The sequence below is a fragment of the Sturnus vulgaris genome, chromosome 13 (genome assembly GCF_052056855.1).
Source record: "Sturnus vulgaris isolate bStuVul1 chromosome 13, bStuVul1.hap1, whole genome shotgun sequence".
In the NCBI taxonomy this organism is placed as follows: domain Eukaryota; kingdom Metazoa; phylum Chordata; class Aves; order Passeriformes; family Sturnidae; genus Sturnus; species Sturnus vulgaris.
Window position 1 is genome coordinate 3,097,133 of NC_142255.1, and position 203,883 is coordinate 3,301,015.

General features: G+C 41.8%; 3 protein-coding genes across 5 annotated transcripts; 1 reads left to right on the forward strand and 2 right to left on the reverse strand.

Annotated features, from left to right (window-relative positions):
• Window positions 1-5,437: 5,437 nt before the first annotated feature.
• PSTPIP1 (proline-serine-threonine phosphatase interacting protein 1) lies at window positions 5,438-52,392 on the reverse strand. The gene is made up of 15 exons (XM_088172344.1): window positions 52,052-52,392; window positions 36,824-36,924; window positions 33,161-33,235; window positions 23,547-23,581; window positions 22,525-22,631; window positions 20,607-20,669; window positions 19,508-19,606; window positions 17,805-17,850; window positions 16,943-17,022; window positions 14,577-14,675; window positions 13,936-14,032; window positions 11,202-11,277; window positions 9,625-9,695; window positions 8,349-8,446; window positions 5,438-6,779 (listed from the first exon to the last, which is right to left on the reverse strand). Exons 1-15 carry the CDS (start codon window positions 52,082-52,084, stop codon window positions 6,648-6,650), a joined length of 1,212 nt encoding a protein of 403 aa, XP_088028470.1. The 5' UTR covers window positions 52,085-52,392; the 3' UTR covers window positions 5,438-6,647.
• Window positions 52,393-57,671: 5,279 nt separating this feature from the next.
• On the reverse strand, window positions 57,672-68,615 carry RCN2 (reticulocalbin 2). Of its 2 annotated transcripts, none has more exons than XM_014879162.2 (7): window positions 68,452-68,615; window positions 68,233-68,338; window positions 65,384-65,580; window positions 62,840-62,953; window positions 62,020-62,116; window positions 60,217-60,359; window positions 57,672-58,475 (listed from the first exon to the last, which is right to left on the reverse strand). In XM_014879162.2, exons 1-7 carry the CDS (start codon window positions 68,551-68,553, stop codon window positions 58,323-58,325), a joined length of 912 nt encoding a protein of 303 aa, XP_014734648.1. In that variant the 5' UTR covers window positions 68,554-68,615; the 3' UTR covers window positions 57,672-58,322. The 2 variants fall into 2 exon arrangements, with proteins under 2 accessions (XP_014734648.1, XP_014734649.1); XM_014879163.2 differs by having other exon boundaries at window positions 62,840-62,941; window positions 68,452-68,611.
• Window positions 68,616-73,058: 4,443 nt separating this feature from the next.
• SCAPER (S-phase cyclin A associated protein in the ER) lies at window positions 73,059-203,471 on the forward strand. Of its 2 annotated transcripts, none has more exons than XM_088172345.1 (32): window positions 73,059-73,115; window positions 74,911-74,986; window positions 76,444-76,561; window positions 82,366-82,436; window positions 85,988-86,185; window positions 93,566-93,666; window positions 94,117-94,233; window positions 96,129-96,289; window positions 102,078-102,340; window positions 102,739-102,957; window positions 104,384-104,554; window positions 104,986-105,061; window positions 105,505-105,622; window positions 105,933-106,044; window positions 106,468-106,608; window positions 108,882-109,037; window positions 109,177-109,319; window positions 112,766-112,847; window positions 112,962-113,114; window positions 114,231-114,338; window positions 126,919-127,055; window positions 130,158-130,223; window positions 138,442-138,568; window positions 154,854-154,969; window positions 161,868-161,991; window positions 167,627-167,856; window positions 171,456-171,611; window positions 180,891-181,125; window positions 184,090-184,239; window positions 198,636-198,827; window positions 201,341-201,392; window positions 203,036-203,471. In XM_088172345.1, exons 1-32 carry the CDS (start codon window positions 73,060-73,062, stop codon window positions 203,128-203,130), a joined length of 4,320 nt encoding a protein of 1,439 aa, XP_088028471.1. In that variant the 5' UTR covers window position 73,059; the 3' UTR covers window positions 203,131-203,471. The 2 variants fall into 2 exon arrangements, with proteins under 2 accessions (XP_088028471.1, XP_014734650.2); XM_014879164.2 differs by lacking the exon at window positions 73,059-73,115 and adding an exon at window positions 73,175-73,302.
• Window positions 203,472-203,883: the final 412 nt, after the last annotated feature.

The window sequence follows — 203,883 nt, forward strand, 5'->3', positions numbered from 1 at the left end:
TCTCACCTGCTTCTCTTGACCCTGAATGTTAAAGATATCTCACAGCTTTTTTGTGTTGAAACTTCTGCCAGAGGGCAGCCTGCAAACTGGGTTGCTTGGGGTAACAGGAGCCACAGCAGTGGGACCATGGAGCTGTTTCTGTTGCCACTCCAGAGTACAGACAGCTTTGCTTTCATTTGGATGTGTGGTACTTCAGGGACCAGCTCTTTTCACCAAACGGACTACTGCCTCATTTCAAAGAATAAGCATTTTCCAGGATAGCTGTCCTGCCAGACCTTTGCTAGGTCAGGCTGTGACTGAAGAACTGGAAGGCATTTCCCTCACGTAAATAAAACACTTAAGCAAACCACTGGCAGTTGTGGGGCTTGACAATATCTAGGATGACCTACATGCAAAAGCATTCTGGTTGAGAAAACTACTTCTGAAATGGAGTTCCGAAGTTTTTCTTCCAACTGGACAAAGGAAGCAGCAAGATCTGCTCTTGCCTGAATGAGTCTGCCATTGGATTTCATTGAACAAGTCTGCCAGCACAAGAGGTGTGTGCAGGGGTTGTGTTCACACATTTTCAGCTGAGAGTAGGAGAGGGATAAATCACCTGTGGCACCCGAGTCCTGTGCCAGCCTTTACCAAGCACCATTCCCCGTACACACTGTAGAATTAAGCACTCCTTGGACTTGCAGGACTTGGAGAATGCCCCATCCTTGGGAAGCATGCTTGGTGTTAGTAGCCTTGCACTCTATGAAGTTTTTTTGCCCTTTGAGTGCAATGTCCATTTTGAAAGCTTAAATCCAGCATTTATCCTGATAGCTTTGTTTCCCCCTGTACAGTACTACGTTCAGCATTAAAAAGTGGTGCATTGAGGATACATTACAGACACTGAAGAAACATAAATTTAGAGCTTGTGCTGGCTGATAAGTGCTGTGGTTATAAAAGCTGGCATGGGACCCTACAGAGGAGGGAGGATGCATTTCTTCAGCTGCCTTCTCTCCCCCTTTTGGCTTTGAATCCTCCCATGGCTGCTGAATTGAGCAGTGACCTAGTAAAACCTTTAGCTGCCACTTAGCAGAACAAAGTCACTGTCGCTTAAGTCTCCCTTCCTCACACAGGGCTCAGACACAAGAAGGGCTGTGCAGCCCTGCTCCAGAGACAAAGCACTTCTCACGTCTATCAGTGCATTGAAAGCTTTCCCATTCACACTTAATGGTAGCGTTCTTATCCTGGGAAGGTTAAAGTTCACCAGTTTCCCAAGAAGTTCTTCCACGGACTGTTTCGGCTTAAAAATTCAGAACAATTCTTTAGATGCAGCTGTTGAGCAGTTGTGCCCTTGCAGAGGGGAAGGGAATGCACTGAACTCCCCCACACGCTGCCTGCACTGAGTGTGTTATCTCATGTGTGCACCCCCCTTCCCCAGAGCCGGCCCGTCCTATGACAAAACAACACTGCGTACACAATAGAATTTGTCCTTTTGTAGGAGATTTTCCAGCAAATATTGATCAGATCACCACCCAGTGCTCGCTTATTTAGGCTGGGTCTGGGACTGAACGGTCACCAGAATGCTGAGTGTGCCAGCAGGATTTTCAGCTCAGAGTGGATTACGAGCTCCCCATGATGAATGGGGAAAGTGAGGGGTGAGGTGCGACTTCTCCAGAGTCACACCTTTGCTTCACAAAGCCATTGATTTATTCAAGGGTTTAGCCTGGGCTGCTTGAACAATCCAAGTGTGTAATCCGACACGCAGGAAAATTCCTTCAAGTTTCGGCTGGAATATCTTGAGCTGTGTGTCCACTTACCCTGAGGCAGAGGCTGCGGCAAATGCCTGAATTTCAGTCAAAGAGAATTTAAGTCAAAGCATTGCACCTATTAACACACTGGTTACTTCTCTTTATGTCTGCCTCGATTTGGTGGTTTGGGCAGCAAAGCTGGGATACATGTGCTGGGTTATGTTTCCAAATCTGGTTAACACTGGCTTTTTTTAGATCTGGTAAGTAAAATTTCTATTTTTCAAACACCCTCTTGGGGTATCTGTTCCCACTTCACCTCTGCCTCCCAGTTGTTTTTGTACCCTCAGTCCTCAGGATGGATGGTATGTGGAATCCCTGGTTATAAACTCGAAGCTGTGCTCCAAGTTGAGTTCTGTTTGCCCGGTAGTTTTGGATGATACTGTGTTTCCCCTTCGAAATTTCAGGGATGTCAACTCTGATTTCTGCCGATTTTGCTGGCAGGTCACGATGATTTCTGTTAGTTTTCTATCTAAAAGCGAGATTTAGTCTGTGCTTTCAGTCAGAATGGAACAACACAGTAAATTTGCCTTTTGGGCCAGTGTGTGGGACAGAATGGCTGCAGCCACATGGCACACAGCAGTGATAGGCTGTAAATGTGCTCTTAATGGTGTCCCAGCAGCTTTGTGCCAGATCAGGTGTCAGCCGTCCTTTAGCAGCTGGTAGAAGGACAAATTGAGCACTGTACAATGTGTAACTGGCTAATTTGATGGAAATATGATTATCCAGCTATTCTAGAAACAGATCAGATTTGCACTGTGCAGGATCCAGGAGTGCACAAATCTGGAGATAACTGTGTCTCTGAGCAAAATGTGAGCTGGCTGCTGAATTTAGGTAATTGCCAACAAACGGTAGATGATGGCTAACAGTTTGACCAGTTCTTTGCCCTCTCAAGTGAATGCAGCATTGGCATTTTGTTAATGTAATCACAGGCAGGACACTAATTCCTCTTCCACAATCTAATTCTCCACACAAGTATTCCTCCCCTACAAAACCCAGCCCATCAGCCCTTGCAGTCCCTCAGCAGCCATTTGTTTTCCAGAAGGCTGATAAGACTCAACATCACAACTTTGTTTCCTTTCTTGCTCACTAGCTCTGGGTGTAGTTGTGTTTGAGGACGTGGGAAGTACTGGTATTTGTGTGCCTGCTGACTGTTCTTGTGTTCAGTGCCCCAGCCCTGCAAACTGGAGAACAGAAAAGCCAGGGAAAAATGGTGTTGAGCAGTCTGGGCTGCTGTTCAGGCCTGTACAGTTTGTCCTGTCCCATACAGAGTTGTCACTCCACACAGAAGGTTAACAGTGACTTTTCATGCTGTGTTTGGGTAGCACTGCTGTGGAGTCTCCTGTGCTCTCCAGGCCTGCAGTTAAGGCACAGCACAGTGATACTGCCAGCAGGTTCTGTGGTACACAAAGTGTGTGAGTTACCCACCAGTGCTGAGCCTGGGTGTTTCTTAATGCCCACCCAGGCCTCTGTTAGGCACCCACCACCTGGTGCTTGGCTTGTAAGGCATCTCCTCTTGGCATCCCCGTGCTTCCACTTCATCTGCCTCCAGTAATCAGTGAGGTGTGAGCTGCAACTGGGAGAAAATTGCCTCTGCAGAGGAGACTCACACCACGAGTTCACCTCTTGAGACAGGAAGGAAGCCAAGGTAAGAGTTTCTACTGTTTATGCCTTCTGCACATGATCTGTCACCACCCTGGCTGATGTGTGCTGAGACTGTTCATACCACAGAGCTCAAGCCAGGGCTCCTCGGGGAGGTGGCAAACACTTCAAACCTTGAACAGTCACTGTGCTCCTGCTGTTGCTACATGCTCAGCTGGGAAGATGTTGATTCCTTCCTTTTAGCTGTTGGAAATGCTGGAAGCTGCATGGCTCTACAGATCACTGAGCTTGGCAGGAGGCCTGGCTGTGTTGGCTGTCCTAGAGCTGGGTCTGTTGGATCTCTCTGTTTCTAGTCTGATACTACTTGGTTGTTACTACTGGCTTGTGGGCTCTTAATATGCAGAAATCTGTTCTGTACAGAGAGGGACCTCGCCCTACACTTGCAGACATTTCCTAATTACATGTGGTTAAATTGGTTAAATGTTATTTGATACAGGTTTTCCTGTTCTTCTCTTTAATTGGTAGTAAATGGTAGAAGAGAACAATGCACATGTTTTGACTTTAGTATAAGAATGCCACTGGCAAGGGCCCGTTTCAGTTTCCCATCTTATCTGGAAATGGAATGATAACTTGATTGTGTCAGTTTTATTGCTCAATTGTTACCAAACTGGAGAGGAAATGTTAATAAGGACAATGTTATTAAGGCAGTAACCTACAACTGCCCTTCCTGCTCTTCCTACTGATGGGTGTGGGTAGATGGATGACACCTAAAATGTGGGTGTTCTCAGAGAATGTGGGTATTTCTTGATATCTCTATTCTATTTGTGACAAGTGCTGCCATGCAGATAGGGCAAACTGAAGAATTTGGCTGATAAGTAGTTCCAAGCCATATCTAGCCAATGTGAAGCAGAGGATTCATGAGAAAACATTGCTGCTGCCTTTTCATTTCCTGAACAGTCTGGAGTTAGCATGTGGGACCCAAACGCTGTGACACTGGGGAGATTTTGAAATACCTATAGCCTCTTACCATTCAACAGTGTTCACTTGGCAGAAGAGATTGGTAGAAAGGAAATTGGTTTCCTGACTTTAAGAGCAAAAATATGGAGTGATTTAATGGGAGAGAAAGAGCAGCCACCATTCCACCAGCTGTCTGTTGGTGATGTAGGCCATGTGCTCCATGGAAGCAAGGATGATCTGCAATAGGGTTTCAGGGCAATCAGGACTGGGCCCTGCAGTGCCTTGTGTGAGGTTGGGCCCCCAGAGAAGTGAAGAGTCCTGCAAAATCTGTGTGGCCACATTAGAGAAGGTGCATCTCAGTGTTTTTGTTTGGGTTTTGGGTTTTTTCTGGTTTTTAAGATAGTCTGCAAAATATCTACCTAAAGTTATTTATTTATTGGTTTGTTACAGTCTTCTTTGTGGAAGATTGAGTGTTCAAGAAGTAAATACATGAAATCTCTGGTGCTTTCGGTTTCCTCTCCTGCTGTAGCTAACAAGGGTTGTCCACTCATAATGTCCTGGCCAAGCTGAAGGCATTGTGCATCTTTGGGTCACTTCGTGGTCACAGAAACCTCTCCTCCCTCCCCTGGGAGAGAGAGCCAGGGCCAGCACTGCTGTTCTTACTCTGCTGCCTTCAATGCCAGTTCAGCCCCCCCGAGCCTGTGCTGATGGCAGGGGCTGGAGCCCTTCAGCTCTGGTGTGGATGTGCTGCCTGGTAACCAGGCCAGTGTGGGAAGGACAAAGTCCTGTGCAAAGAACTGCAGGCAGCCAAAGGAAAAGGGCCTGCAGCAACTTTTGGTCCATTCTTGAAGGAAGAATTCAAATAAGATACTGCAAGTGCCTCTGAACTTCACTGTGTTTCATTTAAGAAAAGATTGCATTGACCATTACAGCTTTTGCTTTTGTCTAAATTTCTCTTTCTTGTGTGTCTGAACTAACAGTGCCTCTCTCCTCCATGCCTTTTGGGTAGCAACAAGATTAATTTTCATTGTCTTGATTCAGATTTAAACCCTTAAACCTTGGCAAACGGTCATTCTGCCCCCAGAAATACTTTGCTCTGATTCAAATTAAATCACTAGTTTTTAATTTTTTTAAATTATCTTGAAATACTGAAAAGGGAAAAATGGCAGAAGCTATCCATCAATCCCTTGTAGAGTACAATAACAGTCAGAAACATTCTTAAATATTAAACTAGGAAGACTGATAGAGCTGAAACCTGTGCAATACAGTGAATCTGCACAGTGCAACATCTCTGAAGAGGTTTTGTTGAAGAATGAGCACGTTACCCAGGGTGTCCCTGTGGCAGCCGTCTCAGAGGTGCAGGCAGCAGGTGGAGCCAGAGCAGCCCGTGGGCAGGAGAGGAGAGGCTGAGCGCTGGGAGGGAGGGAGGGAGGGAGGCTGCCCTGCTGACACTGCAGGGGGAGGAAATGGCAATTCTCTGGTGCTCAGGGGAGGGGAGTCAGGGCAGTGCAGCATTGCTGGAGGCTTGGCTTCCCTGCTTGTTGTGTTGTTGGATTTTTAAACTTCATAATTCCAGAGAAGTGTTAGGGAAACCTTCCAGCCAAGGCAAAAGCAAGCCTTGGGCCCATCATCTGTCCCAGAATCCAGTGCAAAGCAGAGCCATGGCTAGCATGGATTTCCTTGTGTTAGGAGCTGGTTGTGCAGGGGAGTGCCTCACGTTTCCCTACTAGGGATGTGTCCCTGTCCTTCGGGTGCTCCTCTCTGGCTGCATTCACTGTTTTTGTGTTTTCATCCATGACTGATAAACCATCCTCTGTCAAAAATGCCAGCACAGCCTGTGCACGGAGAGAAGGGGACCCATGGCAGAGAAAGTGGCTGTTGTGGCTGTAAGGGTGGCTCCCAGGCTGGCTGGGGACAGTCACCCCTCCTGGAGAACCTGCACTCGCTTCTGTTGATCTTTTCCCTTTGCACAGCTGAGATCTGGGCAGGATTTTCCTGCCAGGATCACTGAGCTTTGAGACTCTGCTGGCAGCACAGTGTGCTGGGGGCAGGACTGTGCCAAGACATGTAAGTCCTAATCTCTCAGGAGTGAAGGTGGTTTTTCCAGATGGTGTAGGCCAGGAGAATAATGGGATGAGGCAGGAGCAAGGGAGAGAAAAGCATGGTCAGTTGGTAATTTCCTGACTGGTAGTTGTAGAAAACATTATTATTATTATTGGGATGCCCTTGGTCAGCTGAAGCAGACCTTGTGTGCTGATTGTTTTCAGTAGTAGAATATTTGTAAAGTCTGAGGACTGGGGCTTCTTTTCATCAAAGCTTTTCAAGATAAGAGCCTGGCACGAAGCCTCGTTGCCCGTTCCTTTCTGCTGTCCACCAGCCATCCTCATTTTCTGTGATCACCACCACAATGTCTCCTTCACTGATGTCCAGTTCATCCTCGTTCTGAAAAAAAATGAAGAAATGAAAGAAATGTAGTTAGCCTGAGAGCACAGGAGGGCCCAAGCATGTATCTGATGGGGGTTTTTAAATCCTGCTCTTCATCAACAGTCTGCCAGTGTCCTGGATCTGAAATACCACACAGTGAGGGATTAAGCATTTTGGCTATTTCTTTAAGATCCTCAAATTTCCCCAGCCTCCATGGTTTCTCCTCCAGCACAACCTGATGGTTTTATCTCTGGGGAAGTCCAGAAAGGGTTAAACATCACTCTCCTAAACCAGCTCACCATGACCTGCATAGTCTGCAGGTGTTGCTAAATAAAACAGAGCACATCTTGATTCCTAAGGGGGATAACAGTGCCTCTGCTAATCCATGCCTGAAATAGGTCTCTCAGTTCTTTTAGCAGGGAATGTCAGTGACCAGTGGGGGACAGTGACTCTTGGACAGCAGTGACTTTCATCCCCAGACAAATGCAGTATTTGCAAATAAGCTCTCCCTGAGCTCCCAGGCAGCCAGCAGTGTTCAGTGGTACTGTCCTGTTTTCCATAGGAAACCACTTTGCTGCCCACAGAGTAGTAAATAGAAAACAGCATAAGAGAGGCTTCCAGAGATGTTTGAGGTGTCAGCTAAAACTGAATTTAATGCACCTGAGTAGGTAAGAATGGACTCAAAAAATGAGAGGCCTCAATGTACAATATATTAAAGGTAGTAACAGGCTCTTTTCTCAGCAGGGAATATCCCTGTGTGGCACAGTTTTAAGGGACTCCTGGAGCAATGAGGTGATCCAGTAGTCTCCTTAGGGGAGCTACCATTAACAGTGAGGTGCATTCAGCTGTACTTGCATGAAATTTCATGTAAATAATAAAAGAAAGTTTAAAATTAAGCAAAAAACCCCCCAACATCGAATAAAAGGTATTGAAATACTGCTGTACCTAAGGAAAAGTGCTCTTTTTTCGCATTTTCTCTGTTTTCATCATTTATCTGGCTGGCTAATTTGTCACTGTCATTTCTTCAACGTTGGCTGTTTGTGGCAGGTCCCTTGGTGTGAGGCTCTCTCTGCACTGAGACATGAGACCCTGTGGATGCTGTTTCTTCTGCTGATCTAAAGCTAATTAAAGGGACCTTTAAACTGACATGTAAAGCAAATGGTGTTGGAGTCCAGGTTCTGGAGTCCATCTGAATTAGCAAATATTTATAACCACTCCATTCACAACCTTTTACTAATGGTATTCTGCCTGGTCAGGGCTGGAGTCAGGGATAGTTCAATATCCCAGTGAAGGATGCAGGTTGTTCTCTAGGAGTCTTTTGTTGGCAGATGAAACACATCACTGGGATTCTGCAGCTTGCAGCATAGAAGTACAGGGAAAGAATGGCCTTTGTGGGATTGTGTCCTCTCCAGCATGGAGAACCAGAGTGCTAAACTGGAGCAGGACACATCATATCCCTGGCTATAAAATGGCAGTAAGGCAGTAACATCTTCACAGAATTTACACTTCCAAGATGTTTCAATCAGCATGGCTTATTTGAATGTGCTGCATGAAGTATTTATTTTGAAGCCTTTTTTTTTTTCTTACCTGGGCTGTGTAGTCATAAAGTACTCTGTAGTCCTGTGATGATGTGATCCCAGCTTTTTCATTTATCAAAAGGGATGCATAGACTCCATCTGTACTCTCTGCAAGGGGGAAAAAAGAAGGAAGAAATACCCACCACAGAAACAAAGAGTTCAGTTGCTTATAAATGCGTGGGATCATATGCAAGAGTTCACAAATACAAGGGTTCTGTTCTCTCTCTGCCTGGAGATGCACATATATAGAAAAGCTGCTGTGAACTGTAGGTAAAGTCTTGCACAAAAACTGTCTCTCATTCATGGCATGACAATACAGCCACTGAACTTTGTGGGAGGTCAGAAACTAGCTCCAGCCTCAGGTTGGGAAAAAGGTTTCCCCTGGAAAACACAATCCAAGTCATCTAAGGAGGGAAACACTGATTCAAATGGTTTAAAAATGTTGCTACTGGGGGGTATAAAATTCTAGCAGTTTGTGGGTCACACAGGACTGGTTTTTCCCCTTGAGAAAAATGGAAAATATTGTGCCAATGGGTCACCAGGCATTTTCCATGGTTTATATAATTCTCACATAGCTATTTGTCACAGACATAACCTTTTTTGCAGATGTTTTGTTTTAATACAGCTTGTTTTAATTAGGGAGACTTCTCATTTCTTTAGGGAGCTTCCCCTGCAGAGCACCAAATGCAGCAAGAGAGAGTCTGGGCTGTTTCTGGGTGCTCAAGCAGGCAGGTCTGGCAGGGGCAGTTGATTTTAAAGCTGTTGGAAAACAACTTTTGGTAAGTACTACAGTTAAGATGCTTTTGTTTGCTGTCAAACCAATAAAAAAATGTAATAAACTATTACCCTCTACATAGTCAAAATACAGTGTTTTAAATATCATCTGATAAATTCCTAGTTATAAGGATTACAACAGTGTAACTGTGAGGTGAGGTGGATATTTGTATTAATAAGCCATGTGCTATGTTAAAATTTTTATGTATTTTCTGGGGCTTTTTAGTGGTAGTTATGCTACACAAGGAGAAAAACTAATATCTATGTCAGACTGCTGCTCTGAATGTACAGCCCCCCCTGCCTGGATAGAGGTTTTGAAGAATATATGGATTATTTGGCACTTTAAACTGGGAAATTTGTTTCATACACATCCAAGCAAAGTTCATTTCCAGACTGCTCTTGCCTGCCAACATGTGAATATCTGCTGTACATTTCTGCTCACGTCAAAGGCTGGTTTAGCAACATGATCTAAACCAAACACATGTGGTGAAGTGATTTCCTGCAGAGCATACCCAGAGGAGGGGCTGAAGGAATGGCAGTTTCCGTGTTGTTCTTGCTGCTCCCATGCAGTAGTCCAGAGAATCTGCAGAACCAAGAGAAGCCAAAACCAAAATGAGTGAACAGGCCTGGGTATGAGCATTCCTTCATCTCAGCTCTCTGACTCAGCCTTCCCTCCATCTGCTTCACAAAGTAAATGTCACCTCTTCCCATGGCCTTCTATTTTCTTTCATGCTGTAGATATATTTATCTTCCTTTAAAAATGTATTTTTTAAAATGCAGCAGATTATTGAACCATCAGCCTTCACTAAATTGTGCATGAAATGCAGCAGATAATATTTTTTTTTGTAGAGCCAAAGGCTCGTGGTGTGAAATTCCAATTATTTCACAATGCTAAAATGATGAAAATTGTCAGTTGCTTATAAGAGATTAGCATCTCTATATGTTTAAGGAAAACCATGATACAATTTAAAATACAGAGCTTGTGTAACAAGCCTTTCTAAAAGCTGTGAGTTTAAGTGAATTTTTATTTTAATCTATCCCTAGTTATTTCCTATATCACAGCTGGGTACTGAAGACTAAGTAAAGTGAGAAAATGGGTTAGGATTCTCAAGCAGAGATAGAAATAGCACTGCATGCTTAAGGCATATTTAAAGGGTCTGATTTTTCAGCTAGTGAACATTCAGTTTTTCTGGAAAATGGATATCCTGTCTCAAGAGTTTCTGAAAGACTCAGGCTGAGTCTCTCTAGGCTGCTTGCCCATGCTGCTCACAGTTGTGTTCTGAATGGCACTACAATTGCCTTATGTAACTGCTCAGGATGCAGCATGGAATTCATTACTAGAGAGGATTCAGTTTCCAACTGAAAAACAAAGTGTTGTGTGTAACCCTGACCAGCTCACTGGCAAACCTGGCCCTCATTTCAAATGGGAGATCACTGCCTGCTTCCTGCCTTTGCCATGTCATAGGGCTTGTTAAATTATAAATCTCTTCTGCTTTAGCTGTGATGCCCTCCCCACTGTGAATTTGCCATTTTAGTATAAAATATTTAAACCAATAGAGCCACCATGCTCTTCTGCTGCTATAACTGCATCTGTGTTCTAACATTTACCAGCAGAAATGGATCAGAAAAAGGAAAATTGCCTCCCTAATCAGAGTTTTCCCACTCTGTTTTTCCCCTTTGATCCAGATAGAGAGAGCAGCTCTTTGTTCTGCTCAGCTGAGGGATGGAGGAATTGCCCTGAAGGACAACTCTCCCAGCCAGATTCACCTTCACCCTCCCTGGAACAAACTGGTTTTGTTGCTACGTGCCTTGACTCAGTAGGAAAGAGGAAACGAGTGACTGCTACCCATTGCTGGCTGAGTAATTGGGTGATGAACTCATCCCCTGTCCCTCTTCCCACTAGGACATGGCAAAATTACCCTGACTCCATTTTAATATCTTTACTTCTTCTATCAAGTCACATTTACTGATACGTAGCTGCCTCTTGCTCCAATGAGGGAAGTAACAACTTCCCGTGTGTGTTTTGTCATCACTCGTGGTTGTTGGTGTGGAGAAATGCCCGTTCTGGGAGCTGAGCTTTGTCACTCACCTCTTCATCATGCCGCACGACTGGGTGGGGCTGCTGCTGCGCTCCCTGCTGTAGTAGTTCTCGTACCCTATGGCAGCTGCAACAGGGCCATAAAAATGACATGTTCAAACAGCAAATACTGGTTTCTGCCTGCCAGAATGTGACTGGGGCTGCTGGAGCAAACTGCAGGGCAGCACCTGTCTGCCCTCACCTGGAATGTGGCTGGAGCAGCTCAGGGGAACCCGGGGGCTTGGCCAAAGCCATTCCCGTGGCTGGAAACAGCCGTGGTGGCTGGGCACGCTCGGCCTGAGGCCACATTCCAAGAGCTGTGACCGCCCTAATGAGGAAGGCAGTTTCCTCCACGGCTGTTTCTTCTATTGCCTCAAAGCTCAGGATTTAAGGGGGCAGAGTGTGGTCATTGGGAGCCCTAAGCAGTGGTCATGATAGAATTTGCTGCAGCACATTTTGTTTCTTTTTTCCTCAATGTATCTAGTCAGGAATTTTTGTCAGAACTGGTTCTAAGTGTTATTGCCTGCAGCAATAACGAGCCATTTCCTGGTGTGTGCTTGTGTGTTTCCCCACCTTCCATATCTCCCCCATCCGCCTCCTGAGAGCTTATTTGCTGTTTACCCAGAGATATTTGGGTTTTGTTCTCTCAAACACATTTAGTTGCAGTTCCTTTGCTCTCCCCTCTGGTGTCGTTAAGGGTGAAATTGAGACCATTTCCGAGTGTAACTTTGCAGATGAAATCATTACAGATGGATTTATTTGTCCTCAGTGCAGTTGCTTACAGCTGGTGGCCACACAGCCCTTCTGCCTGCTGGGTGTGAGAGCCAAACAAACATGAGTGAAGCCTGTGATGGAGTTTTATCTCAGCCCTGATAGCAGCAAGTTAAGAAAGACGTTGGACTCGGGCTAAAGGTTATGTTGACATTCTCACACTGCGTCAGCCGAGACAATAAGCAGAGCAGGCACACAGAGCTAGAGAGTGTGAAGAATCCCTACAAATAAGACTCACAGTAATTAGGGAGTTTTCGGCCCAATTTAAAGGGTTTCCTGTTGCCCTTGTGCATTGTCACCTTGGTGCAGTTTCCAGTCTAGAGGGCACTGTAAGACTGGGTAGAAAAGGAAGTGAGCAAGACCATCAAGAAGGTTGGGTCAGGATGAAGGTCTGCCACACAGTGCAAAATGACACGAGGGTTTCCTCCTGCATTTAGCAAATAATAGCACAGATCAACAGCTCACCATGTGCTACAGTGTAAACTCATTAGCCAGAGCTGTAGAGATATTGGGATATTGCTTCTAGAACATGTCATCCTCTAGAAGGTGGCAAAATAAAAACAAGAAAGCAAGTCAAGTTTTTCTTTGCCTTTCGTAAAGCTCTCAAGGTTTTTTTTCCACTAGTTTTCATTAGAAATGACTCTGACATGGCCAAGAGCTTTTTGTAGAAATTTCCTATGTGACTGGAGAATGACAAATCTCAAATAGGGAAAAAACCCCAAAAACCTAAACCAAAAAAATCCTAGCTGAGAATTACACATTTCTTAGTATACAGAAGTTGTTTCACACTGTTGCAAAGCACAGTTCTCCTTTTTGCCACTGACAATGTAATTTTTCCTGGGTAAATTCTCCTGTATCAGTGATTTTAAATCCCCTTTGTAAAGAAGACAAACCTATAACAACAAAATGGCATCCAGTGTATCAGTATCAATATATTAGTTTTAAGTAATTCCCCAAATCCCAATTTTTAACCATCACAAGAGTAATGGCAAAAGGGCTGAGTGAAAAGCAGGCCTCAGATAGCTCAGTGCTGAGTTAGTGGCAGCACCCAGCTCTGTTGAGGAAGGTCCTGGGGTGTAATTCCTGCCAGCTTTGAGCTCTGCAGTGAAATCAAAGGAGTGGAATTTGTTCTTGTACGAGATAATTATCCCCAGGGATCAGGCCTTCACATTTTGTACCTGTACAAGAGCTAGCATGGAAGGGTTTTATGGAACTGTCTCGTGTTGCCTGTTGCAGTGCTCGGGTGTGGTTTGTGTCTGGCTGTGTGACACATTAGACAGTTTGGAGAACTCCTACCCTGGAGCAGCAGGGTTCATTCTACAGCTGCCCTTGCCTCACGCTGGGTCGATCTCCATTTCAGCCCAGAGTTTCTGAGCATTGAAGTCAAGGAAAAGGCAGCTTTGGCTTGAATGGGCAGAGCCTGTGAACCTGACAGCAGTTCTGTGTGCTGGGACAAAGCCAATTGCATTCAGAATTTCCCCCAGACAGTCTTGGCTTACGCCAACAGCTTCCTGAGAGCAGAAAATTTGTTATTCCCCATTGGGCATGTGGAACAGAATAGGAAACTGGCTCTTCTCTGTCTGCAGATGAAGAGGCAGCACCTCTGTAAGGGGACACTGGGGTGCAGTTACCTGCTAAGTTGGCTCTGGCTTGTCACCACTGCAGGAAGCTGAAGTTACCATTTCTGCAAGGCAATTTGCCACCTCCTTAGCAGTGTCAGTTCAGCTGTACTGTGAAATGAGCCTGGCTGCAAAGCCAAAAGAAGTTTTTTCTTCTTTGGAGGGTTATTTTTAAGCTGGATCATTCTGCTATCCCACTTAGAGCAGCACACAGGCAGCCACGGCAGCACAGTGTGGGGGAAGTGAGCCATGGCAGGTGGGAATGAAAAGCTGGAGCAGAAACTCCTCCAGCTGGTCTCACCTCCAAAGGACAAGTACTGCACAAGCCATCTGACAAGATCAGTAGGAATAATTACCTGGAGGTTGTGTTCCTGTCATTTTTGTCTTAATGAAGTAGTCTATGTCTGACTCTACAACACAGTTCTCCAAGCTGACCCGAACCTCTTCATACAGCTGCAAAACAGAACCCAAGAGTTTAATTCAACTTTTAACATTTCACGTTGAATTAACAAACAATGCTCTTGGAGTAATTGTCCCCTTAAGAAACACTTTATACTTGGTACATGTCTGACCTGGCTGATCTTTAGCCTGTCCCCTGTACCAATATTCTTGTAAACACACCTGTTGGTTTCTGCTCTGGATAGTCTTTAAAGAGAGCAGGACAAAGGCAGTCCAGGATTTTTCAACACAATAAAGAAATTAATAGCAGGAAGCAACCATTCAAAGTCAAATCCAGTGTATTCTTTACATCTTCCAGCATCGAGGCCATGACTGGATGCCTTTTTTGAAATTGTTTCAGGGCCCAAATATACTCAGCTGAGTGTTTTGGTAGCAGGAAGCGTTCCCCAGCAAACCAAGGAGGACACACGTGAGTGCCACCAAGTGTGACCCAGACTGTCTGCATGCACACCTGCGTGTGGATGCCATCTAGAGAGAGCAGCAGTGAGACACTGCCCTGGGGGCAGGGCAGCAGAGGAGGGCAGGGTGATTGATGTACCTCATCATCCTTCACACACTGCAGGGACAGCTGGTTGCAGTGCACCCACAGCGAGTTCCTCAGGATCGTGATGCGGTCGCACTCCTGCAGCTGGAACACCTAAAGCCAAACGGGAAATGTGATGGAGCTCGTGCTGTTGAGTTATTTGCTTTGCAGGCTGGGACAGGGCTGGGGATGCAAACCTATTCTAAGGTTGTTTTTTCAATTGGTGGAGGAACTACATCCACTGTTTGTACTCAAAAATTTGTTCTAATTGGTTGCACCAAATTAAAATTATATTTAGAGACAAAAAGTAGGAGAGAAGAATGCAGCTCTGGATTTCACTGCTACCTCTGCTGTTGAGGATTTCAGAGTCAGGGTCCTGTCTGCCCATCACACTGAAATCTTGATGTTTAGCAGATCAGTAGAGTACTGGCATGAATGGGTTGTATTTATGTTACTGGTAAAGCCAAAACTATCCACCTCTGCCATCTAAAATGCCTCTCTAAACTTTTCCCTTCTGAAGGTACTTGAGGCATTCTCTGCATATCAGAAGTTATTTTTGTGGTAAAGACAAGGCATTTTTCTCTCTTCGGAATTACTCCCTTCATCTGTCTGGCTTTCTCGTGTTGCTGCACTGCTTAGGAAGAATGAAGGGGGCAGAGAGAGAAGTGTGAACCAATTTGGGAGAAGAGGCAGATAAGCTCCTTCTTTAAAAACTTTTTAAAAACCAAATCACCCTGATCTCTACGTTATACTGTTAAAAGTAGAACAAAAAGTAGAACAAGGTTTCGGTTTTTCTATGAGGTGTGAAAATCTCAGATGCTTCCAGCCATCTGTCTCCATCTCTATTTGCTAGTAATTATGTCCAGAACACCACAAATGTATACAACATTCAGCAGAACACTCAGTTGGGTATGCTGCCTGCCATCTAATAACTTACTGATTAAAAAAACCCAGAAAAAGAATCTGTCAAGGGAGTAAGCTGCTGTAGGGACTGGTTTCTGAGAGTAAAAGCTCTTAAAGAGAACGTGCAAGGTGGAGAAGGAGTATTTCAATACTGGTTCTGAACAGAAAGCCTCTGGCCCTCAAGGCTGCTCAAACAGCACCAGAGCCAAAGGGGAATTTTCCAGGTCAGTGGTGTCCTGCCAAGAAATGCAGTTAATCCAAGAGGGAAGTGTGGTGACTCTGGGCTTTTAACCCTTGTCAGCACCCAGAAAAGCACAGCTGGGTGTTGTGTTTGCCACATCCCTGGTGCTGCTGGAGAGCCAGGGCATTCCATGCCAATGTGGCACAGCCCCCACATGTGACAAAGGCCAGCCCAGTGCTGCCACTTGCCAGCCAACACTTTCAGGCTGTGGTTGTCCAGCACTCAGTTAGAGATCCAAGCAACCCCAGCACTTCAGATTCCCCACTATGCAGCCACAAGTGTAGGATTTTAAGCTGCTTTTTGTAGTAATTGCTAGTTTTCAAAAACCCCAAAGAGTATCAGTTCTTCTCTCTACAAGCACTTTTAAAAGGAGGCATTAAAGATGCCCTTCCTTTATGAATGGCTGTTTGGATTAAGCAGTGGGCAGGTCAGGATTTAGCCATATTGGACAAAAAAGAGTGTGAGGTTGTGGAATGCTTCACTGGTTTGTTGGCTTTCTAAAAAGGGAGAAAATATGCATCTTTGGAAGGCTAAGGCTTGGCATAATATCTGTGGAAATGTTTGTGCCAGTTGTGGGGCTTTTCAGTCCTCTCAGGTAGGGAATGTTTAAGAGGAAGCAGAGAACTGGAAAAGTATCCTCCTGGCATTTTATTTTTTGTGGAAATAAAGCCTGCAACAAGTTAATATACCAAAATCAAACTTTAGCAGATGAGCAAATGTACTTGAAGGATTACTGTGATCAAATGTGTGGCTGATTTGGATGCCAACCAGTTCTTGTAAATTGTTGTGCAAACCTTAATAGCCAAGTGCAAATCTCCTTGTCCATCCTCAGTAAAATGGAGACAGAGACTTCTCTGCCACCACCTTTCAGCTGAAAGATAATTTCATGGCAGAGGACAAATATTCTTGCAGGTGAATTTAAAGTGCTATGAAACATAAAGAGTGACTGGGGTATGTAGAGTTCATGTATTGCTCCACCTCTCCCACCTCTGCACTTATTCCCCTCCTTTATTTTTACATAGCTGTGCTGACCAGGCAAGGAGGGTGTCAGTGAGATAGAAGCAGCTATGTCTAAATAAGTTCCAGTTTTTGCAGTAATTTTGCAGAGACATCTGCTGAGACTCCACATAAAGCAAACAGCAAAACCCTTGGGATGGTATTTCAGGCCTTAGACTGAAATCTTCCAATCAGATAAAATAAAGAGTGGGCAAACATGGCTGCAAAAGTCAATGTTTACCTCGCAGGTTTTGATGTGTTCCTGTTCCCACTCTGTCCTGACCTTATCCAGCTGCTCGATGTTCTGTTTGTACACGTTCTCTGTAAACACAGAACAGAAACCCAACAGTCAGGGAAAGAGTGGTACAGCCTTTCCCTCTTTCCTCCTATTAGGCCTTTCCTGTGATTCCTACACATCAGGCCTGTGGTTTGCTTGAGAATCACAAGAATATGTGAGCTTGCAACTGGTAGGGCACAATAATTATTGGGTTTTTTTCTTTGTAGCTGTGTACTAGAGTAAGGATTCTCTCTGTATGGTTTGTATTTTATGGTAGGGATAATACAATTCAGAGATGAAGAGCCTGGACTGAGCATCCTTAGGCCCTTCCCAAGGCAGCCAGGTGAGCCATGTGATTTAGTGTCAGCTGTTCCATGAGTTGGGAGGGACAGGCCTGAGCTCCTGAGCCAGCTCAGGTGTGTGCTGGCCTGTCCTTCTGGGCATACACGTTTGTGGCTGGAGATCACTGCTGTGCTCATGCATGTGGGTGTGGGGATCTGATTTGGGCTGTCTTGGGGCAATTTAAGTGTCTGCTGTGCTTTCAAACTTGCTCCAGGAAGAGCTTTTCTTCCCTGGGTGAAGTCCCTAAAGGAAGTCTTCTGTAAGTTCTTTAATGCAAGCAGGACACTGGCATTTCCACAACGGGGAGTGACTGCCAATGACTGTCAGGTTCTTTAGGCTGCTCTTTAGAGGCTTCTTCATTAATCTTTGGGTAGGTGGCTTTGGGAGCCCTGACAGCCTGGGTGATTTGGATGTGTTCTGTCCAAATCCTGTGCTGGCAGACCTTTGCTGAGAAGAATCATAGTTCAGCTGCAAACAGCATCACCTGCTTCATTTGCTGCATCTCTGCATTGCTTGGCTTTGTTCTGGCTCTGAAACAGGAAAAGAAACACCCCAATTTAATTTCTGACATATTTTTTCTTCTTCCTCAGTTTTTTGTGCTGCCTGCTCTCTTCCCCTTAGGGGGAAGGTTCTAACTTCCTGGCTGCCCCCCCTTTATGCACTGGCTGCTGAATGTGTGCTGTGGAACAGGGACCACAATTTCCCAGGTGCAGCCAAAAGTCCAATGACTTCAAGGGAAAGCTTTCCATTCAGACAACTCTGCCAGAGGAGCTCAGAGCCAGCATGATCCAGCCTGAAGCTGTGCCTGCTGGCTGAGTTGTTTTTTCTCAATTGTTTGATGTGCTTTTCTAGTAGATATTTATAAGCAGAAATAAATGGCAGTTCAAATTCTTCATCTTTCAAGCTCCTCATGTAATACTCAGATGAAAAGCACACAGCTTTTAAAATACTTTGCAAATGCCAGATTATTTCCCATAACAACTCAGAAGTCTAAAAGCAAAATTACTCTAAGTAGAAGTTCTCTGTTTTAAAAAGCTGCAGCTTTTAGCAAATGAGAAAGCAGCCATCATTGACAGGTCTGTACTCGCAGGTCCTTCTGCACAGATGGTGATGACAGCACAGTAATGCACTGCTCTAGACATCAGTGTAATACATTCTTCCATCCTGCCCTTGAAGACAAGGCTCAGGTAGGGGTTCTTATGATCATATTCCTCATCACAGCTGGCTGGGAAACGTGTAGTAAGCTGGGAACAGAAGCTTCGTTCTTTTTTGTTTCCTGGCCCAAACTGTTTGCAAATGCTGAGCAGAATTAAACAGCTTGTGAGCTGCCTCTGTGCATTCCCAACGTGCTGGCATGTGTGGGGAGGAATTGGCAATGGAGCACCCTGGGATCGTTCTGCATGAAAAGGAGCTGGGTCAGCTTTAGCTGCCATTGAAGCTGTGAAATGTTCTGGTGTCATTTCGGCAGGGCTGGGATTCCATCCCCTCTTTGCAGCTAAGCTGCAGGGCTTTGCTCATCAAAGATTAGGGAGTGCTGGAAATAAAATGTAAAGTTCTGATGCTGTTTTTAGAGTCTCCACACCACCCCCCCACAATCTCCTTGAGATGATTTTTGATCCTTTTTGCTTACACTGCACTGATTTTTATCGAGCCAAAGGGAGTTCATTTATTTTGTTTTCTCCATCTGTTTCACTGTAAAATGTTCCCATTAAAAGTTAGTGAATTGTCAGCTACAAGTATCAAGACGATGCAATGAAGGACTGCAGTGCCTTAATTTCCAACGATTTATTTTTGAGTCTGTAGATTTAGTTGAAATTAAACTCACCATAAGGAGAAAAATGTTGAGGAAAAATATGCATTTTAATGTAAGATGCTGTGCCTACTAAGTGTAAGAGACCAAAAGGCAAAACTAACTGCATGACATATTTTTGACTTGTTTCTTTTTCTTAATGAATAATTTCAGAGAAAATTCTCATTCAGTTTCCTTTCAGGATTCATAAACCAATTGGATCACAGCCTGGGATAAATCAATTAGATAACTTAGTCCCTTCCCAGAGGATTCTTTGGGGTTAATTTGAAGACAAAGCCCCTGGCACCCAGTAGAATGGGCTGGTGAATTGTATTCTGTTGTACCTTGAGAAGACAAACCCCATTTTCCCGTGTGCATGGCACTGCCCCCTCGGGTACCTTTTCTGTTTGCTTTGGGTTGCCTGCAGCGCTGGTGCGTTCCAGGGACAGCTCGGCCTCATCCGCCTCGCGGCACTTCTGCTCGTACGTCTTCTTGGACTGGGGGAGTGAAACCAAACGTGAGGCTCTGGGGGAAACATGGCTGGGATCCCCCTCACTCATGTTCCACCACTTTCTCTTTTGCAGTGTGGGGGAGCAAATCAGTTTGCCCGGTTTGGGCAATAGAAAAAATCCCAATGACACTGTAAGGAGGTAAAAAATAGAACTGAAACATTGGAGTAGGGGCTGACAGCATAATGGTATCCTTTTCCTGCAGCCCTGAAATTGTCTGCTCTGTACAACTGCAACTCCCTGAGGGGTCAGGGATGCACAGGCTGCTCTGCCACCACTGGTGCATCAGATATCTGCCCAAGCAACCACGAAGAGATGGAATTGAGAGCCCAGGTTCCTGGGGTGGCCCTGGGGTGGGTTGTCATCTGTTGCCTTGGCCATTGCTCCAAGCTGTGAGGCAGAGCCAGCACCCCTGAGGCAACAGTCTTGGTGTAGTTCTCAGAAGCAGGAGAAATCTTTATTTGTATCAAAACATCGCTCTGTCTTAGAGATACACTTAGAACAACCACATTTTGAAAATAAATTGTTAGTACACTTTCAGCTGTAGCACTGACAGGCCTGCAACTACTTTTCTTTAGAGGCAGTTGCCCATTGGAAACCAAAGCCAGCTGCCTGTAGTTTCTGTGCCTGCAAGCTTTCCAGCTGGAGAGGATTCCTCCTGCCTACAAGATTCCCATACTGTTCTTAAAATTGTACTTACACACACTGAGAAATTATATATACTCCTACAAGTACCCTTGCCTAGAAAGAATGAAATCCTATTTGACCTGGGGCACTGTTCATCCTGTGTTAACCTTCTGGAGCCTTTTCAGTGGGTGCAGCAGGGAAGATCAGCTTTGTCCTCACAGCAGGAATGACATCTTCCCTCCCTCACACACTCTTGCACACTCACACAGCTTTGACCTTTCTTTAAATAGAGGTACATGTGATAGAGATTTTACTGGAGCCAGTTTGCATCAGGAAACCTGCCCAAGCCCTCCCTGCTTACCTCCATGGTTTTCTTATAATGGGACAGTTTGCTCTTTTGCATCCGCTCCATTGCAGATTCGTACTGTAAGAAACACACACAGCTCAGCATTTCCTGTTTTACACTTCTCCCTCCCCTCTCCAGCAGCAGGATTAGGAGAACCATAGTCAGGGCCTTTCTACAAGCCACCTCCCTGTGGGCAAAATTACTTCACTCTGCTTTTATAAATGACAGGTTTCTAAGTGATACAGAGAGCATCAAAGTGCCAGGTAAAAAAATAATCCCAGATAATTATGCTTTGGTGGTTTCCATTAATAGCAGAGAGGATCTTCATTTTCTTCCTGCCTTTTTTTTTTTTTTTTTTTTTTTTAAGGAGATGAAATGCAACACTCAGCCACAGTGGGCTCTATCAGCAGGGCTCCTTTGCTGGTGCTAGAGCTTCATCCCACATCTCTGCAGACCAAACCACTGTCTCACCCACATGAGCACAGGTAGTTGTCCATTTTCAATCCAAACTATTCCTGTTTCTTTTATATTCCACTACTTCTGGCAACTTTATGCTCAGTGTGATTCGATTTCCATGCTGGAGTCATCTGGGCAGTGTTGGAAGGGCAGTGCTGGATTCTGTTTCATGGCTTTAGTTGTGATATGCCCAGCTTTATGTGACAATGAGATATGCTCCTACTGGCAGGGGATGGATTTCTTCAGGGGGACTTTGGTCCTTTAATCTTTGCATTCTGCTCAAGCAAAACTCTCTCCAGGGCTACCCAGCTGCTTGTTTCACATTGGGCACAATCCTGAGACAGCTACAGTGCAACACAAATCACAGCATTTTGGGAGGCTACCAAAACTGCTGACACCATCCAGCATGTCTAATGTTGGCTTCCTCACAGCCACATGCTGGACAGACAAAAAAGCTTATCTAAGACTCCAAAGCAGTTTTTCCTTTTTGCTTTTTCCCAGGCCCCTCTAACTGTTCCCAGTCGAGTTAAAGGCTTAAAGTTCTCAACAGGAGGGAGCCTCTCTGCACATCCCAGTGACAAAGGGGACAAACACTGATGAACGTGGTGCCCACTGTCTGTCTTTTAATGCCTTATTTGCTTCAGAAGATCACTGCCAATCTCAAATCTCAGTAGCAGCACTGGTTTCACCCACTTTCATATTCAGAATTCTTTGTTATTCCGAGTTTCTGTGTGTCGGGGCTTGTAGACAAACTATTTTTGTGGCACTGGACACTGGTTATATACATTTTCACCTGTTTAAAATTAGCAAAGAAAGGAATATTTCTTTTAGTCCTCCATCACTCAGTGCTGTCAGAGTGAAGGGATGGTCCTGTCTTTGCCTTCAACCCCATGGACCCAGAGAAGGTGTGAGACTGCTGTCTCTATTGAGCTATTTTTCAAGAAAATTAGGGCTTGATAAGGTCATAGGGGATGAAATGACCCTAAATATACTCAAGTTTTTTATTATACAACATCAACTAAATGCTACTTATTCCATGTATTTGGAATTCAGCATGTATTGGTGTTGCATTCAGCATGACATTAATTTGCTTTCATGTTTTTAAATGTTTGTGCTATGGCTTTATTTACTGCGTGTTGGAGATTGTGCAGGTTCATATCAAAGAAACCCATTAGCAAGGGTATAAAAAAGAGAAAAGGAAGGATTAAGTTCTTACAGAAATTATAATAACAGCATCTGCAGTTACACCAGAGAGAGTAAAAGGGACTAAAGCCTCTGGCTCCTGAGTTCAGAGCACTACTTTATTTCCAGCTGGGATCAGAAAGAGATTTTTGTTCCACAGTCTCGTCTATAGAGGGAATAGGGCATGCTGGTAATGCTTTATCATCTTTTGCAGAATTCCCAGCCTATGGCTGGAGACAGGGCACCAGCATGGACCATTGACCCAATCTGTTTCAACATTTCTCTAGTTTCTCACCTTTTTTCTTTGCTCCTTCTGCCTTTCTCGGAACTCCTCTATTCCTTTCAGTTCTTCCTTCAGCATTACTGCCAGCTGGATATGAGAGTTTCCAACACTTTCAATTTCTAAAGCAAATCAGAATTCATATTCAGTCAGTGGGAAAGTCGTTAAAGACAAAGTCACATTTTTTAGGAGATGTTTCTGTGATGTGGCTGCCCCATGAGTTGTCACAAGCAGGGCAGCCTTTAAAAATGTCTCCCTTGTGTTTCTGCATGCACTGACATTGCTGAGGGCTCAAGAACAAAGTGTGTTTCTTCATGGCCCCATTTACCCCAGCTGCTCCCCTTCCTTTGGGACTGAGGGTCGGGAGCTGTGGTGCAGAGGGAGGGAAGGGGCTCTGGCCTCCATCACCCCTGTGTGTGCTTTGTCCTGGCTGTGCTGCTGGGCTGTCACTGCCAGCACTGCCAGTCATTACATGAGGTTGCACACTGAGAATTTCCAAGGATCAGCTAGGATGGATTGAATTTCAGAGCACCTGGCTGGTGCTGTTTGAAATGGCTGGGAACTGCTCTGCATTTGTCAGCTTCAGTGCCTCTGAAATGGAACCCTGCATTTTCCAGAAATGCTGAGCTCCCCTCTCCAGGCCCTAAAAATACCTCAGTGCAGCAGCTGCTTTTCAAGAGGGAGTTTTGGTGTAAACAGAGGTGCCAGTGACCAGGTACAGTGTCCTATTGGTTCTCATGGTGCTGCCTTTTGTGTGTGTGAAAGGGTTTCATTGTGCCTTGGGCACATTCAGGCAGCTGGTTTGGTGTCAGTGGTTTGCAGAAGAGGGAACAGAGTTCATATCTTCTGACTTGACCCAGATAAAATTTACTTGAAGAAAAAGCCATTTTCTTTGCCACTAAATTGAGTAGGCATCCATTTTCTCCCTTCTTTACCCCACAGGATGTGAAAGAAAAGCTGGGAATGGTGTGGGGAACAGGATGAACACATTGGATGCCTGTGTTTCCCAGGTCAGAAGGGAACAGGGAAATACTTACGTTGCTTGAGCATCTCAAATGCTGCCTTCAGTGTGCTGTGGGGCAGAAACAAGACACTTTATTAGTGGCTTCTAAGGGTGGGTTGTGAATCCAGGGAAAAAACTTTCCCTCAGAACCTTAGAGATAAAACCCTTAATGGCCTCGTAATAAAAGCTGACCATGCTAACAAGCACAATAGCATCAATCTGTTACCATCAGGAAACGCAATAAAACGCTCCATGAAGCAGGGAATTGCACCACTCCTTCTGTGCACCCTCTTCCTCCGCCGCACTGTCGTTGTGACCGTGAGTGTTTACAGCCGTTTCTCTCGTCTGCCACCTTGCAGGTAGATACGAGTGAAACGCTGCTGCCGGCCGGGGGGAATTGGGGTTTTTTCCCTTTAGCCTGAAGGGTGGAGGGAAACCTGAATGGTGAAGTAACCGCAGCAGCGCCTGCCGAGCACCCCCGTGCGGCTCCGCTCCTGCCGGGCATCCCGCACACAAACCCGGCCCTGCCGAGCATCCCGCACACAAACCCGGCCCTGCCGAGCATCCCGCACACAAACCCAGCCCTGCCGGGCATCCCGCACACCATCCCGGCCCTGCCGAGCATCCCGCACACAAACCCAGCCCTGCCGAGCATCCCGCACACCATCCCGGCCCTGCCGAGCATCCCGCACACCATCCCGGCCCTGTCGCACCCCCCAGCACAGCAGGAGGACCAAGGGGAGGCCCGGGCTCGCTGCCCAGCTCGGAGCTGCTGGATGCAGCCACACGGCTCAGTGGGACATGAGGCGGCCACACACTGATGTCCTGGCTTTGGCCAGGGCAGGGCCCCGTTCTGGAAGGCACCAGAGATATCAGCAGAGATGTGATGAGAGAGCACAAGGTGTGTAAAAGGCATTTTCAACTTAATAAATCCCTCTAGCTCTGAATGTGCAGGCTGGCAGGGCATTTGCATAGCCAGAAGCCAGGCTGGGGTGTGACTTGGAAGGTTTTCAGATCTAGAAATGATCTCCTGAAGCTCCAGAGTGTGCTGCTCCTGGAAGGAATCAGTTCTGGGCTCTCTATGGAGCCCCAGGCAGAGCCCAGGGAGGAGCTGGTGAATGAAGAGCCCCACATCTCCCCGGAGAGCCCAGGAGAGGCTGCTGGCACTTCCCAGCCATGAGCACCCCCAGTGGGCAGGGAAATCTGCATCTCTTGGGCCATTTCGGGAGCCTCCGAGGCACAGGAAGGATCCTAATTGGCCTGTGTTAATTTAGGCTGGACATCTGTTTGCTGATCAAAGCTTGCTCTCCCAGCTCTCTTCTTCTTGCCAGGCTTGAGAAAAATGCACAAGCGAGGGGCAAGGCTGGGCCTGTCCTCAGCAAAAACTGCCTGGAAACCCATCCCAGATCTAAGGTTGTAGAAATACAAGGAAAAGGCTTTCAGACAGAAAAGAAGAGCTGCTTGATTTTTTTTTTTTTCATATTTCAATTAGACTGTGGTGAATCTCCTGAGATAAGCCAGGGAGAACATTCTAGATGTTCTAGATTCTATCTTTAAAGTGTTTTCCTAACAATACTTTTACATTTGAAGGTTTATTTTGTAAAAAGTTAGGCTGGTGTGAAATTTTGATGGAAACTAAATTTTCACACCACGAAGGAAACAAGCAGTATTAGTTTCAGCTAATTAAAAGCGTGACATTAAAAGACAACTTGAATATCAGCAGCAGAGATAGCTTTTTTTCTCATCTAGAAGATCCAATGGATATTTTGAAAAATTAAATATATACAAGGAATAAAATTTTCTTTTCCAGTCAGTAATTTCCCATATGTGCTAACAACTTCATGTTTGAAACAGGTAAATACTGGAATTTAAAAAATAGAGGGCACTTGCTAACTGGGCATACTGTTTGCATTCCGTGTTGATTTATCTTTCTCAGATTTTTTTTTCCCTTTGTTGTTGGTGATTCAAGTTATGCAAAAACTGGCAAAAATTGCTGTAGTGGATAATGAAAAATAGCACTTTCTCAGTATATATCAAGGACAAAAGCAATTTGCTGCTTTTTTGGTTTCCAGGCACCTGAGCTGCCATGGCCACAAGCCACCCCTGGAGCTGCTGTCCTTTTGCTGGCCCTCTGTAAGGCCAGGGGGGTCTCTGGTGCAATAATGCATCTGCCTGTGACCCAAAGAGGGATCCATTTGTCCCTGCATGGTCTCTAATGGCCTTTTCTCCTTGCATGAAGGATTTGTCCAGCCAATTCCATAGCTGCTGACTGGTGCAAGTAGATTGAAATAGACTCAAGCCATTTCCTTCTTTATTTTTATAATCATTTTCTAAAATCAGTGAATTGGATCCTTACATCCTTACAGGGCTTAAGGGGGCAGCAAATATGTCATCATGCCATGTTATACATGTGGGAGAGAATAAATCAATCAAATTTTGACCTGTGGATCCATCAGGACTCCCTTTGTGATTCCTGGGCTGCAGCAGCAGTGCCAGAGATTTGCTCCTGGATGTTCTGATTATATGAGTGAAATATTTCAGTGCTTCCCAGGGTTTAATGGAAGTGATTTCTGGAGCTGATACACAGATGAGTTTTAATTCTGTGTGTGCTGCTGTGGATGTACAGCACCTCTTACCTATTGCTTCTGGGTGGGTTTGGCTTCCTAGTGGGATTGATATGGGCTTTACTCTAAGGCATCCAAAATGAGGATGAGTCACTCTCCTGGGCACTCTCAAACAGTGTTTTACCCTCAGTAGATGCTGCTGCTTAGCATTCTGGTAATAATTTATTTTTTTGTGTTTGTCCTGTGGCTAAATTAGAAAACCTAGGGTTGGAAACAATTCAAACAGCACTGAAAAATTGACTTTTTTTTTTTTTTTTTTTTTTTTTAATATGTTCTGGAAGACTGTTAAACAGCTCTGGCTAAAGACAGCTCCAAATTCCCTTTGGGCACCCTCACATGGAGAATCCCGCAGGTGTCTTCTTGAAAATAAGGCTGCACACAATTTTACTCTGTGTGTTTGTTAAACGACTCCCTATTGTACATTTAAAGATTCAATTTGTCAAAATTCATTCTGGGTGGAAACAGAAGTGCTGGCCCTGGAGTAAGAGGGAACAGCCAGAGCCTAAGAGCCACCGCAGCAATTTCGAGGGGGGTTTGCCATCTAGTGGCTACAATATTCTCACCGCCTTGGTTTAGCTTTTTTTTTAATGCTTTTTCCTGCTTTCTCTCTCTTTGTTTTTGGACCTTGTTTTTGCTGAAACACTGAGCTGTGCTGGGCAGTCCTCTGTGCCACGGGGACCATCAGGAATTGCTCTGTTTGCCGGCTTCACAGCCATCAAAAGCTGCATTTCGTGGCACCAGAGATGTAATTAGCAGAGCCCTGTCAGTGGCAGTGCTTTGGTGACAGCTATTCTCACCACGTACACTGCTGCCCCACACTCTTTTGTCTGTTTAAATTTTTTCAGCCTCAAGCTTGATCGTTTGGGCATTTTTTCCCAGTCCTTTGCCTTTAGACACTGGGCTGAGTAATTCAGAGAGTCCCTTTATATCTTGCACACAGGAAGGTAAAACAGGTTCTTCTGACCGGAAAACCACAGATCGTTTTTAATTTTCTTTCTTTTCTACCTTTGCTTGGTGAATAAAAGTGTGAAATAACCCCACCTTCCTTTCTGCTGGGTTTCTATTTTGACATTGGTACTCTCCACAATGTTCAGTTATTCTTGTGATCTTTAAAAATACCTTTTGTGAAACTGAGAGAAGTCTGTGCCAGATGAACCCTACAGACAGGTCCCAGCAGTCCTGGCCGCCCTCAGCCTTGGGTAACGTGGATCCCAAAGGCAGAGTTGTGAGACCCCTGCAGTGACAGTCCCCTCTGAGGCCACCCTCAACATCTGCCTTTCCTCCTGGCACACAGGGGACACCCAGCGTGGTTTTACCAACAATTGCTGCTGTGAAGCCCAATGGTGGTAGCAAAGTGTGGGGAGACGTGTCCAAAATCATCTGGTCTCAAATAATTCACACCTGGGCTTGTGTCTGCGTGGCAAAAGAGAAATGAAGGGGGAGGAGTTGTGCTCTTTTAACAGGGAGGTGACAGTCACCACCCAGGCACACAGCACTGTCTGACCTTCTTTAGTGGGCATGTGGCTAAAACACTGAAGAATGAATTTTGTCAGGATGTTTTCTTGTTGTCAGAGGAGCTACAAACAGAAAGGCAGCAGCTCTCGGTGCAGCCCTCAGTGGAAGGGTTTGTGTCCAGGTGATGTGCAATTGTCAGATTTGCTGCTGCACAGGCTGCACTGTGCACCAGCCCGGGCTCAGTGACAGCTTTGGGATTGTGTGGCTTTCATGTCATGCTGTGGGGTGTTCACATCCACGTTCTGCTGCTTGGGTATTTCCACGTGTGAATCAGGAGTGGCAGCAGCCCGAGCTGAGGGGAAGGGGCTGTGTCATCACTCCAGGGCTGCTCACTGGGAGCACAGATACCTCACCCCAGACTTTCCTGGAGCAGGGGAACAAACTGGAAGACATCTCCATGTTACCTCTCCTCCCCGTCAATCTGTGCCCATAAACAACAAATTAGATCCCTTGTGGCTCCAGAAGGAGCTGTGCCATCCAAATCAAAGGTTAAAACAGTCAAAATAAATTTTGTACTTTTAACAAAAACCTAAATTTCCTCACATTTCTCAGAAAAAGAGCATCACTGCTCAGAAATGCCTGTCCTCATCACCAGAGAGCTTATCTAGATTGAATTTAATGGGGACTGAGCAGAGGCTTAGGTCCATTTTCAGAGTCCTGAAAGTTCAAAGTACTAGTGTATAAATTCTGTGTGGGTTCAGAACATTTGGGTGGAGAATAAGCAACCATGGAAGGATGTGACCTTCCAAACTGTCTTTTAGCTTCAGTTCAAAAATGCCTGCTTTATGTGGAATAATACAGAGGATTCTGTATATTAAGTGACAGATGCACTATTTTTATCCACAGGAAGCAGCAATTGGCATTTCATTTCAGATGCCCTCACCTCACACTCACTGAAATGTTCTATTTCAGGCATTGCACAGAAGAGCAGAGCACACATGGGCTTGAAGGAACTACCCTTTCCCGAGGTCCTAAGGAGATGGTAATGGGGAAAAGGGATGAAAAATGTAGGAAATCATATACATGAGAAGAGACAAGCAGAGCAAATGACAAAAATAGCTGTTGTCAGCCTAGGCAGAATTTAACCAGCTAGTGTGTGTTTACATCAGTTATTTTACAGAAGACCAGAGCTCCCAGAGATCCTGGTTTGGCTGAAGCTGAGCATGCAGCTGAGAACTGGGCTCTGCAGCATATTCTGCTCTCGTGTTGCTGTGCTGAAGAGTTGCCCAAAGCCACTGCATGGAAATTCTCAGGCACCTTGCACAGAAAGGTTTTTCCTCTTAAAGGCACAAGCTCTGCTGAGAATCATCTCCAGTGTGAGAGGCATCATTGCTGTGCACACTCCCAGCAAACAGCTGCAACTGTGATCTCAGTCTGAACTTGGCTGAAAATCTCAGTTTCTGTACATCCTCTCCCATGTGTGCACCACAGAGAGTACAAATACTGCAGTTTAAACTTCAAAACGTGTAGCTCTTTCTCCCCTGCTGGACATGAGTATAAGCTGTCATTTGCCAAGAAAACATGGCTGTAGGTTTGTCATCACCTTTTAATAATTTCTTTTCTGAGTAGAGACTACGAAATGGTGATGCAGATTTAATTTTTTTAGTTTAAAAAGTGGGATGACAGGCATACATTGCTTTACCTATTGACTCAGTGGATGCTAAAATGTTTCAGGGTTATATAAGAATAAGAAGAAAACGTTTGAGGCTATTCAATAGAAAGCTGCTGCTCGTGTGGCATCCTGTGAACTTATTGATTGTAATGGCTAGAAAATAATCTAGAAGAAATATCTTCATATGCTTGCCCTGCTGTTCTACCCTGCCCTTGGGATCTAGTGCTGGGGACAGAATATGAAGCTGAAGGGGTTAGTCTGAGCCTGTGTGATCCTTCTTGCAGTGTTAGATTGAAGTGTGAGCATCCTTCTGTGCATTGCCATGGGCTTGCCAAGGCCTGTAGCAGCTGCTGAGTGAGAGCTGTGCCATGGGTTGGGCAGAGGAAGCTCCCCTCCCTATGGAAGGATTTGTTCCAGCTGCAGTGCTTTTGGCAAGGACAAGCAGCTGGACCATGGAGTGATGGTGTCCTCTGCCTCTTAGCACTTGGAGGGAACTTTTATTTCTTGAGCTGGAAGCTGGCATGTTGGCTTGCTCTATCAGTGCTATCCAGCAGCAGCTTCTTTTAGAAAGCCCATCTTGGCTTTTTTTACAAACAAGGAAAGGTGCAGTGTGTGTCCCTTGCTGGTTTTGGTGCTGTCAGACCCACTGTGGGCTCCCCAGAGCCTGCTGTGCACAGAACACCAGGCCCTGGCTGTCAGTCACAGCCCAGCACTCAGACCTTGAGCCCTGGCAGCCCTGAGGTCAGAGTGGGTCTCACGTTCCTGACCTGGGGAATCCCCAGGGGACACACCACGAGTCTGTCACGGGTCACTGATGTCCCTGAAGTGCCCTTCAGTGTGTGCCTGGCCTGGAGCTGTCCCTGCCAGCCTTGGGACAGAGCTCTCCAGCAGAGGAGCTGGAACCATGTTAGGGAGCAGCTAGGGATACAGGATGGCATCCTGATGGCTGCTGTCACCTAGAGTTTTCTCAGATCAGGAGACAGTGGTCCCAGAGTTGTTGTTACATTCCAGTAAGCCTTCCCTACAATCTTTTGAGTCAGCAGCATATTCCTTCATCTGTGTCTTCAGTGAACAAAAAAGGGCAGTAGAACCTATTTATACATTTAGCTGAGTTCAGCAAGTTGCTCCAGCTGAAGCAGAATTTGGGAGGAGAAGGAGCAAGCCTGAAAAAATGTTGAAATTGTTCTTTTCTTTGATTCAAAAATAACAGCTTTTAAAATATAGGGGAGCCTGGAGAGAGAGCTGTTTTCTGCAGCAATGGCCACTACCTGGTGCAGTGCCATCACCTTCTCCTGGCTGCTCTGGTGCTTGGCATTTCCTCATCGTGCCTATTCCCTGCACCTTGTTTTGTGGTGAAATCCTGATGTGCTGAAATATCAACCCTGGCCTTGCAGTTGCTTCTCTTAAGTTCTTCTGGGAATTTTCTCATACTGGGTGTTTGTTGTGGAAGCGTTTTTTATGTTCTTTTTATTGATTTTTTGAAAGGGTATCAGGTACCCTCCTGATATTGGGAACTACTGGAGTGTGAAGTAATTTCCCAGAAGGGACAGAAAGCCTTAGTATCTGAGATATTTAAAAGGTGGCTAAATTTAAGACTAGAGGATAACAATTTTGCAAGAAAATGACTGAGTGATTTAAAATTAGTAATTCCTGCTCCTCTGCCATGCATAGCACAGCACAAGAAGGTCTGCAAAATGTTCTGCAAAAAAAAAGAAAAACGGAAGCTACTTTTTTTCTAATGATTGTCAGATGGAAGTTTTAGGTGCAAATACATTAGAATTTAAGAAATACTGCTACCCAAAGCTGCATTTGAAGATGTGAACAGCCCTGTTCAGCCTGTCAAGTACTTGTAATTCTATTAGGACCTAGTATGCTAGATGATAATAGGGAGTCCTATAAAGAGGAAACACTTGGGAAAATGCACCGGGACAGTTGCAGCATTGTTCTTTCAAGCTTTTCTTATTATAGACAGTACATGGATTCCCTCCCTCAAGTCTCCCTGAAGGACTGACCTTGGGGGCAGAACTGCTGCCAGCAATCAATGTCATATAAACAAACAGAAACTTCACACCGAGGAGAACACACAGACACAGAAAATTCAACAATTTTAAGGCATCAAAACCAAACACTGCATTTTCTTGTGTTGTTCCAACCCTGGACAAACTTTAGTTTTCTCTGATTTTTTGTTTGCCCTGGACAAATGCCCTTCACTGTCAGTGTAATTGCTTAAACAATCAGAGGATGCTGGATGAGAGAGTTAAGTGTCCTCTCTGCTTCAGAACAGGCACAGTGAGAGACCTGCTCTGATAAAAACATCAGTGCAGAGCTGGTCTCTCCCTGGCCAGGTGTGGGTTATGGAAACACAGTAAATCAGCTCTGCAGCACAGCTTTGTTCCTGTATTCAGCCTTCCCAGCTGCAAAATTGGATCAAAGTGGAGCTGGGCCCAAGTCCAAACCTCCCCCAACTTGAGGGGAACTTGGATCCATATCCCAACGCTGAGACTTGGCTCTGCTTCTAAATCAAGCTCTCAATATCTCTTGGGAAAAGGCAGACCCATGAATTGCCCACTAAGTTACTGAAGGGCAGCCAAAGCTGCTTGCTCTGAACACATTTGCTCTGCCTGCCCTGTACTGCAGTAAAGGAGCTGAGGTGAAGCCTGTCTTTAATCCTGGAATGCTATCTTAGCCTTTGGGTTGAGAAGAACCCATCCATCCTTAATGTGATGTTTTAATTTCAGAATATTTGTTCTCCTCCCTTTTCACCCATTAGGTGAGTGAACTGAGGCAGCAGGAAGGCAGAAGCCATCTCCCAGGGCTGTGGGATCCCTGGCTGCTGCTCAGGGGTCAGGCAGAGCTGGAGCCCTGGCAGGGGAAGCCTTGCACGTTCTCCTGGCATGAGCCAGCAGTGTCTGTGCCAGCCTGGCTGTGCCACCACCGAGGCACAGTGGTGACACAGCTCCGGGGTCACTGGCACCTGCCTGCCAGGGCCGGGCAAGGCTTTGGGGTCAGGCTTCCCCATAAAATATGGACAGGAAACCACTTGCACAGGGAATGATAAATCAATGTGGAAAGGAGACTGCAATTAAGAAATGAGAGATGGGATGGAGGAGGGGAGCAGGCCCCAGGGATCAATAGAGCTGCTTTGTGTTTAGATTGAGGTCTTCTCTTTCAGGATTGTCTTCTGTGACCCCACATCTCCATCCTCTGCCACCTTATTACTGTATTATTACTTCTTCCAATAATGACAAAATGTCTCACTAAAGCTGCTGCCATCAATAATAGCAGCAGTTTATCAGCAGTGTTTATTAAGTTAAATTCCATACCAACATCTATCTTCCTCTCCCAACACAATTTATACCTAATTTAAGATAGTAATGGAGGAGACAGAGAAAAATATATGTCATCTTAGTGAATTTCAGTAGTTCCATTGAATTATTTCAATTTAGGTCCCTTCAAAGAGATTTACATTTTGTATTCCTAAGCTAAGCTTTTCCTGCAGAAGCTGATTTTTGGGGTCTTTGTATTTGTTCTGTCACAGTCTCAGTGTTCACCAGCTTTCCAGACTCGTCAAGCCACCATCCTAAACATTTCACAGCCTTTTCCTTTCTCTTTTTTTCCCCATCACTTAGTCTGCTTTTGGAAGCAAATATTAATTATTACGAATCTTGAAATAAAAAAAAAATTCTCAGGAAAGGAGCTACTGGCAGTTTCCAAATAGAGGCTTTGTGAATCCCACTGTGAAGGACTGTGGTGTTTCCCCACTTGCCCTGTACATTGTGAAGAGCTGTGTAATGCACTGAAGTGAGTGCTTGTGACCCCATCCACAGGCAAAACACAGGAATGTGATATTTCTTCCAAAACCATTTTGTTTGCAGTAATAATAAAAGAATTCCTTACTTGATTTCTGTTTGTCCTCCTGCCTTTCGGGCGATTTGAACCAGCTCTTTCCCATATCTCTCTTCTGCTTGTGCTCTGTTAAAAGAAAAACTTACTCAGTTTCTCTTAGTGGTACCTGAATCACATTTACACAAATCTTCCAATTGTATCTGAGGTGCAAAACATCAGAAATGCAACTTTTAAAATTTCTCCATCTCCTCAATCCTAGTGCTGTTAGTTAACATCTGAAATATATTGGGTCACTTATTTCTGGAAGAAATGAGATGGGAATGAAGCCCATCTTCATGGCTTTGATTACTGTGGAATGCTAAGTACAGCTCTGCCCCCAAAACGTGGATTCATGGGAAGAAGGAGGTGACCAGAGATCAGATGAAGGTGTTCAGAACACAGCAAAAGGAACCTAAAAATGACAACTGACTCCATCCATAAATCACTGGCTGTGAGGGGAGTGAAGGGTAGGTTCCAAAGGATCCATTCAAGAGATGTTGAGGATAAGTGGGAGCCAGGGGCAGCAGGAATATTTCTATCCATTAGAAAGATGAGGCACTGCTGGAAGAGCTGCCGTGGAGCTGAGGGCAAGGAGCCCTGGTGGTCGTGTGGTGAGGCTGGGGCAGCTTTGTGGAAGGGACAATTTGTGGCATCTCACCTAATGGGGAACTCTAACTAGTGACTCAGGAAAGTGGTTCTGTTTCTATGGTTAATAAAGAAACACAAATCTTCCTTTGCTGTTTGCCTTTCCCCCAGCACTGCAGGAAACTTCTATTCTCTTTTTAAAAAGTATTTGTACTAAATGTGTTACTTCCTTTCTCCTGCAAGACCAGGGTGGAAACAAGTTGTCAGCCTCTGAGTAGTTGCTAAAAACTATTGAATGATCAATAATAAATAATGAACAGATAGCCTGGTGCTACTCCCACTAGGGTAAGTCCAGTTCTCAAAAGCAGTTTTTCAAAGCATTTCAAACCGTTTTGGTTTGAAATTTGGCATGTTAGAAAAATGTACTCTTTGTTCAAGAAACGAATTTGATGTGGGTGCAAGGCCCTACAACTCTGCTGGGTTTTAGTCCCGTCAGTGTTCCCACTTGGCCAGGAGGTGCTTTGTATGTCTTAGCTGAGTTCCAGCAGTCTGAGGGCTGCTCTTGCAGTTTTGCCCCAGGGCAGCTGTTGGGGTGGGTCCCTGAGAACCTCCCACCCCCCTTCCCGCTGCCCCTGGGCCCGGGGAGCCCCTGGCCCTGTAGCCAAGGTGCTGTGGTGCAAATCCCCCAATCTCCTGGGACCTGGGGCAGATCAGTCAGGCTGCTGGAGCAGCAGTGCTGGCCCTGCAGCAGGAGCAGAGAGTGTTCCTGGCCCTGTCCATGGCTGCCATGTGTGGAATGCTGTTTGTGCTGCCCTCCTGCACTCAGAACTGCTGTGTTTTAGTGGGGTGTTCCTACAGCACTGCTCTGGCATTCTTGCTAGAGAAACAGGGCAAAATATGGTGACAGGCCATGCAAAGACATCACTTCTTTTTCATGTTAGATAAATTAGATTTCATCAAAATGCAAATACACTCCAGACACATAATGCTGCAGAAGAAGAATAGATTAATTTTCTTCTGATTTCAGTATCCAGAAACCCTTCTGTGTCAGAGGCTTTGTTTAGAGGCAGTGCCTGTGCAGCAGTGAGGATGACTCCAGTGCTGCAGTTCCACTTTGGTTGCTCAATACACAAGCATATAATGGGAAAAACCATGGCCAGCTTTTAATCCAGTCTCAGCTCCTGAAACCTCAGCATGGATGGGACTGGACTAGCCCAGGGTGAGAGGGATTTGACAGGAGGTTGATACCATCTCTTCACATCTGTGTGCTGCTTTTCCCCTTTCCAGTACTCTGCATACGGCTTCTAAGTTTCCCTGCAGCCATCTAGAGATGGAACATGTTTTGTGTTTTAACCCTGGGCTTTGTTCTGGAGTACAATTGCTTTCTCACTCCCAAACCTCTTAGGCCCTTCTCTGGACCAGTTAGGGGGATTTGTGGTTGGAAAACTGATGGAGTGTTAGTGTGGCCAGGGCCAGGGCAGCTGGTTTCAGGACTGCAGGAGTCCTTGTTGAAATTCCAACGTCTGCCACGTGGTATGGGCAGCCTCTAGGAAGAGAGATTCATCCCATCCTTTGATCTTCTGCTGGGTCATTCCTGTGAATGATGTGAGGGCGAGCTGAAGCGACCATCTGCCAGCAATAAACTGGAAATCACATCTTTGACTCAGTGCCCACTTCTCATCTCCTTTTTGTCCCCCCCAACAGGCACGTACACACACAGGCACACACACTTACACACTGCAATGTCCTGGGGGTGTAAAAACCTCATGGAAACATTTGCAAAATGACTGTACATGTATTTTTTCTTCTTTATGGAAAGAACTTTGTGTCTCCACCACAAACCAGGAAAAACCTCATCCTGCAACTTTCAGAAGGCTCTGCAATGTTTTGGAAGGAACACAGGCGTGTGCAGCATCCGATGCAGAATTGCACTGCCCGAGGCCTGCAGTGCAGCTCTGATCTCTGTGAGTTCTGAGGCACAAAGGAGCTACTTTAAACAGTGGCAGCTAAGCTGCCATCAGGCAGATGTGACTTCAGGACTGTGTGATGTGTGCCAATGTAACAGGCTTCCACTGGTGGTCGAGAAAAGCAACTTAAATAGCTGCAGGTTTTGATGGGAGATGTCACATGCTGTGAAACAGCCACCTTAGAGTCTGACAGCTCACACCCCCTTCAAAATCTCGGGGCTTTAAAATCAGCCTTCAGAAAGCCACACTAAACCTAAAAAACTAGATGGGGACAGTATGGGAAGAAAAAGCAGGAAAGCAGAGCAGTATTCATAAGGTGACAGTGCTGAGATGGGGTGCTCTGGGATTGCCTGCTGGATATATAATCCATATTTGTGTGGTCTTTCCTACATGTCAAGCCTGAGCAAGCGTGTGCTTCATGTTACATGCTGAAACTGCTGAAGCCCCTTCAAAACAGAACCGAATTTCAGAGCTGTTTTTCAAAGTCACAACTACAAAAATGAATAGCTAAGGAGCCAGAGCAGCAGTGTGATACATATTTTCTCACCCACAAAATTGTCAGCTGTCCATAGTTGCTGTTGAGAAGCACCAAGAAGCACATAATCAGGAACATAAACTACAACATCGTTACTCAAAGCCTGCTAAGGTTGGTGAAAAACAGGAGCTGGTTTGGGCATCTGGGTAAGGCTTTAGGTAGCATTTTATGTAGCTTTGTATTTGAAAAATGTCTCATTTTTGGTACTGGCAGGAAGCTGAAACAGTGCCTGTGGCAACAGCGTGTTCAAAGAGAAACAAAAATGTGCAAGTCATTTTTGCCCTGCAAAAGGGGAAACTTAGAAATGCTACCTGTGTATGTAGGTACTACTGTGTGATTCTGGTCCCATAATGAGGTATTTTAGTGGAACTCTGGGTTTCTGACTCTTTCAGCCTTCTCTTCCTTTCTCAAGTCTTTGAGATTTCTATTTATCTACCTTCATATCACAAGGCTGGGATTCAAATCACTCAGGCTTTTCTTTGTAAGCTCATAACATACCAAACTGAGAAACAGCTTGCTAGTCCCTTCCAGACACCAAATGAGACAAAAAAGGAGGCTGTTCACACTTTTTCACTCTGATTTTCATACCTCTGCTTGAGCAAATCCTCCACATCTTTGCACATCTTCTTCCCCTCCAGCAGCCGCTGTACGAGCACCTCGTAGCCGGTGTGGAAGGTGAACTCCTTGCACTGAAGACAGAAAGAAAAAGTAATAGTTGTTAAGAACATCAGTTCCTCTTACCTTAATTCTAATTCTTATTTCTTAATTCCTCTTAGCATATTTCTAAAAAGAAAGGTCAGAGTCAGCTCGTTACAAATATCAACCTGTGGGGCAGTGACTGTGCCACCTGGTCAGTGGTGGTGGTTTCATGGGAGGGTTCATAGCACAGGGACACAGGATTTCTGTGTTCTGCTCCTGGTCCTCCCACTGCCTCACAACAGGATCAGGAGAAGCCATTTTCCCATGGAGAGCCTGAGTTAACCAGTACATAGTGATAACATTATTGAAAATGTAGTGGTGAATGTTTTCTGAGCTTTATGTTACAGCTTTATGGTAAAATCACGGGCTGTGAAACCGTAAAGAGAATGAGTGTGTTCCTTCCCTCGAGCACTTTATCTACAATACAAGCCCTTATATATGAACTGAATGCAGTTTATACATCCCTCCACTGTCCCCTAAGCAGTTACCATTTAATAAATGGGTTACTTTATTGCTTTCCACCACCACTGTGAAGAAGACAGCTGTTTGAGTTTTGCTACTTGGAAAAGATCCTCTGGCAAGAAACTGCTGGGCACTTGAGCTCGTGCCTTTGCTTCCTTGTCACTGGGACTTGATGCTGGAGCAGGGGAGCTCTGGGGGTGAATGGTGGTGGTTGATGGCAGCCTCGGTGCTGCTCACACAAGCCTTGGGACTTCTGTGGAGATTTGCAGATTTAGGAACAGGTTTTTTGGTTCTTCAAGAGTTAGGATAAATTTCTGCAGACAAACCCTGTAAACCTACAGGCTGTAGTAACATTTCCAGTGCTACAGTTCATTGTAAAAGCCGTCACCCCTGAAGAAACAGGATCTCAAGCCCAAAACATTCATTTTCCTAATGTTTCCAAGGGCAATTTACACACACATCACAGGGAGGGATCCTGCTGTGAAATAAATGAGAAGCAGCAAGTTTTGCCATTCAGAGAGAAAAGTAGGAAAGGTTCTTGATAATACCCTGGCAATGGACTTAGCACTTCCCCCCCTCTCCTTTTTTTGAGGACATTCCAATGGCAGAAGGCATCACTGCTGTAAAAAAATCACTATAAATGGCTCCCTCTGCCTGGCAGAAACTCTTGTCAGATGCTCCACAACCAACTCACACCCTCAGCATTTTAACTGTATATTTTCAGATGCAATCAGTTATATCCCATAGTTTTCTTGTCCCAGAAATGCTGCCCATGAGGCAAGTGAAAATATCCTGTGGTTGAAAATGCTGTCCATAAGGTAAATGAAAAAAATATATCTGTTGGTATCAACCCAGCAGTCAGCCACTGCCACAGACAACAAAGGCACAGTGATAAGCTCAGTGTGGAGTTAGTCTGCCTTTCTGTTCAACATCTCCCTTTGTTCAGTAATTACTAAAGCTCACTTGGTGTCTTTCCCCACCTCTTTTAAACTGGCATAGTTGTTACCCTGAAAGGATGACAAATTCTTTATGTCCAAGAGAACGCTTATTAAATTCCCTAAACAGAGAATGCAATCCCAACCTGTTAACCCAAAAGCACACACAAACAGCAGTGTGCTGGGCCAGCCTGATGGGCTGAGTCCATGGGGCAGTGTCACCAGGCCCCTGCAAGCCTCACTGCCTGCCAGGTTCCTCTAGGGGTTGTTCCTCCGGGGTTTGTTCCTCTGGCTGGCCTTTCTAGAGAGATTTGGCTCCTAAGATGGACTCCTACCACAAACACTCATTTAACCTATCTTCATTTTGGGGAGCATTCATCTCAAAGTTTGCTTTCTTGTCCTCCTCTGTGCTCCTGGAGGATGTGGAGGCCCTGTTTCAGAAATGGCAGGGTCAGAAATCCAAACCAGGGCTCGCAGGCAGCAGCTCTGGCTGTGCTCTGAACAGCTCGTGCCACCTGCCCAGGCTGCAGAGGGAGGGAGAGGAAACACCACAGCCAGGCTGGGACAAGTGTGAGCTGCTCTGGTCACTCATCCTGCAGCACTGCTTCTTAATTTCCAACCACAAGAGAGCCATGAATCACTCAGGCCTCAGCTTACTTGCACAAAAGTTTCCCTTTCATTTCAACAGCTCTATTTCTTCTTCCACATGTACAACTGCATCCCCTCTGAACCTCTCCTTGCATCCAAACAAACCTCCTTTGCCCTTTCCTGACATTCTGCTTTTTCATCCCATTGATTCCCATGTGTTGTTATAGCACCTGTTCAAGGCTGAATAAATCCCTGTTGGACAAGGATGATGCTTTACAACTCCAGCAAAGACTTAGTGATGCTTTGTACCATGGCATAAATGTCAGCTCTCTAAGGAACACTTGTGGTCCATCAGAGGATTGTATTGGTCTTCTTCCACTATCAAATCATAGCAGTGGCACTTAAATGAGCCATGATCTACACACATACCTGCAATTCTCTCCTTTCCTGCTATTTTATTCAACGACATCCCAGAGTATATTGGATTTTTTTACTACTGATCTCTTACTCCCATTTTGTACTTTGAAACTTTGATTTTTATCTGTTTTCTGTTATCCCAGACTTGAAGGTTATCAGATACCTCCTGTACAATATTTCATTCTACCTGTTTCTTTCAAGCACAGCTATTTCCAGCCCATTCTTCATGTTCTTATGGCAGGATCCAGCACCTCCCCCAGATCAGTGTCTTTGCCCACTTCAGAGTTCTTCCCCTGCTTTGTCTGTTCAGTCCTGTTTTGTTTTTATCTAGTGTCTTAAGGATTTCCTGTGTAGCACAGAACTGACCCCACATTTTCTTTGTCAAGACAATCAGACAGCAAGATTGGATCTCATTAAACAACCGTCTAGCCTTGCTAAGCTGGCTCGCCTCTATTCTATTTTCCATTTACCATTTTGTGTTATAATTAGCACCCACATTGAGTGGTTTTGCAAAAGCTGTTAAGCTGCACTACTCAGACAGTGCTTGGTACTTCTCAGAAAGGATTTTGTGATGATTCTAAGAACTAATGAATAGTCAAAGAACTATTTATTTTTTTTTTAGAAATTAGAAAAAAAGCTTTAATTAGATAATAAATATAGTCATTAAATGTGTAAAACATCATTTGCTTATACTAAAATCTGGTTGCTTGGAAGAGAGCAATTTGACTCACCACCAGTAATTTCTCTCATTGCCAAGACAGAGATTCTGCTTAGTCAAAGCGTGTGTGGCTGTGAAAGAGGATTTGATCCTGTTACTAAAAAAGATTAGTTATTTCTTGTTGTCCAACAGGCCTATAATCACCAACAAGAAAGTGCTTGACAGGGATTTCAGTGCTGTGAGCAGAGTTGTGTTGCCCTGAAATTCACCCCCTAGCTCTGCATGTGTGCTTTGCTCTCTGCCTGGGGATTTTCTTCTTGTTTTCTTCTTGAAAATCTCAGGTAAAGGAGGGGCAGCTTTTCCTCTCCCCTGCCCAGTGACAAAAGTTGCTTCCCTCCAGGGCAATGAGCAGCACTGTTCCTTCAGAGACAAAAGGAACGTGGAGGGGACTATATGGCTGAAACCCACAACTTCTGTGCTCTAGTTTAAGCAGAACAGCTTTTCCTAGAACACTTGAAATGAGGCATGGAAGCCTGCAAGCAGAGGTGATGACAGTGAGCACGCTGGGATATCCATTCTTTCCATTTCTTGTTCCCTCTGAGGATTACCAGTGCTGCTCCCTCCCATCAGCACTTTCCTGTGAGATCTGTGCCTTGGGACTGTCCCTCCTGGTACAGGTTTCTCCATGGGTAACCACGCAGGCAAATGTCAGGAGCTAATTGTGGGAGAGATTATTCAGGGCTGGCTCTGAGCTGGTTCCTGCAGCCATCAGGGAGAGGATCCCAGGATTTTGCTTTGGTAATGAAGGCTGCAAGGGAAGACTGGGAGTGTCAGTTGCCTGCCCAGAGGGTAGAAAGTACCAGGATTTCTGGGGGGGTGGCATAATTTCTTCTTACCTTCTCGTGGCACCAAGCTGAGTAACCTTGTGTCTTTAACAACTCACTGAGAATCAGCCTTATTCCAAAGCATATTCCTCGTGCTGCTGGCTGCCCAGAGGGAATTGTGAGGATCTTTGAAGTGACAAGGCTACTATTGCAATGATATCAAGGAGGAAAGACTAAAATGCTGTGCTCATTCCTGAAGCAGCTTTCAGTAAATAGCTTTTCCAATGAACTGGACTGAAGCAAAACCATCCAAACTCCTGTACAAAGCACTCAGTCCATGGTGCACCCTGCACGTGATGGTCACAGTGACGTGAGCTCACAGGTCATTGTGGCTGTGCCCTGGCAGCTCTGGCCTTTTCTGCTGTGCCTGCTTTCCTTGGAGCATTTCTAACCATGCTGGCACCTGCCTTGCCCATCCAAGACTTTGTTTAGGGGCAGTTTACATAGCACAGCTCAGACCTCTCCCTGCTCCTGCAGGATGAGCTGGCTTGGCAGCACCTGAGCTTCTCCCCCAGGGCAGCCTCTGCTGCTGAAGCCGTGTGTCCTGTCTGGGGAGTGCCAGAGCTGCAGCTGGGCTGACTGCAGGGCTCTGGGGCTGCAGGGCTCTGGGGTTGCAGGGCTGCAGGGCTGCAGGGCTCTGGGGTTGCAGGGCTGCAGGGCTGCAGGGCTCTGGGGTTGCAGGGCTCTGGGGCTGCAGGGCTCTGGGGTTGCAGGGCTCTGGGGCTGCAGGGCTCTGGGGCTGCTGCTGTGCCTCTCAGCAGGACAGGCTCATCCCAACATCTCCAGCTGCAGCCCTGCTCACCCACTTTCTGTAACGAACCGTGTCCAGCTGGGAACAGGGACAGTAACCCCAGGTACAGCAGGGCAGTGGCACCACCCTGATGGGGAGCAAGGGCTGAAAAAGGAAAATCTCCACAGCAGACACTGGGTGCATTGCTCAGTACCCAGCAGGACAGTGCTGAGCTGTTGTGATAAACACAGCACCAAAATCCACACATGGTACCTGCTCTGCACCTCTCAGGGGGGGTCTGGCTGCCACGAGCACTGCCAGCCACAGCAGAGCTCCTAGGGCTTCCTTCTGCCTAATCTGCCCTCATTTAGGAATTATTTGAAATGTATTGTCTGCTAATATTTTAAAAAATCTTTTAAAACCCCCACACTTCCTCTTAAGTTTGAAATTATTCAGTTAGAAAAGTTCATTCCTTGTCTTGGTTCCTAATGATAATTTTCCAAAGCTTGTATCAGAAATGTTCTCACATGGTTTTGGGCTGCTACCTGATCCAAATAAACTATTAATACAGATTTTCAAAGAGAAAAATAATTGAAACTTAATCTGCTACAGGTATCTTTGGAATTTTTCTCTAAATCAAACTTTTTTTGCATTCATATCTTATTTTAGTTTAGGTTGGCTTATAACAGTTTTAGGAAAATAAAAACTGAAAAGCCACTTTCCCAGAGTTAAAAAGGAAATAACTACTGGTGTGAGAAGGAAGTTGAGAGAGAATAAGGCACAATGAAGTTTTGAACAAGCATCATTTTGACAGTATATTTTCAACTGTCAGAAAGAAATCCTTTCAATCCACAGTGGTATCACACATGATATCTCAGTCCTGGACTGAAAGTAAGTTGTTCTGACTGAGTTAAATCAATTAATTGTATTCTTGCTTCATACCACTGGGTACTGGCCCTGAGTGTTTCAAATCTTGTTCCCATGATCTGCCTGTCTCCTTGTCAAGTGCTCTGCCAAGACCTTCATACGTGTAGATGAGCAGCAAACAGACCTAGCATCCCTGATACAAAGTGTTTTGGGAAGTGTACTGCTGTCTTTCTGCACTGCTCACACTCTCCTGGAATAAACAGGCCAGCAGTGAGCACCAGTGCTCTGTGTGTGCTGAAATGGGGTTCCTGGTGTAGCCCTGCTGCGATAAGAGCTGGTTTGCTGCTGTTTCCTGTTCCACGGCTGCTCTCCCAGCTCTGCTCCACCACAGGGGCACATGAAAGAGCCCTTTTTCAAAACCAACCCCAGCTTTTCAGCCTGGCCCCTCCACTGCCTGGCTGCCAGCTCAGCAACCCCATTCTGAGCTGAGCACACACATGGGGGAAGGTCACCATGCCCAGAACAGAGCAATGTCACATCAGAGACCTCTGACCAAAATGTTCTCCCCTGACCAGGGCTGGGTGTCATATGAGTCCTTTTCCACACCTGTTCATGTCTCAATCAACTGCTTAGTGGGTTTAAAAGCATTTGCTCATGCTGTACTGTGTAAGAGCTCCTTTTTCCTACTGTCTGAAATCAGTTGGAATGGATGGGAATGTGATGGTTTTTGTGCGTTTCAAGATTGACTACAGAATTTATACGAGTTTAAAAAATCCATTTTTTAAAAAGTATTGACTTTTCCCCCCACATAAGCAGAAAAAGCAAGGAAGAGTGGGTGGGTTGAGGCTGGCTGTATAAGATTTCTGTCACTTCTCGTAAATTCACTCTTCATGTATCAGAAATATAAAGGTTTGCTCAGGATGTAGGTAGGGACATTTTGGTGATAATTCCAGGAGCTGACTTGGTCATTTTCCACAGGAGGCTTAGTTTGCAGTTTTGCTGAAGCCTGTTACCTAAACCTGACATGCAGGACCTTTCATGGGGAGCAAATTGTATTTATGGCCAGGCAATAGCATAGGTGTGAACCTTGAATGGGACTTTCAAAAATGAGAAGGGAAAAAGCACTGCCTCTGCAGCATTCCAATTGCTGGGCTGCTGGACTGCCTCTGCCACTGCCCTTAAAGCAAGACTCTCATCAGGCTTCAAAGCTGCAGCAGCGAGGACATCAGAGAGAAAACTGAAATTGAGATTCACAAACTGCAATAGCACAGCAAATGACACTGAGCGGAACAGGAGCTCCCCAGTGGTCTTTTGCTCTCGCCCCTGGGGGTTTTCTCTGAGAAGGAAATGGTTGATTTAGAGTTCTGCTGACAGAGGAATTTGCTCCTCAGCTTCCTGAGCCCTCGCCCTCCTCACTGGCATCCTGGAGTGCTCATGTGCCATGTATTAGGCATTCTTACAGTCACAGCATATTGTTTGGCTCTCTTCATGTTTTAATCACGCCCTGATTTGCACAGCTCCAAGGTGATGGCTGCACCAAAGCCTGCCTCACTTTTGCAGGTGGTTTGCTGGCTGGCACACTCATGGCACACAGGGAACAACCTTGCAAAGTCTCAATTCCAGTCTACAAAAAGGACTCTGCTTGTGCTTATTATCTGTTTTAGGTTGTCATCTTATAATCATTTGATTAAACATTATTCTGAGTGCAGCTCAGAGCCCCAGTGCTCCTGTGCTAACAGGAGGAGAAAGGAACCAGCAGACAGATATGCATCACAACAAAAAGCATGACAAAAAACTAGGAATCCATTCAGGAAATCCATATGGAACAAACTTCTGGAACACCTCTGTGATGGGGATAGTAAGAAATGGGACAGGAGGCAGCAGAATCCCTGACCAGTTTTAAATGGGAGCTTGATGTGGCTACATGACACAGGTTTGAGGTGGCAGCATCCCTTTGTATTTTCTCCATATAACTTCAGACAACAGCTAAATCTATAAATTAAAGTGGCTTCTCCCTGGGAGCCAACAGAGAGGCCAGAAGTGAGGATTTACACCTGTCTTTTAGAAGGCACAGCACTGTTGCCATGGCCCTTCTGAAACATGACAGATAAACGTGTCAATGGTGAAATCAGCTGTTCCCTCAGTCTCCTACTAAGTAACATTAGTTGCACATGAGAAACTGGAAGTAAAATAAGGAGAAATGGAATCTTACAAGTAGAGGATACTTCTGTTTTACACAAAATAATGGTCAGAGATTACTTTTGTTTCTATTCCTCTTTAGTTCATCCGCTTCCAGTTTCCTTCTCTGTTATAAGAGGGCTCCTCTCCTTCTACAAGCACTGTGGGCTCAGTCCCAGACCATAATGAGTTAAACAACCTGAAGCAGCCCTGACTTGCTCAAGCACAGAGACAATTGTCCACCAGGTCTTACAGAGCCACTGGAACCAGACCTGCTTAGTTAGTACATTAATTTATTAAAAAAAACTACGTGTCTTTCTTCTTGTTTTAAAATGCTTAGAATTGTTTCCTGTCAGTCCTGAAAAAGTCACTTCATAAAAGCCACTGCTGAACCCATGCTCTCTTTGTTACTGGTGTCTCCTGGCACATGGGGAAGGGTAAAACCTCAGGAAATATTCTTGCTGTACAAGGGAAATTAATTAAAGATTTACTTCAGTTCTTAGTAAAGATTATTTCAATAGCTACATGTTACCAATTCCATTTCACAAGAGATCTCTGCCACCTAAATAATCATTTTCAACATATCCGATTACTCAATATGATGCAAGGTTCTTACACTCCATGAGTATCTGATTGAGACACCCCTGCCACAGCACCCCCCACGTGCAGCCTGGACAGAGAAGGGGAATTTCATCTGAACCTTTCTCCAGCTGTTTTATGTGGGGAGGGAAGTGGCAGGAGGGAAGGCGTGCCTGGACTGCAGGCTGCAGGCAGTGGCTGTGGGCAAGGAAAGCTCCAGTTCCTGTTCCAGAATGTGCCCTCCCCCACAGAGCTCCCAGAACCACAGAGGGCTTGTAGGAGCCTGGCCTCCTCCTCTTTGGTTAGCAAGTGCACCTTAATTCTCCATCTGCACAGAAAGCCTTTACCAGGTGTGAACTTCTTCAAAGCCCAGCCTTATCTTCCAAAACAGCAGCCCTACTTCCAGTAAAACTGTGGTTTAGCACATGAAAGATTCTGTCAGAAACCCAAGTCCTAACCAAATGTGCATCCAGGGTCTTTCAGTGGCAGGGCCCTCCTTTCCTTCTCCTGATGCTCCTGGGGATTTCCATCCCGCTGAGCAGTGGCCCCAGGGCTGTTTGTCAGTCCTGACTTATTAATAACCCTTCATTAATTACAGCACCTACTGCAAGGAGCATGAAGTGATGAGACTCAGACCCCAGGGCTGCTGACCACCTATGTTCCTTTTTATCTTTATCTCTACCCTTTATATTTTATTTTTCTTTCATATTAGGAATACATTAGGCCTGAACAAATTTAGAGCAGCATGAAATAGCTTCTTGATTTGAAAAGCTCTTACATTAAAGGAAAAAAGCTGGTGTTTATTAATTTATTTGCTCTGAAAGGAACCACAGGAGTTGGTATCTCTGAGCTAGCCTGCACTGGTACATTTTTACTTAATTCCCAAGACTGTTTGCTTTCATTTCAAGCAAAGATAAAGTTGCATGAGGAACTATGGAACTTTTCAATTCCTCAGTCTTGTTCAGTGACATTTTCCCACCACTCTAAACAAGTACTAAACTCCATATACAGTAATGGAATAATTCTCTGGGGAACTGAAAAGCTGTTGGGATACAGATGCATATTTCCAATGTGAATTTTTTTTTCACCTTGACACCCTGAGCAAGGCTGAGTGATCTCTATGCAGAGCTGCTCTCCCAGCCCTCACCTCATCCCAGCCTCAGGTCCCCAAACTCTTACTGAACAACACAGTGAACTTTGTACATTATTGAACTGTGGCTCCTAAGAAAAGTTTATTACAGAACCTAGATTAAACTGGAGATGAAACTCCAGTGTTTTCTGTGCTATCTGCCCACTGGAATCTATCTTGCTGTGGCAAAGCAGGCAAATGAAATCAGAAAAAGGTCTTGAGCTAAAGGAGCTGAAATACAACCAAGCAGCCTAACTTGCCTTCTATACAAGCATGAAATGAGTGTTACTGGATGGAAATTCCAGGTGTTCCCCTGTGCCTATGAAGCAGCACAAGTTCAGTGTCCCCAGCCAGTGGCTGAAGAAAGAGAGGCAGCTCTGCTGCACTGCACGAGTGTCAGCCTTGAGGGAGGAAAGGGACGGGCTGTGAATCACCCAGTCCTGCCAGGAAAAAAATCTGTTGAGATGAGATTGGTAGGGACACTCTGAGAAGCTGTGCTGGGAGGAGAGGCTGAGGGCGGGCCCTGCAGAGGTGCTCGGTGTGTTTAAATCCCTGCGGGACGGAGCGCGGCACATGGAGCCAGGGCTTCGCAGGGGCACTCAGGGACAGGGCAAGGGGCAATGCCTGTGGAAATCCAAGAAGTCCCGTTTAAGCACAGGAAGGATTTTGCCGAGAGGGCGGTGAGACACAGTATCAGTTTGCCCAGAGAGGCTGTTGGAGGCTCCGTCAGTGGAGGCCGTGAGCTCTGTGCTGGGACTGCCCTGTGCTGGCCGAGCGCTGGCTGGAGATGTCCAGAGGCCTCTTCCAACCTCGGCTCTTTTGTGACTCTGCCTCAGAAAATGTACCACTGCTCTAGCAAGCCACAGGACACCCTCTTTGATCTCTGTGTGAGGCTCCATTTCAAGCTGTGTGTGACAAACACTCTTTAAGTGGTGTTGGTTAGACGTGGCTGTGTACATGTGGGTGAAGAGTCCATGACTCACCTATTCCATATTTAAAATACAGACTCATGGCACACTTAAAATTGGCAGAAATAAGAATTCTCCCCTTCTCTGAGCCAAGCAAAACCAACCAACTTTTGCAGAGCAGGATGGATCAAAACAAACCAGATACAACTGTGTAAAAATATTAACAGAGTTGTCACAGTGACGTACTTCATCAATCACCAATTTTAATAGTCAAACCCCTCAACTGCAACGTGGTCATTGGAAAATTGTAATAAAGTCTATTTAACTGTCTAATTATTTCAGTCACTGACCCAAAATGAACTCTCTATAAATCCATTCATCTAGTGTTAGTTCATCTGAGCTTCATTTTAGCTGTTGTTCATTTCAGCTGTTGTGCTCTGCTCAGAAGTGACTTGTGAAGCACCAGTGTTTCTATAGCCACAATGACTGCTGAGGTTTTCTACTTGTGATGTCCTCTGGTTTCAATGAGTGTTGAGATTGCTCCCCCCCACCCTCCACAGGTGCTTCTCCTTGCCTCAGTGAGCAAGTGTCCTTCCCAGAGCAGCTGGGGCAATGGAGGAAGAAATCACATGTCAAAAAAGAGTAGAGCAGCCTCTTCTGTGGAGATGGAGTTGACTTCACAACAAACACAGACATCAGCTGGGCAACCAGTTCAACTTTTCCAAGCTGGTTCCCCCTTTATTCCCCATTTCCACACATGCCCTGCAGCAATGACTTGGCTTGGATGTGATCAGGGCCGTGGCCATGCCTCTGCCTCTGGAGCTCAGGGACATGCTGGCAGCAGAGCCTATCTGTGTGCTGTTGTGCAGGGAGATATTTATCTTAATCTGCCTTGTGTCAGTAGGGTCAGATGCAACTGGTGCCATGCCATTCAAATCAAACTCAGTAGGACCCACTTGCCAAGCTGGGATGCCAGGCTGGAAGGTTTGCCAGCCTCATCCCTGCCTGCCCAAGCTCAGCCTGGGGGTGCTGGGCTGGAAGGAGCCTCCCCAGCTCCAGTTCCTCCCAACAAACCTGGCCAGTCTCACTTCCTCCTCACAGACCTGCTGCAAAACAGCAGGTCCTGCAAAGCTCAACCTCTACAGGAAAGCAGGGTAGCTCCTGGTAAAAAAAAACAACTTCCTATTTTGAGTAAAAAAATTGATGTTGTATTTCCTCAGCACGTTGCCTAATAAGTTTAGGAAATAACTTTACTGTGACTTTTATCACCACAGAGCTCTTGTTCCACAGTTAAGAGTCTCATTAGAAGCTAAATTATTTGTTAGCTAATGACATCTTTTTTTGGCACATATAACAGACCATTATGTGAAACAGCTACGGTAGAAGTTGAGAGAGAGGCTCACCTCTCACAAAGTCAACTTTGCACTGAACCTGAGGTTGAACATAGCCTCAAGTCAAAGCAAGAGACACGAAGCATCTTTGCAACAGTCCCTGTTCCTGAGCACTTCCATGGCTCCCACTGCTGCAGTGTGTGAGCACAGCCATGGTTCCAAGGCAGGGATGTGGGAAGGGCCAGCCCACAGCAGGCCAGGGGAGCAAATCCTGCCAGCTCATGTTCAAGGCCTGCTTCACATTTGTGGCCTGCATCTCCCCCACACTTCTAAATGTGAGCTGTGAGAATCCACAAACCCCAAGCTCATCCCACAGCTGAGAAGGAACAAGCATTTCACACTTCAAGCATTTATTTTTAAATCCTAAGTACCTTAGGAGCCCATGACACATTTTCAGAATTGACTTGGCTGCTTGAGTTTGATTCAAAGCTGTCTGAGGGAATAGATTTGCTCCCCCTCAGCTCTGGGCACTTTGGAGCCTGCCCCAAATCCAACCAGCTCCTTTGAAAGTCTTCCTCATTCCCTGTTCCCAGGTGGGTATGGCAAAGCCAGGAAGAGGTGCTGGTACCTTCCTACCTCTTGGCCAGAAATTGCTGCATTTCAGGAGCTGCAGCTGCACTTTTGAGGTTGGAGGCAGACGAAATAAAAGAAAAAGGCAATGACAGGAATTGCAAAGGAAAAGCAACAATAAGTGCAAGGACACAGAAACATTGTGACTGAGTGGGAAAGATTTTCTTGGATAGAGGTTTTGGTAACAAAAAAAAAATTACTGTTGCTCTGCCTGTTAACATAACCCCTTTAACATGGAACTCAGCTGGTGCCACACACCACTCCCCACTAACATGGGAATTTCCCTTCCTGTTTCATATGATGCCAGAGAAGACAGGTAACATCTGTCAGGCTTGTACAGCAGCCCAGCAGAACATTCATCCATCAGCAACTGCTCTGTACTGGCTATTAATCTGAATTTTCATCTCACTAACATTCTCCAAAAAATATTATCAGAGGATAGAAAACTTCTGTTAAGAAGCACATTTGAGTGCAGACTTTGAGCAACTGTCTCTTAAACCATTACAGAGTGTGTGGAAATAAAAATTGTAATTAAAAAATACACATGCTTTTGCTCATGCTACAGAAAAAAATGAACTAAGTGTGGAAGTTTTAGTATAGTGCTATCACTGCTACATTTATTTGGAAAAGAGAGGATAAAACTTAAACCTGTTATCAGGAATAATTTGCATTTTCCTGAAAGACAGCACAGCCTGTTCTTACGAAGTCTGGAGAACTCCGGAGAGAAATGAATGCTGCTCTTTCTCTGCTACTTGGGGGAGATCTCCTGCTTTTAGGGTTTCTTTACATATTCGCCTTTGAGGTAGGTCCTGAGGAAACCCCTGCTTACCCAAAAGTTTCCTGATGCTGGAGCAGGGAGCTGTTGCTCAGGGACACCTCCGGGGAAAGTACAGGGAGAATGTGCAGCAAGCAGAGATCAGGGCTCTGTGTTGAGGCACCCACCATGGGGCAAACACCTTTTGGGTGTCAATCAGAAAGGCAGTTCCTATTCAATGTTCACCCACTAAATACAGGAGATAAATGCTCGCTGAAGCAAACCACATGAACATATTTTCCTCTCACAACAGAACCTTATGAATGCAAAAATAATTGCTGATCTTGTGATCTGGGGGGCAAGCTGTACACTTGTGGGGTGTTGTGCAATATCCTGTAAGTTTTCACTTTAAAAGACTTATTGCATAGCTAAAGCTTCCATCCTGCAACCAGATCTATTCCTGCCCTTTTACTCAAGCTGGGCAATACATTTCCAGCCAAAAAATATGAAATCCAAAGAGGCCTTCCTTTATATAAGGTGTTGGCTTCAAAGCTAAGCAAGGATTTGAGTCATGGTAATGTGACTAAGCACAGGAGAGAAGTTTAGGGAAGAAGAGCCATGAAGAACCAGCCAGGCCAGATCATCAGCTGGCATTAATCACCCTCACACTACTCCCATAGCTTCATTTATTCTCCCTAAAGACTGAGGAATTGAACAGTACCTCTACCAAATGTACCAGCCCTACAAGTCAGTCAGTCTAAAAGTGCCTTGTTTTCCAAGGAAGTTCAGCAGTGCAAGGGCTGCAGCTCCCAGGGTAGCCCTGGCCCCCAGCTGTGTGCCAGCCTGGGCACTGCCCTGGGCACTGCCCTGTGCAGTCAGTGGCTGCACAAATGACAATCTCACTTAGGTGTGGTCATGCACAGTTAATCCTAACACCAACCCTGACTTTCGTGTTTCCTCATTGTATTTTTATTCTTTTTAACTGTTCAAATCTAGTACTGCAGTGGGGGTGGGGAGGGCTTCCTGGAAGTGCCCAGAGGATGGTGGTTCACTGAAATGTGTTTTTGCCTATGCTCTTCTGTTTTCTACCAAGAGAGGGTTTACCCTGAAGCGTGGGTGGAGAGAAAGTGAGCACAAGCAGAAAGAACAGCCAGGCAATGGCAGGAAGAATTCATATGGCTTCATGTCTTTCTTTAAGTCAGTTCTAGATGCTGGATAAATGATTGCCCAGAAAAGAGGCAACACATAACATAACATAACATAACATCCTATTTACTCAACTTTGCAATGTTAGAATTTTGATTTTGAACTTTCATTCTCCAATTGCAAGAGAACCTCAGATTACCAAAACGAGAGAAATTACTTTTACCTTGTAACTACAGGGGAAGAGCTTGAAAACAGGAGACCAAAAGGATTTTCAAACAAAAGTCAACTAACAGGCATGGAGCAGATCTCCTTATTTCAGTGTTTGCTGGTTTTAGGTCAGCTGTGAGTGTTTGGGCTTAGCTGTGAGTGTCTCTGCTGGTCCTTTCTAACCTGTGCTGCCTCACAGCTCCTGAGCTCTGCATGCCTGGGAATGCTCCTGGCAGCAGGGTGGGAGCCTGCAGGGAGCTGAGCTGGAGCATTTCACTGCAGCTGCTGGCTCTGCTCTTCACTAAACAGGAGGGAATTCAGCCTATAATTAGCAACAGCTCACCTGCTCTGGGAGCCACTGGTAGAGCTGAGGACACTCACTGCAAGCAGGTTCTGAGCACTGTGAGACAGACAAATCCATGGCCCTTTCAAAAGCAGTTTCTGGTCCTAGCACAGGAACTGGGAATGTCACAGGTTTTGTGGGGACTGGATATATTCTTTACACTGCATCCTTCTGCCCAAGATCAAACATTTAACACTACCAAACACTATGTTTTTGCTTGGAGAAAAATTTGGATTTTTACTAAATTAAATTTAGAAGACGGAACAACATTAAATTAGTTTTAAACTATATATAGAACCAAGCTGAATTTTAAAAGATTTTAAAATACAGATAGATTGAAAATAGGAAACACACAGTAAATTCTCACTTACCCAAAAAGCATCTTTAAACTGCAGCTGGGTCATTATTATTGCTCTGTGGAGGAGTAGGAATCCTTCAGCAGGTCGGTTGTGGGGTGAGAACGGCAGCAGGCACAGCTCTGAGCTTTGTCACTGCACCCCAGCCCAAGCAGAGAGTGCAGCACATCCACAGACCTGTCCTTCCTGAAGTCAGGCTGGTGCCAATAGCACGGGGCTGTTCCAGGCAGCTCAGAGAAATGACCTGTGGCTGCAAGGGACAGAGGGCAAAAGAGCTGTTGCTCACACACAGAGACAGGCAAGTGCTCAGCACCCGCACCCCAAACCTGTTTCTCTTCTGGTAAACAGTTAATATTGAAATGAGGAAGCAAGGAGATGTCAAATGGTGTCAGGCTGCTCCTTGCCTTGGGTGCGTCTGAGCGGACAGGAAAAAAATAGAGGGGGAAAAAATAAAAAGGCATTAAGTTCAGTGATATGATTTGATCAGCTGCGGGAGGAGAGACAACAATTACAGTGCAAAGGAAACCAGCAAAATACAAAGAGATAAGCTATTTTCTAATGCTGCGTCTTGCAAAGGAAAAGAAGCAAAAGGAACATAGGTGCCCCATTTCTGCAGCACCTTCTGGGGCTGGCAGAGCCCAGGCCTTTGCACAGGAAGCTTAGCTCAAAGCTGCATTTTGCAGCTGAAAAGGCTTTTCAGGACTCAGGTTAAATTAAGAACCCTGAGAAGTGCAGGTGTCTGCACACATTTAGATACCTGGATGTCGATGTAGAGAACACTCCTGATTTGCATGTCCTCATATAAATGTTCATATGAATATGCAAGATATGTGAAATTTAGAAGTAAAATTCAGTCTTGAAGAGCTAAGAATTTGTTAGCAGCAGGACTTGAGTCAAGCCTCACAGACCAGTGAAGCAGCAGCACCAGACCACACCCAGTTGACACCAGGTATTTCAGGCAGCTCCCCACATCAGCTCCTCCAGTTATAACACAGCTGCAAATACCTGAGCACAGGGAACTGTGCTGAAACTCTCCCCAAAGCACCTGTCCTCCAGGTGAGGCTGCCTCTGTTTACCTCCTTAGGATGTTTCAAGCATTCTTAAATATCTGTTTTTAAATACTCACTGGCATTTTTGGGGTGGAGGAAAAAAAAATAAAAGAAAAATAGTCCTGTGGTGGTTGTCTATACAAAAGCTGTCTGTCCACACCAAGGACACATCAGGATTTACTGATCTCCAAGCGACTGAGTGCTCTGGGTGTTGCTGTTTTCCTGCTGTCCCACAGCAGCAGATCTGCCCCTCAGGCACATCATCCCCCAGTGGGGAAGTCTCACAACTTCCCTGGGCTCCAGCGGCACTCGGGGCTCTGCAGCAGCTGGGGCTGCACTTACCCCTACTCTGCATGGGCAACTTGGAGCTGCTGCTTTAAGGAATTTGCAAGGTTCCTTCCTGGTGGTGTGAAGAAGACAGGGAGTGTGCAGGAACTTTGTGAGGGAAAATGAAGTGCAAGCAGAGGAAGGCAAATGAGAGTCTGGAGGATCAGAGGTGCAGCAGGAAAAAGCATCAGTGCAATGAGAGTGGGAGAAGGAGAAACGTGAGGATTCACTTGCAGACAGTGTTGAGGAGAAAGGAGTGAAGCTTTCTTCCAGAAGGGAAAATTCCTTGAAAAAATGTATTTTGAGGGCATGGGCACTAGTCATACTTGATGTGTATGCAAAAAAGGGCAAAAAAAGTCTTTTTTTGGTGCTTTATCTCAGTTTTTCCAAATCTAAATGTTTCCTGTTACTATTTCAAAGTTACAGCTGTGTTTTGAAACCATCTTTGCTGCTGTTGGGGTTCATAAAAATGCACTGAGTGCGTTTTAGCCCTCTGAAATGATATGCTACTTTCCTGTTATTTTTAGTTTGGCCTCCAGCCACAAAGCCAATTATTTGACTGAACCTCAGGCTGGGCTCTGTGCCTGCATCCATCCTACCCAAGAGCTCTGGTGTAGCACAGTCACCTCCCCAGCAGCTCCCAGGGATGCTCTCATCAGCACGGGCAGTTTGCTCTGTGCTCTGGGTGAGTTTCTCAGAACAGCCCAGAGCAGGTCTCCAGTCCTGGGGTACTTTGATGAGCTGTCAGAGTAGCTGGTGTGAGTCCCAGCCCTGGCTCTGATGAAGCAGATTTGGGTGGGTTTGGGTCCCTGCTGCCAGGTCCTGGTGGTGCTGGGTTATGTCCATTGGGCACTGTGCCATGCAGGGGTAGCCAGGCTTTGCAGGGCTTTAGAGGAGGGACACAATTCCCTATTCCCTCTGCTCTGAGTAGGAACAGGACATCAAGGCCTCCAGTTATGAAATGTTCTGTCTCAGGACTGGGTGAATATCTTGATGTGTGTGGCTAGAGTTCTATGAAGAATGGGAAGGCTGGGAGGGAGCTCTGTGGGGCTGAGGCACGGAGCAAAATCACTGAACCTCACCAGGCTGTGAATGCTGTGATGCCATCTGCTGAAACCTCCCGAGCCTCCTGCAACTCCCCTGCAAGTGATGTCAGTACCTTCGAGCCAAGAAGCAGCATTTTAGTGGGCAAGGGAGGGGTTGAGACTTGTCAGGATGCTTTGGACACCTGCAGGGCCTTTCAGCTGCCCTTTCTCCCTCTTTTAAAGGGGATTTTAGCCCGACCTGACAGGCTCACTCAGAAATTCAGCAGTGTCAACAAGGAGCCTTAAGTGGGACTCCTTCCTGACAGCCACTGCATCTCCTTCTACCACTGCTCTTAGAGGTTAAAAATCAGCTGTTCTGTTTGGTAAGGCCAAGAACACACTTTCTGAGGTTTTTTTTTCCCCAGTAATTAAATTGTTTGGCAGCAGAATGTACCATTTGAATCCATTCTATAGTAAAAAGTGAGGATAAATCTGATTTTTTAAAAAAATTGTTTCAAAAGCCCTCAAATTTTCTCATTCTTTAGAATGGAAGTTTTATTTAATTTTTAACTATATACTACTTTGAGCAAAGCTTTTTATCAGGGATTTGGGTGGCAGGTTTGGATTTGACAGTATGCAAAATATGAAAACAGCATCTACAAACATTTTTGTGCTCATCCAACATGCCAAGCGAGACATTCTTCAGAGGAAATGGTTCTGATTTTGGGGAGTCTGATCAAGCAGACAGCAAACATTTTATTCCACACAGCAAGAGGATGAGGGAGTCTATGAAAAGAATTAAGGCATAATATAAGAAATGCTGAGCACTGAGATAATCCCGGTGTTGAGCTGGTTGTAGCTTTCAGAAGTCCTTGGGTATATTGTGGTCCCCTGGAATGGTGTTTGGGAAATGCCAATGGAGACTGGAAGGCACTGGTGCAGTCCTTCCCAGCCTCCAGAGCTGTTACAGCTGACATATGGCTTCCAAACAAGTGCTGCAGTGCAGCCACGTCCAAACTGCAAGAGCCCAGCCTCGGGTGTGTACCTCAGCCCCAGGGCCTGGGGACAGCAGCAGCAAGGAAGCCACTGCCAGAGGAGAACCATGGCTAAAACAGACACAGCTCAGCTGCTGAGCTGTGCCTGCTCTTCTAATCCCGTATGAATTTCCATGCAGGAAATGCCAGGGGCTTGCAAATTGTCCCCAGCCATACCCATTAAGAATGTTGCAATCACCTTGCCTTCTCTGAGAGCCGGTCTCTGTTCCCATGGAAACAGAAGCTGCAGCCTCTGAACACCTGGCTTGCTGTGTTCCAGCTGCTCTGGGCCAGCCAGGCTGTGCCTGGAGGCTGCTTCAGCACGGCCCACACCCCACACCAGGGCTCTGCTCAGCTCTCAGACTCAACTCCCTCTGCTCCTCTTACAGGGAACTGCTGCAACAGCCTTCCAAAAGCAGGCTCACCCTGCAACACAGTCCTGCTAGCGTTCTGCTTCAGTAAAATCCATAATTAATATAAAGATTAATTGCACAGGCTCTGTTCTTACCTCTTATCTAATATTTCATAGCAGTTTCTAATAGAGGCCATCACTGAAAGGTGGACCCTGTTCTGCTGTTTTACCCAAGATCAGCCTTTGCTAGAATCATAAAGAACAGGAATGGATTTCCTCTAGAATTAACACTGTGATACTTTGTATATCATAAAATTGTTTGTTTCATAGAAATGTGGGGTCTTTCTGTGCTTGGTATGTGGTTAAACTATCCTGACCCCCGAAAATGTTCCAAAGATAAAAAAAGGAAAAAGGGAACTGTGGAAAAGTGCAATGTCACTGGGGCCTTGACTAGCACAAACAGGATCGGGTTGTTCTTGGGAGAAAAGTAGAAGTAGTTTGGGAAAGAGAAAATTAAATTATTTGGGTTTTTATCCCCCTCTTCTTGTCATAAATTCAGGTATCTGCTGAAACGTGTTTTTAATTTCTCTGACACCTCTTGAATGCTTTATCAATACACTGGCTTCCTCCATGTCTTAATTCAAAGCAAATCACTACTCATTTGCAAGTTCTGCACATCCATTGGCCAAGCAGGAAATGCTGGTGCTGCTGAGGAGGTTTCTGTATCTCAAAAGCACTCCTGGATCTGTATCCCAAACTCATCATCTGCAGCAGGTCTGCCTCTGCACCAAATGTCCCTTTTCCAGCAGTGGTGACTTGTTTAGCATCATGGGAGGCAACACTTTAGCTTCCTTCAGCATTTTTTAGCCAATTCTCAGCATATGTGCTCACTTGGAAACATCACCAGTCAGTTTACAGTATTTTTTAATTTGTTTTAATATTCCTGGGCACACTGGATTTATTAGACTTTTTTTTTATTTTTTTGAATCAGATCACACCACTACTATGGCAAAAGCTGTACTCATATTCCCAAGGAACTGACATAAAAAAATATGGGTAGAAAAAAATCCAACCACTAAAATTGAAAAAGTGTTTTGAATTTCTATTACTATGATATCTAAAAATATAGTGTATGTGGTTTTGCTCTGAATCAAAATTTCTAACCTACTACTGATGACACATCAGCACTTACCCCGAAAGGAATTCCATTTATTCTGAGCATAATTAAGAGGTGGTATCCTGGGAAAAAACCAAGGCAGAACTAGCTGCTTTTCCTCAGCAGAGCTGGCAGGAAGGAAAACATTAGTCAAGGAGAACACTGTGAGAGCATTACAAGAGTTATTTATGTAGGAATTAAAAAACCCTAACACACTCCACACAAGCTGTTCTGGGAGGTTCTGTCTTTGTCTGGAATACTCAGCTCATTTCTTTCCAGGAGACAGAAGTGAATATTTGGACTTTCCTACATTGACCCTGTAGTGCCATTAACCCTTCAGACTATTTCAAATAATGACAAAATGGGAAGCACTCATTTGTGGAGCTTTCAGCTGAGGTAACTTTTAGAGGTTATTCCTACAAATATTATTTATGTAATGTTTTGATGCTTTAGCCTTCCATACACCACAAATCAAAAAACAAACACAATTGCTCTTGCAAACTTGTCCAGAAAATGCTAAATGCACACCTTGCTCTTTTTGAATCTTCTTTAGCAGTCAGATAAGATGACACATCTCTGGTTGATATAGCCAAGAATATTGCCACTGGACACTATGCACATTGCTCACATCTCCAGGAGCTGCTATGGGTGACCCAGGGTGAGAAATAAAAAAAATGTACAAAACACAGAAAGATAGAACATTTTAAGTTTTAATCCAACAAATGAAGAGGGTGTCGACACAGTAAAATACCACTGTATTGCTAATGCTCTACAACTGTACATTAAAAATAATTCTTGTCTATAGATGTAAAAATAGCAAGTTTTATGATAGAGTAAAACATAGTATAGAAACCATTCAAAATCAAGTAGAAACCTCTTAAACAACTGAGGCATTTATGTAAGTATTTTTCCAAAGGTATTAAACAAAACACAGTTAATACTAAATCTAAATATCCCCCCACCTTCCCCACACTCTGCCCTAATTTAATTGATTAGAAAAATAGTAGTCTCAGTTACTATATTTTGCATTCTTTCAGAACCATCTAGATTCTCCATTTTCTTCAAGTACAGTAGAACAACTCTTCACAATACAGTACTACCCTGAAGTAATTTATTTCCCAACACTACAGAATTTTGATAGCAAGTATTTCAGATTAATTTTGAAGGCTCAAAGAGGCTCAGGAAGTTTGCAGGAGGGCAATTAAATTTTGAATGCAAATTATTTACACAAACATTAGTGTACTGTAATTACAGCATAAAACTTGCAATGCAGCTGATGAGTGCTTTTAACAAAAGCTCCAAATGAAAGAAAGGGAAGAAAAAAAGATTACAAAATAAATAATCTAAAGTTCTTCATGGTAGAAACGTTCATCATGAAGCTGCCTACCATAATCTGTTGCTTCACTGTTAAGAAACAAATCCTGGTTTTTAAGAATTTCTGCTTCAGAAAGTTTTTTATCATCATTCAAATCCATCTCTTCAATGAGGTGCAGAGCCTGTAAAAGAAACAGACCACCACATGCACCAAGTTAAAACAATTCTGATTTTTGCTTATTTATCTATTATAAAAAGAGGGAAGTTTAGTAGTAAAATGAAGAACCAATTGCAGAATATTTGACTTGCAGCTTGTTCACCAGTATTTCATAGCTCAAAGCTAACAGGCTGTGCAGCAGCTCTACTGCACCTCTTATTTCTGAGAAATAGGAGTCCTGCTATTACAGGGGCTTTGTTTTCATTTGTGAACATCTACAGATACCATGATTTAGAGAATCCTTCTGTTGCTACTTTTCCTGATTGGTTTGGCTCAATGTAACTGAGCCAAAAATAACGGGGACTAACGTCAGCCAAGGGGATTTTAAAAGCACTCTGCATGGCAAAAGCTGAAAGATTAATATGACAAACATCTTGGCCAACATATGTCAATTCCTGAAAATGGAAGAGATAGTAATTCTTCTATTTTTATGTTTTTAGCTACTGTTAGGGTTTCTTTTGTCATTTTGAAATGCTGAAATGGAAGTGTGATACTCTGACTTCAAACAGCAGTTTGTGACTGAAATCAATGCTAACTTCTCTTTAGGACAGGTGACTTTGCTAAGCCTTTATATTGCCCAAAGGAAAAAACTAGCATATTAGAGAAACAACTAAAACAAATTAATAGCTGCAGAATTGAGCTATTACTACAGCATGGCCTTGCTGCAAGCCAAAATTTGAAAGCTAAGAAGAGCTAAAAAATCCCCAAACCAAGGAAGACAACACAGGTATGAACAGACTGAGCAGCACACAGAGCTCAGGTCACAGCAGAGCTATTTCTGTGAACTGAGAACTGAGCACAGCCAGAACAGGCCGTGCAGAGGCTCACACATCCCCATTTACAGCCACGCTCCCAGAACAGCTCAGTGTCTCACAAAGCCCCACACAGCAGCATGCAGGGCTGCTGCTGTCCCTGTCCCCAGAGCCCAGCTGGCAGGAGCACCTGGGCTGTGTGTCTCACACAGGGACGTGCCTCTCTTCCCCAGGAACATGGTGCCATGGGAAGACCTGGTGTTCCTGCCATTCTGAACACCAAAATCCTCCAGGGGAAAGCAAAGACATGGAGAATTTAGCTGAGAAGTTACTAGAAGAAAGGCAGAAGTCCTCTCTGCCACAGTCAGGGACTGGAAACTGCCACAAAAAAATAAACTAAAATGAGAATCCACTTAAAAGCTATTATGCTGTTCCACCCCTGATTAAACCATTTTAATTAGCATCATCAAAGTTGGCTTTACACCATCTTGAATCACAGAGTACTTCCATTTTCTTGTACTTAAAACAAGTTTTTAGTTCTACAAATTATGATGATTTATCCAGTTAGAAGAATTACAATCAATTTCTTATTTCAAAATTATGCAGCTTCTTTTGGTAGTGCATCTCATTAGATTTACCTACAACTAAAAACTTACTTATTAAAATTCTGTACCCTTGAGTCAAAGCAGATAAGCTATTTAAACATGTACAAAAGCACTTTGTTAATTTACAAACATTTACACAATTAATAGGAACTTCACATTTGCCTAATGCAGTTAAAGGATCTGCATTCCTTGTCAAAGTGAAAAGAAGTTAAAAATATCTGCAAAAATATGCTACTGATACTCCTTTCCAATAACTAAGACACGATAAATCTGAATGCTTCTCTCATTTTGCTGTGATCCTTCAAAATTCTCCAGTAATTTAAACCCAACCAGCAGTCAAACCACGAACCTCCTCTTGTGCAATGCCCTGATTGTTGGGTACTATCCAGGACAGCAGCTCTTGAGGGTTGAGTTTTCCATCATGATCCTTGTCATAGTCATTCACAAACCGGTCCTTCTCAACCAGAATCCATTCTGGATCTTCCCTTGCAGCTAGTAAGACACAATTGTCAAGTTTAAAGCCACTCTTCACTTCAAAGCAGAGGTTTTCATCTTTTCTCCTTGGCAAATTCACTTATTCTCATAAAACATAACCTTAAAATGGTGTCACTAAACAAAAACAAACCTTAACAGGCAGAGGAAAGTAGGGAAAGCAATTCCATTGACTGTCAGTATTTATTTGCACACCTGTTTCATACTTACCCAATGTACAGGTACTGCAGCCTACAGCAATCTTAGACTTGTCCTTAACTCTTCAAGGAATTGAGAAGTAATTCATCAAAATAATAAAAACTGCAGACAAGCATGAACTGGCTTTCTAAGCCTCATGAAAGTCAGAAGTAGCAGATATCACAGGAAGGTATGTAACAGTTTAAAAATAATTACAATTCCATTATTAAAGAAGAAAAAGTGAAGTCTCTCCTTCCTAACATTCGGTTTTGCAAGGAGATTTTCCCTTTATGTCACAATTCAGTATACACTGTTGCCCCAAACCACGAGCTAATTATGAAATCAGAGCCCCCATGCAGCCTATTAGTCATTTCAAAGAGTGCTGCAGGAACACTGTCTGCAGGAGAGAAAAGCTGAAGTAGTTTGTACAATCACAGCTGATTCTCAAGTCTTGCTAACAAGCTGAAATGACAAAGCTGTTATCTTCTCTATTACTGCAACAATTTCACTCCTTTCCAACAACTTTTTATAGACTGGCTTGGAAAAGCTTTCTTTCATGTTAAAGCAGGAAAAAGATAAAGAACCCTGTAGTTGCATCAGAGATCTGTTGTTTTTACTGGCTCTGACAAACAAAGATGGTTATAAAACATGAAATTCCAGGTGGCTGATTAGAGGGAAGAAAAACAGATTATTCCCCTGGTTCTCCATATCCTCATGTGGCTTACACAATTCTCTAGGATGCTCAGAATTAGCACTCCTTTGGGCCAGGCAGACTTTCCACAAAACTGAAGTTACTAGGCTTTTTGGAATGGGAAAAATTATTTGCCCTAGCTTTTAGCAAATCAAATACAGCGTGTAAAACATTCATTTAGAAATATTGATAAGCACCAGGTAAGTGTCCACTTTCTTGTTAAAGAATGAACAGATCAAGTTTAAGGAAGGGCAAGACTGGAAAAAACCAAACCCAAGCAAACCAAAGAGTGAAGGCAGCAATCAGGCTTCTGATACCTGGAACAGGGAAGTGACTCCTCACACTTGCCCTCCATCCCTCTCCCAACACACAGGGCTCAGCTCAGCCCTTCCAAAGCAAGGCTGCAGCTGCCTGCTCAGGCTCATCAAGGCCAGGGCAGTTTACCCGCACATTCCTGCTAGCTGCATCTGCAGATGTGTTCACCTGGCAAATATGGCTGCACCTTGTTGCAGCTTCATCCTTTGTGGTCAGGACTTCGCTTCAGTCTTTCAGAAAACAAGAAGCAACTTGCAAGGAAACTCTGGAATGGGCTACACACAGACCACCACCAAATATGCACGGGGCAGACTGAAATAAGGAGTCTACTATGCCCAGTTCCAGAAAACAGAATTATCTTTCTCAGAATCTGTAGGTTTAAGTGTGGAAAGCTGAAAATAAAGGTGCATCCAATTCTCCCCATTCCAAAAGCTGTTGAGAGTTCCCTCTTTCATGCCCCTTCCCTTTTTTCCTTACTTGGGTCTCTTCTGTAATCACCGAGGAATTCTTCCAGGCTAACAAATCCATCACCATCTTTATCATGTTCTTCTAAAGCCTCCTGAATGACAAAGTCCTTTTGTATACATACAAAGAGCAAAATTAGCAACTCATGATCAAGAGAAACAGCACTGAACCATTTTAGAGCAATGACGTATTCCTTAAATGAAAAGACTCCCTCATTTCAAATCTCTTTTTGTGTTTTATGCAGACTAGTGCAGTAATTGCTTCCTGTGCAATAAAACAGATCTGTCCTTAGGAGTTTAGAATGTCAGATTTCATGAAAACCAAATCTGAAAGGTGCCCATACAGCTGGAGTTCTTCAACACAATTGAAAACTGCAAAAGCAGCTGAGAAACATGAATATGTACAGAGCTCTATCATCGAATGCCACTTTTCTTATTTGGTGGATTCACTAATTTGCATTTTTGCAACCTAATTGAATTGCTAGGAGAATTGGTTGGTCTTTTGTCCACCAGAGAGCCAAAACAGAAAGCTAAAATCTCACTGATGGATTTGCAGCCTAAAAGAGCTGAGAGGTGGCTAAGTCAGTCCAGCCCCCAGAGCTGGGGATACTTATGCAATGCTAGTTCTTAGAACAGATTTCAAAGAAAAGCACTGATCTCCTGCTCCAGCTCCTGCCCCCCAGCACTGGATGCACACGACATTACCTGATTTTGAATTTGGGCTGTCCAAGCCATATCCATAACTGCTGCACTTGCTGTGGTACTGGGGCTAAGGACACACACTGAAAAGATCTACACACCCAGGCTGATGAAGATGCTCCCCTAAATCTTACCATCATGTACTCCACTTCTTCAGGATGTTCAAATGCAATGTATTCATCCACATTCAGAGCAGGAACATCATCTCGATTAGCTTTCTCAAAACGTTTTTTCTCCTTTAAATGAAGCTTAGAAAATAGATTTAGTTAGAGCCCTTACTGGAAAGGAAAAACAACATAATAATAGCTGTCTGTAAGCTCATTAGGATATTAACTGTTTCACATTACCTACTCATATTACACTGATGTTAAATTTTCACTAATAACAGCTCATTGAGAGTGATAAGAACAACACTTTTAATTGGGGTGGTTTTATTCTAAGAATCTCAAAACCCCCTGCTTTTTTCAATTTAAGAAGCCATTTAAAACACACTAAAGAGAGATAATAAAAATACCAAGAAATCTTATTTTCATGTGCACATCTCCTTCTAAAAGTCACCAATTCCCAAAATAACAAAGTGGAGTACAATGATTATGATTAATGGCAGCTATTGCAAATTCCAAAATTTACATTTTAAGGACACTTAATCTTCTAGATCTACATCTTATTTATGTCAAGGGCTGTTTGTAGTTCAGAGAAGGTCTTGAAAGATCATGTATGTAAAATGTCTTTTCTGAAGCCATTTCAAGGCCAGATTCCTTTACTACAGGACTGCTGTCCATTACACGTGATCATTTAAACCAGAAGTCACTTCTCTAACCTGTTTTAAGTATACATATTAGCATGCCTTTAAAAAAGAAATAATATCTGATATAAGCAGGCAAGTTTTTATTTCTGATTGTCTTGCACATCATATTTCTGTCTTCCAGAGACTGTGCAAAGATTTCCCATCTTTTTCTTGTTTCATTTTGTACAATCTCTTTAGACAAAATACAGACCCTCATCATTGACAACTGACCTCTGCTCGAACTGCACATGGTGTGAACTATAAAAATCTTAGAATCCCATCCTTGGGTGTGCTGTGCTATCAGTGTGAGTGATCTGGGTACAGGAGCAGCCAGCAAATCAGAGATCATAAACACTTTCCACATAACCATTTGAAATTGTACTTCTGGTTTATATCCTACTATTGACACTTCACTCAAAATCAGGCTAACCTGATCAACACAGAGCATAACACACAACAAATAAAGTGTAAGATCTTCACTATTCTGCAACACAGTTAAATGTTCTCTTACAGAAAAGCCGACTTTAGCTGGGAGTTTAAATAGGAAAGCAGTCCAGAAGGATTACAGAAACTACTATACTGCAATGTAAGCTTGAACCATTGAGGGATAAAGTAAGTTTTCCGGTGTTTTTTGGGAAGTCATGAACAAGGCCGCCACCTTCTGGTAAATTCCTGTCAATTCTGAACTGTATCTTACTCTTCCATCTTGATCAGAGCAGGAGCACTAATTTGAAAACGTAAGGGAAATGCTGAAGGTGGCTGACCTGTGCTGCTTGTGCAACGCTGCTCATTTACAACGCACCTTGGAGAAGTCAGCAAGCAGTAAAGTCATAACCTGATACTTGAGCAAGCAGTTCTATCCCAGCTTACACATCTACAGTCTCTATGTGTATCTGTGATGGCAATGTCTCGAACATGGTATCAATATTTTGACTGGAAGTTCTTCTGGAAGTCTTGTGGTATTTAAAAGCTATGTAGTTATTCAGTTATGTGATATTCCAAGCTTTACAGTTTGTTTCTTCACCGTGTAAAATCCTCTGTTCACTACATTAGTTTCACTTCTATTAACATCCTATATTATCTACTACTACTTTACTAAAAGTAGAAAAAGTAATCCTCACAGAAAAATAAACCTCTGGCCAGAATAGTCTAAAAACACACTTATTCTCTTTCTGGGAAACATTTACATGTACTTATAAATGTAGAATTTGAAAGGAAACAGTTTTTGCTATGTGGTGGTTCTTGGTGAACCTTTTCTCCCTGCCTCTCTTGCCTCTTTCCCCACTTAAGCATCTGCTTTCACAGACGTGACTCACACACAACTTCTGTGTTTAAACATCCATTTTTAGCTGTGGGAGTTGCATTTTCATTACTTAAAACTGTTTGAAATTGCTATTGCAGTTTCTCTGTGGGTCTCTAATGGACAGGCAATACTAACAGCCCCCACTAAGTGCTCGAGCAGTAACTGAAAAAATGGCTGGAACAGTGCAACCAAGGGGTTAAAGAGCTTCCTTCTGCTCCAGCCCCAGTGCTGCTGGCCCCTGCTGAGGGCACGGCCCTGCTGGGCTGCAGACCTCACTCAGTGGATTGCAGCCTGGGTTTAAGATGGTGGCTGGAGACCATGCTCTGCTGTAAGACTGTCAACAGACACAAGCTCCACTCAGCCAGCAAAATACACCCAGGAGGCACCATTTCACTGTGTATTTATTTTGTCAGTAGCAGCTCTAATACTCCACTACTTTCCTTTAATTACTCCCCTATCTCAGAGAGCACGAAGTGTTAACCATATTCCAGCTGCTCTGCTTCCTCTACCCATCTTGTTCCAGCACAATAAACAAATATTGCTGTCTTTGGCCAAAGGCTCACAGGAGCTGCTGCTGAAACATTTTACCTGGCGAAACGATTCTTCTTCTTGATCCTCCAGGACAGTGCTCTCATCAAAATCAATTACACGATCATACATTTGCAAGTTATACTCCTTCCAAGACACCAATCCATCACCATCTTTGTCATAGTCACTGAAGTGCTGCTTAGCTTCTTGTGTAACATAATGCTTAAAAGACTGCTGTATCCAGGAGCTCAGCTCATCTGTGAAAAACATTAAAAATATAATAAAATACAGAAAATCAGAATCATCTGCACCATAAACATTGTGAAGATCCCACAGATCTATTCTGTCTGGAATAGACTTTGCAATTCAGATGAAAGCATATAGGCAAGAGATTACTTAAAGCAAACCAGTCTGTTTGCTCCATGCTGTGGCTTTTTCCAAGGTAACTGAATGAGAGAACAGATCACAGCTACAGACTTCTGGGGGTTTGTTAATGGTTATGTGACCTTGTCTTTCCAAATCTGAAGGAAATCAACACTATAGGATAATTTCTCTTTTTCTCCAGAGCCTTATGAAACTGATGCTGAGTATGGTTTAGATGGACAACTCTAAATGTAATCTGGTGCTCCAAAAAATATTGGTGCCATCACTCTGGGGCTTCTTTTGAAAAATCCACAAACTGAAATAAAATTTAATTTAGTACGAGTGCCTTAATTACCCAAAATAAAATATTAACTATCTATGTAGAGCTATTTTCCCTTTACTTGGGGCTGAAACCAAGCCTCACATACTTTTTTTTTAGCTGCTTGTTTTTATAGAAATGCAGCTAAAAGAAATAAAACTTAATATACCAGTGAACTGACAGAAATACATTAAAGTTACTTCATTTAGAGAAGATTGGGAGAACATATTCTCCCAGTATCTCTCAGTTATTTTCAGGTGCCTGGAAGGGAAAAACATCTTACTCTGCATTGCAAAAATTATACATCCTAATCAACTCAACTGAAATCCCTCTCTGAAGAGTCACGATGACTAATAAAGAGTCCTATAGAAATCACTACTTTGACGTAGAAAAATCTGACAGCATTTTTTAAATACTGAAGTATCTTATCCTGTCCTTCTTGGCACAGGCATCAATACAACTTTATTAGGTCTATTTAAATATCCTTGAAAAGCAACAAGGGATTTTTTAAAATACATTTTGAGTACTGAATTTGTATTAGCAAAGGGACCAGCTTGCTAACAGATTCTGTGAATTGACTGAACACGCAGAGGTGTGTGTGCCAGCATGGCTTGTGCACAAACCAGCACTGCCTTACAAGAAACTGCAACATGATTTCTTAAAGATGGGCACCATTAATAGTTTGTTTCCCAGCATCTGAGGTGTGAGGAACAGCCATGTGACCACATAATGTCCAGTGCCATGAATCAGAAATATGTAACACTCCAACATTAGAGAAGCAGCATTAATATAGTTCACCTTCTCTCACTGACAGCCTCCAAATGGAGGTGCCACTAATAAGGAAAATGTTCTCAAGAGTTTTGAAACACACTGAGGAATAACTCAAATAACTCAAAATGCTTAAGTACTGTAAGTTTCTTAGTGTAAAAACACATTCCACTGTGAATTTTACCTTTGGGAAACGAAAGGAAGGCAAGTTTTCATTAGACTGAGAATCAGATGCAATCATGGTGTATACATACACCATGAGATTGGAGTATTGGTGGGATTCCTATACTTTATATGGAGTTTTTCCCTTAAAGCCTTCTTGTTGTGAGCTGCCTGTGGTGTATGACAGGGATTAGCCATCCCACTGAAGCTACAGACTATCTCACCTCTACAGAGCCCATGCAGGAACACTGAAATCAGGGTGCAGTTGATTAAATTAAATTTTGTCCTCTCACCTAGAAAGCTTCCTGCATGTTTAGTATAATTTTAATGAAATATTACTGTTCTGGCATTTGACCAAGGATTCTGCTTGCTTTGTGTGTGCACACATGAGAGATTTTTTTGTCAAAATCACAGCAGAACAAAAAAAAAAGTTCACAATGAGGTTTAAAATTAAATTATCATAATGATGTACTGAAAGAAAGTGCCTGAGTTTACCATGGAGCTCCTAAGTCTGACAAAAACTTGTCTGTGAAGAGCCATTTGATACTGTATTATGATGAAATATGATCCCTCAATGTCACTTGGTGTCACCAGCTACTGAAGCACACCTATGTAGTATTATGGCTGCAGTACTTCTTTCCATCTTAAACTTGCTCTCTGATTTGCACGTAACAGGACTACGAAACCCACTTGATTCCAAGTAGCTTCAGACATGCAAGGAGACAAGTGCAAAGGAGGTACCTTCCACTTGATACTGCTCTGACCTGCACTAACTCTTGCTGGCCACACTCCTGGGTCAGGTTGGAAGTGACCACAGTGGGTCACCTGGTCCAACCTCCCTGCTGAAGCAGGGTCATCCCAGAGCACATGGCACATGATTGTGTCCTGTACTCCACAACCTCTCTGGGCAATCTGTGCCAATGTGCAATCTGCGCACAGGAAAGAAGCTCTTCCTCATTTCAAGTGGAATCTCATGAGCACGAGTTTCTGTTCATTGCCTCCTGTCCAAGCAGCTGGTACCACGAGCTGAACCTGGCTCCATCCTCTTGGGACCCTTCCTTTAAGTATTTATACACATCAGTGAGGTCCCCTCTCGGTGGTCTCTTCTTGAGTCAAACAGAAACCTTAGGCACTGAGATAGCCTCTGTATGAGCCTGCCAGTGTTTCTAACTCACTGTGCAAGGGATCGTGATGTTGTTCACGGGGATTCTCCCCAGCACAAGAGCCGCAGGCTGTGTCACGGGTAGAGCGCCTTTTCCTCCCGGAGCAGCCCGGCCCGCCCGGCCCCCGCCGTTACCCTCGCTGAGCAGCCCGTCCGAGTCTGCGTCGATCTTCTTCACGATGTTCCTCAGCCGTCGCTGCTGCTCCTCCGGGCTGAGCCGCGCGTACTCCTCCGCCTCCTCCTGCGGAACAGCAACGGCAACGCGCCCCGTCAGCGGCCGGGCCCGGCCCGGGGAGCGCGCCCGCCCCGCGGCCTCGCCGGAGCGGCGGCCGGTCCCGCCCGCCCCCGGCCCACCTGCCCGCCGAGCAGCGCCTCCCGGTCGTACTCGGCGCGGTGCTGCCCGCTCGCCGCTCCCAGCGCCAGCGCCAGGCCCAGCGCCAGCAGCAGCGGCCGCATCGCGCCGCCCGCCCAGAGCGACCCGCGGCGAGGGGCGGGGAGAGGCCCGGGGGCGGGCGGGGGGCGCGGCGGAGGGTCGGGCCCGCAGGGGAGGGGTCGGGCCCGCGGGCGGAGGAGGGTCGGGCCGCGGTCGCAGTTGGCCGTCCGTGTCGCTGGCCCGCAGCGCTCGCGATTTGGGAAGGAGAACGGGCCTCTCTCGCCCAGGTCTTTCTGGTCAACCAGCGGAAGGCACCAAATACCGTCAGGGTATATTGACAATTCAATTGTTAAACATCAGTGAGGCCTGGCAGACTGAAGTGACTTACCACAGGCTGACTGAGTTCGAGGAACGTTTGACGTGGTAGGAGTGACTCTTCGAGATGCCCTGCACAAGACAAAGAGTTGGGCTGGATGATCCTGATGGGTCCCCTCCAACTCGGCGTATTCTGTGATGCTGTGATTACCAGAATTTTAGGCAAGCATCAACAAACCCTGCAAGGGGAAGATGATCAGGAAACAAGGTGTGCAAAAGGTTTATACCAAAAAGGAAAAAGCATTAGTCTTGCTTAAGGGCACAATTCACAAGTAATGCTTCTAAGGCAAAGAGAAAGGGAAGCGAGGTTTTGTAAGAGTTATTAATAAGGTGGATCAATACAAGTTTTAATAACTGTTCAACACAGATAATAGAAAGCTGTAAAATAAATTTAACCTCATTGACCACTCAGACAAACTGCAAATACATCGAGTAAATGAGCAGGAGCCACCCCAGGAATATCATTCCTACCAGCTGTCACATGAAATTGGGATTACTGTGATCCTGACCCCACTGCGGTCAAATTAATCATTGATACTGGGTTGAGATTTATGTAGGGCCATCGTTAGATTTGTTATTTCTCCTTTCAATACAGGAGGATTTTCAAAATTCCACCTTTAACCAGAAAGAAGTGAGGTTAACCTACCTGTGTTTCCACAAACACAATGGTTCAGACAGAGCCCCAGGTAATGGAAGTTGCTGCACTGTCCAGTCCCTTCCGTGGTGACAGCGATGCACTGCTCCTGGTTCACCTCCAATTCTATTAACTGTGAAGAGCTACGACAGTTCATTTTAAAGATCCAAGAGTAAAATATTACAATAAATCAGTAAACGTGTTATTGCAATTTCCTGCCTATATAAGAAATGTCTTTCCATTAAAAAATCTAATAGTGAGTTAAGTCTAATACCTTTTATTGGTTTAAATGTCAAATTTCCCATCAGTATTTAATAAATCACATATACAAAATGTGAATTAAGTCCTACTACTTGTGGCATGTGTAGACAAAGCAAATCCTATGAGCAATCAAAACAGAAGTAAGATTTCATTCGTTTCTGAAACGGCGCTCGAGATGCTTTGTTTTCTTTGTCTGATGCATTACTAACACGGCAAAAAACCTCTGCTGCATATCTCAAGGATTGACAAGTGCATCAGATTAGACATTTCAGTGCCTACACAACTTGCAAGACCACATTTATTATTATGAAATTCATTACATCCTATACATTAGGAAAAAAATCTCAGCAAGAGGGAAAGCAGAGGGAATCATATTCTTCTCTGTGTCAAGATACAATCCAGACCGTTCCCAGCACACAGGTAAACCAGTTGTGTCATAAAATTCAAGATCATTCTGGTATGAATGCAGGGGGAAAAAAGAGAGAGGCTTTTCTGTTCCCTCCATTATTTTAACCACGTGCATAGCAAATGCATCACTATTCTAAGTTAAAAGGGAGTATCAGTGAAGCTATTTCTAAATCAGAATACAAATCATGCTATATAAAAGCTTTTTATGTAGTCAACTTCCCGACTTTTCTGGAAAATCTGCCCTTCCCTCAAGCCAAATCACATGCAGTGTGTCACAAATCTATTTGGAGCCATTCTTTTGGTCACAAAAAAAAAATGCATGTTAGAAGGTCATGTTCAACACAACTTCTTCTGTGTGAGATCTGCAAGTGTAAATCAGGTCTGTTGGACTGTCAGCATGAGAACAGTTGTCCAGCAACACAAACACCAGTTCCTGAACAGTTATTTCTAACAAGTCAAGTTATCCATCTGGTGTTCCCTGTAAGTTTTTGACATTTCTATATTTCAGTTTTATAAATCACTGCCCGACTTGAATAAGCCTTAATTTGTTTTATTCTAATTCGTGTCATTTATACACTGTCAAAATAAATGGATTGACAGTAGCTTTATTTAGATAGGCTTCCATTTTGACATATTCTCCTTATTTTATTGTTATCACATGTCAACATTTTAAGCTGCATATAACACTGTTTATCTAAGACCTGCATGCAAAGATTTTCCTTCCTTTTTCCATTACAAAAGGTGTTGATTTTGGCACACAGATTTAAGTAAGGGAAAAAACTGAGCAGCAATTTATTTATAAAGACCATCACATTTAAAACCCCGTGTTTGGATTTCAAAGTGACAGTCATTTGCTTTAGTAGTACCCAAATATGATTTCTTGAGTGTTCTAATTTTTTCATAAGACTTTGCAGAAAGTACTTTATACTCTGCAGACATTACTGACCTGCTTTTCTAGTTCTTTGCATTTTGTGCAGTTATTAATATCTGAGGAAATAGGTTATAAAAGGAGATTCTTCTGATGCTGTGTCTGATTTGGCATCAAACCACAACAGCAGGATTTGATGCAACACAGTATCAGGGCACTCGGCTCAGCCACACTGAGGAGGCAGCTGTGGGAACGCTGACTGATAAATAATAAACAAGTGCATTATCAAAGGATGGCAGTGTGAGGGATTTGGATGGGACCTTCATGGCTCAGCTCTCTGCTCTGAACCACGGGTGAGTGATGTATCATTTCTGAGAGATGTTGTCACTGCTGCAGATCCAACTGAAGCGTGTATGATCTCCCAAGCCATCTATTCCCATCCTTGCAGGAGTTTTAATGTTTTAGAGATGACAACCTGAGCTGTCCAGGCTATCATTTAGGTCTCTTTGTTCTCACAGTTCCTGTCACACTGAGGAAAAGGGATTATTCTCTTCACATTATGCTTTCACATGCTTGAACACTCCTACTACATCCCCTTTTGTCTTCGTTTGGCTTAATAGAGTCCAGTTGTCCTGTGTTTCCTCACAAATCATATTTCCTAGGCCTCAGACCCCATGAGGAAGGCTGGCCTCTTCACAAGCCTCACCTGTCCCCAGGTACGGTGGGCAGGCTGGATGCAGTAGCCCAAATCACACCTCAGTGTTACACCCCAGGATTAGGTGCCTGTATTATACCTACACTCCATCTATTGCACACCGTTATTGACTGCTCCCTTTTTCCCAGCTCCCAGCAGTGGGGAAGGGCTGAGGGGCTGACTGCCATGACCTCAGTGATCACACTGGCACAGGAAGCCACATCAGGCTGACAGCAGCTGAATGTGAGCCCAGGTGGGCAGGAAGGCTGATGGCACCTGGGCTGTCCCAGCAATGGTGTGGCAGCAGGACCGGGGCAGTGATCATCTGTGGGCACTGCTGAGGCCACACCTCAAGCTCTGGGGGCAGCTTTGGGCCCCTCACAAGGGAGCCATGGAGGAGCTGAAGTGTGTCCAGAGGAGGGAACGGAGCTGAGGAAGGGTCTGGAGCACCAGGAGCAGCCGAGGGAGCTGCAGGGGCTCAGCCCTGAGGAATGGAGGCTCAGGAGAGACTGTCTCACTCTCCACAACTTACCGACAGGAGGTAAGGGTGGGTTTCTTCTCCCAGGCAATGGTAACAGGATGAGAGGGAATGGCCTCAAATTGCACCAGGGAAAATTTGGGTTCGATATCTGGAGGAATTTCTTCACAGAAACAGTGATTAAACATTGGAACAGGCTGCCCAGGGAGGTGGTGGAGTCACTGTCCCTGGAGGTGCTGAAGGAAAGACTAGACATGGTGCTTGGTGCCATGGTCTAGGTGACAAGGTGGTGTTCAGTCCTAGGTGGGACTCGATGATCTCAGAGGCCTTTTCCAACCGAATTGATTCTGTGCCCGCGCCCCAGCGTTTCCTCAGGGGCTGTGGGCAGTCTCGAGCTGGCCCTGCCCGAGGGGCGGCGGGAATCGCCTTAGCAGCCCCCTCAGGGTGAGGCGAAGCGCGGGCGAAATGAGGGCACCATCTCACCAGCGGGAACCGGGTATGAGGCGGGGCGGGGCGGGTGGAAGGTGTGGGGCAGGTGAGGACACCATCTCATCGGCGGGAACCGGGCATGAGGCGGGGCGGGGCGGGTGGAAGGTGTGGGGCAAGTGAGGACACCATCTCACCGGCGGGAACCGGGCATGAGGCGGGGCGGGGCGGGTGGAAGGTGTGGGGCAGGTGAGGACACCATCTCATCGGCGGGAACCGGGCATGAGGCGGGGCGGGGCGGGTGGAAGGTGTGGGGCGGGTGGAAGGTGTGGGGCAGGTGAGGGCGAGCTGAGGGCACGGCCTCACCGGCGGGAGCCGCGCATGCGCGGGCCGGCCGGGCGGGGCCGGGGCGGTGGCGGCGGGCGGGCGGGGCCAGCTGGGTGCGATGACGTCAGCGCGGCGGGACGCGCGCGGGCGGGACGGCGCGGCGCGGCGGAGAGCGTGAGTGGCCGGCGCGCGGGCCCGGCGCGAGCGGGCAGCGCGCGGCAGGCGCGGGCAAGATGGCGGCGGGCCGGCCTCACCCCCCCTCAGCCCCACAGCTCCGGGCACTGCCCCGGCGGGCGGCTCCGCCACACGGCCCGGCGAGACGGGGCAGGGACAGCCTGGTTGCTACAGGCGACCGGGAGCGGTGGGTGTGGGTCAGGCCGTGCCGTGAGGGGGAAACGGGCTGTCCGTGTGAAGCAGCCCCTACCGCCGTTCCCGCAGTGCCGGTGGGGAGACTCGGGCTCGGCCTGAGGGGGATCCCGGTGCCTGTGACCCCGCCGGTCCTTCAGGCTGTGCAGGCCCACCCATCCAGAGCGGGAGTCGTGTGAGGGAGGGGAGAGGCAGCCGCGCTGAGGGTGAACTCACTGTGAACTTGTGTAAAATGCCACATGGTGTATGACTGTTTGCATCATAGAAACTGCTAATGTCGTTCCTGGCATAAATCCGTGCTCTTCCTGTGCTGTCTGAGACAAAATCACGGCTGACAGCACTGATGGTCTCGCAGTGTACTCAGGGTCTGTCTTCTCTGCAGTTCTCTAAAGAGAGATTCTTGTTTCTGCATTATTTCCAAGGGCATTGCACTACTGGGGAAATATGTAGATCCTCATGTTTATTCCTCAGATATATGTGTCAGTTTAATGAGCTTTTATTATCCCTCCTTTACAATCAAGTCAGCTTGGTGTACAAAAGATGTTTTCTAAGATGCTTCCAAGATGTTTGAAGACTCAGTGATGTGTCTGTTCTGATGGCTGAAGTGATGCAGAATTACAATATTTGTTTTCAAAAACTTCCTTCATCCAACTGCAGAATATTTTGGTTTGTATGGGTTTAGTATGTTGTCTTAAGGCATACAAACACCTGTGGGCTTGTTGGCACAGATTGGGCTATATCCTTTTAGAAAATTCAGCCATTTATGTAACGAGAGAACAGATGAACAGTCTACTTAAAGCAGAGTCATTCATGGTAAAGGCCAACAAAATCTGACTGGATCTGGTTAAAGGTCAGTCTTGGTTTTTTACCGAATTTTGGATCATTTAGAAATGTCTTTAATTTCCATTTAGTATCTGGTTCTTCAGACAAGTCAGATTAGACTGTTGGCACTCAAATCAGCAGTTGTTTAGAATTTACCAACCTTGAAGCCAAGGGTTTAACTTCATTTCAGAATTGTTAAATGTTGTTACTGGAAATTCTTGATAAACCTATAACCTGTGTACTTTGTTCATTTGTGGCAATGGTTCTGTGTTACAGTCACATAACTCACTTTGTAAGAGCTGATTTGTACAGGAGCCCTCACATCTTAATTGAGTTAAATGAGAACAAAGGTTTCAGTTTTATTTTGCTTCATCAGTAATTAGCTGATGCTGATTGTTAGTGCATCTCTGATTTATTTTTCTTTTTGAACTGATAACTAACTTGCCCAGTTCTCTGTCGCGGGAAAGATTATTCAGCTTGCATTACTATTCTGAAGCAGTCCATGCAATGATTTGTTTGAAAGTTTTGATAGTGTTTGTACTACTTACTGTCTGAACACATAAAAAAATCAGTTTTCTTGTAGTGTCACTCTTTTTGTTTTCTCCTTGGGCTTTTGGCTGTTTTTAGTAAGGAGGAATGCAAACACTTTACAAATATAATTATCCTCTGACAGCCTTACTGTGTTCATCTGATGTCCATGACCTAAATGCTGCCAGCAAGCTAGAAGTAGTTTTATAAGTGGTTTAAGGTAAAATAATTAATTGCACTTATTTTGATACAGGTATGAAAACTCAATGGGGTCGTCCAAAAATCTAATAAGTGAACCTGTTGATGCAGAGGAAGGCTATAACATGATGGTAAGACATTCAGTAGCTATAACACTATATGGTATTTTTTCAACAGCAAGAAAAACGAATTTTTCAGGTTGGGATTCATTCATGATTCAGTTCATTTGTACCTTCTATGAAAGTTTTAATTCTAGGAGGGTTAGTAAGTGTTATTTATTGACACTGTAGAGAGGAACCTTCTGAAAGGAATTCCATAGTAGAATAAATGTATTTCTTCAGTTTTACATGGATGTAATGTATGTTATTTGCTCTGCTTCCCAGAACTTCACAGATACAGCAGTGCTGGTTTTTTTCTTGTGTTGTGTTGCCTGGTTGTGTCTCTGGGCAGGTCTGTGAAGCACTAGATGGCACACTGTGACTTCCAAACAGGCAACTGAAGGCATCTGGATGAGAGAAACACAAGTTAAAAACTATTAGATTAGCATTAAAGTAAAAGGAGTTTCTTGTTTGTATTGTGTTTCCTGCTCCCTTAATAAATTCTAGCCACTCATCAAAAAAGATATTTTTTAGTGTAATTTTACTGTATTTTCTTTCTAAAGACGTAGAACTGATTACATGCAGGCTTGACCTGTATGATGGTAAGAAAAAAAGAGGAAAAATGTACCTCCTGATTAGTCCTATAGAAAATTAGTCTGTGCCTCAAATAATACTTAGGTTTATTTAACTTCTTTATGGTTAAGTTTGCCAGTGTTTAAAGCTAACGTGGTCAGCAGTTTTGTGCTATCACAGTACATAAGTTTATCATCACCATACTTAGTTTGGCTTTATTGCAAATTATTTTCTGAGGATGAGCTTTCCTGCACTGTGGAAGAGGCAAGATTTTATCTGATTGACATCTGTCAGTGGATACAAATACTTCTTAATGTATTTGGTTTCAAATACCTTGTGGTGGTGCATTTTACAAATGCAAAGAACTATGTTTATTAGGTAAACAAAGTGCATCTCTGGTCTTTGAGTGGTTGCAGCTTTGTAGTAACAGCCCATCACAGTTGCCAGGAAATACTTTCTAGGTTCAGCTGGGCTTTTATTCATGATTCAGATGGTTCCTATACAGCTCATGTCTTTCTCCAGGCTCTCACCAATCAGCCAACACATATGTTTTGGTTCTGTGAAGCCTTTAGCTTGTATAATTAGTTCTAATTGACACAGGGTAATTAAAACATTTGTGAAGTCTGCTGTGATGCTCCAGCAGCTTTGACAAGCAATTAAATGAAAGTGATGTGGTCTAAATGTACCCATATTGAGGGCTGGCTAGTGACTCCCATGACATGCTGATGAATAAATCTGCTTCTATGCAGAAAGATGGGGATGAAAATGGATGCATACACCTGTTTCAGATATTTGAGGCAAATTCACCACCTGTGCACTCCACTTTGGATGGTGTAACCACATACTGGGTCAAATTAACATGTCAAACCAAAGATTTCTCTTTCTTGTGTGCCCATGCATGTATTTGTTGTTTTCAGGCTTCTTTCCAGCGCTCTAACAGCCATGACAAAGTGAGGAGAATAGTGGCAGAGGAGGGACGGACAGCGAGGAACCTGATTGCATGGAGCGTCCCCCTGGAAAACAAGGAAGATGAAGGTACGTGTCTAACAGTCTCCCACCAGCTCTGCACTGCCATCCTTCTGGCAGCTGGAGTTGCTCATCTGGAAATACTTTCCTTATGTAGAATTTCTCTATTTAGAAGTGTTCTATTTAGCATACATAGTATGATTTAGAAGTTTTTTTCCAAAATGTGCCTTGCAGTTGGCAGATCACTTTATAAAACGTTCAAGTGTCAGATTAAAAACTGTTCTAATTTGTCTGCAATTAACATCTAAGACTCTTTTCTTCTGCTGATATTATTAAGATAGTTGTGTAACACAATGATGCTGTCCTGAAATGATCTCTTGTAAGTGGGGAATTCAGAATTGCGGGCATGACTTAGAACAATCTAACAAATTGTTCTCTGTCTTCTAAAACAAAGAAATTTGGAAGTTTCTTTTGGGATCAGTTCAGCTTTGGTAAATGCCAATGAAGACTTTCTAAAGAAGAGGATATGTGGGGACAGCTTTCTGTAATGCAAGTCTTCAGAACAGTTTTATTACTGTTGTAATACTCTCTTGTGGTATGATGACTTAAGGAGCCAGGAATTGACTTTTATTTTTGTCCTACTCAAGCTGTTCCAGATGTCTGAATGATGTTTTTGAGAACTTAATCTCAAATATTTTTGTAGCTGCATGTCCCTGTCCAGGTGCTGCAGCTTTTGAGTGTCTAAAAGTAATTTTTTTTCTGCTGTAAGGGTGGTTGACCATGGGAACCAGTTTCCTTGGAAATCTGTGGGCTTCATCTTCCTTGAAGATGCTTAAAACCTCCCTGACCATAGCTCTGGGCAGCCTGGAGGTTCCTTCCAACCTCAGCTATTCTGTGATTCTGCCAGTGGAAAAGATATTTCTAAGAAATGTTAGGTCTTTAGTTGCAAGATAATTCACCCTATGTCTGATGCAAAGTTTAAACTGTCTTTAGGCAGAGTAGAATTGGGGCCCAAAGTATTTCCAGGTTCCAAGTTACACTTCTGAGGAAGGTAGAGGAACAGGCAGTGTATTTCTAGCAGTGTTTTTGAGGAACTTGTGGGTTGATTCACTTTCTGTGAAGAGTCTGGGTGTTTTTTAATGCTACCTTGCTTGTGATATTATTTTAGAAACTTTAAGACATTTTCCTTAAAAATGACTGAGTTGTAGATGAATGTTTGTTCTAACAATTTCTACTAAACCATGAATGTAGAAGTGAATTTTTAGCTTTCATTAAATAGTAATGTACAGTAATTAAAATCCAAATAGCTGTATTCATTTCCTTCTTTTGGTCGTACTAGCCCCATTGTAATTTTTAAACTTTGTCAGTGGTGCTTTCTTTTTAAAATTTCTAAAAATTAAATTAAAGGCTGACCTTTTTGCACAATGCAAAGGATCTGATGATTATTGCCTGATGGAAAATTTCCCTGTGAAAAGGAACTTGTGGTTAGTGAAAGCCTGGCAGAGCCAGATCCTTTATCTCTTGACCCTTGCCTGGCATGGGGGGTGTTTGTGTCAGTGTCACTGAGCTCTGGTTCATTTTATGCTGATCCTTCCATATGTGCTGTGTCCCTGAGGGATGGTACAGCAATATTATGGATTAAGGGTTGTGTAAATCAGGCCAAAGGTTCAGGGTGCCTGAGCCAATCCTGCCACTCTTCTGTACAGAGCAGAATTTTCTCTTTGGGCAGTTTCTTCTGCTCATAATGTTCAGAGGTATTGATTTGGCAGCACCAGTGTGTGATTTAACATTTTAAATTATATACTGTTATTCATGAGATTTTTTTTTTTCCAGACACAGTGAAGATATGATTAATTTTTTATTACTAGAGGTAGTGTTATAGAGGGTTGATTAATTAAAATGCTGAATTCACCTTTTCCACTTGTATCTTTTTTTCTATTCCTTTTAAAAATTGTGTGCTTGTGTTCTTCTTCCCATTTTTTCCTCTTCCTCTGAAAGACGTGTGTATTTTATGTAGCATACATAGATAAAAGAGAAATCCAAACCTTCTGGTTCCATTCTGTAAATGTCCACTTTCTGCCAACAAGCAGTACTTCCTTAAAAAGGAAAGAGATTTCTGCAATGGCAGGTGATAAGTCTCTTGTGTGTTTTGGAGCAGTGTGCACCCCAGTTATGTCAGATCTGAAATTCCAATTATGAATGCAGACCAATGCCATGACTAAATCCCAGGTGTGGTGGTGGTGGTCTGGAAGAGACAGTGACTGTTAACACTTTCCAACCTTTGAAATTCAAATTCTCCTTCACAGAATTCAGTAGTACACAACAGATTCTGTTGGATAAACTAGTCAACACTATGACTTGGTGTCTTAGGAGCCTGAGTCTTGAAACTGTGACAAATTCAGTATTCTGATATTGTGTCTCCAGAATGGAATTTGCATTCCAAACCTGCAGTCACTTTGCTTTTGCCCATCTTGGAAAGCTGTGATCGTTCCAAGGGAGGGTTTCAGAATTTTTCCCTTTTTTTTAACCCCCTAATTATTTCACATGCCTAGAATGAAATTTGAGGCACTGAATGCAGGTAAGCAACTACACACAGATTTTATTACAAAATTATAGGTATTATTTTAGCAACAGTTAAAAAATTACAGAGTCTTGACATTTCAATGTTAATAGATGATAAGATACCTTTGGAACTTTGAGATGTGTAGAAAAATTGGAAAATCTTGTATTTGTGACTGTTCCCTTCTCATTTCCTATTTGTTTAAAATGACCTGGGCTCTTGCCATATAGAATTCATTTGCAGATTTAGCATTTCAGGGTAAAGAAAATCTGTTTTATTGGTTGAAAGGTAGCTGGCACACTCTGGGGAGCCTGCAGCATATCCCACTGTTTTAGCAAGAGCTTGCTGCAGTAAATAGGTGTTGTGGGATGTGATCAAAGTCATGAAATTTGGCTCTCTTGGGCCATGTGAGGAATTGTGAATCCTGACTGCGCACATTGTGTGTGAGCCCTTGCAGCACGGGTCCCATGGGAACTGGCAGAATGCAGTGTGAGGGGAGGGGCATTCTTGAAGGCTCAGAAGTTTCAAACCTTGAATTTCACTGGAATGAATGGGAATCCACTCTAGTGCAGGTAGGTGAATACAGGGCCATTATGGATGAGACACAGTAATTTATAAAAGTAGTTTTGTGCAAAATATATTGCTGTAATTCAATCTGGAGGTGGGAAAACATGGAGAATTTTGGTTATATCCATGCTTGAAGGCAGTTATTTCTCCAGATCCTTAGCACTGTATAGTTAGAAAAATAGCATCTACTGCTGCTCTACAAACTTGTAAGAAGAGTTCATAATAGGATTAGAGTCTTCAGTGTGCTTCCTCAGTTGAAAATGGTAATTTCTGCTGAGGGTGGGATGATGAACAGTGTCAAAGAAATTAAAGACACGTGCAGTTGATCTCTGCCATAGCCAGGACAGAGGTGAAGGCTGCCATTAACTACTAAATGGAAAGGCAATTCCCACATTTCCCATACCAGTAAAACTATCCAAAAGAGAGAGATGAGTGGGATGGTTGTTGAGGTTGTTGGGTAAAAGATAAAAAACTTTGAAAATAAAGTTATCACTGGGGGTTTTTGGCAGGTATTGGCACCTCAGCTTTTTGGACAGGAAGACTTCACAAATCATAAACCCTGTGTGCTTCATGTTTAAACACCAGACAGGGAGGAAATGGACTTCCAGTGTGAAATATGGCTGTAGCTCCTCCAATGCTGCAAAACTTTGATACTTTTTGTATTTCACATGAGCAACTTAATAGCTGAAGGAGGTGATCTTCTTGGGTCACAATTGTTCTCTGCTTACAATTCAGTAAATTGCTAGCAGGGGTGTCCTTCAGGTGTCACTGAAGTCTGTGCATCTTTTAGCAATGCCAGCATGGTGTAGCTACACAGCAGTTACACACCCTGAACATACAAACTGCCATTGGACAGTGCTGCCACTGCTTGGGAGTACAGAGGGACAGAAGCAGAAATAATCTTCTAATTACCAGAGCCATTATTGCAAGAAAAGGAATAAGAAAGCTTGAAAATGTGGCTGCTGCTGAAATACAAAGTTTTCTGGCCTACATGCCTCAAGAAAAAGTTAGTCCTTGCCCCACTCTGCAAAACCTGCTATTTGCTTCTAATGTCTACCCCATGTAGGAAGTGCCTGGAAACTTGCTTTTGTCTTTAGAAGGGACTTGTTCAGACTTTTCACAGATGTTAGACTATGGATTGTTATTCTGGATTTTATAGAATCTAAAGAGTCTGCAACTTGATGTGTTCCTCTGCACCTTTTTAATTTTACTGTACCCATATTTGTGGAAAACCTTTTCACTCTGTCAGTCCTGTATGCCATTGCCTTCAAAACCTTGTCTTTGCAGAATGTAAATCACATCAGAAGAGAGACTTGGGTGATTGAAATACTTCTGTTATCAGAAGTCTGCCATGGAACTATTCCCCAGTTCAAGTTTTTTAGTGACTAGGAAGGTTTTATGCATGCAGTAGCTGAATGATTTATTTTTTTTCCTGAATGTTGCTGAATTGAGCTCAATATATTAGTTTATACCTATTTTTTGGCTAATGTAACATTTTAAAAATGAATTATCAAGCAAATAATTTTTAATTTGTTTTAAATTAAAAGCCTTGTTGCCTGGAATAGCCAGTGATCCAAACCAGCTGTGCAAAGCAGCTGTACAACTGCTTGATTAAGACAGGTTTGCAGCTGCTTTACATAACCAGAGCAATGTGAACCAGCTGGGCTGCATTTGGGAATTTGGCCTCAGAACTGTTAAAAACTCATCTAGACAATTCTGAAATTCAAGAATGATCTCCATGGTCTAGGGAGGACCGTATTCAACTAATGCATGGATTTGCTTGGCTTCATCCAACTAAATAATCTTGAAACTTCTCTTTGGATGTAATCTGTGCTGGAGAAAACTCTGGCCATAGTTGCTGTTTTGTCTTAGCTTGCTTACATTTCTGGTAATTGGATCCTATGATTTTCGTGTTGTGCAAGTTTAGATACTGGGAGGAATTTCTTTTTTTTACATTACCCCATAGCAAATCTCAAAGATTAAGTGCAAACAGATCAAGTTGGTCTAGGCTAACACAGATTTTTCTATGCAAAGGTGACTCTGAATCAGTTAATTGCCAGCACTGCAGCACTGAGACATGGAGTCACCCCTTCTGAGTGGGGGAATTTGAACTGATTTTGGAAGCATAGTTGCTAAAGTCACTTTGTATAAGCAGTGGAGGAAGACAGGTACGTTTGAGAAGGGAATTCAGGTCTTAAGGACACTGACTTGTCTTCTGTGAATGTTGTTATCTCTTCCTTTAGCTGTCTAAATGTTGAGGAACTAAATCGTGACCTAAGCTCTGTTTTTTCCCATCTCTCTTAGCAGATCAGTTCTAGAAGAACTAAATAATTACATATAGTTTTCCTAACAAATATATTTTTTGTTTTAATTCTGTAATAGCTGATTGAGCAGTCATTCAGAAGCAGACTTCTTAAAATTTATATAGAAAACTAGTATCATATTTGACATGTAGATTGTAATGATATTATTTTTAGGGGCACTGAGAACTCAAAGCTTACCTTTGTTTAATGAAGTCTGTATGTCTTGCCTTTCTTGGTTTTTTTTTGTTTTTTTTTCCAGTGTTTTCTGGCATTATCCACATTCGAAATGGTGGAATATATATTTGGAATATAAAATTTGCCAAACCTCTTAACTCAGAAATTGTACCCCTCTCAATACATTGCAAGATGAGATATGTGCATTTTAGAGTGCTCTATTTAATTAAAATCATTATTGTTGATTAAAGCAGTTGCTTCTCCCATAGGAAAATCAAAATGGCAATCTGGTGGAAAAACAAAAAGGGTGACTCAAGGAGCACACAAGACAGCAAAACAGGTATCTGCTCATTTTTTATTGTGGCATAAAATTGATGACATAACACTGTTTTTCTGTGAGATCACTGATAGATTGTTGGCTGATGAATACTTCTCTAAAATACATTGTATTTTAAAAGCATATGAGTTTCAAAGTCAAGTATTCAGAATTTAGGTTATCTTCCTCAGCCTTTCCTTTTGGCACTTCCCAGCCTCTGCACACATGACTTATTGGCATTAAAGTTATTTTAAGGAAAGTGCTGTTCAATAAAATGATATAGGATATTCTTCCTATAAGTATGTTGCTTATACAAGGGCTGCCTTTTTTCCCAGTTTCTAATTAAAGGAAATTTCTTGACCTCATGTGTTAGTGGCTCAAGTCAGTATATCTTAATCTGGAAAAAAGTCCAGGTGAGGAAAATTTCTAAGAGTTAGGACTGGAAAGCAAGTTTGAATGACAATTTTAAAGAAGAAACTGCTCCTGTTTTTAGTCAGTTTTTTTTTTCCTCTGTGAATGACAACCTTTATTACATTAATAAAGAAATACCTCAATCTTTCCTCATGTTTAATATTTTTAACCGCTGTTTTTCTTTGATTTATAGATTTAGCCATTAGTACAGCTTTAGCCATTTAATGTTTTGAGGCAGCCTGTCAGAATGTGGTAATCAAGCATATGGAAAATGTCATTTTTTGAAAAAAGAAAAAATGTTCTTCCACAGAGATGTATTTGCATCTTTTAAACCCAGGCAGCTAATTTGGCAGCTGTTACCCTCGTGTTCTCTCCTCACGCGCTGCTGCTTTACCAACACAGTGTGCTGCTTCTGCTGGACTGGCACTGGTGTAGCTGGGGCTCCCTGGCAGGGTTTGCCCTGCAGAGCAGTGTCACTTTGGGTTCTGTCCGATTTTGGATGATGTGAGCACTGATTTTCAGGAGAACTTTTGGTTGCCACTCAGTGTGGGATTGCTGTCCTAAAGCTCTTGTCCACACAGTGCATTCCTGATGGCTTCAGTGAAGGGCTGAACACTGCCGAGTGTCTGTGCATCTTGGCAAAATCTCAATTTGGCATTCAGCACCTCTATTTCTGCTGCTTTTCAGACACTGGATACTGCTGTAATTGGTGGCTTTTTTGGCTTAGTTTTGTTGAGCTATCACTTTTAATTATCCTTTACATATAAATGGGCCACTCATCTCAAGAAAATAAACTTACAAGAGCTGTTTCATATGATCTTACCAACTTCATCCTCCTTTCAGTAGGGTGCTGGCAAATACACATTCCATAAATTTTGGCATCCCGAGTGTATAAATATACATTGCATACTTCTCACAAGTCCAAGGCAAGTTACTGATACTATTTGGGGGGAAGAAAAGCAAATTAAAAAACACCAAGAGAGATTCAGTTTTAATGTTGCTTTCATCATCCATGCTGGTTTACTTGGGAGGTAAGAAGGGATATTCCCATAAGCTTTGCATCTTCTGCAGTTGAAGGTTTGAACTATCGATGCAAGTTAAAATATTTTTTCTAATAACAAATCACCAACTTAATGCTTACCTGCTTGTGTGATAGTGTTTACAAGAAATCAGGTAGGTTAGAGGGTTTCATCCTTTCAAAGGTATTCTGCTGGAACAGTGGTAGCTGTAAATGTTGCTTAGGTTTTGCTGAGACCCTGAAAGTCTGCTTTTAGGATGATAATGGAACTGCTGTGACTTACAGAGCCTACACATGGTGTTTTCCTCATTAAAATATGGCTGACATATAGGAGAGGAGATAAACAGATGCCAAATACAGCAGATGGATGACATTTATTGCTAAATGTCAAAACATACTCCATGACATTGTCTTTTAAAGATAGGTTTGAAAATGTATCTTTCTAACAGTGGAAATTATGCATGTTTCCCATTCCAAAACAACTGATCCTTTATATTAAAAGTAATATCTGAATGACTATAAAGCTAATCACTTTCCTGAGGTCACATTTTATAAATACAACAGGTAGTACTGTTATTTTCATGTAGCTATTTATGATTCTGTAGTTGTGCTTGTGACATTATAAACTGTAGTTTCAAGGAGTTATAAATTAGCCAGTATATAAGCCTTGCTTTAAATGTTTTTACACAAGACTTCAGCCTAGGAGCATCTTTTTTCCCAGCAGTTTGTTAAGAGGTGACTTATGTCATGGAAGAAAAAATATGAAACCCTTCTGAAATTGCTGTTCGTTGGTTGTTTATGCCATGCATCTTTCTGAGCATGACTCTCGTGCATACATTAACTGGGGTTCATCTGGAGTACACTTGGAGCACTTGGAGATATATGTAAGGGTAGCAGAGATGTTGGTGTGATTGTTGTAAATCAGGTACCCATTCTTCTGCTTCTTGCAGAAAAATGAGCATCTCACCACACATGCAGGTAGAGCATAACCATTCTGGCAGCACTGTGCCTCCCTCCTGAAGGACAAAGTGGCATTTGTTTAATGATGTGTGGTACAGGACAAAAAGGCCTGAGTCCCAGCCAATTGTTTTGAAAATTGCACTGTTTCTAGTTAGTAATTAGATATTCTAATTATAAATTGTATTGTCATATGTGGTGTTGGTTTTGGTTGTTCTTATTCAATCACCAAGGAGAGCAGTTAGAATGGGATTTTGCATTAAGCCCTGCAGGAGTGCTCCAGTAAGAATTGATGTGCTGGAGATACATGCCTTGATGGACCAGTGCATCAAAACTGCTTTAAAAGTGCTATTAAATACATGAATGAAAAAAAACCAACCCAAAGCAGGCTACCTTAACAGGTAGCTAACACCTCCATCACAAAGTAGCACATAATTGGGTGTCACTTGATGTTTACTGGGGATGCTTGTCCCCTGGCTGTGGAATGCACAAGCAGCATTTTACAGTTTGCTTTCTTCTGTGGGTGAGAATTCAGCTTTAATAAGGGCAGTGTCACATGACTAAGTGGTGATTTGGTATTTTTAGCCAAATAGGTGTGCTTCAGTACCCTTTGGAATATCCTGCACATCCTGTCCCATTTAGCATGTTGGCTGTCCCCAGCACCTGTGCAGCAGAGCAGTACTGGGCCAGTTAAATCTGTTTAAGGTGGGCCAGGTCAGCATTTCACTGGCATTAACACGTATTAGCATGAGGGTTTATAAACAATCATGTCATGTGTAATATCTTGGTAATAAAACTTCCCTGTGGTGGAGTATTGCTGGTATATTTATTGGCAAAATGCTGTTTTCACCTCTGGATATACACACCTGTCAGAATAAGTAATTCAGGATATGTAATTAGAAGATGTATCTTTCCAGTGTGCTGGGAGGCAGAGGATCTCAGACTGTTGTGGAATGCAAATATTATAACTGTCAAAGAAACACAATCTAGTTGAACATGAGTGCTGCCTATATTTAACAAAAGTGTGTGTTAAAAGACTTAAGTCACTGCAATGATATGGTTGTCTTCAGTGAAGATCTTGTGTACAGGTGTTTCAGTATGTTGATAAAGGTGTGTTGCACAGAAACCCAACTCCTTACCATACTTCTGTTTGTTGTTCTTCTTTCCCTTTGTACCTTCTTCTTTCCAGAACACTGCCTTAGACTGTAAATTATCAGCAGCAGGAGCTGGAGACAAAAGCTTTGACAAAAGCCCAACCAAAAGCAGGCAGCCCCGAAAGGTGGATCTGCGGGCTCGGTACTGGGCGTTTCTGTTTGACAACCTCCGGCGGGCAGTGGATGAGATCTACGTCACGTGTGAATCAGATCAGAGTGTGGTGGAATGCAAGGTGAGGCTCCAGCTGGTCTTGGCCTATCTGGCTTTTTTTATATTTAAAAGAAAAAGGTAAATGAGGAATTAGAGCTTCAGAAACATGTTACTTTTTCTTTTGTATTTTGTGTAGGCTTTTAAATAAGAAAGCTGAGGATGTATGTATTCGAGTTTAAGAAACTGCTTTCATCTTGAGCAGGGACTCATTTTTGAAGAGTATAAAACTTGTCGTGTTGTACATGATATTATTAGAGCTCAGTTTTTTGCTGAAATCATATTTTGTTTATTAAGTTCTAATTTTGTTACTTTTGTGACTAAACACTGATTGATTTCTTTTTCCCAGTAATGTCCTTTACTGTAGGTGGCACTGTTGCAGTTCAACCTTTTTCACATTCATTTGCTTCCTGTTCAGTGGCTTAATTACACACTGCTCCCTTTCTGCAGTGATAGTTATCACTCTCCTCATTCTCCCTTTGTTAGGAAAGTGATTGGTGGTCGAGTGTAAGCAATGTCTGGTTGGGATGTCGCTGTAAGACACTTGCCAGTTTCAAATAACCTGGATTTATAATAGCCTGTGCATCTGGTTCACATTTTATTGTGATTTTCTAGTAGATCTGTAGAAATACCCTTGTCATTTAATAAAAATCTCTCATGCTTTGGAAATGGAATTTATCGCAAGCATTAAGAGAAGTCAGACTACATTATAAAAGAAATGTTAAAGGTATGACTTTGTTTTCATATTAAACATGGCTGGAAACTCAACACATTCTGGAAATGATTATCTAATCACTGTAAAAAAATTCATATATCAATTTAAGTCAACTTTTTTCTTATCCTATGCATCTCATTCTCCGCTGTAATCAGACACGGCCAAATTGCTTCTGAGATTAGCGTACAAATACATTTCATTGAAAGCAGCTTTGGGAACTGAACAGTAGCTCAGAGGCTTCCAAATCTCTGGTTGGTCTAACACAATTTAACATTTTGTTACTCAACTGTCTTCCTGCTCAGGAAACCTCTCTGTAGAATTTTTTGGTTTAAGAAAGTCAGCCAGCCTTGCGTTGTAATTAAATTAGCATTTTAAACTTTTGTGACTGAAAGAACAGAAGTGTATTTGTATCATTATCACATATTTGGGGGGTTGGATATCCTTCAACATTTTAATCGGGCTACCTGATCTGCTTTTGGATGGGGATACAGCACAGCCCGAGTGAAAAGTCTTCATTTTAGCAGGCTCTTGACAATGATGTCTGTATCTGTGTGGATCAGGTTACTTGTTTGCAAAACAGAGGTGGAAAAAGCCAAAAATGAGCAACCAGGGCACTCTAGTGTCAAATGTTGTGAAACTTATGTAATGTTCATGTTACTCTTACCTTTCAAAAGATCTTTTTTCTCAGCACAAAAGTGTGCCTTACCTGAGCAACTGAAATATGTGTTTGTTCTATGGGATTTTCTTTCACAGGTTAAATGATGATTAGTCTATTGATAAATTAAGTTACAAAGTGTGGAACTGCTTAGTCTTGCAAATTAATTTTACTAATAATGTTTCTCTTCTATAAATTCTATTGTTTATTATTTTATGGATGCAGTCCAGTTTTGACTGCTGGACATTGGTAGGCAATAATATTAAATAAGAAACCAAAATGGTCCCACTGCTAACCTTTCCTTCATTTTTTTAAAGTGGTATTTTGAAAAAATCTTACAATTAAGATAAATTCACATTATCAAAAACTTCCTTCATTTTCATTTTTTAAACTTCTGTCTTGGTCAAATGGGCAGGTGCTGTTGTATTTAAACATTGTAGCTGTGTAGAGGTTGTCTTCTGAGAAAACCCACGTGAAAATGAAATGTGACAACCTCTGGCATTTTAAACCTTCTGTTGAACCTGGTATAAAAGTGTTAGTTGGAGTTTTCTTGGTATTTTGTGCCTTTTGCTCTCCTGTATCCTTAGGAATTGTTGCAGTTTCATCGATTGCGTTGTCACTGAAGATGTTTGATGCTCCCCAGTGGGAAAGGGCTCTGGTGGCTCTTTGTGGTTGAAACTGCAGACAGAGGGGTTGTGGTGAGGATCCAAACAGTGGCAGTGTGTGTAAGAGGATCAGTGCTTGTGTGTATTTTCTCAGCTTTGGGCTCTGCTGAAGTTGGTATTCTGCTATTGATTTGGAATTGAGAACTCTCAAATCATGTATGTACATACATAGATATGGCTTGGGTGCTTTGTGTGGAAAGGTGTAATGAACATGGTTGAAATATTCTGAAATAAATGAAGAGTTCTCAAGTTTAAGCATCATCTTACTGTATATAAATCAGCTTGTGCAATAGTGATAAAATTGATTAGGTACATCCTAGTGGATATGGCTATAACCTTTGAAATGCAAGTTGTGTGGCTGTTCTGTATATTAGCTGGATTTCTGTGTGTCTGGTATTTATGTTTTCTAGATTTGAGTAGCAAGTGTAGGCAGAGAAGAAATAGTAATACCTTTAAATCTCCTGCTCTGTGATAAAAGATTTATAGATGGGTGGAGGCAGATTCTGTGGTCAGTTTTGGTTAATGCAACAGGTGTCTTCAGCTGCTGTTTTTCTATGGCATTTTCAGGTGTCTCAGCAACTGAGTTTGTATTTATATATGTGTGTGTATTTATAAAAAGAAACATACACACTTATGTAAATCCTTGATTGATAGAGTTTGAGCAACTGGATCCAACAACTAATGATACAGCAAGTATAGAAGAATATCAAACTAGCTTTAATTTAATTTTGGAGGTTTTTTTGTCCTAGAATGAATTAACAGCTTCAACTGTTCCTTTCAAAAAAGCTGAATTTTATAATATAGAAATTGATTTCGATATTCTTTTTACATTGCAGTTTAGCATTACTTAAAGCTCGTACTATCTCATCTTTTCACCTAACATTAGTTACTGGTGTAATTCTGGAAGGTTTTGGCCAGGATAGATTGTCTTGTTTCTAAAGCTTACAGCTACATTCTTAAATCAGTCTGGTTCAGTGAAAACAGTTGAATTTTCCTTGAGACTCTTATTCCCTCTTATGAAATGGAAAATTCAGCAGTGGAGTTCTGTTGTTGTGCTTCTCACAAACAGCACAAGGTGAAGAGGTGGGTAAAGACTCATTACAAGGTTACACATGTTGCATGATGTTCCTCTGTGGAAAAACCAACTGAATCAGCTTCAGTGAAGGCCTTTGGGTCAGGGGATTTCTGTGGGAGGGTTCCAGTTGATTGAGTGCCCAGTGAACAAATCTCTGTGAGCATTCCTGCTGCCTCTTGTTGGACAGTTACCTTTTCATCATTGCCATCTTACATGGATGTATCAACAGAAGGACAGGAAAATGGGTTCATGATCAAATAAAAAGCGATGAGGTTTTTCCAAGTGGTGATCCATTCTGAAAAGCTAGCATGTAGTTGCCAGTCTGGGTATCCCTGTTCCTGCCTCTCCATCCTTTGCATTAGACATGTATGTGTATATATATATATGTGTGTGTGTGTATTTAAATATATATATATATTGTGTGTGATTAAGGCCCTGCACGTGCCACTGCATTAATTCTCCTGGAGAAAATTTCCTTAGGAAATGGTTGTGGTCCTTTGGAGCACATCCTTGTCAGACAGGGGATTGTGGCTGCCACGTCAAAGGTGCCTCAGTGAGGAGCAGCTGAGGCCAGGTGTGGTGCCTTTAACACTTGAGATTAAATCTAGGAGAGCATGTGCTTGCCTAAAATATTGTTTGCCACATACTGAAGTTGATACAGGGAGAGTCCTTAGTCTGGAGGAGCTGCTCCCTTTCATCCTTTCCCAAAGCTCTAAGAATCACTTCGACAATCACCGTGGTTGAACCACCCCCAGAGCTGGCTTGAGTTATCCATAATTCAACTGTATGAAAAGGCTACAAGGAATTCTTTGAAGCAATTTTTGTGTCAAATTACTGAAACACCCAGTTAGTCTTGAAAACATGCATTTAAAAAAAGAAAGAAGGAACTTTGTGTGCTAAAAGCATGCTTCAGTATAAAAAAAAAAGTGCTTATTTTGGTAAATGCTAAAATATTCAGTAAAGATAATTAAACAGCATAAAGTAGGCATGGTTTGTAAAATAGAACCCATATTTCTAGCTTGGCTAATAAGCTAAAGTACAGATGTGGTGACTGAGTTAATTTACCTGGTGCATGTGCTACTGTTTTGGGTTGGAGTAACCTTAAAATCCTGCAGTCTTCCATACTTCCCTGTCTGCCTCTTCGTTGTTGGAGAATGGGAGAATAAATGCATGAAACGACATTTCAGAGTGATTAAGGGATTTCTGAAGTGCATTTCTTTTCTGGAGGATTACAATGGGCCTATCTGGGACCAGAGTCTAACTGAGCATTGTTCTGATGTAGCTGCTCTTGAGTATCTTTGTTGATTACAAAGTAATTAGAGTCACCCAGGTGAAGAGACTGGAAGTCCACCTTTGAGATAAATACATGGCAGCCAGAGTAATCAATGAAAGCTGGAGAAAAGAAGGGAAAACAAAAAATGACATGCAGAGCTGGTGATCAGAGAATTGAGGAGAACAGAGAGGAAAAGGTAACAGGAGTTACATTGTGGCTTGAGTTTGATGTCGCTGATTTTCCTTGCAGGGTTGTTTTTCAGCAGTGTTGTTTCTTAGTTCAAACTGTCTCTTTAAAAATGGGACGGGATGGATGTGACCTTGAGAAATAAGGAGATATAAAATAGTTGTGGCTCCAGTGCAGCCGCAGCGTGGCCCATAAAGGTTCCTTTTAGTCAGCAGCTTCTCGGGTGGTGCAGGTGTGGCCCGGCTCAGGCGCGGGCTCCGGGAGCTGCCGCAGGTAGAGCGGGATGGATCGGGAGCGCCGCCGGGATCCAGTGTCAGGGGACGAGGGGACAAAGGGACAAAGGGACGGCGCCGCCCGGCCTGGCCCGCGCCGGCCCCGGCTCCATTACAAACCAATCGAAGGCGCTGCAGCCGATCGCGGCACTAATTGGTAATTTTAGCTGGACATCTATATGGAGTTATCTGCATGCCCGCAACGGCGCTTTCAGAGCCACTTTTGTTCTGCTCCATCCTGCTTGACAAAATGGCCCTCATAGCTTTAGGGAGAGAGATGTGCATCAGTGAGTATGGGGCCGCTCCAGCTGCTTGTCTTGTTTGTATTCCCTTGTTCATAAAACATGGCTCGAGTTACAGCTGCATGGGTCTGCTCTGATCATTTCTGATAATGTGCAGCTAAACATTCCTTAAAATAGGTTAAACCATTTGCTGCCTTTTTTTCCTGTGCTAACAAACTTCAGAAATATAACTCATATTCACATTAATTCTTTCTTTTTTTTGGTGAGGAATATGTCAGTGGCTGACTTGAAAAGTAAATGATTCAGAATTAAATTTTGCTTTCTATGCTCTCATTGTTAGTAACAGTCAGCACAGCTTAGTATGGGCTAGCCTAAATGGACATGAATTGGATTAGAAGGCTGAAATTTTATTAGTGGAACTGAAAAAAGAACTGGCTGAAACACTTGACTTGTTCATTTCTTGTAGCAGACTTTACTTAAGAATTATTTTGGTGCTGTAAACCAGTTGCTTTGTAAGGAAGATTTCTGATAGCGTTTTGGGGAATATTTCAAAACAAAGAGCAACTTCTGCCTCAGCAGTGGGATTCTGTTTGATTTCCCTGGTGTCTGACTTTGTGGTGCCTTTCCCTTACAGCAACCAGCACATGCCCTGTATGTGTCATAAAGAGTAGTTAAAGAGATACTTAGGTCAAAACTGAAGCTGAATTTTAAAGTTTAAATGAATATTAATCCATATGATTTTATATGAAGAAAGATTTTGTGTGTGTTAGAGGTCCTTTTTTTGTTAAAAGGACACTTAAAAGTAAATATGTATGGGAGATGATGTTACAAAAATGTGCATTAGTTACCTGGACTGGTTTTGGTATCAAAGGTTTTACTGTTAAAATTTGTAGTTATATACTTAAGAATCAATGCCTTCTCATTTATAATTGTACCCAAAATTTCTAAGTAATAATTATGTGCTTTGAGCAGAAAATTTATCTTATTACCAGTAGGAATGACTTTAGCATAATAAAGAACTTGTGAAACAGCAACATTTTGTCATTAGTGTTTTTCCTTACACCATAAAATAATGTCTATACTTTACATTCTGCATGTGAAGCTCATTTAAGTTTCATAGAATTCAAGCTTCATTCATGGATTTAGATTATTTTCAGCACATTGTCATGGCAGAGTACAGGACACATTTTTCTTGTCTCGGATTGAAAGCTGCTCTTCCTGGCTGGCCCGAGCTCAGGCTCTCCCTTACAAAGGCATTCCTGTGCTGTGTTGGTGATAAGCAGCTTTGCTGAGGAGGTGCCTCACTTCTCTGGGTGTTTTGTCACGTTCAGTCCATGATTCCTGAGTTTTTATGTGGAATCCAAAGAATTGCTCCCTTGCCTGCCAGGGACAGTAGATAACTGTAGTTTGCTCAGGGAACATAACTGAGAGTTCCATTATATTGTGTGTTGCTCTGTTTTGCAATGAAAAACTGGTGCCATGAACTGAGTAGAGGCAACTTCCCTTGAATTTTTCATTGCTTCTGCATGTAATCTGACCTTACTGTAGGCACTACACTCAGGTTTGTGCCAGCTGGGCATCACTAGACACAGTCAATAATTTCTCAAAGTTAAGGATGCTTTAATCAGAAACAAGTCTCTTCAGCCACTGCCATTTTTTCTGTGACTTTCTTCTTGGTGTAGTGTGAAGTTCATTTATATGTCCTTTTGTAACAGTTGATTTTATTTGTTAGAGACAAACATGTGGTTCCAGATTCAAACTACTTCATCAAGATTTTGCATATTCTGAGTAAATCCCCAGCATGCCCACATCATTTCTGACAGTGAAACAGAAACAGTGTGTGTTTAATCTCAGCCAGATTCTGATGCTGTTGCCTTTGTGCAGTTTTGTTTACTTTTGCTTCACAAACGGATTAATTGTGATATTTTTAGTCTTCCACAGACCTGATGGGTTTTATACAGTTTTGCCTTCTTGGTGATGTAAGTGCAGCATACTTTAAAAGATAACTGTGGCCAGAAAAGGGGCATAAATGATGAAACAGGTATCCTTATGTGTGTTAAGAATTACTTTCTTGCAAATGTTGCTGCTTTGTCCTTACACATTGATGCTGACACAGATATTGTAGAATGTGCTTTTTTATTTTTAGGATAAATGTCTTAATGATTGTTCACATAAAAATCTTAATTATCTGGGCCTTCTTGTTTTCAGGGGTTTATTTTTAGTGAGAAAGCTAAATAGTAAATGTCCTTTCTTTTCAGTTCCTTTATTGGGGTGGAGGGTTGTTTTTTAAATAGAAAGATTGATGTGATGGTTGCTTTTCAGGAAGTCCTGATGATGCTTGATAACTATGTAAGGGACTTCAAAGCATTGATTGATTGGATACAGCTACAGGAGAAGCTAGAAAAAGCTGATGCTCAAAGCAGGTAATTAGATTTATATTTTTTTAATCTACAGTGAGAGTAAAGTTCACAGTAAACTTCATTTTCCAGCAGAGATTCAGCAAATAGAACCAATTTTCATTTTGGACAAAATGGGTGTGAGGACATTTTATGTGCATTGTCACTGTCACTTGGAAGTAGAGGGTATTTCCAGTCCTTCCCCCATATTTTCCTTTTAAATAGTTGCTTTGATGCTTTGCCCTCTACTGGGATTTGAAATAAGCATTGTAGTCTTGAGAAGAGGCATTGTTTTTGATATGGGTCTGGCTAATAGGGTTTGGAGTTGGTGTAGAAACAATTGCTAAAATGGATGACAGAATTCAGCAGGATTTGTTAATAACACTGAGTGTTTGTCAGTTCTAGTTTTGCTTTAAGGTGATAGAGGAAGAGTTATTGTGAATTGTATTTTTAAACCTTTCTCTCCTGGGTTTGCAGACCTACTTCACTGGCTTGGGAAGTAAAGAAAATGTCTCCAGGACGCCACGTGATCCCCAGTCCCTCCACAGATAGGATTAGTGTGACATCAAATGCTCGAAGGAGTTTGAATTTTGGGTATGAAACCAGCTAAGAAGTTTATTGAAGCTAAAATAAAGATTCATTTGAAGCAAAGCTTATGAATGCACTATTTTTCTGTAGTAACCAATGTGCTGTTTTGTTGTTTATTAAATATTAGAAGCAATTATTTGCATTCCTAAAAGAAAAGCCCATGGTCTGTAAAGGAAAATCCTATCATGGACTTAGTTTTTCCTGATTTTGTAATATATTTAATTACTGGTCATTACAAAGACCTGAAGATAAAATACTGTTAACATGTGATCTGTTTAGTACTCTCTTCTCTCTAAAAAACAAAGGTAAAAATGTCTGTAACTGCATTTTAAAATTGCCAGTGTGTGCAACGTGAATGGCCAGCTGAGTGAGCAGAAGTAAATACAGGTCAGAAAGAGTGAGTGTAAAGTGAGATTGTTATTCTGATGTGTGGTGAAACTGATACTAGTTCAAATGTAGAGGATGTTCTATAATACAGCAAAGCATCTTGTACTTGGTGAAAGGAAAATGTTTGAAAACAGTTCAACAAAAATGTGCACAGATTGAGAGCAGCACTGTCTGGTGCTGTCTCAGGCTGGAGAACACGGATGTGTCCAGTTGAAATCTTCCTCAGGCTGTATGCTGTAGCTCCTTTGGCTTTGTTGGGATTTAGGGAGCACACTGCTCAGTTTTCTGAGTGTTTGCAGTGTCCTCAGCAGAGATGTCATTCTGGACTGTTTGGTCAGCACCTCTGAGGACTGAGCTCTCTGAAATGGTGCATAGCAAATATTTCTACAGAAATACTGCAAAGTGTGCTGATGGAAAAACCAAAGTGTGTTTGGTGTAGGCCCTGTGTAGGTGAATCTGTTGATGCCTACCTGACAACATGTGAGAGGTGCCTGCTGAAATGCCTGGTGCTGGGCAGAAAATGTGCACAAGCACTCAAATGAAACACTTGAATCTGGTGGAAGTCTTTTATTTTTATTAGAACTTAACAGCTCAGCACAATTCTTGTTATTGGCTTATTTGGCTGTAATTACATGTTGCTGTTGCTGCTGGAGTTGTTTTATTGACAATCACAGGGCCATGATGAGCAACTGTGTGTGTGTTAGAGCAGGGAACAGCCAGATGAGTTTTCTATCTTTCACACTTGCAAACTTTTTTCTTCTGTCTTAATTCACTTGTGTGTCTCAAAGCAAGGCAACCCCAGAGAGCTACAATATTTTGTGTGTGTGAAAGAAAATAGGATGGAAAATAAGGGCTGAGACTTACTTGGTACTGCAGACATTTTTGGCAGAATGCTAGGAATTACTAGGAAAGGAATAGGGGATAGAAGAGAAAGTAGTGGTGTACCTCTGTAGACATTAATGATTCATACCTGTAGTCACCCTCATATCTTCCCCAAAGCAGTGTAGAAAAAGTAGGAAAAGTACAGAAACTAGAAACAGGGACAATCAGAGATATCCAACAGTGCTGATGCAAAAAGAGAAGAAATAATAAGAAGGATATAAGATAAATAAAATCACTTATGTGGAAGATGAATAGGAAAATTCTGTTCATTATTTTTAGTTAAAAGGAATTGGGAGTACTAGATGTTCAAACACCAGGCTTAAAATGTCTTTTTCAAGACTTAGTACATAGAATTTGTTATTACGTGTTGCTTTGGTTGCCAAAAACATTCATGCCTTCAGAAATTAGTATCACAAAGATTAAATTTCATCTTGTTTATTAAAAACAAAGATCTGTTGAGCAAATTACAACAACTTTTCAGTGTAAATTGCTGCAAGCTGGAGAGTTTGCCAAAGCAGGAGTAGTTGTGCATGGCACTGTTGTGATAGTCTCTGACAGACTCTGATAAAGCTTTGTAACAAACCCTTCTGTTACTTGATCAGACACTAAACAGAGCTGTGCCTTTCATTTAGGAACCCTGCAGTGACAATTTCTGCAACACGCCTGGCTCCTTCTGGTGTAAGTTGGGCCGACAAGGTAAAAGCCAACCATGGAACTAAAGCTGCCAATGCCGAGCTGGCAACAGCACAAAGCTGTGTGGTACCTGCGGCACAGAAATCACTGCGGAAAAACGGCAAGTCCCCTCCCAGGCTTCAGTTATTCTCACAAACTCTGTGGTTCACAGTGAATTCAGAACGTGAGGACCTGTGTGCTAAGCAAAATTAAACCTTGTAAAATACAGTGATTAAATTCAATATAGAGATAAAAGGTTAATGCAGCCTTACATTGCAATAGTTGAGACAAAAGTGTGTTTTCATGTGTAGTAACGTTCTGCTGTATTTTCACTAATTAGAATTTGATCTGTTCAAATAGCAGTTTATAACATCCCAAGGAGCAGGTCACAAACTGCCTGTCCAACTGACTGCAAGTTGGGATGGCTTAACAATATGAAGAATAATGCATGTCCAGGAATCTGGGAAGGTCTCAAGATGGTTTTATATGTCCTAGGAGAACATGCTGTTAGAATCATGCTGGACTAACAATTGATGTTTTTTCCTTGGAAGACAAGAGTTACCACATTTAGTTATGAATTCTTTCTCTAAAGATGCTTCTTGGAGAATGCTTGATTCAGGATCTTTTGTTCTAGAAGAGATTGATTTAGTTGCAGATGTAAAAAGCTACCATTTGTTTTTTAAAATTAGTTTCTTTGCACTGGATCCCTGAGATTGTCTTCAGAAATGCTTTTTAAAGAAAATTTATTTTTTTCATGTGTGGTCTCAGATGACTTTCTGCAAAACCATCAGGCAGGATGTAGAAATGGATATTCTGAACGAAAATTAAAAGTGCTTTTTTTTTTTTAAAGAAAAAAGTTCCAGGAAGTGCAATCAATTGAAGATAGTTGTATGTTCAACCTAGGAGCAGTAGAAGCCATGTGTGGTGACTTGCAGACTTGCTGTTGCTAAAGTGCCTTTATTAGATGTTTTTGTGCCTATGGAAAATGTTATTAGCTATACAGGGTGTAAAAGTGATCTGTATTTCAATGTGGATTTTCAGCCTTTCAGAGGCTTTTGGAGGGCTGAAGAATCAGTGTTGTGCTGTGTTTTATTGAATGTTACTTGCAGCTGATGAGCTCCCAAAAAGAGAGAAGCCCCTTAGGTCCTGTAGTACTGGACTTAAAACATTTCATTTTAGGAAATAACAGTCATTCCTCTAGACTTTGTTTATTCTTAAGAATCTCTAATTGCTGACATTGAGCATTAGAGAATTTCAGTGATTTTCTCGTGGCTGAATTGTTACGTTTTTAACAAATCAATTCTCTGTAGGAGCATGTTATTCTTTAGGTGGGAGGTAAAATCACTTTGGTAAGATCCAATTATCCCCACTGCTGAAAGCACAAGAAAATCTGTGAAGTTTATGTGAAGGGAGCCACAGGAGCTCTTCACATGCATTATTGAAGCAGCTCAGAGGCTCGTGTGTCATCTGCTGTGCCCCTTGCCCAGCTAATGCATTCCCAGCTGTGTGGGCCTTGGGGAAGGATTCCTCTAATGCTCCCTTGCCCACCCAAAGCCCAGCTGGACCTTACAGCCACAGGATTTCCCCAGACACCTTTTCTCCAGGGATTCCCAACTGCATTATCATTCGGTGTCACAGTGGTTTTGTGATGTGGATGAGTGGGATGATACCATATCCGTTTCATGGTTGATGCCATTTCCAAATTTAACTAAGTAAGCCCTTAGGGAGAAAGAAAATGCATTATTTTTCCATATAGTTCTTTAGTCTTTCCTTTTCTGGATGCATAATTAAATGATGTTCAATGATCTAATCTGATTTCCCTCATTAAACTTACTGTTACCCTCAATATTTTAATGAATTTTTTAAAATTGTCTTGCATGCTTGAGTATTTTTGACAATGTGAAACGTAGTCTGTTCTTGCTGTCTGAGCAGTTTCTGGTCAGGAATTCCCTAGTGCCTGTGGTAAAACGTGGCATGGGTTATAAGTTTAGAGTGTATTAGAAATAGAAATAGGTGTTTATAATTAAAATAATTATGACAGAATTTAGGACAAAGAGCAATCTAGAACTTCTCAGAAATACTAAATTTTTTTCTGTTGCCATTCTTGAAATCTGTTTTTTTTTATTGTTATTACTATTATTATCATTCTCACCTTCCTTGTACGAGTTGCTCATGTCCACAGCTGTGAATAGGAGTTCTCTGTCACGTAGCTGAGACTGGAGACCTTGCAGGATGTCAGGCCCTCTCAGGCAGCTGTCCTGGCTCGGCTCACATGGGGCTGGGGTTTAATTATGTAGGGATTTGGGCAGGATGTTATTGGCAGGGAAGTTTTTTAGAGGGGCCATGCTTCTGCTGAGGTAGAACCCACAGGAGTTTGCACACAGGTGCCTGGTTTTGTGTTTGTGGTGTTTCCAGTGAGCTCCAGTTCTTCCAGATGGAGCAGCTTCCCAGGAGCCTGGTGGCTGGGAGGGCCTGGAGATAACAGATGGCTTGTCACGTTCATGTAACACAAGAGCAGGCAGGGACAGCCAAGTTCACATGAAACTAGAGAATGATCAGGGTAGGGATATGAATTATTCATTTGCAAAGCTCTGGGAGTAATCAAACCCAGCATGTGATACGTAGCCTGTGGAGAAGGCCACTGGGCTATGAGAATTCCAGGGGAAAAATATGGAGGGGGATTGGTGCCTTACTGAGTGTTAACTTTGTCTCTCATGAGATGTGAGCTCATGTCAATAAATGTATTAGCTTTGCAAACTCTTAGCTAAAAACGTGCCTGGAAGTGGCTGAACCCTGAACTGCTTGGTGAGTGCAAATGAACAGAATCTTCTGGGGCACTGTCATTGTCAGGTGCATCACACTGTGTGGTGGTTTGTAAAGGTTTTTAGAAATTTTTATTTGTCAAGATCTGGGTAGTTTATTTTGAACTTGATAAGGACTAATTAGTGTTGGTTTTTTAATATTGAGACATTGTTATACCAGTGAGAAAGTTTGTATCTTTGTGGAACATGCATGGAAAGACAAAAGGCCCTATCTCACAGCAAAAAACTTCAAATTGCCAGACCAAACCCACTACACACTGTTAAGCTGACTGCAGGTCTGAATACACAGACTCCAGGAGTCTGAATACACACATGCATTAGAAACTGTGTTTGTGTTTAAAGAAGTCACCACACAATATTCTTTCAAATGCAAGTATTCCTGGGCTATTAAAATGCTTGGTTGAGTCTTGGGTAATAAATATGAATCTGACAGGGAATAAATGCAGATTAAAAATTGAACATGTATGGCTTTTATGAAAAGATTAATTCTTACTTTAGTGAGTGTGATTATGGTTTCTCTGTGCTCTGGATAATTTTATTCTGATTAATTCTGTCGTTTTAGACTACTAAGAAATATGCCACGAGACAAAGAACAACTAGGCAAGACAGGCAAGAATATTCTTTTTTGGTAGAATAAACTTTAGTAGATATTAGTAAAAGATATTAGTACAATTATTAAGAGATATATATATGATTAATATATCTTATCTAGATGTTAGTAAAATTATGTTTAGCTAGTAGATACTACAAAAAGGTATCTTCTGATCCTTTTAATGTAGAAAAGATGCTTTTATGTAAAAGATTACTTCCATTTTCAGAAGTGAAATGTTTAAATAATCTTGTTTTGTAAATGACAAGCAGAAGGAATTGCCACCCAAAAGTTGCAGCAGTAAAGCAGTGGTGGTTTTTTGGTTGGTTTTAGCAGTTCTTCTGAACAATCTCTGTGTGTTATTTGCCAGGGAAATTTCTTGGGCAGATTTTGTCCTAAGGCAGATAGAGCAGAGTCTTTGTGGTCCCATCAGTTGCTGCAGTGGGTGGGGTGGCAGACAAGGGGCCTGAGCAGTCCCTGTCCCATGCTGCCCAGGCTGTGAGCTTCCTGCAGTAAATCTGGTTAATTCCTGGGGAATTAAACCCTGTTCCCTGGAGAATTGCCCTGAGAGGGCAATGTGTACCCATCACTAGGTCCTGTAGGTAATATTTTTTCTAGATGAAGATGAAGAAATGAAAAGAAGGCCAGAGTTGCCTACAGGGGTCAAATGGGAAGTCTGTGGCAAAGGACAATGTAATTGTTTTTTTTCTGACTGCTATTCCCATCTGTGGTCAGTGGGACACACTGAAATGTGTGCAAATGCACATGAGGGGAAGGCACACAGAAAGGCTTTCTGCAGCCTCTGGTACCAGCAGTGATCTAAAGAGAACAGCCATATTCATTCACACAGTTTGGGAATTTTGTTTACTTTAAAATACACAGGAATTTTTCTAGAGTGAAACAGTCTCAATAGTAAAATACCAAATTATTTTTTTGCATCTGACATTACCAATATCATTAAGGTTTGTGAGCAGTTCTATCCTTATGTAAAAACAGCTGTTGCATGAGCTGCTCAGTGGAGGTAAATTCCAGTCCTGTCAAATTCCCTGGTAACTCAGGATTTACACCTGAGCTGTTGGGCCAGACTGCTGTGTTTCATCCTGAGATGTTAAAACAACCCAGTAGTTAAATGAGCAGTGTTTGTAAAATGCTGAATGCCAAGGGCAGCAAAGGATGAAAGTGCCATTAGTTCTGGTTTTGGCTCATTCCCAGTTCCCTGGTTACTGCTGCTGTTGGATATCAGTTCAAGTCCACCTACAGGTTCTTTATATGTTCATATGTTAAACCTTAACGTTTGAGCTCCAGCTCTGCTCTTTATGCCTGAGCTATGTGACCATCTTTGTTAGTAAAAATGTTAGAAATACCCAGAGAATTATTTTTTTTTATATAAGTGGTATTGTAGGTTATTACCCTCTGTAAAACAGTGTTGGGATTTTTTCCATCTCTGCTTCTAGAGGGAAAAGTCATCTCCTACACCCTTCTCCTCCTTTCACATGAACAGTCTTAAAAGCAGCTTTAGCAAAAGTACACTGTACAAAAAAGTACAATATACACTTAATTCTTGAGTTTTTTGCAAGGATTTTTGTTCAGCAAATAGCCAGGCCTGAGCTTTCCTTTCACACTTACAGAATCACTTACAGTTGTTTCAAGATACATGGGAAATTACCTGCTGCTATTAATTGCTGGCCACAAAAATGTTGCTTATGGAGAATGGGTTCACCTTGAAATCTAGAAATCTGGTCACACCTATGACCTGATGCTTCAGGCAGACAAATGTAACTTGAAATGGTTTTCAAGTATGTACCAATATCAGAGATCAGAAATGTTGATCAGAAAGTTATAGGTAACAGCTGTATAGAAATCAAAGTAAATTGAAGAAAATTGCTTTTCTATTTTCTCCTTCAGTTTGCAGTCCCATTGTAGCAATATTTTGCTATTTCCTGGAATCCAGGAAAAACAGTTTTCTAATAGCTGGCACAAATTAGTGTATTTTTATTATAAGAGTGAAACAAATAGAAAAAGAAGTAAATAAAGCACTGGCAGAATGGTAAGGGTAGTAAGCCACATTTCTGCTTTCCATGCTAAGTCGTGCAATTGTGTCTGTACTTGCACTTTCACAAAAGGCCTCTAACATTACTGTTGCTGCAGAGAAGAGCAGATGTGCTTTCCTTGTTGTGCCTTACCATCTCTTGAAATAGCAAGGAAAAAGCATGGCAAGCTGAAGAGCACGTTGCCATTTCCCACACCTTCACTGTGCAGGAACAGAACGTGTCCCACGAATGGAGCTGTCTGGTGTCTGTAACACCAATAGCATTCCTTGAAGTAAAAAGCTTTGAAGAATATTTCATTGATTTTTTTTTTTTTTTTGCTATTGATTTTTAAAGAGAACATTTTTTTCTCCCACAACTTGTGTAATACTGTAATAAAATAGTTGTTTCTAATGCTTCTATTTATAAGTGTTGCAGTCTGAGAACAGAGGGGGTGTTTTTTTCACGTAGATCGAAAGGACGCGGAGGGCTGGGAAACTGTTCAGCGTGGAAGGCCCATTCGATCTCGATCCACAGCCCTGGCAACAAAAGCTCCTGTAGCTGCAGAGTCACTCAAGTCCAGAGGTGACAGTGACAAAGAAAATGGGATTTCACCACCAGCAGAAAACAAGCACGGGAGCTCAGCCATTGGCAGTGCTGTGTCTGAAAGCACCGAGCTGGTACAGAAGGATCCTTTGCATCCCTCTGAGTGTCCCCTTGCTGAAAGGACTCAGGTCAGTGCATCATTTTGAACCGTTTTCTAACCTCACATCTTGCAACTTTTTCTTTCAGAGCATTTATTATGAACTAACCAGGTTGGAAAAGGCTTTTAAAAAAATGGTTATTTCAGTTACATTTATGGAAATGCAGTAAGATGTAAGCACAGATAGACAAATTAAAATGATGATGCTGTGGACAGCTTTTCCATGTTTCCCAAAATGTCAGCATTCAGCACATCTTATACACAGGTTTCAGGTAGAAAGATCCAATTTTTGCAAGGTAATGAGCACCTGAAATAAATGAAGTTTTTTGCATCACTCACTGTTGTTGCCAGGTATTTCCTTAAAATTTGACTCTGACTTTAAAAATCGATATATTCCATTTTGTTAATTTTGCAAATGCCTCTTGTTAGTTCACAGCCTCGGAAGCCAATGGGAGCACTGGCACAGCACTGCAAGGGCATTCCTTAGAACCAGCTCCTGAGATGCCTCCAGTCGTCACCAGTACAGACTGCAATTCAAAAAATCTGCACATGAATGAAGCCTCCCCCCAGAGCACTGACACTACAGACTGGCATCAAACAGAAAAAGCTAAATCTGAAACTGAAATGGATCCCTCAGATATTTCAAATGTGAGTGCTGCCAGATTGGTAAGAAATCTTGTAAGATTTGTGAGTGAATAATAAATCTAAGCCTTTGTTTTCTCGGTCTGTGTTGCACAGTGTTTACTGTTAGCCTTATGTAAAACTGTAGAAAAATCTGTGAGGTACTTACTGCAGGAAAAATAAATTGTTGCAATACTTTTCATTATATTATTATATTATATTATATTATTTCACTCATCATTCAGACTGGAAACACATGTGATACCAAAATTCTGTTAGAAGCAAAGTCAGACCTCTGCCTTCTAAGACTTGCTGGCTGCTCCGCTGGGTCTTCCTTTACAACAAGCAATTTGGAGGAAGGCCATTCTTAAAGCAAAAACCCATGAAGTCAGTTTTCTGTTTTTATCTGGCTTCCCAAAAAGAGTGTCCTTTCCTGTCCAGAGAATTCTGCAGGTCTCATGGAGTGTGTGCTTCACTGGGATTCTCTGATTGGAGAGTTGTAGTAATGTTACATGAAATCCAGGTTATACTTTCAAGTGCTTTGTTCTGTTTTGGTTTTTTAGGGATTTGTGTTTGTTTTAGTTTTAATTTGGTTTTATTTTGTCAGAAACTAGATTAAAATTCTGATTTGCAGAGGTTTTCCTGTAAATCACTTTAACTTTTGCAAACTGGAGTCCTGCTAGTTAATTTCTAAGCCAACTACCTGTTTGCTTTTAGAGCAGATTACAAGCATCTCAGCCACTAACCTTGTTTCAGATGCTTAGTTATTAGCAGTTCAGGATGCTGCCAGGTTGGTGGGATCTGTGTCTCTTGGAAGCATTTTACTGCTTTAAACACCAGTTTGTGTATTGTGGCACGTTGTTTGGTACTGGTGTGGAAGTGGACTGGTTAATGCTGGACACTAGAGAAGGAAGAGACAATCAGCATATCAAGGCTTACATTTTTGCCTCACTCTCTTGTCATTCATGTTGGAAAACAATTACAGCCTGAGATTCCATTGTATTAACTATGGTAAAGTTTCCAGATACAGTTGATGCAGATAATTTCCATTTTTAAATAATACTTTGGAGCACAGTTCCTTTTGTAGAGGTAACAGCATGGCATGCACTCATGTCTCAGTATGCCTTGCTTAGTTCCTAAGAGTAAATACTTAAAACAGTAATTACAGGAAAACTCTTTGTGCTTTAATGACAGTGTTTGTAGAATACATTTTTGAATTATGTGAATAATTAATTTCATAAGTGTTTCATGTTGTTATTAAATGAGTTAATAGTTGCTAACACTTTTAGTGGGGTTTATGTTTTCAGCTACCTTCACAAAATACGTCATTAAAAAACTATAAGTAAAGAGAAGTTGAACAAAATATCATGTTATTCATGTTAACTATGTGAAATCCTCCTTTTTGTGCCTGCTACTGATGCTGGTTTTTTTTCTGCTGTCATGTTTCCTCCAGTCCATGGCAGAAGTCCTTGCTAAGAAAGAAGAGTTGGCAGATCGGCTGGAGAAGGCAAATGAAGAAGCCATTGCCAGTGCAATTGCAGAGGAGGAGCAGTTAACCAGAGAGATTGAGGCAGAGGAAAACAATGACATTAACATCGAGACTGACAATGACAGTGACTTCTCTGTGAGTGTGCAGTTCATTTTACTGTACCCAGACTCAAGCTCTGTTGTCAGTGGAGAACAAATACAGAATTTGTGTTTGTTTTGGCATTAACATAACCCTTTTGATGTGTGAAGTAGTGCCATGGAATTATTATGCCATACTGAGGGATATTTAGTCTTACTAAACTCAGTCAGTCAGTGTCCTGCTGCCTGTTTCTGGGTGCAGTGCTAGCAGGGCAAGCTGGGATTTGTTACGTTCGTTGCTACTGTGGAAGAGTAGGTGAAGCAAAAGTCTTCATTTTTTGCTGTCAGAGCAGGAACAGCATCTGCCTTTGGGGTGGCCAGTTCTGTTTGGAAGCATTGCTGAATATTGCTGAGTTGGCACTGTTTCGTGTGTGTCCACCTGCAAGTTAAGGTTTATGTTTCTACTGTCTGGTTCTTATTAAATTTCAGGCCAATATGGGCAATGGAAGCATATCCTTCTGTGGCTTGTCTATGGACTGGAATGATGTTCTGGCAGATTATGAAGGTAAATTTTTATATATTACTGTGCTTATATGGAAATGACAGCAAAAATTTAGAAAAATGCCCATTTTATTCATGGCCAGTTAAGGTTTCAGAAGTTTGCCCAACATGTTCCAAGTTATGTTATTTGCTCTGTTGTTTTCTGAGGAAAGATGGACTTTGTGTTCAGACTGTCTCTGTGTCTCTGTGTTCCTCAGTTCTTTTTCTGCATCTCTGTGTTAGAATTTTACAGTTTTTAATCCAGTTCTATATTAACATCTTGATAAAAATGTAATAAGCATTTAAGCATTAAGAAAGGACAGATGTTAAAGATGCTTCAGTCTGTATTTGCACCTAGGCCCGAGGAATCCCATCTGAGAGAGAACTGGACAAACGAATCCTTCTGATTGGCATTTCCTGTAGAAGAATGTGTTTAAATGATGCCCACCTTTGTTTTTGTGTGCACAGCTCGTGAGTCGTGGCGCCAGAGCAACTCGTGGGGAGACAGAGTGGAGGAAGAGCCCGCGCGGCCGCCCGGCCACGGCATCCACATGCACGAGAAACTCTCGTCCCCCTCACGCAAGAGGTGCTGCACTGCTTTCCTGCCTGGCCCAGCCAGGGAAAACAGGCAACTCATGGCTAATGGAAACTCTTCCTAAATCTGCTCTGCTTAAGTCTCTGGGTGGAAAGTGCTACAGAAATCTTTCTGTATTTTTTCATGCTATGTTGTCCGCTAACTAAAGAAGTGTAGAAGAACAGTATTCACATTTACAGGAAATAATTGCCCTCCAGTGGCCTATTTGTTTTCTCTTAGTGAAATGGCATAGAAATGTTTGCTACACTGGCAGTTAATATTGTCTAACTTGCTTTTTCTCTTCTTTGATTTTTATTAAAAGAACAATAGCAGAATCCAAAAAGAAGCATGAGGAGAAACAAATGAAAGCTCAACAGCTGAGAGAAAAGTTACGTGAAGAAAAGACACTGAAGCTTCAGAAATTAATGGAGAGGGTAAGCGTTCTGTTATATAAAGGGCTGCTCTGCTGCCTTTCAGAAAAGGATTTTTTCCCACATAGTAGAGATTTAAACTAGTGGTGAAATGAAGTTGTCTGAGTTTACATAGTTTTCACAGCTGACTTGTGCATCATGGCAATTAAAGAAGGCATTATTTTAAATAGTGAACTTCTTGACTGTTTTATAGGAGACAATCTCAGATTCAGAGAAGGTGTGACAGGAGTAGAAATGTATAGCATGTATCCAACAGAAATGGTAAAGTCACCAAAGTGAAGCTGTTAAACTTAAGACAGGCTTTGTGTAGGGCATGAAAATACTTTGATACCATGAAGAAAGCTTCAAGGATTAGAAAATCCTGAGAAAAATTCGGGCCGTGTTGTCAGATGCTGTGTTAGTAAGGAATGGACTCATTCTGTGTAGGAGAAAGATGTGAGGAAGTGGAAAGAAGAATTGTTAGACCAAAGGCGCAGGATGATGGAGGAGAAGTTACTCCACGCAGAATTCAAACGTGAAGTGCAGCTACAAGCAATTGTGAAGAAAGCACAAGAGGAAGAAGCCAAGGTAAGAGATTTTTTCAAGAGGAACTATTTAATAGCTATGCTTTTATAAATGTTGTACCTCAGAGTGCTCCTGAGTTGTTTGTGAAAGACAGTGTGGGTTAGATACGAGCACATGTGAGCCATGAAGCAGATAGATGCTGATGTCTAAATGATGCACTCTTTTCTAATATGACTTAAAATTAATTAGCTGTTACTAGATATCATGGTGGGTTGGTGTGGAAGAAAAGATGGGTTGAAATAAAGAGTTGATTGTTACCTTGCTGCTTTTGGTGGCAGCATTTTGGTGATTCCTAGTCCTCCTGGAAGGACTAGAAGATCTGATGATCGTTTCTCTACTTTTCCAGCTCACTTTTCTTCTTTGTTAAAAGGCCATTCCAGATGCAGCATTGTGTGTCCTTAAACAGTAGTTGTGTTGCTGTGTTTTGTACCACTAATGTTGTTGAGCAGCTGGGAATAGACAGAGACCTGCAGTTAGCAGTTATTCTGAATTAAGTATGTTTAATGCACTTCTGACTTAATATAGAATTCCATAAGGCAATCACTAGATGGATGCTTTTTGTTTTGCTTCATTCATACTACTTTGATATAATTATTAATGGTTTAACCCCAGCCAGCAACTAAGCACCACACAACCACATACTTATTCTGCCTCCTGTCCCATGGGATGGGGGGGAGAATCAGAAGTGTAAAGGTGAGAAATCTCATGGGTTGATAAAGAATCAGTGTAATACCTGGGTGGAGAAAATAATTTCTAAGAAAAAGGAAAATCACAAAAAGAAAGATAAATTATAAAGAAAGACATGTGGTGCAAAAGGAAGCAATTGCTAGTCCCTGAGCAGAGGCCCCACACCAAGCTCCCCCAGTTTAGCTGCTGCACATGATGTGTTGTGGTCTGGAGTATCCCTTTGGTCCTTGGCTTTGATGCTGTGCAAGCCCTGCTCAACAGCAGCTAAACCATCCTTGTGTTGTCAGCATCATTTCCAGCACAATCCTAGCTACTACAGGAGAGTTAACTCTATCCCAGCCAAAACCAGCACAAAAGCAATGAAGTATTTTATTTTAAAGGCTGCTTTTCCCAAGTGAAGATACATGCATCCCCCCAAAACTGTTCCATTCTTTGAGCATGTATCTCAGCTGTGATGGATGCAGCTGTTCATTTGTGTTTCACGATAAGCACAACAAAACTGATTGTGCTTTTTTTCTTAGTTGCTGTTTCTCTCTTGGATTAAAAGGATTTCTAGACTGCCTAATTCAGTCTGCTGTACATTGATTACTATTCCACTACACCAGTGTGACTTCTGTAATTATATTAACTAGATCACACTTGCCATAGTTCTGCAGATAAGCAGATGTTTCAAATATTGTGTGTGTTTAAGTGTGTGGGATCTGCTGCCTCATGAGGTCCTTGTGTTCTGGAAATCAAGGTTAATTGGGCCAGAAGGCTTTAGAGAAATAGCTGATGGGTAGGATAACTGCAGACCATGGTAACTGTTGCTGCCCAGTTGGTTATCTAAATTCCCAGTGCTTGCTTGTTTACTGACCTGTAAAATCCATTCTGTAGATGGATTGTAGTCAGTGAACAGAGTTACAAACATGATCCTACCTCTCTTTTTCGTGATCTGTTTTAATCTGTCCATATGTGTTCTCTTTACCTGTTTTATTTAGTGTATGCATTAAAGTTTTTTCAAGCTTACCTTTTCTTACTATTTTTTTGTTCTTATCTATTGCACTGTCCTGTGGTTGAAAAAAATAACACATGTTCATGAAGCAGGCTATATTACACATGAGCCTGTTTGTTTTTTTCATATTCATGCTATGTATACTTTCACTTTTTTGATCAGTAAGTACACGTGTACTTAAAGTTAGTTCAAAAGCCCTGTTAGATTCTACTAGCACTTGTGTATTTTACTGATTCAGCCATCTGGGTTTTAACATTACACATTTTGTCACTGAGAGAATAGACTGATAAAATCTCAATGCTGATAGAATTGAGAAAATTTTTCTGTATTTTACTCAAAGTTTCTTGTTTTTCTGTTGCAATTCAAATTTTCTTTTTCTATTCTGTGGGCTGTCTTGTTTAAAACAAACAAAACAATAAAAAATCATTACAAAACCTAAAGACTTGAGAATAAGTCGGTGGTTTTCCAAACATTCTGGAGGACTGTTCCGCCAGTTTAATTATCAGGTGGTTGATTTACAAATTGATGAAATTCCCTAAGGTGAAACCTATTTCAGCTTCTTGGGTCTTTTCTTATGCTTTCTGATTGTGTTCAGGTCAATGAAATTGCTTTTATAAACACCTTGGAAGCTCAGAACAAACGCCACGACGTGCTGAACAAGCTCAAGGAGTACGAGCAGCGCTTGAATGAGCTGCAGGAGGAGCGCCAGCGGAGGCAGGAGGAGAAACAGGCACGGGACGAGGCAGTGCAGGTATGAGGGCTCTGGACCTGCACACTGCAGTGCAGCTTGGGGTTTCTTCTTGGCTCTGCAGGTGTTCAAGCACAGTTTCTCTTAATTCCTGTGAGCTCCATTCTAAAGGAGCAGTGAGAATTGGCTTTTCCCTGGCTAGGAGCGCAAGAGGGCCCTGGAAGCGGAGCGGCAGGCCCGGGTGGAGGAGCTGCTGATGAAGAGGAAGGAGCAGGAAGCAAGGATTGAACAGCAGAGGCAAGAGAAGGAAAAAGCACGAGAAGATGCAGCACGGGAGAGGGCCAGGTAACTTTGCAGTCATTTCTTTGGTTCCCTTCACTGTTCTCCTCCCCAGCAAACTGCACCTTGTTTGTAGCAGCAGTGCCTTCCTGCTTGTCAGGCTAAGGATTTTAAAAAGTGGCATGAGTAAGGGTTCTTGATGAATGGCTTGAAAGGAGAAATCAGGTGAGTCATCATAAATTCTGTAGTCTGTTTTTGTATTCCTTACATACGTGCACGATGTAAGTTGTATTTTATTATATTCATCTTAATTTTATTGCAGACAAGACCTTGTAATAATTTGCCTTTTTCATATTTCACCTTAGTTTTCAAAGGCAACAAGATTAATGTACCAATGTTCTCCATTTCCTCCACTCTCCAGAAACTTTTGGTCTTACTGGCATCAATTTGATTTCACATTGTTGTAGACTCCTGAGATTACATTTGTGAAGCACACATTCAGGAAATCAGGCTTCATTAATTCTGCTGCATGTGAACTTCTTGGTTTATAGTTTTGCCCATAATTAAAAGTCATGAGGACTTCACATGGACTCTTCTCTCTCTTCCTTTTGAGCCAAACATGAGGTGCAGAGAGAATGAATGTTGGTGTGTGAGGCAGGTTTACTTTCCAGTCTGATGCAATCTGATACATTCTGCTTGTTTAATTTACTAAATTCTCTTTGTATTCACCTCCTATTTCTCCTTCTTTTCCTGCAGTTCCCTTGCCACAAGCATTCCTTAAAACCTTGGTAAAAATTAAGAGCTTTTTTCTGTGATGGGTATTTACTACTAATGGTTCTGGATATGTTTTTAATGTCATGGCTTGTTTTCTTCAAAATTGTCATGAAGAGGATGTTTTTCCTTAAGCAAAATATTCAGAAATGTATTGATCACCTTTCATCTTCTGAAGTCCTGAGTGACATCATGGATTCAGCTTTCCATTAGATGTGTAATGAATTTTGGGCAGGATCTGTAGCTTTTCCTGGGGCTTCATGAACCTTTCCTCAGTGTATTGAGCCAAAATCTCAATGAGAAAGAGTGAGCTGGAAGGGATCCTTCAGTATGTTATTCTCATTTGGAAGTACTCGAGGAAGATTAGGACTAATGGAGGATTTGGTTATGCTGTTTTGAGAAGATAGACCTGCATGTGTAAGGCTTCTACATCTTTCTGAAACTTGAGGAAAGCTTCAAAGTAAGCAAATAGCCAATAATTGCCCTACTTGTCTTCTAAGGCCTTCTACAGTTAGATCCTGTTGAAAATCTCCAAGCATATATTTCCTTGCTCTTTGAGTTTAATCAGAGTTAAATCTGCCCCATCCCTTTGTTGGACCCCATTCATTTCCTTATGACTTGTGAGGAGAAGCAGTTTCCATTTGCCTTCTGTTGCTATTGTGTGTCAGCAAATCTCCTCTGTGTTTGTTGCTCTAACACTCCATTTTCAAACCCTTTGTACTTGATATTGCAGTACCGTGCTTGCACTTGTTTTTCCTTTTTTCCCTTTGCCAGATGTTGATTACATGAGAGATTTTTTTTCTTTTTTCTTTTTCTCTTTTTTTTTTAATTGATAATTCTGAGAAAGAGTAGGAAAGAATGTGTGTGGTGATTCTGTTATGTCAGGGCCATTACATGTCCCTAATAACAGTTCTGAGGTTTCTCTAACATAGCACAGTGAGGGGAGGACTCTGTGTCCTCGGGGGGGGATGAGCCTGACAGGAACGTGGCTGTCCTGTCCCTTATCCTGGATTGCAGTGTGTTTTGGTGGAACCTTGGTGGTATCATTTGGTGTTTTGTTGGGCTTTTTCCTGCTGCTAGGATTTGGCTTGTATCCTGAAGATTTAATACTGGCTGGAATGAGCAATTTTTGCAGTACCTGCTTAAAGTTTCTTCAGTATAAGCTTTACTGTGTGCATCTGTTGGTGATTAAAACATCTGTATGAATGGAATAATGTACTTAAAATTGACTTTAAAAGCCCCTCTGCCCTTAACTTGTTCCCAGTAAAGTTTTAGTTGTAATTTTAAAGTATTTTATATTCTGGAGTTATGTTATTCTTGTCAGTAGAAATCATCAAACTGTATAAAGCACTCTAACCATGGAGAAAAAAGGCTTTTCAGAAAGGCTTGTGCAGGAGTTGTATTGATGCTCTATAAATGGAAACCTGAGAATTTTGTTTCAAAGACAAAACATTAGTAACCCAAAGTATGAAATGGCAATAATCTGTTGTAGTTTGTAACATTCAATAAATATGTAAAATAGCAAACTGAAAGAAACAGCTAAATGAGCTTGTAGTTCAGTTTTCCTTTCCATACCTCAGGGACAATAACTCATTAAATGCCTCATGCTTCTCATCTATAATCTCCTCACCCCTCCTATGCCCACAGTGATTGGAAGAGTTCATTTTTTCTTTCTGAAAAAACAATTTTTAGTGTTTTTAATTTGATTTACTTCCTCTGCTGTCTTCTTTCTTATCCACGTTTATATTTTCTGTCACTTTTTGTTTTAAAAATATTACTTTATCTGAGCCTCCTACATTTATGGAACTGATTTTGGTTTTTTCTATCAGATTTCTGTTTAAAAACCCAGACAAACAGGAATCTACATGTGATGAAATCCATTACAGTTTAGGTAATAGTCCTATGTCAGGCTCTCTAGTTCTGTCACTCAGGCACCTCTAATTTTGGAATGCTCTTTGAAAAGCTGATGGCTTTGATTGACTCCTTCATAGCTCAGTTTTACCCAGAGCCTTCATTATTTCTTTGGCACTTCAGAGCTGCCAGGCTTCTCTCCCATCACACTGTGCAAGTTTTGTCTGTATAAACAGCATGAGTAGCTGACTTCCTTCCCCTTCAGGATTTAATTGCTCCCTTGGCTTACTGATCACTAGGAAGTTGTTCTTGATTAAACTCTTACCTGTGGGTTTCTTTTCTATGGGCTTTATGCTTGTGGTGACAAGTGAAGTTACACCCCTTGTTCTTTCCTCCGAAAAAAAATCGAAATCTCTTCAACAAGGTGATGCTGTTGGTCAGTTTTATCTGGAAGTTTCATTATTTAAATTTGTACCAATGAACATTTTATAGAGCACTGCCCTCAGTGCTGCAAGGGGATTTTTTTGATTTGTTGTCTACTCCTCCCCATTGGTTCACTGACTGCAGACCTTGGCTGAGGAATGCAAATGGTGACAGAGTTTCACATTCATCACTCTTTTGTGGCATCTTCTTGACTGTCAGTGCTCTGATTGGGACTGAGGTGTGATCCACGTTCTGCTACAAAGGTTCAAGTGTCTCTTTGTCAAGTCATTCAAATGAAAATGTCTGCATTCTCTGTTATCTGAGTTGCTTTTTGTTGCTTTTCTTTTTTTATTGAACAGTCTTCATTTTTGGGTTTTCTTGTTCTACATTCCAAACATGAATGTGTGGGTATTATTCATGCTTTACATTGATACAAATTCCCCCTGTACTTACTATCTTTTGGTTAGAGATCGAGAAGAGAGGTTGGCAGCTCTTACTGCAGCTCAGCAAGAAGCCATGGAAGAACTGCAGAAGAAGATTCAGCTGAAGGTATAAAAGGATACATTAGTTGAAAAATATGACAATATTTCTTTGCACAGTTCAATTGCATTTGCTGTCGTTCAATGTGTTTTGTCTTCCTTGCTTTGTTTGTTTTCCATCCAGCATGATGAAAGTATTAGAAGGCACATGGAACAAATTGAGCAGAGAAAAGAGAAAGCAGCTGAGCTGAGTAGTGGAAGACATGCTAACACTGACTATGCACCAAAGCTCACCCCCTATGAGCGGAAGAAGCAGTGCTCATTGTGCAATGTCATGGTGAGTTGGGCAGAGACTGCTGGACTTGCAAGACCAACCCAAGCCATGAAGCTGCAAGTTCTGCTTCATTCACTTGCACATTTACTGTATCCCTGCTCTGCTTTTGTAAAAAGTGCACATAGATGTCAAAGAGCTGGAGAGCTGTGGGTAGCATGGAGACTGTGGGCAGTGCTCAGTTATTGGCTGTCTCCGCTGAGAGAAGCGAGAACTCGGGAGCATCAGGTGGAAGAAGGTAGTTAAAAAATAGATTTAAAGCCAAGTAAAGAGTGTGGTCCTTTACACAGCAGGCAGCTGAGCTGGGAACACCTTGTTGTAAGATGCTGTGGATATTTGAATTTACTGTGAGTTCAGGGGCTGGTTGGTTAAGGGTTGTTGGACTGAAGTTCACAGAGAAACCACATCAAGCTCAAGAAGTTCTCGGATTGAGTTTGGTTGGATGCTTAGAAGTGTTGGACAGGAAAAGGAGTGTTCTCTTTGTCTCCTCTCTTCCCTTGGTGTTTGATTTTTGGGTAGCTGTTGGGAGCCAAGGACATTGCTTGGCAGAGGCCCAGCCTCAGCAGGGGCTCTCTGCCTGTGCCTGCCCTCCCTGTCCCAGGAATGGTGGGGGAGAGAAGCCACAGCCCCTGGGCCAGAGCTGAGAGATCTCGTACTGATAACTGCTTTCACTGCTTTGCAGAGGCTCTGCATGACTGCAGCCTTATATGCCACTGAGCATGATTTCTCTTTAATTGCTGCATTAAACAAGATTGCATGGAATCACCTCGGGCAGTGCTGGAACAGAACCTTGGGCTCAGCAGGCTGGAGTCTTGTGTACTCTCTGATCATGCATTTCAGAATGGAACTCCAATATATGAAATTAGATTGGAGTGAAAATGAGAGGAGAGCCTAACATATCTTTTAATCTATTATTCCACTGCTGGCTAGCAAATCATTCTGTAATTTATTGTTAAGTCCTGCATAAAAGATGTTTATGTAAATTAGGTTTTATTACTGTGCTTGAATTTCTGAACATGCCCCTGACAAATTGGCATATTTTATATTACAGTTAAAGAACTGTTACTTATCCATGATGGAATTTGCAAAGGAAAAATAACTATGAAGCTATTGTCATTACAGATTTCATCAGAAGTGTATCTTTTCAGCCACATTAAAGGGAAAAAACACCAGCAAGCTGTGAGAGAAAACAGTAGTATACAAGGACGAGAGCTTTCAGATGAAGAAGTGGTAAGTTTTGTAGAATTCTTCTGTATTACTTCTGGTTTTAAATGCCATTCAGCTGCCTGTGAAAGTCTTGAAAAAGGAGTTGAACAAGACTGTTGCTGTTAGCATGGGAATCACAGAGACTACCAATGAAAGGAACAGTGCATTCACGTACTGCAGGCAATTGCTGTTTGAAAGTTGTTTCTTTATAAAATGTGACTAATTGCTTTTCTGTTAATCTAAGGCATTTTTCATGTCATTACATTTATCTTTTCATATTAAAAATCTTCTACATTACAATTGTCACCATCCTGCTAGCTTCTTTGTTTCTTCTTGTTGCTTAAAATTCCTTAGTCCTTTTTAGGTGAGCAGATGTGCTGTCCTGTGCATCAAGGTTCATAATGCTGAAAACTGTAAGATTTGAAACATTTTGGTATTAATATTGCTAAGAAGAATAATGTTTTTTTCAGTAGCTTCTTTAGAAGAGTTGGCATTTAGGGTGATTTTGAGGAAGCAGAGGACATTTTATACTATACCAAGAGGCTACTCTTGTAATCTCTCAGCTAATTTTTGCTGCTGCTGCCAGAATTCAACTACAGTATTAAATCAAGGCCTTTTCCATGAGAATTTGGGTTCTGCCCCATCCAAAAAAATCTGTGAATGGCCCTGTATTATATCTGTCAGGTGTTAGGAGGAAATAGTGTGCAAGTCAGTTCTTCAGCACTGATTCAGATTGAACTTAATTGTGTTTGGAAATCTGTTTCCAGCCAAGCTGATTCAGATGACGCTGTCCAGTAGTTCTGATTATTTTACTTTTCTTCACAGTTCTTTTACTATTTTTATTTACTGAAATATTCTCTTTGTTTTCAGCTCCTTACATCTGTTTGTAACATGTTTTCCTTTTTAAACTTTGAAGGGCTAGGTCTCTGAAGTACTGAAATCCACAGAGGTGATTATCAGTAGAAAAGCAGGAAAAAGATAACTGGAGAGGCACAGTAGTCTGGAGGAAGAAATGCTTGTGGAGCTGCACCTTTCTGCCCCTTCTCAGATGTCATGAAACTACATAAACTGGGTTCTCAGTTTCTTTTTTCCTTTTGGACAGTGGTTAGTGGGAGTTGTGTGGTTTTGGATTTGCATTTTAGGTGCCAGGCTTACCATGTGAGAAATCTCCATACTGCACCTGTTTGCCTGGAAATAGCAGCTGTGAGATTTCCCAGAATCTGTCCCGTTGTGGGCACTCCCAGGTACTGATTGACATTTTCTTGGATCTCTCTGGCCTTTACTGGTACACTGGTGACTGAAGTGTGGTTCTTGCTGGGCAGCTGGCTCAGAGGTGTCTGGAGGAAAATTGTGAACTGGATTTCTTGGTGGCTGGGCATTACAGGCTCCCCACATCTAATCTGATAGCTGAACAATTCCAGTTCTTGGATAATGGGAACCAGGAACTGGTTTCAGCAGCGTTTGCACCCAGCTGCTGAAAGAGAAGTTCCACTAGAGGGCACAAAGATCCTGATTTTTGTGCCTAAATCCAGGGCTTCTCAGCAAAACATTTTGATGAGAACATAAGACCTAGATGAAGGTTAAATGTATGTATTTCTTGAATAATGCTTAGTGCAGGAGATCAAGGAGATAACAATTTTAACTGAATGAACAGCTGGAGAGTTACTATAGCAGATTCCCATATCCTTAGTCAAGGTGGTGCACAGTATTTGGCACACTGGCAATGTATGGATGCTTCCATTGTTAGGTATTTTGTATATATTTATGGCTATATTTCAGTCAGTCCAAGTATAAAATTCTGAGATATGTTTTCATAACCTGACATTTTCTAGGTCTGAGGCTTTCTCTGCTTTCTATTGCTTCTTTTTTTCTTTTCAAAGAGCAGTAGTAAGACACATTGTAGATGTGGGCACTGTGAAGTAGGAAAGCAGTTTTACTAACCAGAGCAATCTGCTTTGTGGATCCCTTTATTCAGCATGCCTAGTTAATGCCAACCTCACAGCTGAAGCATTCAGTAATGTCTCGAGTTTTGAAATACTTGTGAAAAAAATTCCCAAGTGTTATGCAGAAGTGTACCCAGGGAAGCTTTGTAATAGTCATAATTACTTAGTTACCACTATTTTCAATTTTTCAGTCAATGAAGGTAACTCTAGTGAGAACACACTTGTGCTACTTAAAGTTATTACTTGTCATCTGTGATGTCTTTAGATTATATATGTCTTGTCTGTGACCCTTCTTTTTTGACATAAAAGATTTTATTTATATCACCTTTGACCTAATAAAATTTCACCTTTAACCTTGTGCACTTGACACCTCAGATAACTTACTCTTGATCTTTGACTCGTTTTGTGTTCAGCTTGTTCAGTATATTAGGTAGCTGCCTGGAAAGAAAGCTTTTATAAAATTCTAATCTGATCATAGACTTTCTTTACTATTACTTGAGCAATCACAGGATTTGAAATACTTCAGTTTGTCCATATTGGTACCTCAGATTTAGGTAAATGATTATATAATTTCTCTTCACACAGTAAGGATTTTTCTTGGTTGATTTGACTGTGAGCAAAAAGTTAAAAACTTCATAACGGTCGTGGATACTGATTCCTCTGGGCTAGGTGGGTGGTAGGAGTTGATCTTGCCAGAAATAAAAAGCTGATGTATTCTAGGGATTTTCTCTTTGCTGTAGTGTCTATGAATTCTGTAATTTTAGAGACATTTTCAGAGGTAAAAGCAGACTTCGTGTTGGAGCAATGTCCCACTGGCTTGGCATTAAGTGCTTATTGTGCTTAATTCCAGCATGTCTGGTGCAGGAGCTGACAGCTGGGATTAGACCATCAGGAAGGTGAATTCATTTGTGAATTCAACACAAATTGATGTGATGTGAATCACACAAAGGAAATAGTTTTGCTATGAATGAAGATACAAAAATGAAAAAGCATGAAGTTCTTCCTCAGGTTGTGTGGCAGCTTCATTGCACTTGGGGCTTTATTTAGTCTCCAGGTGAAACAGTTGTAGCTTTCTCTTACAGCAAAGAGCTCTTGCTTTTCTAGCAGTGGTTATCCTGTAAAAGCAAATTAAGTTCTGTTCACATTGGTTACTTCCTTTGTAACTTTGCTTTTGTCTGGCCTCTTATGGATACATTCACTCACCTAGGTGGTGAAACTTGCAGCAGGCTAAAATTCATCTTCAGTGTATTTCTGCAGCTTTCAGTGCTCCCACTGCCCCACACCATTTCAGCATTATGTCCAGTGCAGTAAGAGCATCCTGCCTGCATTATCTGTGTGCTCAAGTGCCTGGCTGCTCCCATCAAAGCCTCAGCTTTGCCTGCTCTTGCACTGCCATTTTCTGTGCTATTGATTTCCCGTCCCCTCTCTCAACATCCACCTTGCTTTTAGTTCAGCAAAAGATGTAAACAGTGTAAGCAATTTGCTTTCATTGACTTCACTGGAATCAATTAGTATGTTGGTAGTCCTGACTAATTGCTTTGCTGAATTAAATAAAGCCTGTGTGACACAAAGGCCTCACTGAAAAGGTGCCTGCAAAAGCCATAGGACAACACCTGGTGATTTCATTAGGCTGGGGAGTCTCTGCAAGGACCTTGTAGAGGTTTTCTCCCACTTGTAGCTCCTACAGATTCACTTTTATGCCCCTCTGCTTTCCCTTTTGTCTTTGCCTTTCTTGTCTCTCCTGGTTTGTTTGGAGAAATACACCCAAGAGCTCCCTTTGAACCATTGTCCCAGCTCACTCTGCATCTCCTGGTGTTTAAATGCCATGGTTTAAAGGGACTTTCAGAATATAAATCATGTCATTCCATGTGGTCTCTGAATGTTTCTAATAAGTGAAAAGCTCTTCTAAAAACCAGATGCAATAGATAACTTGGCAGGGCTTGGTTAATTTATATAAGGTTCATGCTACAATTTTATGTATTCCAAAGAAGGATGGAGGAATATTAATGAACTGTTGTTTGCCTATGTGAAAAATCTGCTTTTTTATCAGGAGAGAAAACTGATTCCATTGTCATTATATAAAGGCAACAAAGAACTTCTAAGAGGTGTATTTAGATCAAATGAAAACATAATCCCATGATGGAGCAGAGAGGTGATTGTTGTCTGAAGACTGACAGCGTTAAAATGTGAGGATTTATAGAAAGACCTGGTTGGGTGAGCCCACCCACGTTCCTTTAGAAAAAGCTGCTGTGGAGTGTGGCTGCCCAGCTGGGCACTGGGAGCCTGTCCTGGCCCAGCTCTGATTTCCAGAGCTGCCCCAGGTCCAGGCAGGGAGTGCTGGGAGCTGGGCTGGTACCTGTGCTGTGCCAGCCAGGTGAGCTGTACAGCCACCACAGACAGCCAGAGCTCGTGTTCTCTGCACTTGGAAGTTCTAAAAGATTTGTAGATTTTTTTATTCTGAAAGAAATCGAGCTGTTTTCCTAGAGGTGTGTGCTGCTTCCATTATTTCTTGCAGAGGAAATTACTGAGGGGAAAAGATGTGGGAATAGTTTAATGTCTGACCCTTGCTGCTCTTCACCTGTATTTACAAGGAGCTTTCTTGTCTAGGCACATGGTGGTGCCAGGATTTTGCTAATTATTATTTTTTTGAATAACTGTGTTTTCATTACAATTCAATTATAACTATTGTTTTATTGCTTTAGGCTTTGCAGTATTGAAAAAATGCTTTTGCTTTCCTTTCTGAATCAGAGTGTTTGCAAATTTTTGCATTTAAATGAATAATGGTGATTTATGAACTCCTTTGGTAGCCTGTCTAAAAGATATAATTAAGCAAAATGAAAAATGATACTAAGCATTGTCACATTTTTAGCTTCAGAGAGGAGTTTGAAGTGTTTATACCGGTGGGTATGTGGCTTTTAAAAATCATTATACACAATTAATTATTCTTCTTCTGATTCTGGAATATTAATATGTATGTTACATGCTTACTTGTCTTCATAGAATCAGACAGGTTTGGGGTGGCAGGGACCTTAGAGCTCCTCCATGCCTGGGCAGGGACACCTTCCACCCTCCCAGGGTGCCCCAAGCCCTGTCCAGCCTGGCCTGGCACGTCCATGGGCAGCCCCAGCTCTGCCCAGTGTGTCCAGCCTTGCTCTGTCCCTGGTGTGTGCCCTTCATCTCCCCTGCCATTGCTGCACTGTGACCCTGAGCCAGCTCTGCTGGTGCTGCAGCCATTTCTGGGCAAATGCTGCTGCATGAGTTCTGCTCATATGTAGAACAATATTCCTGTTTGCTTTATCCATACACTTCACAGGAAATTCATTTTCTTTCTTGGCATCTGATTCTAGTTCTCCAACAGTAGCCCATTTTTCTTCTCTGTTGTTGGGAAACAATCTGTAAATCACTTGCAAACAAGGTCTCCCCATCCCAGTAAAGCCTCAGGTTCTGGTTGAGTTGGCTTTACTAATTTTTTTTTTTTTTCCTGAGGAAGGAAGGATTTTTTTAGAGCAGAGTTGTGTGTTGCTAGAGGAGTGGAATTACACCAGGCATCTGGGGATATTTCATCCCTTGTGGATCCCTGTGGTCCTTTCAGCCCAGGAGCTCTGGCCATGTCATTCTGCTGTGAATGCTTCTGTCCTAGAAGACATTGTCATGAACAATCATAAAATCTAATCCATGTTGCAGCTTGCAGAAGGTCTCTCAGAACTCCATACATCAATTCTGGTTTTTTGTACTTTACTTAGCAATAGCTTCTTACCTTTAATTTATTATAAAGTGTTGTTTTTCTTGGTGAAAATGGACATGATTAATTGTTTATTGGCTGTGTCTTTAATTTTGATAGATCACTGCCAGTAGCTGCACCCTTCCTATTTTTGGCTTGGATATCTTAAATATTCACAGCCAGTAAAAAAAACCTATTGCTGGCAGGCCCAAGTGCAGTGTGATCCCCCTTTCCCTGAGCTGTCCTTGCAGCCAGATGATGATGCCAGTGCCTTCCAGCTTTCCTCCCTCATCTGCAGGGATGCTTTCCATGGCCACGGTGCAGAATTCTCATCCTCACACAAGAGACACCTTTACTTTGCCTTCTGTTCCCACATTCTGGAGTGACAAGTGGGCATGAGATTAAAAATCTGAAGAAATACTTAAAGCTCCTATTAAGAGTTTTATTTGTTATTTATCTTAGTGTCATTGAATCTATGGACAAGCAAGGTGACTGAAAGTGCAGTCACTATTAGCAGTAAAAAATAGTTTTTGGTTTGGGCATGCTAAAAAGCAGAATTAGTCCCTCATGGAAAAAAACCCTAAATCCCAGACGTCAAGAAAAACTAGTTATACAATGAAAGGTCACTCTTCAGTTTTGAATGAATTATAATTTTTTTTCAATGCTCTCAACTCATCTTCTAAAGTACAGTCTAGCACAGAAATGTGAATAATTAAAATACTGATTTTGAGAAAATAATATTTGAAAATTCATTGCATTATAACCTCTTTCTTATACATGTAGCACCTCTAGTAACACTTAATTCATATTAATTAGGAATACCTTCCTTTTTATGATTCTTCATATTTTGGAGTGGATCATCTCTTGTGGTCTTATAATAGTATTTGATCTCTTTATGATGAAGAACTAGTGATCATTTGTGTTTCAGGCTGTCATTGTTTAAAATTGAAGTGGGTTTTCGATATAACTCATAGTCTGCTTCAGCATCTGTTTTCCATATTAAATATTGTCCTAGGTTATGAAGAAAAAATAAAATAGTGAGGAGTTCTATTGAAACACGTAGTAAAATCATGAACAAATATTCCTGTGGTAACATGATTTAGAACTAAACCTCAAAAACCCCTTCAAAATTTGGCAAATATATCCCATGAGTGATTATATACATAAGAAACCATTATTCCTGACATTGGTAATAAATAGTGAAAACATTTTTAAATTATATTCTGCAGTTACAGGATATTGTTTATTTTGAAACAGGTAGAGATGTAAATCCAAAAGATTTAGGCTTCAGAATAGTTACCTATTGATTTGCTAGAATATATTCCTTATGTACCTTACCTTTGTGGAAAATCCTCAGTTTGATAATCTATTTTTTATATTGAAATGATAAATGAATGACAGCTATTATTATGTGATATAAGCTACTACAAGTTTTCAAGTATTTCTGTATAGTCTTCCTCATGTTTATATTTAATGCTGATGGGAGAGGGCAAGTAACAACAAGTGTTTGGAGGTTCTGAAGACTGAATTTGGATAAATAGCTGGAGACAGATGTTTTTCAAGTTGCCTTGGTGTGCAGAATTGGGTTAGAACACATAGGAGAATGCCTTTTCTTTCAGAACTTGGGGATTCAAGGTTGGAAAGAATACAAAAATAACAGAATAACCAGCCTTACAGTATTCTGGCATTTCAGCTTCAGTTCTGGCCAGATTCCAGAAATATAGAAGGGAATGAAAATGAAAAAATAACAGAGAAAAAAACCTATAAACTCTTGAGATTCAGCAAGGTCATTTTGGCTTAGTTTTGTTGGGTGAAAGTCCACTGGGCAGGTTTTGCCCTGCTGAGTTTAGAAATGATTCAGCTATGGAGCCCTGGGTGGCCATGGCACTGCCAGCCTTGCCCTGCCCGTGCTGGGCACAGGATCCCCCTGCACTGCCAACCCCTGATGCCCCCCTGCTTGTCTGGCTGCTGCTCCAAGGATTCCAGGGCTGTCCCTGCCTGTGCTGGGGGAGCTGTGCTGAGGAGAGCCAGGGATAACACAGGATCTGCAGCTGGGGCTGCCCTCACCACCACAGCCTGGCTCTCCTTCCCTTCTTGGCTTTGCTGCAGTATTGTCCTGCCTGTGCAGGCTTGCCCCAGGCAGAATTCATCAAAAGGCAGCACTCACTTAAAAAAAAGGAGCAGGAAATAAGTATTTCTGTTATGGTTACCTCTAATTTTAGAAGGAGGGAGTTTTGTTAGGAAGAATCCTGTTTGGCACACTTCACAATTTAATAAAGGTCCTATTAATATTTTCTGAGTAGTGAAATGAATAGTAACTTATATGTAACAGAGGGAGCCAAGAAGTGTCATAGTCAAAAAGATGGGGTAGGAACATGATTTTGCAGTTGTTTTCTGGTTTAATAGATACATATCCAAGGTTTCATCTGCCAAGGACAGATCCATGGATGCTCTTGCTGTAATTAGGACATTAAATGGGGAGAGCTGCTGAAGATTATTGGTCTTGTGAATGGCTATTGTATGAAGAGGATGTCAATTGGGAAATTTCTTGTCCAGCTGCTGTATTTTATACAGATTACTGAGGTTCAGAATCTGGTTTAAGGTATGGTTTTCCTCAGCCAAGCAGAAGTGGACCCTGCTCAGCTGTATAGCATTTCAGCACTTTGTAGCATTTGCTGCACTGTCCATGGAAAACTTTGCAATTATGTTTGTTCTAGAGTCTGAAAAAAAATTGCTTTTGTTTCAGGGGATATTGATTATAATGCTGTTACCCTTGTAGTATAAACATGTCATATAAGAAACAGAGAAAACATGGGTTATAAGAAGTGCCTAGTCAACTAAAATTATCAACTTCAAGATATGAGATTAACAGGGTAGATTTTCTGGTTCAGGCAGTTGAAGGGGACTAGGCAATAACCAGCAGGAATGTGACTTCAGGAGTGACCTTATTAGCTGTAGCTTTAATGGTTTTGGCAACTCAATTTCTCATGTAGTTTGTAGATGAGGCCCATCTGTTGTATTTGGAAAGCTTCAGGATTTTCAGTGATTTGACTAAAAGACAGAAGAGTTGAGAATGGAGGGAGAAGGAAGGAATAGCAGAGACATTTTTTGTAAATAATCTAATTTCTGTCTGCTTTGCAATGACTGCAGTTTTACACGGGCATTTAATATAAGTCTTTATCACTTTGTTTGTAAATAAAGTATTGAAACTTTTACAGAAATTGATGTCAGTTGTTCTGAAAATTACTTGAGTGTTCTATAAATTTTAGATGTCCAATAACCACATGTGTCTGTACCAAATGCCATTAAATATCACGTGGTGGATGTTTACTACCTTACTTTTACTTCATGACTTTTCCAGCTGGAGACTGAGGGTCTCCCCTTGAGGCAGGTACAGGGTACCTTGGGATTTTTACCAGTGGTCCTTAGCTTTGGAGAATGCATGGAAATAACACAGGAGGGCAGGGGTATTTCTACTCTAGTGGTCACTGAGCCATCACATGAGCAGATACAGGTGATCCTGAAGAAATCCCTGTCAGCATTCAGTTCTTGTTCCTTTATTTTGCAGCTGTACATCCCAGCACAGAACAGATTCTGCCACCTTCACAAAAGCTGAAACCTTATTTTGTGGTGTTCCTGACCTCAGCTGTGCAGCTCAGAGGATGGGTATCAAGTATGAAAAATGCTGGCAGAAATCTGATATGGAATGGCCATCATAGCTGGCTCTGGTTTAATCCTGAGATGAAAGGTGTCTGGTAGGACAGAATCAGCAAAATTAGTATATTGTACATAACCCTTTAAAACAGCTTCAGAGAAATTGCACAGCTAAAATTGATATGGCTGAAACTGAAACCACACTGAACATTTTTGATAGGGCTGAATACAGATCATAATGACAGCAGCTTCCATTAGAAAAGATGCTCTATTTAATAATGCTTTGCAATTATAATGGCCTGAATTCTCCAGAGTTCTGGTGGTATACCAATATCTGGTGATTTGGGGCCAGAATGTGCTCAGTGTAGCACAGGACCAGACCAGTGGTGACCCTTCACGTTGCCATAAGAAGAAACCCAGAATGCTCTTAGGGACAGGATAAATTAATTTAGTCTCAGAAATTATGACTGCACTTAGCATTTACTTATATAAGAATAATTTTTAAAAAGTGAAAAGCTTTCAGGAAGAAGTGTGCAGATTACCCAGTTATCCTGCATTACATTTACTAGAAATACACCCACCCCAAATTGATGAGTTTCATTCTTACTTAAATGAAAGGATGACAAAAGTTTGCTTTGAGAACCCTGCACTGGTCTCACTCCCTTTTATGCTCTGATGGTTGTTATTTTTATGGTGTGTTCACCTGCCCTATTATGTCTGTGCAGGTAAAATTGCTTATGATTTTAATTATTTAAAGGATTGGACTTCCTGTACTTCAGTGTGACTCAGTGGATTCTAAAACCTTAATTTTTCAGGTAACTGGTGGGAGCTTAAGAAAACACGGGGATAAATATTTTTCCCCTGCTCTGGAGGGTGATGTAGCAGCAACTCTCCTCAGGTGCCAATTGTCACCCAATACCAAGCTATTTGTTATTCTTGTTTCACACCTGAATGGTGTCGATCTGCCCACGGTGATAATCCCAGGCTTTGATCTGCACCTTCAGAGAGTGATTGTTTTTGTGACACGAGGTATTATTACTGTGGTCTGCCTTTAATGAGCTGTGTGGATGAAGTCTGATATTAATCCACGGTGCCCCGTGTGAAAGCTGAGAACGCTGAGAACCGTGGTGCACAGAGCTGCTCGAGTTCCTGTGAACAAATGTGTGCAGCCATCGTGGGTGCTGTCCTGGCCCCACAGCCTGGGCCACGAATGTGCCTGTTGAGCCCTGCAGCAGTCACACACAAGGTGATGACAAAAGACATGAGTGTCTGCAGGGGCTGCAAAGCTTTGTCTCCTTGCTTTGTGCCCAGCACGAGAGCGAGCCCACGGTCACAGCTGTCCTGCTATGGTGTGCTGGCTGTCCCAGAGTGCAGTGGCACTTCACTCAGTCTGCTGTCACTTTGGAGCAGTGACAGTTTGAAGATGTGTAGAACCAGAATGCCAGCTGCACTGTTGAAGGAAGATGTAGAAGTACAGTAGCAGCTCTGTTCTCAGTTTGGGGTGTTAGCAGTGAGCTGGGCTCCTGGAGCTGCTGGCCTGGGCCTTTTGGGATGTTCATCCCAAATCCCATGGAAATCACTCAGTTCTTTCTCAGTACATGTCAGTACCCTGCAGCTTGGTAGCAGAGCAGCAGTGCCATGGTCTGCTCTGAGGAAGTCCTTTCCTTTGTTAACATTGTCACACTCCAACCCACCTGTAAACTGCACTTTGAACCTAAGGATTGCATTTCTGCTTTTAAAGAGAAAATGAGTGGAAAAGGTATTTTGAAGTGGCTGTTAAGGGATACATCTCTGTGAGGAGACAAAATTGAGCTGTGGGTTCATAACCAGGACAGGGATGGTTTATTGTGCAGTGCAGCAGCTTGGTGGAGAACTCATGGCAGTGCACTCCTGCTCCAAGGGCACAGCCTCTGCAGACACCCTGAGAAGGTTTTCTCCAAAGAACTTCTTGCTAACACTAAGTGGAGACTCTGGAGGGCAGGAGAATGCCTGGAGAAGCTGTTACAATGACCTTACAATGGCTGTAGCAGTCTCTAGCAATGGGTATGGTTTGAACAGCTTGGACAGTTCATTGAGGAAAATTGTTCAGGTGTGCTGGCACTTAGCCAAGGTAGGCAGAGGAGCAAAGGGAAAGTCAACATTACCTTTAGAATTTGCTTAGAGGAGAATATTGCATTTCTTATGTCCAGTACTCAGTAGAACTAGACCTACTAATTCAGTATTCATTTTGCATTCCTATGATTTAAATTAGGTATTTCATTTGCTGTTTCCACCAGATATATATTCCTAGGTTATAGCATGCAGCACTGCTTTCCAAAAACTAAATGGTCTTTTTCCAGGAAATTTCACTGAGATTTATTTTATTTGCAACAGGCACAGTATTGAATCAATGAAAGAAAATATAGGTTGTTTTCTGGAAAATATAAATTTTTGTAAAATATACAAATGTTATCTATAAATTTTGTCTATATCTTTTATCTAAATCTTTGTCTATAAATTTTTTTAGCACTTTACCTTTTACTTTGAATTTTAAGGGTACTTACCAAAAGGAAGGAATAACCACATCTGATTGTGGTCATAATAATTTTTAAGGATAAATTACCCTAATAAGCCATGTGACCTGTACTTCATAATAAGTTTGATATTTTGTAAGAAAATAGGTACAAGCCTCAGTATTTTAAAAATTGTGAAAATACATTTTAGTAACTGACATTGAACTGGTTGTTTAACATTTCTTCAGTGGGGAACTGGAATTTTACCAATATTTTTCTTAAATACAAGTTTTTTAATGTGGGAGGAAAAGTAATAGTCCTATTAATAAATGGTAACATTGTAAGTAGTGAATAATAGAATAGTAAAACACATTTCCATATATTTTAATGAAGATTGAGACACGTTTAGATTTTGATGAGGAATTAATATAAAAACCAAAACTAACTTATTTAATGAGTTATGTAGGTAGGGCAGGTTTCTGTAGCTGCAAAAGATAGCTTGGAGCACAGGGAGGATGTCAGCTTGGAGTCCATACTTGTTAGGTAACAATTTTTTTGACTAGAAGGCACAATATTTATTGTTCTTCTTTTAATAATTTTTCTCCCTTTTTAAAAAGCACACAGCTTGTTCTGTCCAGTGTGAAATAATCTCTTTGCCAAGATTTATGTTAAAATTTGGCTTCATTTATATAACCTTCAGTTAAATATTTACCACTGGTTTTTTTCCTGGGAAGACAATCTATGATCTCCATCACATACTGTACCATTAAATATTATTTCAATACTTTCTACAGGAGCACCTGTCATTAAAGAAGTACATTGTGGACATTGTGATTGAGAGTTCTGTTCCTGTGGAACCATTAAAGGATGGAGAGGAGAAACAGAAAATTAAAAAGAAAGCCAAAAAGCTAAAGGCACGGATGAACTCCAGGTACCACAAATTTTTATTTGTATTTTTCTTCCTCCAACTTTTGTTCTAAACTTTACATTCTGTCCTCTAGTATGAGTGCAGTGGAAGGCTGAAAAAAAAGTAAAATTATTTGCTTTGAGAGTGTCTTGAAAATAACACTGATGAGCCTAATTTATGGCCACTTTCTCTGATTGAGAAAGAAAACTGAATATCGATCTGGAGCCCTTGGTTTCACCTGTTAAGAGCTTTTCTCATAATTGGATGCCAGTGCCCTGCCAAAACTGTAGCCTCTTCTAGCATACAATAGCATGTTTAAATTTGTGTAAACCATGCCTATTTTTCTTTCTAGCTATTGATTTTTAAATGAAGTATCAAAGAAAATCAATAGTAATCAACAAATAGAAGTCAGCCTGCTGTAGTGTCAAATCCCATGACTAAATTTAATAATTTTTTGTTGCCTGTCACAACAAGAAGAAAGTTAAAAATATCTTCAAGTGGAAAGTGAGTTGTCAGACGTGCCATTTGTTCTTAGTCTAAAAAGTGACGTCTGCAAATGGGTGTGAGTTCAGGACATGATTACATCCTGAGCTGGCAGTGTCACTCTTCATGCCTGAATGGTCCCCAGCTCAGCGTGCTCAGCTGAATATTGCAGCTTATTTTTGCATTTCTCTCGAAAAATACTTCTCAGCTAGGCAAGAGTCATTGTTACACGTTTTCCCTGCCTTTTGTGAAGCAAGAAGAGTTTCAAATAAGAGAGAAAAGCTCGCACGGATTTTTCGAGCTGCAGTAGAAATGAGATGTTTGATTAACTCCTAGCAGGCACATCAGTCTTGAAAAACACAACAGTCCTACAGTGTTTTACTCTTTGTGACTGCTCTCTTTGCATGAGCAGATCCACCAGCTGAATATCTCTGCTGGAACTGCATAATGTCCTTCAGGTTTGTGCTTGCTCAGGATGCAGAGTTATTCATACGACCTGTTGATTTAATGCAGTTACTGGGTCCAGTTTTAATTATTTCTCTAGGGCTGCTTCTGTTGAATTTAGTCAAAGATTTGTCAGACCTTGGAATGCAGGTTGAAGTAATAATTTATTGTTGGCACAAATAGGAGAAAAACTTTTTCAGAACATTTTGAGTTCCTATGTGTCAGACTGCTGAGTGAGTCAGCATATTCGTCATCAAAAATTGTGATTAAAACAGTAATAAAGGCCATCATTTTACAACGGTGGTGTACTAAAAAAATACAGTGAAAGTTTCAAAATCTAAGTTATATTGAGAAGACATGAAGTTCATGTTCATTGAGCTTGGTTTTACTTTTAAAGGGTGGCTAGAATTTCCAATGGCCTTGCTATCCTTGAAGATAACTCACAGTTAAATAGAAGATTCTCTGATGTTAACACAAAATATTTATTAATAAAAATGTCCAGTAGCAACATAAAGCAGAGGTTTTTTGATGTTGCTCATTCAGAGTTTCATAGGTGTTAGCAGATGATCTACACAAGATGTTTTAGTGCCTATTTACAAGTCTTCTCTAGGAAAATAAATAGTTACAACGAATGCCCTTACACCTCAGCACTCGAAACGTCACATTCATTTCAGTTTCTAGGAAGCTGTGATATTTTAAACTGGAAAAAAATAAGAACTGCAACCAAATAGGTTCCTGTTACACTCCTGAGTTTCCAGATCTTAAATCACTCTTGCAGTATCAAAGCAATGAAGGGCAGAGGTGAATGAGGGGACAAATGGTGATCAATGGGATAGAAGATGTGTTGAGGAGTTTCGTTAGTCTTATTAATTATATTTATAACCCTAAGCCATTTAACTGGTGCTATCAGTAACAGCTGATATATAGGTAAGTAAATGATCTCAGGTTATCATGCATGTGCTGCTAGCAGGAGGATATTTGGATACTCACACAGGAGAAGCAGGGTTGCTGAAAGCTGAATGGAAGCATTAGAGCTGTGCTTAGCAGTGAGGTGGTCCAGGCTTTGCAGGGGATTTAAAACACTGCAGCCATGAGCATTTGGTAACAGGGTTCTGGGGTAATAATTCAGGTTTGACTGACTTGTCCTCACAGAAGCTGAAATGTGTTGTTTCTGGCTAAGAAGGCAAAAGGTTAATAAAGGAATCTCACCTTCATGTTTAATACTAAATTCAGCTGTGATTAATGGCTTTATTAATGACCCACAAATCAGAGCTGGTGGTGATGTAACAATATTTGTGTGGAGCATAAGTTGGAATGGTGAAGAAAACGAGAGGACAGAGTAGCTTTGGGAAACTTGAGCCATTTGGGTGAAGAAAAAACATAAAAGTTTGGTCTGTGTATCTGAGAGAAATGTATCTGCATCACTGCAGTGCCTGGATCAGTTTTGCTTTGTGTGTGTGTCAGAAATGGGTACAGGATTGTCAATGTGGGTCCTGCCTTGCTCCAGGAAGGACTCGTGGTTTGCACCTGTTGGCACAGGCTGGCTGCACTGAAAACAAGCAGTGGAAAAAAGTCCTGTCTCCCTCTTCCTGCTTTTTGGCATATGGCCAGTGCAAACAAGACTTTTAAGGGACTAAAGAGGTCGTGTTTCTGTTTGCAGCAGTAAAGGAGTCATTGGTGGAGGTGTTTCTGTGCTGTTTGCCTAACATTCATTATGTTACACTACAGTCAATAGTTACATTAAAAAATGCTCCTGTACCTGCAAATACAATCAATTATTTGTAATCTCTGTGATGTACTAATCTGGTCTGCACTATGTGTCTAAGTCATTAATATTTTATAGAATAATATTACTTATGTATTTTTATCATAATATTATATAGCATTATATCACTAATCATTTTATAATAGGCAGTAGATTACTACAGTTGTATGTATCACTTGTGAAATCTTCTACCATTTGAAAAGTCAACTTAAATACACTTTTTGTGTACTGATGCTATTCTAAAGCAGTCATGTTAATCATAAATTGTTAATGGTCAATGGCCAGTAGGATTATGGATTATGGCAGGGCAGCATTGACAGAAATGCTGTGCTTTACTGTGAAGTGGAAAACCCCAAAGGTTTGAACTCCCTTGCTCTCTTACATCCTGTACACTTTAGACAATAGTCAATAATAATGAATATTTTCTCCTCCAGGGCAAAGGAATATGAGAGCTTGATGGAAGCAAAAAATGCTGTGTCTGATTCCCCATTTAAAGCCAAGTAAGCATTTATCTCTCTATATTTTAGACATAACCTTTTTTCCCCTGTCTGTCATAGAAGTGCCCCTGAAATTTCTGGTGGAGCAGGTGTGGAAGGTTTCCCCTCAATATGGGGCATGTGGCCATCCTGACTTACCTTTTGTACCAGACACTGATGTGTATCAGAGGTATAAACTTCAATAAATGCAGGTTTTTTCTGAAGACACTGTAAATCTTAACCTGTGTAAGTTGCAATAATAAAGAGAATATATATTTATCTTTTTCTTACCTGCAAACAAGAAGGTTCCAGACTTAGATTTCAAGACTGATGGGTGAAAATTCAGCACTGGAATTCTGGGATTGGAAATCTTATGCTTGACCTCCATTTGGTCAGAAACAAGGGTTCTTGTAGAAACACAGATGCTTTAATGCCCTGGTGTCTTAGACTGACACTGAGCTTTTTAAAGAATAGACTTTTTTATTGTCAAGGGCAAGGCACAGATGAAAACAGCTGGATGGTGAGATTAAAACAAGGTCTGTGATCACTGACAAATTCCTTCTGCTTAGTTTGAAAGTGAAAATTGCTCAGCTTTTATTTTCTGAGTCCATTGAAAGCACTTGGGAAAAGATGCAAAACATTTGGATTTCCAAAATGATTTTGATAAGGTCTATTACCTAAGATCTTAAAAGGAACTATACAGCTGTAGTTTAAGTGGAAAACAGTGAAGAAATTGAAAAGAAGTGGAATTTCATTGGTCCTTGGCAGAACAGGGAGGTTACCAGTAGAGTTCTGCAGTGCTGTGATGGTCAACATGTTCTCAAATGGCCAGCAGTGAGGGGACAGTGTGATGTTCATGCAGGGATTCAGGACAGTAGGGACAAGAACTGGTGCTGAATGATAATTTTGAAGGCAGTGAGTGAGCAGGCAGTAAAATGGCAGGTGAAATCCAGTGTATTCTGTGTGCTGCCCAATGGAGGGGGAAGACAGAACTCAGTTTTATCTTCACATAAAAAGTGTGGGCCTTGCATTTGCAGATGGGATAGGTAGTTCCTGGGAAATATCAGCTCAGTACTCAGCAGCTCCTAAAAATCCTTTGTTAAAATTACTTAGAAATAAGGGACAACAGAACAAAGAATGTCATCAGGTACAAATACCAGGTCATTTACATCTTTTGAATAGGATGTGGAATTCTAGCTCCTTGTCTCTGAACAGATAAACTACAATTGCTAAAGGTTCAGAGATAGCAGAAAGGGAAATTTGTCATGATTTCAGGTATATCTTATGTATCAGGAAATAAGTGAACTAGTACTACTCCTGGAGGAAAATGTGATAATGGGAAGATGATCTTGTGGGGTTATGTTGTAGAGCTCTCCAGTGTCACAAATGGCATGGAAAAGATGGATGGGGATTGCTTGCTGTCCTTGATAGCAGAATGAGGGAGCACAGGGGAGAGCTGGAGCCGGGTCCTGGAGAAACCAAACCCAAAGTCCTTCATGCAGCATGCAGGGAGATGTGGGGAATGCCAGGATCCACACAGGTGCTCACTGACAGCTCACCTGCATTCCTGCAGCTCTAGGAAAGCACCAAGAGGCTCCTAAGCCAGAAGTGGGGAAACAAACAGATTAGTGAAGAGGATTATGCAGCCTGGCCTGCTCTTAGTGTTGCTGACACATCCATTCCCAGTGGGCAGATGGTGTGTGTGCCTCACTGCTAGCTGCTTTTAGGGGCTCTGTAGCATCAGTCAGGGGGCTGTGGGCTCTCAGGGGCTGGAGTCAAAAATCCTCATCCTAAAATTGCAACAGCTTTCCAGACTGGGGATATTGTCTCCAGACTGAGGTAGTGACCTGTACCAGATCCTGTATGTTTTGTGGTTGTTCCCATCACCCATAAGCTGCTGAGGAGGGTGGCACTTTGTCCCAGCTGCTGGTGGTTAAGCAGTTCAGATCCTTGCACTTACAGCTCTTTGATGTACATACAACTAGTCTGTATGCAAGTATCTTTTACATAGGCTTTTCAAAAGCTTGGAAACTGCTGCTGGATCTTAGATGTATTTTAAAATAATAAAAATCCATCACTGAGGTTTGCCATAAGAAAATGACCCATCTCCAGCAGATGGCACACCTGCATAAACACATGGGAAGGAGTTGGCTTCATTTTGTGGTCATCAGCACTTCCATTTGCAAGATTAATTTCATGGTATATTGAGACTTCTAGTTTGTAGCTTTTCTGTTTTGCTTTTCTTTGCTGCTAGAAAATAAAAAATTAAGTTCTAGTCATCAGAAAGTAGAAGTGCATGCATTTGACTCTGAAGATACTAATGAGCTCTAGTGTCTCATTATTAAATTCTGAGATTATCAGTGATGGAACTTGGTCACTTCTGTCTCAAATGTAGCACGAGAGAAACTCAGATGTTAGGTTTTTTTTTTAATGTTTTCAAATCTTTAGACTGATCCTGAATTTATAGTTTTCATTTCTCTTTATGTAATTAAGTGCTCATTTGCTCTCAGGCAGAATCTTCTGTTCCATCTGCTTCTTTAGTTTCTTCCTTTATTGCCTCCTTTAGGGCTGTACCCTTTTAGGTGTGAATAGTGATGGCCACTGTGTAGCTCACTTCCATCACAGATCTGGGAGGTCTCTTTGCAGTCTTCATGTAGAAACCTAGAGATCTATCAGCTGCTTAAAACTAAATTTTTGAAATATACTTTCAAGTACCATAGTTGTTGTTATTTCCTAAATTACACAATTCTTTACCTGCTATGAGGACTTAAATATTTGTGATCTTCTTTGAAATCAAGGGGTAAAAATGGAAACTCAAGTCTGAACTGGCTTTTTAAGTAGAGGAGTGTCTATGAGTCAACCAGAAGCCCATTTATTTCTGTTAAAATGTGTTTACTTTGCACAATACATATTACAAAATGGAAGAAGAATAGGGAAGTATTCTCTCTTTCTGTAAGAGAAAGGATGAGAGAGCAAGAAATTTTATGAGGCAAGAGTTTTAGCTCAGACTGTACCTGTTTACATGGTACAACCTAGTCTTAATATAGAGAAAAATAATTGGAAAACCCAGAACTAAGGACAGGACCCTGCTTAAGCAGGAAGGGGAGCCAGCACAAAGAAATAAACAGTAGTGGGTGTGCAGCATTATTACCTTGGGAAGCTGTGCAAGCACTGGGATTCTGGGCTGGGAGGACAAACTGCTGCAGCTGGGAGTCTGCACAGCTCTCAGGACACCTGCACAGACACTGAGACAAGTCCCATCACACAGCAAAGGGGCTACAACTCCTCCAGAGTGCTAAATGCAGGCTTGGGGTCAAAACAAATGTCAAGACTTTGTCTTTCCCAAGGGAAGGTTTGATGTACTCAGACTGGAGTGGAAGTATACCAGTGAAGAGGAAATAGCTTCTGACTTAGTGGGCTGTGGAGCTTGAAAATGGAGAAGTTCCTTTTAAAATTCTATTTAAAATAGGACACAATTGGTAGGTTTATTTATTTCCTTAAGAGAAGCAATGTGTTTTAGAATTAAATCAAGATATCTTTATTTTAGGCTTCCTTGCTTATGCCACATTTCTTTATCCACTTCTCTACCCCCAAACTGAGAGTGTCTTCACAGACAACCAGAACCATTTATGGAATGCAACTTCTTATCTGATTTTAGTTCTTAGTCATGTTGTCAGTTGTTACAGAAGAAAGACAGAAACCAGAGTTAGTCTTTGGCAGGTAAAAGGCCTTTTTAGATCACCTTTAAGATTAGGCCACTTTAATATTATGAGACCACTGATTTCCTGATGCAACTGATAGACTGTTTCAGTGGTTCTTATTAGCTGAGGGTTTGCAGATTTATAAAACCTTTTACACTAAGGAAGCACTGATCCAAGTGCTCTCTAAGCTCTACACTGGTACTACACTAAGAGCAATGAGCAGACAGGCTTTTCTCTGCTGTGCTGGACAGTGTGCATCCCCTTTTCAGTGGCACAGCACTGATTCATGTGACACTGTAAATGGCTCTGAGGAGTTCTTTCTTAGAAGTGACTTCTGAAAGATGGCTGAGACAGTTGGGGTTTTTAGTATCTGTTTAAAAAAAAAGAAATCATGTGCATTAGGAATTCCAAATATTGCCTTGTTTGGTAGGTATTTTGGTCTCTGAACTATTTCATGTGCCTAGAGGGGCATTCAAGGAAAGGACTGTGGGCATTGTCACCCAGAGCAGCCAGGTGTTGCTCCCTGCCTTTCTCAAGTGCATTGGCTGGTTGGTCCCTGGTGGCACTTAGGTCATTTTGCCAGTGCTGGTGGACTCTTGGTGGGTTTGTAGTATTAATTCATATTTTCTGGGAACTGATCTGAGTCATTATTTAGTGTCCAGTGTACTAGGATAACATGGCAAAAGGTATGTCAGAGCACATTTTGAAAAGGGAAGGAACACATTTTCACAAAGTTAGAGGCTTATTTACATCTATTTACTGTCTTCTAATGCAGGGGGAGGCCATGTATTTCAGTGTTAAATATCCAAGTAGTAAAGTATAATTGTCATCCTTCAATACAACAGGGAAACTAAAGTAATGAAAGATTGCCTTGTGCCTGAAGGGAATTAGCAGGTTTGCAAGAGGAAAAGTTAATCCCTTGGTCTAATATTTTATCTAGTCTCTCCTCACATAACAAGGAATTGTTTTAATGTATTCTTTTTATTTACCTCTTTTTTTTTTAACTGTGAAGGGATACTTCAGATAGTATGGAAATTGGAACCACTGTTCTCCTGGAAACAGACTGCAGCACAAAAAGAAGAGGTAGAAAAAGAAATATTATTTCCTGTAAGAGTCTGCTGCAGAGGATATGAGAATGTAGTGTGAGGTTTGTTCTTTCAGAAGCCCAAAGCTAAATGTCTGTACTGATACAGTCTTTTTTTCATTATGATATATCAGTGTATTCACAGGATAAACTCATCTTGGAGATTTTCCTGCAGTGGTAGGCTTAGAGTACAGTTAGGCCAGTTATAAGATATTTTACCAAACTACTGATTACTGAGGAAAAAAAAACAGACACTCTCTGAAACTAGAAGTACTTGTACAAAATTTCATTTCCAAAATGTTGTGGAAACTGTAGAAGAGCCAGTGCGTAAATAAAATAAAATTCAGGTAAACTTTAAAACAAGATAAATACCAGGAATTTGATTGGGCAGGCAATGGATTTCCTCTTCAGAGAAAGGCTAAAATATTCTAATGGGAATGCAAAGAAATATATTCAGAAAATAGAAATTCTAGGAGTTGTTCACCATGTTTCAGATTTCCATTTCAAGGTGTCTGGAGCTGCAGCTGGTTTGTGTCTGGCAGTGTTGGGGGCAGTGTCCAGCTGTGGGACACAGCTGGCACCCTGCAGAAGCCAGAGGGTGCCCTGTGTGCCAGACATGGATTGAAGAGCAGGGGTGCACTGGGGTGCACAGGGGTGGCACTGGGGACATGGGGAACAGGCAGGGGTGGCACTGGGGACATGGATTGTAGGGCAGGGATGGCACTGGGGACACGGGGAAGGGGCATGGGTGGCACTAGTGACACTGGGAACAGGCAGGGATGGCACTGGGGACATGAGGAATGTGGCATCTGGTTAAATCTACAACCTGGGTACATTGATTCTTCTATTTCAAGGCTTTTTGGCTTTTTCTGGAGAGGAAATATGGCCTAGAAATATTGACAGATCTTTTTCCTTTGGCCCATAAAATACATTAAACCTGCTAAAAATACTTAGCCCATGTTAGAAACCTTTGATGTGAATATCCCTTGTTTTCCCATCTGCATTGCAAAAAGATCAGATACTGAATTTGTATTTGCTGAACACACAATTTATTGGTTTACATTATGGGAATGTTCCAAGACAAATCAGGCCCTTATGTCCTTCTGATATTTCTTCTGCATTCTGAATTATCCATTTGTGAGGAGTACTAAAACCTTAATAAGTGAGATGTAAATAAGGGAAAAAAACATTAACTTTCCCTTTTATCCTGCACAGTAAAGTTTCAGTCATTTATCATTCCTGTATAGCTTAGTAAGCATTGGAGGAGTGAAAATTGGGGTAAAGAAGGAAGACGAATTAATTGTCTTGAAATGTTTGGACTTGGATTCAATGATATTTCCAGAGTGCCTTGATCAGGTGTGGATGCCATGTCCCAGTAATCCCCAGTGCATACCAAGAGTGTGCCAGGAGTCCAGTGTGTACAAAGAGCTCTCTTTTTCCAAATCCATTCATAGCAATGGCAAATTCTGCATCCAAGCACAAGTCCTCTTGCATAGACTTCTACTCCTTTGAAACAGTCCAAAAATTATTCTTATTTCTTTGACACGGCCAAGAAGTCAGTCTGAAGGATATTTAAATAATTTCTTCAAGGTTCACTGGGTGGGGGGAGGCAGTTTTTATTTCCCCTCTCTTCCCCATGTGATCACACAGCATCCCTTGACTGGTTTTGGCAGCAGACTCACCCTGCAGCAGGATATGAGGATGTGAGAGGTAATTCTTTAATGTGGCAGAATTGGAAATTCATTCTTTCAGGTTCTTACTCTGTGATGCTGAACACACGCTTAGGAAGTTTGAATTTTGGTAAAAGTGTCCAGAAAGACTTTTAGAAGGAATGGAAAGCTGGAAGCTTTTCCTGGGGAGTTAGTACTGTCCAGGTTGTTTTGAAAGTGAGGACAGAAACTGAACGTGATGTTTAAGTTGTGGAGCATCTTAACAGACTGAAGAGAAAGACTCTTGTGTGAGCTGTGTCTGCTGAAGGCTCAGGGTAGTGTAATTATGTTCTCTCTCAGTCCTTGTGAGCAGTGTTTTCATAAACCTTACACATTTTGTATGCTGATGCCTGATGGAGATTAGGGAAGTGCCTTTCTTCAGCCTCTGTGGTTAATCCTGGTGGAATTCCTTTCCTGTGATGTTAAATGAAGCAAATGGAAACCTGTCTTGCTGTCTTTTGTCAGATGAAGTTACAATATAGGGTGGTGGGCTTTATATATGCTTTAATCATGGGATTTGGGTAGATATACCAAAGAAATGAAGTATTTTTTGCTTAATGTGCTAGGATATTGCCAAGGCAATAGCCATTCTAAATCCCACTCTGTGAGAATACTCTGCTTGTGGACTGCAGCAGTTCCACTTCTCATTGGTGCTATGGTCTTTTGATTTACTGTCCAAGTCCTGCAGTTATTTGGGCTTTGGCTTTTAATTTTGTTTCCCATTTTAGCTTGTGGCTTATGGAGATAGACAGAGGTTTCCTCCAACCTCATTTTCCACAGAGGAAATAGCAGTGCAAAAAAATCTCATCAGGATATAATCTCGTTTTATTTTTCTTGTCATAGAAAAATCCTGGTTGTATATTAGTAGGCTCAGCTGACCAGATGATAAGAAGTCCAAGACTCAGAATTCTACAAATCATTTTTATTTGTACTTCAAGAACATATATGTATCTTCAGCTTGTCTTGAAAGCTATTAATGAAGCTCCCAATTTTTTCAAAGAGAAGACACAGAGTACCTGTTGTCTCTTGATTCAGTGGAAACTCTCTATTTTTCCCCAAATCAATATTCTGATATTGAGGATTATAAACTCGGAGTGTGTTTTGACTGCTGTATTTTGGACCTGAGGGTGAGAGAATTGTGCCCTGCACTGTGTATTTCCCCTCATGGCCAGCAGGAGAGCACAGGTGAAGAGCCCAGGTGCAGGTGTGAAAATTGAATTGAAACCAAACCCATGTATGTGTGTGCATTGCTCCCACCTCTGCATTTTGGCTTCATTACTGATCCTTGTTAATCAAATGCCCTTTCTGAGTAGGCTGCAAAGCCACTGCTCTTCTCTTCTTCAAATAACCCTGAAGAGCCATTTCTTTTATGATGCCTATAAGAAATCAGCCAAGTGGTCCTGCTGTTCCATTTCCCTTACTCATCTTAAATAGGGTGAAACCATTTGAAAATGAGGATGGCAGGATAAACTGGGGAAGGGGAGTAGGGAAACAACAGAAACAAATGGAGCTCCTAAAGTGCCTTTATGGCTGTACTGTTCACTCTGTGCTGTTTCCTGGAAAAGTAGAGAGTGAAATGTCACTCCAAGCTGACTAGGATGTTTGGCATCCTGTTCAGAATAGATGATATTAATATTTAACATAGATTTTCATGATTCTTTCACTGTAACCAGAGGTTCATTACAAAGGTGGAGGTTAAGAAGGGAGTTGTGGCTTTAACTGCTCTTTGGTTTTGTTTTCTGTTGAAGGTTACAGCGATTAGCTAAAGACCTTGTGAAGCACCTCCAAATGCAGGATAGCTGTTCCCTGGGCAACAACAAAGTCCCTGGTCTGGACAGGACTTTAGGAGAGATCTCTCGGATTCTGGAAAAAGAGGTATTGTGACATGATTGACCTAGGAATTGTTTTGCCCTCAAGTATGATCAGTTTGGATCTGGGAATGTTTCATGTGAGATATTGAAGAATAAATGACCTCCATGTAACAAGCAGTGTCTGCCATTACACTTCTCACTTTTTTCCTCTGTATTTTCATGAGGGTTGTGTTCAGTCATTTCAGTCATCTAGTTTGTAGTGCTTACCCACAAACAGCTTTTACAATAAAGGGCCAAAAAACTGGCAGAAAACAGAGGAAAGAACTGGATCCAGGTTTGCTGGAGCACCAGAGTTCAACAAGGTCAGTGTGTTTTTGCTGGAGGAGGAAGGTATGATGTGCATGTATGTGGGATATTTCTAGGTTTTTAACTTTTTTACAGTGATATGGTTGTAGAGCATGTTTTGCTTTATGGTAAATGTTGGATTTTTTTTTTTTAATAGCACTGCCTTTGCATCTTTTGTCCTATTTCCTCATGGTCAGTCAGTGCTTTGTGACTTGTAATGTGGTTTTTTGCTCCATTAGGGCCATGATATTTGAGTTTTCATCTGGAACATTATGTTCTGTTCTCCCTTCAACCACTTGAAAATACTTCAGTTTCTTATCTATAATCAAGACATAATTAAAATTAGTTCTGGAAGAAACCAAATTAATGAAATCTGAGGAGGGGTTGCATCACTGTGGCTCAGAGTGGATGTTTGTGAAAATGAGAGCTCTGCTTGATGCTTTTCACAGCTTAGTCAATGTGAAGAACACAATTGGTAGTGGCACATGCTTTTAAACACTACAGGCTCCTCATGTGTGTTCTTCTGGTTTCTTGGAGCTGCTCATCAAGCTTGATAGTGTGTTTGAACGAGTGGTGGCATTTTCAAATTCTGCAGTGTTTCCATTAATTATTGAAAAATTCATTTTTTATTGATTTCAAAATACAGAAATCATGTTGTTGCATGACTACTATGAAAAAATGAATCTGTTTGGAAGTTACCTAAATAATCCTTGGAAAGTCTTTGGAATGTGGAGTTGTATCCAGCCTTTTACTAATAGTCATCTGCTGAGATTGTTTAAAATGAGATGTGAATTGCAGCTAAGTGTTACTCATTCATTGTTTACGTGGTGTTGTTGAGACTGCAGTGGGGAATTAAAAACTAAATTTGATGGGTTATTTTGTTGTTAATTTGGGGCTTTACCCCCAAAACATTACTGAAGCACTGGAGAAGTGTTTTTCTCTCTGGGTGTGCTGATCAATAAGGTCAGGAAGCATTGCTGTCAGGAGCTGCTGCTGTGTTTACAGCACGGATCATACATGGCCATTTGCAGCAGGGGATGGGAATTCTCTTGTTAACCTGGAGTGAGAAATCAGCAGACACATCTTACATGTCAGTGGGCACTGAAAAGAGCCCTGATGGTGTCACTCATGGGCTGAGAGGAGGAGACTAACACTGTTAATTGAATTTCCCTGGAGAGCATAAAAATATAACCTAATGTGGGGGGAGGAAGGGGGAGTGGGAACCACACAAGCTGTCAGTGTGTGTGAGCTGATAACATTGATTTACCCTTGCTAATGGCCTGGCTTGAATAAAGAATTGCCCTGAGGGAGGACAGGGTTCACTACAATAGATCCTTGCCACTTACTAGAAATTCTTCTTACTCACAAGAAGTCCTGCAAAACTATTACAAAATATAATTGATCCAAAACCCCTCTTTTCATTCATAGTGGGAAACATTGGATTTTTCTTTTGTTTATAGTTTACACTGCCTGAAAAATTTATGTATTCAGGCTCACCAGGGAAAAAAAAAGATTGGTTTTACAGATCATGAATTATGCTGAGCTGGTGTTGGCAACAGTAAATAAGAAAAATATATACCATTAAATTTCTCAACAGAAGGAAGGGTTATTCAGCTCATTAGAAATTCCATGACTGTGCTAAAACAGCCTGAAAGGGTGGGGTGTAATATTTATGCAAACTTGAATCACAAAAAAAGCCACGCTCACAAGATTTGCAGCCCTGTCTTAATAGGATTTGCCTCCAGGTACAATCAGATCACACTAATAACAATTTCTGTTTGGACTTGGCCTTCATCTGATGTGTTCCACTGTACTGAATAAGGCTTTTTCTCACTTCTGAACTTCTCATGGTGTGAGAACATCCTAGGGTGCTGCATGCCTGCATGGTTATTGTGCTCACCCTTGCTCTTGTTTCTGCCTTCCTGCTCTGCTGGACACAGCCCGTTCTGCACCTGGGGCCAAGTCATTGCACTAATACAGCAAGAAGTGCTTGCTTAATGCAAACTGAAAGGTTTAGATATCCTCTAGATACTCAGATTTGAGAAATCTCTCTCAGGCAAAGATGCATCTTAGCCAGTTTTGGAGTCCTGGCTGTTTATTGCAGCACCTTCCCTGCTCCTCATTCACTGCTGCTGGATCTCTGTGCAACACAGCATGTTTTGAGTGCTAACAAATGAAAGAGATGTGCTTTGCTTTGCTTCAAGTGGTTGTTAGATCTCCAGACACTCCTTGATATGCCCACACTGGCTTGGTTGGATGAAGCTCTCCAGAAGGCCAGAGCTTTGTGTCCAGTGCAGGAAAAGGATTTGTGAAGAATAAGCAAATTGAAGTGCAGGTTTTGAGGATCTGGCTTGGAGTGTGGCCATTAGCTGCATGAACCATGTGGCTCACGTGTCTTTAAATTAAATATGCATGAGAGGTACTCTGAAGTCATAAACCACCATGTGGCTCCAGGCTTGTGCCCCTTGGGCCATGTTGGTAGGAGGCAAGGAGCACAAATCTCAGTGTTGTGTACCTGGTGTGCCATCCCCCAGGTGTGTCCAACAGGTACTGCTGCTGCTTTGGGTGTGCTCTGGATTATTGGAAGGAAGTCCTTGGGTTTGTGTATCTCACCCTTTCTGGCAGAAATCCTGGAAGGAAGCTGTATTCACTTTCACCTCTGCTTTGTTTAAAAGTCCATTAAGAAAACAAACACACGCACAGAGCCACAACAGCACAATGCATGCAAATGTCACCAGAAAGCCCTGGCCTGAGGTTGGCAGATGTCATATGGGACTCTTCAAGCTCTTAATAAGATCTGATAACCCTCAGTTTAAGATCTCCTATGAATGGGCCTTTGATGCTAAAAGAAAATCTCTTAGAGAAGGCAGAGCTGATGTTTGAAGTGGCAGGGCTGGAGCACTTGTCCTGCCACAGTTCTTTTGATTCTATGCATGTTCATTCCTTGATGGACTAATTTTACACATCTATCACCCAGGGCAACCGTGTGTTTCAGATGTGCAGGGAATCCCAAAGTAACTGCTCGAGCCTGCCTGGAGCACTCCCACAGAAATGTCCTGTAATGGGGAGCTCTTAGGAGCCCGGGCATTGAGAGCACTGGATCCTGTGAGTGTGACTGCAGCTGCAGTTTGAACCTGCTTAGGCTTAGCCTCTATTTCCCCGTTATGTAAAGTGGTGAGATTTACTGATTAAAAACTTGCTGATTAAAAATCTACTGATTAAAAAATGTCTACTGCACAGACATTAGGTCCTAGGCTGACTGAAGTCCATACGATTCTCAGGTTGTGACCCTGGCCTGGCTCAGAGGTCACTGGCTCTCAGGTGGCCATCCTTACACTTGCTGACAGAACATCCCTTCCCTAAAGTTCTTCCTCACATTTGTTTGTAGAGGGTTGGGTTTGCCTTCAGGTTTCGAATATTAGGAGTGTCCTGTGTGGCTTTGGATAGATGTGTGCTGGGCAGGGTTGGCAGTCACTTACTCTGAGGGACGTGCAGGCTGTTGCCATTGTAAGGATGGTGACAGCAGCTGAGGCCAGTGGCCTTTTCACCTGGCTCAGCTGCAGCTGAAACACTGCAGTTAAATCACTCCAGTTAAATTTGTACAACACTTACATATGGCATTTAGACAAGCCCTTCATGTGTCTCTGGTCCATCTGACTGGGAATATGGCAAAGAGATTCTGTAAGATTCTGAGGGAACCTCATGATTTTGGAATTCAAGGCTGACAATCTGCTTAACTGGAATTGCTTTTATGTGATGCTTCTTACTGATCACTAGTTTGAAAAAGATCTCCAGCACAACACAAGTGCCAAGGTTCCTGTAACTGAGTGGTTTGGCTGAAGCTCCTGCAGCTCTGCTCCTGAGGAGGGGGCTGCAGCAGCAGGATGCAGGTTTGATCTGTGACCCAGCACAAACAGTACAGCTCAGCCTCCCACAAAGTCCTACAAACAGGATCTCACTGCTTCTGTTCATAAAACTTACTAGGATTTTGGATGGGTTTGAGGATAGCTGTGTCCCTGATCTCCTTCAGGCTCCCTAGGTGCTGGAAAAATCTCAGTAAATAATAGTGAGTGCAAAATAAATTGTTAAACTGTGGAATTGAAATGGAACCACAAAATGAAACAGGAGGCTTTTAATAAATTGGGCCACAGTGCTTACAGTTACTTACCAGCTCTCTTCATGCAAATCTGGAGCAGCTGCCTTTCAATAGGCTAAGTCTAAATATTGTTATTTACATTACTAATTCAGATTAGTATTCTAACTGGAAACAGATTTCAGGGGGAAAAGATACTTCTTAGAGAAGGGTATCATTTTGTAACTGAATAATGTGTGAATGTGAGCTAGTAATTGACTGCAGTGGTTGAATCCTTTTTCTGAAAAAAGGGTCTCAATGCTCATGATCTCTAAAACATGCTCTCTCAGTGACCATTAATGGTTTGTTTTGTGTCAGACAATGTTTTGGGGTTTGGGATTTTTAGAGAGATTTTTCAGCCTCCTGTTTGAGCAGTGGTGATGTCAGTTATTTACATTTCAGTAAAATGTTTGTCGTAGCTTTCAAATACATGGGGACTGTAGACAGACAGTGTTTATCCCATTGTAAAGACTGTCAGAAATGGCTGGCTCTAACAACACACTCAGGCCCTGTATTTATGTTTTATTCTCTAAACTGTTGGGCCCATTGGGGATGGTGACCATAGCCAGGGTGAAGGGGGACAGTCCCCCCAATAATACAAACTCTTCATCATCAGAAACAGAAACAATAAAATTAAAAACTGTTGGAAAAACAATGTATGGAACAAAAGCAGTGTTAAATGGAACATGTGATAAGTTTCTTCAAATATCTCTATGGAGATTTAAAATTGCCCTGTGTGTGTATATGTGTGAGTATGTGTATATAAATATATATATGACATATATATACAGACAAAATAGATTTTAGAAGCAAATACTCTGTTATAAAGACTCAATGTTGTTGCTTAAAGTATATTCGAGAATACAGTGAGAATTGTGATTCCCAAAGTCTTGCACATTTAATTTTGGTGCTGCAGATATTTGCACCCAAGGAACTGTGTGTTCCTAGTGCAGCAGAGTGGTGTGGCCTTTAAAGAGAGAATTGCCAGCCTATGTGTCACCACCTTGCATTAGTCCAAAAAAGCATTATATATATGAAAAAGAGTCAAAATTACTGTCGTAGTGAATTTACCTAAATCATGAACCGGTGGCTTGACCCACAATGGATTTTGTGATTCCATGCAGGCACAGTGTCTGTATACAATTTAACATACATTATTCTCTGTAGCCTCACAGCAGATTCATTTCTTAGGCTACTGAAGCTTTCAGACGTTTACCTTGAAGCATTATTGTAGCAATGAAAAGCTTGGCCGCGATTGCAGACCTTGGCAGGCAGGTTTGTGAGTGGGAGCTGTTCCTGGCAGGGTGGCTCTGCATCAGCTCGTTCCTGTCCCCGCCGGCTCTCCACTAGAGGACACCACTGGCAGGAACAACAGCGCTCCTTTCAATCCTTCCGAGTCAGAAATCTGTTAGAAATAGAGTTTTCTCTCTGACAACAGGTTCAGACAGCACTGTGCTGGAAATCACCCAGCCCTTGCTCCTGTGAAGCTGCTCACAGCAGCTGTCCCCTGGTGTGGGTGCACAGGCACTTACCTGGATAAGCACTGGATCCTCACCAAACTTCAGCCTGGATCACACACAGAATTCTGCTGAAAAAATGCAAATACACACAGGCACAGCACTCGTTTCAAAAGGAAACAGCCACGTGCCCAGAGCCCAGGAGGCACACTGATGGCCAGGGCTGCTGGGCTGTCCTGCAGGGGTCTGTGGGCACGCTGGGCTGGCTGTGCGTGTGTCTGTGTGTCTGCAGCAGTGCCAGGGCACAGCCATGGCTGGGGTGAAGGCAGCGGCAGAGCCCCGAGCCTGCTCCTTGAGCTCCCCTGGCACGCCTCAGGGGCCCTGCAGAGCCCTTGGTGCTGCACGGGGCAGCCTCTGCCTCTCCCCTCTGCCTTTCACCTCTGCCTTGCCCTCCCCTCTGCCTTGCCCTCCCCTCTGCCTTGCTCTCCTGTGTCTTTCGGCTCTGGACCAGGTGAAGATTTTCATGCATACTGCACTGGTTTATACCCAAAAGCCTTCTTTTATATCAGGTAGTGGGCATTTCCTAGCCAAAGTTTTAAAAACCAAAATAAACACCCACATGCCACCTTAACTGTGCTTTCATCCTTCTGGGTTTTGTTCTCTGTGGAAGTAATTGCTACTCTTATTTGTTACAATGAGAAGTTTAAACTTTAAGGTTCATTTTAGCTAAACATATGATGTATTTCTCTGCAAATAGGGGATTAATATTTTAATCCATCCATTAACTTTTCAACTCCAGATACCCCTGCAGTAGCCACTTCCAAAGCTACAGTGATGTCATATGAGGGGAAGTAATTAATCAAATGTAAAGCTGAATTATAACTGTTTAAAAACAATTCAAAGTTCAAAATCTAAACTTTAGGAAGGATATTAAATTACAAAACATAGAAATAAGTTTTAAAACATAGATTTTTGTTTTTTAGAAAGTAAAAAAATGGTAAGTTTAAACTAAAAAGTTTTACCAGCTAAAACTAGAATTTGGACCCTTGGAACTTTGCATACTGCCACTGAAAATATAATAATTTTGCCAACACAGAAAGTAACATAGGGAATTCTGTATTTATGCTTCCTTTGTTGCCAGTGTTAAGTACAGAACCTGAATTGGAGCATGAACTCCAGGAAGGATAAAGCAGATAAAATTGTTGGAAAAGACAAAGTTAATTCACTTCTTTAAAGCCTGTAAAGTGAGAATGAGAGAATTTGGATGTGCAGGTGATGAGCACTGGCTCCAGTGCTGCACAGTGCCACTCAAGCACAGCTGGAGGAGGCTCAGCAGTGCTCCAAGCCTGCACCATCAGCACTGCCCTGGAAATACCAGCTGATCATGGGCCAAGCTGCTGCTGGAGAAGAAACATCCTCCTCTATCAACTGCAGCAGCACATTTGATAGTCCCAGCACAGGGGCTGTGGGCAAACCCAGCTCTTTGGACAGCATTTCCCACCCAAACAGCCTTTTCCTGTCACTGCCTGGAAGGAGTCAACAGGTCAGGTGTGTGTTGTGTGCTGCAGCTTGGGCAAGGCAGCTTTAGCTCATCAATAATTCCTTTGCCCAGAGTTTCTGTAATCTGTGGATTAACCTTTTCCCTGAGATGAACATATAAATAGGAACTTGTTACTAGGGGTCAGTCACAGAATATTTTTTAACTTGTTTGCTGGAAATGGTATTAAAAGGCAAGTTGAGTTCACAGATAAGCTCTGCAGTGTTCTTATTCCAAGATTATTGGGAGGTTAATTTCTGTGCACAGTGAGTGCAGTTGAGAGCTGCTGCAGGATGTAATTAAATGCTGTCAGCTTCCAGTGTTGTACTAATTGTGCCTTTCTGCTGTCAGATCAGGCTTCTACGTCAGTTTAGAACTAATACATCATATCAGAGTGGATATAATGGATGTTTATACATTCCAGGATATGCAAAGTTCCTTCACTACAAGACAAGACATATGTTTTACTGTCATTAAAGCCCAGGCACTGATTTCCCAGTGAGGAGAGCTCCCTACCCAGGCACATTTCTGCCAATAGCAGAGCCCAGTTTAGAAATCATAATAAAGTAATGATTAGTATGGTTTCTAAAGAAATTGTTATTTAATTTGGTGTGATGGTATATATATACACACATATTTTCTTCAAAGTATTTTTAAGTTCAGCAGTGACTTGAGACCATCACATCTGACTTGAGAACATATCACCCAGAGGCCTTCATGGTCTGTTCTGATGTTTGCACCTCACAACCCACCCTGTTCCTGTGTCCCCAGTTCTTTGTGGACAAGACCACGTCATTTTGCTTTCTGTTTACCTGCTTAGGAACTTTTATTTGTGTGATTAATCAGAAAAAGTCAAATTGGCCTCAGCTAATGGAGCCATCTATGGAGATCCAGGAGCAGTTGTTCCTCTTCTTAAAGCTCTATTGTTGCTTTCCTCCTTTAATTGATGCACTTACTAGATGCCCTGTTATTTATAAATAGAGCAAACATTTATTTTTAATAAGCACAAGTGCTGCTATGCTCAGTGCTGTCTCTCAGGATATGTATGAGGATAATTCCTACTTTCCCAAGCAATATTGAGTGTTTCCTGTAATGCTGCTTGGCATGGCTGAAACAGAGAGCTTGGCATTCACTGGTTTACCTTTACCTGTCTTTCCTTTATGGCTTTCCCTGACTCCTGTGGCTTCACAGGTAGGATTGTGAGGGTCCTGTCCTTGTCAGCAGAAGTACAGCATGGTGCCTCTCTGGGGCTTTGCTGCTGAACTGAAAAGCCACTGCAGAATCAGGAGATTGTGTAAATGAGGCTCATCCTGTTCAATTAGATCACACAGTGAGTCAGTAAGGAGTCCTATTGAATTTGGTTTGACCTGACAATGTGGGCAGATGTTTGCAAGCAGAAAAATGAATTAAGATGGCATAGACAGAAATTAGGTTTATGTGCACAGGATGTTTAGTGTTTTCAGGCAGGACAGGCCTAAGAATCAGGTTTTTAGAATTGGTGTTTTCCCTAGGCCTGAACAAATTTAGGTTTCCTGTCAATAGTAGACTTTCAGAGAGGATAGTCCAAAATGCCTCTTCTTCTACTTTTGATACAGTTAAAAAGTAAGGTAGGCCTCATTTTTATATTGCATTTGAATGCTGTATCAAGTGCTTACTTTTTCACCCTTTCTGTTCTTGGGTATTTGTGTTCCTCTGTGCTGAATGCAGGCTGTGAAGCTGCAGTTGGCATAGCTGAGCTGTGGAGGTGGAAAGCCAGCGTTACCCAGAGGGCTCAGGAGGCAGAGACGCCTTTCCCTGGGCTCAGCAGGTGTCAAACACCTTCCCCAGGTGCAGGGAGCCTCTGCTCCTACCTGAGCACACACACAGAGCAGCTGCCTTTCCTTTCAGGCTTCCAAATCACCTCCCAGGCTTCAGAATCTGCACTTTGCTGAGCAGGACCAGGTGGGATGGAACATTTCTCAAGGTCTCCTTTCTGGGGCTTGAAGCCACGAGCAGTGCAGGAGGAGGAAATGGATACAAATCCCTGAGAGATATTCCTTGATGTGAATGAATTCCTCCCTCCAATTCAAACAACACCTAGCCAGTTCTGGCTCATGTTTTAATCCTAAACAAGTTTTCCATTAATATTCAGTGGTCGAAATTTTATTGGGGGTGAATTCACTCATGTTTGAAAACCAGTTTGAGGTTTTCACGTGGAGGGGGAGATTATTGTAACAATAATTTCACCGAAGAGAAGTGTTGCAGGGAGAAAAACTGCCTGTTTTAATAGAAAATGCTACTTTGGTGTACTCTGCAGGGATTTTCACTGTATAAAGTCTGGAGAACTACTCAAAGAATGTAGATTTTCTACAGTCACAAATGTGTCCATGGGTTTGTATGTGCATGTAGATATACTTGTATATTTATTTAAAGGGAGAGGAAAGGTAAAAAAAAAAAAGGAGAAGCCAGCCCAATATTCAGTTGTCTGGTTTGTTTTTCTAAGCAAGCTTTGAACTGCATTTCTTAGCCCCTGGCATTTTAGATAGAATCTTCAAACACTAGATAAAAGGAAAGAAAAAAATTCTTAAGATGGATTTCAGCTATATTTCACTAATTAGTTATTATTTCTTCCATCAATGAATTAGAATAGAGTTGCACAAGTTTGTTCTTTCAGAAATAGAAGTCAGCATGTTTGGAAGTATTTGGGTTCCATTCAGAAATAATTCCCTCTGAAATACTTCAGTTCCTGAGTCTGTTCAAACGGGCTTTCCAGATCACCTTCTGATTTGGACATTCTGCAGGACCAGCAGAAGACATTCTTTAGGTTAATGAAAGAAAAATAATTGCTCTAAATTTCCTTTTTAGTCTACATGAAAATATTTATTTTGGAGGTTTGTCTTTGAGGGAGGGTCTACACCAGAGTATTTCAGTTAGTTCAAAAATATTTCAAACAGTCAAAATGGGCTAAAGTCACATAGAGAAGAGATAGCAAAGCTGACATTAAATCATTTCAGCTGTTAAAGCTCAGCATTATTTCTGATTCTGCTCTACTTATTAACTAATAATAATACTTTAACAGGAGAAATGTATGGAAGTGAGTACTTTGGTGTCCAGGACATTGGATTTCACCCAATATCTCTTGCACCAAATTAATAAATTATGATTTAACTGGGATCATATTTTTCTAGGAGATAATCAGGTTTGATTTAAAAACTTGAAATGATTGAGAGTCGACTATATGTGCTAAGTATATTATGCTCATCATTAATTACTCTTGGCATTAAAAAAACCCCATTTTATTCTCACCTGAATTCATTTGGTTTCAGTTTCCAGATATTAGCTGTTCCTCCCATTCAGGTCCTTCCACACTGTCATCCCAGCATGTTTTTACTGTCCCCAGCATAAAGTGAGTGACACTTGTGTCGTGCCTGCTGGTGACACAGCTGTCTGTGCCCTGTGCTGCAGGTTGGCAGAGCCCTGTGCAAAGAGAGGGGAGCAGCTCTGCTGCAATATTGACCACACAACCCAAAAGCTGCTGCAAAGCTGTGCTGCCTTTATTTCCCTCTGTGTTACTTTGTGTTACCCACTGACTTGTATCAATTGAGCAGCGTTTTCCCCCAGTTTGGTTTTATTTCTGGAGCACACAGCTCACATTGTGTGACTGCTTTAATGAGTGCACCAAAAGCCAGCCGAGTACCAGCACAGGCCACTTGGCCTTTTCACGTGTTCCTTTGTTGGCCTCGTTGGGTAGCATGGGGCACATGTGTAAATCTCTCTTTTTGAGTTGTGTGTATTTTTCTGTACCAAATGTCAGATAATGAGATGAAAACATTATATTGAACTTTCTATTTAGTGTGCTCATTTTCGAATTTGCCAAACATACTTGTGTCCTCGGGTAAGTGGTGCTTCCGAGGGTGCCACAGATGCCAAGCCCTGATAAAATCTACCCTATCTTGTTAATGAACACACAAACAGTTGTTCCCCATCTGCTGCCTCTGTCTGAAAGGTTAGGAAGCCCTTCCTTCTTGATCACAAAGGACATGATTATTGTAGAGGAGTCAAGTACAAAGACAGTCCATCCAGTCTGACTGCTCCTACACTGCAGGCCACCAAAGATTAACAGCTGCTTCTCCTTTGATTAGGTTAGGTAATAACAGTTACTTTAGTTAATAATTGGATGGATTCCCAGGCCATGTAATTCAGGTTTAGGCTGTCATTTTTTGCTGGCATGTAGCTGAGCTGTATTATTGGAACAGAGCCTGTAATCCTATTAGTCAGTTGTCACTCAAGCCATCGGAGAGAAGGGAAATTCAGAACCATTAAGGTGTTGTAACAGGTAGGTAAATAAGCCAGCCATGCTTGCCCACTGTGCAGGGAGCTGTCCTGATTGTTTGACCTTCTTTTAAGGATTAATTTTAAGTTTTTTAATATGTTTAATTCATAATTAATCCATAAAATAGTTACATGGTTTGTCTAATTTATCATTGTTTCTGTTTACTGTGCCACATGCATTAAGTGTACACACACTTCCCACTGAGTTCCTTGATTCATGCAGTGCTCTGCCTAAATTAGTGGCTGTGTGCTTCAAATGACAAATTTATAATGGTCCAGAGATTAAATACCTGCTTCCTGTCACATCAGCTGGGTTGGCTTTCCTCCTGTGCAAACATGACCACTGTAGTTCCCACTGTAGATGGGCTTGGGAGGAATAAGGAGAACAGACTTTTCATGGCTGGGGTTTGAGTGCTGTGTCTGCTGCTCTGAGGAACTGCATCTCTGTTTGTGTTTTCCTCGTGTTTAAGACACATCTAGGTAGCATCCCCAAGGTTTTTGTGCCTCCTTATCTCTGTTAAAAAATGCAGAGATGACAGTAATAATTTTTGCCTATTTGTTCATTTGTCTCTGCTCTCCTGTGTCACCAGGTAAATTCAAGAGCATAGAAATCTCGTGTTTAAAAATGTTATTAGAATAGTTGTGAATTTCTGAAAATACAGATTAGCAAATCAGATTTTTACACATTGTTTAAAAACAATGTATAAAAACATGTTTATATATTTTCTATTGCTCAAGGAACATGAATCCCATGATATTGATTGCAGGATAATCCTCTCAATCTAAATGTGCAGCTACTCAAGAACAGTTCCTATAGTGAAATTACAAAACAGGTAAAAATAATCAGGAGAGCTAATGAATTTGAGAGGCCAGGTTAGAAGTCTGGAGGTTCCTTTTGAGCAGCAAAAACATGCAATGCTGATTTATGCTCTTTTCAAATAGAGATTTAATATTTATTCCTCGTAGGATATAGCATTTTTCATACTTACATGATGTCTAATCTACTCAGAGTTTGGGTGTCCCCCGGGTAAAAGTTGCAGTTACCTGAAAAGGTCTTTCATTCTGACACAGGTTCAGGCAGGGATCAATTTAAATAAGTAAAGTATGTGAGCAAGGGCTCTGAATAACTGAGATGCCTCAGTCCCCTTCTTTTGAATTCCTGTTACAATATCTATCAGCTAATGTCAAGCTTGAGCACTACAGGACATGATATTTTCAAGGATATTAATTGATTTTTGAGAGAAAGACAAATTGAATAAAATGTCTTGCTCACATATTTTTATGATCCAGGAAAGATTTCTTTAGATGAATATAAAAATACTTAAAATTTGAAAATTGCCTCAAGTAGGAATTAATTCAGACATATTTTAAAAGGATCTGGTGTGATTTGGCTGCTTCAGAAATAGAATGACAATGTTTCAGCACTGGGGTAATTTCTTTGTTACAGCTCACCAGCACGAGGCCTTGGCATGGGCAGCTGAGGGACAATTCCTTTTTGCAGTGTTCCCCCAGTCCCCCAATGTTCACCCTGCAAACATCAGCAGTGCAGTGTTCAAGTGACTCCTCTGCTCCTTTGTGGCCAGGGAATGTTTTCCTTTCATGTCCCATGGCCAAGCTTCAGGAGCTGTGCCTGATCCTGGCATTCCTGAGAGCTGGACACGGGTGGGGACCCAGGGCATCCACACATGGCAGGTACCAGCAGCTGCTTCAGCATCAACACTGCCTTCCAGCACATGGATTGGAAGCCCTGGGACTTCTCCATCTTCAAAAGTCACTGGAGATACATAAATTAAATGTGCTATGAGCCATGTGTCCCTACAGGGCAGCTTTACAGACCTGTAACAAATACTGTGCCCGTGGATCTGCCCCAGCTTTGCTGTGGTTGTACCTTCCTTTTACTGGAGCTTCTCCCTCTCTTCCATGCACATCATTAGGGATTTATTTTCATTCATAAGCATCAAAATGCTCATGAATTTTTATGAGTAATCTAGAAAGAGAGTGATAGGACACGTAACTAAATCACATAAAATCAGAAGAAATTACTGACTCCCCTCTACTTGGTAGAAAACTGTAATATTAACAGAAGTTTTTCGAATACAAATTTATGTTTTGACAAGTAGGCTTGTATTTTAGTGAAGTATTAGACAAAAATGAACCAGGCACTCTGTAAAAAGTCTGTCTATAAAGCAAGTGATGCTCCAGATTGAAATGGAAGGAGAGCACATAGGAAATGAAACAGCTTCAAAAGATTTATATATTTTTAAAATAGATACATGAAAACCTCCCCTCAGAATAGGGAGACATTGCTTCTTTCAGTGTGGCTCTGGTGACTGATTTGGAATAGGGGCAAGTTCCTTTCTGGACACTTCATTACCAGGTATTTTTGGAGAATAGAGGAGTTCTGGAAAAAAATCACAGATAAGAAAAGTTCACATGAAAAAATATAAAAGGTGGAGTTTAGCATTGAAGAGAACATAGAGTTGAGAAACAAGGCAAGTAGGAAAAGGAAGCAGTGCATGAGTTCAAGAATTGCTGAAGAGACAAACAAAATGAATGTAATAAATCAGATATAACTCTGAGTAATGGGATGAAATCGAGAAAGGGCATATTTGGTCTGAATGACAGGAAAGACTTCTTGCCACAAGAGCTAAGAGGTTGTGGCATAATCTCCCATGAGAAATAGGGAAAGTGAGAAGTGGCAAGTGCTGGGCACATTTGGAGCTGGAGGAGCACTGGCAGATAAATCAGCAGTGTCACAGCCCTGCTCTGAGCTCCTGGTGTACTCCTGCTCTGCCCTGCCAGGCTGTGCCCATTCCCAGGGAAAGGCACTGCAAAAACCATCTCTGTACACCTGGGGGGCTCTCAGTCCACTCTGAGCTCCTGCTCTGCCCTGCCAGGGTGTCCCATTCCAGGGAAAGGCACTCTGCACAGCACAGATCTCTCTGTACACCTGGGGGCTCTGAGCTGAGGCCAGCAGGGAAGGGACAGGCAGCCCTGGGCTCTGTCTGGGGGTGCTGCAGCACTGGGGGGGGCAGGGCAGGAGGAGCTTGGAGAGCTGTGGCTGTGAGCCAAGGTGCTCAAATAAAGTCAATAATGATGATTTATGGCAGGACTGTTTCTGTGCTGTTTGGGTCTTTTCTTTGTGGCTCTACCAGGAGTTGGTGGAAAGTGTTATTGGGAGCCAAGGGAGCTTAGGAGGCAGGGGTTGGAGAATTTTTTTAGATGGGAGGAAGAGAAAGCAACTCAAAAATAACTCTACTGTTAAGGCACACTTAGTGGGCTCACTGGGCTCAAATTAACTGCTAGAAATTCTACTTATCAACTAGCCTGGCTGAATTGGCACACGGATTTCCACTCATTTGAGGCCAAATATTCCTTGGAAGATAAATCTTTCTGTTGTCTAAAAATCTAAATGCAGTTCATATTAATTGTGGAAAATGCTTCTTTTTTGGATATGTGACTTCTGTGAGCAGCTTTTCTGTAGCTCGTGAATTAAAAACAATATAGCTGAAACTTAATGGAGAGAAAGTTGCATGATTTAAATCAAAAGTAAGATATGTACTTCTGTGTGTAATGTCTGATATCACAGGGAAAAATGTTGCCCATCTAAATCATATTACAGCTGCTTAATTATTTTTGTACTTGTTCAAATAAATATTTTATTGTCAGAGTCATTAGGAGTTTTTTTCTGTTATGCAGTCTGTTACAGTAGAATACATTCTTTACAGACTAATAATAATTGTGTTTATAGAGGACTTCCCATTTTTTCTCCATATGTGAAGTGCTGCAATGCTGGGGGGAAAAAAGAAGAAATTATTTCTTATTAGCTACAATATCCTCTTCATAGACAGAATAAAGATGATATGCCAATAAACTATACAAAATTAGCAGCTTAGAAGTAGGGAATAATATCTTTCTTTGTTGTAAACGGAGGAGATTAAACCAATTTTACAGGAATGGAAAAGAGTGTAAGTTCTAAAATACTGGATGTGCTGCAGCAAAACCCCAGTCATTTGCAAACTATGAGAATAATGACAGGATGGTATTTAAGTGTAAAATTCTGCCATGTTCAAGTTCCAAGTGAATACCTCAAGAAAAGGGATCTGCCTGAGCTGTTCTATGCATATTTATAAACCAAGCCTGGAGCTTGTCTTCTGTTGGAGAAGTTTGTAAAAATGAGGAAATACCCATCTAGAGATTGTCTGTATTTTTAAAATCATACAAAGCAGCATATCTCCAAAGATAATAGCAACAGATAAAGGTGAACTTTAATAAAGTCCCTATAATTGTATGTCCTTACAGAAAACATGGTGTTCAAGTGTATTGCCTGTGTAGGACTGGATATGTACATATGATAATTGAAAAAAATAACACCTGAGAGTTTCAACTCCTGCTCTAGGAAGCCTCTTCCATGTGCATGAGCAGTGAAAGCCTCTTTTTCAAAGGTGTCCAACATGATAAATAAATGTATTAAGGACTTTTTATATTGATAGAATCCATAACTGTCAGATACACCCTTTATTGAGACATTTCTTTAATGTTGGTTCTCTTCTTTATGTTTCTTCAGAACACAGCAGATAAAATGGCATTCCGGGCTGCAGGAGGACTGACTGCTCTTGAAAATGTTCTTCACATGGTGACTTCTGCCACCAACCTGAATGCAGCTGCCAGGGTTCCCTTGAAGTGAGTATGCTGGGTCCTTCAGCTGCACTTAGTCACTGGAATATTCATCCCACATCTGCTGCTTCTTCTCCTAGTCCTGTGTTGGACTTAAAGCAAAAAAGCCCTGCTGTTCTCTGTGCCACAGGAGGTGAAAGATGTTTCCACTCAGCCTCTGGTTTCCTAACCTGGTGGCTTTATTTTGAGCTGTGATATGAATGAGCAGCAGCTGATTGTATAAAAAGAGAAAAGATGGAACTGTGTTAACAGAGGAGGAGATGCATACTGTCTGAAGTTAGTCTGCAGAGATCTCTAGTGGGAAACAGGGGAATTTTTTTAAGGGTTGTAATTCACTGGAATCTGTCTGCTTTTAAAATTAAATAGTTGTAAGATACTACTAGCTGAAAGGGCTCCTACAAACAGGTAAATCAAAATTCTTGTGGATTAGAGAAATTCCTCTTTACAGAACGGAAGAATGGAAGGGTTTAAATGTCTAATCCCTAAAAAAGAAGGCGGTGACTAAGCAGAATTCCTGCAAAAGCTGGTAACTCAAAAGCATGCTCTTTTCCCTAATCTCTAACTGGAGGTTTTATAGAGTAAAAAACAAATAGGTGCTTTCAGAGCAGAGCTAGGCATGGTTGCAGTACTAACCCAAGGTGTCCTGGTGTGTACCATTGCCATGGTTTGTTTGTAGATAATTTGTGATATTGGCACAATTGTAATTTAGGCACTAGAGCACGAGAGTTTGGATTAAAATGGCCAGTAATATATTATGGGACATAAATGTGAATGCTGGGGAAGAGCACTAAGGAAAAACCATTCTTTTAATATCTCGACTTTGCACTTCTAAGAGAATAAATAAAATTCCTACCTTTGCAGTCTTGCCAAATGCTCTTGGTGCAAGTCCAGCCAGCTCCACACTGTGAGCAATCCTGAGTTGGGCTGATGGTGAGCAGCTCAGGGACAGCCTTGGGGCTGCTGCATTTGTACATTCTCTAATTTTGAGTGATCTCATCAATGTGGGGTAAACTTCACAAGGGACAGGATTGCACTGTGTACCCACATAAAGCCTAGTTTAAATTGAGCTTTAAATTCTTAGGATGTACACAATCCATATATCTTTGATTTTTGTTCTTTCCTTTTAAGAGCAGTCTTGGTTTGGTAACTTTTGATGAGAAGGTTTGAGAACATTGTGTTTGCATTACTGAAAACATTGTGTTTGAAGTTTGTGAGGCATTTTGAGGATGGTCTCGAAGGAGTTTGTGTGCTGATGAACAAAGCCCCATGTCAGCCACATCTGTGCAACAGAAATCACATCCAAAGAGCTGATCAGAGGTTCTCCTCTCTCTGCCAGTCACTATCTCATACCCCTTTCAGACCAGTGGTTGCTCAAATTCCTGAGCCTGTTCATGACTGAACTATAAAAAGAGTTTTTGCATCTTTGAAAAATTCTCTAAACATTGTTTCATTAGCACAGGATTTCCACTAGCAGTATTTCCAAAGGAAATACGGGGGCAGAAGGGAGATGAATATAAACTGTTCCGACAGCATTGTATGTTAAAAACATCTTCTGAAGAACTTTGCTCCACTCCTGAAATAGAGCATTTCATTCAAGGTCACAGCAAATTGCAGTCTCCAGTTTGTAGGCACCTGGAAGGATGGAAGTTGGGAAGTTATCCATCAGCTTGCACGTCATTTGACACAGGATCCTGCTCTCTAAAGCAAACTGCTCGTGCAGGGCTGCTCTGCACAGTCTGCCTTTGAGAGCCTGGAGTCTGCTGGAAGTGGCCCAAGGAACTTGGTGTTGCTGCATGGGATGCACAGCCTCCTCTCTTGGTACTTCTGTGGCCTTTTTGGTGGAGAAGAATGTTCTGTGCAGAATCTGCAGCTCAACTGTTGAGAGCAAGCAATAGTTCCAGAGGGTGGGACTTTCTGTGAGCAGTTTGAACCAGGCACAAACCATATTCCTGGGTATTGGTATGGTCCCACTGAAAGAATATAAGAAATTTTTCACATACAGTGTTCGAGGGGGGTTCAAAACCAAGGGCAGTCATGGAATATATTTAATTTTTTAAATGAGGAAGAAAATTCAGATCACATTTCTCATGTAATGTTGAAACAAGTTTGAAGCTACTTTTCTTTCTTTTGTGCAAATGTCATTTACATCCTGATTTCTTGAACTTTGAATCAGTGAAGCAGCAGTTTTCTCTGTTCAAAGACAAAGCAAAGCCCTGTGGAGAGAAGTTGAATGAAGACCTTTCATGAATTGCCCTCCAGTCTTCCCCCAGCCAAATATGCTTTGCTAAAGGACACTACTGAACTTCAAATTGTTTGTGGGTTCTTGCAGTGTTTAACCATTTGTACTCATCTTAAATTGGGAATTTGTCTGTTGCTTTGTGATGAGGATAAGCTATTTACAAGTAGGTGAGGAGATTACATGGGCTATTATCTACATCTCTCTTTCCCCAAAATCCTGGCTGTGTGGTGCAGCTCAGAACTTTAATCCCGTGTCTACAAGATAAAGCTTTATTATCAGAAGATTTAACAATATGCCTGTTGTTTTGGACCACTGTCCAGCTCAGTAGTCAGAGCAGCAGGATGGGAAATGCTGTGAGGACGAGGTGACATTTAGGAGACAGATGATACATTTGCTGTTGGGGCAATTTTACTCCCTGTCAAATAAATCACTGGAAAAGGGAAAGAGAACGCAGTAGGTTATAACAAGTTTTCTTTTTGGTGTTAACATAAAAATTAATGTCTAACCATACTATTTCTCAAAGCAACATTTTGTAGTTTTCTAGAATTTGTCCACTTCTCCACAAAACAAGACACAGGCAGCAGAATTTGTGAAGGTTGCAGAGCCCTGTGATATTCTTCCATTTGAACAGAAAAGCAGATGGGAGCTGCACAGCAGAGCAAGGCAGTGCCTTCAGCTGAAGAGCAGGAGAGGAGTCTCATCCCCTGGGCTGCCTTGCAATGTGCAGCTCATTTACCATGACATGTTGGTAACAAACCTGCTAACAAACGAGGCTTGTAGGGTCTGTTGAATGAACATTTGGGAAATGCTTTGACTTCTTTGAGTGATGAGTATTTTAGAAGAGAAATCGGCAGTAGTTGTTTAAGGAGCAAAGCTGGACTTTTGCTACAAGTTAAGATGGGATTGAAGTTAAGTTTAATGTATCTTCTGTTTTCATACAGTTTATTGCATCATTTATTTAAAGGAAATATTATTAGGGTAAAAAAACTCACACCATAACTACATACATAAAAAGAAGAAATTATTGCCCTTATAATATTTTGGATAGCATTGATACAAATGACATCTTTCAGGAAGAACCATTTTGAACTGAGAGCTGGTTTTATAGCTTGTTCTCTGTAATTTTTATTTGGGTTTAGGAGCATACACTTCTTAAGCTCCAGTGTTGCTGTTCATGCAGTTTTATTGTTGTTTCAGTCCATACTCTTTCCTTGATGGTTCCTTACTCATTCCAATCTGCAACCATTCTGTGCAGCATTTTCAGTAAAATTTCACCTCCCACTTCTTTGCAAGTCAGCAGGTAATTACCAATACTGATCCCCTTCCCCATCAGACTGCTGCATAATATTCAAACTGGTTAAAAATGAGCAGTCTTCTACTGAATTAACACATCCTAGATTGGATAGTGTTTAGTTTTGTATTATTGCACTGCCAAATGGAGCTTTTAGGGTTATTCATTGATAATCAAAGTGCATTCATTTGTAACATCAGGAGTTGTAAGAATAGGGAAAAGCTTTACACTTGAAACAGTGAATTGTTGTATGTTGATGATGCCCTGGTTTTTGTAAAGCAAACATTGAGTTCTTGCCTCTGTGTCCTGGTGCAGGATCATGGATTTATTTTCCATGGTTGCATACTGTTAATGCCTCAGTATTTTTTGTATAAGTCAGAGTTTGTCCACTTGTTTTTATCAGGCAAATTGAGGAAATGAAGATGAGCTAACATTAAAAAAAAATCACGTGCAGATATATAAACTATTGAGATCTAGCTTGATGAAAACGAATCCTCTTCTCCTCCTCCCTACTCATGTAAAATAAGCATAATGTACAGATGCGTATTTTTGTCTCGTTTAAAGACAGATTTCTTTTTTGGGTCCAAGCTTGTGCACCATAAGGAGGTTTTTATAATTGGATTTACCCTGGAGGAAAGCCTTGCAGCCTGGCTGTGGGGTGGAGTGAAGGTGCTGGGGCCAGAGCTGGAAATCTGATTTGTGGGTGTGATACAAAGTTTAGAGCACATTGGTGATCAATAACCAGCTGCTTTGCAGCTCCTCCTGCTTCAGCCCTTCAGCTGCCTGGGAGTCTCTGGACATTACACCTTTGGAATTCTGAACTGTTCTTTTCTTCCAAAAGGGAAGAGAATGGTGGGAAATGCATTGGGTTTTTCATCCCAGCGAGGGGAAGGTGTGCTTAAATCAAGTTATGGCTTTGCCTCGCTGGTCTCGTGGCCTCGTGCAGAAATGGTGACAGTTGACAGCTGTTGTTCTCTTAATAAGATTAAAGCAAAGAAATTAGTTGTGCTGTCTCTAATCTGCCATTTAACACTGCCAACCACCTGGGGACACTTCTGTGCTGACACTCCTGGTGCTGGATTGCAGTCAGGCCGTGGAGCCCAGGCACAGCCGTGATCAGAATGTGTTCAGACGAGCTGCTGTTAGCAAGCTTATGGTATCAATTAAATGAAGCCTCTTTATTGTTGTGAAAAATTCATTTGACATCCATTTGCTTCCAGCACCTTTTCAAAAGCATTATCAGAGTGTCTGGAAGCACCAGCACTCTTTGTGACGTGAGGTTCACTTGGGAAATGCAAAAGCGTGATGCATTCTTACACTGGAATTTGGTCTTTAGATAAAGTGGGAAGTTTTTGTGTTTTCAAGTGCAAAATAAATGATCCTCTTAGGAGTTAGGAGTCCCATATATCAAAAAGCAGTTATTGCAGTGAATTAACTAAATCACCTCAGGACTCTGAAATGTTGTCAGAATTAACCTACAAGTTCATATTTGACACTTTGGATGAATTATAATGTTTATATTTAAATAGAATTGATCTTTATTTTAGAATAGCTGATAAAATGACAGAAGCTGATTTAAAGCATCTTCTCAACAGAAAATAAGAGACTACCAATACAGTTTCTTCTCTCTCCCCCTCTAAACATACCTACACGAGGAAAGAATCTTCATGAAAAGTAGAAGGAGGTGCCTAATGAAAATATTTTTCAGCATTACTGAGAGAAGGGAACTAAACCCCATTATATAATCAGGAGAGGAAGAGAGAGGAGTGTTGCAAGACAGATTTGTACAAATGCTGCTTCAATTATCTCTAGCTGTTTATTCTTGTAGGGTAAAAATTAGGTGAGCTAGATGAAAATGAACCTGCTTTGGTCAATTAGTAATTATTTAATATTGTTTTCATGTCATGCAGATTGATTTAATTAGGCACTAGAGTAAAATTAATTACTAGTAGAGATGAATTAATATAACTGGTGATATGGTGATACTCAGAAAAGGAGGGAAAGTATAAATGTTCATTCACTTCTATTCTAAATTCTCCAGCTGAAGAGAGGACAATCCAGTCATACAAATGAAAAAATTTTCCTCCACTTTTTCTGGCCTCTGAGCATTTCCAGCTTTCCTTTGCTTGACAAATACAATCTATGTATGTGTGTATGTGTGTATGTGAGAGGCTTCCAGTTCAGCTTTGAGGAGCCAGGCTAAAGGACCAGATGCCTCAGCAATGAGCCCAGCATCAGTAAAGCCACAGTCCTTATTGTGTAAATAGTTTTGTTGTTCCAAAAAGTATTTTAGGAGAAAGATAAAGGGTAAAACTCAGCTCCAGAAGTATGTTGAATTAGTCTTCAGCTTGTTCTGTTAAATTCCAGCTTTGATGATTTCGGTGCAGTAACTTAGTGTTTGTTGCAGTCCCACTTTTGTGTGACCTTTCAACAGTGCTCATAATTTATTTTCTTCTTTGGAGCTTATTTGAACTTAGTCACATTTTTTCACATGTCGAGAAAAACTCAACAAAGTAAAAGTTCTTTTTATTTTGGTTTACTTTAGAGAAGCAGCTTGACTGTCTAGCCATCTGTATTTATTATTGGATGTATTTATGATGCATTTGTGTTGTGTGTGTGTTTGTGAAGTAACAGTGATGGCTTTTGCAGTAAGCAAAGCTGGGGAAACAAACTTTTTGTTGATTCTGGAGTAGGGTTTTCTTTGGTAAGATTGATCTTCTCTGTGAGAATATTCTCCAGGACTGGTCCCAGCTTCCCTGCAAGGCCTGTCTGGAGGAGAACACTTGAATTGGAGCAGATGGAAATGGGTGCCCGTGGTGCAGGGAGCAGTTGTGCATGTGCCTGCATTTAGTGTTGCTCCCATTGCAAAGCTGTCCCCTCTCCCCCAGCACAGCTGGAGCTGCAGAGCAGCACTGCAGGCTCTGTGAGGAGAGGGGCAATGTGGCACCACAGCTTCTGGTGCCTGCTGCCCCTGCCCTGTTCCTTGTGCAGGTCACAGACCCTGCCCTGCTCTCCTGGGAATTCTCTCAGGGCTTGGGGGTCCTGCCAGGAAAGAGTTCAGTGTGTGCTGTAGCTGTAAGCCCCACACAGAGAGTGTTACCTGTCCAGGTGATAGAATTGCCTGGTACTCTGTATCAGTTTTGGATACAGCAGAGTCCAGAACACAGAGTGTGTGGCTTCTCATCAGCACTGCTTTACTGTTTTGAAGTTACTTAATTGATTTCATGTAAGTTATCAGTTCTGTTTGGAATCCTGAGTTAAAGAAAATGAATGTGAATTCCTGCAAGCTTGTTTTTTGATGTGCTGCCATTTATTTGCTTTTAATTTACTGAAGAAAGTAAAATTCTAATTTTTCTTCCCTTTTGACTTTTTAGGTCACTGTGCAGTACAGTAAATGTTTACAGTCTCACCTGCAGCAACTGCATAGAAAACTGCACCTATGTTCTCTTTAGTAATAAGATCACTTTTCTGATGGACCTGTTGATACACCAGTTTACGGTAGGTAAAATAACTTCTTTAATTTTGAAATTTTTTTGTGTGCTCCACAAACATGTTAAAGTGTTTAGAGTATAAGAACACCTGGAGGTAGATAAGAATAAAGGCATGAAAGAATAGAATTCATTTGTTGTTTGTATTTGGTGGCTGTATCTATATACTATATACCATATTATATACTATACTATATCTATATACTCTGCAGAAATCGATGTATTTGCTTTTGCTAATAACTTCTGCAAAAACACGTGTTCCAGGAACCCTGTGACTGGATATTATTCTATCTTTTTCTGAGGTTGTTTTCTTCAAAATTTACCCTATGGGAATATTTAAAGTATAGACTATAATGAGTTGTCTCTGTGTGTTTGATTCTTACTTGTTTCAGTGTCAGGAATCTAAGTCAGGTCAATACATTGCCAGAGTCTGATTTGCTGAAGTGCTTAAATAGAACTCTTTAGCAATGAAAGTTTTAATTTTCCAATGTTTCATTTAATTTGAAATGTCATTAAATATTTTATTTGAAAACTCATTTTTAATTCATAGTGCCCTGCTCATCATAAGATATTTAGTCCTGGTTTTTTACTTATAAATTGTGTGTATGTATTTTCATGAGCCAAGCAGTTTGTTAATTGAAAAGTTATGTACATACTTTTAATAATTTAAGTGGTGCTGTTAGAATCAACAAGCCCTAGGACTGTAGATGAACACTTGAGGAGGAGAGTCCGAGTTGTGAGACACAAAGAAAGCCCGAGCTGTGCTGTGCTGTGAGCAGCTGCAGATGTCTCTGAGAGGATGGCAGCTCTTAGCTGGCAGTGTCCCTGAAAGGTGTGCTGGGGAATTGTCCTGGGAGTGTCCTGCAGCCCTGAGCAGGCTGGCTGCTGCCACAGCCCTGCCCTGCTGTGCTGCACGAGGGCTGCCATTTCCTGCAGGAGCACACAGGGCATTTCTCAGGCAGAGCTGGCCACCTAGAGCTCACAGATGCTGCAGAAGGAAAATTTACTGCACTTAGAGCTCTTCTCAGGCTGTTGCCAAATCCTACCCTGGAATTGCAGCACAACTGTAATTAAAGCTTAATGTTTCCCATGATCCACAGTGGACTTTTCTTTGCTGTACAGAAAGTCTCTTATATTCTCTTCATGCAGAATTGGCCCTTAAACTGAGATATCTTCAGAGTTCCATGAAGTGCATATTTGAGTACAAAACCCAAAAACAGTGCTGCTTTTCTAACCCTGATTTTTCTCTCTTGAAAATATAATAAATCAGATCAAGTTTGAATTTTTCTTTTTTTTACCAAGAAAAAAAAAAAAGAGTACAAACTGAGAGCAGCTCTGAATACCAAAACACTAAAATATACCCCCAGAGACTATTAACTGCTTCCACTTTTCCTGGTTGGATGAGCTGTGTGATGCAGCCTTTGCCCATGTCATTTGTATTTCCATTTACTGTTGGAAAATAAAGCACAAAGTAATACTAAGAGTAATAAATGAGAATGTATATTTGCAAGGTTTTAACAAATTATTAAACAAGTACACCAATATTTGCTGAACACAGAAACAGTACTGTTTGAGAAGCATTTCAATATAATCTTGAATACATCCAGTATGAACCTTATTTCCAACCAGTTTCATGTGGATTTAGCTTTGCTTTGGGTTTTTTTTTTCTTGTGTGTGACACCCAGCCTGTCCAGGTTAATAGTTTGAAGTGTCCTGTTTCAACCTTTCTTTACCTCCTGCCTGAAGGGACCAGTAGGAAACCTTCTGTAGCCTGACTTAGCCTGTCACCTTCCTCAGCCTCCTTAGCTCAGGTAATGCCTAAATCAGTGTCTGCTGAGGACAGCAGGGCTGTTTCCTGATTTCCATGATTAATGGCTCAAACCTGCCCACCTACATTCATATAGGTCTTGTGCTAGCTTTATTTACTGCTGGCTCTGCTCTTCTTTGTCTACTGTAGCCAGAAGATAGCTGCAGAATAATTTTCTAATTGTCTGTTTTGCCAACAAAAGCAAGTAATTAATGGAGCTCTAAGTATGTTTCATATTTTGGGGGTTTTATTTCCAGTCAAATGGCAGCTGTCATGTACTTACCCAAAGATATCTGAGAAACCATACACCTAAACCATACCTGTCTGTGTGATGTCATGACAGATCACTGTGATGGTTTTTTAAGGTAACCTTTCAATGCATAGTATATGAAAATTCTAAGTAAGACATCATTAGTGAATGTGCAATGAACATTAGGTAAAGTAGCCATCAAACAAATGTAGAGATCAAAATCCAGTTGTTGTTTAATTTTTTCTTCTCCAAAATACAGTGCTTAAATTTGGACATATTTTAGGTAAGTGGCCTATGAAATTTTACTGGGTTTAAGTTAATCTGGCTGTCTAGGCACAGGAAAGTAATTTTTCTCCTCCACTTCTTGCCTGGAATGTGCTGCCATTTAATTTGGGCTCTTCAGAAAGACAGTATGCATCCCTTTGCAGTTTCTTCACCATTTGTGGTCGATTTTTTAAATCTTCTGTGCTGCATCAAATAAGGCAGCTCCATGTTAGCACTGATGATGACAGGAGCTGTGGAATCCAAGGCACATCTGTGCTGCTGGGCTCTTCTAGTCCATTTTGAAATTCCATCTGTCTGCAGGGGGTTCAGCTGTGTGGCACTGACAATTCCTCAGGCCCTAATAACAAGCCCATGTGGGGAGTAGTAAATCCTGAAAGCAGGGCTGGACTAGAAGAGGTAATGACATGCTGAAGTGTTTAGGGGTAGGGAATTTAAAATTGAAACCTTCACCTGCACCATCTCAAGCCCATGCACTTCCTAAGCCATTTCCATTTCTTTGGTTCACTAGTTGCTACATGACTTCCTACTGAAACTTCTGAGATGTATTTTTCAGAATATTTTTGAGGCAAACCCAATGGCTACACATGCAGAAAGCACAAAATCACTATTAGTAATGGGAGAATGATCTGAAATAATTAACCAAATGAAGAGAAACTTTCTGCTTCTAAAAGTCTGAAGACTTTCCTTTTAGGTTTACCAACTCTGCATTTAAAATTCTTCATGGCTGTGGAGGACTATGCCTTTTATGAAATCAAAATATGAATGAGTTGTCAGTGCTGGACCTCTGTGTTGCTAACTGGAAATTGTTTGGTGTTTTTTGTTGGCACAGCAGGAGAACATGCTCTGATCTGCAGAGGTATTTTGGTGACATGAGTCAGAAGAGAGGAGCATTTTCTGCTATATTAAATGTGTGCCTAAGTGCTTTACTGGATTGGGGCCATATTGTGCAGCATCTTACAGGATTAAGCCCAAGATGCTGGGCAGAGCTGAAGAGCTTATGGCAGCTCTGCACAAGCATGGGAACCCCTGCACAGGGGGAATTCTCTAAGGAATAACTTATCACTTGGATGGAGACTGCCCCAGAGCTGAGAGTCAGCTCACCAGAGTGTTCCAGTTCAGAAACCAACTTAAAGAAGGGAGGAGTCTTGATTAGGCCCAGCAAAATCAGCCATCAGAAAAGCTAAAATGGCACTGAGATGTTGGATGGGTCAGATATTTGGACAATGGTTACATATTTCCTGATTTTCCATTGTGATTTTAAAGTGTTTTTTACCAATTACTCAAGAAATCAGTTCAAGTGTGTAATCACACCTGTAGATTTGTGTCATATAAACTGTTAGACCTCAGGAATGTGGAATGTTGTTACATTTACCCATCCAAAGCCCATGTTCAATGTATTTTCTCTCAATATCATTAACTCCTTGTGTAATCAACACAAAGAAACCAGAGCTTGAAAGCTTTCATAATGACACCATTAAATCTTAAGATTTCTTACCCCTTGCTTGATATAATCATCAACAAGCAAGCACCCCAATTAATTTTGCTTCTGCAAGCACACTAATTCATTCTGAGTATAAATCTCAACACATTTTCACACTCTCCCATTAATTACTTCTTCAGTAAAAGAGCTGATCTGTTATCACTCATTTGAGTTAGTATAAAAGGAAAATCTTGAAGGAATTAAGTTCAAATTTACCCATTTTCTGTCAAGCAGTATTTCTATCTCTGTTGTTTTCTCCTATCTCTCGTTTGACATAACACTGTGTAAAAATCCACATTTATTTTCATTTTATATTAATCAGCCCACACATGTTTTCCCAAATAATTGAACATGAAAACTAAACTCTGCAAGAAATGACTCTAGTAAGTGCCAGATCTATTTATTTTACAAATTAGGAAGAGCAGTTTTATTTGGAAGCATGAAAAGCTTTTGTAGCTAAGGACTATATACTAGACTACCTTTTTCTCCTATTTACATTGAACTGGAAGACAAAAACAGACATTATCCACTCATAGTACTGTTCATTACAGCAAACCAAAGGCTCTGCTGCAACATAGTATTAAATCTTTTAAGAAATAGCACATATAATTTTTTTATCTAAGGTGAAAAGAAGCAGTAAATAGCATTTGCTGGCAATTTTGAAACTTAATGTTCTGAGCACAAAGTGGCCACATTGAAGTTGATTTACACATTGCAAAGCTCAATCCTTCTGTTTCACTGAGCAATTGGTATCATTAGGCATGAATTATTTTAGTCAACAAATGTTACTGGAGCAACCTAGTATTGTTCTTCCTATTGAACTTGAATAAGCAGCTAAAGGCTTCTCACTTGCTGTCTTGGCTCAGCACCAGGAACAGACCATTACAATGAGTTTAAAGTACCAGCACAAGGCTCAGAGCTAATGAATAATAAAGAAATGTGCATGTTGTTCTTTGTCACCAAGTGTTACCAAATCCCTCCTGATACCTATACGAGCAGCAATGCTTTTCTCTGGCCTTGCCTGCACATACTGAGTGTAAATGAATTTAACCTGGAAGGAAAATGCCATTTCAGGTAGTATTGATCCCCACTGCCTGTGGCAGAGCAGAGGCTCCACAGAGGGATGTGGGGTTTGGCCCAGCAGCATCAGCCATGGGGATGTTCCAGCAGCCCTGACTGCTGCCAGTGTCTGCCTCGAGCACTGCAGGACTTCACACACACTCCACTTACTGTTTGATTGGAATAGGGCAGGATTTCAGCTGGATAAATCACCTTGGACTGCAGAAATGGAAACATTAAATGAATTTTTAAAAATTTATACTCTCCATGAGGATTTCCTTCCAGATCTGTAGCCTGCATATAGATTTGTCTTCAGATTTACATGTTGTACAGCTCAACTTCACCTTTTTAGGAATGGGCTCCAGTTAAATGATGTAGAAAAATGAGATTCCTCTGAGGTCTGATCAGAGAGAACTGGGTGTTGTGCTTCTGACATGATGGGCAAGTGGGTGACCTCTGATGGACAAATGCAGTGGTCACTGGTGATGTTGTATGCATAAGAACACAATCATACTAATGGCATACTCTGCTGCTGTCAGGCCTCCTTGGCTCGCAGATGCTGCATTCTTTTGACTGGATTTATCCAGCTTGGATTATTTGCTTTACCTTATCTTGTACCTGAAATGGTTTGATGTCCCTCAGCACTGCTAGAATGTTACTTTGTTATTACTTTTGGTGTAGGCCTATGAAAATTTGTAAATGTTTCTCTACAGACTTTAGTTGGTTTTACTGATTCCTGGTTGTGTTTTTTTCTCTTGACCTAGGTTAGTGTTCCAGATGACCATAATGCTACTGCAGGCAGAAGTGTAAATAAGCAGGTATTTGAAGGTTTAACAACAGGACTTCTGAGGGTGACTGCTGTGATTTTCAGATGTCTCATCTCCAGCTTCCCAGATGGCAACAACCACTCTACTGCACTGAAGATATTACAGGAAGTGAAGAGTAAATCCTCACAAATGGAAGCCTTCAGCAGCAGAGTCCAAGACCTAATCAGGTTTAAAAAAAGATAATGAAACTTTTCTAAGTATTCCTTATGAGAGAGAAAGCAAATTGCACTGATTTAAGACAGGAACAAACAGCTTTAACCTTAATGCAGTGAGAGTAGTTTGTGTGGGTAGTCCAGAAGACTATCGAAATACTATATTCTCAATCAAAAATGTTCTTCAAAAAACTGCAGGCAAAGAAATACAGAAACCCAAGATTCTTTTCTTTTTGGACTTGTTTTTGTGTCCTTTCCATTAATTTTCTCTCCTGATTACCTAGGAGCCAGCTTCCATATATTTTCCTCTCAGTTCTCTGTGCCAACCGTGTGTGCCCATTGCCTGTGGTCTCTCATGTCATACCTGTATTCATATAAGCTTGTCATAAAATGCACATTTCCTATTACAAAAATCACCCACTCATTCCTAGAATCTGATCTTATCATGTAGCTGCATTTTATAGCTGAACCTAAATCTATTAGTACATACACAGTTAATATATATAAAACTAATATATATCCAGCAGTGTATTAGACTTGATAAAAGTATTTCGTTTCACTGGTAAACTATATCAATAGTTATCAATAAATTATCATATAAATAGTTACCCAGTGTGTCTTCAGCCCTCTGAAGAAATGAAATTCTTCTTTATATGCTGCTGAAAACATGTCACAGTGAGCCTTCAGACGTTCCAAAGTCTGGTATGATGCTGATGGAGACAAAGAGGACATCTGGAGGAGGAAAGCAAAACAAGTAGTTGTCATAGATACCAGTGACCTCTCAAACTTTGGTGTTCTCATGTAACTCTCCTTCTCCCCAAACAGGTTTTGATAGAGTGTGAAATTTCAGGATGTTGTATTCTGCCCACTTATGAATGGGAGGGTGGGAGGTCTGTGCTGAGCAGACATCTGACACTGACTGGGCCCAGCACAGGCAGACCCTCGAGATAAGGAGAGACAGGAGAATCCGAGCAGGTCCCTCACCTGAGGCACTTTAGGGGATCTGGTTATAAATGGGGAATGAAAGGCATGATGACAAGGTAATGGTGCAATTAGGAAAAAAAGAGAGAGGGCATTTTAAAGCAGTCAAAAACAGACAAATTCTGTCATTAATGAGAATCTTTCACCTCCAGGTCATTGTATCGTATGTCATGAGGAGTTGATTAAGTGAGAGTTTTGGGAAGATGGGGGAAGAAAGAGGAACGCTGACTTTTTTTTTCTATTTGGGACTATTCGACCTGATGCATAAACACCAATTATCTATGTGCTGTCTGGGTATCAAAAGGGTAGCCAGGTTATTTCAGCTGTGCTCCTGTGGGTGAAAAGAGATGGAGGCAATAGATTAGAGAGCTTTGACATTCCACTTGCCTGTGTGCTCAATTCCTCAAGGAAAGGAGTGCTCCATGCATCTTGCTGTTGTCTCCGGATGCCAGTGAAGAATAGTCCCAGCAGACTGAAAGCTCTCATCCATTTCCTCTCTGCCAGAAGAGCAGCTGCTCTGTGCCCAGGTGTGGGTGGAAAGGAGGGGGACAGTGGACACAGTTTGCAGGTGTCAGGCTGTAGAGATGCTGCTGGGGAAGAGAATGTTGATGGGAAAGGTTGTGCCTTTTTGTGAGCCACCATCTATCAGTATTAGCTCTGTTTTATTTAGTCCTTCCTCTCCCCTCCGATTTCTCGGAGCTGTTTCCAGCACTCAGCATTTCTCTGTGACTGTGATGTATCTAACACCCAGCTATGTTCCTGGAATTATTCCACTAATAAAAGCAGGAGAACTTGTTTATCACCTGTGTGATCAGGTGGGTTGCTTAGATCAAAATCTGCAAGAAACTTAATGCTAGTAACCTTTCACGTTGCTAAACAGAACAGACAAATTTACCTGCACAATGAGTGTGCAATTAATAACCTTTGTGCATCTTTAAGTGTTATTAACTGCTGTGCTTCAGCAGCTTTAAAAGTCTTCCGTGCAGCAGTTCGACTTCATGCTTTATATCCAATGTATTTTTATTCTTAATTCCTTCACTTCTTCCAAAAGCTTTGTGTCAGTAGGGTGGAAATTGGCAGAGGGCCTTGCTTCTAACCCTGAAGAGAAATCTGTCTTTGAGCAACAGCAGTGTCTGAAAAGGACAAGATTTTCTTCCCTAATGTCAAAATCCCCTGTTCTTTCAAAATCAGACTTTAGACATGTTGTGAGGGAATAGTTTTTCTCAATTAACAGTTGTGCTTTTATGAGAAGCATTATCTAATCAATAGTTTTATTTGCTAGAATCAATATTATTTAATAATGTTCCCTATTGAGTCAAGTTTGGGTAGTCTAGTCATGGTGTAAACCTAAAGGCAGTGGTGTTCCCCTCTCTCTCAAGGAGCCTCTGTTCTAAAATCCATCTCTGCCAAGTGCATTTGAGGAGCAGCTGGTGGGACAGTGACCTCGGGAGCAGGAGGGTTGGTGAAGGCAGTCAGGGTTGGAACAGTGGTCATTTGTTGATGTCTGAAGGCAATTGCTTCCCCATGTCTTTTAAGTGAGGTGGAGGCACAGGATAAAACAGCAGTTCTCCTGATTCTGACTTCGTAAGAGTGGAGGAAAACACGAAGAAAATGAGAGGGGAAAGAAAGAGAGGTGATTACACTGGGACCTGTGTCCACAAAGAGTTGATGTCACCTAAGTCAGCAGAACAGGGTGGTTGAGATGGGCTGAAGTCTGAGAAGCTGGATGGTTGTGGTAGAAAAGGAAAGTAGCTGAAGTGAGGTGACATGGAAAAAATGCATCTGTTCATGGTTTAAGTGGAGTTGATCAAAGTTTGAGAGAACCTGCTGGGGACAGAGGGATCTTGGTGAAGATCTCTCTGGGTGAGGAGCAGAATTTTTGGACATATGCTTCCAAGCTATTAGAAATTCAAAGAGGGAACTTCAGCAGTTGTGATCTGAGGGTCAGCAGTGATGGTCTGGTCAACCCTAATATTAAAAAAAGGAGTTTTCAGTTTAAAAAAAAAGTCACCACATGGTTTTCTATATATTGAATTTGAGTCTTGAAGAGGTTTTTTGATCCTGATCCTTCTGTACTCATGGTAGAATGTTGTTAATATTCTATTGGTCCCTGAGCTCTTGGATATGTATTTATAAGAGGGGAACAAAGCCCAGCAATTGGGCAGTGGTTGCTGTGATGTATGTATTGCTATAAAACATTATCTGGGTAACATCATTGTCTTCTTGAATTAGTGTGTTCTGCAGAGTTTACCTCTTCATACTAAAAAGAAATTGTGCTGTTGCAGAGCTATCAAGATTATTATAAATCATCTAACTATGGCAAAATTCCATTGTCCTTCTAGCAGTATGCTAAAATAAACATTTACACTCATCTTTCTTGTACAGTATAATACAAATTATCCTACAACTGACAGATCTTGTAACAAAAACTACTGATAGTCACAGAGAGCCAGATCTGAAGTCATTGTAATTGGACTTGTTTTACTGAACCCTTTCAGAAAGAGTATTTAAGTAATCACAGCCTGCTTTTTGAGTAGTTTGATAACTGAGAAGCAAAAATGACTTCTTTTGCAAAGTTACCAAAACTGTTGTGGAGCTAATTTTTGTAATACATTTTTTTCCTCTGTTTGTAGTTACGTGGTGAACATAGGCTTGGTGGACAAGCTGTGCTGCTGTTTCCTGTCTGTCCAAGGCCCTGTTGATGAGAACCCCAAAATAGCAAGTTTCCTGCAGAATGCCACAGCAGTGTTGCATGGGATTTGCCAGCTGTGTTTTGCTGTCAATGGAAGGTGAGTGCAGTGGCTCTGTTACCTCAAAACGTGCTGGGTGGGCAGTGCCCTCCTGCCCAGGCTGCCAGGCAGAGCTGGGGACAGCCAGGGACAGAAGCAGTGCTGGGGATTCCCTCTGCTCACCCTCTCACCCCCGAGCTGTAATGAGTTACCTGCACCCAGCTTGGTCCTTGTAAGTCATTTACCAGAATTGCAGACTTCACCTCCTTCACTCATCATTCCACACAGACTTCTGTCACTGATAGTTTTAAGTGTCCAGTCTCAACGACTTCAAGAGGCATTTTATTATCAGCTAAAATAAATTCTTGTTTGATTTGTTTCTATGATTTGTCTCTAGAGCAGCCTAACTCAGCTCTTGTTCTTTAAAATACCGCTACCAGTAAGGGAATTCTATTTTCCATAAAGAAAGCTATTACTAGATTTGTCAGGGAATTTTCTAATGCAAAATGCTTGTTGTTGTAACCTAACCAAGGTTGTGGGAAGTGTGCATGAGGTATGTGCCTGCCAGCAAATCTGGACTTCTGTGGTCTGCAGTGACACTCATGTGAGAGTGAAAATTTCAGAGCTTTGGGCTGCACTTACTAGAGCCTACCACACCATTACTGTTACACATTTCAGGAAAAATCAAGGCTGGCAGAACTTCACAATGCATTCCTGAAGGGTAAAATGATGCTAGGGTTGAAAAACTAGAGCTAATAAAACATAGGATAAGAAACAAAGCTGTAGGTAAGAGCTGTTGCTGGTAGCCAGGGACACAGACACATGGAAAAAGAACTGCAAGAAATATGAGCCCAAAGAGACCATCCCAACTTACTGAAATTTCCCTTTCTGAAAGCTGCCAACTTGGCATTTTAAATTCCAGCAGAGCACTGCCAGAAGTCAAATACTCACTAAATAAAATAATAAAAAAATCACCCCTCTGTTAGTGGAATAATAGTTCTAGCTCAGAGTGAGAAATACAATATTTGCAATTTCTGTAGCAGGCACACACTTCACCAACATATTCGAGATCTTTGCACCCCAAAATAGTACAGTACTGCACAAGTACATCCATCAAGAACATCTGCATTTTGTAGTACCAGAATAATTTGGAGGGGTTGAGTATTTTTCTTCACAGTTACACCAAGAAGTATCTGATCCTACCACCTCCATGAACAGCAGCGCTCTGGATTTTATCCAAAGGTGCTGGCTGGTCGTGATTTCCAGGTTAGATTGTTCATTTGAGCATGAAAAGAAATGAGAGGAATGAACCTGGAGATTTCAAAACTGTTGTCTTTCACTTTCAGATCAAAAGCTTTGATGTCACTGATTAGAAGGGCAGTTTAAATCACATGTCTTTCATCACCTGAGCCCACTGTCATTTAAGCAGTGAATGCAGAGTGTAATTCTGTCGTGTTACAGAAGTCCTCAGTTTTGGAGGTGATTTAAATGGAAAAAGGTACTGCCAAACACAGATTAAGGTGGCAGAAACAGAGCTCAGATTTATTGAATTCTTAAATATGTCACACTACAGTAATACATGACGTGTGATACCTGATCTGCAGCACAAAAGGCAGCCCCTCTGTGAGAAATACAGATGCCTCTTTCATTCCTGCTGAATGGTGGTGGAGGCAATGCAGCCTTTCCACTCAGCTTTTCTCATTCTCCAGCACCAAACCTGCCTGTTACAGCCCTCTGTCCATCCCAGTCACCAGCCCCTCTGATCAGCCAAGGGCTGAGCTTCTTACTGAGATTTGAGAAGCCCAGGAAGTATTTCAAGTGCTCTGACACTGTAGCATGAAAAGAAGTTTTGCTAAATTAATGGCAGGGTTTCACCATTGTTGCAAGAGCAATTTTGAAATGTTCTTTTCATATATCCTCCTATATAGGATGGTTCCAGGTTGGAAACTTCTTTATGCTCCTCGGTGGTAATTGGGGGATGAGGATATAAAATTAATCTGGTTTTTAGTAGAACTTTTTCAGGCTGTTGTCTGCCATATAGAAAGTTATCATTCCATATTAAATTCATGGGAGCACTTTCATAGAGTGGTCTCTGCTCTGTGTTCAGATCTCAGCACACAGCATTGAGTGGGAAGCTGACACAGGACAGTAAATGTTGGTTGGGGTGCCAGGACCACCTCAGGCTCAAAGCAGCCCAGCACAACAGGGAAACCCTGGGTGAGCTGGGGGATCCTTGTCCTGTGCCTTCACCAGGTTGTTTGGAGCTGTACTGCAACTGGAATCTGCCTGTCTCCAGAGGCCAGCAGTTCTTGTTTCAAACTCGGGTTTTAAACAGTTAAAAGATCCTGTTCTGTGGGTACAAAGTGTGTTGGGCCATTTCTGGAGCTCTGAGGTAGGAAGAGCTGCCAATCCAGACTTTCCTGCCTTCCTCAAAAGCACATCTCATAAAACTCCAAATTCAGCAGAGCATTTCTAAACCAAGCTCTGAATTGATACCCAGTGTGTATTTGGACAGGTACTTCATGGAAATAATTCTGTGGGCAGTGAGGAGATCTCAGTGGAGTCCTCTCTGCACGTACCTCTGCATCAGGCAAGCTGTCACAACAATCATGATTATTAGAGAATAGCCTCAAATTATTGGAGATATATATATATATAAATCAACATTATGTTTTAAATGAGGTCTATGGTTGATATAATGTAGATGGTAAAATTTTAAGACATGAATGAAGACAGTTCTTTTATTACTGTGGTAGACTTGTGGAAAAAAGTCCAAAATCATGGAGTTAGATACAGTAAAGTGTTACTAATGTAGAAACATAAATTGGAAGATTTTCAATTTTAAAATCATAAAATGTTATTGAAATAAGGGAATCTATTCTGAACATGTTATAAACATACCCTATTATAAGAGAGGGATTTTTTTTCCATTAATGATCAAGGTCTTTAAAAAAGGTTTAACTTTGATATTGATCTTACTTTTCAAATTATCATTTTTGATACTGGCTAATAAATGCTTGATTGATTCTTTTAATTGAAATTTTGCTGTGGATGGAATAGCACATTTTCCAAACACTGTGGAATACATATAAAAGTTCATTTGTTGAACACCATAATAACTTGGTACCCCCTTTCAAGCTTGTTTTGATACTTTTTGTCCTCTTCTCTCACAAAGTGAGAGTCATTGAGGCTGACTTGAGACCTCCAACTGGAAGTCTCATTTTTCTGATGTTATATTGCATCTATAGCTGACAGTGGAGGTGAGAGCTCCTTCTCCCTGATGAGTTAAAAGAAAAGGTGTATGAGAGCTGAAAACAGGGCATTGTCCCTTATAGTTTGTAGGGAGAAATCAGAAAATGCAGCATGTCTGAATATTGAGCTCTCTGCTGAGCAGATGAACCTGACATTTGATACTTAGGCTTGAAAACTGTGGCCCTGGTAATGCTTAACTGGTTTTTACTCACCATTAAGAGTAACAGTAGCCAGGATTGAAAACAGAGACATTTTTATTAACCTGAAATAAAGCAAAATATTAAATATGCTTTATATAGAATAACTGTGGGGCGTGTGGCCATATAGATCTCTTGAAATCTGTGTGGAATTGCAGATGTCCAGTAGCAATGTTGAAGATGACAGCCCTGTTTGCCAGAGTGTATCACTGTAAATGTGAGAGACACAAAGCCTATTTTGGGCCCTCAGGTCCTGACTACACATCTGGAATGTGCTTGGCTTGTACCCACAGGACAGAAAACAATGAGCAGGTTTGGAATGCAAGGAGCATTAATGAAGGCATGGCCAAACTGCCTCAGCTCAGCCTTCCCCAGGAGCAGGAGGGAGCACTGAGTGACACTCTCCATGGCAGCTCCTTCAGCAGCACAGCAAAGGTTTTGTTTATGTTCCTGTCTTCTCCTGCACTGCCCAGTGTTCATCAAGCCTAGATCCCCCTTTTTTTCCTTATTTCTCTCTGGACCTAAGGCTGCTGTCCTGGAGGTTTAGTTGTTGCTCTGTGGAGGGCTGGAGTTAATGCCTTGTTTCCCTTTTGCCCATGAGTATGAGTGAATAAACTCACACTAACACAGAGTTAATGCCTTGTTTCACTCTTGCCCATGAGTTTGAGTGAATAAACTCACACTAACACAGAGTTAATGCAAGGAGCAGGAGGAGACCAAGAGCAATACTGCAGTGGAAGAGTCAATCACAGAGGCAGAATGTTCTCCCCAGGAGCAGTGCAATGGAGAGCAGTAACACAGATACAAGGAGGATACTGCATTGTGCATAAGGGGAATATTGCAAATAATAGTCTGCCAAATTCTGTAGGTCCTTGGGACCACCAGCTGTTTAAAAATGTTGCTGTTTTCTCGATTTAAGAAATGCCTTGAAGCTTTCTCGTTAGCCCAGGCAAAGGCAGTGTCAGAGCAGTGCAGTAATTGGAGTGTTGCTGTTATTTCTCCAGGCAGTGGGGCATAGATAAGTGTGTGTCAGCAGCTGATGAAGCTGTGGGTTCCAGGCTGCAGTGGCAGAAAGCTGCAGAGGCAGGCTCTGACCCAGGGACACGGTGCCTGTCATGTCACACATCCACACGGAAGTGGGCTGGGCTGGGCTCAGTTTTATGACAGTAATTAAGATAATGTCTGTTTTGGCTGCTGGATGGTGAATCAGATGCAAGTCTGTCTGAACCTTGGTTTTGCTTCTCACCACTTCCAAGGGACAGCAGCTCCAGCAAGTGCTGTTAAACTAATTCCAACTTGTGTCTGAAATTACTGGAAGGTTTCACTTCATCACTTCTGTGCTGCACTGCAAGCCCTGCTGGACAGTGGGAATTGTAGCAAGGTCTGACAGGTGCTAAATACTTCTTCATTCTTCTTTTATTATCATTTTGCCTCTTTATTTTGACATCTCTTTCTAAATAAAATAATTCAGGAGCAAAAAGTACTGATGATAGTTTTTAAATCCTAATAATAAAAAACCCCAACAGATTATATTCTAAGCCTCTTAGAAACTCATGTTTCCATTTCACTCCATGTTTTTAATCAGGAGTATATATTTCAAATACACAAACATTATAATGTATACCCTTAGAGAGGCTTGTCTGCTTGTTAGCTCAGCCAGTTTTTAAAACAATATATTTTCAGATATAAACAGTTTGCTCATATTGAAGCTTGGAGAAATTGTAGTTTTATACTTGTTCTGCAGAGTATGCTGTCTCTTATCAAGCTGTATTGAATTCCTGTTTTTAATAAATAGTGGAGTATTTTAAGCAATGAAGTACCACTGCTTAGTATCTTTCTGTCTTTCTTGTGATGGATATATCCACATTTTTGAATTCTTAAAGCCTTTTTGTAAGTCATAGAGCACATACCAATTCCTGAGACTTCTTGATGGCCAAGCTGAAAATCACAGTGGCAGCCCATAATGAAAATTCTGTGCATTTCATTAAACTTTTTTTTTTAAGATCCTGCAGGTTGCTTGACTGTAATATAAATATTTGTCTGTTTTTCTGTGTTTATAGTTAGCACATAATTATTGTGACTAGTAAAGTTTGAAAGCCTGTTTGTTTTCTCAGCTATATCAGCCAATGTCAGAAATCCAGTGAGTCTTGCTTCCCTTCAGGGATTAATTGAAGGGGTTTTGTCCATAGTGCCTGTTTTACTTTTGCAGCTGTTACAGGCTCAGAGACAAAGTTTCTTTAAATAGGAGAATTAAGAGGAATTGCAGCTATAGGAATCTGATCTCTTAACTTCAGTTTTGTAAAGTCTGATTTTCTGGTGTGACATTGTCATGTATGCTGTGAAGGTTTTTAGGAGTTTTTGCCTCGGTCTGTCCCAACAGCACTGAATTTTCATTGGGCTTATGTTTTGAGGTGAGCTAAAAATCTGCTAAAGGTATGGAACCCAGTGTTGTGCAGACTTGACAAAAATCAGAGCAGTAGAGGCAGAGGTTCATGCTGTATTTTCCATCATTTCATATAGATTTTTTTTCTATTTTAAAGCCCACAGCAGGTACAAATAACTTCTTTTACCTTTCTATTGTAAACATTTAGGCTTAAAGTGATGTAATCAACAGCTCAACTCAACAGGAGCCAGTGGTCTGTTCACATACACACTAACTGTAGTACAGGCAACGGCCAAAATAAATTTTCTGGTAGTTCCTTCAATCCATCAAATCCAGAAAGACAGATTTTTAATTTCTCTTTTACAGTTTTGTTCTGTAGTACAACTTCAAAATTTTTCATCTTTTTTGTGAAAAAACGAATGCTTGTGTTTAGAGTTATTTTACAGTTGACTTTTTAATGTGTATTTTGATTCATTCTCTGCTCCAGAGCAGCACAAAATGGTAAAAGGATTTCATCCAGCAATGTAAGCTTTCTCATATGGAATTGTTTAAAAATAATGATGGAGTGAGAGTTGAAAGCAAGCTAACTTTAACCTTTGGTAAAATTGGTCAATCTTCTGATTGCACAGAGTCAAAAAAAATTCTGTGAGGTATCATATGCAGTAATTAATTTGGGGTTATCATTTGACTGCGAGTGTACTTTTCTGTTTTGTACAGCTGAAAAAGCTGAGAGTGAAGTTGGGAAATACTGGTTGGCAGGAGGAGCTGTGCTCTCATGTGATCCTGTGGCAATAAACGTTCTAGCTAGTCGAGTGTAACTAAGTGATGGTTAGCACATTTTGGCTACTGCACCCTGCAGAATAAATCCTTGCACATCAGAAGGCATTTTGGAGTGAGGAATAGCAGGGAGCCCACACTCACACAGCAGGGCTGTGCACAGGGTGGTCCCAGAGCTGCCAGCTCTCCCTCCTCCTGCAGCCATGGGGCTCCCCCCAGGCAGGCTGATGTGCCAGCAAAGCTGAGCTTGGCAGCCAAAGGCACAGCTGGCACGGCCAGGTGATGGCTCAGGAAGTGTCTCTGCTGCCTCCATTCTCACACACTCACTCACACACCACAGAGCTCCAAAATGAAGGTTTGGGGCATGGATTCCAGGCACGGGGAAAGCAAAGCCCTGCCATAAATTGTTGTGCAGCATAGCCCCACCCAAACACACTTAGAACTCTAGTATTTGTTCCACTTTTTATTCTCTGTGGAGTAAGTCTTAGGGTCTTATGGAGAACAGACACAACTGTGTTGCATTTGTTCTTACTGTGCTTTACTAGAGTTCTGATTCTCCTGACAGAACTATTTATGTGGACTCCTTATGCAGCCTGGAGTGGTTTTTGTGCAGCACAGGTATCCCTGAAGCAGGCCTGGGACCTTGATCCTGGAGGTAACAGCAGAGGGACAGCACTGAAAAGCTTTTTCAGTAGCATTGGATATTCACAGACTGTAAATAGAGCTAATGAAATGGTTACCAGAAAGATGGTACCTATAATGGTAAAGGAAATGGTACCCATAAGTGCTAATTTCAGATGAGATCACTCCTCACATCATCTGATCTGCTGCTTTGTCAAGGTAAACGTGTGAAGGGACAGTGGTGCAGACAGATGGGTGCCAGCAGAGTTGGTTGTGTACAGCCCAAATGCTGTCCTGTCATATTCACCTGAGCTCAGGGCTGCTCTGGGACCTGGGAAATGCAGGTTCATGGTCCTGCTTGGCCTCTTTCCCTCCCTTTGCTCCAAGGAAGCCATGGAGTGCTGTTAACAGACAGAAATCCTCAGGGACAGACATGGGTTTGGGTAAGGTGGGGCTTTCTTGCCTGCTTTGTTTGCTTCACTAGGAAAAGGGAAAATGGCAGAACAAGGTGATGGTTGCCAAAACGTGGTCCTTGCTGAGCTCATGGTTTAGTTTCTCCGTTGAAGCAGTCTGTGTGTAATTGTAAAAAGCAGGATTAGTGAGCCTGCCTAGGATAGTGTTGGAGATGTCACTGGAGCCAGTGTTTGTAGCAGGGGTGCAGGCTGCTCCTGGTACAGATACAGGAGAGATTACTGAGAGCTGTTCTAGTCCAGGGAAAGCTCCTTACTGCTTCTGCTCAACAGGAATATTCTGAGCCCTCTCAGTGTCTGCTCTTTGCTGTCTTAAACTGAGCTCTTCAAACTTACAGATTATCTTAGAAAATGGTTCTGGTTTTCACTTCCATTTCCTTTGCTTTTAGTAGTTATAAAAGAGAAAAATACCCTTATTTAAGTTGTCCTTTTATTATGCTTTCTCATATAAGCTGTTGTATTTTCCTTTAATTATAAAAAGGAATCATCTAGACACTCAATCTTTGTAGTCTCTTTTGATATTGACACTTCCTTCCTTTTTTTTATTTTTTCTTTTTTTAAAGATGGAAACACAGTAGATGAGGTAAAAACCAGACCTTGATGTGGCACATTTTCATCGTTATTGTTTGCTGTGTTTTATTATTTTAGTGTTTCCAGTATTGACCAAATGTGTTTCCAAAAACGAAATTCAGGTAATTTATGTTATAGGTTTGAATTAGAATTCAGAGAATATAAAACTTGCTGAATTATTTTGGGGCTTCTCTTTGTGCTTGCCCATCTTCCACACATTATTTAGCCTCCAGGATAGTGATATTGTGAGTCTTCCTTAGTAGTTATCCTGGTTCATCTTCTGGATTATTAATAATGTGAAAAAACACAAGTAGGAAAAATCATGGAGGATTATGTTAAGTGTTTTTGAAAGTCTGGATATGAGAATGGAAAGGGCAGTCCTGAGTTACTTGCTTGTCTGTGCTGATATCCTAGATAACCAGAAACCTTCTCCATTATTTTATGTGCGTACCCAATAGATGGCAGAGAAGCCCAGTCCCCATGTGCCCGAGCTGTGCTGCTTTGTACTTACCTGTGCTTTGCTGCCCTGCTGCAGTCTCCCATAACAGCATCTGACTGAAGGAAGCAGCAGTGTGTTTTCCTACTGCTCCACCACTTCGTTCTTAAATTCCTGCAGAACCTTTTGATTAAGATCATCTGTTCCCAGTAACTCACTTCACTGTTTAGGTAGGCAGTTTGTTGCAGTGCCTGCAGCCCATCGCTGTGGCAGGAGAGGCTCCAGGGAGTTCTGCCCCTGCTGCTGGCTGCTCTTGCAGGCAGCAAAGGTGAGAGCAGGCTGCTGACCTGCGGCAGGGCTCACATGGAGCCCCTGTGCTCCCAGCGTGCCCCCAGACTCCGCCTGGCTGAACCAGCACGGGCACAGGATGTGAAGCAAGGTCCTGAACGATCCAGCTGCACTACGGGTAAAGAGAGCATGAAATGGTGCCCTAATTATTGAAGTATTTTCTGGAAATGCTGTGGTTTCCTGGCACTTGAGGCATCAGGTTTTCCCTGGCTCCCCGTTCAGTTTCTCTGGCATTTGGCTCCTGCCGAGCTCTGCTCGCTCTCAGCGCTCGCTGTTCCCTTGCAGGTCCTGGAACGTTTTTGACACAGCACGACAGGACCCCACAGGACTCACAGCAGCTCTGCAGGCCACGGACCTGGTGGGAGTCCTGCACATGCTCTACTGTGTCCTTTTCCATGGCACCATCTCAGACCCAAACTCCAGCCCTAAGGACAGCTACGCCGCCAGCACAGTCCAGGTTGCCATCCAGAGTTTACGTTTCTTCAATAGTTTTGCTGTTCTTGACCTGCCTGCCTTCCAGGTAATAGATGTTTTAAAACTTCTCTTAGTGGGGAAATGTTAATTGTTGATTATATCTCTGGACTAAGTCTTGTCTTTAAGATCTTAGTTGTTGAAGGAATTTTTAAATGTTAGGTTTTGTGCATAACATTTGTAACTCTTGTTATTTCTCCCATGTAGCTGTGGCTGATGAATTTAACCAAAAAGTGAAAATTTAGAATGTATTAAATGCTGAATCCAATCCGTTATATCTTCTAACTTCTTTTTTACTTGTTTCTAGCATAGTACTTTTTATATTTATTAAGCTTCAAAAGTGTGAAAAGAAAAATCTTAGTCAAAAGGACAAAATAGCAGTTTTTCTCATGTGAAATGATTTGCCTGTGTTATAACCATGTATTACATTTTTCAGGGCTTTCAGGGGCCACTTGCTTTAAGACTGTGCAGCTGAAACTGATAATTGCTTGATAGCATTTTTTTTAGCAAGTAAAACTTGGTTGACCAGAAATTGGAAAATATGTTTTCATAATTTTTATTAAATTAAAAACTAAAAAGTGCTGCATTTTGAGTCCTGAGAAGGACTGCTTACCTTGGTCTGTGAACAGGGTTTAAGTGTAAATGAACGATTTTGCCATACAAATAATGGTTTATTTCTCAGGTGACTTGGTAAAGTTATATTGTTAATATGAAACACCTGTCAGAAAGCATTGCTTTGAAAACACATTTAGCAGCATCAGTCTTACACAATTCAACAGGACAGGTTTCTTTCTCTTTTAATATGTGATTTGTCTATGTTGTACCACACTCTCCATCTGAAATGCATCAAACTGGGCGAGAGCTTTTCCCAAGTGAAGGATTTGCTGTGGCTCCTGCCGTGGGTTTTCAGTACATTTGGTAAATCTGTAACAGCAGCAGCAAGACCTCTGTGTGCAGCAGTGTTCATGTGCAGCTGCAGCAGCCAGCCCAGTCAGGGTTCTTCACAGGGACAGGAGATTGACTGGAGTTTCACTGCACACACCACTGACCCCCATTTCTTTCTGTAAATCAAGGTGGTTCCTTGCTAGACCTCATTCAGCACCTCTTGCTTTGAGGCTGGCTGTCCATGTGCTGTCCATGTGTGTCAGAGTCAGGCCTGAACTGGAACAGGTACAGTCTGCAGGGGAGCTGGAGCAAATCACACTGGCTGGAGGGTGCTCCCTGATATCCCAGGAAACCACTGTTCAATTTAAAACACCATCTCCTGCTTACCCTGTGTGTATTTATCCCTGTGCCAATGCCATTATATCTCAGCAGTTATAATGAACAGTCAGCATTAACTGCAAATCCCGTGGTCTGTGTTGGTCTGTTCTGCCTGAAGTGGTGCAAGTCAGTAACTCTTGCATGGAGGGTGGCCAGAAGCCCAGCAGTGGGAATTGCTTCCCTCAGCTCATGGACACAGGGCTCTGCTCAGGGGGTACCCACCCAGCTGGGCTGTGGGCATCGTGTTGTTTGTGATGGACAGGCAGCTGGGGTGGCCAAGGCAGCTCTCCCTTCCCCTGCATTAGTGGGATTTGTTTCTGTAATGTTAAAAATAACATACACCTGAGGCAGTTTGCTGGACACTGACCCTGTGGGCCCTGGCAGGCTGGCAGACAGCAGAGGGAAAAGCCTCCTTTATGTACTGTGTGATCATTATCTCTGAGGAATAGTTTTATCACAAATTAGTAGGACTGTGGAATAGGGGGTTCTGATTAGCAGAAGAGGTCTGGTATTCTCGAGTTTGTATTAGCACAGATGGCTCATGAGTGTATATTTCATTTAATTTGACAGTCTAAACAATTGAAAGATGGTAGTGAGAAACAGCACAGGGTCCTGAGCTGATATTAATTCTGGCTAAAAAGGAAGCATAGTTTCCTTGAAAAATTAGTTTAACTTTTATACACAAACTCAGGTGCCCTTTGACCTGTTGTTATCAGGGGAGGTTAAACCCAGAGTGCTGGGTCACAGCGTGCACGGACAGCACTAATTAAATAAGGACAGACCTGAGAACGTGGCATTTACATGACATAAAGCAGTAAATGGTGGCTGTGTTGGGCATTAAATTTTGAAAATACGCTGATTTACCAGAATGCTTGAAGTTCAAGATGGAAAGCATCCACAGCTGAGCCTGCTTTCATTGTCAAGGATCCTGCTTTGACTGGGTGTATTTGGAATTCAGTGAGACTAAACTACACCACAGCCTGGGATTTATGGATATGTATTTACCACAAGCTGCAAGGCAGAAAATGAAGAAAACTCTGAAATGAAAGAGATTTTCTCAGGCCTGCATTGCTGTTTCATTAGAGTTAGGAGACTGTCATGCTCGTTCCTTGTGCTTTAGTTTTCCCCTTTGACCCTGTGTCGCTCTGTCTGCTTGACATGTTTATTAAATAGAGGCTGTAGGCTGCACAGATAAAATCTAATTCTGAATCTCCACGTTACAGCAATTTGCCTACTTTTAAAAAACATCCCAAGAAGCTTTGCAGCTGAGTGTTCTCTCCTTTTGGATGTTTCTAACTTTTTGTAATGTTTGAAAAGTCATTATTTGTTATTAATCATTGTATTCCATTCAGAGCAAGAGTTATTAATGAGAAATGCAGAAATGAAGATGGTTTGGTTTCTTTTGCTTATTTCTAAGAGATATTACTACATTTTCCTGGAGCATGTAATATATGTCAAATGAAATGGTCAACCTAATGCTACACTGAATGTCAAATAAGCAGAATCCAGTTTTTCCTGTATCCCCTGAAAACTTGAGTTTATTCTTGCTTCTGTGGCTTTTGATGTTATATTCCGGTTAGGAACAGTAAGTGGCTGAGAAAAGAGATCTCATTCTGGCCTCCCAAAGCAAAGAACATAGTCTGCACTTGGCAGACAAACCCCAGAAGGTGCAGTTGGTGTGCACACAGCTCACACAAGTTGTAGAACACACTGCTGGAGTGTAATGTCTGTTTCTTGGCCTGTTTTTCAGTCGATTGTGGGAGCTGAAGGACTGTCCCTGGCCTTCAGGCACATTATCAGCTCCCTGCTGGGGTACTGCTCCCAGCATACCTGCGAGGGATTGCTGCACGAGGTCATCATTTGTGTGGGCTACTTCACTGTAAACAACCCAGATAACCAGGTAAGGCAAATGGAAAAGGGGATCACAAGTTATCAAGGGCACATTTAGTCACAGATCCCTCCAGGAAACTCATCCCCTCAGCACTTGGCATTCCTGTGAATACAAACTGATGTGTTTGCAAAAGAGAAACTGAAGTTGTGTGTTAAGACAAGGACATTAATTTTGGGTGTCTATAAGCAAACTCCATTTGGAGTTCTTATGCTGCCATTGCACTGATTCGGACTGGCCTTGCTCCCTGCCAAGGTATACTTAGCAACTGATATTTTTAATTCTAAGTTAGCTTCACATCAGCTTGATCAGATGGTTTAAAGCCAGCTGAGCTACTTTCCCATGAAGACTTGTCCTTGGATGCCAGTGTAGCTGTCTGCCTGCTTGCCAGTGCTCAGGTTCAAACCATTCTTCTCCATGAATCTTTCCAGTCATAAACTAAATGCCCTATTCAAGAAACAGTGGAAATTCCCTTTGAGCTTCCTTAACTGTTGTCTGCTTTTGCCATTGGACTCTGTGACCTCTCTTACTGGTTTATAAAGTAACACAGACACAAAACTCAAAAAATATTTCAAATGTTTTGGTCTTAAAAATCTCCTGGTTTCCTCAGCTTATATGTAACATCTCAGGGTGTATTGGGCAGAGCAGGGCTTGGCACTGGCTCTTTGAGTATGTGAACCTGACTCTGAATGTGTAGGTATGATTCAGCTGAGTGCTGCATTTTGTGAAGGTGCTCACTGTCTTCTCTCTCTGCTTGTACCACCTGGTTCCCTGTTGTGCACAACTTCTGGGATGGGAGTTCAGGGTGAGGAGGTCAGTGCCCTCAGTTCAGCTGTTGAGCAGGGGGAAGTGTTAAAACTTGTCAGGAAAGGTTTTAGAGAAAAGCTGCTCAATAACATCCTTACCGTGATTGACTGTAAGTGGAACACTGTAATATCTTAAAGCTGACAATGCTGTCACTGTATTATAGAATTCTATAATGATGTTTCTGTGGGATTGGCCACAGCTGGAGGGAGGATGCTGCAGCCTCCCTACCCTGTGACACCAAATGCCACTCAGGATCTGGAGCTGCCTGTTGGCAACACTTCAGAATGGTCATTTTTAAACCCTGTGCTGCTGCTGCTGCTGTTTTGAGTCCCTCTGCTGCCCAAGCTGGCTGCCAGCAGTGCCAGCAAGCCATGCTGTCTTCTGTCTGCAGGTCAGAAATCTCTGTTGTGGCACACAAGTCCAAACAGAAGTGATGGATTGCATGGAGAGTTGGCACAGCAGGAATAGTGAGCAGAGGGATTTCCTGCAGCAGTGCCAGCCTGCAGTGCTGGTGCCTGGGGAGCCTTTGGCCGGGCTGTGCTCCCCAGCTGGTCCTGGACTCTTCAGCTCATGCTCTTGGGGCTGAAGGTGGCTTCTGCAGCTCTCAAGGTCAGATTTAGGATTCAGTCAGACAGCCGTGCTGTGTCAGTCCTTCTCATACCCTACAAACTCTCTTTTAGGGTGGTTTGCTTTGGAGGTACAATCTCAGATGTCACGACATGCTTAACTTTTTATATAATCTCTAATATTCTTCATTAGTTTTAAGGTTTTAACTGAGGAAGAGGCATTTGGGTTTGGCTTTTTTGTTTAAAAAAACATTTTGAAAAACTGAAGCTTTCTTCACTCAGGTTCTTGAAAAATCCTGGGAAGGTTTTTTAGTGAAAGGAAGTAATTTTTCTTTTAGTACCAGGCAAAGCAGTATGACTTGCTTATGGTCATTATTTTAAGGTGCTCCTTGTGTTGTGACTTCCACTAGACAGACTGCTTTTCATGAAGAGGGAAGTGCTTTCTATTCATTCAGTTATGGTTTAATTTTTTATTATGTTAAGAGCTTCCAATTTTTTCTTTCGTTGTTGATCATCTGGGGAGTCCTACTAAAAATAAAAAATTGGTCTCACAGTGAAAGTTTTCAAATAGTAGGCTTGAAATCCTGGCAAGTACAGTGTAATAAAAATAGATACACTAGACTTGAGCTATGAAAACAAATTTCTGTAAAGCCAGATAGCTCTAGTTAGTATTTGAACCAACTTCAACTGAGTCAATAACTGACGTATTCCAAGGCAGCTTCAGGTTCTTCTTGCAGTCAAATATGCATTTGTTTGGAAACATGTGCAGTTTAAAGTCATTTCCTCTCTAAATTTGTATTTCTTATTACAAACTGAGGTATGTTTTCACTCCTTTCAGTGCTCAAAACAAAAAAGGACAAACAGTTGGAGTTTTCAGTGTCCCTTTTTGTGGTTCCTTTGTCTATTCACATTAACAGATAAATATCCAAAGCAGCATACTGGAAGAAGGAAAAACGACAACTTCAAAGAAAAAAAAAAAAAAGCGAAGAAGTTCCCCAGTTTGGAGAACAGATAGAATTCTAAAACAGAAATTTTATAGCCTGCCAACCTCAGCATTGACCTTCTGTAGTAGTACTGTGATTTAAGTAAGTGAACTACTGCCACTATGCAGTCAAAATCATAAGAGGGCAATTTCCTAAATATTTCACATTCATAGAACAAAACCTTCCAAGAGCATCATATGCCAGTCATTTAATATCATAGAGGTTTGACTTCATTTATTACACTGTCTGTGAAAGTCTTTCTAGTTAGTTGAGTAGCAAATTCAGAAGGAAGGAGGAAAGAGCTTTTCTCTTGTGCAGATTCAGATTTCCCCCAGCCCCTCCCGGTGGGTCCCACACACAGAGACTCTGCTGGGCTCCCACTTGGTGTTTCCACCACGCCTGGCTCTTGGGCCAGGCCCAAGTGATTCTGTCGAGGAGCAGAGAGGACAATGGATTCCTGAGGAACACATTCCTGAGTGTTTTGATAGTGCTTGCACTGTTTATTTTAAAAAGACTGTGATTTTGCTGACTCTGCCCACATATAATATATTAGTAATATTCCTTTCCTTCATTCCTATTTTGTTTTAACATTCATAAAGCTCTTCCAGGGCAGCTGCTGTCACTGAAGAAATAAATCAGTTTTGAAAGTGAAAATTGCAAAAAGCAAGGAGTGTTTCTTGACTATTTGAAAGGCTCCAAGGGCAGGGCTGAGCCTGGGCTGCCCTGTGTGTTCAGTATGGGCACGTGAAGCTCTGTTTGCTACAGAGCCAGGCAGCCCCTGCTGCACAGCTCAGCTTTGCTGGGCACCTGGGAAAGGGGATTCTCCTCTGCTGGTCACCATTTAATCTGCTGCCATTCAAAACAGCTCCCATGATAGCAGGGAGAGACGTGTCAAGCTAAACTGTGTAATAAAAATAATGTCCAGTCTTTCCACAGCCAACCTTGCTATATCAGACTGTAGAATTACGGTTTCTAATTAAAATGTTCTTGTTAACTAAAATTATCCTTCTATTTCATTACATTTTTATTCCCTTTTATTGTTTGATTTAATTAGTATAATGAATATAATTAGCATGTGCTGTCAACTCACCTTATTTGCATATTATATTGAATAATTGAATGTGGTCCTGTAATTAAATTAACAGGAATGACAGATGATTTGCTTTCTTTCACATCGCTGCATTGGGAATAGAAATCTTTCCATATTCATTGCAGTTAGGGAGTATTTTTCATCTGAAAAGTCCTCACAAATCAGATCCTCAGACTCAGGATCTTGCTGACAGGCTCCAAAAGAAGTTGTATTGTTTGTTTGCATTGCTGTGCCTTTATTTAAATAAAAATAGCTTTTATTCTCCCAGTCTTGGGTACACACTGTATTTAGAGTGCTCTAGAAGAATCCCACCAACTTTAAGGTTTGTAAGACATGAACTGTATGCTTCCAGAAGATACTATTGCTAGATTGCAAAACAAAATCTCTGCTGAAAGAGTTAGGAAAGGGTATGTGCAGCTTTTCAGAACTTGGTTATAAAATTAATCTTGTAGATGGAAGTAAAAAGTTCTCTCAGAAGTTTTTTTAAATTTACATGCACAACATCTGTCCTTGAAGAAAGGATTTCATTCCCAAAAATCTTCAGCCACAAAAGTCTAACTTATTTCTCTCTCCAAACCCTCTATCCCCAGACATTTGTGTCCATAACAAGGTTTGTTATTAAAAACTCATAAATAATTGAGCTGTTAATATCTAGTAATCCCTGTGCTGAAAAGAGAAGCACATGGAATTAGATTTAATAGTATCAGTCACCTACTAGAAATTATTCCTTGCTGTACAAGTGTGGAAAATCTGTTGCAAAACATGTTTGAGGCATCCCAGCTAACCCCAGGTAAAGGAGTAAGGAGCAGTGAGATTACAGGATATTTTGGGAGGGAATTTCTCCCATGTTAGATATGGAAAACATCACACAGCAGTATCACAGGTAAAAATATAATGTGTAAAGAAATTGAAATATTCTATGGTAGGCACAGTTCTGAAAAGATCTTGAAATTTGGGACTCATTCGTGGCACCCAAAGTGTCATAGTTAATCCCCAAGAAAGGTTTCATCCCGAGATTATTTTCCCTTTTTTGTTAAATGATTGACTTGTAGTCATATTTTCTTGTAAGCAAGTCCTCCTTGTGTCATAAAGCAGCAGGAGCCTTTGTCCCACAGTGTAAATCACAAATATAAATCTCTGTATGCCACATCCTAGCTGTGCTTACAGATACTGGGCTGCAAGGGACACTTATAAAGGGACTTCAGATTAAAAGTGACCTTCTGGAGGGAAATTATTTTGTGCTTTGGACAGAGTTAGTGCATATTGAGTTTTAGTATGGGGCCAGCTTTCTCTACTGTTAGCAGGAAGGAAGAAAATTACTTCTAAAATGGAAAAATTGTGAAAATCAGAAGTCAACAGGAAAGCTTGCAAGTTATAAAAATATGTCGAGTTTCCATATGGATTGTTTACTAGAGGCCATCATTAAACTCCCATCGTTGATGTTGCTCTTGGGGCTGTGGAGGGACTGGAACAATTTTGATCTGGTAGGTGGGCTTTATGAAAATACAGCACGAAGAGTAAAGATGCAGGAATTGGTAGTTACCATGTAGTTATATTCCTATCTGTAAGTAAATAGGATCTGAAATTACTTAATTCTGATTTTGTTAGTTTCTTCTCCAACAGAGAATTTTAGGAGTATTGATTTTGTGTTGAGGTTATGGGCTTTTTCTTTAAAACTTGTTTTAAAAGCCCCAGATGTTTTAAAGCTTTGTAGGTTTGAACAAGAAATATGCCTGGTAAATTTTGTGGAATAGCTGATTTTGGCAAGTGAGTGATTCATGTGAAGTTGTAGTCTTGACTCCCATTTAGAAGCACTTCAGCTTGTGAGCAGAAATCCCCTGAGGATTAAATGCCCGAGCTAGAGCAGAGTACATTAAGGCAGCTCTGTAATGTATGCCTTGGCTCTCACAGCCTCACATCCTCAGCCACATAAATTCACTTAAGTGAACCAGTGTCTTCAGGAGAGATGGCATTCCTGTCTAGGCAGTCAGGGAAAAGTGGGGATGCCTTTTAGGTAATTTGTCAGACACCTTTGTTGTTGTTTGAGCTTCCTGATGAACTTTTTCTTTTTAAGGATGATCTATGACAAAGCAAATCAAGTATGTCAGAAGCTTTTGGGACTGCACATTTCATGTGTCACATCTTAATTGTATTTCTAACATTCCAGAATGCATCCTGGGTTTTTTGGGTTTTTGAGAGGATGTGGGGAAGGTAATTTAATCTGAGCAAAGACTTAGCGTGAAATAAAGTGTATTTAGTTTCAGTTCATGATGACTGGCTGATTGCTGTGGGGAGGAGAAGAGAGAGTGAACAGGAATTCGTGTGAGAAATTCATGCATTTGGACTTATCTTACTGTCTTCCTCTCAAACTGTGAACACGAAAGAATAAACTTATCTCCTAAAGTCATAGAAGTGCGACTTTCAACAGCCTTCAAACACAGTCCCTAGCTGAGGCTTGGAGAGAAGAGAGGGAGCCAGGGGCTGATGCTGCCTCCGGAGAGCCGCGTTCTAATCTTACTCCTGGGTCAGGATAAAAGGGGTTTGGTGGTCTCAGCTTAATCCCCAGTGCAGCTTCGTCCACATCGAGAAAACACCGCAGAGTTTGGCATAATCCTGCTTAATAAGCAGTTTGTTCCCAGCTCCGAGCCGGGCCTGGCTTTGGACGGAGGCAGGAGCTTGCACAACGCCCGCCGTGCTGCTGCCCGCCCTTTGCTTGGGAACTGCTTTTCACACTGCCGCTAAAAACCAGCTCTAAAGCCTGCAAATATTTAATCAGCCTTGTGAGCTATTGTGTGGCTGGCCTCATGTGTGAGGGAACTCCCTGTGCTGCTCTATAAACGCTGGCTTTTCCCGGCCGTGCCGTGGCTGTGCCCCATGCAGAGGCAGCGGCGGCCTGCTCTGTGTTCCCTGAGCTGACAGCTGTGCCTTGGATGCTGCTCTGAGTGAGGCTGCGAGCCTGCGACAGGAACACAGAAGTCTCCCCAACCCCTCGTGTCATGTTCAGCTCAAGTCACACTTGTTTGAAGCCATACTGAAACATAAAGAACAAAATGCATTCGTGGAAAATGTTGCTCGGCTTCCTCTCCCCTTCGTAAAGGGTAAATTGTAGCTCATTTTTCGTGGCAGAAAAGCACATTTTCTTGCTCTCTGTTTGAAGCTTTGTCTCAACCAGCTCTGTAATATGTCCAGTGGCTCAGTGTTTCACAAGCTTTTTAGTTGATGATTGGATACTTTGACAAACCCTTTACATTTCTGGTGGAAGCCGTAAGACAAAACGTGCTAGGAATAATAATTCCAAGACTGTATAGCTTACTTGTGAGTAGAGTTCCAGAGTGTGACAGAAAACGTTTGCTTTTGAAGAGAGAAAATGCTCTGAGACACACAAAAAGATTTTATGTGTTTTAGACTGTAATGTTTGAATTATTCACACCTTCTGGGGATTTTGAACCAAACTAGCTCTGTTTCCAAGGATGCTGGCAGAAACCTCAGCCAACAGCTTGAACTTCTGTTGACTGGTCCTGTTTCTTCTCTACCCTTTAAATCATCTTACTCCAATCAATTGGATTTCGTTGGGAGTAAATGACTGGAGCATTGTGCCCAAAGCAGCAGCCTGACTTTAGAAGTGGTTCATCATCAAAGCTGAAGTGTCACCTGAGTGTGAAGACGATTCTTCAAAAACAGTGCAGGGCTGCAAAGGCTAATTCTAATCACTTCAGGGCTCAGAATAATACCTGAGCATTTGAGAGGTGCCATGATGGGGTTTTTAAAATTTTATCTGGCAATACATATATTTCTCATACATTGGATCTATAATAATATTTTCTGATTAAAAATTATTAGGACAACACTTAAGCATACGAATCTTCTGTTACATTATGGTGGAAACAAAGAAACTTAGAATTTTCTAGAAAGCAGTGATACCCTTTGGTTTAACAGGGTCCTTAAGTATATGATTAACAGGAAGTGTGAGAACAACTTCGCATTTAAATGTTTATTTTTATGTTAATAAATGCTAAAATGCTATCACTTCAAAAGTTAGGCTTTTCCTTAAAACCTTTTCCAGGTCAGCTATTAGATTATTATTTTCTCCTGTGACCTGGGCGAGTATTAAATTCACAGGTAACTTCAGTGCATATTAGAATTGCTTCCATTTTCCTGTACACTGTAATGAAGTTTCTTTTACAATATTTGTTTAACGTTATTTATTTATTGATGAATTTTATCTTATATATACTTTATTAATTGTCTATAACTAAGGTGACTTGTTAGTTGTCATTTTGGGCTGCATTTTTTCAGAAGCTTTGTATAATGAACTTTTGCTAGGTTTTCCACTAGCATCACTTTTGATAACCATTTTTACATTTTCAGTGCATCGCTGCCCTGGTGGTTGGCCCTTGTCCTACCTAAATCTTCATATGTCTTAGGAAGATTGCACAAATACTGGGAGGGTTTTTTCTGTGATGTGTACAGAGAGCACCCCTGAATCTGCTTAAACCACAGAGCTCTAAAAAACAATACTCAGAATGTGGTTTATAGAAAGACTGATGTAATTCCTGAACACCCTTATCTTCTCTCTGGAAGCTTACACATGACGCTAAGAAAATAAACACTGGAATTTTTCAAATAGACAAAATTCTTATTTTAAAATTTGAATGTAGCATTCTGGAACTTGCTTTTTGCATGGAAGTGGAGCTCTGATTCCTGAGAAATGCTAGGAGGAATTTAGAACATTCTTTGCTCAGAGCTTTGCCAATAGCAGAGTTTGCAAAATGGAAAGAAAAGAGCTTGACCTTAAAGCAGAAGAAGAGCCTAAGTGGTGACATATTCTGCTGATTAAATACTAGCAGTATGAGATCTGTTTATATAGAAGCAAAGAAATAATGCAGATCTAACTTTGAAGAGGAACTCTGGACTACTAATATAAAGACTTATTTCTTTTACAAAGTTGTAAATAACCTGACATCAAACAAAGGGATTTAACTGTTTGATGGAATACTGTTGCAGGAATTAGATGCACAGTTCTTGTTCAGTGAAGTTATTACTTGTTAGTACAAATTAGAATTGACATTTATATAAATGATAAGTGCATGGATAAGAAACATTAGTGCTTCCCATACCGCCGACCATTTTAGGATGCTAATGTTTATAATGGCCGTGCTGAAGTTTGGAAGCACAGGTCATCTGAGATAGCACACAAGGCAGGGAGTGCCCCTCAGAGAACCATTAACTTTTTAGGCTGAGTTGTTCTAAGAAAATTGCATCTGAACCTGAACTGCATTATAGCAGAAGAGCAAGGCAAGTAAACGCCACATTTTAATGCTTTCTTTTGTAAAAATGGAAGGAAATTCTGTTGGGAAGGGTATTTTTCTAGAAAGTGAATTCAGCTCCCAGGGATAAGCACTGGATTTGTTTCTCAGTGCCTGTGGAACACCCCATTTCACTGCCAGGTGTTTCTCCAAGAGCCAAAGAAGGTTTTGATTCAGGAAGTTCTGAACTTTCCAACTGCTTGTTCCTGGATCCACATCAGTATAACTTTGTCTCAGCTTTCATGTGAGAAAAGAGCTACAACTCCTACTATTTGGTCAAAATAAACAAAACCCACCATCCTGACTGTAGAGTGCTAAGAACACAGCATTTTCATGCAGGGTCAGGTCACACAGGAGCAGTGTAAGGTTTTGTTCCAAATCCAGCATTTAGGTTTGTGCCTACAGGTTTCAGTTCTCTCCCTGACAATCTTTTTCCTTTCTCTGCTGCCCATTTTCCCTTTCCTCTGTGGATGATGGGCTGCAGGAAGCACCCTTGGTTTGCATGCCTGGCTGGGGATGGTGGTGGGAGGCAGTGCCCAGGGCTGGGTTCTGTCTCCACCTTGTGCCTTGGCCGTGTCCCTGGGGCTGCCCTGTGCCCCAGCAGTGCCACTGCTGCCAGGGTTTCTTCCCAAAGTGAAACACTCAGCAGTTCTTCGTTTTGCCCTTCCACACACAAGAAGTTTGCTGCTGGCTTACTCTTCTGCCTGACTACAGAATGAATTAGCTTCTTTAAAAGATAATTCTGGTAGTTTTATTGCATATATTGACAGAAATAATTGACATGAATGGTATCTTTACAGAGCTGCAAATGTCCAAGTGAAGGAAGAAAACCTAAATCCACCAGTAGAACTAGACTAAATATTGGTCTAAAAATCAGCACTTCCAGTCTGCAGTAATCCTGGACTAACCTTGTGTAGTACACAAGCAATGAAAAAATTCTTGGTGTGACACCAAACCATTTATTTTGTTATTTGCAATGAAGTATCTGACAATATTTAACATACATGCATCGAACCATTGGAAACCAGTCTGGGATCTTAATCTTCTTTAAATCTCTGAAAGATTGCAAGCAGAGTTTTAAATTCATTTAGTTCCTCTTTTTTTGAATGCAGTTGTAACTTGGAAAAAGAAACTCAGATTGTCACCAAAAATGCTACTCCATAATAAATCTTCTTCAGGGCAGTTTAACTGAACTGCTAGTTCTTGACAAATTACTAGCATGCATCTCCATTACATGTCTGTTCAGAATGTATGAATATATGAATGATGTGAATATATGAATTATCAGTTCACTTCAGTGTAACTAATATTTGTTCAGTATTTTACATACAGTCACTCTTCGACTTTCTAAATGATAGTTTGTTGATGGAAATCCTTTTTGTACACTCAGTTACCTGATCATGAAAATATAATTTTGAAGGCAAGAGGAGTTAGTTTTCTGTAAAATTAACTGTTGAACTGGTAAGATTTTACATCTAATTTGACATGTAACTACTTAGACATTGTGTGTCCTTGCTGTACCATTCCAAAGTTCTGACTCCTATTAATTATGAGGATTTTGTTACCCTCCTTTGACAAAAATACATACACATGCATTTTAAAGTAATGGTAGTTTTCACTGATAAAAGGAATACAGAGGAAGATGAAGTACAAATATGTATATGCAGTATGTAAATAGAATTAGGAGGTGTTCAGTGAAGCATCTTTCCCTTGCTGGTTCTTGGGCATAGGTTGCCCTGTGTGTGCTGCTCATTATCTCCCTGCAGGGAAGGAAAGGAGCTGCACTTTCATGATTCTTATTCCTTCAGCAGCATCAGAACATTAATTCTGGGGCCCTTGGAGCTCACTGAAAAATGAAACGAGCTGCAGCATTCCCCTTTGCTACCCAGAGGAAAATCATGCCCAAGTTTTTTGGCTTCATATGGTCTGTTGGTTCCTTAGGAAAGGCATTCAGTCCTGGGAAGTTCTCCTTTGCAAGGTGCCAGGAGGCAGTGGCAGGAGAGGAAGGCTGTTGTCCTGGTGGGCATACAGGGAAGAATTGAGTATCCAAGGTGGAATATCCTTATGGAATATCCTTATGGAATATCCTTGCTAGCCTGAGGTCTGGAGCCACACACCCTACCTGAGTGACAGGGGAAGCCTGCAGCGGAATGATGAGTTCCCCTCACTATTTTATTACTGCTTCATACCACATGGAGCTTTTAATTTTTTTGATTGATTGTCCTATTTTATTGCTCAAGTGCTGTGTGGCATATTGCTGGTTTTTGTCATTGGAGTCTGTTTTGAAAGACTGACTTTTATACTGCTTCAGGCTTTCACAGTGAGAGCTGCAGCAAATGGCCAAGCAATACACTGTATAGTGCATATTGGCCCGAGTAAACGTGAGGAAAACATGGATTCCATCTAGAGACTTCAGAAATCATGAATCATGCTTTCCCAAGTGATAAACTTCAGAAATACCAGCACAGTGGATGGGGATGATTATTGCACTTGTGGGAGCAGAGTGCACTTCCCAGAGAGTCACACGGGAGCGTGGATTGCGGGTAGGGCACAGGAGAGAGCCTGACCCGCTGGCTAGTGGAGATTAAGCAAATTAGCAGGACCTGCAGAAGGCTATAAAGCGGTGGGAGTGACAGAAGATAAGTGATAGGCAGCCCTGAAAGGTGTTGCTGAGTGGAAAGTTCCCCCAGGTCAGCACATCACTCACAGTGCGGGACAGTCGGCTGGGGATGCACACAGACACCAGCCAGGCAGGAGTGCAGTCCTGAAGGTGAGCATGGCAGTTGCTCCAGGCTCCTCAGCAGGCTTTTACACTGAGCAGTGTTGGCTTTCTGGTGTGCTGAACCTGAATTGTCACCCTCTGTATCAGGGGCTCCACCTCCAGGATGGATCAGGGCCTGGAGTTTGGCACAAAGGAAAACTTCCTTCATTCATCATGAAACAGCAATTCAGAAATGTTTGCTATGTCTCCTACCTGTGTGCTGTTTGGATCTTCAGAGAATTGTTCCAGCATTTGGTACATGTTGGGCCATAAATAAGATAAACCAAGCTGGAATTTATTCCAGCTGAGCACAGCAAACCCAGTAAAGTTGTACGAACATCTGTAAGTTTTGAGAATAAGCAAAATTTTAAAAGGAAACACAGAAAACATCAATGTGAGTTGCCTGCTCTGGATTTAAAAAAAAAATGTAGTAGCTTGGACTAATTTGATAGGTCTCAGTTCAGGAAAAGAAAACCACAAGCAAATATTAATGGAACATAGGCACACAGCTGAAGTTAAGCAGGTGCTTAAATGCTTGGCTGTACAGAAATGCAGTGATTTAATTAGGATCTGGTTACATTTGACAGGCATATCTGACTTGCAGGCTAGAGAGAGAGAGTAATAAGAAAAGCTCATTCTAGGTAAGTGCATCTGGATCCCAGTCTGTGGCAGGAGGAGAGGCAAGCTGCATTTCAGTAAGGAGTTTGTACCTTGTATGAGAGCAGTTTGTAAGATGAGTATTCCATATTCCAGGCCTGCAGAACTCCTTGGCATTATTAAGCCAAGTGACTGTTCAAAAGAAAAAAAAAAAAAGCAAGAGAAGTACAAGGTTTTAATTTGTTTTCTTTGTTGTTCATCTGCTAAGTCAAGTGCTGGCCTTCACTTTCTCCACCCATTGACAGTGAAACAAGGAATATGTGCTCTGCTGCAGGTTTATTTCATTGGGGTTTTTTCCAGTAAGGGGTGACTCATGTTTTTTTTCTTCAGAGTACATAATATAGTGTATCAGGTTTAGTAGCTGCATTAGTACAATGAGCTGAAATCATTAAATTGATTCCACATGTGATAAATACCAGATTAAAACAGTCAGCAACCCCTCTATATGCCTTCCTATCTTTAATGTTGATAACATCATAGTAGTAAAACTGTTGAAAAGAAAAAGATCATGAAATAATAATTCCATGGAAGATGTTTGGGTATCTGCACTGTGGGCTTGGCAGGACTTCACTAACTATCCGTGGCATTTTTGGGACAGGTAAAGGAAGTGAACTGTGAAATGAAAAATAAAAAGTCCCAAAAACTTCTTTGCCTCTGCCTGTTCATCAAAGGTATGGCGGCCGTTAAAAAGAAATCGAGTTCTCTTGTTCTGTCCTGGATCAGAAATGCCAGTTGTAGTTATTTTAGTAGCAATTATGATTGACTTTAAATACTTTTCTGATTGTAGAATTTACCACAGGAAAAATGGAGCAGTATAATGACCACTCTGGCTAATTTAAAATTTCAACAGTACTCCCAAACTTGGGGGGCACCTCTTGCTTACAGGATGGAAGCTGAGAGTTTAGGATCATTCAAATGCTTCAGTGATATTTTCCTGAAAACAGTGTCTGAATGTATGCTGAATTGTCACTTTTTTGGCCGTCTTTTAAAAATTCCTCCTGTGTTTAAGGGCATTAAGACATTGCTACCAGTATTTTGAAAGGTTTTCAATGTATTTTTTGACTGGTGAACTGAAAAAAATGCAAACTATTATTTTGTTCATCTTGTTTTTAAACTGTACTGCATTATCAACTTAGTGTGTGCTCTGAAGGTATTGTTAAAAGTGCTTTGAAAACTTGTAAATCCCTGTAATTTATGTTCCTGTAGTCTCGACTGCTTCTTTCTGTCCTTCTGGTTTTAATTTGAATGCAGTCTTGTCTGGGTGGGTACCTGTAAAATTGTGTTTTTCCAAGTACAATTTACAGTCATGACCCTCAGTTTTACAGTGTTCCAACCTTATAGGAGCTTCCTTCTATGCCAAAAAGCCAACTTTGGGTCAAACAGCTCTTTCATATTCTAATTGTCTAATCAAGGTTACTTGGAACAGATCCGATTTGGGCATTTTTTAGTTTATAGCAAAGATTTTATAAGAATATCAAGTGAATTGGAAAGGTTCCTTTGTAGGAGACCAGTGATAGCATTGCCTTATTTCTTCAGATGTATACAGTTGTAAACTTAGCCTACTTCATGACAACAGTCCCATTTATCTAAACAATTCTCCTTTTAGAGCCAATGGCACTGATAGAAACCGAGATAAGGAATACAGATGGGAGGATCTCGGAGTCTCTCCTTACAGAAACTCCTCGCTGGGCAGCTCACAATCCCCTTTTCTTTTTGGTGCCTGAGAATGCGTGGCAGACATCTCCCATGAAACACAGTCCTCTCCAATTGCCAGCTCCAGGAAAGGATGGTCAAGCTTCGGGAGGGTTTTTAAAATCCTGGTGATTTCTTCCTGGATGTTTTTTCCCCCCCATGCTTAGTGTGTTTAAATGGCAGGCGCTGGGGTTTTGTGTTTCGTGGCTCTAACTTAGAATAGTCCCTGAGCTATAATTATTGGACTTTTAAATTCAGGTACTAAATTATCTGTTTTGCTGTAATCTGTAAATTAATCCTTAGCTTATTTACTGTCTTCTTGGGAGATACAGAAAAAAGAACTTTCAGAGCTTCATGGTTTTTGTATTACTCCGCAATAAAAATAGTACTTGCACACTGAAACAGAAGTTACTTGAACTAAATGTTATAGGCTTTATTTTTAGTATTGCTCATTTTTTTAGCATGACTTCAGCACCCTCGGTGGTTAAGAGGAAGAGAAGAACAGATAGACCACGTGGTTTAATTTTGTTCTGTTTGTGTTTTCAGATCATTGTACAATCTGGCCGTCACCCCACGGTGCTGCAAAAGCTCTGCCAGTTGCCTTTCCAGTATTTCAGTGATCCTCGTTTAATCAAAGTGCTCTTCCCTTCGCTCATAGCTGCGTGTTACAATAACCCTCAGAACAAGATCATCCTGGAGCAGGAGATGAGCTGTGTTTTACTGGCCACCTTCATCCAGGTACAGCTGCACTGCTCTGCTGTGCTCCCTTTGCTCTCAGGGTGGGGATCGTCACTCCAGTAAAACAAGCAAACAGCACTGAAGTACTTTCAGATTGTCTGCAGCTCTTCTCAAACCACAGATTATGCCTGTACTTGAGGCATCTCATCCCACTAAAAGGTTACTGAATAGTTCAGGTTCTCACTATCCCTGCAGAATCCTGTTTTCATGAGCGTTGCTGGATGTACTGGGAATATCTGATGTAGATCTTAAAATATTTATATTTTTTTAAAAATTCCTGCCCATATAGCATATCTGAAATAGGTTTATTAATGTGTTTACATATAAATGTACAGTTGTATACTGTGTACCATAGATTTACAGAGAACTGGGTAAGTGTATATATTTTATGCAGAAAGTACACAAAACATATGTTACCAGTCTAATCTTGCAATCTTTATTTTTGACAGTAAGCCACCGAGGTCATTACAAATACCGTTTTGAATAAAGATTTGCATTATTTTTCTTCCCTTTGTCTAAATTTATATGCTGCTTTATCTGTCAGATTTTTTGCATTTAAAAATTTCATGCATTTTATTGACTGCTTCCAATGAACAAATGCAGTTTCCATAAACATTCTACTATTAAAAATAATATGCTTTTAGGAGTCTGTAACCCTTTATCAGTCACCTAAAAGTTACTGTTGTTGATAAAGAAATGTTCATCAAACTCCTCTCCTTAATGCTGTACAGCCAATCCAAGAATAGGCTACATGTATTTGAGAAAGGACAAGAACTAAATATTTGCTAGAAGTCTTTGCATAACATCAAACTTAGGAGTGCAGCTACTTTTTATCCTTTTAATACTAAAATAATTGCAGAGCAGTTTTTTTAAAAGAAGTTTGGAACTTAGTATTTAAAACATTTGCCATATAGTAATGAACTTCTGGTAAAATGCACAGCTATAATTTGTCTTCTCTGACTTTCTTATAGTGAAACTGAAAAAAATATTTTACACATTATTAATAAGTGTAGCAAATTTAGTTTGTTTTTTTTTTCGCTAAAAAACATGAGGGTGCAGGAGAATGTTTCCTATGTGAGTAATTAAGGTAGTTTACCTTGATTTCTGTTCTATAAGAGATGGAATGGCACTAAAATCCCCGGCAGCTACGGTAAAGTGTAAGTATATTTATAAGAGTTAATGTTACTAATTTGATTTCCAGTTATATCCCAAATGGCAAGTCCGTGTACTGTGCCTGCAGGCTTTTAAAGAAAGGTGTTTTATGAAAAGGTGTAAGAGCTGTGTGTGCTGTGAAGGGTGCTGTCCCTGCTGGCCTCGCTGGCCCTTCAGCATTTTGCCCATTTCAAAGTCTGATCCCGATTGTTGCACACGCACGTGGGAGAGCGGCGCTGGCAGCACCCGGGGAATGCTGAGATCCCGCACACGCACAAGGGACTCGCTGCTCTACTTCTGTTTCAACTCGCTGCTGTTTGTCAAGCAAATCTCTCATTTGCTTCGGTAGAAGGTTTGGGAAAGACTGTAAAATGTTGCCCTGTGAGTAGAAAATGAGATTGTTCCTTTGCCAGGGAACGCAAAAAGAAGTGCCGTTTACGTAAAAGTTTGGTGGTGTGTACGAATATAACACTTAAATACAGTGTGTTAAACGTGCAGCCAAAATCAAAGGAAGAGCATTGCTGCATTATACAGCGCTCTCCCTACCGATAGAGTTATTTCCATCAGCTGAAGTTTGCATCAGCCTGTTTATTTTTGTTCCTTCTGTTTGGAGATGTGCAGAAATGAGTAGAAACATTCAGGAGTATCCATGATTTGCTGTGTTGTATCTTATCTTGGCTAATCCCTTCTTCAGTGTTCTGCTGGGGGCAGACTCCAGCAGAGGACAGGACCTGCAGTGAGGAGCTGGCTGGTGGCAGGCGAGGTCGGTGTCCTGCTGGCTCCCAGGATGCTGCGGATATCCCAACACCCGACAGCAGCGGGATGGTGCTGGGGGCACAGCTGGGGGCACAGCTGGGGGCACAGCTGGCTGCCAGGGCCAGCAGTGCTGGGCAGCGACTCCACCTTCTCCCAAGAGATCAGCACCTCAGGCTCCCAGCTCGCTGGGAAGCACAGCCATTGAAATGGGGATCAGTCATGAATTTTGTAAGAGTATATTTGGAGTTGGGAGCAAAAATCTGAAACACCGTTTGTTTTACAGAAACGTGGCTATGGTAAATAAAAATCACAATAATAATTTATTTCCTAAGAAGACACGAAAGCCTTGGATTCTCTGTTGTGTACTAAAAATATATTTTTTAAAACAAATATAAATAAATGTATAAAAATCCACCGTAAATGACAGAATTTAAGTGCTGGCAGTGTTGTGTTACGATATGGAGCAAGCAAGACTGAGTCTTTAATTTGCAGATTGCATGAAATATTAGTATTTTTGAATCACCTTCAAAATGTTGTTTTAATTCCTCGGATGATGTAAGATCAGAAAACCTGATGTCTTTTTGTTTGTTTGTTTTCCCCCATAGGATTTTGCACAGAGCTCAGGCCAAATGGAAAATCAGTTATCTCAGCAGAGGGGTACGTTCCCTGCAGTGTAACAGAGTAACAACTGGGTAACAAAACGTGTGGATATGGTGATTAATCACTGAAAATAAATACAGTAAATTGCAGCAGGATTTTACAGTTTGGGAGTGGGCTCCCTGGCTTTCATCCTGACCCACACATACACAGAGGTGTCTTCCAGTCTGCTGCTCGTCTATCAGGGATTCAGACTGTTAATCTTTATTCAATGCTATGTGGTATCGTGTCTTAAAATGTGATACTGTACCTGCACATGTTTAATTAGCTGACACAAAGGCTGCCTTCAAAAGTTTTAGGTTGCAGAAGCTACGCAGCCGTGCCAATACACCCAGGGAGCCAAAAATCTCTAAAATGCTGTCCTGTAATTGTCCTTTAAAGTTTGTCAGTTTGCACAAGAGCCGTGGTTTTATTCCCCCTCGGTTATTATAAATATTACTTTAAATGCAGTCAACCTTTTTAGGCTAAACATTTGAAAGATTCTCAGCTGAGATGGCTGTTACTTGCTAAACACATCTGAAATTCAAGTGTTTATAGGCATCTGGTCTTGAGTAGCTGTATTGTGCATAAAATGCAATGCTGGGACAGTCATTTCTCTCTCATAACGAGCAGAAATGCACCACCATTTCCTCAGCATTTGCCAGGAGATGAGTGGTTCTAGGTCTAAAGCATAAAGTTTTTGTTTAAATATAAATCATAAAATTAAGGTAACTTTATGGAGATTTTTACTGTCAACATCAGACATCTCAGTTTGAAGCATTCTCATGCAGTATCTGCAGCACCAACTTTCCCGGATTGTGTTTGCATGAGAATCTACTCGAGAAACATCTAAAATCCAAGTGGAAAACTTGCTTTTTATTTTCACTATTCAAACCGGAGGAACTTTTAAACAAAGATGTGGTAGCATGTGAGTGTGATTTCTAAACACTCTCCAGTTGTGCTAAAGTTGACTTAATAGTAGTGTAGGCTGGATTTTTTTATCTCTTGTATTACTTGAATGTGAAGGATGGTGTCCCCAAAAACAAATGGGAGTAACAACACTGACAGGAATAAAACCTGAAAGCACAAATTTCATACTTGGGTGCTACTTGGAGGGTCAGACCCTCAAACCTGTGCACAGTGAAGTCGTGGCCACGTCACTGCACGCTCCTGGCAGTGAAAGCTGCGTTTGTGCTCATGCTCTGAGCTCTGGAGAGTCGGGAGCACAACTCTTCTGCAGCCCTTTGTGGTAAAAAAAAGAAACTGCTGAGCAGAAAACGCCACTGAGGCTGCCCAGGGTAGAACGGGGCTGAGCTGGTCCCCGGTGGGTCCAAGAACATAAAGTGTATAATGTTATACACTTCCTATATAAAGAATATAGTGTATAAAGATGTGTAATGTTCCTGTGCATGGGGCAGAGAGCCTGATCAGCTCTCACATGGAACGAAGCCTTTGCTCGGCAGAGCCTCTGCCCCCCCATTCTTAAAGCCGAGCGTAAATGTCCCGAGCTCCACACAAGTGTCACCCCATGGTCTGAGAAGATTTGCATAGGGGGAGGGGAGTAAATTACCTAAAAAATTGGCTGCACATTCACTATTCTTGTTTTATTGCCGTCTTATCTTAAGGGGGAATAACTTGGTAATTTTGTGTTTTGTCTTCAACAGAAAAATTTTTCAGTTCTCAAGATTATCTTGAGCTCTCCAACAGATTCCCCCGGCAGTCCTGGGAAGAAGCTCGACAGTTCTTCTTGAAGAAATGAGAGTTGTATTTAGTTTTTAAATCCCTAACACCATCACACTGACCAGTTCCTGCTGACTACCTTCTTTAAAACGCTGTTCCAAAACGTTTTTGATACTCTAAACACTTATGCTGTAGATACATAATTTGCACTATTTATATAAGTCCTGTAGATACGTCCAAGTTCTGTTTTGTAATTTTGATAATTTGAGTTTGTTTCGTTCTTGTATCCAATGTCATGATTTTGCTGTTTTCTGCCCTGTGGTGGGATTTGCACTGGCAGAACTGCTGAAATAAGGTTGCAAATAGAGAAAATATGTTCTATATATCTTGTAATAAAATAACTTATTCTGTCTTGTGTCATTTCTGTGTTAAAATCATCAGTATGTTTGAATCACCATAAGCAACACGGTTTAGAAAGAGAGGAAAAAAACACTCATAAGACGTCTCTCTCGTTAATCAAGAGTCAATCAGAATCAAATCAAAGTAATTCGTCAGATCTGGCCCTGGGGGAAGTTTGCTTATAATTTTTTGGGTGATTGAGGATACGTCAGCTAAGGCAGATTTTGTATCCCTCATGCATTTTTAAGGTCTCGGCCGCAGCTCGCGGTGCTGCCCGCGCTGAGCGCTCCGTGTCCGGCCCGGGGCCGCTTCCCGCGCGCGGCCGCGCTGAGGGGGCGCGCGGCGCCCGGGCCCTGAGGTGCGGCGGAGCCGCGGCGGATCCCGCGGGCACCGGGACCGCCACCCGGGCAGCGACCGGGACCGCGACCGGTGC

Bases quoted from the DNA above. Each gene is read 5' to 3' on its own strand.
- PSTPIP1 (XM_088172344.1), bottom strand. From the start codon at position 52,084: ATGACCCAGCTGCAGTTTAAAGATGCTTTTTGG. The intron at 11,278-13,935 runs GTAATTATTCCT...GCCCTGTTGCAG, and splicing joins GACAGGAACACAACCTCCAG to CTGCCATAGGGTACGAGAAC. The intron at 9,696-11,201 runs GTGAGTGACAAA...TTGGTTCTGCAG, and splicing joins TCGTGCGGCATGATGAAGAG to ATTCTCTGGACTACTGCATG.
- SCAPER (XM_014879164.2), top strand. From the start codon at position 73,175: ATGGCGGCGGGCCGGCCTCACCCCCCCTCAGCCCCACAGCTCCGGGCA. The intron at 76,562-82,365 runs GTACGTGTCTAA...CTTCTCCCATAG, and splicing joins GGAAAACAAGGAAGATGAAG to GAAAATCAAAATGGCAATCT. The intron at 109,320-112,765 runs GTAACTTTGCAG...TCTTTTGGTTAG, and splicing joins GCAGCACGGGAGAGGGCCAG to AGATCGAGAAGAGAGGTTGG.
- RCN2 (XM_014879162.2), bottom strand. From the start codon at position 68,553: ATGCGGCCGCTGCTGCTGGCGCTGGGCCTGGCGCTGGCGCTGGGAGCG. The intron at 62,954-65,383 runs GTAAAATGTTTC...CTATTTTCTAAG, and splicing joins AAGAAGAATCGTTTCGCCAG to CTTCATTTAAAGGAGAAAAA. The intron at 60,360-62,019 runs GTAAGGAAAAAA...GTGTCTTACTAG, and splicing joins TGATTACAGAAGAGACCCAA to CTGCAAGGGAAGATCCAGAA.